This window comes from Natator depressus, chromosome 3 (genome assembly GCF_965152275.1).
Source record: "Natator depressus isolate rNatDep1 chromosome 3, rNatDep2.hap1, whole genome shotgun sequence".
Classification (NCBI taxonomy): Eukaryota; Metazoa; Chordata; order Testudines; family Cheloniidae; genus Natator; species Natator depressus.
The window spans coordinates 117,043,292-117,268,510 of NC_134236.1; the positions used below are offsets into that span (position 1 = coordinate 117,043,292).

At 43.7% G+C, this 225,219-nt stretch overlaps 1 protein-coding gene and 1 long non-coding RNA gene across 5 annotated transcripts; one reads left to right on the top strand and one right to left on the bottom strand.

Moving 5' to 3' along the window:
• Positions 1-1,301: 1,301 nt before the first annotated feature.
• LOC141985000 (uncharacterized) lies at positions 1,302-162,116 on the bottom strand. Of its 3 annotated transcripts, XR_012638848.1 has the most exons (5): positions 161,923-162,116; positions 141,543-141,630; positions 11,485-11,637; positions 4,370-4,458; positions 1,302-1,783 (listed from the first exon to the last, which is right to left on the bottom strand). It is a non-coding gene; the product is annotated as an uncharacterized LOC141985000 (long non-coding RNA). The 3 variants fall into 3 exon arrangements; XR_012638847.1 differs by lacking the exon at positions 11,485-11,637 and having other exon boundaries at positions 161,923-162,107; XR_012638849.1 differs by lacking the exons at positions 141,543-141,630; positions 161,923-162,116 and adding an exon at positions 60,411-60,562.
• Positions 161,920-194,967, top strand: OPRM1 (opioid receptor mu 1). Of its 2 annotated transcripts, none has more exons than XM_074948646.1 (4): positions 161,920-162,271; positions 184,097-184,449; positions 188,445-188,965; positions 193,391-194,967. In XM_074948646.1, the coding sequence occupies exons 1-4, from the start codon at positions 161,967-161,969 to the stop codon at positions 193,427-193,429; spliced, it is 1,218 nt and encodes a 405-aa protein (XP_074804747.1). In that variant the 5' UTR covers positions 161,920-161,966; the 3' UTR covers positions 193,430-194,967. The 2 variants fall into 2 exon arrangements, with proteins under 2 accessions (XP_074804747.1, XP_074804748.1); XM_074948647.1 differs by having other exon boundaries at positions 161,929-162,271; positions 188,826-188,965.
• Positions 194,968-225,219: the final 30,252 nt, after the last annotated feature.

A 225,219-nucleotide genomic window follows, 5' to 3' on the forward strand; every position in this document is an offset into this window, starting at 1 on the left:
CCGCAGGTCTGGGATGATTCCCAGTGGCTGCGAAACTTGCGCATGCGTAAGGGCACTTTCATGGAACTTTGTGACTTGCTTTCCCCTGCCCTGAAGTGCATGAATACCAAGATGAGAGCAGCCCTCACAGTTGAGAAGTGAGTGGCGATAGCCCTGTGGAAGCTTGCAACGCAAGACAGCTACCGGTCAGTTGGGAATCAATTTGGAGTGGGCAAATCTACTGTGGGGGCTGCTGTGATGCAAGTAGCCCATGCAATCAAACATCTGCTGATATCAAGGGTAGTGACCCTGGGAAATGTGCAGGTCATAGTGGATGGCTTTGCTGCAATGGGATTCCCTAACTGTGGTGGGGCCATAGATGGAACCCATATCCCTATCTTGGCACCGGAGCACCAAGCCTGCGAGTACATAAACTGCAAGGGGTACTTTTCAATAGTGCTGCAAGCTCTGGTGGATCACAAGGGACGTTTCACCAACATCAGCGTGGGATGGCCGGGAAAGGTACATGACGCTCGCATCTTCAGGAACTCTGGTCTGTTTCAAAAGCTGCAGGAAGGGACTTTATTCCCAGACCAGAAAATAACTGTTGGGGATGTTGAAATGCCTATAGTTATCCTTGGGGACCCAGCCTACCCCTTAATGCCATGGCTCATGAAGCCGTACACAGGCAGCCTGGACAGTAGTCAGGAGCTGTTCAACTACAGGCTGAGCAAGTGCAGAATGGTGGTAGAATGTGCATTTGGACGTTTAAAGGCGCGCTGGCGCAGTTTACTGACTCACTTAGACCTCAGCGAAACCAATATTCCCACTGTTATTACTGCTTGCTGTGTGCTCCACAATATCTGTGAGAGTAAGGGGGAGACGTTTATGGTGGGGTGGGAGGTTGAGGCAAATCGCCTGGCTGCTGGTTACGCGCAGCCAGACACCAGGGCGGTTAAAAGAGCACAGGAGGGCGCGGTATGCATCAGAGAAGCTTTGAAAACCAGTTTCATGACTGGCCAGGCTACGGTGTGAAAGTTCTCTTTGTTTCTCCTTGATGAAACCCCCCGCCCCTTGGTTCACTCTACTTCCCTGCAAGCTAACCACCCTCCCCTCCTCCCTTCGATCACCGCTTGCAGAGGCAATAAAGTCATTGTTGCTTCACATTCATGCATTCTTTATTCATTCATCACACAAATAGGGGGATGACTACCAAGGTAGCCCAGGAGAGGTGGTGGAGGAGGGAAGGAAAATGCCACACAGCACTTTAAAAGTTTACAACTTTAAAATTTATTGAATGCCAGCCTTCTGTTTTTTGGGCAATCCTCTGTGGCGGAGTGGCTGGTTGGCCGGAGGCCCCCCCACTGCGTTCTTGGGCGTCTGGGTGTGGAGGCTATGGAACTTGGGGAGGAGGGCGGTTGGTTACACAGGGGCTGTAGTGGCAGTCTGTGCTCCAGCTGCCTTTGCTGCAGCTCAACCATACACTGGAGCATATTGGTTTGATCCTCCAGCAGCCTCAGCATTGAATCCTGCCTCCTCTCATCACGCTGCCATCACATTTGAGCTTCAGCCCTGTCTTCAGCCTGCCACTTACTCTCTTCAGCCCGCCACCTCTCCTCCCGGTCATTTTGTGCTTTCCTGCACTCTGACATTATTTGCCTCCACGCATTCGTCTGTGCTCTGCCAGTGTGGGAGGACAGCATGAGCTCAGAGAACATTTCATCATGAGTGCGTTTTTTTTTCTTTCTAATCTTCATTAGCCTCTGGGAAGGAGAAGATCCTGTGATCATTGAAACACATGCAGCTGGTGGAGAAAAAAAAAGGGACAGAGGTATTTAAAAAGACACATTTCATAAAACAGTGGCTACACTCTTTCAGGGTAAACCTTGCTGTTAACATTACATACATAGCACATGTGCTTTCGTTACAAGGTCGCATTTTGCCTCCCCCCACCACGTGGCTACCCCCTCAACCCTCCCCCCTCCCCGTGGCTAACAGCGGGGAACATTTCTGTTCAGCCACAGGCAAACAGCCCAGCAGGAACGGGCTCCTGAGTGTCCCCTGAAGAAAAGCACCCTATTTCAACCAGGTGACCATGAATGATATCTCACTCTCCTGAGCATAACACAGAGAGATAAAGAACGGATGTTGTTTGAACGCCAGCAAACATACACTGCAATGCTTTGTTGTACAATGATTCCCGAGTACGTGTTACTGGCCTGGAGTGGTAAAGTGTCCTACCATGAAGGACGCAATAAGGCTGCCCTCCCCAGAAACCTTTTGCAAGGGCTTTAGGAGTACATCCAGGAGAGCCGCGAATGCCAGGGCAAATTAATCCTTTCACATGCTTGCTTTTAAACCATGTATAGTATTTTAAAAGGTACACTCAACGGAGGTCCCTTCTCCGCCGGGCGGGTCTGGGAGGCAGCCTTGAGTGGGTTCGGGGGGTACTGGCTCCAGGTCCAGGGTGAGAAACAGTTCCTGGCTGTCGGGAAAAGCGGTTTCTCTGCTTGCTTGCTGTGAGCTATCTACAACCTCATCATCATCATCATCATCTTCTTCGTCCCCAAAACCTGCTTCTGTGTTGCCTCCATCTCCATTGAAGGAGTCAAACAACACGGCTGGGGTAGTGGTGGCTGAACCCCCTAAAATGGCATGCAGCTCATCATAGAAGCAGCATGTTTGGGGCTCTGACCCGGAGCGGCCGTTTGCCTCTCTGGTTTTCTGGTAGGCTTGTCTCAGCTCCTTAAGTTTCACACAGCACTGCTTCGGGTCCCTGTTATGGCCTCTGTCCTTCACGCCCTGGGGGATTTTGACAAAGGTTTTGGCATTTCGAAAACTGGAACGGAGTTCTGATAGCACAGATTCCTCTCCTCATACAGCGATCAGATCCCATACCTCCCATTCAGTCTATGCTGGAGCTCTTTTGCGATTCTGGGACTCCATCATGGTCACCTCTGCTGATGAGCTCTGCATGGTCACCTGCAGCTTGCCACGCTTGCCAAACAGGAAACGAGATTCAAAAGTTCGCAGTTCTTTTCCTGTCTACCTGGCCAGTGCATCTGAGTTGAGAGTGCTGTCCAGAGCGGTCACAATGGAGCACTCTGGGATAGCTCCCGGAGGCCAATACCGTCGAATTGTGTCCACAGTACCCCAAATTCGACCCGGCAAGGCCGATTTAAGCGCTAATCCACTTGTCAGGGGTGGAGTAAGGAAATCGATTTTAAGAGCCCTTTAAGTCGAAATAAAGGGCTTCATCGTGTGGACGGGTGCAGGTTTACATCTATTTAACGCTGCTAAATTCGACCTAAAGTCCTAGTGTAGACCAGGGCTAAGGGTGGCAGCTGTATACTATGGCACTTAAAATATTACTGTAACATCATACAAGGAACCAGACTCTTTGACACTACCGAAGTTATTGAATAATAATTCCTCAGAACCTATACAAACAAAATAGGAGTTACTTGGTACCAGTGTAATTCAATTTAAATTTTCCATCTATATGTCAAACACTGAATTCCTTTTGTTATGGTCTGTTTGAGAGCCTGCTGGAGCTGGCTGCTACAATGTCAATCTGTTTCTTTCAGTGGCTCTTACTTTATGGGACTTTAATTCTCATGGCAATGGTTTGTTATCTGTCTCACTCTGAAATGGTGGGAACCTAACTGTTATAACCCTCAGCAATAGACAGATAAGAAGCCTAAGTTTTTTTTGCCTTCACATATCTGTACTCATTGCCATTTAATTAGACTCTGCTTCAGTGAGGTGCCTTTTGTGAACCTGGCAAAAAACAACTATACCTAGTCTAAGGGGATGAATCCTACTCTCACTTACACAGGTGTAAAACCAGAGTAATTCCATTTAGATCTGTGAACACATAAGCCTAAAACTCAGTCACTACAGAATAGTCTAAGGCTTTTCATGTGCCTTCTTGTGTCACTTCCACTTCAACCTGTCTTTAAAAAAAATCAGTTGAGTCTGTATCATTAAAATACACATTATTTAGAAAAAAAGAAACTTTTCAAAAGTCATAAGAAACACTGTTTCATATTCTCCTGTATCTTATATTTTTTTAAATCACAGGGTTATTATGAACAGACAAAACACTGCATAATTAAAAGAGGCAAGATGCCAAAACTGCCAGTGGTTTCCACTGTTTGTAGAAAATAGTCTGGATTTCCTAATGAGTCTAAGGAGAATTAAGCACCCAAGTCTCATTGCGATTTCCATGGGAGCTGGATGCTTAACTCCCTAAAGATCCTTTAAAATTCCACCTGTTGACAATAATGTGAACAAACTTCATTAAAAGGAAATCAAGATTGAGCCTATTTACCCCATAAAACACCCGCAGAAGAAAAGCACAGAACAACAGTGTGCAATTTGTACTTACATAGTATCTTCCATCAGAGGATCTCCAAGTACTTTACAATCTGTCATTAATTCTTTCTCACACCATTCCTGTGAGATGAGGATTACTATCTCCAGTTTACAAATAAGCAAAGTGAAACACAGAGACATTAAGTAATTTCACCAAGGGCACATAATGACTCAGCATCAGAACAGGTAATACAAATGTCAAACCCTCTCTCCCCTGCTCTAATTACTAGATCACTTTCCCCTTTTATGTTATTGTTAATTAACTTTATAAAATGCATTTCTAAATAACCCATCTCCATACTATCTAGAGCTGATAAATTATTTTTCATCAAAACATGTTTTGATGAAAAATGGCTTTATAACCAAAATGCTGGAAATTTTAAAAAATGTTTCAGTAAAAATTGTTTGGTTTTCAATAACATTTTTCAAATTTTGAAAAACTGAGAATGTTTCACAGGACTTTTTTAAAAAGAGTTGTTGGGGTTTTTTTGCATACATTTTTCATGTATATTATACCCTATACTCTCAGCTACGCTGTCATCCTGCACCCTCTCCTCTTTCATAGTCACCCATTTTGGGAAACTCCAAGTGGATGTTAGTGACTCTGCCAATCTCTAAGGAAAATTGCCTTTCTAAAGATGTGACTGTTGCAGCTTGCCCTGCAGTCAGCAAAATCTTGGGCTCAGCCTGATCTGTGGCAGAAGCAGGTTCCACAATGATAGGATCTCCTGGAGTGTACTTTGGGCTCTGTTAGCCAAAGCATGCTAGCTGATAGTAGCTAGCATAACCCAATATGGAATGAGGAAAGATGATTAGGGCGCTAGCCTAGGACTTCAAAGGCTTGGGTTCAGTTCCCTGCTCTGTCCCAACGTCAATTAGGGTATGTCTACATTATAATTAAACATCTGCAACTGGCTCATGTCAGCTGACTGAGGCTCAGGCTAGGGGGCTGTTTAATTGAGGTGTAGATGTCCAGGCTCTGGGACACCACAATGGGGCAGGGGATGTCCCAGAGCCCAGGCTCCAGCCTGAGCCACAATGTCTACACCACAATTAAGCAGCCCAGCAGACCAAGCCCTGTCAGCTGACATGGGCCAGCCAAGGGAGTTTAATTGTAATGTAGACAGATTTTGAAAGATACTTAGGAAACTAAAGATGCAGAGAGGTGACTAGTGTCTTATCTGCCTCTCATTCTTTAGGCACTGAAATACTTTTAAGAATCTGGCTCTTAGTCTCCCTGTGCCTCAGTTCCCCATCAGTAAAATGGGGTCAATAGCACTTCCCTACCTCACTGAGGTACTGTGAGGATAAATACATTATAAATTGTGAGATGCCCAGACACTATTGGTGATGGGGGCCATATACATTCCCCAAAAAGAATGAACATGTCAGGTGCAGTCTATTTAGGGCTTTGTACATGAGAACAAGGAACTGAATAAGTAACCAGTAAAGCACACTGAACACTGCAGCGAAATGTTCTCATTGGTCTGTCCTGCTTGGATAAAGTGTGGTACACCATGAAAGTGGGTCTAGCCGGGAGCTGCCTGAGAACTTCCAAATAATAGCTGTTAATTAAGATGAAAAGAGTACAGGTGCTAAAACAACAACCACAAAAATATTGCTATGTATAAAAAACATCAATTTATTGTTTCAAGCTTTTATGATACCAGCACTTGAATGGAGGATTCTAAAAGCACTGTGAGATATCACGATTAATTATAAAGCATGTATATACCTTTAAATTTCTTCCAGGCATTGAGGGCTTTCAATTAACTGAATTGGGAGACTCTTAAAAAGGAAATCATTGACATAATAGACCAGAAAAAGGAACAATATCTGCAAAAATCCCTTCTTTGTCACAAATTATCTAGTATGCAAAGATTCATTTGCCCTCCAAAAATCATCCTTAGTAATTCTACCCAATGACATAATTGTAACTAATCCCTCTCTTATCTTTAGTAGGCTTCATACAATATTTTTGGGTCCTTGATTTAAAAACTATGCCATTATCTAAAGAAATTTTACACAGGAATCAAGACAGGTATATAGCATTTAATTTAAGTTTTTAATTTAAGGATATTCACACTGCCACTTTGTTTCCGGTCTTTTAAGCAGTATACTGATCCATGAAAGGACCTTCCCTCTTATCCCATGACTGTTTACTCAGCTTAAGAGCCTGTGGTGAGGGACCCTGCAAAGTAGTTACATAGGGTTCTTTTTGGTGTCCATTGTGATGTGTAGTCTTTCAGTCTCCATTTGATGCTTATCTATCTCATATAAACCATTGTGATTGGTAATAGTCAACATCCTGGTCTGCAGCATTAGCAGGGAAACCAACAACTGAAGAAATATGAGGACTGGTCTGGCCTCTTACCCTTAGAGTTAGCTCCTCCAATCTCAGGTTGAAGCATGTTGGTGAGATAGAATGGAGAAGTTTACACTGTCCAGGTTGTACCCATTCTGTGGATCTCTCTTAATTAGAAATCTTACATTTTGCAGGCTGACTCAGAGTCAGCCTTAAATTTTTGGGAAGCCAGCTAAACCATTTCTTTTACCTCTCTCTCCCCTTCCCCGACCCCCAACACATGCCCATTTCTGTCCTTTATCACTCTTTGCAGTGTCAGAGTAAAGATTCTGGGCAAGCTTAGCAAGATGATCCTTTAGTATACAATCCAGACTGGCTCAATTGACATTAAAAGACTGTGGGGATGGAAAGAAAGGAGGTCTTTATGTAACCCCTAGCCTACTGCTGCATACACAGAGCCCAATACTTTGGTCATTTCAACCCTAGTGATCAGCTTATGCCATCAAGAGTCTCTTAAGAGGGCTTAAAACTGACTTAAAAAAAATTATACTGCAGGCTCTACAATGCATGTCAAGTTCCACCAGTTAAGGGTGCTCTGCAGTTGTGGTCTTTGTATGACACAAAGGCTTGACCTATGTAAATCTAGCACGTTTCATGAGCACTATAACATTCACTTAATATTTTCAGGAAAGCAAATTGAGTTTGATTATCAGTTTGCACAGCTGTTTGGTGGATTCAGGCATTTGTTGTTTGTTTGGCATTTTAGTCCTGTCGTTATTTTTCAGAATGTACAATACCTTCCAATGGATGAGATTTATTTGTTGTGAGATGTTGTTTAATTACCTCAGGGTGATTTATTTATCTGAAGCGGGGCAGAGAGTAGGGGGTAAACATGCTTCTATCTGTTGTGACTGCTGTTTCACCTTTCATTTTTCCTTCCGCTTTGCCGATTTGCAAAAGTGGAATGAAATTTGAATACTCTTTCACAGAAAGAGTCCTTTAGACTCTCATAAGGCCCAAGCAATTGCAGAGGAATTGTGGGTTTTATGCTAATATATGGAGTTTAGCGTCACACAACCCAATACTGAGAATGGTGGGGAACTACTAGTGAGAGAACCAAAAGGTTAGGCCCTGATTCAGGAAAGCATTCCTATTTCAGAAAGAAGTATTGCTTAATTTTAAGCACGTGCTTCAATCACATTAATGTCAATAGGCTTAAAGCATATACTTAACATTAAGTAGGTGGTAAGTGCTTATCTGAACAGGAATGGACTTAAGAATACTGTGTACTATCCTTGTGGCTAGTCAGCAATAATGGTTCAAGATCAAAACATGCCAAATCCAAATGCAGATGAGTTTGCATTTGTCCCCTTACCCTGACTGAGTCACAATGGAGATAAACAATGCAGACAGATCCAAAAGATGTTCTGCTTGAAAGAAATTGGAAACTCATCCTTGACTCGGAAACTCTTAGCACGATCTGAGTGCATGTGCACGTATTCCATTAAAAACATCAAACAACTCTGTTAATCACTCAAGAGTCCGAAAGTACTAACGTTACGTTGAAAGTAGAGCTGCTCAAAAACCAGAACTTATGTGTCAGGGGAAATTCCAAAATTTTAACATTTTGTTTCATCTCAAATTGAACACTCTGAATTTTTTGAAAAATGAAATGCTCTGAAATATTGTATTTTAACCTGACTGAAAAATTTCATTTTAGATTAAATCAATATTGTTATGCTGGGGAGCTGATAAAACCTCGTTGAAGCTGGTGGAAATGTAAAAAGCAAGAAAGTTGCTTTATAGAATAGATATTTGAAACAATAGGAGTTACCACCCGAGTCCCAGGCCACAAGTGATTAGGAATCTGAGCTACGGGGGTGGAGGGGCTCGACTTGGGGCTGACTGCATATATTTGAGGCCGGGTAATGTTTGAGGAAACTGTGCGTGAGAGAAAGAGTAATGTTATGGCCAGGGTGCCTCAGCAGTGCACTGCCCTCTTTTTCCCCTTCTTCACTTCTCCTTAAACAAATTCAATGTAGTCAAATGAAATTAAAACAGTCCTCAGCTATACACTGTCCCTCCAGGTCCCAACCTCACTTCAGTGTCTTTCTCCCTTTAGTTGGGGGGGTTCCCAGCCCTCTTTCCTGGAGCTCGGGAACAGTTCAATGTCTTTTCAAGAGCCATTCTGATTCACCACCGCTGCTACTGAAGCTTCTGCTTCCTGAGCATCTTCTCCTCACGGCAGCCACCTATTGCTGTTTATAGGGAATCTGCTCCTCTCACACTGGTGTGCCCCATTTAATAATCAGTGTTGCCTCACCCCAGGCCCTTCCATCACTAAGGAGTGGCCCACTCTATTACAGAGAGCAAAGTAGAAAAAACATCACAGTAGCATACAGAGAAAGCAGCAAGAAAATCCCAGAGACAGCCAGAAAAACGCTTTTAGTATGACCCTCAGAAAAAGCTGAGAGAGCAAGCTTTTGGGCAGATCACTGGGCATAGAATTATGAGGAAAGAAACTGCCTCCTGTTGTTAGATTCTTACTGTGTTCTGGAGAAAAGGACTCTCTGTACATTCTTTGTAAATAAATAGGATTCCAGCAAATAAATACCTGAATCCATCATCCCTTTCTCCTCCTCAGGGAAACAACCTGCAAGATGCTGAATATTGGCTACAGGTCAGGTCAACAGGGTAACAGTACATTCCACCAAAATGTTTTGATTGCATTGAATCAGCATTGTCCAATGGAAAACTGTTCAGTCGGAAAAGTTTTGACCGGCTTTAATTGAAAGCCTGTACGTGAAAAATTAAGCTCAAACCATAAAAAATCATACATTATTTACTACAGGGTTATTTTTAATTAACTTTAGTGGAGTGGAATTGAATTCCAGCCAGTAATAGGGATCCATTTCATGTGCATTTCATAAAGTTTGATGTCTATCCACAGTTCATGGTCTGTTCCCAGAAAATATACCCAGCATCAACATTGCTATGTGCTGACAGCTAAACTAAGAAAGGTTATTGCAAATAACAATGATGGAGTTTATTAAGTTAATTCATCTAGCTCCATTCCAGGCTGTGGCAATGATTGTGTTACATAAGGAATTCTGCAAGAAAACTCTATTTATTTGCTATACTACTTTGTAAAACAAAATCAGTACAGAAATCTGTGGTGCAAGTTTAGTGGGACACACTGAAGATAAGGAAGTGGTGAAGATGGCAAGGGGCTAACAAAATAAAATATACAAAGCAGATTTCATAAGAGATCTAGCCACCTCAACACCCTAAATGGAAATGTTTAAGGTAACTTCTTTTCTAAAGTAATTTTTCTACCGAGGGGAAGAAAAGTATAAAACCAAACAAGGAAAAAGGGCAGACATAACAGAGGGCCAAATTACCAAGAAGAGGCAAGCTCAATGTCGATGCAGAAAAACTGTGTGCACAAAAAACAGCAACTGTGATTGCATTGCAAATCAGCTAACCTCACATATAAGTAGCCTAAATAGCCTTTGCATGTTCGTTTATCTAATTTTCATATGCAGTTATAAAAATTGCTCATACTGTATAATCACAGATGCGTTTTTGCATGTATTTTTTGCATGTGAGCCTTGGACCTCCATTTTTTAAAATTAGGCCCAGGGTTTCAAACAAGCCCAAAACCCTCACAATCTGGTCATTAGTATTATCAAAACCCAAACAGTGGCCAGTCCTATCAGAGTGTTCAGGGGGAGTCAACAGACTATAACAACACAAACTACCCCAAGCAGGAAACAGACTGTAATAATGAAAGTATCCAGAGTGTTTGATTCTAAGGAAATCATTCCTCTGTCTGTGGATGATTATTAGTATTTGTGCATTGAATAAATGGCATCATAAATATTTAAAATATATAAGAATAGTTCAGTTTTTTAAAATTAATAATCAACAGATTATTCTACTCATTGGATAAAATCAGATGCCTAAATAAACTGTTTTTTTAAAAACTACATTATAAAGTTGATTATTCATAAGAAAATATAATCAAGGCAATAAATCATCTCTCTATAACTGAACTAGACTGACCTTAAATATTCTCATACTAAATACTCATGAATAAAGTAAATGACAATCTCAAACTGGAATTCTCACCCCCTGTCTAATAATAGGCTGTAGTAATCATACTAAAGAATTCATGAGCTAATTAAAATTCACTGGAGTTGATAGTGGAAGAAAGTAAGACATACAAATAGGGCCTTCCATTTAATTCAATCACTGGTTAATTTGATTATCCACTTACTCTTATCAAAACCTCCAAAATGAAATCATTAGTATTGAAATAACTTTCACTCTTTGGAAGTGATTCTGTCTTTAAGTCACCTGTAAATCCATTGAAGTTAACAGTGTTACCTGGGAGTGAAATTTTAGTGAGAACAGACTCAAGCCCTTTATTTTGTTTAGTATTATGACTTGTATTACAGTAGAACCTTGGGGCCAGAAGCCAGATCAGAGCCCTGCTGGGGGAGAGTTAGGAAGTACTGGGTTAGGAAGTACGCAAACACATAATGAGATATAGCCCCACCCCTTACTGATGTATCCTAATCTGAAGATATTGTTGGATGATTCAATTCTGGCTACAGAATGTTGTTATTTAGGACCCAGTTCTGTAACCCTACCTTGAAATAATGAGTATAAGAAAATCCTTCAAGTTAGCCTCTCTATGTTCCTGGGTGGAAGCCTTGGGACTTCCACTCTTGAATCTATACCACACTTATGTTCGTTGCAAATCAATATATTACAATCTCTTTCCCCATATATTCTTCAAATTATTCCTCAAAACCCACCTGTTCCATGATGTCTTCCATGTTTGCTAACATAAACATGACTCCATCATAAGACAACTGTGTTTAACTGTAGCATCACTCTCTCTGTCTTCAGATTATAAATTCTTCCTGGTAGGGATTGTGACTTTATGTTCATTTTCTGATGGCCACACTCTGTGAATTTTTGGTAATATATAAACAACATCAACAACATAGATTTGGAATTGGTGGTGGAAAGTAGATTTACTCGTAGATCATCTATCTTTTTGTACCACACTCATCACTGAGCACTTTTACAAGTATCTATTCTCCTCCAAATGTAAGTAGTTTTCCCCTCCCTCCCCCACAACAAGATTTTGTTATTTTATTTGTTGTGTGAATGCTACGCTAGTGACTATTTTACCTTGCCTGGAAGCCGGTGAGATTCATGGTAATTCTGGTGTACTCGGGAAGTGAATGCCAATTATGGCCCAGATTCCGAGAAAGCACTGCCCCCTGAACTATCTTTGACCCTCCCCCCAAATCATTGCTTGCATTTTCAACAGCACAGCTGTTATGTAGAGAATTAACTGATAAGTAAACTAGGGGAACTGCGATCTGAACAAGAAGGGTATTTTTGTGGCTCAGGCACGGGATAGGATAAAGCACAGAAAGTCAGGAAATTTCGGTTTTATTCCCCTCTGTCATAGACTTCCTCTGGAACATTAGGCAAATCATTTAGCCTTACCATGCCTCAGTTTTCCTATTTGTAAAATGTGGATGATCTTCCCTACTTCACCAGTTTTTTGTGAGGGTTGATTCACTAACAATTATAAGGTACTCTGAGGTACCAGGATGGAAAGAGCTATAGAAACAATATTATTTATTTTTATAAAATTTAATAATAAATTACCAATAGGAAGATGGAGCAAAAGCAAAATAGCCATCTCCTTTATTTTTCAATACATAAGGGAAATTTCTTTTTGTGTAGTTTCTTTTCAGCTACTCTTCTAGCTTTAACTTCCCTGCATTTTATTTGCAAGGGTAAAAAAGCCCTGACAATTTATTCTAGTTTCTGAATTCATTTTTTTAAACTAAAATACAAAAAAAGACCCCACTTTAAATGATTCAAGATGGGTACAGTGAATGGGCAGAATTAAGGATTGAGTTTGAAGATGTCTCAAGGGCTAAGATAGCAATCAGTGTGTTATCGGCAGAAGCCAGGCAAAGACATGTCCAAAATAAGAATCCATTAGAAGAATAAAATAGAGCTAAAAACATCAGGTTCTGTAGCCTGTGTGCAGCAGGACAGTTTGTCTTGCAGTAAGTTCGGTGTCTGGAGAGTGACTGGCTTACAGAAGACAATTATGTGAAAGCTTTTTCCTTGACCTTCTTTCCCCTTCCTTGACTGCTTGCTCACAGCAGGGGAGCCAGATTCATCCCTGCGCAACCACAGGCAGCAGCACAAGGATGGAGGAGAAGTGGTGTGTAGCCTTCTGTCCAGGCTTTGGGGTGGGGGTGGGGGTGGGGGGGCTTATCAGCCCCTGACACAGGGTTGGACAAGTCTGTGGTCAGATGTTTCCTATATGTGTCCGTTCAGCATGCTGTCCCAGCTGTGCGCCGCTGGTGGAGAGAGCAGACTGTGATTGAACTGCCCAATCAATCCACAGGCTCGATGTTCAGCAAAGACACTGGGTCAGGTTTATTGTGGACAAAGCACGGCATTGCTACAAGTACACTCAATGTATGTATGCCCGTGACAATGGATGCAGCTCAATTCGTGGTGGGACTTTCCACTATCCCGCTCAGCTGGCCAAAGACACTCCCTCTGAGATACCTTTTTATACATCGATACAAACAAGTTATGTATTGCCCCCATGATGTATCTGGGTGCACCCTCTGATGTATTTATGTGCCACCCTCTGACGTATCTGGGTGCCACCCATTACCTTGTACCTGTTGATTTGATCAAAATATCTCTACCCATCATGCTGTCATCCTGACCTGATCTCTAGGATGGGTCAGCGTGTTCCTGTTCTCTTTTGGGGAATGTGCTGGTATTGAGGTGTTCTGGTACCACCCTTCTGGAATGTGTTTGTGTGAGCACTTGGTGCCTAGCACTACTTAGGACTGTATATTTCAGCAGTATCAGCCCTGTTCTTGCCAGATTCTGTGAACAGGGCCTGCCTCTTGCTCACAACTTAACTTTGCTTTATATCAGCAAACCTTTGACCTCTACTTTATCCCAGGCCTTAGGACTCACACCAGGCCTTTGATACAAGGCCTTATGTCTCAGGCCTTCTTTCTACTACAAAGTCTAATTTGCCTCTCTACTTCAATGACTCATTTGGGACTCAGAGTAACAGCCGTGTTAGTCTGTATTCGCAAAAAGAAAAGGAGTACTTGTGGCACCTTAGAGACTAACCAATTTATTTGAGCATGAGCTTTCATGAGCTACAGCTCACTTCATCGGATGCATACATCCGATGAAGTGAGCTGTAGCTCACGAAAGCTCATGCTCAAATAAATTGGTTAGTCTCTAAGGTGCCACAAGTACTCCTTTTCATTTGGGACTGTGCAGGATAGAGGGGGTTTAAGCATGTCCCCGCTTATTCTTGATCCACCCATGCCTTGCCTCTTTTCCACCCCTGCCCCACTCTAGAATGTCCCCCTTGCCCAGACCTGCAAATGCAGCACAGAGCTGGCAGAACTGGATCTACACCTGGGCATAGACAACCATTGCATAGGAGTAATTCCCCCAGGGGACCTTACACTTGTCCTGGAATGCCACTGGGGCAGCCTAGATGATGTAAAGAGGCCAGAGCTCAATAATAAATGGGGCCCCAGCTGAGCACTCCCTGATATACCACTCTCAGCCACAGCTGTAGTCTGGGCCCCCCTTACTCTTCTGAACAAAGAGGGCCTTACCCTCCCTACCTCCTTATTCTCCTGTGTCCCCAAATAAGGGCTAACTGCAACCTGGCCAATAACCAGAGAAAACAGAGGTAAGCAGATGTTAACCTAGTTAATGCATGCTGGAAGCTCTTTCTCTCACACTCTTTTTGAGTGGGGTCATTAAAGCAAATGACAAGGGGGTTCTGTTTGGAAACCCAGAAGGCCTGTACACAACTTTACACTTGTCTTTTCATCTTCCAAAAGGCCCCTTGCTACACATCACTAGTGCCTAGGCTCTCCATTGTAGCTATGCAACAGAGAGCTTTTAATATAAACATTGTAAAAACCATTTGGCAGGCGCAGAACATCCCAGAAACACTCAAGTGGAGTGCACCTTTCAGCATCCTGGAACTTCTGAAGAGAGCGCAGCTGCTGTGGCACTAACTGGAGTGGATATTCCATAACTTTATACTGATTTCAGTGTGTTGTGAATACAGGGGTAGACTGAGCCTTTGTTCAGTGTAAGGGGAGATGGACACCTGCACCACTCCACGAACCCCTGCTTTCTGCATCCCTTTTCTCCTCCACCCTGCTCTGGCTGTAATATGGGGGGAGCAGTAGCATGGGAGCACGGTTGCACAGCAGTATTAGGCTTGGCTACAATATTGTTTGAGCTGATAGGAGTGCATCATAAGAACAGGCCACTCGGTCAGACCAATGGTCCATCAAGCCCACTATCATGATTTCCGACAGCGGCCAGTGCCAGGTGCTTCAGAGGGAAAGAACAGAATAGTACAATTACTGAGTGATCCATCCCCTGTTGTCCAGTTCTATTTTCTGGCATTCAGAGGCTTAGGGACACCCACAGCATGGGGTTGCATTCTTGACCATCTTGGCTAATAGCCATTGCTGGACCTATCCTTCATAAACTTTCTAATTCTTTTTTGAACCCAGTTATATTTTTGGCCTTCACAACATACCGTGGCAACAAGTTCCACAGATTGACTGTGTATTGTGTGAAAAAAACTTCCTTTGTTTGTTTTTAACCTTCTGCCTATTAATTTCGTTGGTGACCCTGGTTTTTGTCTTATGTGAAGGGGTAAATAACACTTCTCTATTCACTTTCTCCACACCATTCATGATTTTTTAGATCTCTATCATATTTCCCCTTAGTCATCTCATTCTAAGATGAACAATTACAGTCCCAGTTCTTTTAATCTCTCCTCATATGGAAACTGTTCCATAATCCATAATATCTGTCCCCTAATAATTATTTGTTGCTCTTCTCTGTATCTTGTCCAATTCTAATATATATTTTTGAGATGAGGTGACCAGAACTGCACACAGTATTGAAGGAGTGGGCATACCATAGATTTGTATTTGTATTTAGATATTTTCTCTTATTATCTACCCCCTTCCTAATGGTTCCTAACAGTCTGTTAGCTTTTTTGACTGCCGCTGCATATTGAGCAGATGTTTTCAGAGAACTATTCACAATGACTTCAACAATTTCTTGAGTGGTAACAGCTAATTTTAGACCCCCATCATTTTGTATGTATAGCTGGGATTATGTTTTCCAATGTACATTTATTTGCATTTATCAACATTGAATTTCATCTGCCATTTTCTTGGCCAGACACCCAGTTTTGTGAAATCCCTTTGTAACTCTTTCCAATCTGCTTTGGACTTAACTATCTTGACTAATTTTGTGTCATCTGCAAACTTTGCCATCTTTTTCCAGATAATTTATGAATATGTTGAACAGTACTTGTCCCAGTACAGATCCCTGCGGGACACCACTATTTACCTCTCTCCAATCTGAAAACTGTCCATTTATTCCTAATCTTTGTTTCCTGTCTTTTAAAAACTACCTGAGAGCCCCTTCCGTCTTACTCCATGACTGCTTACTTTGCTTAAAAGCCTTTGGTGTGGAACTTTGTCAGAAGTTTTCTGAAAGGCCAAGTACACTATATCTCGGGGATCACCCTTGTCTGCATGTTTGTTGACCCCCTCAAAGAATTCTAATAGATTTGTGAGGCATGATTTCCCTTTACAAAATTCCTGTTGACTATTCCCCAACTTATTCTGTTCATCTATGTGTGATAATTCTGTTCCTTATCATAGTTTCAACAATTTGCTTAGTACTGAATTTAGGCTTACTGGCCTGTAATTGCCAGAATTGCCTAAGGAGCTTTTTGTAAAAGTTAAATTAGCTATCTGCCAGACATCTGGTACAGAGGCTGATTTAAATAATAGGTTACACACCACAGGTAGTAGTTCTGCAATTTCATATTTGAGTTCCTTCAGAACTCTTAGGTGAATATCATCTGGTCCTGTTTAATTTATCAATTTGTTCCAAAATCTCCTCTACTGACACCTCAGTCTGGGATAGTTCCTCATATTTGTCATCTAAAAAGAATTACTCGGGTGTGGGACTCTCCCTCACATCCTCAGCAGGGAAGACTGATGCAAAGAATTCATTTAGCTTCTCTGCAATGGCTTTGTCTTCCTTGAGTGCTCCTTTAGCACCTTCATCATCCAGTGGGCCTACTGATGGTTTGGCAGGCTTCCTGCTTTTGATTAACTTAATTTGTTTTTTACTGTTCATTTTTGTGTCTTTTGCTAGTTGCTCTTCACAGTCTTTTTCAGTCTGCCTGAGTATTCTCCATCAGAGTGAGGGAGGATCAGCTGACTCGGGCTCACGGGGCTCATGTTACAGGGCTAAAAATAGCAGTGTAGACATTCGGGCTGGGGCTGGAGCCCAAGCTCTGAGACCCTCCGATCGTGCCAGGTTTCAGAGCCTGGGCTCCACCATGAGCCTGAATGTCTACACTCCTATTTTTAGCACTGTAGCAGGAAGTTGACTCAGGCTCTGTGACTTGCTGCTTTGGGTCTTTTGTAGACATACCCATAGGTAACAAGCACTAGCTGCTCACAAACAAGGAGTCTTTCAGAAATTATTTCCAAAGTTGCTACATTTCTTTGGCAGAGATATATACATGATTTATGTTGTACCCATCAGAAATATCGTAGGCCATTGAGAGTCAAAGCCTTTCTAGTGTTCTGCTGTGCTGATGCTAGCATGACAAACTAAATAACTAACGTTAAAGGTCCTGCTGCAGTAAACCATCTTTTCCTCTTTCTCCTCACAAGAAGGCTGTTTTTCAGCAGATTCAATTACCTTTCACAGCAAGTTTCTTATTAAATTAAAGGAGTTGGTGACTGATAACTTAATCTGAAGTGCTTGTCACTGCATTCAACAAGGTGTTCTTGAGAAGCATGATAATTAGCTCTCCTTGTTCTTTAAATGCTAGCAAGTGTCTTTTCCTTGCATTTCTTTCTTCAGTGAAGGGCTGGTAATATTCAGTGGCATGTTAATCTATGGGCTGGGGGGGGGGGCGTCTAAGGGCTGGCATCACAGTTTATGTCTAGATTGCACACCGCTGGCAGCAGTATGTGGGGTATGTGAAGCTACACTCTGCAGTGAAAAACAGGCTGCATCCACACTGTGGCACCAGTGAAAGGCTTTGGAAGTGGGGAGGCAGTGGGGTAAATCTCCAGCAGCTTTCTGCAGTGGGGAATGGCTCCAGCACTTAGGAGCTGCCAGAGCCTTTCCCCACTTCTGAAGCCTTTCTCTGTGGAGGGGAAAGACTCTAGCAGTGGGGAGGCAGTGGGACACTATGCTGCTAAAAGTATCAGTGTAGACAAAGGAAGCACTGCTTAGGCATGCAAAGAGCCTAGTAGGGTACATACCCTAAGGGTCTCTTTACTCACACACCTAAACAGTACCTTACCATCTGCATTGCTATTTATACCCATACTACAGGCCACTCCACACACCACCAAAAGGAGTGTGAAGTATAGACAGACTCTCAATTAGGGGTAGCTTCCGATGGTAAAAATAGGATGGATAGAGGGTGTTTTGTTTTTTTAACAACGATTTTTGCTTTGCTTTGACTTGTCCTTTACTGGAGACTATTTAAATGCTCTCCGATTACTTGATCCCCTTGATTTCCTTGGAGCTATTAGCGGAAGGACTTACTGATGTAAACGTTGTGCAATCTAGCTCTTAGATACTCTTTGCTTGAATATACGTGGCAGCTTGCTGAAATCAGCATTGACTCCCCAAGCTGCCCCCAGGGGGAAGAAGAGAGCAAGTTACTTGCTTAGGGCATGGCTACACTTGCAGATGTAGAGTGCTTTGACTTAAACCAGCCTTCAGAGAGCGCAGTAGGGAAACCGCTGCAGTCTGTCCATGCTGACAGCTTCAAGTGCACTGGCATGGCCACATTTGCGGCACTTGCAGCAGCGTTGGGAGCGGTGCATTGTGGGCAGCTATCCCAGCATGCAAGTGGCTGCAACGTGCTTTTCAAATGGGGGGTGGATGGGGTGGAGTGTGACAGGGAGTGTGTTGTGTGTATGTGGGAGAAAGAGAGTGGGTTTGGGGCTGAGAGCATGTCAGCATGCTGTCTTGTAAGTTCAGACAGCAGCAGACCCTCCTCCCCCACACCTCTCTCTCACACACACAGCATTCCACACTAATGGTTGCTTTGTCTCGGAGCAGATAAGCAGCCGGCTGTCAGAAACGGAGCTTTCAAAGGGCATATCCACATTCCTGCAGTGATTCCAAAACAATGTCAGGAGTGGCCACTTGACTTAAGGGGATTATGGGACGTTTCCGGAGGCTGATCAGAGCGCAGTAATGCAACACCTCGTCCACACTGGTACTGCGGTGCTCCAGCGGGGGCGCAGCAAACGTTATTCTATTCGCTGAGGTGGAGTACCAGCAGCAATGTAGCCGTGGAGTCAGAGCGCTCTCCGTGCCTTGCCAGTGTGGACGGGTAGTGAGCTAGTGCGCCCGGGGCTCCTTTATTGCGCTGTAACTCACAAGTGTAGCCAAGCCCTTACTGCGCTTGGGTTGAACAGGCTTGGCAGAACAGGGGGCAATATTTCAATCTTGCCTCAGGACAAGCATATATATACATATATATATGTTCTGCCAAGCCACACACCCCATGGCCCTAGAGGAACAGAGAGAAAACATTTGTCCTGTAATCGTTCAGTTCTTCATATTTTTTTCAGCAGCTGGACACCATGCTGATAAATGATTTATTATCATTCGATATTTCGGGTGGCAGCTGAGCTGCTGTTCTAAACCAGATTTGGGCCCTCTTTATAAAATACACACAAAAAAAGTCATACCAACTTCAGGTTTCACAGGTTAGATCTGGGGCCAATGTGGAATTTTCCTACAAAATTTGAAGGTGGTTGTGGAGAAGGGATAAAGAAGGGAGAAAAAAGAGGGAATGGAAAGCGCATGAGAGTAAGATATGTATCAGATATACATTTTGGGCACAATCCTCAATATGCAGCTATGAGAGGGGAGAGTCTAAGATGGTCCTAAGGCATCTTTAGTTTCACTTGATCCTCGTGGTAGCTTGGGGAAGAAGCAGCCCTCAGCACAAGTTAGAACAATCACAAATCTTCTCTAACCTTGCCCTGGCTAGAACAGCTGCCCATGCATTTAGCTAGGAATCAGTGGAGTACACCATATAATCACAGACTCAGAGAAATCTAGGACTGGAAGGGATATTGATAGGTCACAGAGTCCAGTCCCCTGCACTGAAGCAGGACTAAGTATTACTTACACCATCCCTGACAGGTATCTGTCTAACCTTTCTTAAAAATCTCCAGTGATGGAGATTCCACAACCTCCCTAGGTAATTTATTCCAATGCTTAACTACACTTACAGTTAGGAAGTTCTTCCTAATGTATAACCTAAATCTCTCTTGCTTCAATTTAAGCTCATTACTCCTTGTCCTGGCCTCAGTGGTTAAGAATAATTTATCATCCTCTTCTTTATAACAACCTTTTATGTACTTGAAGACTGTTATCATGTCCCCCCTCAGTCTTCTCTTCTGCACACTAAACAAACCCAGTTTTTTTCAATCTTTTTTCCATAGGTCATGTTTTCTAGACCTTTAATCATTTTTGTTGCGCTCTTCTGTACTTTCTTCAATTTGTCCAAACTGTGGTGACCAGAACTAGACACAATACGCCAGTTGAGGTCTTATCAGTGCTGAGTCGAGTGGAAGAATTACTTCTTGCACTTACAACACTCCTGCTAATACATCCTAGAATAACGTTCACTTTTTTGCAATGGTATTACATTGTTTACTCATATGATCTGCTATAACCTCCAGGTCCTTTTCTGCAGTACTCCTTCCCAGGCAGTCATTTACCATTTTGTATTTGTGCAATTGCTTATTCCTTCCTAAGTGGAGTACTTTGCATTTGTCCTTATTGAATTTCATCCTGTTTACTTCAGACCATTTCTCCAGTTTGTCCAGATCATTTGGAATTGTAACCTATCCTCCAAAGCATTTGCAACCCCTCCCAGCTTGGCATCATCCGCAAACTTTATAAGTGTACTCTCTACGCCATTATCTAAATCATTTATGAAGACATTGAAGAGAACCAGACCCAGGAAAGACCCCTGAGGAACCCCCTTTGATATGCCCTTCCAGCTTAATTAAGAATAATTGATAGCTACTGTCTGAGTATGCTAGTAGTGCTCCCAACTCATAGTAGGCTATATTTCTTTAGTTTGTTTACGAGAAGGTCATATGAGACAGTATCAAAAGCCTTACTAAAGTCAAGATTATATCACATCTACTGCTTCCCCCATCCACAAGGCTAGTTACTCTGCCAAAGAAGGATATTATGTTGGTTTGAGTTAATTTGTTCTTGACAAATCCATGTTGGCTGTTACTTATCACCTTATTCTCCTATAGGTGCTTACAAACTGATTGATTATTTGCTCCATTGTTGTTCTGGGTAAAGAAAGCTGATTGGTCTATAATTTCCTGGGTAGTCCTGATTCCCCTTTGTATAGAAAGGTACTATATTTGCCCTTTTCCAGTCCTCTGGTACCACTCCCATTGTTCACAAGTTCTCAAAGATATTTGCTAATGGCACAGAGATCTCTTCAGTCTGTTCCTTAAGGATTCTAGAATGTATTTCTTCAGGCCCTGCTGACATGAAGACACCTTTAACTTGTCTAAGGCCAGGTCTACACTACAGACCTCTATCGGTATAGCTATGTCTCTTAGAGGTGTGAAAAATCTACAGCCCTGAGCGCTATAGTTATACTGATCTAACCCCTGTGTAGACAGCGCAGTGTCGGCAGGAGAGTTTCTCCAGTCAACATAGCTACCACGCCTCAGAGAGGTGGATTAACTATGCTGACAGGACAAGTCCTCCTGTCAGCATAGGAGCACCTTCGCTTAAGCGCTATAGCTGTGAACCTGCATCGATGCAGCTGCACCGATTCAGCATTTTAAGTGTAGATCTGTCCTAAGTAATTCTTAACTTGTTCTTTCCCTATTTTAGCCTCAGATCATACCCCCTTTACATTGATGTTCAGTATCTTGGTGGACCAATCACTTTTTTTTTTTTGGTGAAAACTGAGACAAAAAGGGCATTTAACACTTTGGTCATTGCTGCGTTTTCTATGATTGTTTTTCCCTCCTCATTGAGTAATGGGCCTACCCTGTCCTTGCTTCTCATGAATTTGTAAAAATTTTGTTACTCTTTATGTCCCTAGCTATTTTAATCTCTTTTTTTCCCCTTGGCCTTTCTAATTTTGTCCCTACATGCTTGTGTTGGTTTTTTTATTCATCCTTCATAATTTGACCTAGTTTTTACTTTTTGTAGGACTCTTTTTTGAGTTTCAGGTCATTGAAGATCTCCTGGTTAAGCCAGGAGCCATGCTCATGTCAGGCCCACATCTGATCTCCTTGCTCAAGAACATCCTCACTCAAGCCTACCATGCTCTGTTTATGCCAGCCCAGGAGGCATCTCCTGATCACTCATCATCAGTCCCTTTGGCAATGGTTTAAAGCAGTGGCTCTCAACATTTCCAGACTACTGTACCTCTTTCAGGAGTCCAATTTGTCTTGCGTACCCCCACACTTCACCTCACTTAAAAACTACGTGCTTACAAAATCAGACATAAAAATACAAAAGTGTCACAGTACACTTACTGAAAAAATTCTTACTTTCTCATTTTTACCATACAATTATAAAATAAATCAATTGGAATATAAATATTGTACTTACATTTCAGTGTATAGTAATTAGAGTATAAACAAGTGCTTGTCTGTATGAAATTTTAATTTGTACTGACTTCACTAGTGCTTTTTATGTAGTCTGTTGTAAAACTAGGCAAATATCTAGATGAGTTGATGTACCCCCTGGAAGACTTCTGCATACCCTCAGGGGTATGCATTCCCCTGGTTGAGAGCCACTGGTTTAAAGGACATTACCAGCCACTGAAGTTTTGGCCCTCAGCCTTTATAGAGCTCATGTGAATAAAACCTTTGAACCTTTAGATGCTCTCCCATCACTAGAAAACAACTTCATGCTTCGGTTTTTTTGGGGCACTGGAAGGAGTCAGTGTCAGACTCAAAATTAGGATTTGGCTGTGTTTGGCTTCTCCCTCTGCACTCGCACTCTCAGACTTCACCTCTGGCTCTGAATTAAGAAACTCTGCAATAAAATAATAAAGTGTTTTGTACCTGTTTTTTTAACTAAGATGCCTCTGGAATTGTCCCCTTTTCTCTTTATACTATTTCTCATTATTTTGATTCTTTTTACCAGCAATACCTAAAGCAGACATCACCAGAAAGCTGCTGCAGCTGCAATAAAAAGCCAATTATAAAGTAGCCCTGGCAACACAAAAGAGATGATATAATGTCTCCAAGAAAATCAAGGTAAATTCAACCATTTTTTCCTTACCTCTCTCTATATAATACTATTTATATTGCTTTTGATCCCAATTCCCCGTGCACAAAGATAACTCTATAAACTATAATGATGACTCCCAGCAGAGAAGGCAACAGACTTTTAGCCATGCTCTTCTCTTCTAAATTGCAGGCTCATACCCCAGAACAGCATATCAAAGGATCAATTTTTCTGGTAATTTCCACAGCTATAGAATCAAAGTCATCTGCGAAAGTAGAGACACCCACTCACAAACATTCCATTACATGCCCATGCCAAGTTACATTTTAAACACATTTTAATCAACACATGGCATAATCCCTACATATTCATCAAATTATAATTCATTCGTGTGAGTGTAGTTTTTCTAGTGTACTCCCCTGGTCTTGATAAAAGATGGCCTGGGATATCTATTAATCATCACCACCACCATCGTCATCATCTAAAGTAAATGCAAACCATCCAGACTGCAGTTTCACATAAAGGCTGAGAAATAAGCCCAAGAATTGAACACATTTGTGCACTTAGAGCCAACTGTGGCTATCTTTACTCACAGTGAGTAATGAGTAGTCCCACTGAAATCTGTAGGACTACTTATAGAGTAAGGGAGGGATCCACAAAGGGACTTAGACATTGCAATGCTGAGTAGCACAGCACCTAACTTTTAGGTGCCTAGAAAATAATAGGAACAACACTGTGATCCACAAAGCTGAGTTAGATGCATGCGCTCCTAGATAATGAATAGCGAAAGATAGGAGCCTTCCAATGCAATCCGCAAAAGCCCACACACTGTATAGGGAGCTGCCTAAGCTAGCCAGTAGGAGATGCTGACAATAGGGGTGTGAACTAAGCCACGCCCCTCTCTGGAGATAGATACCTAATTCCAGGCTGCAGGGAGGGAACCCATCATCTGGAGTCAGCCAGCTTAGGTGTCTAAGGCAGATCTGGGGGAGACTGAGTTAGGTGCTTGCCTCGCTCCACACAAAACATGGTGCCTACCTTATGACTTTTAGCCCACTGATTAGAGAACTTTTCTGGGCTGCAGGAGACACAGGTTCAATGCCCACCTCCACCGCTACCCCCACCCCTTTGCCTGATGGGGAAAAATCATTTGAATAGGGGTCTCCCATCGCTCAGGAGAAGAGCACTCTAACCACTGAGCCACAGGATATTCTCATGGAGGAGGAAAGAGGTCTCCCTCAGTTTCTCCTGCTGAAGTTGTTCCACTGTGGGCAAATCATGAAAGCATGTTTGGAGCAGGGGGTCTGGACAGAGGTTCTTCCACCTCCCCAGGAGGTGTCCTAACCACTGGACGACAGAGTCATTCTTTTTCTCTGGCCCAGTAACTGTTTCATTGTGGATACAGCTTTAAATAGTCATTGGGCAGAGAGAGAGCATGTGGGAATGACTCTGTAGCCCTGTGGGCAGCGTATGCAACTAGGTGTTGGGAGATGCTGGGTCCAGTCCCTCTGTTCCAATCACTCCTCACTATTTATCCACAGTGGAATAACTTCTACAGGAGAGACAGAATATCTCATAGCTCAGTGGTTAGAGCACCCTCCTGTGAGGCAAGAGACTCCCTATTCAAATCCCTCCCCCTCCCTGGGCAGAGAGGGAAAATTGAACCTGTGCCTCCGAGGTGGGTGCGCTAACCACTGAACTACAAGTTATAAGGCGAGCACTGGATTTTGAATGGGCGTTGATTCACTTCCTCCTCTGGATGGCTTTTGAATGGGACCCATCCAGCCAGCATGCTCAGTAGGATGCCTAGTAGATCAGGTCCCATACACGACTTAAGTGGCCGAATGCCTATCTTCCCTTGGTTTGCGAATGGCTCTGGAGCATAGGTGGGAGACAGACATTCAGATGCCTAGAGGGAGAGAGCTGTGTGCATGCTCAGAGGCAGAAACACTCTTACTGCAAAAACTGAGGTGCTATGTGAGTTCAGGGGCCTACAGCAGAAGTTTTGTGGATATCAGTAGAGCCATAGCTAGGACTTAGGAGTCTAAACTTGGGATTTAGGTGGCTAAGTCTGGGATTTAGGCTCCTAAGTATCTTTGTGGATCCCACCCTAAGCTACTACTACATGTAAGGGAGGCACACTCCAGCCCTGAATGCTTATTTACAGGAAAATATTGCACCATCCCTTAGAAAACTGGTTGGGCAGCTCTGCTTGCCAGCATAGATGGATGAAGTTATGACTGATGAAGTTTCTTTCCTGTCCCTTTTGGGGCAGTATGTGTTCCACAAGTGGTCCGTGTTACTACAGTTGTGGCTGAGCCCTGAATATGGGATCATGTCCTCACTCCCATGCACACTATCACAAGGGGTGAGGCCGCCATCAGGTCCATTGAAGCACTCTGCACTGCCCTGCACTGCAATTTTATGGAAAGAGATGGAGACATTGTTTGGGTCAAATTCATCACTGATGTAGTTCTACTAATGTCTCTAGAATTACAGCAGGGATGAATTAAGCCCAGAACACTGAAGGGAGAAGGGAATCTCTGGTAGAGTTTTTTAAAGTCTTCCCTCCACTGGTAAAGGGATAAACTGGATATTAACAATGAAAATGGAAAAATGTAGGGCTGGAAAATTCTGAATAGGTGTTGCATAGAATGGACAAAAGAAAGCCCAACAAGAGGGACTGCAAGACCTGTACGCAATTTTTTTTTCAATAATTGAGCCTGCTGCTGAGTCTAGACCAGCCTGAATGTAAAAGCTCTGAGCTGTTCCAATCTGGAAAATTATTTTAAAGACTAGAGTAAAACAAATTATTTTCCCAGTGCAATCTCACATTTTAAATAACTACAACTTATATTGGTATCATGACAAGAATATAAAAACACCCTGAAATCTCTATGAGAATTTTTAATTGCCTGCCAGCCACCGGGCATATTATAAGTAAATCATAAACTAGAATACAAGCTTAGTGGCTAAGATTGCTTATGTAAACCTCATTATGAATTTCTTCACCTTCAAGTGTTTTGGCCCAATTCTGCCATCTAGTTATAGGCATATACAATGAAATCAATAGGATCACACTGGTGTAATCAAAGGCAGAAAATGACCCTTTATTATATCTGTAAGTGAATGGGAATCTGCATTGTTCTGCCGAGACAACTTTAACTGAGAGTTTCCAAACTTATTAACCTTTCTGCTTTTTAACTCAAACTAACTGCAGAACATTAAAGAACTGGCTCGATTAGTAATCAGAACAACTTAACCAACTTATTGTTCGGGAATACAGCCCTGAAGCTGCTTATGGAATTTCCACTGATTCCATTATGAGCTCTCAGTCTCGTAGACTATAAATCTGGGGAAGCCCTGAGTATGCACTGGATTAGGGCCTTGGAGAAGAACCCCAAAAAAATCTAGGTTGGCACGAGAGGATTCCAGCTATGTTATGTATTTGTTTCATTATAACTGTTCTCTTTCCCATCCCTATGGTCCTTCTCTCTCAAGCTCTTCTACAAATATTTATTGCAACATGGGAATTTATTAGGTAGTGATATGTCTTTTAGTCATGCTGGGTGAAAATTCACTTCATTTATATGACACCTGATTGGGCTTTATATAGGTGAAGAGAGTAGATACTGACGGGGGGGAGATCCATCCCTCAAGCTGTGGCTAGGGCACAGGGCTGCAGCAGAATCCTCCTTTAGTTTTCCCCTCTTCTTTTTCCCTGTGGGAGGGAGAAATCAGGATCTTTATTGTATTATGAATAGTGCTTACAGACAAAAATGCAGAGAATGTCCCTGCCTGGAAGAGCTCAGAGTCAGAACAGACAACTAACAGATGAAGGATGGAAGACGGGATGCATCAGAAAAGTGATTGAGTTGAGCTACTTTGCATGCATCTTTTTAGTTCCACTTCTTTTTATTCAGGTAGCAGCTGTCTTCTCAATACCTTTTTGAAGGAGGAGGGTATGGGTTTATTTAGGCATCGCTCTAAAACGTGTTATGAATAACTCACCCATAGACTGAATTTAGCCCCACTCTTGCTGTGACTAAGTTCCGCAGGGGTGCGAGGTTCTGGCTGCGTGGAGCCCAATGTAGGCCCAAGATCCCAGTTTGTGCCTATTGAGAAGATGATTGCTGTGATGCAGTCTTGACACCTATCTACCAGGAGCAAGACTGATACCAACAACTCATTTCATTTGCTCATATTTTACCAATTTTGAAAAAGAAAAACAGAAGGTAGGTAATGGCACTATAATGAAGTAGTGATACAATGCTAACTCATTTCATCTCAGCCTTGTAGATGCTATCAGTCTGCCACAGCTTTTGGGTGCTACTGTCCTGGATCAGAGTCAAAGCAGTGATCTACAGGTGAATGGCTGAATAGCTCATTACTGGTTCCAACATCTGTCCTGGCACTTTCTAGTTCAATTTGTGCTAAAGGTAGAAATTCAGCCTTTGCTGAATGACAAAAATCAGGGGAGAGGGCATGGGGGGAGGGAATATCTTTTATCGGACCTGAAGAAGAGCTCTGTGTAGCTCCAAACCTTGTCTCTTTCACCAACAGAAGTTGGTCCAATAAAAGAAATTACCTCAACCATCTTGTCTCTCTAATATCTTGGGACCAACACAGCTTCAACAACACTGCACACAAAAACCATGGAGTCAGACTTAACTATTAACTGGCAGAAGATGTGTAATATCATGTTGACCACCTTAAGTAAATCAGGTGTATATTCCAGGGATATCCAAACAAGACAAACGAGTTTTCCATTGCATGCTGCTATCATAACATTAGCTCCCATTGCCATTAAAAAAATAAAATAAAATAAGACAAAGACTTTGGCAAGTTAGAAGAAGGCTCTTGCTTGTTTCAGAAGTTTTGAAGCTACATATATGTAACCTTTGAAAGATCCTTATATTCAGCATGTACCTTGAACAGATAATGTTTTTGGAAGAAAACCCATTATACAGGTATAGAAAAAAACTAAGTTGGGGGGAAAAGACCAAAAATAGATGTGATGTCTATCAAGGAAGCCATGTTTAGAAAAGAGTTATCTGTATTATAACAGCAGTGGATAGGGAACTGCTCGGAGGCTCAGGAAACCTGAATTCTAGCTCCAGCATGATCACTGCCCTGCTGTGTGACTCTGTTTCCCCTCCCATCATTTGTCTGTAGTGCCTAGGGACCAATCAAGATTGGGGCCCTGCTGTGATAGACAGTAAACAAAGTCCCTGCCCTGAAGAGCTTACAGGGCAGGGACCACCTGTACCTACCGATATTTGGGGAGGGGGGCAGAGTGAGGGCAATGCCTTCAGCAGATATTACTGACCTCTGTGTGACCAAGCTCAGTACAAGCCAAGCAGCAAATCTGGCAGGGGTGCATGACCCCGACTACCTCCCCGTCCCCCCCTCCCTGCCCTCGCCTCTGACAGGTGGAGTGAGGCTGAGGTGCGGAGTTTGTGACGGAGGGTGTTGGAACAAACAGTCCATCAGTACAGGAGAATCTCCAGAGTAAGAACTGTGACAGCAGTCTGACGTCAGTCTTTGTGGCAGCACCTGATGAGGCTGCTTCTGCATCTGCTCTGCCAGCTGGAGAGTTTATGGGGCTGCGCGTTTGCTCCTGCCTGGAAAATTTCTCTTGCCTGAGCCCATATGGGTCTGTCCTAATGCCCCTGGAATGGTTTGGTAGGGGGTCATCCTGCTGAGTTCCTGGTCCCTGGGTCATTGGGGTGAAGGGAGGGGGTCCAACAGGACTCCATCTTTCCCTCCTCCTTCCCTGATGGTGCAGTGATGAGGGTGATTCTGTGTCTTCTCTGCCACCTGGAGAGTTTCTCTAGGCTGTCTGGATGTGGGCTCTGCCCTGGAATTTTTCTCTGGCTCCAGCCTATAACCAATCTATGTATGTGTATATGTTTTTTGACTAGATATCATTACTTCCCTAAAGCAAACAAACAAGAAAGAATTGTGCTATGAGCACAAAGTCAAGAGAATTTGTAATAAAAACACATCAAAATTAAAGGGATGTTGTAGGGTACAGTATGCTGAGATGTACTTCCACTCAGTTCCATAAATTAAACACACACACACACACACACACACACACACACTCTCCAAGAAAAAAAGTAACGTTTCTGGCACTGTTCTACGTGAGATGCAGAATCCTAACAAGTTCCAAGACAATAATCATTCATACACAGTCATACAACCAGAGTTGTTAAGCCACAATTTGCACTGCTACTTCCACAAAGAATTTTAATCTTTTTGTAAAATGGAGAATATTTTTGGATCCTAAAGAACATTAAGGCTGCAGTCCCGTCATCTGGGGTCCATGTATGCGAATCAGATGGCAGGACTGAGGCTGCATTGTGGATCCATATGCAAATGGACTAAATGAAGTCAGTGGAACTCTGCACAAGCACAGCAGTCCTCCTACGCAGATCACAATACAGGATCAGAACTTAAGCAATGAAAATGCAATGATTCATTGACATTGGGGAAACTAAATAACATCTTAATAAAAATACCGCCCTGACAGCGTTTTAAGGCTCTACCTTTGTGATATGAGATAGGTACTGTATTTGGTAGACCAGAGATTCCAGTTAACATCCATGGAAATTTATTTAATTAGCCACTGGAGATCATTCATGTCATTCTGCAATCAAATTTACAAAGAAAAAATAATTTTAAAAAATTGAATGCAAGGGCAGTATAGTCCAGTCTATTCCAGCTCATCCCACAATCTACGTGCATGCAAGCTTCCAGGAAATTCAGACTTCGTTTACAGCATGATTTGTTTCTTTAGAAATAGAAACAAAAGAAAGAAAGAAAGAGCACAGGTTTTTTCTTGCATTTTATCTGTAAGAGAAATATTTTTGTACCATGAGTGAAACATTTAATCTAGACTCCTCCCCTGTCCCTCTCCAATTAATTCATGCTAGGGATAGGGATTTACAGCCAGTGCTTCACTCTCACATAGAGCTGGGTGATTAATGGATTTTGTTTGGATTCTGTTAATTAAAAAAAATGTTTAATTTGTATTTTGAGCATTTTTCTCCATGTAATTATTTAAAATAAAATTAAAAGGAAATTTAACACAAAAAGTTGTTTCAAATTGAAAAACATCGAAATGCTGTTTTGGAAATGTTGAAATTAAACATTTTGATTTTTTCAGATTTTGTTTTTGGGTTTGGTTGGTTGGGTTGGGGTTTTTTTTTTGTTTTTTTGTATTTTCCTTTTTCTGACTGAAACACTTCTGCAAAAAAACAACTCAAATTTGTTAAATCGTTCTGTGTGGCTGAATCTGCATTTTTCACCACAAGAAGTTTTGATTGAAATTTTTCATCTAGCTCTAGTCTCATGCAGCTGTGCTAGAGGGCCTGCCAAGCCTTGTTATTGGGCAGTGGTAAGAGAGGACTGGCCAATCAGCTGTGGAGATACTATGCTGGAAGGCCATCTCTGACTGCAGGTAACTTTTGGTGAACAAGCTGGCCATCCAAAACGAAAACACACTCAGCAATCTATCACTAAGAAAGGGCCATAGCAGGAAGAAAGACTGAGGACCCAATTCTGATTATCACTTACACCCCAGGATAAAATTAGTTTTAAGTGAGATCAGAGATCCTGTCACTGGAGAAGTCCACTCTAAGTCCTGGGAGTGCAGAGAATCTTTAGGCTCCTTTGGGCATGAGGGAGAGAGCCTGTTTTCAGCCTGTTTGTGACGTGGTGGTGATGGGAGAATGCACACACTTTTATGTTTCCTTTTTGAGACCTGCTTTCCAGACCTCCCGTTAGAATATGTTTATAAATGAATACATATTTATCAGAGGTTACCTTCTCTTTTTATAATGCGGGTAAGTTTAAGCACTACCCAGAAGCAGCTACAAAAATGTTTATAGGAAAGTAATCCATGCAAAGTGTACTACCTCTCATATGAGAGAGTCACCTTGTTCACAGAATGGATGATAGCCTCCTTTTCAAACCCCTCTTATCCATGTCACTATTAAGACCACACTCCTAGCAAAATAGGAATCCGTAATAGCATGTATTAATTTATGTAAATCCTTGTGCCCTTAGAACTGTCTTATCAGCACAAGTCAATACCATACTGCACACATTTGCTTATGGATTAATTTTGCACAGTGTGTTGCAATGTCAACATAAAACGTTATTTATTAACGACAGGAACATTACATGACAAACTGTCTCTTTTCTAATAATGTTCAAGTTGCAACCCAGATTGAAATTCACAGTCCTGAAAATTAGCAAGCCAGCTCCTATTCAGAACTTCAGTACATATGACTGAAATAATTACACTGATCAACACATTGCTAAGGAAGTAAAGTCTGTGCAGAAATCAGTAAGGAGGTGCAGAGGATTGCCCATGACTCCTACAGCCTCACTGATTGACAACTCCAATTCTGACTCTAGGGCTACAGGTCACAATACAGCCTTCTTGTGAGGAGTAATGGATGGGCCTTTTGCCTTGAGGACAAGCATTCCAAAGCACCTTCATATCTGAATAATGTCCAGGTTTCAATCACATCAGCTGCCAACACTGTCATCCTGTAGAATATCAACTCAAGGTCTCATTCCTTCTCTCCAAGGCACTCAGTAGCCTGGTCCCCACAATATGTGGATTACCTAAAACTCTGGCAGGGCAACTGTGGTCCATAACTTTGCTCCTGAGGCACAATGGACTTTTTCAGCACAAAGGTAAACATCATCTTTGCAGGAAACAGACGTTTCTTGGGGCTGGTTGGAGACTGTGGAATGAACTCTAACAGGTACTAACGATCATCCCAAACCTCACCACCTTCAAACACACACATAGGACCATGTGCATAAAGCAAATACGAACCAGCCTACCGAAACAAAACACTACACTGTGCACACAGTTCTCCCCCTATAGGAACAGGATGAGAGAGTACAAATCACACATGACAGGTGTTAGCCGCTTTGCTTAATGCACTACTGGAAGGTGCTCCGAAATTATGGTGATGCAGATGGTTTAAGAACCTATATAGAATAGAATCAAATCTTGGGTTGCATCCAAACCAGATCTTGAGAACAGGTCCCTTCCACTTCTGGATCTAAACTTAAAGTGCAGGTTCCAATGCACAGACTTGAAGTTCTGGACTTGGACATTTCAGGGTCACTATTCAAGGTGGGGTCTCAGATTTCAAGCCCCTGTTCACTCATCTATAATTTTACATATAAATCATAAGTAAAAAAGACTTACTACTCTGAGTTTGCACGTCTTCTGTTTGCCTTGTTTGCATAAGCATACTTCTTCCAAGATCTCTCAGCAACCTGTGGGCTCAAAGTCAGATATTTGCCCAGCAAAATGGAAGAGTTCTGCTTGGACTTTTTGCTTCTTTGTTGCTTTTTTTATTATTATTATTGTTTGTTTGTTTCCTTGCTTTTTCTCATTTTCAAGGGAAACAGAAGATTGGAGGTGAAAGAGCAAAAGGTTTTGCTTCTCTAACAAAAAAAGGTCAGTTTTTCCTGGATTCAATGAAAGACTGCATTTTTATGTAGTTATTTGCAGCTCTAGTTACACATATAATTAAAAAAGAGAATCGATTCCTTTATGTCATAGAATCATAGAATATCAGGGTTGGAAGGGAACCTCAGGAGGTCATCTAGTCCAACGCCCTGCTCAAAGCAGGACCAATCCCCAACTAAATCATCCCAGCCAGGGCTTTGTCAAGCCTGACCTTAAAAACTTCTAAGGAAGGAGATTCCACCACATCCCTAGGTAATGCATTCCAATGTTTCACCACCCTCCTAGTGAAAAAGTTTTTCCTAATATCCACCCTAAACCTCCCCCACTGCAACTTGAGACCATTACTCCTCATTCTGTCATCTGCTACCACTGAGAACAGTCTAGATCCATCCTCTTTGGAACCCCCTTTCAGGTAGTTGAAAGCAGCTATCAAATCCCCTCTCATTCTTCTCTTCTGCAGACTAAACAATCCCAGTTCCCTCAGCCTCTCCTTATAAGTCGTGTGTTCCAGTCCCCTAATCATTTTTGTTGCTCCGCTGGACGTTTTCCAATTTTTCCACATCACAGCTGCTTTTGTAGAAGAAAAAATGAATAGAAAGGAAGGTCCATATAGTGCAGACAGGGCATGTAGCTACCCCCACCCCTGCCCAAAACTCAACCTTAACCATTAGATTAATAAAAATACTGCAAATTAAGATGTTAACATACCTGGTACAGAGCGCTACAGTTAAGCCACAGTTCTTTCTTCTGGTTTAAGTCTAAGTGTGTGTGAGAGTTGATAGGCCTTGATCCTGTAATTGGTTGTGTGGGGTGAATTGATGCATCCACGACACCAGTGGGACTCCACACAGGTCAGCAGTCTGCCAACATGCTTCCAGTTACAGAATCAAAGCCTAATTACCTATATATATGCAAAAGGCTATTCTTCACTATGTATTTTACCAAGTTTGAACACATCCATGAAGAACTGAGTTAGCCAATATGATGCTGACTGGTATAAATTGTGCTGAACATCATGTCAGCTAATTGTAATTAGATACTGTAGAGTTGAGCACTAAACTGCAATAGGGTTTAATCACGATTAGTGGAATGAGATATGTCCTTCTGTCATGATCATAGGGTTACCTGCACCTCTGACCCCTTTCTTGATATCTGTGAGTGCACCGCCCTCTGGTATGAGACCCCATTCCTTTATCTTCCCTGGGGTGAAATCCCACAATTCTTGTGCTCTTAGACAGGGCCGTGGGCTATAGTCCCCTGTGTATCCACCGTGCTTACCCAGCAGGCCTGACTGGACTCAGTATCTGTAGTTCTTCCCCTTGGGAGCTATGACCAGTGATGAATACAGTGACTCCAAAAGGTCTTCTTAAACCAGACTATTTAATCTTAATAGTTGGAACAAGAAAAAGCACAAAAGAAGAGGTTTTAAACCAATAAACAGGCTACACAGGTCTGTATAACCTAAAGGCTTAGGTAGGCCTATCTTACCCCAGACTCCTGACCTATGGAGTCTGCATGTCATCTGAGTGTCAGTCTGTTCCCCAACAGTCTCTGCCTTTTGAATCTCCTGCCTGGCCCCTCCCCTTTTAAATCCAATCAAAGTTCTTTGTTCTCTTCTGTGTCTCCGGAGCCTGGTTAGACCAGTTCTGTCAGCTAGGCACAGTATTTTAGCTCTCCATTGTCTCTTATCCCTTGAAGTGTTTACCAGAATCTACCCTTCCTGGGTATATTTCCTGACACACCTGCAAGTAAATTAACTCAATATCTGCGTACAGTAATCATTACAATAACCCAATTAACTGTAGCTGGATCAGGGCTATAGAGGTGAGTGCACAGGGTCTCACTCTCATCCTGAAGATCTCTCTTAAGCCCCTGTGTCCTCAGACAGGCCTAAGCCCAGTCCCCACCTACCGCTGACCCCCTTTTGACTCTGAGCATTTGTGAGTAAGAGAGCAGATGCACAGTGGGCTGGACTTTCTATTGCTCAGTGCAGAGGTCTCTACTAGAACGGAGAAGTAACTTCAGCTTCCATTTTGTGGGAAATTTTGCATCTCTTATTTCCACCCCTCAAATATGGTTTCAGATCAGAATAAAGAGTCCGAAATGCCAGAATTTTCAATGGAATAAACTTTTTTTAAAAAAAGTTTGAAAGAAGCAAAATGGAATTCTTCAGAAATTTCCATCTGGCTAGCTGGCTCCGCACTCTCCCTGGCAGCCTCTCTAGCCAGCTGGTGGGGAGGTGCTGTTCCCAGCCACCCTGCCTCCCCCACAGTTGGCTAGCGGGGCTGTGAGGTAGGCTGGGGAACCAGCCAGCCAGCCCACCTGCGGTTTCTTTCTAAAATTTCAGTGGAATTTGACATGTTCCCATAGATTCTGTCGAAACAGCACTTTCTGCCAGAAAACTGTTCTGTCGGGAAAATTTCTATCAGCTCTAGTCTAAACTTACTATTATGTAACCACCTCGTCCCAAATATATCCTCTGCACAGACTTGTGGGGGGGCATAACTTGGAGCTAGGATGTCCACTTGAGAGATGATAGATGTCCTCTAATTGACTTCAGCCTTCCTTGATTTGGAGCTACTGGATTTTGCTTGATACCTCGTGAACTCAGCCATCAACAATTGATGTCTCCTGAACCCAGCTGACCTTAACTCAACCATCCCTATCAAATGCATTCCTAATGCAGCTGTCCTCCAGAGAGCACTTATAAACTCCCCATATGTTCCAATAATACATTTTTCACTTGGATAACTCAGAAATGGATGAAGCTAAAAACATCAAACTTGGCTGGTTTTGTACAAATCATTCACACTTCAAAGTAAAGCCAAATATGAAGAAAATTTAGCTTGGTAGCTTTAATCACAAATGAAATATTGTGTATATAGTTACATTCAGTATTTGTTTATCAGTTGTGTCCTTAATTGGGATGATGATAATAAATGGATCCTCAAATGTGTGTAACTAAGTGGATATAAATATTCTCATATACACTTGCAAAACTACCACTTAAAATGCTCATAATTTTAAAACTAGTGAACAGATTATCTTCAAACTTGATGATTTTTTTAAGTATTAGAGACTTAATAATTGAGCTAAGTTTTAAGTTTCTGACTTTAGTTGATTTAGAGTTACCTGAGAACAAATTTTCCTCATCTGATCCTTTGAAAGAGGTTTATTTTTTCATTTTCAGATTACTCAGAAATGGCTGAATTGATTTTATTGAAATTTACTAGATCCTTCCCTTCCCCACCCCTACTCCTCCTTTGAGTTGAGATCACGCCTATGAAACTTGAGCCCAATATAAATTTGAGAAAACTATCATGGCAGTGGGGGGTGGACGGCAGGGTGCTTGGGCTTCTATTCATTACAAAATTTTACCATGGTTGCACATGGTTGTAAGTCAAATGATAGAGGTCTGTGCTGGGGTCTGAAGGTTGAGGATTCAAACTCTGCTGATGACCCATGTGGAAGCTCCTCTGGCTACAGCTGATAGAATTTGTTGATAGAAGGGTCCCTCTTGGCTTAAAATCTATCCCTGAATTAGCTTATAGGATGCTGTCCAGGACTTTGCAGTCATTGTAGACAGATTTGCAGCTGCCTGTAATAATTCTGAATAATTTTGGTTCCTGATTGAGCAGAGGGTAATGTGGAGGAGAAGCAGAATGGCCAGTAATACAATTTAAAACAGGAAATTGATGGTAAAGAAGAGTCAGCTGGGGTAGCCAGCATACGGGGCTTTTGATTCAAGAGACGTTTTCTGTGCGTGGGAGGTAGGAATTTTTTGACAAGTGATCATCTTTACTGCCCATTAATACTATTGCTTGCTTGTACGGCTATCTTTAGTTGTAAAATATACATTTTATTGGCTAAACATCTTGAAATGAGAAAACAGAGACACGTCTCCAATAATGAAAGCCCCCAGAGATCTGCGCATGTTTCGCAATTCCAAAATGTTTTCTGTACCTATGGCTATAATTTACCTGTGTTTCCTCTGGCTGTAAGTGGGAGGCAGTGGGGGTTTGCAATATCTCCCTATGCTGTTTTATTTTGTTTCTTGACTTTCACAGCATGCAGGCTGCCTTTTAAGTTCAGCATAAACAAAACACCTGCTTTGATTAATCATACTAGACACTGTGACGACACTAAAGAAAAAATACCCTGATCTCATTGCAGTGAGAATGCATTTGTGCAACTCTTCTTACCTAGGTTATTTTCACCACTGTTGACAAAAGAACTGTGTGGGGAAAACAGATGCTGTTCCTGCCTCCACATCAACCTTCACTGGCATTCCCCATAAAGTACTTGGAAGTGACACCACGGTATATTTTTCTACGCACACAGACACAGACACAGACACAGAGAGAGAGAACACAGGCACTTTGAAATAGCAGATCATTCTCTTACTATTATCACTGTAGCCTTGATCCTTCAAGCCCTTGACAGGTGAATAGGAGGCAGGGCAGCACTGTTGTGAGCAGATGTTACAGATGGGGACAAATGAGGTTAAGTTCTAGGATCAGAATATTCAGTCCTGGATGCCTAAAATTAAGCCCCTAAATCCATATATTGACCCTTATAAGTGGCTGAGATGCTGAGCTCCTGGACTCCTATTGACTTCAACAGGAGCTGCAAATACTCAATGTGACACATACTGCGACCCCATGCAATATCTTTGGGGACCATATTGTATTAAGTCTATGAATGGTTTATGTATGATTGTGTTTTGCTCAATGGTAGACTAATACAAATGAGACAAGACACTGTACAACATATCAGGTAAGGGTAGATTGTGGGTGGGGGAAGAGATCTTGGATGAAAAGAGGAAGGCAAGAGGGATTGCCTTTTATTGGAGGGGTGCATTTTATGAAAAGTTTTGCAGGAGAAGAGAGAGGGTTTGGTGGACAAAAAGGAGGAGCTGAGAGTGGCATACAAATGCAAAACTGTGAATAGTAAGCAAAGTGAGAAGTAAAGCAAAAGCACTGGAAGATGTATGGTGACTGATGACTATACTGGTTATATTGAAGCATAGAAAACTCATCATAGCAATGACATATGCACATTTTTGCTCAACCGTTCACATTGGAAGTGTGACAGATTTTGAATTAAATGGCAGCATAAAAGCTAACCTCCCAAAATATAATAGGGTTAGAAGAGGCGCTGATTCTACAATCAAGAATGACATGATCTGGATGAAAATGTTGAATGATTAAGCAACTGAGATATAAAGATAAGAAAAACAGCATATGGTGAACTGCCTGCTTCTGCAATATGGTAATATCCTCAAAATCCAGGGTTTAATGTTCAATTAATTTCTAGTTAGGAATGTTGCACTCCAGGGATAAAGAGATTTATTTACAAGCACACATTGCAAAGTTTACCAAACTCCCCTGATGTAACTGTGAATGAACTGGAAAATGGGCTTTTTCCTCATAAACAGCATTAATATAGAGCCATGAATAGGTACAAACTGATCAACAGTACAGCTGTTATGCCTGATTGGCCCTGCTCTCTCATGGCAGAAGCAGAGGTATTTATGTGGTTTCCACTACACCTATTTATACAATGGCTTCGCACTTGGTGATCTACCCCCTACTCAATTTTTGAAAGACTCTAAAATAAAATATAAGGAATGTTATTTGTTCATTCCAACCTTATGTCCACAACATTGTAAATGTGAAATTGAATCAAAACTATGCCAAGTCTGATTTTGCTTTCAGTTACATGGCTGTAAACCCATTAACTTCAGTGAAGCTACTCCTGATTTACACCAATTTAACAGAGCAAAATCTGGCCCTGTGTTCTTATTGACAAATTAATTCATTTTGGGGAGGGTGGGGCAGTACTTGTTTTAATTCAAAGAAAGTTCATCTTCCTGATGGATGGAAGGAACAAGGTCGAAGCTACAGGAGAGATGCCAAGGAAAGCACCCTCTGGTGCTGTAGCAGATGAATCAGAGGGTACTGCTGGGAGTCAGTGTGTGTGTACCAAGTAGCTAATGGAGGCAGCACAGTAGAAGAAGGTGCAATGTATTTTAGAAGTGAGGAGACTCCCCTCATTAGAGGGCAACTTGCCATTTTGTTGGAGGGCAACACACTCAGATTTATTAACTCCTTGTGAACACGCTCAGATTTATTAAAGTGAGCAGCACTGATCTTTGCAGAGGAAATCCAAAGTCTCAAACTGCTCTTTGTTGGAGGCTTCATAGAATCATAGAATATCAGGGTTGGAAGGGACCTCAGGAGGTCATCTAGTCCAACCCCCGCTCAAAGCAGCACCAATCCCCAATTCATCTCTGATTAGGGGGAGCTGCTCTCTGTAAGAAAGTCTCAAACTGCCTTTCTCCCCCCACCCCACCCCCATGTCTGCTTCTCTGACTCCTAAAGGCCAGGGAAAGAAGGGAGGCAAAACGCCCAGACACTCACCGTCAGCAGCCCTCCAGGAATCTTTTGTCAATTTCAATGGTAGAAAGTAAAATTGACAAGAGTCTTTCAGGCCAGCAGCCTTCATTTCAATTTTCCCCAATGGAAAATCAGAACTTTTAGGCCAAACAATTTTTATTTGGGAAAATGTCAGTTTAGCAAAAAGGGCATTTTTCATCCGACAAATCATTCTGACAATTTTCAACCAGCCCTCCTCATCACTCGACGCTTACATTACACCCCAGCTTCAGAGACCACAAAGGGTTGATAAATTCCTTGGCTAAACCTGAGAGACTGAGATTGAGACTGTTTTGTCAGGTGGCAGAGCATTAACCTGTATATTTATGTGTTGGAGACCAGACACATTATACTGTTGCTGGGGATGTGTATGGGTGACGCCCCAAAGGGACTCCCTTCCTTTGAATCATCTCTGATACTCATAAAGGGCTTGCCCCTGCTTAGATAGAGGTGTTTAATTGTCAAGTGCAGCATTCATTCCTAAGGGTTAATTTCTGCCTCCCCAAGGTGCTTGGAGCCAGAGACAAGTGGGGTTCTCACAGGCGTATAACCAGGAACTTGGGAAACACTTAAATCAACTCCAGGTTTCCCTCACCACATGTGCTATATAAAAGTTTGGTGGCCTGTGTCACCATGAGGATTTCCCTGTGAATGTTAGTGTAACAAGTATGCAATGTTGTTGTGGCCGTGTTGGTCCCAACATATTAGAGAGACAAGGTAGGTGAGTAATAGAGAAGCGCAGTTGGAAAAGTAACTCAGATACTTTCCTGATGAACTGTTTTTTTCCTCTAAATGGACAACCTATCCTAAATTCTCAATTACTGAGGGACAATCTTCACTCATTGATATATTTTGCTTTCCGCCACCAACTCTCTGTATATCTTTTTTCATGTGTAATGTAGCCCGAATGCATGGATGCTAAATATCTAATCTAAACTGTATTCTTAAATTCATTCACCTAAATTTGGGTTATTGCTGATGTTACGAATTATACCTGATAGGACACGCACACAACTGCTGCGAATTACACCTGGTAGGACACGCACACAAATGCTACGAATTACACTTGATAGGTCATGCACAGTTCGAATCTAGGCTGACGCACATAAACAAAGTCCACAACTGCCAAGTTCCCAAAAAACATCAAGTTTATTACGCTCGAGCGTGGTGCCCCCCTGCTAGCCAGGAGGGGACCCCAAATACAGATTATACAAAGGTTATATACTTTTTAGCAAAGCATGTTGCCCCGTGCAACGGAAACCGTAGCCAATACACAAACCCTTTTCTTATCTACCACCTATCCCTGCTTGGTGCATTCCTCGTGCTAAACTAGTATGTTAATTACACAGCATGGTCCTAAAGCCATGCATCAGTAACTTTTATTATCAGGATGGGAGGCCTCACATCAAAGGCCAGGAGATAGGGAGTTAGGGACTGAAAAAAAAACAGATACTGGGAGTCAAGGCAGGCGGGAGACAAGGAGGAGGATTTTCACAGGAATGCAGTATCTAAGGAACACGCCTCCTGGTGCATGACGTGCTTGCTTTTAGACAATGGTGGGCCCCAAACCAAAATGGAGTCACATGTGCTAACTTTTCCTTAACACTGATTATGCACTATAAGTATTTTATTACTTTAAAAACAAACTTTGTATTTGTGGATAATCTAAGCACTATACCCAGATGTAGACACTCTTTTCTCAACCTATGTATTATATAATTTTTTTAACATTAGCGTTAATAAAATTTTTAAATCTTTTATTGGACTAACTTCTCTTGGTGAGAGAGACAAGCTTTTGAGCCCCAATAGCAGCTATGTGGGTGAAAGCAGACAATCACTGCACTTGCAAATGAACTCGTACAAGAAAATGATAAAAGACAAAAACATCTCATCACCTATAGGTGAACACTTTTCAGAAAGCAAGCAAGCAAGCTCATCCTCAAAGAAAACCTGCAAAAAACACTTTCAAAAGAAGAGCCTGGTAGCTTAAATTTATAACTTTGCTAGACACTAAAAATCACAGACTGAACAGAGACACTGGATTTATGGCTTATTATAACAATCTATAACCCACTAACAACCCCCCTAAGTCTCCCATCTTGGTCAACTGCTTTCCTCCCTATGACTGGAAGGGTGTCAATGGGCCACTTTACCTTGAATGGTCCCTTGAAATATGTGTTAATTACTTACACTAAACAGTCTGTTCCACCTTATATTTAGCTGTAACACTCTGGCCATGTCCACACTAAGTTTTGTCAGCATACAGCCACCACGGTTATTACATCACTCATGTGTGTCCACACTGGGATCCTAGAGTTGGCGGTATCTGTCCTCACCAAGAGAGCTTGTTTCAGTGTAGAGTGCAGTGCACTGTGGGTAGCTTTCCCACTGTGCAACTCACCCCCGTGCAGCGCAGGGTATTTTAGGAAGTTTTTGCAATGCCTCATGGGGCCGAAATGAGTCACACAGGGGTGACTGGGAGCATGATTTCAACGTCCCATAATGCAGCGTTCTCCATCCCATAATTGCATCTGTACCCCATAATATTTAATGCCTCTTTTCAAAATCCCGCAAACCCACACGTCCCTTGCTGCTATCCGCCATCTCCAACAGAAGCATGGAGCCTGTACAGCTCTGCACTATTGTGATGCACTATTGTTATGAGCACGGGCCACTTGATCCTGCAGTATTTGCAGAGGCGCAAGCGACACTACAGGAAACATGATGATTCCTTGGACGCTAGATTGCAGTGGGACAGAGAAAGAAACCATGCAGAGTTGTTGGGAGCAGCTTCAGATGGTGGGGCGGAGTTTTGGGCCCGAGAAACAAGCACCAACTGACGAGCAGTGGCTGCAGAACTTTCGGATGCACAAGGCCATAGTCCTGGATCTGTGTGCTGAGCTTGCCCCAGCCCTCCAGCACAGTGACACCAAAATGAGAGCTGCACTGACAGTGGAGAAGCAAGTGGAAATCGCACTATGGAAACTTGCAACACCAGATTGCTACCAATCAGTCAGGAATAAATTTGCAGTTGGGAAATTCATCACAGGGGCTGTTGTGAGGCAAGTGTGCAGGGCCATTAATTGCCTCCTGCTACAAAGAACTGTGACTCTAGGCAATGTTCAAGCCATAGTGGATGGTTTTACAGCAACGGGGTTTCCATACTGCAGTGGAACAGGACTGTTCAAAAAGCTGCAAGCAGGGATTTTCTTTTCCGGCCGGCAGATTACCATTGGCGATGTTGAAATGCCAACAGTGATCATGGGAGACCCATCCTACTCCTTGCTCCCCTGGCTCATGAAGCCATACACCGACCGCCTCGACTGCACCAACGAATGATTCCATTACAGGCCGAGCAGGTGCAGAATGACAGTAGAATGTGCCTTTGACCGTTTGACGGGTCACTAGAACTGTCTACGCATGAGATTGGACGTCAGTGAAATAAATAGCCCAACGGTTATAGAGCCTGCTGTGTGCTTCAGAATACCTGTGAAGCAAAGGGAGGAAAGTTTCTGCCAGGATGCAGGGCTGAGGTGGAATGGCTGTCTGCTGATTTGGAGCAGCCAAATACTAGAGCTATACGAAGAGCTCAGCAGAGAACGAAATGGCTCAGGGAGACTTTGAAAGACCATTTTAACGGTGAGCCAGAGTGATGTGTGTTGCTGTAGTATGCTCTGCCTGTCCTTGCTCTTTTGCAGCTTGGTCTGGACCCTTTGGTGAGTGGTGTGTGTGGAGTGACATGACATTGCCAATGCACCTATTAATACTGTCTGTGAGTGACGTCATCACCACCCAGCACATGTTGTGATCTAATAAAGATGAATTATGTTTCCAAAAGCAGAATTTTACTCCATAACAAAGGAAACAGAAGAACGTGTATAACTTAATAAAAATAAACTAAGGGAAAAGAAGTTATGAAGGGGAAAGAGTCATTTCCATTTCAGATCCATGTCCACCAATATGCATGTCTTTCACAGGTCAGTGTATGTGCGGCTGTGAATATCTTTAATGTCCCCAGGGGTGGAGTGGTAGGGATAGTGCAGCGACACCCGACACCATGGGGAATATTGAGGGGAGGGAGCGTAGCAAAGTCTCAATATGCAGTTCTCTATGGGCTGCAGAGGTAGGCAAGCATGGGATTGTTGAACCCGCAGGTCCACCAGAGTGTGAAGCATCTCTGTTTGCTGTCTGAGAAGCACAAGCATCTGCGGATGCACAAGCACAAGCATCCCTCTCCTTTTCCTGTGCCTTTCTCCTCTCCACTCTATCCTTGTCCATGCTGTCAGCAAGGGTGATCCTCCAAGCCCTGTGCTCAGTATCTGAAGCAGCGGAGGCTTGCAGGATCTCTTGGAACATGTCATCCAGAGTCCTCTTCCTTCTCCTTATCTGGCTCAGTCATGTCACTGGTGTAGATGGAGAGAGGTAAGCTTCTTTGCATCGACCTAACTCTGTAGTGTAGACCAGCCCTCTGAGTAAATTTCTCAGACATGAAGAAGAGTTGGTCTGTGTAGCTCAAAAGCTTGTCTCTCTTGCCAACAGAAGTTGGTCCAATAAAAGACATTACCAACCCACCTTGTCTCTCAGTGTAACAACTACACAGCTAGGACATACTGTTAACAGTGCCAGGGACAACTATGGTGATGCACAGTAGAGGGATGCAGCTTTCTCTCCACATCATTTCTTGATTTAGTCCTAAGTGGAGCACAGGATCTGGCCAAGAAGTGAATATAGCTAAACCACTCATAATGTAATTAAATTTAACATCCTTGTGGGAGGAGGATACCAAAGAAGCCCACCACAGTAGCATTTAACTTCAAAAAGGAGAACTACACAAAAATGAGAAAGCTAGTTACCTGGAAATTAAAAGGGGATAGTCACAAGCATGAAATGCCTGCAGGCTGCATGGAAACTTTCAAAAATAAAGGCTCAAATTAAAGGTATGCCCCAAATATTAAAAAAAAAAGCAAGAGGGCCAAAAAAAATGCCACCATGGCTAAACAACAGTGTGAAAAAGGTGGTTAGAGGGAAAAAAAATCCTTTCAAAATTGGAAGTCAAATCCTACTAAGGGAAACAGAAAGGAACATAAACCCTGGCAAGTCAAGAGTAAAAATACATTAGGCAGGCCAAAAAAGAATGTGAAGAGCAATTAGCAAAAGACCCAAAAAACTAACAGCAAAAGAAATTTTAAGTACAGCAGAAGCAGGAAGTCTGCCACACAATCATTGGGGCCACTGGACAATCAAGGTGCTCAAGGAGTGCTCCAGGAAGACAAGGCCTTTGCGGAGAAGATAAATGAATTATTTGCATTGGTATTTACTTCAGAGGATATAAGGGAGATTCACACATCTGAGCCATTCTTTTTAGGTAACAGATCTGAGGAACTGTCCCAGAATGAGGTGTTGATACAGGAGGTTTTGGAACAAATTGATAAATTAAACAGTAATAAATCACCAGGACCAGGTGGTATTCACCCCAGAGTTCTGAAGGAATTCAAATATAAAATGGCAGAACTATTACTGTGGCATGTAACCTATCATTTAAATCAGCCTCTGTATCAGATGACTGGAGGGTAGCTAATGTAAACTCCAAATTCTATAAAAGGCTACAGAAGTGATCCTGGCAATTACAGACTGGTAAGCCTAACTTCAGTACAAGGAAACTGGTTGAAACTATAGTAAAGAACAGAATTATCAGACACATATGTGAACAATATTTTGTGCATATGTCAACATGGCTTTTGTAAAGGGAAATCGTGCCTCAACAATTTATTAGAAGTCTTTTAGGGTGTCAGGAAACATGTGGATAAGGGTGGTCCAGTGGATATAGTGGCCTTTCAGAAAGCCTTTGAGAAGGTCCCTCACCAAAGACTCATAAGCAAAGTAAGCTGTCATTGGTCCTCTCATGGATGAGTAACTGGTTAAAAGATAGGAAATAAAGAGAAGGAATAAACGGTCAGTTCTCACACTGGAAAGAAGTACATAACAAGGTCCCCCAAGGACGCTGTACATCATATTCATAAATGATCTGGAAAAAGGGGTAAACAGTGAAGTGGCAAAGTTTGCAGATGATACAAAATTACTCAAGATATTACATCCAAAGCAGACTGCAAAGTGTTACAAAGGGATCTCACAAAACTGGGTAACTGGGCAAGAAAACGGCAGATGACATTCAATGTTGATAAATGCAAAGTAATGCACATTAGAAAACACAATCCCAACTATATATACAGAATGATGGGGTCTAAAATTAGCTGTTACCACTCAAGAAAGAGATCTTGGAGTCATTGTGGAAAACATGTGCTCAATGTGCAGCAGCAGTCAAAAAAGCTAACAGAACTTTTGGAATTATTATGAAAGGGATAGTAATATGACAGAAAATATCAGAATGCCACTATATAAATGCATGGTACACCCACACCTTGAATACTGCACGCAGTTCTGGTCACTTCATCCAAACAAAGTTATATTATAATTGGAAAAGGTACAGAGAAGGGAAAGAAAAATTATTAGGGGTATGGAACAGTTTCCATATGATGAAAGATTAAAAAGACTGAGAATGTTCAGTTTGGAAAAGAGATGGCTAAGGGGGGATATGATAGAGGTCTATGAAATCACGAATGGTGTGGACAAAGTGAATAAGGCAGTGCTATTAACTCCTTCACATAACACAGGAACCAGGGTCACTCAATTAAATTAATAGGCAGCCAGTTTAAAACAAACAAAAGGCAGTACTTCTTCACACAATGCACAATCAACCTGTGGAACTCATTGCCAGGGGATGTTGTGAAGGTCAAAAGTATAACTGGGTTCAAAGAAGAATTAGATAAGTTCCTGGAGAGTAGGTCTATTGATAGCTATTAGCCAAGATGGTCAGGGATGAAACCTCATGTTCTGGGTGTCCCTAAGCCTCTGACTGCCAGATGCTGGGACTGGATGACAGGGGACGGACCATTTGATAATTTCCCTTTTCTGAACCTTCCCTCTGAAGCATCTGGCATTGGTCACTGTTGAAAGACATGATGCTGGGCTAGCTGGACCATTGTTCTGACCCAGATTGTGTTCTTATCATGCTGGTCCCTCTCCACAGGCCACTGCAGAGAAGTGTGGGGCCATGGCAAAAGACAATATTTATCTGGCCCACATTAACGGTTAGGGGGATTTTAGAGCCCACTTTGCAGAGGTGAGAAGAACTGCACAGGATGCAAGGCCAATGGCAAACCAGCCCCACTCTATTACTGTCTCACTGTGATGCTGATTGGCTTCTCATCACCAGGCTTTCCAGAGACTGAGCTAGAGATGAGTTTATTTGCCTCCATCTCCTCTGCAAAGAGTCTCTAGTGCTTTGAGGGTTTTTAGTGCACAGCACACTCAATTAGAGAAGTGAGATACAAAGAGCCCTCTATGTGAAGAACATGCCATATTCCCATTGTTTTGTTTGAGGTAAGGTGGCTCCATTCTAAAGAGCAGAGACACACTAACCTATGTTTTAAAAGCATTTCTTTTCTTCTCACTGTCAATGATGCCTTTATCGCCTCTACTTTCATTTTGTGTTTCTGTGTGCAGGAAAGGAGGCCTTTTCTGCACTCTGGCAATGAGTGGGAACAAATTAATTTTGATCCCCAAACAACTGGTAATCACTTTTCCTGGTACCCAAAAGGTGGGTCGGGGTACCATTTATTTGCAACAATCTTAGGAGCCACAAGTATCATAAAAAAACCCTACAGACAATTTTGATTCCAAACTGAATTTACATGATTTATAGGAAGTACTAAAAAGACCCCTATTTCACTTCATGAGTCCCCTCATTATGGTGCAGCTATTTGACTAGGCAGACTGCAAGGACCACTATAAATATCTCACCAATCTCACATCTTTCTGTTTGAAAGAGAATGAGAAATTATGAAAATTGTGTATTTTAGGAAAATTTCTGTTCCTAAAAGAGCAGCTTACGTTTCATGGGCTCTATAGTGCTTGACTCCAGAGCACATCTATTTCCAATCCCTCTTCATATACCAAGTACTGATTGCTTTGTCTGAATGTACAATTATAGGGTATAATTGTCACTGAAAATGTATGATTGTGGTGACCTTAACTTTATAGACACTAGACAGACTATATTAGGCAAAAAGTCTTCATTTACAGTCTACCCTTTCATTTGTGGAGTAAGAATCTTTAAAAACCAAAAATAAAAACTAGTATAAAATTAATACCAGAATCAGTGATCTTTCCATTTCAGACGAGTTTACATCTCACAGTATCCTCATACTTAAAAACATTAGGGGCTCAAATTGCTATTCCACAGAACTTAATGCCCATGAAGGGAAGAGAAGCAAAGGTACCTTTAAGTACCTTTACTTCTCTTCAAACCCTGGTCAATGGCACAAGTTCGATGTTATCAGTTATTCTATTTTGTGTCAGCTAGAATGGTTCCACGGGACCATTCCACTGGCTGGGAATCAGCAGAGCATACCATGCTCCTGTTCAGCCTCCTCCAGCTCTCATTACTCCTTTTCCCACCCATAGAACAGTGGTTCTCCCCACCACTAAACATAAGTACATAAGAACATAAGAATGGCCATACTGGGCCAGACCAAAGGTCCAAAGGTCTAGCCCAGTATCCTGTCTTCTGACAGTGGTCAATGCCAGGTGCCCCAGAGGGAATGAATGGAAAATGTAATCATCCAGTGATCCATTCCCTGTTGCCCATTCCCAGCGTCTGGCAAACAGAGGCTAGGGACACTATCCCTGCCCAGCCTGGCTAATAACCATTGATGGTCCTATCCTCCAAGAACTTATCTAGTTCTAGGTGGAGGGGTGGTGGGGAAAGAGAAGAAGTGGGTAACTGTCAAAGTTCTGGTCAGGCACCATCTTCTGGTTACCCCCCAGATTGCTGTGAGGGGAATCCAAGCTTCTGGATCCCCATGTTTCAAGCCTCCGAAGTCTGAATGAAGTCCAGCCACTGTCTCCAATCCTGGGGCCCCGATGCATATTCTCAGGGCACAGACCCTTTGTCTAGCACCCCTTTCTAAGAACTGGAACCCACTGTCCAGCTGCCTATCCCCTAGTTCAACTGGACCCCTCAGACTTCCCCATATTTAACAAACTCCCTCTCAGACCCGTTGTGGTTTACCATTTCTCTCTAAGGAGGTTGTGAAGCATCTAACACACCAGAAAATGAACACATTGATGCTCTTTTATACTTAATCATATGATGCCCAGGAGAGTACAGATCATTTAGAAAATAACAAACACCCTAACTGAAATCCCCCTCACTAGCTCATCCTTCCCTGGGAGACCATCTGTGTCAAGTTGGCACGCAAGCAGGGACCCCTGCCTCATGAAGGCTGTTATATACTAGGTGGCTTCTCCCTCAAGGAATCTTCTTCCCCAGCACCTGGCACCTTCCTCGCTCTCCTGCCCAGTGCTTCCTGTTCCTGTCCATCTCCCTAGTTTATATGTTCTCTTTGCAACACCTGGCTTTCTTTGTTCTGTCTTTTTGTAACTTTCCTCTGCTCCAAAAAACAAACAAGTAAATACCCTCCCCTCAAAGAGGATGGGTAAAACTGGTTCCTCCCTAGGTTAATTTGTATGGTCAAGCACCATCATTAGCATTAAAATATTTTCCATTGTCCCTTATCTGATGTATACTTGCTGAAAGTCCTGTACACAATGGTGGACGAAAGTACCATAGGTTTCCATGATACAGCCCATTTCATGATAATGTCTGAAAAACTTTTCAATAGCAACCAGAATTCATAAGCTGTATGAATCCCCAAAATCATCCCAGTAACATCACTCCTGTCAGGCCCTCTCCCCATCCTGGAGCATCCCCACGTAGCCCAGATATGCCTCCCTTCTTAAACTAGGCTTTAGAGTAGCTTTAAAGTCATTTTGTTCTGCGCTGGCAGCACAGTCAACTTACAGGGGGCCAAGGATCTGTCCCATGGGGCCAAATATGCATATGGTCAGTTTAATGTCATTTCCCACACCTCAAGCAAAAATGGAAAACCTTTTGTTCCCATCTCAAAAGGGAATTTTGTACCTATGCATCTGTTACAGGGTGGGACAAGTTTCCTTCTTCTTGTCCCTGCTCCCTGTGCTTGGGCTGACAAAAGAAAGGGTCTCAGATGTCTCTTGCAGGTGCTTCCCTCGTGTTCTTTTATTTACAGTGGCTGTACAGTCCCAATTCCCTCAGCACCGGTCCCCGCTCCAATCCCCCACTGGGTCCTCTGGCCTTTGAGGCTTGTGTCAGCCAGCAGAGAGCCACAACCCTCCTATCCTCCTACCTGGCTAGCCTCTCCTCACTGAGCTCTTCCCTGAGTTTATATTTCTTCCCAGTCATCAACCCAGCTGGTTCCACTTGGCTCAGCAGATTACCCTGAGCCTGCCCTCGTTAGGGCCTGCAGCTGGGCTCCCAGCTAAGGGTCTTGGCCCACGTACCTGGCCACCCTACAGGGAAGCAGGGGGAAGCCAGGTCTTTAGCAGGGCATCCAAAGGTTTTATACCTCTGCCTTGCGACAGCATCTTACATCTGCTACAATGAGTCACATATTCCGGTATCCATATTTCCCTTTAGACTGTCCCATATAAAACGTAGTATTGTAGGAACTGGCCCGCTATTACATACATGTGCAACTGACACATCCTCCTTTGATGTTTGAGTTTCATTGACACTATTCCTCTTACATACCAATTCTCAGAACCATGCCCTATACCGCACTTATTCTACATCACAATATAGCCAAGAGGTAGGCTTTGAGTTCACTGCAAAAAAGGTGTATTTCATCCAGATCACTATCTTAAGGCAAAGACACCTTTTTATACAGTGAAGATATAGCCTTAGGCTAGGAATGTATTCCAGAGAGAAGAAAGAACAAATGATATCGCTATGTGATTACATGCAGGGCTTACAAGATGGCAAAGTTAAGCTTATTTAAGCTACCTTAACAGAAAAATTGAATAGGGAAAGTTGATAGCAATGAATATAAATTAGAAGATAGGAATTGTAGAAAATTGATAAGGGAAACAAAAGGACACAGTGGGAAGATGTATGGCCAGCAGAGTTGAAGACAACAAGAGTTTAAATATATTAGGAACAAAAGGAATCCAATGGTTTTGTTCCATTACTAGAGGGAAATGGTAGAATTGTCCATAATAATATAGAAAAGGCAGAATTGTTCATTAAATATTTATGTTCTGTTTGGGAAAAAGCCAGATGATGTATTCATGTCATATGATTATGATGATGAAATACTTTCCATTCTAACAGTAACTCAGGAGGATGTTAAACAGAAACTACTGAAGTTACATATTCTTAAACCAGCAGGTCCAGAAAACTTGCATCTGACAGTTTAGAAGAGCTGGGTGAGGAGCTCTCTGGTCAATTAATGTTGATTTTCAATATGTCTTGGAACACTGGAGAAGTTTCAAATGATTGGAAGAAAACTAATGTTGTGCCAATATTTTTAAAAGGTAAACAGGATGACCCAAGGAATTATAGGCCTGTAAAGCTGGACAAAATAATGGAATGGCTGATATGGGACATAATTATGACTGAAGTGTGTTTACCAGACAAGTCTGGGAAGTGGGAAAACATGTTTCTTAAAGACAAAGGACAAGTTGACAGCCCTAGGCAGGTGTCATCAAAGATGATGGGCAATCACCTGTCAAATGGCCATTCTTTGGCAAGGAAGGGGGCAGGAACAAATAGATCTGCATCTTGGTAAACAACTGCGTGAAACCACTCCCGCACCGCATTCCCTGTTTCCTTGCTCTCAGCTGGAAAGAACTTTATCTAGGGGTCACTCTCAGGAAAATGCATTTCAAAGGGTTCCAGAACTATAAAAGTGAGGGTCAAAAACACCCTAAGTTCTCTCCCTATCCATCTCTCTCTTTTCACCTAAGAAGACAAAAAGAAAACAGCCGTTGGACCTTGAGAGCAGATCCAGAACTGAAACTAGGTCAGCAATGCTACTGAAAACCTATGGCAAGAATTTTCCCTTGAACCATATCTAGTTTGTTAAGTTTAGTATGAGTAGTGTTTTATCCTTATTTTTCTTGTAACCATCTGTGACTTGAGTGCCTTCATACTTGGACTCACTTAAAACCTCTCTCTTTGTAGTTAAATAAAAATTGTTTATTCTTTAATCAAAATGAATTCAGTGTTATGAACGGTGTGCGTAACTCCATTTAGGGTGGTAACCTGTTGTATCTTGATGCCCTTAGAGGGGCAATGGACCTAATATATCTGGACTGTCTAGGACTGTGCTGGACAGTGCAGAACACATGTTTTTTGGGGAAAATCCAGGCCGGGGAGTCACCATGCAGGTGGTAACCAAGCCTGGAGGAAGCTAGAGTGTGGCTTGTGTTTGCTGACAAGTTGCTGGGGTCAAAGCAGCTGGACCAGGGCTGTGGATATACACAGACACTCAGGGTGTGACCTGCATGCTGCTTGGGAGGAGCCCAGGTCGGGAGCCACATCAGTAAAGCATTGTGAGGCACCCCGGGTTGCATGGCAGGTAATGAAATAGACCTTCACTGGTCTGGATTGCCCCCTGGAATGTCACACCCTGCCCCAAAGAGCTGATAGACTAGGTAAGATCCCACCCTGAGATGGGCAAAGGCAAGAGGCCTGTCACCTGAAACCACACAATCAGAGCAGTAAGGTGACATAAGTGCAGCTAGCCCTATAACCATGCTGTTGTCACATGCACATTAGAAACTTTGTTGAGACCATCAATCCATTAGATGGTAGTATCTTTCAGCAAGAGCAATCAGAATTTCCATGTCATTCCTGGCTGTCCAGTGCTCTTCTAAAAGTTTTGTGTATAGCCTGAGAATGTACAAATGTTTTCTGATGGGTCTCTTCGATAACATAAAGTAATAGGTTCCAGTATATTTACCTGTATGCACCACTGGATAGTCACATGCCTGGAGCTACCAAAGCCAGGGCCATAGAGTTACAGTGGTCAGCTAGGGCACTGCATTTTAGTGGGGGCATAAGCAGCCTCTCTTCTTTCCTGTGCTGTGTTTTAATTTTGCGCTAGCCTTTGGAAAGATACCTTTCCCCCCCCCACCAACATACACATCTTGGCTGTTATTCAAGAGCCGCTTCTCTGAGACTCTGGAAATAGCTCTGTCTCTTCTCACATGACTTGTTCATCAGGGAGTACCATCAAATAAGAAGTTGGGAAGGAAAAGGGAAACAAGTGAAAGATTAGAGAAAAGAGAGAATAAATAAGAAGTTCATAGAGGCAGATCTGCAGAAGGCAACAGTGGAAACTAACAAGGGAGAATAAGAAAGCAGTGGTAGGGAGTGGCACCTAGTAAAAGAGGAGGAAAAAGGGATATGAGCCAAACAAATAGGAAGATGGAAAATAAGAGAAAGAACTTCAGGGAAAGCAAGAGGAAGAAAACAGAAATACATGTAGAAAAAGAGACAGAAAATTACCAAATGTATTTCAGCTAGCTCAAATAACTTAATGATAAAAATACTTATTGAGACGTTGTTTAACAAAAACCAGACATTGGAAGGCCAGGAAATTCTAAATGACATGAATTTGAAAATAATTGCTTGACAATATAGAAATTCAGAGTTTCATACATTGTAAGGCCAGAAGGAACCATTGTGATCATCTAATCTGACCTCCTGTATAACAAAAGCCACAGAACTGCCCTGAATTAATTCTTGTTCAAAACAGAGCACTCCTTTTAGAAAAAAAAATCCAATCTTGATTTTAAATTTGCCAGTGATGGAGTATCCACCATGACCCTTGGTCTATTAGAATGAAGAACCCACTATGAACAAATTTCTGTTCCTCATATAGAGACTGTTTTTTGGTGCTGTCTTTGTATAATGCCTAACATTATAGGATTCAGGTCTATGACTAGGGCTCCTAGGCACTACAGTAATATAAATAATAATCATCTGCAAAATGTATCAGTGGTGGTTTCATGTAAGTAATTACGGACTGTGATCAAATCACCCCTTAACCTTCTCTTTGAGAAGCTAAATAGATTGAGCTCCTTGAGACTTCAACTATAAAGCATACTTTCCAATCCATTCGGAACCTTCTAAACCCTCTTCAATTTATAAACATCCTTCTTGAATTGTGGGCACCAGAACCAGACATAGTATTCTGGAAGTGGTGACACCAGTACCAAATATAAAGGTAATATTACTTCTTTACACCTACTCGAGATTCCCCTATTGATACATCCAAGGATCACATTAGCCTTTTCAGCCACAGTGTCCACTGGGAGCTTATGTTCACCTGATTACCCATCGTGACCCCCGAGTCTCTTTGGAAGTCACTGCTTCCCCGGATAGAGTCCCCCATCCTGTACATACTGCTTACATTCTTTGTTCCTAGATATATTAACTTACATTTGGCTAAATTAAAATGCACTTGTGCTAATTGGTACCAGTATTCAGTGTCATTGCCCTATATTCATTTTCATACAACCACGCAATTTCCTCCTCATTTCCCTCACCCCTGGTGGGCCATGCTCATCATGGCTGCTGCTGTGAGCACTCTGAAGCAGAAGTGTCAATAAACATGTCTGGTTTAAAACTTTAGGGGAGCAAGGAAAGGAAGTTCTGAACCTTAACATTCACTTTCTGTTGTGATTATACTGGCAATGGTACCTCAGTGTGTTATATTTGTAGCTGCTGAGGTATGGCCTTTAGGGGTTCCCCTCCACATCTGCAAATGCCTGATCTAGATACGGAAGAGAAAGAAGAACGCACAGGATGACATGTTCTGCGAGATCTTACAAGCCAGTGCTGCCTCAGATTGTGATCAAAGGATCTGGACAGTGACCATTGCAGACAACCTGGAAAAGAAAAGAGCGGACATGAGAAAAGCGCAGGAGTCCCAGCAGGAAAAGGAGAGTGAGATGCACCAGGGTATAATGGGACTTTTCCAGACATGAACACAGATGCTGCAGACTCTTGTGGACCTACAGGTTCAACAATCCCTGGATCACCTCCTTTTGCAGTCCATGGAGAACTCCAGCATAGTACCTCCCTATGCCCTGCCGTCAACATTCCATCTGGCATCAGCAGCCGCATCCCTACCCCTACCACTCCACACCGGGGGATATTAAGGTCAACCACAGCTTCAGAAACACTGGCCTGTGAGAGCCACAGTTGATGTATGTGTAGCTAAAATGACATGAATGTTCCTTCCCCTTCTTTAAGCTTTGCTCCATAAATGCATTAAGGTTTTAATGCATTTGCTTTTAACTTGCACTGGTTTTTAAGTGTTTATGTTACTCAGTAAAACTCTATATGGGGTCAATAGCTATGCTGCTATAGTCCCCGTAGCGTAGACATGGCCTGAGTATGTCTCCTCAGTCCCTTTTGTTAGAACGAACACAGAGGTCATATTTTGGACACATACACTACATACAGAGAGCTGTGGTCATATCTTGTTGCAGACAGAAAACAACGCCACCACAGTTGGCCCTATCTGGCATCTTTGTTGACAGTCTCAGCAGAGATACTAAGATATGAATACTCACAGAGATTGAACTAAGCAGAGTAGGTTTGATGCACTTCAGCAAGGTAGTGTGGGAGACCTTTCATTTACAGCTCTCCACTCTGTACCAGTTCTGCAGATAAATTCATTCTCCCAGGGTAACACATAGGCAGGATTCAATTTAAAAGTATGATGTTCTAAAAACTAGATGTTATCACTGTGTTTCAGATACTGCTATTCTTCTTGTGTCCAAGAACTGTTTTAAAATGATTTGCACTGAAATTTATGGAGCTGCTGCTTCTGGGAAGTGGGGGTTTGTTTTTAAAGACTAGAGTAAAACAGATGAATAAAAAGGTTTAAAGTGTCATTTGCATGAATTAAAATCTCTAAGTGGTACCTGACCTAGATGGTGCAAAGAAAAATGTTTTCAAGATAGTCTGAAGTGGATGAAGAGTGCCTGAGAGACATACTGAGGTTTAACCAGAAAGGTTTTTAAGAGCAAGTAGGAGAGATATTGAATGCAACAGAGCTTTCCTTTGTAAGTGGAAATGTAAAAAAAAGCAGAAGTGTGTCATACTCACATATGCATGTGGAAGTCTACATTTTGCCCGTTCCCTTTAAGTGCATGTTCTTTCCCCTGCAGGCATGCAAGTGACGTATAGTTTCAAGATGAGATCTTAATCTAGTTTATATATATTGCCTCTTATATAGTGCAGTAGCACATGATAAATACACTAAGGGGTTGAGTGATGCTCTGCAATGGCAGTCTTAAGAACCTAAAAGATGTGCTTTGTGCTTCACACACTAATGAATCATACATCTCCCAGAATGAGAAGCTTACAACCCAAGGACACATCTACACTCAAGCTGGAAATGTAACTTCCAGCACAAGTGGACATACATGCACTAGTTTTGACCGAACTGATGTGCCAGAACTAGAAGTGGAGCCACAGCAGCACACGTGGCAGGACAGACTAGCCATCTGAGTTTGCATCTAGGGTCCCGGACATGATGGTACTTGGGTCAGCTTGCCCAACTGGCTGACATAGCTACACTTCTATTTTTAGTGCACTAGCTCCATCAAAGCTAGCATGAGTACATCTACTTGAGCTGGAAATTACATCTCCAGCCCAAGTGCAGATGGACCCTAAGTTCAACAACACACAGCAGAAAGTGATGGCACGTAATGCTAACTTGGGCTAAGAGATGAATGAGGGTTACAGTTCATTATCATATGATTAGCTTTTACCAGATGCATCTTGTTTGTTCCATTTTCTTAATAAATCTATCTTATTTTAGAAGTATTGTAAGTTTTTTCTAACTCATTGCAGGGGGCGGGAAGATGGAAGATAGGAAGTGACAGAGTTCATGAGGTCACCAGGAAGCTGGGGGAGAAAAGAGAGGAGGAGTGGCGGGGGTGGAAACAGTACATGAAGAATAAAGCAGTTCAGAGGTAAAGATCTAGAAGACAAGAGCAGGAACGAGCAGGGAGAACAGCGAGGCAGGGAGAAGGCCACAAAACTAAGAGACAGGCAGCACACGGTAGCACAAGGAAAAGAATCTGCAGTGGAGAAAGACAGCAAGTAATTTGTGAAGGTGGCAAGGAATAAATCAAAACAAGCTGTGCTCATACATTAATCAAAATTGTCAAGAACAATATATACGGTTAGCAGCCAAAAGAATGACAGCATGAATAATGGAATGAAAGAAGTGTTAAAAACCAGAAGTTATTAAATTGGGGAAAATGAACGAAGCATCAGAGTAGAAACTGGCAGCAGCATTAAATAATAGGCAGAGTTAGAGTATTGAAGTACTGAACAAAATAGCAGTTTTAAATGGTAGACGAAATTCAGACATGTAGGCGACTCTTCGTTGACAGAGTTAAAGCTCTAACAGAGTCATTGGAGGGTCTGACAGTATTTGACCCATCACTCTTGAGCTGTGGTGAGGTCATGGGCATGGAGAATTCCTCCATTGTCTGTTCAGGGAGTGGGGTGTCATCTGTTGTATGTTCAGGAAGATCACGTGATTGAACATACAATATTAGTGAACTTGCATCCATCAATTTGAGCTAATGCTGGAGTTTAGACGGCAGCAGAAGCACTTGCCTATCCTGCAATAAGGACAATTAAACAAATCACTAACAGTTTCCCTTTCTTCTTGAATCACTCCATGCTGTCTATTGGTGATGCAAGATCCATTCAGAAGAGAAACTGGAAAGAATTTCTAACTGGGATTGCTCAAAAATAGAGAATGTTTTTTGCAAAGGATTTCTCCCCTTTTTTGTTGGGAAATTTTCCAATCAGCTCTATTTGTAATCTCATAGTTCCATATAAACTGAGCTACGGCTTCAATGGGTTAGGTAGTTATTGAGCACCCTTATGCACCTTTATGGATCAGAGTCTCGTCTGGGTTTGACTGGCACAACTCCATTATAGTAAATGGAGCTGCACTGATGTCATCTGCTGAGAATGTGACTCAATTATCCTTATTCTATCAGGAATCTCATTGTTTCAGTAGTGTTGCTGGTGGAGTAAGGTACTACTCAACATAAATAATGGGTGTAGAATATGGGGCTAATGCATACCTGTTCCCTGAAGGAAAATTCAAAAGCTACAAACTTCAAGCAGTCTGTTTATTACCCTCTGCAGTAACCAGCGTAAGCACAGTCAAGAGCTTGCTCTAAAGGAACATAACCTGCAACTCTCAGCTTCCTCTTGTTTCTCTTCAAGGAAGAGTTACCTTACAGGCATGTTTCACATCACCTTAGTTAGGAAATTGAAAGCTAATGGGACTTGTGGGGCTAACTCATATAGATGCTTTGAAAATCCCACCCTAGATTTGGAACAAACATCAGAGGTCCAGTAGTTCTCACATCTAAAGATTGGTGTAGAGCTGATATCTGGGGATAAGTGACTGAAAGCTAAATTATTCTGTTGCATTTTCTTACTTTAATGAATTTGTACTTAAGTGAAAACATCTGAGAACCTGGAATAATGGAGAGTTGAAGGTGCCTTTGCTTCTCTAAAGCACAAAATACGTCCTAGGGACAAAATACACTGACTACATATCCCAAAGAAAGTATGTTATGGGATAGCCTGAGAAGTCAGTCATGTATTAAAGCCTACATTTTCAGATACCACTACAGCACTCATTCTTAGGCACAAGAATAATTTCATATGGGGTTTCTGGGCTCTAATACCGAGCACGTGAGGACTAAAGGACAGGTGGGTGCAACTGGATTGGGTTCTGGGAATGATGTGAAGGACAAGTCACCAGGTTTTGTTTTTCAGAATTACTGGGAAGCACTCAGGGAAGCTTAAATGAATGCAAGCTAGGCCTGAATCAGGCAAATGCAAAATAGCCAACCCTCCACTGGCTATGTATGCTGTTCAAGTACAAGAGAGGCAGCAGCTGGAGAAAAAAAATCCCCCCTCCCTCCACACATATGAACGAGACAGAGGCAGTTTGTAGGGGTGAGAGACTGAGGAAGACAGATAGAGGTTTGCTGTCCAGAAAGTGGTTCAGGCAGTGTTGAGAAGGGGGTGAAAACAACTACTATAGAGATACATAAGGGGCATGAAGCTGGAAAGGAAGAGAGAATCAAAAGGCACAAGATACTATAATTCTCTACGTGGCAATTACCAGCCACACATGAAGCTGCTTCAGAAACTCAGTAAAGACACAGGAATGATCGCATTGCACTTCTCAATTCATGAGGTGTGACTCAGACGTCGGCTGCATGACTGTCCTGTTACAGTCGGTTCCTTTTCATTTCCAGGTCAGCACAGCTCCGCTGCTGTGCAAGCTCTGTTGTGTTTTGCAAGTGTGGTACCTGCTGTTGTAGTTAGTTGAATGAGTGCTGTTTTCATGCCACAGGAGGAAGAGATAAATGGAATGAGAGAGAAACTTTATTAACCAGAGACATGATGAAATCTGGCACGTGGATTCACATTTACTGGCCAAAGTGATTTTCCAAAGCCAGTGCATGTGTTATGCTAGTTAATGAAACCAAACAAGCTGCACAAACACATGAAAAGCACGCCAGGAAATATGCAGATTCATTTCAGAGGAATTTAACTGATCTCAAAAGAGAGTGCTTTTCAAAAGGTTACCTATGTCTCTCATAAAACCTTAAGCATTGAAGATATACTGTATCTTTAAGAACTGCTACAGCCTCATGCGATAAGAATGAGATTATTCTGCACATATCGCTGAAATCATGTCAGAAAAAATTAATGGACGCAGAGGTGAATGCTCCCAGTCTGCAACAGCACTCAGACGCTCCAGTGATTAAATACCTCTTGATGTGCAATCCAAAGGACTGAAAAGATGCACAAATCAGAGAAATTTGGCAGCAATAAGGAGTCTATTGATATTGTTGGACTGGCAAAACTTATTGGTTTTGTTCCTTATTTTTATACTGTGCATTTTATTGTGCAAACCACACTCAATCACAAGTCAACATTCTAAGTTAAATAAGGGGTAAATAAGGTTTTAAAAAAATACTTTGATATTTGTTTAAAAAATGTATTTTTGATCAATCTGGAATGGATTTTTAACATGGTGAGTGTTGGGATGATTTATTTGGGACATTGTTTGTCATGGACCTGAAAAGGGGAAGAACTGCTGATTTAGCACCAAGGACCTGAAGGATGACATGGAGAGCACGACCCATCAAAGACACATTCTTTCTGCTAGGGCTTGCTGTAAAACAAGAATTCTATTTCATGAAAAATGTTGAGATGTCACCATTTGTTTGCATTCCAATGTAGAACACAACCAAGACCTATCGAAACTTTTGATGGTAAAGAGAGAGAGAATCAGCAGACCAGAGATGATTAGTGAGCCATTAAAGCTGACACCCCAAACACTGGAGTAAATATCATGGGGGCATTCTCCTCGATGGCCTGGCTGGCCAACTTGGAAAAAACAGTTGGAGGCAGAAAGAAGACTTCATAGGTAGGCTATGTGACAAAGACCACTGAGCAATATGGTGACTGGGCTTAAGCACACACTGAGGAAGGCAGTGTGTTGGGTTTTGTGTTGGGTTTTCCTTAGGAAATGTAGTTTCCTTGAAACAGAAAAGGCCTGGGAAATACACACAGTGGAAAACAAACTGGGACTATCCTGAATCCCAAAAGCTCCTGGGCTTCCTGAAGTAATGTAAATTGGGGCTGTTCCTTTCCTGTAACTTTTCCAATTTTCCTGTACATTTTCCAATTTCCTGTAATGTAAATTGGGACTGTTTTTTATCCTGTAGTGAAGAATAAGATCAGATGAGACTAAACCATCATGCAGGCAGCTTTGAAATAATTTTCTCTAATGCTTTGTTCCATTTGCTAACAAACATACTTATTTTAAGAAGGTTTTTGTTCACCCAGACACCCATAAGAGCACCCACACTGTACAGGGGTGGTGGGATCTATCAGATTTGAAGGTCCACTTACTCCATTAAGTTGGTTCCTTGACTAGGTGACATTTTCTCTTGAACTCCTTAGCTGATGGCCGAGGGGGCAGGATATCACCTTGCTAATCCCTAGAACTCCGTAACAGTGGAGTAGTGTGAATTTAGCTGTAGACACAGGGAAACTGACACACTATCACCATAGCCTCTGGTATTTGCTCCATGCCCAGGTGGGAGTGAAGGAGGGATGATGTAACACTCCCTCTGTCCACATTTTGAGGTATAGCAGAGAGCCAAGGAGTCTGCCACTCATGACATTGGAAACAAACCAATCTCCCCCACTCCCTGCACTTCACTGTGGTGATAATGCAGCCCAGCAGCTAGAGCCAGACTTCTAACAAATGGTGGCCAGCTGTGTGCTCTGCACAGGCTTGGCTTTCTGAAGAGCCAGCTCTGAAGCCCCCACATCCTTGCTAGAAGGCCCATCTCTACCTACCTTTCCTGAAGCCAGCTTGCCCATTGCCTTAATTAGGTGGGGCCTCTGCTTCCTCTATTTCCACCAATATTCTCGTGCAATCTCCTACAGCACTGACCGTCAGCTAAATATTCCTCGCCTCCAGCAGACCCTGCTTTAGGGTTGCCTCTAGTTCATGGCTATTATTTCACAGACATCGAGCTTTGTGCTGCAGCGTATGTTGATGTTAGACAAGTGTTTACAGTGGAGAGTGTTTGCTTCTGGGACTACTGTCTTCCTCTCACACTGCCAGTAATTACTGAGGAAGCCAGACAGTTTGGGCTCTCTGCCATACCGCAGCTTGTCAGTGTCTGTAGTGGCTGTTTTCAGCACATTAAGCTAATTTGCATGCAAGGATCCAGTACTCTATTCAGTTAGAGTTAGAGGGCATGTTCATGCCACTCTGCACGCTCACCTTTCAATGCTTAGCCCTTCAGGGGGCTGTGATGAAGTGAGGGGTGCTAGAACATGGGGCCATGGCCCAATCACTTTTTACTGGCTGTAAGGGCAAACAATGGGGGGCGGGCGAGGGAGGAGAGGAACAAGCAGCGGCCAGGGTGTTGGGGGGAAGGGGCAGCGTGGGAGGAGGGCCTTGGGAGAAAGGAGTGGAAGGGGGAAACAGGACCAGGGGTCAGGCACAGGTGGTGCCCTCCTCCCCAGTTTTAGGGGGTTTCCACTGCTCCTGGATGACGTCTGCATGCACACGAGTGGTGTGCAGTCCTAGGCCTGTGCATGGCAAAATGGAGCCACAAGCAAATGCAGGCCTTGCAACCACTAATCAGTGTCTGCACAGAAAGGGAAAAATACGAGTCTCATTTGCCCATAAGTGTGGGAAACAGGTTTAAAAAGCAGCATAAAATAACGTCAAGGGAAATGTCCAGCACCATCAGCGTACGAGCAGGAACACAGCTGGCAGTCTTCCCAGTAATTTTCTCAGTGCACTCTGCTCCTCTCTGGAGGGGGAGAATGGAAGCTGGAAACTGGAAGCAACATCACAATCAGCAGGAACCAGGGAGACTAGGGACAAATGGAGCCAGAGCAGAGCCCGGTTTTGTAACTAAAGAGAACTGGGGAAAAGGGGAAGGAGAAAGGGGGAATGATTCCTTGGTAGCCATTTTTCAATTGCAAAATATGCTTGAAAAGGCACCATATAAACATCTAAAGGGCACCCAAGGGGTGGTTGAGGAAGTGTGACAGTTGTCAAAACTTTGACTGTTACTCCCTGCCTACAGTGAGAGGGAGTCTCTTGTAGCTGGGTGTCAGTTCCCTGTCTCCACCAGCCTTTCAGTCTTTCAAGCACTCTGCTCCGGGCTATCCTAGCCCTTCCTTCACCTTGCACCCAAAGCCCTGAATCCCTTTGAATAATTCCCCTGTGATATCCAGGCTACTTTGACACTGGCTACTCTCAGAAATTCTAGATTCTCTGCAGTGTCCCAGTTTTACTTAAGCCACTGCTCCTGTAAACCACATAGCACTTGTGAGTTCTTACAATAAAGCAAAATAAGGTTTATTAAAGTAAGAATAAAGACTTAACTAGAAATAAGACACTGATGAAAACAAGTGGTTGCAATAAAAATCATAACATGTGAATCTGGGTATATATTTAAAAGTTACCTTTCCTAGCTAAGAAAGTAGATTTTTCTCCTAAAAGTTTCCATCATTTGGCAATCTGGCTGGTTCCTTAATAACTAGGATCCAAATGTTCATAAAAGCACCCTGCTCTGCCAGGGATTTTCCCTCAGTGAATGGATCCAGAGTTCTTTTCCTACTTCCGTGTTATACTGAAAACGGCCTTTTTGTTTCTATACACAACCAGGGCTAAGCTCTGTCTGTTCTAATGTTCCTTTTCCACCTCTACGAGGTTTTGATTATTTGGTGGTGCCTCCAATGGTTTTCTATTGATTGTTTTGGAAGGGAGCAAGGCTGGTCAGCTGGGCCTTGCATTATCTTGCCAGCAGATTAGGGAAGGGTTGCAACTCCCTCTTGCTTGGATGGGCCATCCAAGTCAGTAAAGCACTTTCAATAAAATACATTGTCCTTTAAATATTACCTGTGCATACGCCTCATAATTATGAGTCTTGACAAGTTATAAGCTTTCTGTAGACACCTTATATGACATCCCTTATGGATAAATATCTTGCAAGATATTTGTTGGTGTAATGAGTTTGTCAGGTCTTAGGTGAGAGCTGTTTACAAAGAACAGGGAACTTTTTGCCAACGGGTCTGTGTATCACAGGTGGCCATCTCCCTATTGGCTCCATCACTAAAAGCTGTATAGGAGAAGTACTGATCAATTATTTTATGTGATAGCGTCTCTCACTCACTCACTCACAGCCACACTCACACACTTTATCTGCTGCCGTGGTGAACCACAGAAAGATCCCAGCTGCACTACCAAAGCCAACTGGGGGATATAGCAGAATGGCACCCAGAAGTCCCTTTTCAAAATCCCTGTGCTGTGTAAGTGCTCGATGTCTCCATCTGGCCCCATCTTGTCTGTGCAACACTTTGTCTTCTGAATTATGAGTGGTTCGGTTCTGAAATTGTGCTAAATAAACTCCTTTACATGCAGTGAAATAAGCATTTACACATTCCATCCTATAAGCCTTAGAAGAATCTGAAAAATTAGGCCACAACCCTAAAGCTTCTTCCAAAGAAGTCTATTGGGTATTGTGCTAGATATTAATTGAGGATTGTGAGAAAGATTCTGCTCTTCTCAAAACACAATTAGTATGAGGCTTAGAAGTGTTTCTATTTAAGTCTATCTGCACTCAGTTTGCAGCTGCGTTTAAGTCAATGGAGCTCTAAGTCGATATACGCTAACTGAGGATCCGACCCTCTTTCTTTTATATTGAATCTCTAAGCCGGGCCACAAAGGTGAAAATGACAGTGTTCTATCTATTTACTCCTTCCTTACCTTTGGTTTTGCTACAAGTATGGAAAGAGATCTCCAGAGAGTGAACTCACAGAGGTATTTTGTTTAGCTGTAACACCACTAATGAACTTTTATTAAATGAATGACAGTGACCTACCAGTGTTTGTGATTATCATCATGATTTTTTCAAGGACATTTTGCTCTGTTCTCTGAATACTCTAACTAGTTGAGAGTTTTCACTGAACTATTCTGATGAAAAATGTGGTTTCCCTAAAAATCAAAATTTTGAGTGGAGAAAAAAAGAAGATAATACAAACAAAATCATCAAAATCTACATGGAAAAAAAATCGAAGTGATGTTTCATTTTAACTGGAATGTTTTGAAATGTCCCTACATTTCCAAATAGAAATGTTCTGAACACTTCATTCATGTTTTCATGGCTTATTATTGGAGCAGGGCCATCTGTACCTCCATTTTAGGCCTGTCCTAAACTTTAAAGTTGTACTGAAATAACTGTCTGCTAGGAGTGGGGTTTTTTAATTTTTATTTTTTTATATCAGTACTGCCCCTAATGTGGGTCCAGTTATACCAGTAAGTTTACTCACATTCCTATACAGGAATAACTAAACAAGCATCTTTATATCAATATAACTTATTCCGCAGAGTTTATACTGTTTTACTTATAGCAGCATAATTAAAGCTGTACAACTTTTAGTTTAGACAAGGCCTCAGTGAGTTAACAATGATTTCATTATTAGAATCTGCAGTTTGTTATTTTAAAGCGGAGCTGGTGAGAACATTCTTAACTGATTGTATTTTTGTCAAAATATGCTGTTTCATCAAAGCTAATGTTTTTTGTGGAGATATATGAATTTTGATGGGAAGGTTTATAGGTCCGGAGTGACCAGAAAGCCCTGGACCAGAAAGACACACTCATAATTAAAAATCTTACCTTTTTGATCTGAGGTTGGACATTGGACACAATTCTGTTTCATGAAAACATTTCAAAGGTCTTGTGTTCCTTCCAATGCAAAAAGAACATTGTACTCCTTCATCCTCTGGCCAGCTCCAGTATTAAAGGTGTATTGTATCCATAGAAAGTTGCTCTGGGATTAAATTTTTCATTAGAGCTGGTTAGAAGATTAGTTATTTGGGGAAGGGGTTGTTTGTTTTTCATGTGGAAAATTTTAATGTAAAGAAGTTTTCATTTTTGTCAAATTTTTCCACATGAAATCATCATGGATTTGTCAAGAACAAATTGTGTCAAACCAACTTAAAAGCTTTATTTGACATGGTAACAAGCCTTGTGGATGAGGGGAAGTGGTGGATGTGGTATATCTTGACTTTAGTAAGGCTTTTGGTACTGTCTCGCATGACCTTCTCATAAACAAATGATAGAAATACAGCCTAGATGGATCTACTATAAGGTGGGTGCATAACTGTTTGGAAAACCATTCCCAGAGAGTAGTTATCTCTGGTTCATAGTAAAGCTGGAAGGGTATATCAAGTGAGGTCGCACCGACATCAGTTCTGTGTCCAGTTCTGTTCAATATCTTCATCAATCATTTAGATAATGGCATAGACAGTATGCTTATAAAGTTTGTGGATGATACCAAGCTGGGAGGGGTTGCAAATGCTTTGGAGGATAGGATTAAAATTCAAAATGATCTGGACAAATTGGAGAAATGGTTTGAAATAAATAGGAGGCCTTGCTGAGAAGAGTCTTGACTAGTAGCCTCTGTGTGCAATTGGCTTGGCTATTAGCTTCTTTGAGTTATTCTGCTGTCCCCCGGCCCTTCTGTGCCATTGCTGTATAAGGCCTACAGGTACGAACTGAACATCTGTAAATGAACGCAAGTTACGGTTATTTAATACACTGTTTGACGGCCACTTATTTTCTCTTTTGGAACCAATAGTCCATTTCTCAGGTGCAAAGCAGAACAAGACCCTTCCAACTTACCTTTCCAACCTATGTTAAACTAATGGTAAAGATCTGGCCAAAAAACTCGCAAAAATAGATAAACTGAGTTAAGGCAAAGCTGACTTCGGTTTGAACTATGGAGCCTATACTGGAGGGCTGTCCACACAGTGGGAGATCTTACTGGGGGCTCAGTTATATCTTTTAAAAAGCTGAGCTGGGGTGGGGAGGAGATGCAGAGGTGGTACCTGGAAGCAGCGGGTAAGATTTTCAAGAGTGCTCAGCATTGACCTATCTCTGCTCCCAATGAGGTCAATGGGAGTTTCACTATTAACTTCACAGAGCTGGATCAGTGCTGAGCACTTTTCAAGATGCTATGCCGCCACATTATGCCTTTGTAAGGACCAATGCTTCCTGGAAGTTTGATGAGAAGTGCTCCCCCCTCCCCCCACGCTTGTAGAACAGATGCCAGTCTAAGTTCCCTCTAAGCTGTACGCCCGCGCAGCTGCTTATTAAGTGCTGCACAGGAGCTCAGGGCTGCAGAAGGAGAGATGCCTCTCCCCAAGCCCCGGACATGCCATGGTGCCTCTCCCCCAGCCCTGACCCAGCCCAGCCCCATACCTGCCACGGCTGGGGGACAGGCGCCCCTCCCACAGCCCTGACCCAGCCCAGCCCCAAACCTGCCATGGCCAGGGGATAGGCACCCCTCCCACAGCCCTGACCCAGCCCAGCCTAGACCTGTCGTGGCCGGGGGAGAGGCGCCTCTCCCCCCCAGCCCAGGTGCTGCTGCAGGGAAAGAGAACTGGGGGGGAGTCCTCTCTCCCCACTATAGCCCCACAGAGCCCCATTGCACCCCAAAGCCCTAATCCCTGGCCCCACCCCAAAGCCCGCACCCCTCGCTGGAGCACTCACCCCACAGACATACCCCAACCCTCTGCCCCAGCCATGAGCCCCCTCCTATACTCCAGACTCCTTGGCCCCACCCTGCCACATGAATTTTGTTATGTGCACCAATATGGAGGTGATGTGTCACACATCACTTCCATATTGGTGCACATAAAATTCATTCCGCACATGGGTGAGAAAAATGAGAGGGTTAGGGTTAGGGTGCCAGTGCTTCTCCAGTACAGCCATGCTGATGCATGAGGATTGGGGTTGCAATCACCTCTCCTGCATAAGCCCTTTCTAGTGCTGCTGGCAGCATTAGCCAAACTTGGTGCATTTCACAGGCCTGAAGCCAAATTATGGCTTCCTATTGCAAGGGCAAAGTGAGCAATACGGGCTTCTTCTTCATGTTTCACTCCAGGACACTTGCACTTGAGAGACTATAATTTGGTTCTTTATGCACTGCAGTATATAGTGCCTTTGTTTCTCATCTGCATTTCTTGGCTTGAGTGTTTAACAGATCCTAGCTATTTTTAATTAGGTTCTCCAACTAGTTAATGATTTTTTATTGTTGATCGTCTAACTTTTCTTAAACCCAATATGGACATTGCATAATAAGAAGTTATGGTTTATGATGTAGGTCTCATCGGCTTTGTTGAACTCCACAGAGATCAGATTTTGGGTACAATGGAAAAGCCTCTCAATTACAGATTATTATTCAGAGTTAATGCCATATAGTGCACCAGTACGTGGCAGGTTAACAGATTAAAGTGACCAAAGAATCAGTTTATACTGATGAAATTTCATTGGTCCGTTTATAGCCGGAGAAGTTTTATCTTTGTCTGGATTTGTTTATATTTCAAAGAATGTGGTTTAAGCAATGAATATGCTGCATTCCTCAACACTTGTTCTATTATTCTTTGCTAAACTGAATATTCCATCTGAATTTATTCCCTATATATTTAACAGCTTTCTTTATAAAATGTTTTACCATATGTGCAAAATGTATGCATAGATTCAGAGCCCATTAAGGCCAGAAGGGACCACGGATGGGATCCATGAAGGGGCTTAGGTGTTGCAACCCTGGGTGTTGTGGAGCCTAACTTTTAGGCACCTAGAAAGTCATGGGAACAACACTGCAATCCACAAAGCTGGATTTAGGTGCCTAGGCTCCCTGTACAATGATTGGGGAGAGATAGGCACCTAGACTGTGATCCGCTGGTTTGGCACAACTCTGGGCAGGTAGCCACCTAAGCTAGCCAATGGGAGATGCCTACAAGATTGATGTGTGTGAGCTGCATACCTCTCTCAGAGATAAGCGCCAAACTAAGTCTGGGCTGTAGAGAGCCACCTAGCTGTTAGCAATCCATGAATGGGGTAAAGATAGGTGTGATAGATGTTTGGCTACCTAAGTTGCACACAGTATCCAAAACAAACTGGCTTGGAGTGGGTGAGGGGAGTACCTCCCTTTTAACTTTTAGCCCAGTGGATAGGGTACTCAACCAGGATGTGGGAGACCCCTCATTCAAGTCTCCCCTCCTCTTGATGGGGAAAAGAGATTTGAGCAGAGATCTGTCACCTCTCTGGAGAGTGCTCTAACTACTAGGCTACAGAGTCATCCCAATTAATATTTAATTATTCATTTATTTAAAATGGAACATCTTTAATAGGAAAGATTGAGGGACTCCCACCTCCAAATATTAGAGCCCTCACTGGAAAGGTGACTAATTCCTGTTCGTCTTCTACTCTGGAGGAGGGGGATTTGAACCAGGGGTCTCCCACATCCCAGGTGAGTCCACTAGGCTCAAAATTATAAAGAAGGTTGTCCTCCTCCTTACCTCCCAACCACCACCTCACAGACCACCTACCAGATCAGCCCCTCCACCACCACCCCAGACATGACTTAAGCAACCCAACATCTATCTTTCCCGGTTTGTAAATTGCTCTGGGATTTAGGTGGGAGACAGGCATCAGGATGTCTGTCATGAGGCAGCAGTGCACATGCCCAGGGTAAAAAAAATTTAAGCACCAAGTGAGTTTAGGCACATACAGGGTTAAGCAGCAGCTGAGTGCCAGTTCTGTGGCTCACAGCAGTGCCTGAAAATGGGACTTAGGCACCTAAATACTGTTGTGGATCACTCCGCCCTCTCATTAGATCATATAGTCTGACCTCCTGTGTGTCACAGGCCCTCAAATTTCAACCAGTCACCCTTGTGCTGAGCCCAGTAATTCACATTTGACTAGATCATAATGTGTTTGGCTAAGGTATGTCTTCTAGAAAAGCATCTAGTCTTGTTCTGATGACATCAAGAGATGGAGAATCCACCACTTCCCTTAGGAGTTTGTTCTAGTGGTTAGTCACCCTCACTGTTGAACATTTGTAGCCAAGTTCTAATTTAAGTTTGTCTGCCTTCAGCTTCCAACCATAAGTTTTTGGTTGGACTTTCTCAGGTAGATTAAAGAACCCTCTAGTACCCAATATTTTCTCCTCATGAAGATATTTATACATCTCTCAAACTTATTTTAGATAAATTATACAGCTGGAGCTCTTTGAGTCTCACTGTCAGGCATTTCCTCTAACCCTTAAATCATTTTTGCGGCTCTCTGTTGCACCCTCTCCACATTTTTAAAAGGACACTGAAAAATTGGACATTAGAACTGTACATGGTATTCCAGTATCAGTCTTCCCAATATTATATATGGAGGTAGAATCACCCCACCCCCCCCAGTTCTGCTCCTTTGTTTATATATCCAAGTTTATACATTTGTCCTCTTTGCCACAGCATCACACTGGGGGCTCATGTTGAGTTGCTTGTCCACTATGACTCCTAAATCCTTTTTCAGAGTCAGTACTTTGCAGGATATGGTCCCCCAGTCTGTAGGTATTGCCCGATATTCCTGGATATATAACTTTGCATTTGGCTGTAGTAATGTTCATTCTGTTTGAATGGGCCCAGCTTACCGACCCATTCAGATTGCTCTCTATCGCTGTCCTGTCCTCATTTACCACTGTGCTAAGCTTATTTCATCTTGCAACTTTTAAAAAAATGAGGCTACATAAGTAGAAAGTTTATGTCACATTTTGATATCTTTCCTGTTGATGCTACGAGAGAGGGAGACATACAGGAAACAATTTGAATAAATTAAAAATGTTTACTGTGATTGTGTTCTTGTATCTTGTGTTGGTTTTCCATGAACATTCTAGCAAGTGAGCTCACTGACAAATGTTTATGCAAACAATGAATTCTACGCAGATATTGGAATGTATTCACCAAGAGAAAATATTAGCAAAAAGCAAGTTTTGAAATAACATGAGTATCCACACTGGAAACTTGACACTAAGAAATGCCCTCAAACCAATCAGGTAACAAAGATGCGCCTTATGACCTATATGTCCAGTCATAAGCAACCAGTACAGCTTGTGATGTTGAATATCAAATTATTGTAATGAATAGCTCATAAATGAGGTACAGTCAAAGTTATCCATGGGAAAAATTTGTAAATTTTAAACAGTTTGTGAACAGTGATGTTTTCAGATAGTTTGCACACACAAGAAGTTTAGCCGAAGTTATTCACCTCGCTCTGCTCTTACCAGTGTTGCAATATTTCATATCTGTTGCAATTTGTTGCAAGTTAGCGAAACAGCATAACATTAGCTTGTGGGATTTTACATTAGTATAATGGTGCTACTTTCATGTACTTAAATAATGTTTGTTCACTAGGAAAACTGTATGTACAGAGAACCATTGTAACAGTCCTGCATTTATATATTGCCTTTCATCCCAAAGGATAAAAGAATCCTTTATAGACTTGATTCTGTGGCTGTCCTGTGACACCAGTGATTGGAATGACCAAAGAACCAGGCCTCAAATACATATGCAAGCTGTCCAGGGATCTCTTCATGAATCAGTTAAATACAGCCACTATGGAATGAAAAAATAGTGCAGTGCAACACCCCCCAACATTTCTGGACAAGAATATATTATCCACTCCTATAATGCTCACCAGAAGATGATCTCTAAGGGGCAAATAATTGATCACTCAGATCTACTGAGGTCAAGTGTTCTGTATAAGCTTAGCATTATTACTCAGAGAGTAGCAAGCACCTGGAGATTTCCAGGGCCTCTCTGGGAACTGTATGAAGACAGCCTGTTACTAAGATGCTTTGGGAACGCTGAAACAATTTTATTTCAGTTGTATCAAAACAAGGTGTTTTGACATTTCCACATCAAAGGTTTGTGGAAGTTTCTGTTCTGCAAGAAGTTTTTCTATTTTGACTTTTCAATGTATTCAGGACTAAGTTTGGAAATAGCAGAATTTCCCACAGGATAGAAATTCCGATTTTTGGCTACCACTTGCAGATACTTAATAGATAAAGTGTAAGTAGATAGCAAGATTATGTAGCGTAGTTCCAGAGGTTTGTAGGACCAGAAAAACTTGTAAAGGGCTGCTAGATAGAGCCATTTGCAGTGCACTTCAAGAGGTATGTGGGTGCTACCATGATGGGAGCTATTGAAAGTACTTAGATAAGTGACAGTATTGATCATTAATAATTTTTTTTAATTCCAAGTGTAAAAGCTATTGATTCTCTAAAGTAGGACCAGCCCCAGACATTTTGCTGCCCGAGGCAAACTTCAGTATGAGCCTCCCTCAACACACAATCAGGCAAGTATATTCCAAATCATGTTTTTACTAGGTTATTTATTGCCACTCTTGATGTTACTTATTAATTAAATAAAAATTTAAAGCTTAGTTGTGCCTTGAGAGACCAGAGCAGCTCTGGAACACCACAAGATTAGAAGAACCTTGAATCTTACTGCCTTCAAAGGAAAATTAAACTAGTCTCACTGCTTCCAGGCAGGCTAGGAAATACAACAAAGCAGAAGCACAGGGACTTTAAGAGGTACAAAGGTCATGTCTGCAGACAGACACACTAAACATAGTGGTAGCATGGGAATCATTAAATTTTTCTCACTGACCAAGTCAAAGAGCAGATGTTACAGTTTAAAAAAAAGCTTTGTAAAAGCAGCGAGATGTGTGCAGAGTGTACAAGTCCCAGAAGACAAAGAGAATCCTAGAAAAGCCTATCTACACCTGAAGCGACTTAAGCTACCAGATTCTGGTGATCTAAATATACACACATTTCTGCTTTCTCTACAGTGAACTAACCCAAGCCCAGCAATGTCAATGGGAAACTCCTGTTTACTTCAGTGGGAATGTTGGGGGTTCAATCCAGTGTCAAACTGATGCTCACTTTCTCCAGGCTTCCTGTTCTCTTCCACAACCACTACCACCCTTCTTCCTTCCACTTCTGTGCCTAGTCCCCCTGCTACTTCCCTGCCCCTCACAAAATCCCCAGTAGTTTTCTGTTGTTTCCTGGATTCCATTCAGTAGAAGTTATGGGCCAACAAAAAGACACACATTTGTTAGAGTCAGTTTGTGCTATAAGGCTGTGAGAAACACCATATACCTTCCCATTAGGTTCTGCCAGTACTTCAGTTTCTCCATTGGCTTAGCTCTCAAACAAGACCTGTGTACTCTTTTTGTCTACCCAAATTCCCTGAGCAACAGCCCCCTCATTAGCAGCTGAGTGGGCCATCTCTCCTTTTTTTCATGGGTTCATTCTTATTCATGAATGGCTCTAAAACAGTGGTTCTCAAACTTTTGTACTGGTGACCCCTTTCACACAGCAAGCCTCTGTGTGTGACCCCCCTTATAAATTAAAAACACTTTTTACATATTTAACACCATTATAAATGCTGGAAGCAAAGAGGAGTTTGGGGTGGAGGCTGACAGCTTGTGACCCCCATGTAATAACCTTGTGACACCAGCTTGAGAACCCCTGCTCTAAAAAAAGCCTTTGCTCAGCTCCTCTCAAGCTACTTCCTCAATCATTTCCCCTTAAAAAGAACAGAATTCCAGCCTCTTTTTTTGGGGGGGGGGGTCTGTTTTGTCAAGGAGGCCCACAGCAAGACAACTATTTCCTTGATCTTCCTAATTAAGAAAACCAGACCTTTTATACCCAGCATGCTTAGCAATTTACAGTTCCCATGATTGCTGAACTACAAGTCCCAGAATACCTGTTTTCGGCCAAAAATCACACCACAGGAGTGCCTAAAAACTGAACTCAGAAAAGCTAGCTTCCATGTAACACAGGAAAAACTTTTTCACTTATCTGCCTTTATCTGAGTTGTTCAGAGATTTTCATCACAACTTTTCCAGTGGAATATGTCTTTTCAACCAAGGTAAAATCATCATTTTGGTTGACTACTTTTTCAAACACATTGGGGGTGGGGGAAGGGGGAAACAGGGAGGGACTTTCACGTTCTCTCCGTTTTTTATTTTTTCCCCTGGAAAGAGATGGAAAAGGATAGTAATGTGTTTCTCCACCACAACACCTGCTCACTCTGAAAAATGAAGCTTTTTATGTCTCATTTTTTAACAAAATGAAAAGTTCTCATTTTTTAAAAAAAATTGCATGAATTATACTTTAAGGGTTTGCATTAAGAAGGATTAAAAAAAACTTTCTTGTTACAACTATAGGGATCTAAGTGTATATGTATGTTTTATACAATTGAAGTAGAATCCTTGACCCCAGAAGCTAGGTTTATATATGAGAATGTGACAAGGCAACCTTGGAACGTAATGCTCTCTGCCTCAGTTCCCATCTTCTAACTCCAGGAACTTCAGTCTCTCACTTTTGGACAGGTCAGTTCCACTGATCTTAATTATTTAGCCCTCTAGCCAAATCACAAAGCCTGTGGGTCAACAAAACAAGCAATGGTTCAGCAACCTCATATTGGGTCTTCAGTCTGACTCCAGACTCAAAAGTCCATCCACCCCACCATTCAAGGGAGCTTTCACACCATCTTGCTCAGAGGCTTTATAGGGGAATACGGAAGAGAGTTAGTGACTCCCTGTAGCAAGCAGCAAAAGAGCCATCTTCACAGAACCTTTGCTGCACTGCTCTGGGCCTTTCCATACCTCTCCCTGTGCTCGTGTGTATCAGTTGGCCACTTCCTTGACTCCATTGTGGAGTTCCTCCTCACACCTTCCATCCCATATCTCTCAATCTCCTCCTCCTTCAACTTTCCTTCTCCCTAGTGAGCTAGGGAGGCTTCTTCTTATATGAAGCCTCTACACCCACCACCCAGGGGAGTTAGTTAACTAGACATAGGTGTGACTGAGCCAAACTCCCTTAAAGGGCCAGCCCACCTTATGACAGGATGCCATTTATACAGTGAATAAATTCTGTTCATTATTTTCATTCACAACTTTCCCTCTTGCCTCTTTCTCTTCCTTTTCCCTATTCTCTGTTATGCATTCTCTCCACTTTCTCTCAGGGTTGCCATGCAACAACAGTCCTCTGCATACACCCTTTTTCACACTCTCTCCTAAGCAGACAGAAGCCCAGTACCATCTGCATTCAAGTCAAACATTCAAAGTAATAATGCTCAATGAGGTTGAAATAGGAAGTTCACCCATCTCTAATGAAAATGAAAAAAGGAGTCTGATTTAATTAATATGAAGACGTTGGTTCTATTTTATGTTTCTGGATTTATAAAGCTAGGGTCCAGTTATATGTTTCTTGGGTTCCTTAGGTTACCCCTAAACCCAAATAATTGTAATGAGATTTTGGGGTGCCCAGTGAATAAATGCAGGATCAAACCTTTAATAAGCACTGCTCCTCTATTTTGGAGGAAGTTTATTTTGTTTTAGAAATGACAGAATCATATATCAAATTCCCACAATGCACACACCAAAGAAGTAGCCCTTAGGCGAATCACAATGCTGAAATTGCTGTTCTGAGACTATAACAAAGTTTCTTGCTGTCAATGCACAACAAAACTAGATTACATGGAAGGAGAAAAGCATAGGGTGACAATAGAAACGAAAACATGCTGTACAAATGATAAACACCAAAAACAATCCCCTACCAAGCAAAATCTTTTAAAATTTATAAAGAAAAGTAATGCAATGAAAACTATGAAATAACCATAACCCAAGAAGCCTCCAACATGTGTATTAGAAAAGATCTCCACTCTTCTAAAGAAAATGACCAACAGAACAACACAAAAACACATTGATGCTAATGATTGCATGACTTACTGGTCAGAAACCAGGTTCCTATAAGCATAAAGAAAAAATGTGTGTGGTGGCGGGGGTGGGGGGGTGTTGCAGCATTTTCCACGTATTAATTAGCCTCGGTGTACAAAAATTTCTCTGTACAGCCACCAAGGCCTGGTTTTATCTGAGTTACTGCTTATGACCTTTCATGTTTGAACCTGTGATGACTGTAAGTAAGGCTACAATTTAGACTTGGGTATTTTTAGTAAAAGTCACGGACAGCTCATGGCAATAAACAAAAATTCACGACCGGTGACCTGTCCATGCCTTATACTCAAAATACCTGTGATTAAATCTTGGTGGGAAGGGTGCTAGTAGGGGGACATCCAGAGGGGCCACTGAAGGGGGAGGATGGGGGAGAGTGATGCTGTGGAGGGGATGCCCAGGGACAGCAGCACCAGCTGCCGGGGACCGTGGACCAAGACCCATGGCTGCACTGCTGGGGCCAGCAGACCGCAGCTGCTCCAGCTAGTTGGGGACTGCTGCCCGGGGCCACAGACCGCAGCTGCTCCAGCTGCCCTGGGACCACTGACAGGGGCCGCTGGATCAGCGGCTGGTGTGGCTGTCCCTGGGGCCGCTCCAGCAGTGGCTGATACGGCTGTCCCAGGGGCCACCTGAGCAGCTGTCTCTGGAGTCAGCCACACTGGCCACTGCAGAAGTCATGGAGGTCGCAGAAATTCACAGAATCCATGACTTCCGTGACCTCAGTGACAGACTCGGAGCCCTAACCATGAGCAATTTTATATTCCCTCCCTCTACACTGCACTTTTCAGTAGTCATTGTTACCCCAACCTTTCTCTCCATTTTTTTCCTTTCAAAACACAAATAGTTATATCTGTGAGAATGGGAAGGGAAGTGAGACAGACATGTGGAATGCATGGGCAATATATGGATATATTTCCTTAGAAACTGCGACAAAAAATCCCCCACCTCTCTCTTGCTGCCTCTGCATGTAAGGATAAAGTAGCTGAATTGAGTGACAGGTAAGAACTGGGAATTCTTTTCTTTCACTGGATGCTAGTTGGCAAGAGGGTGCATGCTGCAGGAGTGAAAGCCTTTTGAAAAGCCCAGGAGAGTTTAAATATACAGGAGGGGAGGTTCACATAAGAGGTCACTCACCCCCAGCCAAAGGGAAGGCAGCAAACCTGAGAGGGGTGGGCAGCCCCACGTCTTGTCACATGCTGTCTCGCATCACCCCTTCCAAGGCACCATGTTGCCTCCCCATTCAGAAGTTGGTCCAATAAAAGATATCACCTCACCCACCTTGTCTCTCTAATATCCTGCGACTGGCATGGCTACAATACTTCATAATTCTGACTCACAGTGATTATGATACCACATGGCTTTGGGCCTTGATCCTGCCAACAAAAGTGCGAGTGTAGACTCTTACACCAACAGGGAGCTCCATTTATATGTACGTGTCAGAGTTCACACAAATGCATCTATTTGCAGGATCAGGTCCTTATTTTGTACCATAATGACACATGTATCTCACAATGCTTAACAGCATTAAATAACACAGGGTACGTCTACACAACAGCTGGGAAGTGTAATTCCCAGTGCTGGTTGGCTCTGCTCAGCCTAGCATGCTAATAATAGCAGTGTGGTCATGGTGAGTGTCATGGGCAGTGGCTAGGGTGACCAGATGTCCTGATATTATTGGGACCATCCTGATATTAGGGGCTTTGTCTTCTACAGGCAACTATTACTGCCCCCCCCATCCTGATTTTTCACACTTGCTATCGGGTCACCCTAGTAGGAGGCACAAGCTAGCCGTTGAAGTACAATCTTTCCAGATCCCCTGGGTACAAGCTCGGGTGGCTAGTTTGAGTCACTGCAACCACTCTGCTATTTTAGTGCATTAGCTCAAGCAGAGTTAGTGTGTGCCTGTCTCCCCATGCTGGGAATCACATCTCCCAGCTGCTGTGTACACATACCCACAGTTACCTTTTTGAAAAACATCTGTCTTCCTTTGCTATTATTTATTAAAAATAATCTCTCCACTTTTCATATTTACACAGCCACCAGTGCCGTAGTATCTGAGCACCTCACAACACCCCTGCAAGGTAGACAATTGCTAGTATCCCCATTTCAACAGATGTGGCACATGGGTCCAAGGTCATATAGGCTGTTTGTGGTAGAACAGCCACTTGAACCTACTTGATCTCCCAGACTGGCACCCTACCCACAAGACCATCCTTCACAGGCACACATTTAGGCAAGGAAAAAGGATATATTTTCAGAGGAACTGTGAAAATAGCTGGACAGTTACTAAGGACTAAGCTACAGGAAGGCTGCTGTAGGTGTCTGGAGTTGTAGCTCTTGCACCAGCAGAAGGTGAGAGAATTATATACCGACTAGGAATGGGAAAAACATGCCTCCAGAGGAGATTTGACAGGAAATAAAGCTGATGTTTTTAACAGCACAACAACAGTTCTGCCACTCTCATTAGCTCAAACATTTCAGATAAAGGCAATAAAGGCCTCACGAAGCTCCAGAGAGGAGGGTGAAGCAGATCAGTATTACACTGGCTGTTTGGTCTTCATTCAGTATTTATAGTATTCTAAAACACTGGTGGCTAGAGCCACAAAGGAATGCATCATAGAACATCAGGGTTGGAAGGGACCTCAGCTAGTCCAACCCCCTACTCAAAGCAGGACCAATCCCCAATTTTTGCCCCTGATCCCTAAATGCCCCCTCAAGGGTTGAACTCACAACCCTGGGTTTAGCAAGCCAATGCTCAAACCACTGAGCTATCCCTCCCTCCCAACATAGGCATGTTGCTGCTGAGAGTCACTATGCCTAACCTAGAAAATCATCGAGGGTATGTCTGCACTGTGATAAATACTCGTGGGACAGTCACAGCTGACTCAGGTTCTTGGGGCTCAGGATGCAGGACTAAAAATTCCAGTGCAGACATTTGGGCTCAGACTAGAGCCCAGGCTCTGAAAACCAATGCGGGGGATGGGTCCCAGAGCCCAGGCACCTACATGAGCCCAAACATCTACACTACAGTTTTATAGCTCTGCAGCCCGAGCCCTGCAAGCCCAAGTCAGCTGTGGCTCTGTGACTCAGTGCCATGAGTTTTTTATTGCAGTGTAGATGTACCCTGGGATTTACAAAGCCTGAGTTCAGTGCCTAGGCTCCCTGTGCAATGAGTGAGAGAGATAGGCACCTCAGAATGGGACTTATAAAAGCCGGCATGCTAGGCAGCTCCCTCTCTAAAGTAGCCAGTGGGATGTAACAGGGAAAGGGGTGTGTCTTAAGCCCCACTCCTCTCTTGGAGTTAAATGCCAAAGTCTGGGCTGCAGGGAAACACCTATCTCTGCTTGGGATACTCAGCTGCACACCCTGTCTTGCAGAGATGTACCTGTGCTGTTTTGACACCAACAAGGAGGAGGACCTCCCTCTTAACTTTTAGCCCAGTGGGTGGGGTACTCACCTGGGATGTGAAATGCTCACTAGTTCAAGTCCCTTCTCTCATATTAAATGAGGATATTAATATAACAGGCATCACAGAAACTTGGTGGAATGAGGATAATCAATGGGACACAGTAATACCAGGGTACAAAATATATCGGAAGGACAGAACAGGTCGTGCTGGTGGGGGAATGGCACTACATGTGAAAGAAAGTGTAGAATCAAAGGAAGTAAAAATCTTAAATGAACCAAACTGTACCATAGAATCTCTATGGATAGTAATTCCATGCTCGAATAATAAGAATATAGCAGTAGGGATATACTACCGACCACCTGACCAGGATGGTGATAGTGACTGCAAAATGTTCAGGGAGATTAGAAAGGCTATAAAAATAAAAAAGCTCAATAATAATGGGGGATTTCATATCCCCATATTGACTGGGTATGTATCACCTCAGGACGGGGTGCAAAGATAAACTTTCTTGACACCTTAAATGACTGCTTCTTGGAGCAGCTAGTCCTGGAACCCACAAGAGGAGAGGCAATTCTTGCTCTTAAGTGGATGACAGGATCTGGTCCAAGAGGTGAATATAGCTGGACCACGTGGTAATAGTGACCATAATATAATTACATTTAACATCCCTGTGGTGGGGATAACACCACAGCAGCCCAACACGGTAGCACTTAATTTCAGAAAAGGGAACTACACAAAAATAAGGAAGTTAGCTAAACAGAAATTAAAAGGTACAGTACCAAAAGCGAAATCCCTGGAAGCTGCATGGAAAGTTTTTAAAGACACCATAATAGAGGATCAAGAACCAAAAAGGTGCCTCCATGGCTAAACAACAAAGTAATGGAAGCAGTGAGAGGCAAAAAAGCATCCTTTAAAAAGTGGAAGTTAAATCCCAGTGAGGAAAATGGAACGGAGCAAAACTCTGGCAAATGAAGTGTAAAAATATAATTAGGAAGGCACCAAAAGAATTTGAAGAACAGCTAGCCAAAGACTCAAAAAGTAATAGCAAAAAAATTTTTGAGTACATCAGAAGCAGGAAGCCTGCTAAACAACCAGTGGGGCAACTGGACGATTGAGATGCTAAAGGAGTACTCAAGGATGATAACACCATTGCGGAGAAACTAAATGAATTCTTTGCATCGGTCTTCATGGCTGAGGTGTGAGGGAGATTCCCAAACCTGAGTCATTCTTTTTAGGTGACAAATCTAAGGAACTGTCCCAGATTGAGGTGTCATTAGAGGAGGTTTTGGAACAAATTGATAAATTAAACAGTAATAAGTCACCAGGACCAGATGGTATTCACCCCAGAGTTCTGAAGGAACTCAAATGTGAAATTGCAGAACTACTAACTGTGGTCTGTAACCTATCATTTAATTCAGCTTCTGTACCAAATGACTGGACGATAGCTAATGTGATGCCAATTTTATTAAAAGGTTCCAGAGGTGATCCCGGCAATTACAGGCCAGTAAGCCTGACTTCAGTACCAGGCAAATTGGTTGAAACTATAGTAAAGAACCAAATTGTCAGAAACACAGATGAACATAATTTGTTGGGGAAGAGTCAACATGGTTTTTGTAAAGGGAAATCATGCCTCACCAATCTACTAGAATTCTTTGAGAGGGTCAACAAGCATGTGGACAAGGGGGATCCAGTGGATACAGTGTAGTTAGATTTTCAGAAAGCCTTTGACAAGATCCCTCACCAAAGGCTCTTAAGCAAAGTAAGCTGTCATGGGACAAAAGGGAAGGTCCCCTCATGGATCAGTAACTTGTTAAAAGATAGGAACCAAAGGGTAGGAATAAATAATCAGTTTTTGGATTGGAGGGAGGTAAACAGTGGTGTCCCCCAGGGGTCTGTACTGGGACCAGCCCTATTCAACATATTTATAAATGATCTGGAAAAAGGGTAAACAGTGAGGTGGCAAAATTTGCAGATGATACAAAACTACTCAAGATAGTTAAGTCCCAGGCAGACTGCGAAGAGCTACAAAAGAATCTCACAAAACTGGGTGACTGGGCAACAAAATGGCAGATGAAATTCAATGTTGATAAATGCTAAGTAATGCCCATTGGAAAACATAATGCCAACTATACATATAAAATGATGGGTTTAAATTAGCTGTTACCACTCAAGAAAGAGATCTTGGAATCATCATGGATAATTCTCTGAAAACATCCGCTACATCTGCAGCGGCAGTCAAAAAAGTGAACAGAATTTTGGGAATCATTAAGAAAGGGATAGATATTGCCACTATATAAATCCATGGTATGCCCACATCTTGAATACTGCATGTAGATGTGGTTGCCCCATCTCAAAAAAGATGTTTTGGAATTGGAAAAGGGCAACAAAAATTATTAGGGATATGGAACTGCTTCCGTATGAGGAGAGATTAATAAGATTGGGACTTTTCAAAAAGAGATGTCTAGGGGGGATATGATTGAGGTCTATAAAATCATGACTGGTGTAGAGAAAGTAAATAAGTGTTATTTACTCCTTCTCATAACACAAGAACTCGGGGTCACCAAATGAAATTAATAGGCAGCAGGTTTAAAACAAACAAAAGGAAGTATTTCTTCACAAAATGCACAGTCAACCTGTGGAACTCTTTGCCAGAGGATGTTGTGAAGGCCAAGACTATAAAAGGGTTAAAAAAAGAATTAGATAAATTCATGGAGGATAGGTCCATCTATGGCTATTAGCCAGGATGGGCAGGGATGGTGTCCCTAGCCTCTGTTTGCCAGAAGCTGGGAATGGGCGACAGGGAATGGATCACTTGATGATTACCTGTTCTGTTTATTCCCTCTGGGGCACCTGGCATTGGCCACTGTTGGAAGACAGGATACTGGGCTCGATGGACCTTTGGTCTGACCTAGTTTGGCCGTTTTTATGTTATGTTCTCTGATTGAGGTAGGAGAAGGGATCTGAACAAGGATCTGTCACCTCGCAGGAGAGAGGCCTTTAATCACTAGTCAATGAGAACTTTTGATGTGGGACTCCCTCAGGCTGTCCTGTTGAACCTGTCCTACTTTGAATAATAAATAAAAAATCCATTGGCTCCTGAGTCTCCCAGGTGAGTGCTCTAACCACAAGTCTACAGAGTCATTCTCATGCATATTCATATTCTCTCTCTGTCTCTCTCTCATATATATATATATATTTCACTATTTATCCAAAACTGAACAGCTTCAACAGGAGAGAGTCCCAGTTCAGATATTGGAGACCCACTTTATACTATGCCAGAGCCCAGTGGTTAGAGCACTCACCTGAGGGGTGCTAGTTCATATCCCTTCTCCCACTCAGACGGTGGACTTGAAGCAGGGGTGTTCCCCATCCCAAAGGAGCACCCTAACCACTGGGCTAAAAGTTATGAGGGAGGTCTTCCTGCTTGGCCTTTTTGTTGTAGGGTCACCTATAGGAGCCTGATCTGGTAAGGGAGGCCTGAGCACACTTACCAGACTGGGTCCTGCAGGCAAGTTAGGTGGAGGAGCACCTATTTTCTCCCATATCGCTCTGGGGATTATGCACCAGGATGTCTGGTGTGGGGCTGCAGTGCACAAATTGAAAGATAGACACATAGGCACCTAGAAAACTCTTACTGCAAAAATGTAAGTACTGGGTGATTTTAGATGCCTTCAGAGTTCAGGGGCAGCTGAGCAGGAGTTTTGTGAATCCCAGTGGGGCCTGATTCTGGTATTCAGGTGCCTAAAGTGGCTGTTAGGTACTAAATCCTTTTGTGAATCTAGCCCTGAATTAGTAGAAGACATATTCCACTAGCTTTCACAAGTAGCTAATAATTTATATTCTAAGACAGATGAAAGGTCTTTTAAATTATTGTTTGAATGTACTAGTGTAGTGAATATATTAGGTCATATTTGTCCCCCGGAATGAAACTAGTCTATACATGTAACTTTGTGCAAATTACATGGTGGAGAAAAATGATCTCACAGACATCTAAGGAAGGGGTGTGAGTCATTTATTATTTTGTGCCCAAAACCAATACTGTCAAGGAGTGAAAACATGGATTTTAGAAGTGCCAAGATATATTTGGCAACGTAGGAAATGATCTATGAATACTTTGGCTTTTTCATTAGTATCAAGGAGCCTTTCATGTTGTGCCTGTAGAAACACTTGAAATAAATCTCGAGCTAGTAATTACCCCCTAGAGTTTCAGAGATTTGTCATTTTTGTGTGCAGAAGAATGTACAAAATAGAAGAAAGATCAGACTAGATGCTTATCTCCTCAACCACATTTATGCCTCATTTTGCATGTAGAAATAAATAATTCAGGAGTGAAGAAGTTAATGATCTCTGTTCATCTTATCTTATCTCTGCTTATCTTTAGGGCTTGTAACTAAACCCAATTTCACCTTCTTTTCCCAATGTCTTTGAGTTGCAGTTAAACCTGATTTGTAACCATTTTCATCAACACATAACATTCTGGGGAAGAAAGGGGGAGAGAAAAAGAAAGCCGCTCCTTTTATTGGCCCATGAAGCTCTGCAGTTGTTTTCTTCCCACAAGCAGCACAGAAGTGGAATGTTCCATCTCCCATTTACGCCACATCCAGACTTCTCAACAGAGCAGCGTGACAGAACATGTACTGATTGATGCACAGCAGCTCATTACAGTCTCAGTAATTCTGTCAGTCTAATTAACTGGGAAAATCACTTCCAAAGGCTTTTCACTGATTGAATTCAAGCATTTCATTTTAAATAAAACAGGTACCACTTTTCACCTACCAAAAAACTTGAGATAAAGTAAAGCCAATTTCACCAAAGACTTCTAACTTTATTTTTAAATTGGCCAGTTCTTCTGTCTTTCCTTTGCTGTTAATGAAGATCTATGTGATCTCCAACATCTTTCACCTTTTCCTTTTGTCTTCTTCTGTGATTAGGTCATATTCAAGTGCTAATGACACTACGAAGTCTGCTGATATAGGAAATTTATCTCTGACTTGGGGTTCCTTCAACACATTCTTCTCTCTCTCTGACTCAACCCACACCCACAATATAAAGGTTTGGGCCATCCCCTACTGTAGAAAAACCCATGTGAGGGATCCTGCAGTAGGAAATCTTCACTGAGGATCCACATGTAGAGATCTCCCCACATACTCCCATGGGGTTGAGGCGCAGAGTGCCTTTCTCTCCTTGCCATATTAGGTCATAGGGACTAATTCTAAACATAATGGACCTTGGGGTGATCCGACAGGAAGTCAAGATTGACAATACAGTTGCTGTTTGCTTCTGCATTGGCTTTGGACTCCAGGTCCATGATAACAAGAAACCCACTCCTCCCCTCTTAGCTATAGCGCCTCCACCATCCACAAAAAACTAACGAATGTTCTCACAGCCTGAGGGGGAAACTAATATGCATCCACCCATCTTTCCCCCATCCTGACTAGTCTACACCCTTACCCTGGTTTCTGGAGGGTGTGGATAGGGGGAGGGTAACATTGTGGCACCTGAACTCCACTTCTTCATGGAAGGGAGGGAGACCTGTTCTCAGGGGTATGCAGATCTAGGGATACACTCTGATCCAGGTACATTTGAAAAAATGAATCATGCTGTCACTCCTACAGCCTGGAAAGGGAAGGAGAGAGACTGTTATCATTTCTGGTTTTAAACACTTTGGAGGTGCTCAGGTACTCCAGGGATGGGGGCCTTATGAGGGCTGAGACAGGCAACTAGGAAACAATGGTGATGTAGAAGATCCTGGGTTACAATTTCAGTGCCCATTCACATTGAGTGAGAAGTTGGGGGAAACACGTCTTGATCTGCCGTCAGACTTTCCAGCTACGCGCAGGGAAGATCCCTTTGCTGTTTATGGACAATAAGAGCACAGTAGGTGCAGTGGAGAACTGACAGCGAAAGGGATCAATACAATGGCTTGAGTAACAAGTAAACAAGTAAGAAAATTGTTAAAAATGAAGTTATGAAAACTCAGATTTCCAAATTATTTTCCATGTGAGTTGACAATTTAGGGACATTTAAATGTACTGGAAAAGAAATGGATAATAGGTAAAGACTCAGTGACAAATAATCAGATGGAGGAAACCAATGAACAATATAAAGCAGTCCAATTTTAGAACCTAATCCTGCAAACACTTACATGAGCAATCCCTACCCATTATGAATGCTGTCATTGACTACATAAGGCTGCTACTCTGAAACCTACATAAGGATTAGGAAGTGAGGTACTGTTTGTGGGATCAGACCCTCATTTGCATCTTTTCATATGCACTGCATCCCTAAAAACTTTACAGACTTCAATAACAGAATGAGAGAGAAATAAGAGTGGAGAAAGTAATTAATAGGTACCTGTGACAATAAAGGAATTGGAAACCACTGGCCCACCAATAGTTAATCCTGATTGCTATTTCCATCTACTCGTGGCAAATTTCCAAGCAATTCACCTGGAGGGGATTTTGTCTTGTCTAATACCTTCATTTTGAAAAGGAGCAAAGTTTCCGTAAGTATACAGGTTTCTATTTTATCCCACTTTCCCATCTTCTGACAGTTTTTGTTTTATGCTGCTTGGCTGAATATTGTAGAAATAGCACATCCCCTTTCCCTCCTTCCCTGAACTTTTGTTAGTTATCCTTACCTTTTAACATTACTCAGCATCTTAGTTTGTGGTAGTTAAGTACATTTATGATTAACACCCCAATTCTCCAACCTAAATCTCTTCTGTTCGAGCTTTGATTCAGTTTCACCATGCAGTACTTAAACATTCAGCACTACCTCTGGCCATTAGTAAAAGTACAAGCTTGCCTCCAAATAGAAAAACTATGAAATGCACAACACACGGGAGAGCTCAAACTGTCATGCAGGTTTATAAATGCAGAACAAAGTTATCAGAGCTTTGATGGATCATGATCCGACTCAAAACTGACAAAGAGAAAATCAGGGCTGATTTCTAATGGGAAAAGTTAATCTAGGTGGCTAGAACGCATTTCCTCCCACTGCACTGTAATAACATTAAGATCAGTTCTGTTTTATGTATGTTTTCCTTTAACAATATAGCACTGCCTGCAGCATTTCACTTCAGCCTCATTACAATTAGAACCTCCCCTGAAATGTGGAGTGTGTGTAGTGGGGGCCTGGGGAAAGTGGTGTTGTAAGAACCAACCACTGGAACAAGATCCAAGTTTCATGACTGATCCCATCACCATCATGGGCCAAACCAAAACCCCAGATCTGAACATCCACCTCACTGAGGATGACTTTAATTTACCTGAGAGACAAAGTGGGTGAAGTAATATCTTTTATTGGATCAACTTCTGTTGGTTAAAGAGACAAGCTTTCTAACTACACAGAGCTCTTCTTCAGGTCTGGGAAAGGTACTGAGGGTATGTCTATACTTGAAGTGCTACAATGGCACATCTACAGCTCTGCACCTTTGCCGCTGTAGTGCTTTAGCACAGATGCTACCTAAAGCTGATGGGAAGGCTTCTCCCATCAGCAAAGGCAATCCACCCCCGAGAGGCAATAGCCAGGTCAATAGAAGAATTCTTCTGCCAACCTAGCACTAGTTAATCCATAGAACCCCCCAGTTCTATGCTGGGGGTTAATTCAGTTTAACTACCTTGCTGAGAGGTAAGGATTTTTTACATCCCTGAGCAACGTAGCTGGATTGACCTAACTTTTTAGTGTAGACCAAGCCTCAGAGTGTCAAAGCTAAATATAAGGTAGAGCAGACTGTTTAGCATAAGTAGTTAACACACATTGTAAGAGTTCATTCCAGGTAAAGTGGCCCATTAACATCTCTGCAGTCATAGGACAAAAAAGGAGGGTTAGTGAGTTAGAGATTTTTGTAACAAGCCATAAATCCAGTGTCTCTGTTCAGTCCATGACTTTTAGTGTCTAGCAGAGTTATGAATTTAAGCTCCCAGCCTCCTCTTTTGAAAGTGTTCTGCAGATTTCCTTTGAAACTGTGGACTTAGAGGTCAGATATACAGTGATAGCTTTGTAAAAAAATGTTCGCCGACAGGTGATAGGGTGTTTTTATCCTTTATCATTTTTCTGAGTGAGTTTATTTGAGAGCATAATCATTGTCTGGTTTCACCCACATAGTTGTTATTTGGGGCATTTAATGAACTGGGTGAGGTACAGCACATATTGTGATAGGTATGTGTAGAACCCGTGGATCCTGGAAGGTGTGATGTGGAGGGTATTGACCATCATAGCCTCAGAGATATGTCTGTAGGTTTTGCACCTTTTGTTATGGCAAGGTCTGGTGCTGCATTCAGTTGGCATGTCCTGGTCTGTGGTGAGCTTGCTTCTGATGATGAGCTTGGAGAGGTTGGAGGGGCAGAGTTGTTTGAAGGCTAGAAAAGAGGGTTCAAGAAAGATTTCTTTCAGGGTATGGTCCTCATGAAGTATGGATTGTAACTGTTTAATAAAAGCCTGTAAGGGTTCTATTGTTAGGTGGTAGGTGACAACTAGGGGTGTTCCCAATCCTTATTTTTACCTGTCCTTAAATTTACCTATCCTTATTTGTCTGTACCAAGGAACTAGAGCCAATAAACACATCTCCAGTCTCTTTCCTCCTCTTCCTCCCACTTTCATCCAGCAGACCTGCTAGAATGGGACAACACAAAATTGGGGTCACAGAATTGAGACCTCAGATCTCAGTCTTTTCAAAGCTTGTGACCATTTTTACAGTAAAGAGGTGACAGAATTCATTATTATTTCAGGCATGCTGGTGAAGGTTACATGAGCATTTCACCAATGTAATGCTTGATATAAGAAGCAATGTAGCAATCTCTGCTCTCTATGTCTTTTAACCTCTCCCATCTAACACTGGTAGTATTTCCTAATTTCCCCCTCTCTAAAGCTAGCATTTTAAAAGCCACTTTGCTTTTCCCTGCACCTTCATCAGCCTGAAAAGCAAAGGTGCCTAGTTCCTGGTTTGCACGTCAATTATCATTGGCTAGAGTTGTTAGACCAAGTCAAGTTCAGTTTGTCTTTAAAGCAACAACAGTTATTCTATCCATAATTCATGTTTGATGTGGAGCAGAAATACTGGGAAGGGAAAACGATTAAAAAATATGAGTCCCTCTGTCACAAGTATTGTGCACTATTGTGTAATCTTGTGTGGCATCGCCAAAACAGGGATCGTTGCATTTTTACTCTCTCACTTGGCCATTTAACACAGAGTTTCTTTAGGAGGTGAAACAATCTTTGAGTTCCAAGAAGAAGTATGAATAAGAGTGTCTGGAGCTTCCCTGCTTAGGATTTTCAGTCGAAAGGCCGTGGTCCAGGCCACTTCCTACAATGCCAGGGTCTCTCATTCTCCTCTCCCCACACCATGCCAGAAGTAGTGACTAAGTAGTGACAGGGCTATGAACAATTTTGCTCTCTGAGCATTGTGTAGACACAGCTAGGTTGGCAGAGAAATTCTTCCATCAGTCTAGTTACTGCCTCTCAGAGAGACAGATGAACTACGTTGATGGACCAACCCATTCTCTCGATGTAGGAAGCATTTACACTACAGTTCCATAGCTGTGTCGATGTAGTTGCTGTAGAGTAAAGACGCTCTTAGATGTAATTGTGTACTTTTGTCACAGGTCAGATCCTGGGAACTGCGTATGGCCCAAGGCTACTTGGAGATTCATGCTGTAGCAGCCATAACTCACATTTTCTTTCTTTGCTGAATCTGCATCTCAGATTTCATAACATTTTAATGTAATAGTTTTTCTTCACATTGTAAACTGATAATCATATCAATGGATTTAAATGGTTTACGAAAAAGAAGGGAGTTGGTTCAAATACAAACAGCAGACTTACAATTTATAAATACTAAAAGGATATTTGGGATGGGGATTTAGTTGCGGACTGGTCCTGCTTTGAGCAGGGGTTGGACTAGATGACCTCCTGAGGTCCCTTCCAACCTTGATATTCTATGATTCTATGATGCATTACAGCATCCTTAACCATGGAGAGCACTACATCATAAGATCTGTTTTGCAGCTCTTAAAATTCAAGTCTGTGCTAAGCAGCTAGGCTTGGATTACAAATGAACCAATCCATACTTTAGTCCCAAAAGCAACTGAAAGAGATGAAAAATAAATCTGAGCGTATTATACGTTACTGTGGTAGCACATGCCCAGCAGAAAAACAGCTTTACTTGAGAGCTACAGCAGGGAGAATATGGCAAACATTTCCATATTTTGTTTGTTTTATAGTAATTTGCTTGCAATGTGTTTCCCTTCCTTTCGTGCTCACTTTCTGCTAAGAAACAAGTGATTGACTTTCAGTAGCATGGCTGGTTGCAGAAAGCAAATTTTAAGCATGCATGCGTGAGAACTTGAGGGAAGTGAATTTTAAATTCACTGTTCAAAATAATTCACAGAGGAAACTTGATTATAATAGCTAGCCTCATTCAGTGTGGAAAAGAATTAATCTGATGTGATTGCTAGCACCAATAACTAGAGGATCACACACTTTGTTGCTTCTGAAGGCTAAGCAAATAGCACACACCAACAAGGGCTCCTTGCATTCCTCCATTCCCTCATCGTATGCTCCCTGTGTGCTACCCTCCCCTCCCCACGTATTTCAGGGGCTCCCTACAACACCCCCATTCCCTCCCTTGTGCTGAGGGCTATACCTGTCTCCTATATACCTATACCTGTCTCCAATTCCCCCAACTAGGGGTCCTCTGTGTGTGCCCCCCTGTCAACCTCCCCATATCAGGGTTCCCCATTTTCCCCCAACACTAGGGGCTCTGTGTGCTCTCCTGTTCCCCATTTCAGCCTCATATCTCTCAATCCCCCCTTCCCCGCCATGGCTGGGTCTCTGTGTGCCCCCACATTTATCTCCTCTGCCACATGCTAGGGCTCTCTATCCCTTCATGTCCCTCTCCCCCATTCTCTTGTCCTCCATTCTCCCCCCACAAACACACCAGGGGCTCTATATGGCTTCCATTTCCCCGTCTCCCCATTCCTCCCATTTCTTCCTTCCCCCGCCTTACCAGAGTCTCCCATTCTCCCCTCCCCTGCCATTGGTTCTGTGTGCCTTCTCTTCCCACTTCCCCCCATTCTGGGGTTCCTCATTCTTCCCACACTCCATGCCAGAAGCTCTGTGCCAGAAGCCCCTATTTACCCCTTCCCCACTATGGCAGGGTCTCTAAGTGTCCCCCATGCCTCCAATCTCCTCCATCCACACCAAGGGCTTTGTGTGGCTCCCATTATCTCCTTCCCCCCATTCTCCCTTTCCCCTCATCATTCTTATTTCTTTTCTTTCTGTTTGGGAAGTAAGTCGCTTAGGGTGTCAATGTTTTTAACTGTATTGTGAGGCTCTGCAGAGGAGAGACATGGAGTACTGTTAAGCAGGAAGGTGTTAATGGGTTCCATCAGACTGAAGGATGCCAGGGCTTCCATGTGTCTCCCATTTACCCCTTTCAGCTTTTTCTGGTTTTCTCCAAAATCAATAGGGTTCTGCCCATTAATGCCTAGAACATTGCCTGAAATTTGTGAACTGATCACGTGCAACATTCAAAAGTTCTCATGTTGCAGCCAGCCAGCCAGCCAGAGAAATGCCATTGAACTGAGTGTTAGACTTGACTTCGCTCAGCCAAAAACTAGGCAATGTAGCATGGATTTTAAATTTCAATAGCAAGCCATAGACTTAATGAAATTTACAAAATCTATTTACTGACTACTTTCAGATAAATACATTTGAGAAAATCATGATGTGTTTGCAGACAATCTACAAACAGAAAAGGGGTGACGCTGGTCAAATAAATTATTCATTACAAGTTATACACTCCGCTCTGCTGAGAATTTATCAATAAAACTGAGAACTGAGCCTGGGGGAAACTCTTGGTGATAAAGATGCCATCTGTATCACTGCCTGATTCGGCTGTTATTCTTATACCATGGTACAACACATTTCAGAACGTACAAAGAGGTTACACCCCTATGACCAAAGGTGCTCAGATACTATAATGATGGGTGTAGTATGAAACATTAATAGACAGATGGTCTGCCTGACAGATAGTGAGGTTTTGATTTATTTATTAAAAAGAAAGAAAAAACTGTATTCAGTTGAAATTGCAGAAGGATGTTACAACTGCACATAGAGGACTCTGACCAGAACACCTTTTCTCCCACAGGATCTTTAATTACCATAAATGGTCAGATTCTTTGGTTTATGTCTTATCTGTGTCATATATGACAAATATTTGCAGAAGGACAGGGTGCCTCTAAACACCTACTAAATCACCAGTATCACCCGAAGCTAGTATATCCCCTCTTAGGGTGATCTGTTGTTATGAACTTTACAAACAAGACCCCAAGAAAATAACAGGGAACATGCATTAGATCATAAAATCATAGATGTGTAGGACTGGAAGGGACCTCAAGAGATCGTCTAGTCCTGTCCTCTGCACTCAAGGCAGGACTACGTAATAGCTAGACCATTCCTGACAGGTTTTTGTCTAACCTGTTCTTAAAAAACTCAAATGATGGAGATTCCACAAGCTCCCTAGGCAATTTATTCCAATGCTTAACTATCATGACAGTTAGGAAGTGTTTCCTAACGTCCAACCTAAACCTCCCTTGCTGCAATTTAAACCCATTGCTTCTTGCTTCTTGAGTATCCTAGGATGTATTTCATCAGGCTCTGCCGACTTGAAGACATCTACATTGTCTAAGTAATTTTTAGCTTGTTCTTCCCCTGTTTTAGCCTCAGATCCTACTCATTTTCACTGGTGTTCACTGTGTAAGATGTCCAATCACTCATAACCTTTTTATGTAAACGGAGACAAAAAAGTTGTGTAATACATTTGCCATTTCCACATTTTCTGTTATTGGCTTTTCCCCCTCATTGAGTAATAGACCTACCCTCTCCTTGCTTCTAATGTATTTGTAAAATGTTTTCTTGTTACTCTTTATGTCTTGTTACTCTTTATGTCTCTAGCTAGTTTAATCTCATTTTGTGCCTGGCCCTTTTTAATTTTGTCCCTACAAGCTTGTGTTGTTTGTTTATATTCATCCTTTGTAATTTGATCTAGTTTCCTCTTTTTGTAGGACTTTTTTTTGAGTTTTAAATCACTGAAGATCTCCTGGTTAAGGCAGGGTGGCCTCTTGCCATCCTTTCTATCTTTCCTAGACAGTGGGATAGTTTGCTCTTGTGCCCTTAATAATAATTGCATAGAAAAACTGCCAACTCTCCTTAACTATTTTTACCTTAGACTTGCTTGCCATTGGATCTTACCTACCAACTCCCTGAGTTTGCTAAAGTCTGCCTTCCTGAAATCCATTATCTTTATTCTGCTGTTTTCCCTTCATTATCACTTTCAGCCAAGCTTCCTTCCACTTTCAAATTTTCAACCAGTTCCTTCCTATTTGACACAATCAAATCTAGATGTTCCTCGCCTCAGATTGGCAACAGCGCCTCATTACGTAAACACAAGAAATCGTATTAAATTACTTCAAACTGTTCTCCACAAATTTGTACCATGAAAATGTAGTGACAGATCATCAGCTTATGCAAATCATCATAGCTCCACTGACTTCAATGAAGTCACACCAATTTATACCAGCAGAGAACATAAGAATGGCTATACTGGGTCAGACCAATGCTCCCGCTAACCCAGTACAGTATCCTGTCTTCCAACAGTGACCAATGCCAGGTGTTTCAGAAGGAATTAACAGAACAAGCGCTCATTGAGTGATCCATCCCCTGTTATCCACTCCCAAATTCTAGCAAACAGAGCATGGTGTTGCATCCCGGACCATCATGGCTAATAGCCACTGAAGGACCTATCCTCCATGAACTTATCTAGTTCTTTTTTTAATCTTGTTATAGTTTCAGCCTTCACAACATCCTCTGGCAACAAGTTCCACAGGTTGACTGTGCATTGTGTGAAGAAATATTTCCTTTTGTTTGTTTAAAACCTGCTGCTTATTAATTTCATTGGGTTCTTGTTCCCCTAGTTCTTGTGTTATGTGAAGGAGTAAATAACATTTCCTTGTTCATGTTCTCCATACTAGTCAAGATTTTGTAGACCTCTTTCATATCTCCTGTTAGTCATCTCTTTTCCAAGTGGAACAGCCAGAAGATCTGACCCATTGTATCTTACCACACGGTTCTCCTGACTGACTCTAGATATTTTTTTAATAATAAAGCTTTCACCTTCTAAATTATAGCTGATGGTGGGCCAGATTCTGCTTTCATTGACACTGGTGTAAATTTGAAGTAAATCTGACTTCAGTGGCATTATTCCAGTTATGTACCAGGACAAATGAGAGTAGGATGTGGCCTATTACTTTTTCAATTAAAAGGCAAGTAGTTCCATCTGTTTTCCTTATCTTAAAAATAGAAAAATATTATTTATAAGTAGTTCCCAGTTTTTCTCTGAACTTCCCATTGATTCCATTCCCATTATAATAAATAACACAAAACTAGAACAAAAGTGCTTGAGTAATAACAACATCATTTCTGAATAGAGCATCTGGCCCTTATTTACTTTACCTCCACTAGAGGTACATAGCATTAGAAATATCCTTGACTTTGATAGAACATGACATATATGCAAGACTTTGAAATCCTCTAGAGCTATCAGGTAGATTCTCAACTGATGTAAATCAGTTTAGCTGCACTGATTTCAAGGCAGCTATAAAATGAGTGATGATTTATTTCAATGGAGTAATTCCAATTTGCACCAGTTCAGGATCTGGCCTGTCATCTTTAATAGTTTTTATTGAATATTTATCCTCATAACACAGAGGCAAGATAGCATGTACAAGGAGGCCAAACACAGATCTAGTGTAACAGTGCCAACAAGCTTACAAATATGTAAAACAAATCAACATTTTTAAGAGCTGAAATTCCCTTGCTATCTCTCTTCAGTCAAGATATAGCCAAAAAAAAAAAAAGAGCAAAAATGAGATTCAGTAATGAATATATCATGATCCAATATTAGACATGCTTGTGGCTGTTAAAAAGTGACATTCCTAATTAAATGCAAACATTCACTAATCAGTCTGCTACTAACATGTAACACGCCTCTAAATGAAATAGAAGAAAATAGTGCCTACCCAAAGTAGTCAATGAATCAAGCTAAATCAAGATCCCAGTTGTAATTTGCAATGTTTTTGTAGATGTATTGGTCCTGGACTATGAGAGAGACAAGGTAGGTTAAGTATTATCTTTTATTGGACCAACTAAATAAAATAAAATAAAAGATATTTCCTCACCTACCTTGTCTCTCTCTGGATCACAGTAGCATTCAATGAGTATCACATGTCCTGAATAAATATGAACTACTAGATTCATAGACTTTAAGGCTGGAAGGGACCATCATGATCATCTAGGCTGACCTCCTGCACATCACAGGCCACAGAACCTCACCCACCCGCTCCTGTAATATACCCATAACGTCTGGCTAAGTTTAAAGTCCTCAAATCTTGATTTAAAGACTTCAAGTTACAAATAATCCACAATTTATTCTAGTTCAAAACAGCAAGTGACCCACGTCCCATGCTGCAGAGGAAAGTGAAAAAAACCCAGGGTCTCTGCCAATCTGACCTGGGAGGGAAATCGCTTCCTGATCACAAATATGGTGACCAGCTAGACCCTGAGCATGTGGGTGAGATCCTCCTGCCAGATACCTGTGAAAGAATTCTCTGCAGTAACTCAGGGCTTGTCTACACTTGAAACGCTACGGTGGTACACCTGCAGAGCTGCATCTGCACTGCTGTAGCACTTCATTGTAGACACTACCTATGCCAGTTGGAGGGGTTCTCCCATAAGGGTAGGTTAATCCACCTCCCCAAGAGGTGGCAGGTAGGTCTATAGAAGAATCCTTCCATTGAACTAGCACTGTCTACACTGGGGATTACGTCAGCTTAACTATGTTGCTCAGGGATGTGGATTTTTCACACCCCTGAGCAATATAGCTGGGTATCTAACTTTTTAGTGTAGACCAGGCCTCAGAGCTCTCCCCATCTAGTGCGTTATCTCCAGCCATTGGAGATATTTGCTAATAGCATAAGCATCTGGGTTTTCCACCAAAAAAAGTCCATATGTCTATAACCACAGGGGGCTGGATAATAAAATCAAATGTCCAAACTTGCTCGAAAGGCTGTATTCTCTCCTATGCATATTAGTTCTCCATAGGGGATGCTCCCCTCAAACCCATATATACCCAAGATCTGCAAAGATCTGAAAAGATTCAATGGGGGCAAACCACATTTGCACAAAGACTATTTGACGCTTCACTGCCATCCAGGTCAGTCCATCTCCCAGATACCCATGGACAGCAAGGCTTGCACAGGAACAGTTCTACCATGGCCTTCACTGATCATGGCTACCTTTGACATCCATCTGTGGAGAGTGGGGGGTGGGGCGTGGTTCCAATATACAGAGGGGTATGGCGTATGAATAACTGCAGAGCCTGTCTGACTAGTATATACTGCATTGGCTTGCAGGCATTGAAGATGGGAAGATTCCACTACAGTCCACATGGTCATCCTTCCCGGTCCTGTTACCCCTCCCACCCTCCCTCATGGAACTGAAACCTTGTAGACCACCTGTGTCAGGGTTTAAGTGGAAGGGGAGGGTGTGACAGAGTTGTGTATCCATGTGACAGCGTGCTGGAAGCTAGCAAGTAACCCAGCACTCTGATCACTTAGGCATCAATCAGCTTTGCTGGAGAAGGTTGATTGGGGTTGGGCAAGCTAGTTGGCTGATCAGGCTGGGAGGCTGGGTGAGCCAAGTAGTCCAGCAGCTGCAGGATATAACAAGGACACGGGAAGGACATACTGGAGGAAAGAGGGTATAACCAGGGCTAGCTGAGCCCAGTGTGTACAGAGATCTCAAGGAAAGGAGATCTCTTCCCCATCCTGGCTCCATGGGAAAGGCCTAAAGGTAGAGAAACACTGCATATAATATTTCAGCTAGGACTGTACTGGTGTAGGTAATGGGAATGTAAATAAATCACATGAAGTGGCCACACAGTGGAAAGAGTCTGAGAAGTTGCGTAGGCATCTGAGAACAGGGACAGACCATGCCCTGTCACAACCCCATTAAGCAGGGATCCACAGTAGCATCCTCCACTTGCAGACAAGCAGGAGAGGAAGTGCATAAAATCATATGAGCTTCCAGGGGGAAAAAGTGTATTAATTGAACAGTACTAATACTGCATTCATTCTTCACTACACAGAACTGCCTCATGCAAGGAAATAGCATCATAATCACAGGAACCTTTGCAAGTCTAGAAATAATAGGCGAAGCTGTAAATCTTCCTCTATTTTGAACTTGTCTTGTGATCTTGCAGGCACATCTGCTGAGATTTCTAATTTCTGGAGAGTCACAAAGTTTCAGGCATCTTGAGAATGAAATCTATAAATATGTCAGCCATAGTCTATTTCCAAAAGACAGCCACTTACATTAATTATTATCATTATCAAAGTTATGGTAGCACCTGGGGACCCCAAACAAGGCTAATGGCTCCATTGTGTGCAATACCATACAAACACAAAGACAACCCCTACCCCAGAGAGTTTATGATATAGGTGACAGACAGGACCAAAAAAAACAGACAAACAGGGAGGGAGGACAAGGTACCCAAACAAACAGAAGGTAACAGAAATCACAGCCTATCATTTGCCTAACCAGTGTTAAACAGGAGAAATCTCCAGGCATCACTTTTGAAGTAGGTTTTAAGGAGGTGGTTAAAAGAGGATGCGATGATAGCTTAATGAATGATGATATGGAGTTTTTCCAAAGGATAGGAAGGTACAGTGGGAAAAAGTTTACTTTAAACTTACAGGTTACTGTATATAATTTTTCATCTCAAAATTCTCTCCTTGAAAGATGGTATAGGGTAAGACAACTACTTTCAACCACGGGCATAGTTTGGGAGGCTGGGGGAGGCATTGCACCCCCAAACTACAAGCCTTGCCAGGCACAGAATTTGCCCCTCCCCACACGCAGCCCCATTGGCCTGACTGGAGTTCCCCCCCCCCCCCCCAAATATAGAAATTATAGTATTTCCACAAATTGCTTTTTAGTCTTAATTTTCTTTCCCCCCCCCCCCACCCCTGCCCAACTTTTTGTCTCTGCGCATGTCTACACCACAATCAGGTGTGATTGCAGCACCTGTAGATGTACCCAAGCTAACTTTGAGTAACAAAAGCAGTGGAGCTGTGGCAACATACAGCTGCACCAGCTCACCCTGTTTGCTCAGGGCTCCAGGTACACATGAAAGCAGGCTGCCTGGGCTGCCACAGCTTCACTGCTATGGCTATTCAAGCGGACTTAGATTTCTGTTATCAGTTCAGGAAGGTAGGTCACTAGGAACTATGCCTGCAGTAAGTATCAGCATCTTCTTGGGTGTTTTCTCACCCCTAATTTTTATTGTGTGACAGATAAAGAGCCATATTGCTGAAACATGATCTCTTTGACTGTGTGATTACTAGAACTCCTTACTTTCCCCACTTCCAAAACAACAATAAACGGCCTCAATTCAGGAAAGCACTTAAACACATGCTTCAGTCCCACAGATTTCATATACAGAATGATTACATACTTTCCTGGCTTTCAAAAATGGTAAATAGAAAAAAAAATAGAAATCACTCCAAGAGCTACCTACATAGTCCAAGTTTCAAACAAATCAGTGAAAGAATTCCCCCCCCCCCCCAAAGTTGCATATTATAGGAGGATCTGGCATCATTGTAAGCTGTTTGGAGCAGGGACCGTCTTTTTGTTCTGTGCTTGTACAAAGCCCAGCACAATGGGGTCCTGGTGCACGGGATCCTAGGTGCTATTGCAGTAAAAATAGCTATACTAACAATAGTAGTTACAGTTGCCTAATACTTTCCATTGTAAGCCTCTCTTTTGATATCTAGTGTTGTGTGTAATTCTGTTACTCAAGCTACTTGTGGGATAGACCATGCTACCTACGCGCTACCCTGCAGTAGGGATGGCATGGTGCTGCACTTTTCCAGGGAGGGGAGAGCACCAGAGTGCAAATCTGCCTAGTCCCAAAGCAGGCCATACAAGTTGGAAAGGCCCTTCAGTTTCCCATGCTCCACTCCCCTCTCCCCCCCCGCAACATGTGCAGAAGGGCCAGGCAAAATCTAGCCCACAAAGGCTGGTCCCATTCCTATGTGTCAATAAACAACTCTTACTGACTGGGCCTAGAGAGCACAGCAAGTGAAATAAAATGGCAAATTGATCTTATATGTACTTGTAGATTCAACTGAGAAAATATATGCTAAATATTTGTAGATGCTAAATTAATTTAGTGTCTGTATTTTATGAGTGGTATCATTGCTTTGGCCTGCTAATCATTCATCATAATTTTTCAAATGAATCATACACTGTTAGCTGGTGATGTTTCAATGCAGTGCCTGGACAATTTAGGAAAAAAATAATACATGGCTGGGTGGAGGGGTTATGTTAAATGGTTTTGCACTTCTTAAAAACAATATAGCTTGTTTCTCCCTGTTTGGAGGCATCAGCTCAAGTCTCTCCACGTCATCTTAGTATCAATAAGCTGTTGCTAGGATGTGAATGTTTCCATGGCAATAGGTGAACTCTCTAGCTGCATTGACAGCTAGAATTCCTTTCTCCCTCTCTCTTTCTCACATTATTGAATTCTTTCTTCGTTTCTGAACTAATGTATACATGAAAGTAGAACATGGATGGGTAAATTCTGCATTGATTTGGACACTGTGCAATCTCTGTTTCTTCAATGTGACTGCAATGGTTGGAATGAAGCACGAATCTGGCCGCAAGCATAGTTTGCTGCTTTCTTTTGATTCAGATTTCTAACATGGAGCCAGTACTGTAAGTACCATGCTCAGAAAATGGCCAGAAATCTTGACGAACACAGGTTTTCTTTCAAGAAGCTGAATTTTCAGTCCTGGCATTCTTTCCTCTCTCTTGTTTTGCTCTTTTTTGGGACTACTTAAGAAGGCAGAGTCACTTTTCAGCACACTCGATGAACAGGAACAGGCTGTGATATGATTGCCACCTGTTGGGTTTGAAACTGCAACTGCAGTGTTGTGAACTGTGAGGTTTCTGGAGCTTCTCGGATCGCGCTGTGGTAGGTTAATCGGGTGTCCTTTAAACAATGTTTTCAGGCCCCGGGAGGATTTACAAAAAAAAAAACGCCTAAAAGTGTTTTGCTTTAGTTTACATAATCCCTAAGCCTACCCTCCAGAGACTGGCTACCAGAAGCAGCTCTTGGCCTTCTGAGCAGGTGAAAGTGGCAAAAGGTTGGTCAGTGCAGGTGTGCTACCAGAACCATGTCCCTGCCAGTTTTACAAAAAGCAGCATTTTGTCCCAGTTTCTATGAAGCCCTCTTCAGAATCAGGTCTGCTGACCTTGCTGTGTCAGCTCCACCAGTGCAATTGATTGGAGGTTGGCTAACAAATGTGCTCCTCAAAGACCACCCCCACCAGATCTGTCACACGTTTCCTCTCCTTCTTCCCACAAGACCTTCCAGTAATTGCTTGCCCCCGTTAGCACAAGATCCACATCCCCCTCAGCTGACCAAATCCCCCTGGAAACACTCCAGGACACTCTGCTTACTCTGTAACTCACTTATTTCTCTCCTCCTGTTGTGAGGTTTAGGTAGGGGTTTTTAAAGCTACCCCATTTTTTGTTGTTGTTGTTGCCAGGCACCTGTTTTTGCTTAACAAGCTATTTAAATAAACACCCATTAAATCAGAAAGGGAAAAAAGGACACTGAACACTCAAAAAAAAAATCAAATGAATCTGCATTTTAACAAACTCCCTCGTTCTCTCTCAACTTGCACAGTCTCTTAACGGGAAAATCTCTTGCTTGAAAGTCTTTCAAATGGCATCAAATGTCTCTATTGGGAAAAGGAGAGAGTAAGGCTGGTCGCTTTCATTTCCTAGTTTCTCTTCTTGCTGTTTCTTCTTAAGACAAATGCACACAAAGGGGATGGAGTGAAGAATGACAAAAGATAGGAAAATGAAGCTTCTGCCTCTAGGTTTTGCAGTTCATTTTCTAGAGGACCACAAGCACAGCATATGACCCAACTAGCCACTCCTGGACCCTGGCTTCATATTCCTGGTTGTAAAAAAAAAAAAAAAACCCAAACAAACATCTGGCTCGATTGCTCCAATTTTCTTCTCACCAGGCTTTAGAAGGCAAAACTTACACTACTAACAGGCTTCTCTGTCATTATGTTCAGCTGTAACTGGTCACAGCAGGGAGTTGTTAGATGACATTTCTCCTGGCTGCCTACAATGGACTCTTGTTAGACAGCCGGCAAAAAGGGGAAGGTACTGAGGTAAAAGCTGAGGTAAAAATACACACAAGGAAGGGGGAATTAACAGAAACTTTAAGTTCACATTTTAAATCGGGGTGGCCAACCTGTGGCTCCGGAGCCACATGTGGGTCTTCAGAAGTTACTATGCGGCTCTTTGTATAGGCACCGACTCCAGGGCCGGAGCTATGGGTGCCAACTTTCCATTGTGCTGGGGGGCGCTCACTGCTCAACCCCTGGCTTTGCCACAGGCCCTGCCCCCACTCCACCCCTTCCCACCCCCTCCTCTGAGCCTGCCGTGTCCTCACTCCTCCCCATCCCCCTCCAAGCCTCCTGCACACCACGAAACAGCTGATCGGGAGGTATGAGGAGGGAGGGGGAGGTGCTGATCGGTAGGGCTGCCGGTGGGCAGTAGGCGCCGGGAGCGGGGCAGGGGGAATGGATGGGAGGCTGCTGACATATTACTGTGGCTCTTTGCCAATGTACATTGATAAATTCTGGCTTCTTCTCAGGCTCAAGTTGCCCTCCCCTCCATCCCCTGTCTTAGATAATTGCTCCAGACATGCCAATGGAGATGGTCCTTCTAGCTCCCTTTCTTTGTCTTGTATAGTCAGATCATCTTCCAGGAAGAAGGGGAAAAAAGGCTGAATGAAGTGATAGTAAATCTCTGTATCCCAGCAGGTAGTAGCAGTGGTGACAGTGATCAGCCATGGTGAGATAATTAGCCCTGCTAGACATGACATCCCTGGGACTCAAATTATTTATGAAGACAAAGCTCTTTGGTGAAATCTGATCTCTTCTGAATACAAACTCACACAAAACAAAACAAAAATGAGGGAAGAATTTCAGACCCCACGTATGAGGTCTTCAGCCCACCACATCTCCCTCAAAATACTCAAGCTGAACAGTGTGTAGACTGTCAATATGCTCATCATATTTTTTAGGAACTATGTCTAAACATTTCTGGCATGTGGTATTTAATGTGTTTGTTTGCTAAATGGTTTTGGCAACATTCCTTGGTTATATAATATGAATAGATTTCCCAGGCATGCATCCCAGGTAGACAGATTAAGGAGGTCACAAGTTAAGGAGAAATGTGTCTGGAACTCCCTTGCTAAAATATTCACAGTACATTGTTGCCTTTCAGCCTCTGCCCTAGGCTGTTCCTTTGTTTTCCAAAGTTAGTTCCTTGTAACTACATTCTGTGGAGAAACTCCCAGTCAGAGGACCATCAGCAAATCCTAGGGTGTCCCAGCTCACAGTGATGTTCCTCAGTATCACAAAACACATCTCCCCATACTTTTTGCTTTCCCTTGTCAGTCTATTGTTAATATCAGACAGATTATAGATATTGAATTTTGTGTCTTCCACCAGTATATGTGCTATTCAATGCCTTTGAAAAACTGTTCCCAGCTTCACAGCTCTTCTGACCCATTTGCCTATCTGAAATTTTCATAATTTAAAAATTGCTGTACTGATTACCTACAAAGATCAGCTCCTCAGCTGGTATAAGTATGTGTAGTGCCCTGGAAGTCGGAGACAGGTCTATTTACATAGGCCCAGGTATTTTGCAGCTCATTAGGCCAGGATTTGATGAAAATGGTGGAGTAAGCTACATGATGCTAGGTCAGCATCCACAAGTGTAACTGGCATGCTGAAAAGCTGCAAGGAGAGGTTGTTGCTGGAAAAACAACTAATGATGTAAGAAAAAACTCAGAATTGCCTTTAGCTGTGATTGAAAAGGCTTCAGCCTGTTAGACATTCATAGCTTTAAAATTACTTCTCAGATTGTTTTCAGGTAGTTTCATTTAAATAAACAGTAGGCTAAATTCAGAGGTGGCATAAATGGTGCGCTAAATTGGTTATCAGAGTAAGCTGATTGCAATTTACAGCCCAAAAGACTGATCCAAAGCCCACTGAGGTCAATGGAAATCTAACCATAAACTTCAGTGGATTTTGGAATAGGGTCCAAGAGGGAATGAGGAGAGGACATGGCAAGAAAACTTACTTGTAAGGGCCAGGCAATGTAAGAAGGAATAAAATAAAGCAGGGGTCCTGAGCTAATTTCATTTACACTAGACAACGTTGCATGAAGTTCCGTGCAAGGTGCCAATATGCCAGTAATCCCCAGTTTCTGTTTCTTTCAATGACACTAAGCCCTGGAATTTAGTAGTGTTAAATCGATTTAACCCTGCACCCGTCCACACGATGAAGCCCTTTTTTTCGACTTAAAGGATTCTTAAAATCGATTTCCTTACTCCACCCCTGACAAGGGGATTAGCGCTGAAATCAGCCTTGCCGGGTCGAATTTGGGGTACTGTGGATGCAATTAGACGGTATTGGCCTCCGGGAGCGATCCCAGAGTGCTCCACTGTGACCGCTCTGGACAGCACTCTCAACTCAGATGCACTGGCCAGGTAGACAGGAAAAGGCCCGTGAACTTTTGAATTTCAATTTCCTGTTTGGCCAGCATGGCAAGCTGCAGGTGAGTGCAGAGCTCATCAGCAGAGGTGACCATGATGGAGTCCCAGAATCGCAAAAGAGCTCCAGCATGGACCGAACGGGAAGTACAGGATCTGATTGCTGTGTGGGGAGAGGAATCCGTGCTATCAGAACTCCGTTCCAGTTTTCGAAATGCCAAAACATTTGTCAAAATCTTCCAGGGCATGAAGGACAGAGGCCATAACAGGGACCCAAAGCAGTGCCATATGAAACTTAAGGAGCTGAGGCAAGCCTACCAGAAAACCAGAGAGAGGCAAACGGCTGCTCCGGGTCAGAGCCCAGAACATGCTCCTTCTATGATGAGCTGCATGCCATTTTAGGGGGTTCAGCCACCACTACCCCAGCCGTGTTGTTTGACTCCTTCAATGGAGATGGAGGCAACACGGAAGCAGGTTTTGGGGACGAGGAAGATGATGATGATGAGGTTGTAGATAGCTCACAGCAAGCAAGTGGAGAAGCCGGTTTTCCCGACAGCCAGGAACTGTTTCTTACCCTGGACCTGAAACCAATACCCCCTGAACCCACTCAAGGCTGCCTCCTGGACCCGCCAGGCAGAGAAGGGACCTCTGGTGAGTGTACCTTTTAAAATACTATACATGGTTTAAAAGCAAGCGAGTCAGTAAACTGCGCCAACACGCTTTTAAACGTCCAAATACACATTCTACCACCATTCTGCACTTGCTCAGCCTGTAGTTGAACAGCTCCTGACTACTGTCCAGGCTGCCTGTGTATGACTTCATGAGCCATGGCATTAAGGGGTAGGCTGGGTCCCCAAGGACAACTATAGGCATTTCAACATCCTCAACGGTTATTTTTTGGTCTGGGAATAAAGTCCCTTCCTGCAGTTTTTGAAACAGACCAGAGTTCCTGAAGATGTGAGTGTCATGAACCTTTCCCGGCCATCCCACGTTCATGTTGGTGAAACATCACTTGTGATCCACCAGTGCTTGCAGCACTATTGAAAAGTACCCCTTGCGGATTATGCCGGCTTGGTGCTCCGGTGCCAAGATAGGGATATGGGTTCCGTCTGTGGCCCCACCACAGTTAGGGAATCCCATTGCAGCAAAGCCATCCACTATGACCTGCACATTTCCCAGGTCACTACCCTTGATATCAGCAGATCTTTGATTGCGTTGGCTACTTGCATCACAGCAGCCTCCACAGTAGATTTGCCCACTCTAAATTGATTCCCGACTGACCGGTAGCTCTCTGGCATTGCAAGCTTCCACAGGGCTATTGCCACTCGCTTCTCAACTGTGAGGGCTGCTCTCATCTTGGTATTCATGCGCTTCAGGGCAGGGGAAAGCAAGTCACAAAGTTCCATGAAAGTGCCCTTACGCATGCAAAAGTTTCGCAGCCACTGGGAATCATCCCAGACCTGCAACACTATGTGGTCCCACCACTCTCTGCTTGTTTCCCGGGCCCAGAATCAGTGTTCCATGGCATGAACCTGCCCCATTAGCACCATGATGCCCATATTGCCAGGGCCCATGCTTTGAGAGAAGTCTGTGTCCATGTCCTCATCACTCTTGTCACCACACTGACGTTGCCTACTTGCCCGGTTTCGCTTTGCCAGGTTCTGGTGCTGCATATACTGCTGGATAATGCGCGTGGTGTTTAATGTGCTCCTAATTGCAAAAGTGATCTGAGCGGGCTCCATGTTTGCCGTGGCATGGTGTCTGCACAGAAAAAAGGCACGGAACAATTGTCTGCCATTGCTCTGACGGAGGGAGGGGCGACTGATGACATGGCTTACAGGGTTGGCTTACAGGGAATTAAAATCAACAAAGGGGGTGGCTTTACATCAAGGAGAAACAAAAACAACTGTTACACAGAATTGCCCCCTCAAGGACTGAACTCAAAACCCTGGGTTTAGCAGGCCAATGCTCAACCCACTAAACTATCCCTCCCTCTGGTATTTCAGGCAGGACTGAATCTCCATTAAAGTTTTCAAGGTGCCCCTGACAGACCTCACCAAAACGATTGTCGGCCGTTGATTTCACGGAGGGAGGGAGGGGGGAAGCAAATGAATACAAAACAAATCTGGTCTATTTCTTGTTTTGATCCACTCCATCTATCTTTTACATCTTTGGCTGGCAGCAGACGGTGCAGTAGGACTTCAAGCCATCCACATCTCCTGCCTGCCTGGCAGAAGATGGTACAATAGGACTGCTAACCATCCTCATCTCCTACCTGCTCACCATCGGATGGTACAATAGGACTGCCTGCAGGACTAAAGAGAATGACCTGGTTGAGTCACTCCTAATTTAGTCCCTGCGCCCATGTCTGCCCAGGCGCTCCTGACCGACCTTACCGAAACGGCCAGGAGCACCTCAGACACAATGACGATGGTTTTCAGGCCTATTGCACCATCTGCTGCCACAAGGCAATGGGTTGCTCCTGCTGTGTAGCAATGCAGTACCACGTCTGCCAGCACCCAGGAGACGTACGGTGACAGTGAGCTGAGCGGACTCCATGCTTACCGTGGTATGGCGTCTGCACAGGTAACTCAGGAAAAAAGGTGCGAAACAATTGTCTGCCGTTGCTTTCACGGAGGGAGGGCCTGACGACATGTACCCAGAACCACCCGCGACAATATTTTTTGCCCCATCAGGCATTGGGATCTCAACCCAGAATTCCAATGGGCGGCGGAGACTGCAGGAACTGTGGGATAGCTACCCACAGTGCAACACTCCGGAAGTCAACGCTAGCCTTGGTACTGTAGATGCACTCCGCCGAGTTAACGCACTTAATGCACTTAGAGCATTTTGTGTGGGGACACACACAATTGACTATATAAAAACAATTTCTAAAAAAATGACTTCTATAAATCCGACCTAATTTCGTAGTGTAGACATACCCTGAGTGTACATGCTTTGCCAAAGTGTTTGCAGGATCAGGCCCTCTTAGAATAAGAGTAGTTGTCATTTTCTCTTCTTCATAATAGGTGATAGAACACCTGGCTGCCAGAAGTCCATGTGATATTCATTCTTCATGTCTTGAGTGAAGTCCTCAAAACTCTACTGGGGGACTGAGGATAACCTACTATTAGTAGCTTTTTCATTTGTCTATGTATCAAAAAAGCTAGCATGTTTGAATGTGAAACTATGGAGACCCGGGCCTCCCCTCCTATCCCCAGCATCTTCTAACCTACAGGAGCCCCAGAATTTACCTGTTTCACCAGCACACATCCCCTACAGTGTCCCAACAGCCCTCTAAAACCATAACTCTGTTCTATAGTGACACCGTGAAGAGGGGGAATGAAAAAGAAATCTAATGTGTCTTAAAAAAATATCAATTTAATCTAATCTAGGTCCCCAAACACTAAAATATCAGAATCATAATCTCATGGTTTTTGAATGGTGTCACTAGAGGGCAGAGTTAGGGTTTCTGCTGAAGAAGAAAAGTTCAATTATGAAAAATAATGGGAGGGGGAAATGGGCATAAATCCTTATATAATCAAATGTGGCCAGTGCACAAGATTTCAGAGAGTTCTACTGCAGGGAGATAGGAATGCTATGTGACAGGGCAGAGTTAAGGTACTTTGGATGTCATAACTCTGTATTCCCGTACCTTGCTATGTTTGGATTTCTTTTGAGTTTAATTTAACTGTGAATTTTATTAATATATAAACACTTGGTTTGGGGATAATTACAACATCCTTATAATGTAGTGTACCCTAAATTACTGATATATATTTTCAACTTTAACTCTATTTTAATGGAGTTTTTGGTCTGGATAAAGGGTCTGAATCACTACTGTGTTACTCCAGTTTTATGCTAGTGTAATGCCATTAGAAGAATCAGGTCACACTAGTGTAAAACTTGAATAACACAGCAGAGCATCAAACCCCAAATTTCGTACATAATCTCCAGCATTTATCCCTCACTTTCCCTGCTTATTTCACTTGTTTCAATCAGCCAGTTTAAACAAATTTCCTCTCATTACCAAGCAACCTGATGTCAATTTTCCTGTTTAGCTATTTACATTTTTTGATTCAAGACTTTCCCTGCTGTGTCATAAATATTGTCCTTTTATCTGCATTCATAGGGTTTTTATGCCTTGTTGTATAAGCTTCAGACTGTTCCCTTTTTATTGTTGTTACTGCTAATGAAGCTCTCTCTGATACTTCTCTACTTAGAGCATCTCTATTTTTCCCCTGGGTAATGTAATGTAATACCTAATTTGTATGAACTGGAAATATGGCAGATCAGAGCATCTGTATTCCAGTTTAAGTTGAACAAGATCCAGCATCTACCATGATTAAACATCTGGTGAAATGAGCAGATTCCAGCCTTTTCAAAGCCAAGCATTCTTTCCCTGGGTTTGAAAACCTCCCTTTCATGGCTCAGAGATAAATGGGAGCAAAAAACAGGTTAATGTCTAGGTGACTTGGTACCTTGTTCTTGGGTTATTTTGGCAGTAGGAAGTGATAGAGGACTCAGGCTTAAACTTCTGGTGCAGCCAAGCACATTCATTGTCTGCAGGCCTGGGTCTCCCAGCGGAAGCTGATGAGCTTGAGGGCTGCTCCAATTTATGTCAGCTGCTAACTGCCCCAAGGAACCAGAACTGCAGCCAAGGATCAACACAAACTCCTGACCACATGCCCCTCCACTTCCACGCCAGCAGGAGGGAGAGGGTAGCATAGGAGCCTCTCTGTTGGCTCCAGACCATGATAGGATCCTCCTTACACCAGGCTAATTCTTCTTGGCCCAGGTGCACTTGCTTTATAGCCAGATTCTGACAATGCAAAGAGGCCCCATCACATAAAATTATTTAGTCCTCAACTCTAAAAAACTGCAAGGAATATTATTCTTTGCAAAATGCACAGGTGTTCCGGGCACCTCATCGTGGGCTACCCAATACAATCTCATAGCATCCACTGATGTCAGAAATAGTATTCAGCAACAACCTCTAACACATATTGATGGCAGTGCTCCTAGGGTCATCCTGATGGAAAGAAGTCAGGACTAGGATGAACTTTATTCCACATGAGGGCTTTTGTTTCTCTTTGAATTGTTCATACTCAGGAGCGCAAAGCACTCAGTCACTTTGGAGAACCTCAGCCATTCTTAAGCTAAAGCTGTCTAAAGGGTAATTCTCTTGCTATGGAAAAATATACGAGTAAAACTATTTGGTGACAGGGATACAGGAGACCTGGGTGGTCTTCCCTGCTCTGCCACTGTCTTGCTGGAGGACCTTGAGCAAGTCACTTCACCTCTCTGTATCTCCATTTGCCATCCCACCATTTCACTCTTTTGTCTATTTAAACTGTAAGCTCTATGGGGCAGGGACTATTGTTTACTGTGTGGCTCTACAGTGGCTAGCATACTGGAGCCCCAGTCTTGGCTGGGGCTTCAAGGTGGTACTTTGCAAAAAAATAAATATAGTAATAATTTGTTTGACATAATTACATTTCAGGGAATGTCTTCCACCAGCTCAAACAAACCTCATGTGGATGAAAAAAATTTGCAGCTCTTCACAAAGTTTTTTCTTGGACTCAGAAAATAATGTAATACCATGCTGGTTCCTTTTAATTAATCATTTGTATTGGCTTAGCTATAGCTCCTCTTATAGAGGCTCAATTAAAAAAAATGTCTGACATGGGTTCTTATTTTGAATGATGTCTTGACAAGGTGGTATTGTCAGATCTGTGTCTTGTTTAGTGTATTTCCTATTGTTTCAGTGGTAGGTGTCTTTGCTTTGTTAGTACAGGAAAAATTGATAAAACTTTTTCTTCAGGATGGTGAGATTGTGTCCAGGATTTTCTTAAATAATTTGAGTATCTAAGACACATTGACAAGCTTGTCTTAGATTTCTGATTCACTATAAAAATAAAGCTTACATTTTTTCCAACTCAAGTACATCCTAGGATGATGCATCTCCAAAGTTTTCACGCTGTGGGCTACTTTGAGAAAGAAATATCCTGTTTGTGACTCCCCTTTCAATACTTTGGTCACTCAGGCTTAGTTCTTAAACTGTTTTAATTTTGAAGACAAGCTACAGAAGATTTGTAGATACCTGGTGACCATTTGAGAATCACAGAAATCCCAGTTTAAAATGTGTGTGTGAATGTAATAGTTTAAATCCTGTCATTAGTAGATATTCGAAAACATCACAAAAACACCAGACACTTTAGTTCAACTGAGGATCAAATTTGTGAAACTCGGAGACACTATTCCACTGAATGCATCCAATGAAGTGAGCTGTAGCTCACGAAAGCTTATGCTCAAATAAATTTGTTAGTCTCTAAGGTGCCACAATCATAGAATCATAAAATATCAGGGTTGGAAGGGACCTCAGGAGGTCATCTAGTCCAACCCCCTGCTCAAAGCAGGACCAATCCCCAATTAAATCATCCCAGCCAGGGCTTTGTCAAGCCTGACCTTAAAAACTTCTAAGGAAGGAGATTCTAACACCTCCCTAGGTAAGGCATTCCAGTGTTTCACCACCCTCCTAGTGAAAACGTTTTTCCTAATATCCAACCTAAACCTCCCCCACTGCAACTTGAGACCATTACTCCTTGTCCTGTCCTCTTCTACCACTGAGAATAGTCTAGAACCATCCTCTCTGGAACCACCTCTCAGGTAGTTGAAAGCAGCTATCAAATCCCCCCTCATTCTTCTCTTCTGCAGACTAAACAATCCCAGTTCCCTCAGCCTCTCCTCATAAGTCATGTGTTCCAGACCCCTAATCATTTTTGTTGCCCTTCGCTGGACTCTCTCCAATTTATCCACATCCTTCTTGTAGTGTGGGGCCCAAAACTGGACACAGTACTCCAGATGAGGCCTCACCAATGTCGAATAGAGGGGAACAATCACGTCCCTCGATCTGCTCGCTATGCCCCTACTTATACGTTCCAAAATGCCATTGGCCTTCTTGGCAACAAGGGCACACTGCTGACTCATATCCAGCTTCTGGTCCACTGTCACCCCTAGGTCCTTTTCCGCAGAACTGCTGCCTAGCCATTCGGTCCCTAGTCTGTAGCTGTGCATTGGGTTCTTCCGTCCTAAGTGCAGGACCCTGCACTTACCCTTATTGAACCTCATCAGATTTCTTTTGGCCCAATCCTCCAATTTGTCTAGGTCCCTCTGTATCCTATCCCTGCCCTCCAGTGTATCTACCACTCCTCCCAGTTTAGTATCATCCGCAAATTTGCTGAGAGTGCAATCCACACCATCCTCCAGATCATTTATGAAGATATTGAACAAAACCGGCCCCAGGACCGACCCCTGGGGCACTCCACTTGACACCGGCTGCCAACTAGACATGGAGCCATTGATCACTACCTGTTGAGCCCGACAATCTAGCCAACTTTCTACCCACCTTATAGTGCATTCATCCAGCCCATACTTCTTTAACTTGCTGACAAGAATACTGTGGGAGACCGTGTCAAAAGCTTTGCTAAAGTCAAGAAACAATACATCCACTGCTTTCCCTTCATCCACAGAATCAGTAATCTCATCATAGAAGGCGATTAGATTAGTCAGGCATGACCTACCCTTGGTGAATCCATGCTGACTGTTCCTGATCACTTTCCTCTCATGTAAGTGCTTCAGGATTGATTCTTTGAGGACCTGCTCCATGATTTTTCCAGGGACTGAAGTGAGGCTGACTGGCCTGTAGTTCCCAGGATCCTCCTTCTTCCCTTTTTTAAAGATTGGCACTACATTAGCCTTTTTCCAGTCATCTGGGACTTCCCCCGTTCGCCACGAGTTTTCAGAGATAATGGCCAATGGCTCTGCAATCACAGCCGCCAATTCCTTTAGCACTCTCGGATGCAACTCGTCCGGCCCCATGGACTTGTGCACGTCCAGCTTTACTAAGTAGCCCCTAACCACCTCTTTCTCCACAGAGGGCTGGCCATCTACTCCCCATGTTGTGATGCCCAGCGCAGCAGTCTGGGAGCTGTCCTTGTTAGTGAAGTCAGAGGCAAAAAAAGCATTGAGCACATTAGCTTTTTCCACATCCTCTGTCACTAGGTTGCCTCCCTCATTCAGTAAGGGGCCCACACTTTCCTTGGCTTTCTTCTTGTTGCCAACATACCTGAAGAAACCCTTCTTGTTACTCTTGACATCTCTTGCTAGCTGTAGCTCCAGGTGCGATTTGGCCCTCCTGATTTCATTCCTACATGCCCGAGCAATATTTTTATACTCTTCCCTGGTCATATGTCCAAACTTCCACTTCTTGTAAGCTTCTTTTTTATGTTTAAGATCCGCTAGGATTTCACCGTTAAGCCAAGCTGGTCGCCTGCCATATTTACTATTCTTTCGACTCATCAGGATGGTTTGTCCCTGTAACCTCAACAGGGATTCCTTGAAATACAGCCAGCTCTCCTGGACTCTTTTCCCCTTCATGATAGTCCCCCAGGGGATCCTACCCATCCGTTTCCTGAGGGAGTCGAAGTCTGCTTTCCTGAAGTCCAGGGTCCGTATCCTGCTGCTTACCTTTCTTCCCTGTGTCAGGATCCTGAACTCAACCAACTCATGGTCGCTGCCTCCCAGATTCCCATCCACTTTTGCTTCCCCCACTAATTCTTCCCTGTTTGTGAGCAGCAGGTCAAGAAAAGCTCCCCCCCTAGTTGGCTCATCTAGCACTTGCACCAGGAAATTGTCCCCTACGCTTTCCAAAAACTTCCTGGATTGTCTATGCACCGCTGTATTGCTCTCCCAGCAGATATCAGGAAAATTAAAGTCACCCATGAGAACCAGGGCGTGCGATCTAGTAGCTTCTGCGAGTTGCTGGAAGAAAGCCTCATCCACCTCATCCCCCTGGTCCGGTGGTCTATAGCAGACTCCCACCACTACATCACTCTTGTTGCTCACACTTCTAAACTTAATCCAGAGACACTCAGGTTTTTCTGCAGTTTTGTACCGGAGCTCTGAGCAATCATACTGCTCCCTTACATACAGTGCTACTCCCCCACCTTTTGTGCCCTGCCTGTCCTTCCTGAACACAAGTCCTCCTTTTCTTTTTGTGGGTACAGACTAACATGGCTGCTACTCTGAAACCTATTTAGATATACTAGATCTACTATATATGGGAGTTTGCTATGTGTGGAACACCTACCTGTTTGCATTATCACCATCAAGCTGGCTGTCAGTGAGAATTGAACCAAAGAGCTGTAGAGATAAGATCATAAACCTCTACAGCTTGAGGTAAAGGAGTAAATGGGCACCTGTATCAAATTCACATCTTTGATGGATCAGGCATGGAGAAGGACCCAAACTATACACCAAACAGTGGTTTACTTTTGCACCAAGTTTTCTCTTCCCATTTTCATCAATCTCTGACTTTCTTGAAGGTGTTATAAAGTTACGTGCATGGCCTTTCCCTGTGTCACTATCATCATCATCTCTCTATGCAGCTTCAGAGGGTCCAAATGGGCAGTAGCTCAGAGAGACCCCAGCATCCCAACCTTCTATCCACACCCATTTGATTAAACACTTACAAACAAATAAAGTACCTGGAAAACTGATTAGATTTCCTCATAGCTGTAGCTTCCAAAGTATACAGCAGTGGACAGTCCTTACTTAGAATTCAGTCAACCCTCAGAGTTCATGTTGACTTCAGTGGGAATTATTCGCACAGAAGGCATGCAAAACTCTTACTGATTCATTTATAACAACATAAGAAAGGCCATACTGGGTCAGATTAATCATCCATCTAGCTCTGTCATAAATATAAAAAAAGAGTAGCATAAAATCCCTCCGTGGCAGCTGTACTGAATCACTTTACCTGTAAGGGGTTAAGAAGCTCAAATAACCTGGTTGGCACCTGACCAGAAGGACCAATAAGGAAAGAAGATACTTTCAAATCTGGTGGGGGAGGTTTTGTTTGTGCTCTTTTTGTTGTTCCCTCTTCAGACGGAGAGAGAAGCCAAGCGGGGACAATTTCTCCTGAAAATATACCTGGAATAATCCATCTAAGAATTACAGAAATTGTAAGTGAGGCAAGGAAATGCGTTAGGTTATCTTTTGTTTTAGCTTGTGAATTTTCCCTATGCTAAGAGGTAATTTTATTCCTGTTTTTGTAACTGTGAAGCTGAGTCCAGAGGGAAGTCTTCTGTGTTTTAAATCTTTTTATTACCCTGTAAAGTTACCTTTCATCCTGATTTTGCACGTGTGATTCTTTTACATTTTTTCTTTATAATAAAATTCGTCTTTTAAGACCCTGGTTGATTTTCAGTGTCCTAAAAACCAAAGGGTTTGGTCTGCACTCACATTGTTAACCAATTGGTTGGTATATTATTCTCAAGCCTCCCCAGGAAAGGGAGTGAAGGGACTTGGGGGGATATTTTGGGGGAATGGGAACTCCAAGTGACCTTTTCCTGAATTTTTGTTTAAATCACTTGGTGGTGGCAGCAATACCATCCAAGGACAAGGAAAAGAATTTGTGCCTTAGGGAAGTTTTTAACCTAAGCTGGGGGTCTTTCATGAGGGTCTCCACATCTGTACCCCAGAGTTCAGAGTTGGGAGGGAACCCTGACAAGCTCACTCTCCTGTCTTCCTGCAATGGCCAGTGCCAGCTGCTTCAAAGAGAATGAACACAACAGGGCAATTATCAAGTGATCCAGCCCCAGCTTCTGACAGTCAGCGGTTTAAGGACACCCAGAGCTTGGGGTTACGTCCCTGATTATCTTGGCTAATGGGTCAGTGGAGGACTAAGGTTTCTTTAAATTGCCAAAGAGTACATTGCCAAACAGCCACAGTAATACGTCAGCAGCCCCCCCCCCCCCCCGCCGCTCCCAGTGCCTCCTGCCCACCGGCAGCCCTGCCAATCAGTGCCTCCTCCTCCCTCCCCATCAGCTGTTTTGTGGCATGCAGGAGGCTCGGGGGGGGGGGGGGAGGTGCGAGGGCACGGCCGGCTCAGGGCAGGGGGCGGGAAGGGGTGGAGTGGGGGCAGGGCCTGTGGCAGAGCCAAGGGTTGATCAGTGAGCACCCCCTGGCACATTGGAAAGTTCGTGCCTGTAGCTCCAGCCCTGGAGTCGGTGCCTATACAAGGAGCTGCATATTAACTTCTGAAGAGCCACATGTGGCTCCGGAGCCACAGGTTGGCCACCCTGATCTAGAAGATAATAACATGATAAGTAACAGTCAGCATTGATTTGTCAAGAACAAATTGTGTCAAAACAACCTGATAGCTTTCTTTGACAGGATAACAAGCCTTCTGGATAGGCAGGAAGCAGGTGGGTGTGGTATATCTTGAATTTAGTAAGGCTTTTGATACTGTCTTGCATGATCTTCTCATAAACAAACTATGGAAATACAACCTAGACAGAACTACTATAAGGTGGGTGCATAACTGATTGGAAAACCATTCCCAGAGAGTAGTTATCAGTGGTCCAGCCTCTGAGGTGGAAGGACATATCCAGTGGGGTCCCACAGGGATCAGTCCTGGTTCTGGTGCTGTTCAATATCTTCATCACTGATTTAGATAATGGCACAGAAATACACTTATAAAGTTTGCAGATGATACCAAACTGGGGGGGGGGTGGAGGTTGCATGTGCTTTGGAGGAGAGGATTAAATTTCAAAATGATCGGGACAAACTGGGGAAATGGTCTGAAGTAAGCAGGATGAAATGGAATGTACTCAGTAAGGACAATTGGAATGTACTCAACTTAAAAAGGAACAATCAGTTGCACACACACAAAATGGGAAATGACTGCTTAGTAAGGAGTACTGCAGAAAGATCTGGGGGTCATAGTGGATCACAAGCTAAATATGAGTCAACAGTGTAACACTGTTGCAAAAAAATGTAAACATCATTCTGGGATGTATTAGTAGGAGTGTTGTAAGCAAGACGTGATAAGTAATTCTTCTGCTCTAATCCATGCTGATTAGGCCTCAACTGGAGTACTGTGTCTAGTTCTGGGTGCCATATTTCAGGAAATATGCAGATAAATTGGAGACAGTCCAGAGAAGAGCAATAAAAATTATTAAAGGTCTAGAAAACATGACTGATGAGGGAAGATTGAAAAAACTGGATTTTTCAGTCTGGTGCAGGGAAGACTGAGAGGGAGACATTACAGTTTTCAAGAACATAAAAGGTTGTTATAAGGAGGAGGTAGAAAAATTGTTCTCTTTAACCTCTGAGGATAGGACAAGAAGTGATGGGCTTAAATAGCAGCAAGGGTGGTTTAGGCTGGACATTAGGAAAAATTTCCTTATTGTCAAGGTAGTTAAGCACTGGAATAAATTGCCTAGGGAGGATGTGGAATCTCTGTCATTGAAGATTTTTAAGAGCGGGTTAGACAAGCATCTGTCAGAGATGGTCTAGATAATATTTAGTCCTGCTCTGAGTGCAGAGGACTGGAATAGAAGACCTCTCTAGGTCCCTTCCAGTACTGTAATTCTATGATAAGCAGTTGTAATCATAAATGCTAATTTTGCACTAAATTCAACATTTGAACATGCAAGTATCAGAAGTATCAGGTATGCTTGCTTAAAACAAATGCACCAGCAAGTACCACATCCTGTTAGAGAAGCCTGCCTATATATATATATATATATGCTACAATTCTGTAACTGACACAACGTCTACACTATGGGGACTATCCCAGCATAACCCCATCATGTAGATAAAGCCTACACCAATGGAAGGGGATTTTCCATAGGTGTAGGAACAACAACTTCACAAGCCATGGTGGCTACACAGATGGAAACATTCTTCCATTGACCTATTTGCATCTACACTGGGGGTTAGGTCAGCATATCTACCTCACTCGGGTGGGTGAATTTTTCACATCCTGTCAACCTAAATTTTAAGTGTAGAGCAGGCCATAGGTCCATACCTAGGCATATTCTGAAAACCAGTATGAGACATTGAAATGACAAGAAACCAAGAAAAATAGCACTGCAAAACCAGACAGGTGAGATTTTATTTTTATTAGCATATTGTATATGATATCAGTAAAAAAATCCATTTCAGATAACTGTATTTATGAATAAGATTCCAAGGAACTGAGAACTGATATGTACCTCATGCCATTTCATGGTTGAAAGGTGATAAAATAACATAGCTGAGTAAAAATATCAAGATCTCTGAACTTTAAGTTTTCAAAAATATATGAGAGAAATAGCTTGGCAGATTGGTCCAGATTTTATTTAATATAGAAGTTTATCTTGAAAATATTATGCAATATTTATTACAGCTAATCTTTCATGCACCAGCCAAGAAAGAATTACACAGCAGGTCTTTTCCTCTTCCTTCTACATTTCACAGCGTTTAAAATGTAATGGGGCCAGGCCACTTGTGTTAAATATAAAAACTAGATGATGTATTGCAAAATATAGTCTTCATTTGTTGTTGTCACCTATTTTGAAGGCAAGTTTTGATGATATGTTGGATTAAAGCTATAATCAAAGTATTAAAGACATCTATTCCTTGCGACAGAGTCTAGTGCCTTGGAGGCAGCACACCCACTGTGACTTGTGTTGCTATATATACACTTGTTGGCAGAATTACACTAGTTTCTACAGCTGTATAGGACCTGTCCAAAAACTAAGAGTACACATTAGATTGATGCCCTTGCTGTGGGCACACTGAGCCTGCAATCTGTATATTTTATTTTTTATTTTGAAAAGCGTACTTTTTGTCATGAATGAGCCATCTTTTGTTTTTTTATCTTGGATTGCTTTTTTCCCCCCTAGTACTGTCTTTTAAAAAAAAAAATAAAATCAAGGAAATCAAGCTGGGGAAGAGGGTGCAGGAAGCACAAGGCAGATGTACCAGAGCAAGGTGGAACCCAATTGTTCAGACATCTTCCTGTTCCTGCTGCTGACTTAGGTAGTGCCAGTGGACCGGTCAGCCAATCTGGAACTCTGCCAATTGGACCTCAGGGGTGAATCCTCACACTGGGACTGGGCTTCATGGGTCCCAGATGAGCAATTGTCAGCAGGCTGCCAGGTGGAAGGTTGGAGTGTGGCTGCTACTCTGGGCCTCGGTTTGAGACAGGGGGTCATGACACTTTTATGTTAGGGTTGCCAGGTATCCAGTTTTTTACCAGAATGCCCGGTCAAAAAGGGACCCTGGCAGCTCTGGTCAGCACTGCTGACCGGGCTGTTAAAAGGCCGGTTGGCAGCGCAGCAGGGCTAAGGCAGGCTCCCTGCCTGCAATTACGCCGCACGGCTCCCGGCAGCAACAGCACGTCCTCCCTTCAGCTCCTATGTGTAGGGGCAGTCAGGGGGCTCCGTATGCTGCCCCTGCCCCAAGTTCCGCCCCCGCAGCTCCCATTGGCTGGGAACCACAGCCAATGGGAGCTGCAGGGGCGGTGCCTGTGGACAGGGCAGCACACAGAGCCGCCTGGCTGCACCTCTGCTTAGAAACCTGAGGGAAGACATGCTGCTGCTTCTGGGAGCTGCCTGAGGTAGGCACCACCCGGAGCCTGCACCCCTGACCTCCTCCTGTGCCCCTGCCCCAGCCCTGATCCCCCTCCCACCCTCTGAACCCCTCGGTCCCAGTCCAGAGCACCCTCCTGAACCCCAAACCCCTCATCCCCAGCCCCACCCCAGAGCCCACACCCCCAGCCAGAGCCCTAATCCCCCTGCACCAACCCCCTGCTCCTGGCCTGATCCCCCTCCCACCCTCTGAACCCCTTGGTCCCAACCCGGAGCTCTTATACCCCAAACCCCTCATCCCCAGCCCCATCCCAGAGCCCTAATCCCCCTGCACCAACCCCCTGCTCCTGGCCTGATCCCCCTCCCACCCTCTGAACCCCTTGGTCCCAACCTGGAGCTCCTATACCCCAAACCCCTCATCCCCAGCCCCACACCAAAGCCCACACCCCCAGCCAGAGCCCTCACCCCCCTTGCCCCAGCCCAGAGCCCCCTCCCACACCCTGAACCCTTCGTTTCTGGCCCCACCCCGGAACCTGCACCCCCAGCCCAGAGCCTGTATCCCCTCCCACACTCCAACCCCCTGCCTTAGCCTGGAGCCCCCTCCCATACTCCAAATCCTTGGCTTCACCCCCCAGCCCAGAGCCCCCTCCTGCACTCCAAACCCCTCATCCCTGGCCCCACTCCAGAGCCTGCACCCCCAGCCAGAGCCCTCACCCCCTCCCACATCCCAACTGTGACATTGTGTACCTCGTGGGAACACCCTACACCCCCATGTTCATCTTTATAAAATGATTGTGTGGTTTCCAATGCAAAGTTTGTCATGTTGGGTGTCTTCAGAAGGCTCATAATGCACTGAGCATGGTTGTTATAGTAATTGTTACAGTAATGTTATAGGTTATAATTTCATGTATATAGTTATGAGGCTGAAAATGTATCCCTCATGGCTTAAAGCAAGCCCATGCAAAAATTCTCCAAGAACAGAGGGGCAGCTCACACCTCGTCAGAGCATGGATGGGACAAACCCAGCCCAGCCTCACAGGAATAATGGACACTGTCAGCAACAAAAGAATCTGTTAGACCCTCAAGGGAGTTACCCCCTTTCTTTGGGCAGTTTGGGACTTTGATGAGGTAATGCTCACCTGACTCTGAAGGGGAGGGGGGACAAAGCCAAAAGGAAAGAAAGGACATGATAAAAGGGAGAGACTTTTTGCCATACTCTCTCTCTCTCTTCCACCTACATCTACAGATACCACCACCACCAAGCGACTGAAATGCTGATCAAAGGGGAGAGCCTGACCGAAAAGCCAGCCTGTAGTGAGAAGCATCTAAGTTTTTAAGGACATTGAAAGTGTTACGATCAGCTTAGAATGCATTTTGCTTTTATTTCATTTGACCAAATCTGACTTGTTATGCTTTGATTTATAATCACTTAAAATCTACCTTTATAGTTAATAAATCTGTTTGTTTGTTCTACCTGAAGCAGTGCATTTGGTTTGCAGTATGTCAGACTCCCCTTGGGAGAACAAGCCTGGTACATATCAATTTCTTTGTTAAATTGACAAACTCATATAAGCTTGCATTGTCCAGTGGGCATAACTGGACACTGCAAGACGGAGGTTCCCAGGATTGTGCCTGGGACCGGAGATGCTTGCAGCTTACATGCCAGAGGCTGTGCGTGAACAGCCCAGGAGTGGGGGTTCTCACAGCAGAGCAGGGTAAGGCTGGCTCCCGGAGTCAAGGATTGGAGAGGCCTATCCGATCACTGGTCCAGACAACACGAGAGGGGAACATCACACCAACCCACTGCCACAGCCTGGAGCCCCCTCCAGCACCCTGAACTCCTCATTTCTGGCCCCATCCTGAATCCCTCACCCCAGCCCAGTGAAAATGAGTGAGTGAGGGTGGGACGAGAGAGCAACAGAGGGAGGAGGGGTGGAGTGAGAGGGGCAGGGCCTTGGAGAAGGGACAGGGCTTCAGAGAAGGGACTGAGCAGGCCAGTGGTGTTCGAATTTGTGCAAGAAGAAAGTTGGCAACCCTATTTTATGTAGTGAGATAACTGAAAACAATAGAAGCCACCACTTAAGGCAATGGGCCACATAAGACCTGAGGGAAAAACAAACAAACAAACAAACAAACAAACAAACAATCTAAGTAAACTAACAGGAGGTTCCCTGATTGCAAAGGCAGGGCTTTGGAGCTCAGATTTGCAGGATATGGGTCAGAGGCAGAAAAACTAGGAAGAAAGTGAGAGAAGCAGTAGTGAGAGGTACTCAGAGCAGCAGAAAAGAGACAAAGCTTCTTGGGCACAGAATTCACTAGAGAATTAGGCTTTGGGGATTTCTAAGCAAAAAAACTGGCTGCTATTGTTGATTTCTACAGTGTTCAGGGAAACAAGACTTTGTAAATAAAAGGGATTGCACCAAAAAATATACCTGACTTTGAGCATCCTGTGTCACGACTAAATAGTTAAACTGGAAACCATCAAGAGAACCTGAATTTTAGCACTAGCTATCAGATCCCCTGTACAAGAATGAACTGCTCCATAAACATCCCCATCACAGACCAGAAGAGCTGGCCCAAGCAGTGGGGAGCACCCCCCCTACATTTCTGGGTCCACTGTGCCTGCCTGTGATACCCCACTAAACATCAACTAGGGCAGTGAATTTCTACACTGCCTTAGCAAGCATCCCCTATCACAGGCTGTACCTTGAAGGACTGATTTACTCCTAAGACACTAGGATACTTATAGAATCTGCACCTAAGAGTTCAGCTCTTACAGAACAAAACTAATCCATCAACATTGAAACAGCACTTTAAGAACAAAGACAAAACCACATCCCTCAACCTTTGTGCCCTCCTTTGATTCAAGCCCACAGACCAGAAAAGATTGAAACATGAGTGTTGCCCTATTGACTGCAGAGCTCATCTGACATTACTTGAAGATCAGACTGCAAATACAACAGACTGATAGAAGAAGAATCAAAAGATGTTCCTCCCCTCTCAAAGCTGGCTGTCTAGCTTGAGAATTTCCTAGCACTGAAGGATACAGAGGCTGCTACACAGACTGAATCTATGGCGATGACAGACAGCAGGAGAAAGTGCCTGATGTAATTGTATCCCCCAAAGGAGTTCCTTCCATGCAGTTGTTACTTACTATTTGCAGCTGTCACTTGCAGACAGCTCTAACCCCATATATTACATATGGACTTTAATGAATCTGCAGTCTAAGGCTATATATCTGAAAACTAGTTTATGTAGGTATAATATCTATATAGAAACACATGTATCCCTCAACTGCAAACATTGAAAAGTCTGCAGAATAAAAGTTACAGATTTCCCAAACTTCATTTAGCATGATTGCATAGTTTACAACCTCAGTTGACTTCTCACAGATTTGGATCAACACAAATAATTTCAACATTTACCCACCAAACTTTCCCCAAAAAGGGAAAGGCATTACTCTTATGAAGACCAAAACGATGGCATTTCTAGGATGTGGTGTTGTCACGTTACGGGGTGGCCAAAAAAAAATTAAGGATTTTTTTCCAGATGTGAAAATTTATGATTTTTCAAATTCTTATATGACTAGTGTTTGGTTTAATCACCCCTGCCCCAAGTGCCTACAACTGCCCTCTGACCCCCACTCCTACCCCTACCCCACCCCCTCGTGCAGTTCTCCTCTAAAAAGAGAATGACAGTGGAGCTAATTTCAAGCATATTAAGTTCAGTTTTGGCATGGTAAGAGACAAAATTGGACTTCTGATAGAAAACTATATGCAACTTTAACTGCCTCTCCAAAGGCATAAATTATGAATGTGAAAATGCATCTCCACTACAAAAACTACTTATTGTGGCAGTACAGAATAGTATTCTGAAGCAACTGGGATGCTGGGTGTTTTCATTTGTATGTCAGCCAGGATATTCTTCCAGCTAACAGTTGTCTCATAATGGTGCTTGTATCTGAGTTCTGGGAATAAAACTGAAAGGTTTGAACATGTTTCTAGCTTCTACTCTGTGCATTTTTTAATCCTAGACTATGCAAAATTATATACATTTATAGTCATGATAACTTTTGTTGTAACTGGGTTTTCCATCTGCTGAAAACATTAAAATAGATGCTGTTAATCTCACACAAATCAGAGCCAAAATTTTAAAACCAAACCCTGGCTTCTTTCCAGGAACATCTATTTAAGTCCAAAGCTGATACTGGAATTAAGAGTAACATCAGATCAACCAGTCATGGGTCAACAATAAATATTAAGTGGTTTACACCACCAACAAAAAGCTGCAATTTATCTATGGTGGGGGGAAAAGGGAGATGAACTGCTCTGGTAAAGGTTTTTGCAAAAGTGCTAAATCTCTGAACACTGTTAAACGCCTGCCTTAATTACACTAACTACTTGCAATAACAGTGTGCGTGAAAAGAAATACTTTTGGAAATACTGTAAGTATAGCTAGAGTTTAATGTCTCTCAAACAAGCGATGGCTAAATGTAATCTGTACCTGATTAGTTCTCTTATCATTTGTGATTGAGGGTGGATTTCTGACAAATCAGAGGAAATAAAATGGGACATGGGTCAAGGCTATTTTCAGACAGGGGAAGAGCGGTTTCACATCTCTAGCTGATTCCAACACCTTCATCCTGTATTTAGTAGGGTTTTTAAAGAAAGATAAGAAGAACTGGGAAACAGATGAAAGGATACACTTCAATGGCAGCAAGAGCAGGTCCATTGTCAGGACTTCATTTCTTATTATGATTTATCATTACTATTTTATTTATTATGCTGTCTTACATGTGAAACAGCAAGAGTGTGCTTGGCTCTCCACAAGTCACTATTGCCTTGATCTTGCAAAGCGCTGAACTCTCTCACCCAATCCAGCACAGCACTTAAGCATAAGCTTAACTTTCAGCTTTTGAATTGTCCCATTGGCTTAGTGGGACTACTTACATGCTCTACTTTAAGCACATGCTTGGATAAGGCTAGCAAGAGCAGCTCTTTGCAGGCTCCAATTCAGCAGACCAGTCCTACTCAGCAAAGCTCTTAAGAACACGTGTGCTTCAAGTGAAGCATGTGCTTAAATTACTGTTGCTCAAATGGGGCCAAAACGAAGTTACTCTCTGGTCTGAAGAGCTTATGTGCTAAAAGATAGAGGAGACAAGTCATTCTGGGAAACCCAAAGGAGAAGGAAACTTGTAATTTTTGTTTATTTGTTTGATTATTGTTGGTTTACTTTTGAATATAATGGGGAAAGCAATCTTTAAGGCTGGACTTAGATACAGAGAGTGTGGTGAATTGGTATGGAAAAGGCATTCCATGCAGAAGAGCAACATGGTAAAAAGCATAATATAGAGTGAGAGAAGGAGACAAATGGGACATTGAGACAGGTCCCATTGACAGCATGTAGCTGGTAAGAGAACATGATTAGATGAGATAAGAGATGTAGGTTGGAGTAGACTCACTTAGAGCCCTAAAGCAAAGAAGAGAAATCTAAATTTGATATGGTGGGCTACTAGAGGAGATAGACAACTCTCACATGCAGAACTGGGGACAGTATATTGAAAGAATAAAGAATTTAGGAAAAGGTTAAGAATGTGAGTTCAGGACACGGTGACCAAGACTGATGCAGGTTGCTTAGGAATTGATGCAGCCCACAGGGACTCTCCAAACATCATCCCCTAAAATCCACCATCCAACCCCAAGAAATATTGCACCTGGTTCCTGAAACCTCTAAGATACCCTTTAGCTCTGCATTTCCTCTCTGAATCTTAAAGCACTGAAAAAATAGAGCTCTGCTTCCCCGCCTTCTGCAAACCAAACAGTGCCTCTGCCTGACGGAGCACAGCCGATGGTGATTCTACAACAGGTGTCTGCAGATAGTGTTGAAGGTAAACCTGCAGTTTCGACCCCACAAGCCACCGTGACTGAGATTCAGAGTGCACTGTAAGCTCTACCCAGACAGATGAGTGAAACAGAATGCAGAATTTCTGAAGGGGGAGATAATTTCAAACAGAACAAATTACTGCTTATGAAGAACTGTAACGATACCAAATACAGATGCCTACCTCATTGATATGGCTGACCTTGCAGCGAACAATGACTAGCATTTCGTGGAAAGGGAATGCCTGAAAAATGCAAAGCAATTTGGGCAGACTTTTTAGAGGTCTAAGATATGTCACTTTCCCTCCCTCCCTTTATTCTAACTCTCTTATTTACTTTATGCATTATGATGATTCTGATATATTTGTTGTTAATGGAAAAATTTATAAAAAATTTAAATAAACAAAGAACATGAGTTGAATGGTAAACAGTACTAATATCAGCTACTGTGCATTTCCTATTGAGGAAATTATGGAAACAGGCAGTCGTCTTTTCAAATGAGAAATAGTTTGTTTTGTTTGTTGATGTGGTAGGGGAAAAGTACTGATTCTGGCTTGAGCCTTCAAAACCTCGCTTGTGCAAGTTGTCCCAAGGAACTTAAATGTCATGAATGAATCTCAGTGGGCTCAATGTCATAATGTAATGAATAACGGCTTGCTTTATCAGGCCCTTTTCTGAGATCTTAAAGGGTTGGAAAAATATATTTGGCAGAAATTATATGTAATGAGGGAAAAGAGAGAAACTCTGCCTTCAGAAAAATGATTAATTTACATTATCATAGCACCCAGAAGCCCCATCATGGATCAGGACCCCATTATGCAAGGTGCTGTACAAACAACAAAATGAGAGTCACTGCCTCCAAAGAGTTATATGTCGTTAAGAGACCTGGTAGATAAGGTCCCCTGGGATGAAAATCTAAGGGAAAAAGGAGTTCAGGAGAGCAGGCATTTTTTTCAAAGAGACAATATTAAAGGTTCAACCGCAAACTATTCTGATGGGAAGAAAAGATAGTCATATTGGTCTCTTGCTATTCTCTTGCTATCAGGAGCTCTTTAATGACCTGAAAATCAAAACGTGTTTCTATTTGTTTGTAGAATTCCTGACAAATTGCTTTGCTAAGGATGAGTGCAAAAGAGTAGTACAAACGCGAAGGGACAAAATCAGAAAGGCTAAGGCACAAAATAAGTTACACCTAGCGAGGGACATAAAGGCAGGGCCGGCTCTAGGTTTTTTGCCGCCCCAAGCAAAAAATTTGCCACCCCTAACTCAGGTGGAGCTGGGGCTTGCAGGCGGCGCTGGAAGCGGAGGGAGTGACGTCACCTTCTCCCAGCGCCTGCAGGGGCTTTCCCCCCTTCCCCACCCGGCCGCGCAGTGAAGCCCCAATATAAGGGGTGGCACAAGGCAGCGCAGCAGCCAGTGCACAGATGAGGTGGCGCAGCCCCGGCTCCCCAGCAGGACTCGCCCTCTCCTCCCCAGGTAGCGGCTGGACCCTGGCAGCTCAGCATCCCGGGGCTGGAGCTTCCCGCTGCAGCCAGGGGTGCGGCGCCCTCGCCCCCTCTAAGTGGCACAGCTCCAAGAGCGCAACTGCCCTGGAAAAAAAAAGGCTGGCCGGAATGTCGCCCCTGGAAATGTGCAGCCCCAAGCACGTGCTTGCTTTGCTGGTGCCTAAAGCCGGTCCTGCATAAAGGCAATAAGAAAAGGTTCTGTAAATACATTAGCAGAAAGATGAAGGAAATTGTTGGTCCTTTTTCCAGTACCAAATATAGGGTGACTGGTGTATAATTCTCTGGGTCCTCTTGGTTCCCCTTTTTAAAGATAAGTACTATGTTTGTCCTTCATGAGTTCTCTAGTCCTCAGGGATCTCACCTGTTCTCCATGAGTTATTAAAGATAATTGCTTCAGCTAGTCGCTTAATTATCATAGGGAGAGTTTCATCAGGCCCTACCAACATGAATACCTCAAAATTTATTTAAATATTCTTTAACCTGTTCTTTCCCTATTTTGGCTTGAGTTCATTCCCCCTTGTTGTTAATGTTAATTGTTAAAATTAACAAAAAGGAGAAAAGAACCGTGAGGATCTGGGGAATTACAGACCAGTCATCCTAAATTCTATACCTGGAAAGATAATGGAAGAAATTCTTAAGCTATCAATTTGTAAGCACCTAGAGTATAACAGGGTGATAAGTAATGGAAACATGGATTTGTGAAGAACAAATCATGCCAAACCAGCCTCATTTTCTTCTTTGACAGGTTTACTGGCCTAGTAGATAAGAGGAAAGCTGTTGACATGCTGTATCTTTATTTTAGTAAGGCTTGTGACACAGTCTCACATGACACTCTCATAAGAGGACAAAGGAAATGTAGTCTAGATGAAATTACTAGCAGGTGGGTACAAAACTGGTTGAAAGAACATACTCATAGGACGACAACTTATCTAATGGTATCCCACAAGAGTCTGTCTGGGGTTTAGTACCATTACGTATTTTCATTAGTGACTTAGATAAAGGAGTGGAGAGTGCGCTTGTAACATTTGCAGATGATCCTGAGCTGGGAGGGGTTGCTACCACTCTGAAGGACAGGATTAGAATTCAAATTGACAAATTGGAGAAATGGTCTGAATTCAACAAGATGAAATTTAATAAAGACCAGTGCAAAGTACTACACTTAGGAAGAAAATAATCAAATACAAAATGGGGAATAACTGAATAGGCAGTAGTACTGCTGAAAAAGATCTGGAAGTTATAGGGGATCACAAATTGAATGAGAGTCAATAATGTGATGCAGTTGCGAAAAAGGGTAAAGTCATTCTGGTGTGCATTAACAGGAGTGCCATATGTAAGACACTCTACCCAGCATAGGTGAGGCCTCAGCTGGCATGCCACACTTTAAGAAAGCTGTGGACAAATTGGAGAGAGAGTCCAGAGGAGTGCAACAAAAATAATATAAGGTTTAGAAAACCTGACCTATAAAAAAAGGTTTAAAAAAACTGAGCATGTTTAGTCTTGAGAAAAGATTGAGGGGAATCTGATAAAAGTCTTGAAATATATTAAGAGCTATTATTAAAGAAGATGATGATCAATTGTTCTCCATGTCCACTAAAGGCAGGACAAGGAGTAATGGGCTTAATCTGCAGCAAGGGAGATTTAGGTTAAATATTAGGAAAAACTTTCTAACTATAAAGATAGTTGAGCACAGGAACAGGCTTCCAAGGGCGGTTGTGGAATCCCCATCATTGGAGGTTTTTAACAACTGGTTAGACAAACACGTATCCATGATGATCTAGGATTTGGGCCCTCTTCAGTGCAGGGGGCTGGATGGTATGATCTCTCAAGGTTCTTCCAGCCCTACAGTTCTATGAAAAAATAATGTTATGCTGGGTGCATCTTTACAGTAAAGATCCTTTTGAACTACACACAAGCCTGTGCAAAAAGAAAAGGAGTACTTGTGGCACCTTAGAGACTAACAAATTTATTTGATGCTCAGATAAATTTGTTAGTCTCTAAGGTGCCACAAGTACTCCTTTTCTTTTTGGGAATACAGACTAATATGGCTGCTACTCTGACACAAGCCTATACTCTTCTAAAATACATTTTATAATGATAAACTAAATCCTACTTTTCCAAATAAGCTTCATGTTATAGCCAGAAGCACACAATTCTCTCTCTCTCTCCCCCCCACCGCCAAAATCTGGCTACAATATGACAATGCTTCACTGACACAAATGAAACCTCAATCATTCCACTATACAAACATCCGTTTGACAGAAAGATAGATATAATCTTGTTAGTTTGAAATAGCAGAAATTAGCTCATTTAAAGAGAAAATGATTACAAAATCAATAGCTGCTGCTTTGAAAAATAAGTGTTTTGTACTATCTAGTAGTAGAAGACTATTATCTTCCGACATTTTCTGTCCCTTTAATGATGTTTCATAAATACACAGAAACAAAAGATCAGGACTATTACAGTAAGTATGTATGTATATATCTATCGAACAACACTGGATAATACAACATTTATGTTAATGTCTTTATGTTTTCTGGATTTTTCCAGGAAGACATTTTTTAGGAAGAAAAATTATGTAAACATAGAACTAAGTTCTGGCATGTGCTAGGTGTATGCGCTAGAAGAGGCATGGGCTACAATGGTCATTTTATGCTCCATTGAAGCAGTGTTAGGCTGGGTGTTTTGTGCATGCTAATATACCCAGCAGTGCTTTCTTAGTGCACAGGGAACATGAGCAGACATGCAGCTGGAGGTATGGCCCCGGGCCTGGCCCCTCTGCACACCTGGCAGTGCCTGGAAGCAGAAACTAAGTGTAATGCACAATTATTTTTTTGGACATTTCTCAACAAGTGCCTCTGAGTGTGCTGCTCCCTGGCAGGCAGAATGACTCATGACGCTTTCACTCAGCTAATCCAGCTCCTCTATATCGCTTTCCCACTCACTGTGCCTCTGGCAACAAAAGCCAGAATCTAGCCCAAAGAAAGGAAAAAGAAAGTTGTTAGACTGTTACAAGACAGAATTATAATGAAGACATGAGTAGATTATAGAAATAATTAAAGGGAGATGATATTATGGGCCAGATCCCCAGTAGCTGTAAAGAAGCATACCTTCAATGACAACAATGGAGCTAGGTCAATTTTCACCCATGGAAGATCTGACACTATGTAGAGTTTACAACACCAAGTGAGATAATGGGGAATGAATATGGATGTGTGTGTAAGAAATCCCAGTGGATCATAACTCAAGGTTCATTGTCCCAACAGCAGAAACTCCACCTAGAGGCAACCTGAACCCAGCTAGCATAATACCACAAGTGTAGGTGTGCCTGGAGGAGTAGGGGAAGGTTTCTGAAAAGAGCTATAGGCAGAGGATAGGGTAGAGTATGTGCTGATCAAGACGGTATGATCTAGCAGATAGAGCACTAGGCAAGGAGTTAGAAAACTTAGGCCATGTCTACACTAGAGAGCTTACAGCAGCATGGCCGTACCAATGCAGCTGCGCCACTGTTAGATCTCTCATGTAGCTATTTTATGCTGACGGGAGAGAGCTCTCCCATCAGCATAATTAAACCACCCCCCAGCAAGCAGCGATAGCTACATTGGCAAGAGAAGCTCTCCCACTGACATAGCGCTGTCCATACCGTTGCTTATGTCAGTGTAACTTATGTCGCTTAGGAGGGTGGTTTTTTTCACACCCCTGAGCAACATAAGTTATACCAACAAAAGTGATAGTGTAGACATAGCCTTAGGGCTTGTCTACAAAAACAATTAGTTTGTGGCCAGCTGGGGTGTGAATCTACCCTGCACTAGCCTGCCACAGACCAGCGGTCCATGTAGACTCCGCTGACACGCATTAACAGTTTGTTAATGCATCTTGATCTAGTTCTCTTTGAAACAACTAGATTAAAATGCATTAACAGTTTGTTAATGTACATCAGCAGAGTCCACATTGATAGCTGGTCTGCAGCACATTAGTATAGGGTAGATTCAGCCCCGGTGTGCCATGAACTAAATGTTCATGAAGACATACCTTGAGTGTGTATTCCCAGCTCTGCCATTCAACTGTTGTGTGACCCCAGGCAAATTACTTTGCTTTTCTGTTCCTCTGTTTCCTCTTTGGTGCAGTGGCTGTCTCTCACTGTGTGATTGTACAGGGCCTAGCACAAGGTGGCCCTGATTTTGGTGGAGTTTCATTGAAATACTGCAACAATAGCAGTAGTGTTAATCTCTGTTGGTGACACTTCTATGGTATCTCAACCACAAATGAAAGCTTCCCTCCCCGACCAGAACCCATAGGCGAGGGAATGCCATTGCTGTCTCAATGAGTTGCAATTTGCTGCTCTCTGCAATAGTGGTGGTAAATTGTGCACCCCACTCCCACTCAATCTGCCTCTAGAAATACCTAGCTTTGGATCTGAGAATGAGAGACCCTGACTGCTGTTGCATCTTCTGTATTATATACTTGTCTGAGCATTTGCTTAGATTTCTATTTTGTGCTTGTGCTTTGCTCATGAACTCTAGTTGATGGTACAATGCTCTGGAAGGGTGCTTGCACTAAGGGAGGTCTATCAAATGAAGTGACTGCCTAATTGAATGAGTTATTGGTAATAATAATGAGTCATTGGGTGGTTTTTTCAGCTCTCTCTCAAACCGGCTTCTCCAAACCAGAGAAAACCCTTATATATCAAAGACTGCAACCCTACTTCAAGATTTCCAACTGCACAAATTAGTCACTAACGCAGCAATAACACTTCAGGTTCCCCCCAGTCTGCCCTCCCACAATCAGCCACATCAAAGGGCAAACTTTTGTCTGCTGGTAGTGACCTGAGATCTCAAATCCCTTTTCTAATTATTGTGTCTAATTATTGTATTCTTCCTGACCTAAGAAGCATTGCAGGGGACTGGCAGACAGATTCTCAAGTCAAGCAGAATCTACAAGTTGGCTGCCAGCTGTTAGAATCACAGTGCCAGCTTTTTAGCCTTTGTTTCCTTTGCATTAGGATTGGTGATGACCTTTTAGGTTTTTGCAAATTTCAAGACTGAGAATTCTTAACCCGTATTAGGCATGTGTGAGTAAATTGTCTGAATAATGAATATCTCCACGTCAAACAGTGATGGTTTTCAATTAGCAAAAAAAATCCTTAACCTCTTCAAATTGGTTTTGATTAGTGCTACTGCACAACTTCACGTAGTATTGTAACCAAAGAGAATGCTTTTGCCAAGAGTAACTTGATGAAATGGTATATACACGTATGAAAAATTCTGCATATGATATGGAATAATAATGCTGTGCATTTCCACATCAACTGTCATCTGAGGAGCACAAAGCACTTTACAAATATTAATTAAACTACATAACATCCTTAGAAAGTAGATAAAGGATATACAGAGATCCCTAAACCACCATTTAAATGCAGCCACCTCTGGGGTGGAACAAGGCTACTGCTTGACAGCACACAACACCTTTAGTCCATGAAATGAAGAACAACGTATCCAGTTGAAACCATGTGTGAGTGTGTGGAATATAATTATCTGTTTTGTGGTAGCAATAGTTTGTAGAGGCCTCAAACAGGACACCAGAGTTAACAATCTTATTTTTACATATGAGACCATGGAATCATTAATGACCACAAGTGCTTATCAGAAAGGCTCCATCTCCAGCAGCAGTGCCCTCTAAAATTGGGGTATTGGATTGGCATGAACTCTGATGGAAGAGGGTCAGCTACTGAAACGCCTACACCACTTATTGCAGAGCCATCACTGCTTCTTGGAGGCGTCACGTCTAAATACTGATTCAGCTCAACTCCTGATCTTGTGTGATCTAACAGGATCACAGCCCAAGGTGGCATGGCTACAGATAATATAGTGTAGGGAAAGTGTTTCCTGCTATCATTATTATTTGTTTGTATTGTAGTAGTGCACAGAGGCCCCCAATCAAAGGATCACAGTCCTTTGTGCTAGGCACTGTACACATATAACAAAAAGATAATATCTGTCTAAAAATTTTACAATCTAAATACATAAGATTTAGAAGCGTCACTAGAAGCCTTCCCCAAGGTAAGAATAATGCATCTGATGCTGTTCTCACACACTGAAACTGCATTGCTTTCAACTGAGTTATTCTTTACTTACCCCAGCATAACTGAGCAGAATTAGGCCTTTCTGACTCAACCACATTAAATTCAGTCATGACAAAATGTGTTCCTTCATATTATATATGGTACATAAAGATGATGGCATCCGAGTACTGATTAATTACTGTTAGCCCAAGTCAGCTGCAAGTAGTAGCTTAGCAGAAGCAAGTATTCACTGGAGTAACACAGATGCTGCTAATCTCTCATTTCAATGATCACTCAGAGGCACTGAATTCATACAAAAAGAATTATAAAAAATAATCATGTGAATATGAGACCAGCCATGCTTTTTATCATTGCATCTCCTCCCCCTATATTCCCCATACTAGCTCTTTTACCCATCAGGCATAAATCCAGACACTTCATGACTCTCTTAACTCTCTCAAGCAAAGACAAGTATCATACTCATGCACCAGAGGCCATAAACCTCCAGCAATCCCAGCTCAAAGAAGACCTAGACTACAAACATTTCATAATGAGCCAGAGGGGGTGGAAAACAGAGAAGAAGCCACTTTGGTAATACCGGTAGTTTCCTTCACATTTGAAAGGATGATTTTTAAAAACAATTAAAATTTTTATCATTTCTAGGGTTAATATACAAAAATAATGATCTTCCCCTCCTTGAAACTTCAGTATTCTTTAGGGAGCAAGGAACCTAACTATTTCTAATGGCTGCTAGCACCCAGATTACTTGACCTGCTAAGCAATAATATTCAGCTCCTGCATGGCTCTTCATGTTTTCATAGTTGCTTACAAACATTAATTGATCAAACTTCACCATGCTTTGTGATACAGAGGTTATTAAAGCTAGTCACATTTTTTTTCATTTGAAAAGTTTCATTTGAAACTTTTTTCAACTAAATGACTTTTTGGAAACATTTAAAAATGTTCCAGTTTCTTTTTTGTTTTTGTTTTTTAAAAGGATTTTTGAAAGCAAAGGGGTTTGTTTCCCTTTCCCCTTTTTTTCTTAACCCCCTTGAAGGGTTAAAATCCATTGCTGATGTAATAACCTGGTATATGGATTTGTGTACAGGCCCAAAGTCCAGAATTTGGTCAAGAGGTCAGAGGCCTAGCAAATAGTGATAAGCTAAGAAAAAGCAGAATAACCAAAGATAACCTTGTTTTTGTTAAAATATGTCTGGTCAGCAAAACTCCAAATATTAGGGGCAATAATTGTGTCTTATTCAAAGTTGAAAATAGAATAAAGACGCCCTGTTTTGTTGTGTTAGTTTCTTCTGTAGGGAGATGTACTTCCCACACATCCAACCTTGAGTTTATAAAAGGTTGGAACATGTCAGTATAAGTTATGGCCTCCTCCCACCTCCCTTTCCCAGAAACCAATGCCTGCCTTAAAACACAAATAAGCAACTTAAAAAACAATCTTTATTGCCATATACTTTCACTGTTTCTTTGCTTTTACCCCTAAATATGTATCTATGAAACAATCAAAGGAGCTACTTCATTCCTATAAACCACAAATTAAATTCAACATATATTCTATTCTAATACCTTTATTAAAGTACTAATTAAATACTAAATGTTAATTTGTTACCATTAAAACAATGGGTGGAGACGTTATGTAACCTTTTGACCATTGGCTACTGTGGTATCATGTCTTGCAGCTAGACCTATCCGGGGGTGTGGGACTGCCTACCCCGTCACTTTCCCCGCCCATGGAAAATCCATTTATTCCATTGTAATTAATTAATTTTTTTTTAAAGTCCCACTTTGGCACTGAATAAAAAGGTGGGGAAGGAGATAAAAGGGGGAAAAAACAAAACAAAAAAATTGAAAAATTTCCAGCTTTTTTTCTTTGTTGAAAAATCTGAAAATGTTTTAAATTTTCCAGGAAAAATTTTGTAATAAGAAAAAAGTTTCACAAAAGATACTTACAGTTATTAATGAAGCCTAACAAGTATTATTATCCCCGTTACACAGGTGGGAAAACTAGAACATAGAGAGGTTAAATGACTTGCACAGGGTGAATTGCTACCATCTGCTTATAACACAAACCAGCCTTGTTTGCCCACCCCTGGAAACTCCCCCAAAACTATCAGCTGCTGGCAACAAAACCACCCCCAGGCTGGAATCCACAAGCTCTGCTCTTTCCCTCTGCAGGCTAGCAATTTGTACACCCCAGTCCTTAGGCCTCTAAGTGAGTCCTTGGGACAAAGCAAAGATAACAACCTGTGGCTAAATCTATGGAGATAGTTAGCCCCCAGGGTTCTGCTCTGGCACAGGTCCCTCCAACCTGTCAGTACACCCCACTTTGTTACACTCAAGTGCCAGTCCCTCGACTTCTGGACACCCATAATGCACACAGATTTGTTGCTTTCATGAAAGCCAGTTCACTAATTTTGCCTTAGTTTAACCTTAGCACATTTCACTTAGTCGTGTCTATAGTAAAAACAAAGACAAGTTTATTTGACAAAGCTTAAGACAAAGATTCAAATAGAAGCAAGTATAGGGATTAGAAACATGAAGAAAAAATGCAACAAGAAAAATATCAAATGCAATCTAGAGCCTATAATTATTAACAAGTCCCTTTCCTGCCTAATCAGGTTTTTTTCTCACCCAATAGTCAGTCTGAACAGCACTTGTCCAGTCAAGAGAGCTGGGATCCACTTTTCATGAGACTCTCATACTGGTTGAGTGTTACCTCTATAATAGATGCCATCTTGCACCCTTATTTTTTCTATTATACAGTTCCCGGCCTTTTGTCTTTTTTCATACCCAGGGCATTTGGTTAACTTCACTTCCTGCTGGTTCCCTATTCGAGATCTTTTTCCTGGGCTCTTTTGTGTTTTGGAAAGGTGCAAGTCTCCAACTTGTCAAGATTGTCAACATTTGGCTGGGCTGGGTCAAAAGATGCTAATTATTCTGACTTTTCCTTGAGTTAGCTCTGAGAACCACACTGCTCCAAGTGACCAGCTCAACTTTCAGCCGCTTTGGAATACAATAGCCTACATGTTACATAACTCTTAAAATATTTCATGTACATAAATCCTGCAATAGCCATGGTAACCAGCAAGTACTTAGCTATTGGCAGGGGCCATACATGTCCCCCTTTGGTGAAATATTGTGAAGATGATGAACCCAGGGGAAACATGGGCCATATCTAGGCAAGTCCCTGGGTATAGACTGTGTATCTCCCATCTGTGACCAACATGGGGTGCCTGGTTCACAGTTAGCATGAAGAGAATAATGCACATTAGTGCCCTAAATACCAGAGAAGAGTACACTCAGAATCGATGCACCCATTGATGTGCTGAATGAGCATCACAGATTTTTGAGTTCCATTGAAGTCCCTTGCCATATAGTGTAGGGAGAGATAGAGTACTTCATGTTCCTAAATTGTACACATTGTGCAAGGGCTCAAGTGCTTCTAGTGTTCAGTCCAATAGCTCCCACTAATGATTATGGACCAGACTACTCCTGGCTATAGTATGGGTGAGCTAAGGTGAGACATCCCTTGCACAAGGGCCAAGGAAAAGAGCATTGGGAAAACCACTCCTCCTAGAGCTCCTGAGGCGTGTCAGTAACCCAAAGATGGATACATAAGGATCAGGGCCATAATCTCTCTCTGTCGCTCTCTCTCACACACACAAACACCCTTCTTCAGCCCATGGAGCTAGCTGGACATAGAGACGGAAGCACAATTCCAAAGAAAACTACGTGCACCAAAGAAGGAAACAGGAGATCTATGTGCCTGTCCTTGGTGCAAGGTAAGGCACAGAGACACATTTCAATGAGTTTGAATAGAGGTTACTATGCAATCTTGAGTGTTCTATAATACAGCAGGAATGAGTACAAAAGGACAAGATCTGAAGGGAAAGTGATTTTTTCCTCATAAGATATAAAGCAAAGCTCAGGGGAGAGGTGGGCTGAGGTAAAATATGTCATATTATCTGTGAACACATAACTCTACAGGACGGAGGGAATGTGAAATAAAACGGCGGGGGGGGATACAATACTTTAGCAAATGGTAAATATAAACCTTGGGCCAGATTCAGCAGCACACGCCTGCTGTTTTGCATTTCTCTAATGATGCAAAAGCACCCATAAACCCAGTTTAGCTGGCAGGTTAAGATGGGTTTACAGCTATTTTGTATCAACTGGGATAGCACAAAGCAGCCAAAGCATAGCAACGAATCTAGGCATTTGTCTTTTAGTGTTGGATTTATTTTCCCAAATGTACCTGCTCGCTATTATAAAATTAATGAGGTAAGATGTAAGAGAGAAAAAGTAGGGGGGGAAAGCAAAAATGAAATATCTTTGTGACTGAGAATGTGGTTTGATCTTTAATTTTTAAATTTAAGATGTACTGAACTGTATTGTGTCCTCATAACCCATTTGATTGCACTTCAAACAAATGACACAAAATTTAGGTTTAATAGTCCTCACTAGTATCCAGACATATTGCTTTTGTTTTGATTGTATCTAGTCTATGCTAGCAGCAAGAGTAGTCCCTCCCACAAGGCCTGGCTTAAACTTCTTCCCTTGTGCTCACTAATAAGAGAGGCTTCTCCCCACTCCTCGCAGGGGTTAGGTCCTGGGTTCTTTATTTCAGCCTGGTGCCTCCACGCAAGGTGACTCCTCTCTGTGCCTGGGACACAAGAGGTGCTGTCCATTGGGAAAATAACTAATATCATCTCCCTATTCACCAGGAATATAACCCAGCATATAGATAACAAAACACAATACCCCACCAATTAAATGCTACACTCAGATTAGAACAATATAACACAGGGGACTTGACTGGAGACAGGAAACAAAGGCTCTAGGCAAAGAAAGGATTAAGATGAACTAAAATACTAGATCAACAATATAACAAATTCCCCTTCTCCCTACATTCCCCACTGCACATATACCCCCATTCCCTGCCTACCACCTTTACAGGCAGATGGGACACAGAGGATAAGTCCTGTGATGAGTGCTGCAGCACTGTGAATGTTGGGCAGCTTGACAAAAAGAAAGGGCTTCCCTTATTGTGTCTTAACCCCTGGGACCGGTTTCTCTCCTGGATCCCTTATCTGGAGTCATGTGGAGGTTTTGGCTGGCTCTAGGTAGTCAGTAGTGGATTGGTTCTCTGCCTCCCTGATTGCTAGTTTTTGAAGGGCTGGCACAACCTGACCACATACTAAATCCCACAATAATTCAAAGTCTCCTTTTGTATGAGGAATGGGAGTTGACAGTTGCTCCTCTCTCTGCTCCATAGATTCATAGATTCCAAGTCCAGAAGGGACCATTGTAATCATCTAGTCTGACCTCCTGCATAACACAGGCAAGAGAATTTTGCAAAAATAGTTCATAGAGCAGATATTGTAGAAAACCATCCAATCTTGATTTTAAAATTGCCAATAATGGAGAATCCACCATGACCCTTGTTAAAGTGTTCCAATGGTTAATTACTCTCACTGTTAAAAAATGTGTGTCTTATTTCCAGTCTAAATTTGTCTAGCTTCAATTAATTTTATTATACAATTTTCTGCTAGATTAAAGAGCTCATAATTAGATATTTGTTCCCCATGTAGACTACAACCAAGTCAACCATTAACCTGCTTTTTGTTATGCTGAATAAATTGAACTCTTTCATGTTTTCTAATCCTTTAATCATTCCTGTGGATTTTCTCTGAACTCTCTCCAATTTATCAACATCCTTCTTGAATTGTAGGCACAAGAACTGGGCACAGTATTCCAGCAGCAGTCTCACCAGTGCCAAACAGAGGTAAAATAATACTTTTACTCCTACTCTAGATTCCCGTTTATGCATCCCAGAATTGCATTAGCCCTTTTGGCCACAGCGTCCCAATGGGAGTTCATGTTCAGCTGATTATCCACCACAACCCCCAAATTTTTTCAGAGTCACTGTTTCCCAGGATAGAGTCCTCCATCCTATAAGTATGGACTGCTTCTTTGTTCTGAGATGTATACATTTATGCTAGCATATTAAAATGCATATTGTTTGCTTGTGCCCAGTTTACTAAGTGATACATATCATTCTGAATCAGTGACCTGTCCTCTTTATTATTTACCACTCCCCCAAATTTTTATGCTTTCTGCTAACTTTGTCAGTGATGATTTCATGTTTTCCTCCAGATCATTGACAAAAATGTTAAATAGCGTATGGCCAAGAACCCTTGAGGTTCAGAGAGGTGACCAGTTCCTCTTTATTTGTTAAGATAAAGTCTTCCCCTGGGATGGCTGCAATGCTTTTTGAGTTAGGAAATTGTTGTCTATAATGTTTAGAAATACCAATGATGTTTTAGTATTCCAAACTCAAACAACCTGAAACTGAAATCTGAATGAGTCCCTTTGTCTCTGAGACAGCCTGAATTCGCCCATCCCCACCCCCTTAGACTGAGCAGCCCTCACTTCTCATTGGCCTAGCAAATTGCCTATATAAATCACTCCATCCAGTGCTCCCCGCTGGCTTTGGTAGGCCTTTCCAGTCTATTCTGTCCTCACCCAAGATCCTAAGCAGTCTGGGAGATGGTATGTGGAGGCTATGGAGCCACTGTTGCTGTAGTCCAGAGGGCAGCATCTCGGAGGCTAAGTTCAGTGTTCCGGGAGCTAGAAAATTCCTGTCTACACTCCAAGCACTACAGTGACACAGCTGCACCAATACCACTTTAGTGTAGACACTAGCTACAGCAACAGAAGGGGGGTTTCCATTGCTGTAGTAAATCCACCCCCTTGAGATGCAGTAGCTATCCTTCCATCAACCAAGCTGCAATTACAAGGGGTGGGGAGTGGCTAGGTTGACTTAACTACATTGCATAGGATGCAACATTTTCCACAGCTTTGATCAAGGTCGCAAGGCCTATCTCACTTTCAGGCATAGACCAGGTCTCCAGAGGCAGTTACAGAAGTATGAAATGAGAGTCTTCAGAAAATTCCCTCTGGAAGGCATATTTAAACAGTAGACCACTCCTTGTGTTTTATTTTGTCTTTAACATCTTCTCCTCCCTCCATCGTCTGGCCTCCCTCTGTAAAATGCAAGCAAAATGGACAAGCACAGAAAATCGGAAGTCTTCCAAATTCATTTGGTCAAAAGCAAGGCACATTGCCTGCAGTAAGGACTCTCGGTCTCTCTCTCTCTCTTGCACACACTCTACAATGAGACACTGAGGTTGCATTCTCAGTATTTATTTTAATGGCAGGCAAATCAAGTAGAAAACAGTGATTACAGTCAAGAGATGGCCAAGTCCAATAAAGAACCTTCTCTTGTACTAATTGACCTAAATATTCATCTACTAGACTAAAGGAAATTCAACTTGACAACACAGATCACTCTGGAATGATGAGAAACAAGTCCATGTAATGCATATGCTTAATTGCACCCACTTGTCCTTATTATTGCTACCTGCTACAGCTATTACTATGGATCACTGCTTTTTCAGTCTATTAGAACTTCTGAAATTATTCCCATAAACTAACACAGGTCCTGATAAATGCGGTGAACTGTACTTCATTTACATCTGTACCAGATGATTGGAAGATAGCTAATGTAAACCCAAATTTTAAAAAAAGTCTCCAGAGGTGATCTTGGCAATTACAGATTTGCTTGGTACTAAAGTTAGATTTGCCAATTAGTTGAAACTGTAGTAAAGAACAGAATTATGACACATATGTTAACATAATATTTTGGGAATGAGCCAACACAGTTCTTGTAAAGGGAAATCATTCCTCACCAATCTATTAGAATTCTTTGAAGGTGTCAACAAGCACGTGGACAAGGGTGATCAAATTAATATATAGTGTACTTGTCCTTTCAGAAAGCCTTTAACGAGGTCCCTCACCAAAGGCTCTTAAGCAAAGAGAAGGTCCTCTCATGGTTCAGTAACTAGTCAAAAGACAGGAAGCAAAGGTTAGTAATAAATGGTCAGTTTTCACAGTGAAGAGAGGTAAATATCAGGATACCCCCAAGGATCTGTACTGGGACCTGTGCTGTTCAACATATTCATAAATGATCTGGAAAAGTGTAAACAGTGAGGTGTCAAATTTTGCAGATGATACAAAATTATTCAAGATAGTTACAAAGGGATCTCACAAAACTGGGTGACTCGGCAAGAAAATGGGAGATGAAATTCAGTGTTGATAAATGCAAAGTTATGCACATTAGAAAACATAATCCCAACTATACATACAAAATGATAGGGTCCAAACTAGCTGTTACCACTCACGAAAGGTCTTGGAGTCATCATGCATAGTTTTCTGAAAACATTCACTCAAAGTGCAGAGGCAGTCAAAAAACTAGCAATGTTAGAAAATATCATAGTGCCACTATATAATACCATGGTACTCCCATCCCTTGAATAGTGAATGCAGTTCTGGTGGCCCCATCTCAAAAAACATATATTAGAACTAGAAAAAGTACAAAGAAGGGCAACAAAAATTATTAGGGGTATGAAACCGCTTCCATATAAGGAGAGATAAAAAGACTGGGACTGTTCAGCTTAGAAAAGGACTAACTAAGGGTATGTCAACACTACCCACCGGATCGGTGGGCAGCAATCGACCCCCGAGCGCTCACTCATCGACTCCTGTACTCCAGCACCGCAAGCAGAGTCGACGGGGGAGCGTAGTGAAGACACCGCAGTAAGTAGGTCTAAGTATATCGACTTCAGCTACGTTATTCACGTAGCTGAAGTTGCGTAACTTAGATCGATCCCCTGCCCCAGTGTAGACCACGGCTTAGTGAGGGATATTATAGAGATCTGTAAAATCATGAATGGTGATTGTGAATGGAGAAAGTGAATAAATAAGTATTAGAGGGGTAGCCGTGTTAGTCTGGATCTGTAAAAGCGGCAAAGAGTCCTGTGGCACCCTATAGACTAACAGACGTATTGAAGCATAAGCTTTCGTGGGTGCATACCCACTTCGTCGGATGCACGCATAAATAAGTGTTATTTACCCCTTCATATAAGACAAGAACCATGGGTCACCCACTGAAATTAACAGACATCAGGAATAAAAGAAACACAAGGAAGTATTCCTTCACACAACACACAGTCAACCTCATTGCCAAGGGATGCCAAAAGAATAACTGGGTTCAAAAAAGAATGAGATAAATTCATGGAGCATAGGTCCATCAATGGCTGTTAGCCAAGATGGTCAGAAATGCAACCCCATGCTCTGGGTGTCCCTAAATCTCTGACTGCCAGAAGCTGGGACTGGACACCAGGGGATGGATCAGTCAATAATTGTCGTGTTCTGTTCATTCCCTCTGAACCATCTGGCACTGATCACTGTTGGACAACAGGATACTGCACTAGATGGACCATTGATCAGACCCAGTATGACCATTCTTATGCATATGGAAGAAGGGTGAGTTAAAATTACAAAGGGAGACATACTGAATTCTTTTACGGGGACATCAGTCTATAGGTCCCTAACTGAACTTCCTGGGAGTGTAATTTAGCTCTGCCTTGAAGAGAGAAGCGTATGTTAATTGCATTGCTTCTAAATCCCCATTTCAGACTTTTTATTGATTGAATTCTGACTATAGCTGGATAAATAATGAAAATGTGTTCATAAAAGATTCCTTGATGAAATCCTGCCAACCTTCTCAATGAATATTAACAAGCTCAGGGGTTGACCCAGTGACCTGGGATCAATCCTGACACATGTAAGATAATGCAAAGCAATAATAGCAACAGGACTTAAATTATGCCTCTTTCTCTGACAGAAAAAACAAACTATCTTCTAAGAGATTTCTAAAACTACAACCCTTCTATGCTGTATACATTAAATAGAGGTCAATAATATTGAAGACTACTTATAGATAATAATAAGGTAATTAGTGTTTATTAAATCTTTCAGCTTTACACTGGGTTGGGCATAGTGAGAGTTATGGCACTCAAGGGAGCACAAAAGCTACTGACAGCGTTTGCTTCTGCAAAAGGAACAAGAAGCACTGATCGTGCTCTACCATGCCTTTCTAAAGCGCAATCCTTCCCAGGACTCCCCGCTGGGACAATGCAGTTCTACATTTCTCCCAGCAAGGCGCTTGTGACGCTTCCTGGGCATACCCAGGATTGTGAGGCGTCTCACTATCAACCACCTGCCCTTAACATGAGGAAGCCTTGTCTGTGCCTGCTATGGGTCAGTTCTCCAGCACCACCAGCCTCTGACAATGCTAGCACTGTCCTCCAGGCCACAGCCCTCACTCTCTCTTTACAAGTCAACAATAGGGACACTCCAACCCTTGAGCACTCTGAGTATCCCCATGTCTTCCCACTTATGACCAGCAATATGGCTCTTCTCAAATCTACAAACCAGGCCAGGCCTGCCTTCCTTCCCAGTGCTCAAGCAGGCCACAGACCTCTTACAATCCCTGGTGCAAGTCAGGCTCCTTGTTCTACGCAGGAGAAGCCTGCCTGCTCTCCTTCACTGACAGTCCTCAATTGCTTGGCATTCCTCCTCTTAAGTTGGACACCCACAGCCTAAGTGTAGTGTGATGGGGCAAACTGAGCCAAGGGCTGCTTTTTAACCCCTTCCTATCTGGTGCAGGATTTGTCTACCCTGTCACAGGTGACGAATTTAAAGTTCCTATATCCAGGCACATAAAATATTTCTTTAAAAAAAACCTTTTGATTAAAAATGCATCATGCTTGTTCTGAGTCTAGATGAAGATTTTGGGGCGAAAGTCTGAAAAAATTCTGTTTGGCCATTTCTGTATCATGGACAAATACGTATTTTTCAGCATTTCCTCTGCACTCTTACAATTCAGAATGGCTTGTTTTTCTAAACTGAAAACTTTGCTCGAGTGTAATCATCCGAGCAATTCGAAAAAAATTGATCTAGGTACATTGAGATTATGAACTGTAACTCTCCAGGCCCACACTATCCTTAACTTTCAAAGGCATGCCAAAGTGCAGTCTTCCAGATAAATGTACACATCTATGTTTGTATTGCTGCACATTTATTTCCAGGCATCAACATTTCCTTCAGTGTTTGATCATTTCATCAATTCATACAAAATGTAAAATATATGCCATGAACATATGAGACTTGGCTTTCACACAGAACACCCTATGGATCAAATGCTGCTTTTTCCAGAAATTATGCTCTGACTTGGGCCAGACGGGCAGAGACAAACACTGCAGGAGAGACACTGAGGACACTGGCACTGTCCAAGGTGACTTATTCCTTGAAATAACTCAAGGACCCTTTTAAAGGTCATCCTAACTCATTCCTGCAAGAAATGCCTTAGGTGCCTAAGCCATCTAACTGCAGGGAGTTCCCATTCATGGATCGCTAAACAGACATAGGCACCTGCCTGCAGCCTGGATTTACGCACTGGTATCTGAGCGGGGGCAGAGCTTATGGCCCCACACTCTGGTTGGCATCTCCCAGTGGCTAAGTTAGATGACTTCCCCACCTAGCATGCTGGCTTTTGTGGGTAGCATTCTTGGGCACCTATCTCTCCCCATTCAACATAGAGGGAGCTTAGGTGCCTAACTCAGCTTTGTGTATCTGGATTTTCTAGGTGCTGTGACATTCAACACTGCAATGCCTAAGTACCTTTGTGTATCCCACCCCCTCTGCCTCAGTTCCGCATCCTATGACTAGTGTTATGCTGGAGATCACATCAGAATGGTCCCTTCTGATCTTATAATCTATTAAATCAATTAACCTATTTATTTCTAAATTCTTAGGAATATTTATTCTGTACATTTGGGGTGGATACACTATATTATTTGTACATAATAAAGAGATACGGGGCCCTCATTGTTCACCCCCTTTGACTTTATATAGTTATTTACACCTGTGTATTTTGTTCTGGTAGCATTTTACACTCACTTTAAACAGGTGTAAATTACAATGTGCAAAGCATTGGAGATTCCAACACACCAGGTGAAACCCTAGTCCATTTGAGTAGTGGGGCCAGGAGTTCACCTACTATTCCTGTTTTAAGTGGAAATATCACAAGTACCCCCAAAATCTGAGGGGTTCGGAATGACATTGTCCATAGAGGCGATGCCTCTACCTCCTGTGTGTGCCAGCTAGCCCTTCTCACCTGACTCAGCAACTTTGCAAGTGTATACTCAGCAGAACTTTGATTATCCTGCCCTCAATTATCCTAAATCCCCTGTTATCAAAAAGAGGGTCACATGCATTAATCATATTAAAAATCCACTTAATTAACTGAAACCTTGATTATTCAGATTTATTCAGTGTCTCCCATGCCGCTTAAGTAATGAAGTTTGTACTGCGTTTGTAAAATGCTATGTTTAACCAGTGTTCTTTTTCTTTCACTTACCTCTGAAATTTTGCTTAATGAGGCTTGTTCTTAATGGGACTAATCCCTGGGGCTTCTTGACAGTCCTCAGTGCAGTCAAGGTTTTCACCTGTCAAAAGGTCAATTTCATTTAACGTGCTATTTTTTCTGTGTTATGTAACAGAGATTATTATGTACCACCACCTTTATCTAGGCATCATTTTAAAATGTCAAAGGTCTTCCTAATGACCAGTCTGATGAGTCATTGAGCTTCATTAAAATCAAAGACCAAAACAGGCAACAGGTGGTTGTGATAATTAAGGAGTGAGAAGGGATGTGAACAGGTTCTCCTAGTTGCATTAGCTTCTGCCCTACACCTTATTCTGAGAAGAGGGCTAGGCAATGGCACATCAGACAGATTAATGACCACCTGGCTCCAGTCCTGACTTAAGCTGTCAGATGGCTTTGATGAGGGCTGAGGGAGCAAAAGGAGGGGCTGCTCCACTGCATGCATGCTACAAGATCCATTGCATTGAGAGTGGCTTAGTTTCAAGGCCTTCTCATCTACTCATTCCGCATGCCAGAAAGTCCCTCTTCTCATGAGGGAGAATGAGGCATCAACTCTGAAAGGAAAAAAACTCAAAGTTGTTGCTATACTTTTCCCCCTCCTGTAGATTTTCACACTGAAGAGGAATGTTCCTATTCTAAAGCACCATTTAAAAATATTATTCTAACTGGCTATGCCCAATCCACACAGACCATGGGGCTTTTGAAAATAATCACCTGGGTGTAGAAAAGTGCATGCTGATAATCACCAGTTTGCACACAGAGCAGGTTCTTTGACCTTTCCCCTCCATTTCCCTTACAACTCCAATACCCCCTGATGATACGTCACTTTCGAAAAAGGAAGAATAATCCCCCTTATCCAGATTTATATATCTCAAATAATTATTTTCCAACTGCGAAGTCCTATAGCTTCTCTTCCCCTCCTCCTCCCACTGCCAATGAACCGAGGTACTTCATCAGAATTTGCTGCCCCCTCCTATGGTAACCACTTTAACCTCCACTAGGAATGCAAATAGAGCACCTGCATGGGACACATTGTTCTTGGTATGGAGTGAAAATAACTCCCAACCCCCAAAATGGATGCTACTCAGCCATCTTGCCTTTCCTGGATGTACAGTGACTAGTCTTTGGAGCCTTACACCAGGGGCACCATTTCAGATTTTGGGGGCAACTTTAACCGTGATTCCAGGGGCTACTTAGGCACCTGAAAACTGTAGGGTTGTTATTTTTTAAATAATAACTTAGAAATTAGCTCATAGGAGCACTGTATCTAATTCCTATATAAAAAAAACAGAGTTAAATAAATATTAGACCCACTCAGCTCTAATACTAACATGTTCTCACATCTTGTGACAAGTCACTTAAGGAATGCTGGTTAGGTTTAAAATTTTAATGTATTGTGACAAAGTTCCTCCTCTGCCTTGGTGGGTCCTGCGCTTATTGGCGAATTTGCTCGCTTCAGAGGTTCACAGCGGCCCTCAGTTTGGCCACTTTCGTGGCTCAAATCTGCCGTTCACTCAGTTCGCCTCATCACTAGCCAGCATGGGGAAAAGGAAGAAGAACAATCCCCGCAGTCTCTGCTGATCCACCTAGTGGATCGGGGAACAGGCCGGAGACCTTCCCCTCTGGTGGAACCCACAGTCCAGGTCAACTCCTCCAGTATCAAGTAGGGAGCTGGGGGGATGGAGGGAACCCGGGCCCGCCCTCTACTCCAGGTTCCAGCCCAGGGTCCTGTGGATTTCAGCTGTCTATAGTGTTTTGTGTAACACCTGTGTGACAGCTACAACTCCCTGGACTACTTCCCTATGGCCTCCTCCCAACACCTTCTTTATCTCACCACAGGACCTTCCTCCTGATGTCTGATAATGCTTGTACTTCTTAGTCTTCCAGTAGTATGCCTTCTCACTCTCAGCTTCTTGCACCTCTTGCTCTCAGCTCCTTGCACACACACCACAAACTGAAGTGAGCTCCTTTTTAAACCCAGGTGCCCTGATTAGCCTGCCTGTCTTAATTGATTCTGGCAGCTTCTTGGTTGGCTGCAGGTGTTCTAATCAGCCTGTCTGCCTTAATTGTTTCCAGAAAGTTCCTGATTGTTCTGGAACCTTCCCTGTTAGGAGACGGAATCGTTTTTTCGCTCGCTCCTGAGCTATCTGCTTTCCTTTCTTTCCTGAAGCCCCCTGGCCCAGATTTTTCACACTTTTCCTTTTGCTTAGTTTCCCCCCCCGCGTTTGGGCCGGACGCTTTGTTTTTTTGGTTTCGTTTTCTCCCGCTTTTCTGAGCTGCGTCAGTGTGCTGGCCGGTTGCCAGCACCCCCCCCCAGACGCCTGCTTTTGGACTTTGCTTTTTGCTTAATTGAAACCCCCAGAAGAGGGGGGGAGGACTGCCGACCCGCTGTCCAGAGAGGGGAGTGGACGCCCCCAGACCCAGCCGTTTTGTTTTTTGCCTGGACTTTTTTCTTATCACTACAACATTCCTAGCTGCCGAGAGCCTTGGGACAGAGCCAACAGCTGCAACAGATGCCAGAGGCCGGAGAACTCGCCCGAGCAGTTATAAATCATCGTGGAGAGAAGCCGTAAGACTGAGGGATTTCCTTTGAATTATACCCTCGGGGGGGGGAGTTGACTGCGTTCCAGCTGCGTCTGTGGCGGCACAGGGGTGTAGCAGGGAGCTACCCCCAGATCCACCGGTGCCCCCAACCCCCCCACCACTACTACGACTATCACGGCCCCCGCTGCCTCGTCCCTGCTGGCGATCTGCCATCTGCCTTCGGATCCAGCTGTTTGCTTTGGACTTTGCCTTTCGGACCGGACATAACAACCAACCAAACGAGACTCTTTGGACAATTGTGGTGGGTCGTCCTCCCTCCAACCCCCACCCCCCGGATTGTTTATCCCATAGTTTACCCCTACTACCGGACCCCGATTTTTCCCCCCCCCCCTTCTTCCGGTGTCTCCCTGTCTCTCCCTGCTTACAATGGCAGAGATGGAGAGACGCAAGGCCCCTCCAATGAAATTGGTTGTCCCTTCCCCATCTACCCCCCTGCCCACCCCTCAAGATTTTCCCACCGCCTCCATTGTTAGAACCCCTGCCCCCGCCCCCGCTGGGGCCTCGGCAGTGGGAGGCACCGGGGCAATTACTACTGCTGCTTTGGTTTTTGCCCCATTAGATTCTAGGAACCCCCCCCCAGTTCGACGGAAGGGTCGGGGCGGGCCGAAAGGAAAGGGCCCCGCTAAAGCCGCTGGGCCCTCCATGGCAGAGGCCGCCCCCACTACTGTGGCCTCATCATCGATCGTGGCACCCCTCCCAGCTGCTCCCTCCACCAGCTCTGCGACCGTCCCTCCCCCGGCCCCCAGGACGTATGCCCGGGCGGCGGCAGGCTTCCCCTCGCCTGCCGCCTCCTCATCTCGCCCACCCACTACCTCCGCTACCATCACTAGCGCCCGGGGCCCTCTTCCCGCCCTGACCAGGAAGCACGGTGTCCGTTGCCTCCTGGTGCCCGCCTCGCCCCACGTGGAAGCATACGTGCAGGCGTTGGCGAAGGTGGTAGGACCCATGGCCATTGTGGCGGCCTCCAAGATGTATGGGAAGGTCGTTTTCTTTCTGGCTTCGGAGACTGCCGCCCAGGAGGCGGTGGAGAAGGGCCTAGTGGTAGGAGGGGTGTTTATCCCCCTAGAACCGCTAGAAGATCTGGGCGTTCGCCTCGTCCTCACCTCCGTTCCTCCCTTTTTACCTAATGTTGCCCTGTTACCCGCTCTTTCTGCCCTGGGAAAACTTGTTTCTGCTATTAGCCCTCTCCCGTTAGGCTGCAAGGACCCCGCCCTCCGTCACGTCCTCTCGTTCCGCCGGCAAGTGCAGATTTCACTGCCGGCGGGGGTGCGTGACGGAGAGGCGCTTGAGGGGTCCTTCCTAGTTTCCTACCAGGGAGCCCGCTATAGGGTCTTTTATTCCACCGGAGAGGCCCGGTGCTACCTCTGCCGCTCGGCGGGGCATGTCCGTAGGGACTGCCCTTTGGCCCGGGGGAGAGGGGCACCTGAGACCCCCGAGACCCGGCAGGATATCGGCCCTGTCGTTGCCGACACCCCTGGTCACCCGGCACCTGAAACCACCCCTCCTCCCACCCGATCCAACGCTGCCCCCGTCCGGGCCCAAGAGGTATCTTTCCAACAACGCCCGGGCGACCACGGGAGTCCCGCTCTTGCTGCAACCACCTCGGCAGAGCCTCTGGAGGAGAGTGTGGCACAGCTATTACCGGGTGCAGGAGAGGGCTCGCCCCAAGGAGAACCCCCCGCCCCTCCTGCTGCCTCACCGCTATCCCCCCGAACCCCTGAACCTTTGCCTCCGCGCCCCGCTCCGCCCCCTGCTACTCAACCCCCAGATGATGCTATGGAGGGCTGGACTGTAGTCCAGGGGAAGCGAGGCAAGCGGAGGGCTCGAGCCCCGCTGCATCCATCTGACGCGGAAGCCCCCCGGAAGACCAGGAAGGGAGGTACTGACCTTGAGCCTCCCGCTTCGGCCACGAGTGAGATCCATTCGCTGGTGTCGGGAGGTGAAGATAGACTGGCATTGGAGGGAGGACTCCCCCCTCCGCGAGGGACCCTCCCCTCCGAAGCCCCGGAGGAAGCCCCTTCTAATCGGATACCACCTGAACTCCCTACGAACCCCGACGTGACCGTTGAGGCGGGCCCTAGCGGAGAGGCCCCCAGGGTAGTAGGAGTCGGCCTCTCCTCTGTGTATGCAGAGATTGAGGCCCTAGATTTGACCCCGGTCACCCAGGGAGGGGATGATTTACTGCCGGCCAGCCTCGTTTTAGGTAACCTTACCCCAGGCCCCCTTTCCCCATGTTCTCTCCCCCTGACTGCCTTTCCGGGTGAGCACCCCACGGAAAGTGGTTTACCACCTGATGCCATGGCTGCCACGACCACCCCGAAGCCAGCATCTAGCATTGCTCGGAGCCCCCTCCCTTGCCCCTTAACCCCCGACCCTGCTCAGGAGGCATCTTCTTTTTGCTGCTCGCCTCCTGAAGCCCAGGGCCTTACCTCTGCCCCTGTCCCCACCCCTGTCCCGGTTCAATTTCCCTCCTCCTGCAAGGCTACTGCCGCCCCTGGGGTTATTTCTTTTCCGCCTTTTGCAGACCCCCCCCAGGGAGCAGTCTTTACGTTTTCTAGTTGCGACTCATTAGGAGTTGCGCTTTTCCCCCTGCCATCCCCTTCCACTCCAAGGCACGAGATGGATTTACTAACCCCAGCCTGTCAGACGCCCCGTCGGCGGTCCGCACCCTGCCTACCCGCCTTAGCGGACCTCGAGGCTGTATTAAGAACCCCATCGGGGAGTACCCCGGAAACCGTAACCCCATCCCCCCATGAGCTGCGGCATGCACTACGGCAGTTCTTAGAGCACACCCGTGGTGCCCGCAATAGGGCACAGCTGGCTCTCCAGCGATGGGGGGACTTCGATCAACTTGTTCAGGCCGCAAGGGCCCTTATGAAGGAGGGCAGAGGGCAAGGGAGGCACGGTGCTGCGGCCTACGAGCGGGCCCGCGGCTTCCGGAAAGAGCTACTTACTTATGGGATGGGACACGGGTTGCTACGCGACCCGCCGGGGGCCATGAGCACCCCCACCAATGAGAACTCCCCACCCCCCCGGCCCTCCGCATGACACCTCTCATTATTGTAACCCTGAATACCAGGGGCTGTAGGATGGCTCTCCGCAGGTCCCAGGTGCTCTCCTACCTTCGGGAGGGGGGGTACTCTGTGGTTTTCCTGCAGGAGACCCACACGGACCCAACCGCCGAGGATAGGTGGCGGCTGGAGTGGGGGGACGGGGTGTACTTCAGCCATTGCACGACCTGGCAAGCTGGAGTGGCGACCCTGTTCTCCCCCGCCCTGCGGCCCGAGGTGCTAGGGGTCACTGAGGTCGTACCGGGCCACTTGTTGCACCTCCGAGTTCGTCTGGAGGGGCTCGTGGTCAATCTTGTTAATATCTATGCCCCGCAAGTGAGTTCACAGCGGCCACAATTCTACCAGCAGGTGTCCGATTTTCTCGGCACCCTAGACTCGCACGAGTGCCTGATCCTGGGAGGGGACTTTAACACTACCCTCGAGGAGCGGGACCGCTCGGGGGCCGAGCCGAGCCCGGCCGCCGCGACCATTCTCCGAGACATAGTCGATTATCACTCCCTAGTAGACGTCTGGCGTGACCATCACCCAGATGACACTTCCACGTTTACCTTTGTCCGGGTGGAGGCCCATCGGTCACACCGCTCTCGGTTAGACCGTATTTACCTATCCCGTTTCCATCTTTCACAGGCCCACTCCTCCACCGTGCGGCCGGCCCCTTTTTCCGACCATCATTTAGTTACCGTCACGGTCTCCCTCCGTGCGGAGGGACCGGGGCCGGCCTACTGGCACTTTAATAACAGCCTGCTGGAGGACGAGAGCTTTGTGATGTCCTTCCGGGAGTTTTGGCTGGCCTGGCGGGAGCAGTGGCGTGCCTTTCCCTCGGTGCGGCGCTGGTGGGATCTAGGGAAGGTGCGCGCCAAGCTCTTCTGCCGCAACTACACTCGGGGCGCCAGCCGACGGAGAAATGCGGCGATAGAGCAGTTGGAACGGGAGGTCTTAGAGCTGGAGAGGCGCCTGGCCGCCAGCCCCGGCGACCCGTCCCTCTGCGGAGCGTGCCGGGAGAAGCGGGAGGAACTTCGAGCCCTCGAGGACCACCGGGCCCGAGGTGCCTTTGTCCGGTCCCGCATCCGCCTCCTTCGGGAGATGGATCGCGGCTCCCGCTTCTTCTATGCCTTGGAGAAAACGAGGGGGGCCAAAAAACACGTCACCTGCCTTCTAGCGGAAGACGGCACCCCCCTCACGGATCCGGAGGAGATGTGTGGGAGGGCCCGTGACTTCTACGCAAGCCTTTTCTCCCCGGATCCGACCGATCCTGGCGCTCGCGGGGTGCTCTGGGAGGAACTCCCCACGGTCAGCGTGGGCGACCGAGACCGGCTAGAGCTGCCTCTCACCCTGGCCGAGTTCTCGGAAGCCCTCCGCCGCATGCCCACCAATAAATCTCCGGGCATGGACGGGCTGACCGTGGAGTTTTACCGCGCGTTCTGGGACATCCTCGGCCCAGACCTAGTCACTGTCTGGGCTGAGTCTTTGCAGGGCGGGGTCCTCCCTCTGTCGTGCAGGCGAGCGGTGCTTGCCTTGCTGCCGAAGAAGGGGGACCTCCGCGACTTACGAAATTGGCGTCCCCTCTCACTCCTTAGCACGGATTACAAAATCGTAGCGAAAGCAATTTCGCTGCGGCTAGGGTCCGTGATGGCGGACGTGATCCACCCAGACCAGACCTATACTGTCCCGGGTCGCAGCATTTTTGACAACCTCTTTCTAGTCCGAGACCTTTTGGAACTCGGGCGGAGAGACGGTCTGTCGTTCGCCCTCCTGTCTCTCGATCAGGAGAAGGCGTTCGATAGAGTGGATCATGGGTACCTCCTGAGCACCCTGCGGGCGTTTGGATTCGGACCTCAGTTTGTGAGTTTTCTCCGGGTGCTGTACGCCTCCGCGGAGTGTTTGGTTAGGCTCAACTGGACCCTGACCGAACCGGTCAGCTTCGGGCGAGGGGTGCGGCAGGGGTGCCCCCCCTCAGGCCAGCTGTACGCTCTGGCGATCGAGCCTTTCCTCTGTCTCCTCCGCAGGAGGTTGACGGGGTTGGTGCTGCGGGAGCCGGAGCTGCGGCTGGTCCTGTCGGCGTACGCCGATGACGTCCTCCTCGTGGTCCAGGACCCGGGCGACTTGGCGCGAGTGGAGGCATGCCAAGCCATCTATTCAGCAGCCTCCTCCGCCCGAGTCAACTGGGTCAAGAGCTCTGGCTTGGCGGTGGGGGGCTGGCGGCAGGTAAGCTCCCTCCCACCCGCGCTTCAGACCATCCGGTGGAGTGCCGGCCCTCTGCTCTATCTCGGCGTTTACCTTTCTGCCACGCACCCTTCTCCGCCGGAGAACTGGCAAAATTTGGAAGGCGGCGTGATTGAGCGGATCAGGAAATGGACGAGGCTACTCCGCTGTCTCTCCCTTCGGGGGAGAGCACTGGTGCTTAACCAACTAGTCCTGTCCACGCTCTGGTACCGGCTCAACACCCTAGCCCCGGCCCCGGGTTTCCTGTCCCACCTCCGGAGATTGATTCTGGAGTTCTTTTGGTCAGGATTGCACTGGGCCCCTGTTGGAGTTCTTCATTTGCCCCTGAAGGAAGGAGGGCAGGGCCTGAAGTGTCTGTACACTCAGGTCCGCGTTTTCCGCCTCCAGGCCCTGCAGAGGCTCCTTTATAGTGCAGGTAGTTCGACGTGGAGCATATTGGCGCACGCCTTCCTACGCCGCTTCCATGGGCTCCGATATGACCGGCAGCTCTTTTATCTTTGTCCGAGAGGTTTTCCGCGAGACCTCTCCGGGCTGCCGGATTTCTACCAGGACCTCCTCCGGACCTGGAAACTGTTTTCAACCACCAGGTCTGTGGCGGCCATCGTGGGGGCAGATCTCCTCACGGAGCCCCTGCTACACAACCCCCAACTTCGTGTGCAGGCGGCGGAGTCCCGCACGGTGCGCCAGAGGTTGGTCCTGGCGGGAGTTACGAGGGTCGGGGACCTCCTGGACTACGACCGGGGGGACTGGCTGGATCCCCTGACGCTCGCTCGACGCATGGGGCTCTCCAGCCTTCGCACCCCCCGGCGCGTGCTTCAGGAGGTGGAGGCCGCTTTGACCCCCGCTGCTCGGGCTTATGTCAGCCGAGCCTTGCGCGAGGGCGCACCCCGCCCATCCTATACCCCAGACCCGCCGGACCTTTCCATCGGGCCCCTGCCCTGCCGATCCCAACACACCCCTCATCCTTTCACTGCAAGCCGGCTGCATGAATTGCAACCGGTCGGTTTTCAAGTTGCATCGCGGCAATATCTATATACACTCACGCTCCATACCCTTCACGCCCGCACCCTGGTGTCCCGCCCCGACACAAAGTGGCGAGATCTCCTGCCACCCTTGGAGGGGGAGCAACCTCGGTGGGCCAGCCTGTACTCCACCTTGGTCCCGAGGCCCGTCGGGGACATTAGTTGGCGGCTCCTTCACGGGGCCGTGAGCACGGGCGTGTTTTTGACACGTTTCACCTCCGTTCCGGAGACTTGCCCCTTTTGTAATGTGAGGGAAACCCTGGCGCACGTCTATTTAGAGTGTGCCAGATTGCAGCCTCTTTTTCGGCTCCTCACAAACATTCTTTTGCGCTTTTGGCTTCATTTTTCCCCTCACCTCTTTATCTATACACTCCCCATCCGTGGCCCCACCAAGTCGCGGGATCTCCTGGTTAGCCTCCTCCTAGCCTTGGCTAAGACAGCCATTTATAAGACCAGAGAGCGGAGGTTGGCTCATGAGGCGTCCTGCGATTGTAGGGCCGTTTTCCGATCCTCAGTACATTCACGCATCCGGGCGGAGTTCCTCTGGGCGGCGTCCACCGATTCCCTTGACACCTTCGAAGAACGGTGGGCGCTGTCCGGGGTTCTCTGCTCGGTGACCCCGTCCGGTTCCCTCCGTCTGACCCTCTGATTGAGGGACAGAGCGAGAGACGCCAGCCACAGCCGTTAGCTGCTGTGAATACCATCATTATTGTTATTTAGGAGGGGTCTTATAATACATGGATGTGCCCCCCTCCCTCCCAGCCACCCACCCCGCAGCCGTGCCCATCTTGTCGGGCACTCTCAGGAGAGGGAGGGTCGGTGACCCTGGGCGCGGCACTAGGTAACTCGAGGGGGTGGAAGACCACGAGTGTCGAGGAAGCCCCCCCGCTCTAGGCCACCAGGTAACTCAGGAGGGTGGAAGACCACGAGTGTCGAGGAAGCCCCCCCGCTCTGGGCCTGGGCTAGCCTGACCACCTCTCCCTCCTGAAAGCTGTTGTGTTATACCTTCTGATTGCGTTGTTTTGTTGCTAAGTTTTTCTTTATCTTTTTGTAATTTCTGTAACTGTTACAAATAAATTTCTTTTCTGTTTAAAAAAAAAAAAAAAAAAAAAAAAAAAAAACCTTCCCTGTTAGGAGACGGAATCGTTTTTTCGCTCGCTCCTGAGCTATCTGCTTTCCTTTCTTTCCTGAAGCCCCCTGGCCCAGATTTTTCACACTTTTCCTTTTGCTTAGTTTCCCCCCCCGCGTTTGGGCCGGACGCTTTGTTTTTTTGGTTTCGTTTTCTCCCGCTTTTCTGAGCTGCGTCAGTGTGCTGGCCGGTTGCCAGCACCCCCCCCCAGACGCCTGCTTTTGGACTTTGCTTTTTGCTTAATTGAAACCCCCAGAAGAGGGGGGGAGGACTGCCGACCCGCTGTCCAGAGAGGGGAGTGGACGCCCCCAGACCCAGCCGTTTTGTTTTTTGCCTGGACTTTTTTCTTATCACTACAACATTCCTAGCTGCCGAGAGCCTTGGGACAGAGCCAACAGCTGCAACAGATGCCAGAGGCCGGAGAACTCGCCCGAGCAGCCGTGAATCATCGTGGAGAGAAGCCGTAAGACTGAGGGATTTCCTTTGAATTATACCCTCGGGGGGGGGGAGTTGACTGCGTTCCAGCTGCGTCTGTGGCGGCACAGGGGTGTAGCAGGGAGCTACCCCCAGATCCACCGGTGCCCCCAACCCCCCCACCACTACTACGACTATCACGGCCCCCGCTGCCTCGTCCCTGCTGGCGATCTGCCATCTGCCTTCGGATCCAGCTGTTTGCTTTGGACTTTGCCTTTCGGACCGGACATAACAACCAACCAAACGAGACTCTTTGGACAATTGTGGTGGGTCGTCCTCCCTCCAACCCCCACCCCCCGGATTGTTTATCCCATAGTTTACCCCTACTACCGGACCCCGATTTTTGCCCCCCCCCCTTCTTTCGGTGTCTCCCTGTCTCTCCCTGCTTACAATGGCAGAGATGGAGAGACGCAAGGCCCCTTCAACGAAATTGGTTGCCCCTTCCCCATCTACCCCCCTGCCCACCCCTCAAGATTTTCCCACCGCCTCCATTGTTAGAACCCCTGCCCCCGCCCCCGCTGGGGCCTCGGCAGTGGGAGGCACCGGGGCAATTACTACTGCTGCTTTGGTTTTTGCCCCATTAGATTCTAGGAACCCCCCCCCAGTTCGACGGAAGGGTCGGGGCGGGCCGAAAGGAAAGGGCCCCGCTAAAGCCGCTGGGCCCTCCATGGCAGAGGCCGCCCCCACCACTGTGGCCTCATCATCGATCGTGGCACCCCTCCCAGCTGTTCCCTCCACCAGCTCTGCGACCGTCCCTCCCCCGGCCCCCAGGACGTATGCCCGGGCGGCGGCAGGCTCCCCCTCGCCTGCCGCCTCCTCATCTCGCCCACCCACTACCTCCGCTACCATCACTAGCGCCCGGGGCCCTCTTCCCGCCCTGACCAGGAAGCACGGTGTCCGTTGCCTCCTGGTGCCCGCCTCGCCCCACGTGGAAGCATACGTGCAGGCGTTGGCGAAGGTGGTAGGACCCATGGCCATTGTGGCGGCCTCCAAGATGTATGGGAAGGTCGTTTTCTTTCTGGCTTCGGAGACTGCCGCCCAGGAGGCGGTGGAGAAGGGCCTAGTGGTAGGAGGGGTGTTTATCCCCCTAGAACCGCTAGAAGATCTGGGCGTTCGCCTCGTCCTCACCTCCGTTCCTCCCTTTTTACCTAATGTTGCCCTGTTACCCGCTCTTTCTGCCCTGGGAAAACTTGTTTCTGCTATTAGCCCTCTCCCGTTAGGCTGCAAGGACCCCGCCCTCCGTCACGTCCTCTCGTTCCGCCGGCAAGTGCAGATTTCACTGCCGGCGGGGGTGCGTGACGGAGAGGCGCTTGAGGGGTCCTTCCTAGTTCCCTACCAGGGAGCCCGCTATAGGGTCTTTTATTCCACCGGAGAGGCCCGGTGCTACCTCTGCCGCTCGGCGGGGCATGTCCGTAGGGACTGCCCTTTGGCCCGGGGGAGAGAGGCACCTGAGACCCCCGAGACCCGGCAGGATATCGGCCCTGTCGTTGCCGACACCCCTGGCCACCCGGCACCTGAAACCACCCCTCCTCCCACCCGATCCAACGCTGCCCCCGTCCGGGCCCAAGAGGTATCTTTCCAACAACGCCCGGGCGACCACGGGAGTCCCGCTCTTGCTGTAACCACCTCGGCAGAGCCTCCGGAGGAGAGTGTGGCACAGCTATTACCAGGTGCAGGAGAGGGCTCGCCCCAAGGAGAACCCCCCGCCCCTCCTGCTGCCTCACCGCTATCCCCCCGAACCCCTGAACCTTTGCCTCCGCGCCCCGCTCCGCCCCCTGCTACTCAACCCCCAGATGATGCTATGGAGGGCTGGACTGTAGTCCAGGGGAAGCGAGGCAAGCGGAGGGCTCGAGCCCCGCTGCATCCATCTGACGCGGAAGCCCCCCGGAAGACCAGGAAGGGAGGTACTGACCTTGAGCCTCCCGCCTCGGCCACGAGTGAGATCCATTCGTTGGTGTTGGGAGGTGAAGATAGATTGGCATTGGAGGGAGGAATCCCCCCTCCGCGAGGGACCCTCCCCTCCGAAGCCCCGGAGGAAGCCCCTTCTAACCGGACACCACCTGAACTCCCTACGAACCCCGACGTGACCGTTGAGGCGGGCCCTAGCGGAGAGGCCCCCAGGGTAGTAGGAGTCGGCCTCTCCTCTGTGTATGCAGAAATTGAGGCCCTAGATTTGACCCCGGTCACCCAGGGAGGGGATGATTTACTGCCGGCCAGCCTCGTTTTAGGCAATCTCACCCCAGGCCCCCTTTCCCCATGTTCTCTCCCCCTGACTGCCTTTCCGGGTGAGCACCCCACGGAAAGTGGTTTATCACCTGATGCCATGGCTGCCACGACCACCCCGAAGCCAGCATCTAGCATTGCTCGGAGCCCCCTCCCTTGCCCCTTAACCCCCGACCCTGCTCAGGAGGCATCTTCTTTTTGCTGCTCGCCTCCTGAAGCCCAGGGCCTTACCTCTGCCCCTGTCCCCACCCCTGTCCCGGTTCAATTTCCCTCCTCCTGCAAGGCTACTGCCGCCCCTGGGGTTATTTCTTTTCCGCCTTTTGCAGACCCCCCCCAGGGAGCAGTCTTTACGTTTTCTAGTTGCGACTCATTAGGAGTTGCGCTTTTCCCCCTGCCATCCCCTTCCACTCCAAGGCACGAGATGGATTTAATAACCCCAGCCTGTCAGACGCCCCGTCGGCGGTCCGCACCCTGCCTACCCGCCTTAGCGGACCTCGAGGCTGTATTAAGAACCCCATCCGGAAGTACCCCGGAAACCGTAACCCCATCCCCCCATGAGCTGCGGCATGCACTACGGCAGTTCTTAGAGCACACCCGTGGTGCCCGCAATAGGGCACAGCTGGCTCTCCAACGATGGGGGGACTTCGATCGACTTGTTCAGGCCGCAAGGGCCCTTATGAAGGAGGGCAGAGGGCAAGGGAGGCGCGGTGCTGCGGCCTACGAGCGGGCCCGCGGCTTCCGGAAAGAGCTACTTACTTATGGGATGGGACACGGGTTGCTACGCGACCCGCCGGGGGCCATGAGCACCCCCACCAATGAGAACTCCCCACCCCCCCGGCCCTCCGCATGACACCTCTCATTATTGTAACCCTGAATACCAGGGGCTGTAGGATGGCTCTCCGCAGGTCCCAGGTGCTCTCCTACCTTCGGGAGGGGGGGTACTCTGTGGTTTTCCTGCAGGAGACCCACACGGACCCAACCGCCGAGGATAGGTGGCGGCTGGAGTGGGGGGACGGGGTATACTTCAGCCATTGCACGACCTGGCAAGCTGGAGTGGCGACCCTGTTCTCCCCCGCCCTGCGGCCCGAGGTGCTAGGGGTCACTGAGGTCGTACCGGGCCACTTGTTGCACCTCCGAGTTCGTCTGGAGGGGCTCGTGGTCAATCTTGTTAATATCTATGCCCCGCAAGTGAGTTCACAGCGGCCACAATTCTACCAGCAGGTGTCCGATTTTCTCGGCACCCTAGACTCGCACGAGTGCCTGATCCTGGGAGGGGACTTTAACACTACCCTCGAGGAGCGGGACCGCTCGGGGGCCGAGCCGAGCCCGGCCGCCGCGACCATTCTCCGAGACATAGTCGATTATCACTCCCTAGTGGACGTCTGGCGTGACCATCACCCAGATGACACTTCCACGTTTACCTTTGTCCGGGTGGAGGCCCATCGGTCACACCGCTCTCGGTTAGACCGTATTTACCTATCCCGTTTCCATCTTTCACAGGCCCACTCCTCCACCGTGCGGCCGGCCCCTTTTTCCGACCATCATTTAGTTACCGTCACGGTCTCCCTCCGTGCGGAGGGACCGGGGCCGGCCTACTGGCACTTTAATAACAGCCTGCTGGAGGACGAGAGCTTTGTGATGTCCTTCCGGGAGTTTTGGCTGGCCTGGCGGGAGCAGTGGCGTGCCTTTCCCTCGGTGCGGCGCTGGTGGGATCTAGGGAAGGTGCGCGCCAAGCTCTTCTGCCGCAACTACACTCGGGGCGCCAGCCGACGGAGAAATGCAACGATAGAGCAGTTGGAACGGGAGGTCTTAGAGCTGGAGAGGCGCCTGGCCGCCAGCCCCGGGGACCCGTCCCTCTGCGGAGCGTGCCGGGAGAAGCGGGAGGAACTTCGAGCCCTCGAGGACCACCGGGCCCGAGGTGCCTTTGTCCGGTCCCGCATCCGCCTCCTTCGGGAGATGGATCGCGGCTCCCGCCTTTTCTATGCCTTGGAGAAAACGAGGGGGGCCAAAAAACATGTCACCTGCCTTCTAGCGGAAGACGGCACCCCCCTCACGGATCCGGAGGAGATGTGTGGGAGGGCCCGTGACTTCTACGCAAGCCTTTTCTCCCCGGATCCGACCGATCCTGGCGCTCGCGGGGTGCTCTGGGAGGAACTCCCCACGGTCAGCGTGGGCGACCGAGACCGGCTAGAGCTGCCTCTCACCCTGGCCGAGTTCTCGGAAGCCCTCCGCCGCATGCCCACCAATAAATCTCCGGGCATGGACGGGCTGACCGTGGAGTTTTACCGCGCGTTCTGGGACATCCTCGGCCCAGACCTAGTCACTGTCTGGGCTGAGTCTTTGCAGGGCGGGGTCCTCCCTCTGTCGTGCAGGCGAGCGGTGCTTGCCTTGCTGCCGAAGAAGGGGGACCTCCGCGACTTACGAAACTGGCGTCCCCTCTCACTCCTTAGCACGGATTACAAAATCGTAGCGAAAGCAATTTCGCTGCGGCTAGGGTCCGTGATGGCGGACGTGATCCACCCAGACCAGACCTATACTGTCCCGGGTCGCAGCATTTTTGACAACCTCTTTCTAGTCCGAGACCTTTTGGAACTCGGGCGGAGAGACGGTCTGTCGTTCGCCCTCCTGTCTCTCGATCAGGAGAAGGCGTTCGATAGAGTGGATCATGGGTACCTCCTGAGCACCCTGCGGGCGTTTGGATTCGGACCTCAGTTTGTGAGTTTTCTCCGGGTGCTGTACGCCTCCGCGGAGTGTTTGGTTAGGCTCAACTGGACCCTGACCGAACCGGTCAGCTTCGGGCGAGGGGTGCGGCAGGGGTGCCCCCTCTCAGGCCAGCTGTACGCTCTGGCGATCGAGCCTTTCCTCTGTCTCCTCCGCAGGAGGTTGACGGGGTTGGTGCTGCGGGAGCCGGAGCTGCGGCTGGTCCTGTCGGCGTACGCCGATGACGTCCTCCTCGTGGTCCAGGACCCGGGCGACTTGGCGCGAGTGGAGGCATGCCAAGCCATTTATTCAGCAGCCTCCTCCGCCCGAGTCAACTGGGTCAAGAGCTCTGGCTTGGCGGTGGGGGGCTGGCGGCAGGTAAGCTCCCTCCCACCCGCGCTTCAGACCATCCGGTGGAGTGCCGGCCCTCTGCTCTATCTCGGCGTTTACCTTTCTGCCACGCACCCTTCTCCGCCGGAGAACTGGCAAAATTTGGAAGGCGGCGTGATTGAGCGGATCAGGAAATGGACGAGGCTACTCCGATGTCTCTCCCTTCGGGGGAGAGCACTGGTGCTTAACCAACTAGTCCTGTCCACGCTCTGGTACCGGCTCAACACCCTAGCCCCGGCCCCGGGTTTCCTGTCCCACCTCCGGAGATTGATTCTGGAGTTCTTTTGGTCAGGATTGCACTGGGCCCCTGTTGGAGTTCTTCATTTGCCCCTGAAGGAAGGAGGGCAGGGCCTGAAGTGTCTGTACACTCAGGTCCGCGTTTTCCGCCTCCAGGCCCTGCAGAGGCTCCTTTATGGTGCAGGTAGTTCGACGTGGAGCATATTGGCGCACGCCTTCCTACGCCGCTTCCATGGGCTCCGATATGACCGGCAGCTCTTTTATCTTTGTCCGAGAGGTTTTCCGCGAGACCTCTCCGGGCTGCCGGATTTCTACCAGGACCTCCTCCGGACCTGGAAACTGTTTTCAACCACCAGGTCTGTGGCGGCCATCGTGGGGGCAGATCTCCTCACGGAGCCCCTGCTACACAACCCCCAACTTCGTGTGCAGGCGGCGGAGTCCCGCACGGTGCGCCAGAGGTTGGTCCTGGCGGGAGTTACGAGGGTCGGGGACCTCCTGGACTACGACCGGGGGGACTGGCTGGATCCCCTGACGCTCGCTCGACGCATGGGGCTCTCCAGCCTTCGCACCCCCCGGCGCGTGCTTCAGGAGGTGGAGGCCGCTTTGACCCCCGCTGCTCGGGCTTATGTCAGCCGAGCCTTGCGCGATGGCGCACCCCGCCCATCCTTTACCCCAGGCCCACCGGACCTTTCCATCGGGCCCCTACCCTGCCGATCCCAACACACCCCTCATCCTTTCACTGCAAGCCGGCTGCATGAATTGCAACCGGTCGGTTTTCAAGTTGCATCACGGCAATATTTATATACACTCACGCTCCATACCCTTCACGCCCGCACCCTGGTGTCCCGCCCCGACACAAAGTGGCGAGACCTCCTACCACCCTTGGAGGGGGAGCAACCTCGGTGGGCCAGCCTGTACTCCACCTTGGTCCCGAGGCCCGTCGGGGACATCAGTTGGCGGCTCCTTCACGGGGCCGTGAGCACGGGCGTGTTTTTGACACGTTTTACCTCCGTTCCAGAGACTTGCCCCTTCTGTAATGTGAGGGAAACCCTGGCGCACGTCTATTTAGAGTGTGCCAGATTGCAGCCTCTTTTTCGGCTCCTCACAAACATTCTTTTGCGCTTTTGGCTTCATTTTTCCCCTCACCTCTTTATCTATACACTCCCCATCCGTGGCCCCACCAAGTCGCGGGATCTCCTGGTTAGCCTCCTCCTAGCCTTGGCTAAGACAGCCATTTATAAGACCAGAGAGCGGAGGTTGGCTCATGAGGCGTCCTGCGATTGTAGGGCCGTTTTCCGATCCTCAGTACATTCACGCATCCGGGCGGAGTTCCTCTGGGCGGCGTCCACCGACTCCCTTGACACCTTCGAGGAACGGTGGGCGCTGTCCGGGGTTCTCTGCTCGGTGACCCCGTCCGGTTCCCTCCGTCTGACCCTCTGATTGAGGGACAGAGCGAGAGACGCCAGCCACAGCCGTTAGCTGCTGTGAATACCATCATTATTGTTATTTAGGAGGGGTCTTATAATACATGGATGTGCCCCCCTCCCTCCCAGCCACCCACCCCGCAGCCGTGCCCATCTTGTCGGGCACTCTCAGGAGAGGGAGGGTCGGTGACCCTGGGCGCGGCACTAGGTAACTCGAGGGGGTGGAAGACCACGAGTGTCGAGGAAGCCCCCCCGCTCTAGGCCACCAGGTAACTCAGGAGGGTGGAAGACCACGAGTGTCGAGGAAGCCCCCCCGCTCTGGGCCTGGGCTAGCCTGACCACCTCTCCCTCCTGAAAGCTGTTGTGTTATACCTTCTGATTGCGTTGTTTTGTTGCTAAGTTTTTCTTTATCTTTTTGTAATCTCTGTAATTGTTACAAATAAATTTCTTTTCTGTTTCAAAAAAAAAAAAAAAAAAAAAAAAAAAAAAAAAAAACCTTCCCTGTTACCTTACCCAGGGAAAAGGGACCTACTTAACCTGGGGCTAATATATCTGCCTTCTATTACTCTCCTGTAGCCATCTGGCTGGACCCTGTCACAACAGACAATTTCTCAATTCCTTTAGAATGTTTTACTTGTATGTGTTTTCCATTTGTTTTTGGATTACATATGTGTTTCTTCTGTAACTGATATAAAAGACAAGAAATAATGTATTAATTCTAAAGTATCCAAGCAATTGGAAAAATATTTGAAACACTTTTAGAAGAAAGTAATATTAATATTATGTTCTTAAAATTGTAATAAAGTTGGTAAGATTAAAAAAAAAAAAAAAAAACCTTCCCTGTTACCTTACCCAGGGAAAAGGGACCTACTTAACCTGGGGCTAATATATCTGCCTTTGATCACTCTCCTTTAGCCATCTGGCCTGACCCTGTCACAGTATATTTTTAATTTGTTGCTAACTCTTGAACACAACAATTGAAACAATTGTAGAAAATCTAGATTACTTTCTATCACTTTTTTGGAGGTCACCAAGATTGGAAATTATCATTTAACTTTGGAAACATCTTACCAGGGCAAGGCCCCGGTAGTTTATACTGCACCTGCCTGGGGCTCTAGGGGTGTTACCCCACTACAAATAATAAACTAGAAATTTTTCCCTGCTCTGCATGAAGGAGGTGCATTGACACTGAGCAGTGGCTGAGCTAGGCCTGAGCAATGTAATGCAGAATATGGAGCAGTCACACTGCCAGCTATGTTTCCTGCTTCCTGTTCACTGGGAGTTAACTTTTCTCTCTCACTTGCATTCGAGCTCCTTCAACTTCAGGAATGTGACAGCAAAAGAATTTGGTCCAAGAAATGCTGAGCAGGCAGGCTGCTTCCGGAAATGCACAGGAGTATCTCTGTTTAGCTTTGGAATGAACGTTCCACTTAAAAATGCCAACCTGTCCAAACAAGCAATGTGTACATAAAATACATGCCCACAGCCTTCAAATGTGGTGTCTTTGGGTCCGTTCCTGGTAATGTTAGCAAATCTTTTAAAATCTCCACACATTGATAAAATGATCATTACATTGATCAAGCAGAAGTTTCTCTGGTCACAATCCTTAGGCTTCTTAAAAAGCAGAACACAAACCTGTTTGCCAATCATTTCACAACCTGTTGCCATATGGTAAATCACATTTTATTACTGGATACAGCAAACTCCCGGTGATCCTATCTAATAAGAGGGCAACCCCCCATTAAGATCCCTTGACTCATTATGTTAATCAATTGCATTGTAAACACCTTATAAGCTCAGCCTGTTGAATCCCTAGCTTCAGGTCACATTCTTTGTACTCAGAAGAAAAGGAGTACTTGTGGCACCTTAGAGACTAACAAATTTATTTGAGCATAAGCTTTCGTGAGCTACAGCTCACTTCATCGGATGCATTCAGTGCATTCTCTGTACTGATGCTCATGCTTTCTTGTGCTCCAAGATCTAACAGGAGCAGGTACAAGCTCCTGGGGAATGGCAGATTCGAAATGATTTTATTATAAATGCCATTGCTGCCAGGGGCTGGGTCCAAAAGAATGTGCTGCATTTGGGAAAGACAGCGGTGTGGTTTGTCCTAGTACTGTACCTGCCCTTCTGTTCCTCCTTCCCCTCCCATGAGGAAGGACCCCTCGGTGAGGAAGGAGTGGAGCAGAACAAAGCTGGAGGTAATGAAGGCAAAGGGGATTTGTAAGTTCAGCCTCCCCTCACCCCCCGCCCCCCGCGTTTCCTCTGCCCGGGGGCTGTACAAGAGGGGCGGGGGGGGGAGTTGAAAGTCACCCAGTCTTGGGAGGCTGGGACACAGCAGTGGGGGTCACATCGTGTCCTCCTGGTACAAGTCCGTTAAAAAGAACAAATGCCAGGAGAGGAAAAGGCGACCCACGGCCCTTCCCCTCCCCCCGCAGGCTCCGCCTCTCCACGCTTGTCCAGCCAACACACACACTTGCCGCCCATCCAGCTGTGGGAGCGCACGTGCCGGCGGGCGGGCGGGCGCGCGCATCTGGCGGGCGGGCGAGCGAAGCTTTGCGGTTTCTTTGGCGCAAGATCCCGCTCTCCTTCCCGAGCCAGGCTGCAGCCTGCTCCCCGGCGCCCCCTCCCCGCCCCTTCCCGGCCGCTCCTCTGGGGGCCGAGGGGGGGTGGCAGCTTCCAGCCGAAGACAGTGGCGTGTCAGGCGCTGCGAGGCGCGCTGTGCATGTGTCACTTCGCCTCTCCCCGCCGCCCGGTGCGCCTCGCTGGCTGCGGGCTGGGGTCTCTCCCTCTCCCGCTGGGGGCGGCCTGCGAGGGACGCCGCTGAGCCCGCCCGCTGCCCGCCCCGCGGCTTACCTGCTGCTCGGCGGCGCGTCCTGCGCGCTCCTCCGCCCAGCACCATGGATAGCGCCTTCCCCGCCAACTCCAGCGCCTGCGGCCCCTTCGCGCCCCCCTCCGCCGCCTGCCCGCCCCTGCCGCCGGGCGTCTGGGGCAACCTGTCCGGGCGCCCGGAGGAGCCGGGCTGGAACCAGTCCGACGCCTGCAGCGGCGCCAACAGCAGCCACGGGGCAGGCGGCGGCGGCCCGTGCCCGGCGAGCGGGGTCAGCCCCTCCATGATCACCGCCATCACCATCATGGCTCTCTACTCCGTCGTGTGCGTGGTGGGGCTCTTCGGAAACTTCTTGGTCATGTATGTCATCATCAGGTAAGGGGCTGGGCAGGCGGCCGAAGGAGGCTGCCCCGGGGCCGGGGTGGGGGCCGGAGGGAGAGAGACCGAGGAGGCTATAAAACACCAAACACTTTGTTCTTAGTCACTGTCCTCGGCACTGCCCGCAACCCGGGAGTAGCTACCTGGCGCCAGACAGTGCAATTGCTTGACCCCGGGGCGGGGAGAGGACAGGATGTCTTTGCCTTGATGAAGCGGGCTGGAAGGGGGGCGTTAAAAACTCTTGAATTGGCTCGGCTGAAAGTAGGGTCCTGCTTGGAGATACTTTCCACACCAAGCTCCGTCTCTCCCGCTGCGGTTGTGCTGGCCACCTGGAGAGGGTCTGAGATGCTTGCAAATTGCCTCTTCCTGCTTCAGACGGGGGGATCTTTTAGACAGACCTCTCTGTTTTCTTCTTTCTGCTTTGTGGCTAATCGAGACGATATTAATGTATTGCTAAAATACCCTATGAGGGGGCATGACGCCTCTGCCAGGGGCAAACTGAAGCGGTGCTGGGGAAAAGTTGCACTCTAGGTCTGGTAGTGAGAGAAAAATATTTCACAAAGATCAGATCAGAGGAAGGCAACGGACCTTTCTGCCTGATGAAGGAAATTTCAGCAAGGCTCAGAGGTGAGCTAACTAAACGAATAATGTTAAATTAGAGAGAAAGAAATTAGCACAGTGTGTCACAGAGGCAAAAGTGACATCTATTTGTTTACATGGCAATTTGTAATCTTCATGGCTGTGATTTATAATCTGGTAAATACTCTCTGAAAGTCCAAAACCAATGCTCTAAAATAAGTGGAGAGAAATGCATTTGCTCAGAACATTTGTGATGTGCTTTCACGCAGAACTCTAGCATACTAGCTAAAGAGACAGAAGGATTTAAAACTATGATTCTTTAACACTACACACACTCATGAATATTATAACACCTAACCTTTTTAACACACATAGCCCTTTCTTCCTGGGGCTCTGTAGTCTCCCCCTTGAAATTAAAGTCAAAATTCCCACTGACCTCTACTAAGGAAAGGATCGGGCCCATTAAAACTAATTACTGTTTTTCCGATGTTGTTGCAATCTTTCTTAGCTTTCTCACAGATAATCCCACTTCCAGATAAATATATTTACTAGTGGGACAACTGTTATTCAAAGGAGCCATTTAAGATTTAAAGGTTTTTTTTTAAAATAAGTTGCAGTTGCTTCATGAGTGAGCCCTCCACACTTGCAAATCAGATTTCTTAATACAAGGCAAGTAAGAGAGGAATGAAATTTGCTCATTACATTTGTCTAACATTTGGGAGAAATCAGATTACAATCACTTTCTCTGAGAAAACAGCACCATCTATTGAAAGCAATGATCGCAACAGATGGAATTGCTGTAGGAAATTGGGGTTTCATTTAGAATACATATTCTCTTGAGAAACAACACCTTTCTTGCATTAATTTTAATGTAATTTTTAAAGGTTTTCATGATGTGATGAGAAGAGGAAATAGAAATAATTCTATATATTAAAGCAAGGCGATATGTTGTTATCCTGAGTGGTCCTGAAGTTATAAACCGTTAGTATTTTAAATAAATAAAAATAATACGATGCCTTACCACAGGCAAAACCAGATTAGTAGTTATTTTCTAAAATTGTTATGTTTTTCATTAATTTAATTTTGTTGTTTTAAAATAAATTTGTATTTTCCAGGGAATACAAACAGGAGGGAACTTTTTAATGTCTGATTCAACCTGGGACTAATTTGGCAGATTGGTGCAGCAGGGCACAATTAGCAGGAATGGCATGGAAACTAGTTGCTAGTGATGAGAGCCGTTTTGTAACTGAAAGGGCAGGATGGAGACAGTCCCACAGCATCTGCTTGCATTACAGCAGCAACCACAGAAACTTCACAGTGGTCATATTTCCCAATACTGAAAATCTTAACTGCAGAAATACAGGATTTGAGATATTGATGAGAGTAGAAATTTGTCTCACCCACAGTATATATTTAAGAGCAGAAATACCATGCTAGTGAATTTATGGTACACCAGTTAATAAGACAACTTGGCCGACAGGGTTAATGGAAATGGAGATTCAGTAATATACATCAGTGGTTCTAACTGGAGTAGTCCTATCCCAGGACAAGGAGCTGTTGTTTCAAATAACCCTTTAGGAACTGGATTTTAAATTGAAATAGCTGGAAAGATTCTGTACCACTCTGTGATTTTATCCAATCAGCAAGACATGCCATTTCCTGGCAACTTTCCAGCTGTACAAATACTTCTAAATGGCATGATGATCGTAATTGTATGATGCATTATTGAATATATTCCACTGGGGAAAATCAGATGCATAATATAACAGAGTAAGGATGCTTGTAATCAAATAAGTATTGGTTTGGGGTTGTTTAGTTATGCTGACTGAACCTGTTAAATATTCAATAACTGATAGCACCATTTTAACAATCTTTGCTTTTATTATTATTTGTATTACAGCAGCACCAAGAAGCCTCGGTGTCCTAGACATGGTACATAGGCATTTTAAGGAACAGTCTCTTCCCCAAAGAGCTTACAATCTAAATAGACAAGACAAAGAGTGGGAGAAAGGAAATATTATTACTTTCATTTTACAGATGGGGATATGAGGCACAAAGAGGTTAAGGGTGGGATCCATAAAGGTACTTAGGCACCTAAGTCCCAGTTTTAGGCACCAGTGAGATCCACCAAACTCCTACTTGGCTGCCACATAACCTTATAAGTGGCTAAAGTCACTCAGCACCTATGCTTTTGCAGTAAACGTTCCCCAGGCACCCATGTTCCTACCTGTGGACACGTGCACTGCTGCCTCATTCTAGGCATCTGGGTACCTATCTCCCACCTAAGCCCCAGAGTCATTTGCAAACCAGGGGAAGATACGTGTTTGGCTGCCTAAGTTGGGGTGGGGGGGCAGGATTTGATGCAATGAGCATGCTCAAAGGCTGCCTACCACATTGAACTCCTCAGGTGAGTTCACACAAAACTGCAAGGGATGAAGGGGAAGAGGCCTCCCTTATAACCTTTAGCCCAGTGGTTAGGGTATGCAGGTGGAATATGAGAGACCCCTGGTTCAAGTCCACCCCTCTGCCTGATAAGTAAAAGGGATTTGAATAGGGATCTGCCACCTTGCAGGTAAGTGCTTTAACCACTAAGCAGTAGAGTCATTCTAACTGCCTGTGACTCAATTAATATTCAGTTATTTAATTAAAATGGAACAACTTCAATTGGAGAGATTGAGAGAGATCCGCACCAGAATATTCTATTTCTTCAATGGGAGTTAGGCACCTAAATACCTTTGAGGAACTGGGCCTGGGTACCTTGGAGGGTCAGGCCCAGCAAGAACAGTAATGACTTGATCTTCAGAGGTGTTGAGCTTCAATAACTCCGGCTCTTTTGGAAATGTAGTCGAAAGCACATAGAGTTGCCCCATAGTTAAGGTGAAAGCTCCATTAGAAGTAGTCAAACATCTACCCCTAGCTCCTCCAAAAAGAAAAGGTCTTTCTGAAATTTTGCACACCACATTTCATCCCTGGGTACATTATCTTTCCAGGAAGTTTGATAAGGTTAAGAAAAGGGGTTTTAAAATTATGGTTTTGGGGCCTTGATCATGCAAGTCCTTGCATAATGTTCAGGTCTAACTGTAATCCTCCATACTACTACTTAAGCCACTTCTGCATCTGCTCCCTTACTCTCCTGAGCAAAAGGGGTCAAGTCAAAGAGTGAAAGACATAGGCTTAAATGTGAATCTCAGTTTGCAAATTAGGTGCTTTGCTTATCTGTTTGCTCTTTTCCTTGACAAAATTTTTACCAATAGGGAGGAGTGACTTGGCAGCTATTCGGCAGCATTCTCATTGATGCAGGATCAGATTCTCCAGCACATCCTGACTCTCTCATCACTTTACTTTGAATTTATATGTACACCATTCTTTACCTGCATCATGTCAGATCAAGTCCTGTGTAGCCAACTCTAAGTTGTTTCTCAGTGATGATCAAGCAGCTCCTCTGCTGTGTTTCTGAGTGAACAATAGAACTCCATTTTATCACCCTCCATTGATTTCTTGACTATTTTGGTGCTATATTAGCTATATTCTTTATGGATTCCATATAAATATTAATTCCAAAATGAATAGGATGCTGTAATGCTTTTCAAAAGACATGAAGGTGAATTATAATTTTCTTCTTAAATTAACATTTTCATCGGCAAACATTATTAGGCAACAACAAATGTGACTTCTAGCTATTGAGTGGCACATAGATACAGTGAATTCAGTTACCAAAGCAATCTATGGGCCCTGTCCTGCTCCCATTCAAGTCAGTGGGAGATTTGTCATGGATGTGCAAGGGAGGAGGATTGCGTCTAAGGGTCAGATCTTCAAAGCTATTTAGGCACCTAACTTCCACTGATTTCAATGGGAGGTAACTGCCTAAATACCTTTGAGGATCTGGGACTAAGACTTTAGCATGTCCAGTGTTAGAAAGATATAATACAAATGTAGTCAATTATCCTTGACACTACATGGATGTCTGGAAAGACGGAATATTTACCTCAGAGCTCAATCCTGCAAGGTACTGAACTCCTCCTGAGAGGAGCTTAGTGCCCACAACATCCAGTAAAGTCAATGGGAACTGAAGGCACAGCACACTTCTCAGGATTGAAGCCTTAACTGCATTTCTCATAAATTAAGACTGAAGTTCCCTTGGTGATGTGTTCTTTACAAGAAATGCCTTGTATCTTGACAGTAAACGATTTGCCTAGTACCACAAACTTGAAATTACAACATAAGAATGGCCATAGTGGGTCAGACCACCGGTCCATCTCGCCCAGTATCCTGCCTTCTGACAGCGGCCAATGCCGGGTGTTTCAGAGGGAATGAACAGGAGCTGGCAATTATCAAGTGATCCATCCCGTCGTCCGCTCCCAGCTTCTGGCAGACAGACGCTTAGGACACCCAGATGAAAGGAGTCTTTGCCAAATGATAGAAAACAAAATTCCTCCCTTCAGATTTCTCAGGACATTTTTTTTGTTTTACTAATGATTTAAAGGAAAGAGAAGCTACGATTGAGCCCACTGAAATCAATGGAAGTCTTTCAGTTGACTTCAGCAGGTTTTGGATCAGGCTCTGTAGGAATAAAAAATAACATTACTTTTAGTTTTTAATCACAAAATATGCTTTATATATTGTGGCAAATTGCTGGTACGATTATGATGGGTCCCACGCTTCCTCTTTTGGGGGGGAGGTTCAGGGTGCAGTTTCCTGCCCCAGAACTAGGGTATCTACTGTCCCACTAGTAACCCAGAGAAGGGTAGTGGAGGGGGAGGGCCCCGGGCCCGCCCTCTATTCCAGGTCCCCGCCCAGGGGCCCTTGGGATAGTGGTAAACCACTTGAACTAGTGCTTCCTGCCCCTGAGTTACTTCCCTCTCCTGCTCTTCAGCTTGTGGGGCTTCCTGCCCTCTCTTTCTGCACAAGCCTGGTGTCTCTTTACCTGGGGTCTTAGTCTTCTAGCCAGCCACAGCACTTCTCCAAACTCTCCTCAGCTCCAACTCCTTCAAACTGCTCTCTGCTCCAACCGCTCCTGGTCTGATTGAAGCAGGGGGGTTTTATCATGTGACTGGCTTCAGGTGCTCTAATTGGCTTGAGGTGCTTTAATTAGTCTATAGCAAACTTTCTTCCCTCTACAGGGAATAAGGCTCCCTTCTAGTACTCTCCTGCTGCCCTCTGGCCATGCTGTATCACAATATTCAAACAATTGAAAATTTTATTTTGTTCTTTCAGTCAAGACGTGGTGGTTAGAGCCCAACCTATTGCCAGGACATATTTCAGAGTCATCCCTTTGTGATCAGATGAAGAAGGAAGCAGCAGGCAACAGCAAGTCCAACCTGCACATAGCTGATCTCCGTGTGTTAGTTACAGCTAAAACAGGTCAATTTTTGTAAAAAAAAAAAGTTATGATTGAAAAATGGCCCTTTTTAAAACCAAACATTTCACACAAAACTCATAACTTTCTCTAAGAATTTTGCTTGCCATGGCGTTTTTCACAGTTATCCCACTTTTTTATCAAAACTATTACCAACATTTTCCATGTGAAAGCTGGGAATTCTGATTCAGTGGTGAGTTGGCATCTAGCAATTTAAGTAGCCATGACCCCTCGATAGGTCATCCTGTGTTAGCATGGGGCAGGAGAAGAGGAGGAAGATGAGCCCTCAAGGATCAGAGGCAGGAGGCAGAAGACAGGCTGTTCAGGATTTTGATGAGGGGCAGTAAAGGAGGGAAATGGGCTTAGCGGGATAGTGAGGGGCCGTGGTGTAGAAGAGCGAGCCCTTGGAGCTCATGATGGGAGGCAGAGAGAAGGTCTAGGGCCAAATTAAGCCTATCCAGGGCAGTAAGCACACCACACTATTAGAAATTGACCTAATGCTATGGCACCCCTTTTGTAGCAACCAAGATCATCTCTCTTATCTGAAGAGGTAGGGTGGCAGCACTGGGGTCCCTCCAGTACTTAGCTCGGTAATTGAGGTGCACCTCCTTGGGTGAGTTGGTTGGACACACTGCACTCTTCTGCTCCTGCCACCCATACAGTGCTTTGCTGGATTGGTGTTAGTAGGGTGCCTCAAAGCAGGGATCTGGAAGTTAACACCTCATTGATATGCACTGTGAGGTTCACCCCTCTCCGAGTATAATTTCAGGGTCTCTGCAAACTCAGTCTAATGTCTCTGCATCGGCTGCACTGCAGGTACATTTTCAAATTTTTCTTCACAACCAAGAAGACTAGAAACTTTTTTTTTTAACTGGAATACAAGTTTCTCATGTAATCACAGGACTCCTGAATCTGGGGCCAAAGTGCCCATGCCTCAATCCAGGCTCAGAGTGGGGTACAGAAGGGATGGAAAATGTTGATGCTGATGTGTATTTTTTATAGGAAGGCTTTTAGAAGGGGACTCAATGATTCTTTTTCTTGTGTTATGTGTCAATATTGTGAGGGTAATTTTTTCTTTGCTTATTTTGTGGAAAATAATGCTGCTGATTTCTTCAGATTCTTTCTGCTTTTAACATGTGGTATGTGTGTTTTTCTTTCCTAATGGCAACAGTGGGTTTATCGTGCTTGGTTTTCTTAATTGCTTTTTTGAGTGGTGAAACAGTGTTTTTGGGAGTGTTTGTTGTTTGGAATGCTGTACATTGGAATGCCATTAACTTATTAATGACTAAGAGACCCACTGCTGAATTACTGAAATTGTCAAAAGGCCTGATCCAAAGCCCAGAGAAATCAATGGAGATCTTTCAGTTGATGTCAGTGGGTTTTGGATCAGGCCCGGTAGGAGAACACTGTGAAAAAGCAAAGGTGATGTATCACAAAATATGTTTTATATATTCAAATACTTAAACTTATTGTTATTAATTACTGGATAATGTTCCAGGATATACTACTATAGTAGAATTTGTAAAATGAATTAATTCTGGGCAGTATGTGACCTCACTGTAATTGTATTTGATAATAGGCATTTGCAGAGTAACGGAAAGAAACTGCATTTTTGTGCAAATTATAGAGTGTGGATTAGCAAATTCTACTGTGGGTTTTTTTGCTTTTGTATGTTTTGTGCTTGTTTCTGCAGTGCGGAAGCCCTGGTCTAATAAATGTGTTATCAACAACGGAATTCTGTCAGAAATCTATTTGGACAACCCACTTCATGAAATCATACCTAACAATCGCTCCAAGTGCAAAGCACTAAAACCAAATCCCACTGTGAATGTTTTGGGGGAGGGGGTTGCAATAGTGCTGCACTTTTAACTTTCTTCAAGTGGGATAAAAACTATGTGCAGTGTCTGGGACACTAACATCCCTTTTTCTATTTATGGTATTATTATTTGTAGGGCTGTCAATCGCAGTTAACTCAAGTGATTAACTCAAAACAAACTAATTAAATTTAAAAAATTAATTGCAATTAATTGCAGTTTTAATCACACTGTTAAGTAATAATAGAATACCAATTTACATTTATTATAAATATTTTGGATGTTTTTCTATATTTTCAAATCTATTGATTTCAATTATATCACAAGTACAAAGTGTACAGTACTCACTTTATATAATTTTATTACAGATATTTGCCCGGTAAAAAGCTAAACAAAAGTAATAGTATTTATCAGTTCACCTCATACAAGTACTTTAGTGCAATCTCTTTATCGTGCATGTACAACTTACAAATTTAGAATTTTTTTTTACATAACTGCACTCAAAAACAATGTAAAACTTTAGAGCCTACAAGTCCACTCAGTCCTACTTCTTGTTCAGCCAATTGCTAAGACAAACAAGTTTGTTTACATTTACAGGAGATAATGCTGCCCACATCTTCTTTACAATGTCACCTGAAAGTGAGAACAGGCACTCGTATTGCACTGTTGTAGCTGGCATTACAAGGTATTTACATGCCAGATAATGCTAAACATTCATATGCCCTTTCATGCTTTGACTTGTAGATTGCACTATTATTTATCTTTTTACAGTGCAAATATTTGTAATAAAAATAATAATATAAAGTGAGCACTCTACACTTCGTTTTCTGCATTGTAATTGAAATCAATATGTTTGAAAATGTAGAAAAACATCCAAAATATTTATAATACATGTAAATTGTTATTCTATTGTTGTTTAACAGTGCGATTAAAACTGCAATTAAGCATGATTAATTTTTTTAATGGTTTGACAGCCTGAATTATTTGTTAGTTTTAGTAGTCGTACCAGGGTACTGACTTTCTTAAGCTTTTCCTTTAAGACTATACTAGTTTTTTATGAGAGCCGTCTGGAGGACAATTCTGGTTTGTGGCAGCCTTCAAAATTTTTGTTCCACACTAGCACAAAACCAAAACCTTTTGAATGTTTTCATGAAAAATAGAATTGTGTTGAAATGTCTGTTTTCAGATTGAAACATGAGGTTTTCTGGTCAGGAAGGTGTTTTGAGTCCATGGCTCGCTGGATACTTCAGACCACAGAGAGCAACTCTCATGCTCTATAGCTTGCTGGGTAGAGCACTGGCTGGGCTGTGGGAGATCCTGCTTCAAGTTCCTTGACTCTGCTGTGAATCAAGGACTTGAACCTGGGACTCTCTCAAGTCAGTGCAAATCAGTGATCAGAAGGCTATAGAGTATGAGAAAGTCTCTCTCTCTCAAGTGTTTCAGCTTTGACACAATGACACTTTGTCAAAAATATTTCTTCCAACTCTAATTTTTACTTGCTCACTGTCTTGAAGCTGCACAAGAATGGAGTGCTGCAGACATCCTGTACTGTTGGCACTACAATTGTGCAGGGATAGCATGCCAGTGCTGCTGATTTGGTATGAATTACCCTTTGTTTCATATAAATTTATACCTTTTCATTCCTTTGTGTGCTTTGCACAAGGGAATGGGGTGACTGGGCCCAAGAAAGGTAGTTTTGGACTGAATTTTGATATAGATAGGAGGTCAGTGAAGGTGACGGAGGATGCTGTGCGTGTGATGGAAGAAGACTCAACAACTCTTTCTCTGACAAGATTTAAAGCTTTAGTCATTATTCACAGGGAAGAATAGGGGCCAAAACTGACAGATAGCAAGGGATTACGAATTAAGGCATTCTAAGACTAACACTTTGTCAACACTAGCATTTCTGTTGGCAAAACTTTTGTAAGTCAGGGGTGTGAAAAAACATACGTTTCACTGACAAAAGTGCAGGTGTGGACAAAGTCTGTTGCTGACAGAGCTACTGCCACTCATTGGGGGTGGATTAATTATGCTCTTCCACCAGCATAGAGTGGCTACGGATCTTACAGGGGCACAGTGTAGAGTATAGCCATAGCTTAAGATGGGAACTGTTTGGACCAGGCATAGGTTGAATAACCAGACAAAAATTATTGTAAAGGAAATTTTATCTATATTCATGGACTGGTTGGAAATATTTTAGATCCAAATTTCTTTTTTTTTTTTTTTTTTTTTTTTTACTTTGTATACACATTGAGGAGTAAGAGGCGGGTATAACATGGTCTGTACCACACATTCTTACTTTTGTATTATTATTCTCCCTGGCCTCTGACTTACCCCTCCTAAGTTTGTCATTAACTCTGTTTGTAACCCTTCTTTATTTAGATCCAGACACACGTGTTTACATTATCCCCAAGGTATTCAAAATAAGCAAGGTCAGTACAATGTAAGCCCTTAGATTGTAAACTCTTTGGGTCAGGGATCATGACATTTCTGTGTTCTTAGAGAAACTGAGCACACTTAGGAGGTTAGATAAATGGTAAATAGCAATTAATGTGGAACACATTTTCAGTATTTGTGGGTTGGGTGGAGGGTGATTTTTGTTTCTATCAAAAATAGGCTAACTGAGAAGAAAATAGTGCATGTTTTGAGAATTCAAACCATCACAGTTCCTGAGTAACAGTTAGCCCAGTGATGATATGAAAAATGCACCCGTTATATGTTGCATTAAAGTCCATATGGCTAGCATTATTACTATGAAGTTATTGAACAGTTATGAGAAAATACCACCTGGTATTTCATGTTAAATAACCTGAACACAATTGTAGCTATCAGTCTATCAATCCATATATTTTATATTTACAGAAAGACAAGTGTCTGTGTTTGCATACCATCTGTGGTTGAAATTTAGCCTGTGTAATCTCTACAGCTTGGTAAATCTTTGACTATCAGGCCATTTTCCCCCTAGAGATCCAGGGAACCAAATTGATGAAAAGCATTTATACCTTTGTATTTATTTTATTAGAACTTGAACAAAGGATGAACATGACTCAAATGCTCCTTTCTCTGCCTTTATTCAGCCTCGTTAACAAAATCTATATTAACATTTTTCACATTGAAATATCACATTTAGGATAAATTGGGTGCCTCGGGGGATTGGTAATGGGCCACATAAGCCATCGTCTTATTTAAGTCTAGTTCAGACTGCCACTGATCAAAAGTTGTTGTTACCATTTAGAGGTCAATCCTGTGAGGTTATCTAATACCTCTGCTACACCCCTGGATGATTTGGTGCAACGCACGTTACGATATCATACCTTGAAGCAAATACTGGGTGGAGAGAATGTTGCGTCTCATAAAAGGAGTGTTACGCAAATTACCACACCATGCAACACAGGAACTCCAGGAAGAACTGTGCTTCTGAGGAATGTCCCTGAAGAACAATGCCTCCCAGACCACCCCCAGGGCAATACATCTGTGCCCCATATCTTACTTTGGGCTGTGCAAATTAGCTTTATTTAGCTTTGTCATTAGATGCAACTGTGTAAAAATCCTGCAACTCCATGTTAATGATAACAATTGTGGTCAGATAACCGTGACAGGATGAGATCAACATTTATCATCTAAAGTTATTTGTCTTGCAAATATCATACTAAGTGATTTAAGGCATTTGTAATCACTTCACATACAACTCAGAGTGATGAGTTTGCTGATTTTCCTTAAAAGCTAAGGACCAAATTATATCCATGAAGCTGCATGCACATCTGATGACCAGTTTTGACCCATATATTACAAAGCCAAAGTCACTCCACTTTGCTACATGTTGTTCTCAACTAATAAATTAGAGTTATTATTGAGCCAAATTCTGCTCTTACCTCCGCTAATGGAAATTTGTGGTAAATCAATTTGTTCCAGAAGGATTACTCAGAATTTACCCTATTAAGCCTAAGGACAGGATTTAGCCCAGGACTCATGAAGTAATTAGCTGTTAAATGCAGAATGATTCTATTTTTATGGACCATGATTCATATGGAAATTTCCTTCTGAGTTCAAACCAATAATTCATCTAGTCCAGTGTGCTGTCTGATCATGACTGTGTGAATCAGGGTCCACACAGCACGGGGGAGAACAGGTTTACTTCCACCCCCAAATTGAGCAGTTAAACCAACTGATTGCATACTGTATTATTGTACTACAAAAGAGTAAGGCCTTTTGTGAAAGCTTGTGATGTTCTGAACTTGATGGTCATTCTGAGATACGTATTATATATTGTGATTATGAATCTGTAGAAAACTATTCCTAACCAGTACAACTTCAGCTATACCTCACAGCAGGGAGGGGCACCTCCCAAGCCAGTTGTTTACAGGAAACCAGCTTCAACAACTACCCATCCCTTGTCCAGCCCAGGAAAAGTCAATGGTGGACCATTATAATTAATGGGAAGACATTGAGACATCAAGTTCAGCTATCAAGATCAGAATTTTTTAAAATTCTTGGCAAATTGACAAGTCAGAAAAACTGAATTGTTTTAGGGCAAACAAGAGGGTTCTTTTAGACAAAAGGGAAGCATTTTGTTTTGATCCATGTTTGGATTGGTGTTTAAAATATTATTAAATAATTTTTAATTAAAAAATTTCCTAGCAGCCATGAAGCATTGCTTGTGTGCACACAGGTCCTGTGGAGTATTCCTGCAAATGTTGCATTTGTTATTATGGGTGCAACCACTGATTTTTCTCAAAAATATGTTTCACTGGAAGCATGGGGGAGGGGTGAAGGTGAGTAGTTGAAGTATGTATTAGCAACATTCATCTTTTCTCAGTGGTGTATTACACAGCTCGTATGGGAGCAACAGTTGCTACTGGAGACCCACCTTGTGTCATACTACCTAGTCATAATGGGACTGAGTTAAAGGTGGTTTGACAGTCTTACTTCCTTTGACTGCAGGGAAGTTCAACAGTCTAAACACTTTTGACTGCAGGGAAGTTTCACCCATTTACACTAGAGTTGATAGGGCTCCAAATGTTCTTACTGTTTATTAGTTTGTGTATCAGAGCATTCACTTTACAGTAATTTCTTTTTAAAATGAAATTGCTCTTCATTGCAAGTCTGGGAAAAGAGGAGGATTAAGACAATAAGAATTTTTTGCACTGAAACATAAAAAACCAAAGAATTTTTTCCCCCTGGCGGTTCTCTCTCTTTTAGAGATGTATTGTAATGAAGAAACACCACATTATCAGATTGTTTTTATTTAGTGCAGGCTCCTGCTAGGGCTATTTCCATACATATATGTGCAATAAAAAAGAGGAAATAAAATCATGAGATAAAAACAGTGGTAAAATAATTACATTATATAAGCTTTGCAGCAATGGCACATGCTAGCTAAAATAAATTCTTTACTCTCTGACTGCTAGAGTCTTTGCAGTCAAAGCAGAAAATGTTGCCTCAGCTGGCAGATAAGATTTCCTCTCTGAATGGAGACAAACTGCCGTTCTTTGGGAAGAAAAAAGCTTTTTTGTTCCATCTGGGGGAGGACTAATATCAGTAAATAATGCATAATAAGTCATGGACAAAATGTGAGAGGTCCCTCCATTGGGAGAAAGTGATAGGAGGCGGGGGAGAGGAGCCATTAAAAAAAAGCAACTAGTGAATTAATGGGCAGCTTGAGCCCAAGGCCAAACATATTAAAACAATTAATTAAAAACCTGAATGAGTCAGACACCCTCAGTGAGACATGCAAGTGGGTGTCACATCATTCCCTACAAGAGCAGTGGCAGGTGCTAAAAATCAACTGGAACCAACAATTACCTCAGCTTTCATGCCCTCCTTTACAGAAGCTGGGTTGCTGCTGAAGCTGCTAATTGGCCCTGAATGCGTGAGAAAGGGCAGTGAACACACAGGCTTCTCCAAAGTAATTTTTAGTCTTTTGAAGCTACTTCCTTGTCCTATCCTGCAGGTGTTCTGTGAATTCAGGGTGGGGGTTAGCGTTGCTCTCGTCTCCTAGAGATGCTTCTCCTCCTCTCATTACACCCTCTAGTATGGGAGGAGAGTAGCTCGGAGGGCAGAGACTTGGAGGAAGAAAGAAAATTTAGGGGAAGAGACACCTTGGGGAAGGGGAATAGAGTCCAGGGGAAAGAATGAGGTGAAGAAAGGACATTGTGGGGAGGGGAATCCACAGAATAAAAGACCAAAGTAATGGGAGGGAGGAGTTGGGTGGACAAAGACTGGTCTAAACTAACCTAACAAGTTGACCTACACCAATATAGGCAGGGCTTTGGAGCGGAGCCCGCGGAGCAGCTCCGGAGCAGTGGAGCTACAGGTTTTTGCCTGGAGCTGGAGCGGAGCTGGAGCACAGCTCCAAAGCCCTGAATATAGGAGCTATGCTCTAGTCCAGTACATTCTACATTCAGATCTACTGTATATCTTTTCAAATGCCTCTGCAGAAATTCCTTTGGGAAGCTGCACATCATCTAGCAGTTATGTAAGGAGAGAAGGGGGTTGCCTCCAACAGTAAAGCCAGAAACTGGATTATTTGGTGGCACTACTTCATTCCATGCTGAGCACAGCAAGAACTGTAACTGTTCAGTGTGATCTCAGTTCTGGTATACCCTCCCAACACTCGGCTGCACGTATGTCTTGGCAACTCTTTCCTCTCTATGATGCTCCCTGGCTCATGACTGAATTACAGAGCAGGTAGTGGAAAACAAATAAGTTCCATATTTCCAAAGAAGCCATTTGGACTGTATTATACATATTGTGTAGTTATCTAAAAATCAGTGCGGTTTTCCTGGCCTCCATACAGCATTTATCACTTTTGTAAGTATTATGTAGAAACCAACTATTGTCCCTGCATTTACATGTGCTTCCTAGACTATGGTTAGCAAATTTAAAAGCTAGACACAAAACAGAGGTCTTGACAGCTTGGCCTGGATCATAAGGATTGCATGGTCCATTTTGTTAGAACAGCGGTTTGGCCCAACATCCTATTCAAAATGTGTCTGTCTCCTAACCGATGCGGTCCAGCAAATTGCCTCCTTCCATCCCAGAAGTGGCTGCATATCTATTAAACTTTTGCAGAACAAACATTTAAATCTCCCTTTTGAAATTTGTCCTGACCCCCTCACCCCCAATCACCACCACCACAGTTCTTTGGATTCCTCTAATTAAATAATCACAGTCCCTAAAACCCGGAGGTACATTCTTCTCTCTCTCTCACACACACATGCCATTTTGAACTCTTATAATTAGACACATAGCTAGTTAACCCCCTTCCTCATCATCATCTAACTGGGTTGGGTCAGGATAAGTTGATGAAACCGCTCAGGTCTCTCAGCTATGTCCATTTTCAGCTTTTGTCAAAATGCTATTTCAACCAGCTCTTCCCAACTCCCCAGCTGTGTTCTGTACATGCCCCTGGTGAGACAGGGAAGCAGTCCTGGCAGTAAGGGGTATGGCAGGAGCTGGTAAGTCAGGCAGGGAGCATGAGGGGTACAAGTTTTAGGGAGGCAGGGGCTGGGTTTAGCTGGAGTGGAGAAGCCTGTGTGCAGAGGCAATGTCTGTGTGAGAGGCCCAGAGCGAGGAAGCCCAGTGTCTCTTTGCCACTATAGTGGTATTTGAAGGGCTCGCCCTGGTACTTCTGCCTCACTTCCTCAGAGCCCAAAAGCAACAGTGCTGTACAAAGCCCATCAAACACCAATGCAGAGACACTGAGCTCCTTCTAAACTGCTGCTTCAGCATGCCAATACACCCAGGCAGCCATGACATGGAGAGCCCATGTCACTCCTTTTCCTTGGCACGGAGACTCTGTTTCTCCTCACATCCCAGGCCTCACCTGACTTTACCCTCACCCACTTGAGTGTGCATTTTTAGAGTTCAAACTTTCACTTTCAATAGGCTCTTAATGACACCAGTTCCTGCCGGGGGGTGGGGGGTGGGGGGGCAGCAGAACGGACAGATACTTGTAAAAATATTTCTGAACAGTACATATTTGTGCTGGGCCCAGTGAGAATTGAAAGTATTTGGTATTCAATGACTCACTAAGGACCGTGAGGAACTGGCCCTGAGCCCACGATAGGCCACAAATACTGTGCTTATTGTATGGTCTGGGGACCTGTAGCACATATCCTCATACAATCAGGTACAAAACTAGGTTGCTGGACAAGACTGGCCTGGAGAAGTGTCTATTTCCTAATCCAGCTCTTCAACAGTATAACACAGAGCACTGCTGCTGCCACACCATTGTGCTGCAAGGTTTGCTGTACGTATCAATATAAAAAGCATGTGCTAACTAACGTTCATCTAATACCTCTGAACAGAACGATTCCTTGCAGTTCCTTTCAGTAAGGAAAGGAACAGCAACTTCAGTAAGTTGTACAACTTGTGTTAAAGTGCCATGAACTAACAATGGTAAAAGCCCCAAAAGAAAACATGTTGTTGCTAATTATTGCTTTATTAGGGGGGATACATTATCTAGGCATGTATACAAGCTTAATCAGAGCAGCCATGAAAATAAATGCTAATTTAAATTAGTTCAGCTTGGTGTATTTCATGCATTTTAATCTTCTGAAGCCCACTCAAGGAGACCTCAAGTGCATAAACTAGTTTAATGCATGCATCCATCTGAACGTAATAAGTCTTCATTTGTTTTAACACGTCATTTGTGCACAGAGGGTGTTAGTTTGGGGAAATAATTTAATGTCCCCGAGCACAGCAGAGAGAGATTTGTAGGAACCGTGTCCATTATTTGTATACGGGTCTTTCCTGCACATTTCCTAATGGCTGGTTTGCCTGCCCCCTTATTTCAGTGAGCACAACAGCAGCCTAACAGTTTCATAAGAGCCTTCTTCCTGCAAAGAAACTCCCAAAATGACATCACAGCCATTTTCTCATTTATTTTCCACCTCCTGTGCCCTCACCGGACCAGATCTTGGCCCCTGCTCTAACCTCTTTGTACCAATCTGGTCGCCCTAAGGCCAGAAAGTTGCTCTAATGGGACAGCTGAGGATTCCTCTAGCTTGGAGTTCCACTGGCCCCAGCCCCCTCTGATGTAACATGCACACCCAGGGAACATTAGGAACAAAGTTGGGTGGGGCAGGAGTAGTATTCAAAATGCATGAGTCAAGCCTGGAAAAGTCATATGATCATGATATTTAAGCTACTTTTTGGTTGCCTTCTGGCTTTAAGTTTTGAATCTTTCTAGGGTTTATATATTCAAGCATTTCTCTGCAACCCTGAGGATGAGAAACCTAATGTGTATTTTAATGAAAGCTGCAATTCTCACACCTCTGTCTCTTGCCTCCGTTTGTATTGAGATGATGTCTAGGGCAGCTTAGGATCTGGCCCATTTTTGGACAGATATAAACAACTAAACAAGGTGCAAGGCATTGGAGAAGCAAACCTGTTACAAATAAGAAACTTCAACACCCGCAACCCGTAGTTTCAATTTTAAAAAAATGAATGCATTTCTATCCTGTAGAAATTTGGATCCATTTGTTAAGGGTTCCTAGGAGAATAGTAGTTTGGTTTCCATTTTTCATTGAAAAAGGAGACAACATTGCTGGTAGAACAAGTTACTTTTTACATAACCAGTGAGAGAGAGAGAGAGAGAGAGAGTCAGCTTACCTCAGCATTTTCAGAATTTCAGCTGTTGAAATTCCATATGCCAAATGTTGACATTCAAATTTTTATAGGTTTTGATGCAAGGCTTTTTTTTTTTAAATACAAAAGCCAATAAAAAGATAGTTTTCAGGCTTCAAAGTTGCCTTAAATAAAATTCCAACTTTTTAAATTCTTAATAATTTACACCATCATATTTCTTTACAAATGTTACTACATATATTTTAACTTATGTAGATGTGGTACAATTACACACACACACTTACTTCAAGGTACTATAACCACATCATAGATGCCAGAAGGGCTGGATAACAGAAGAGTCTATGCACAATACTCACACAAGCAGGTTGATACTTAAACAGAAAACATAATAGCTTTGATGAAGTCTTTGGAATCTATATTTTAGGGAAGGATTGTTATATTTGTATGATGTTAAAAGTCTTTTAAACCAATTACTTCAGTAATCTATTTGCACACGACATGATACTGGACATATGAACAATCCCCTTATTTGGGCAAATAATCACTTTTAATGTAGTTCATCTTTTAGAAAAAAAGCCATTTATATAATCCAGGGGTCAGCAACCTTTGGCACGTGGCCCATCAGGGTAATCCACTGGCAGGCCACAGGACATTTTGTTTATGTTGACCATCCAGAAGCACGGCCCCCCACAGCTCCCAGTGGCCACGGTTTGCCAGGGTATTACCCTGATGGGCCATGTGCCAAAGGTTGCCGACCCCCCATATAAGCTTTAAAATGTACAGTAGAGACAGATATTTAAGACCTGATTAGGCCTTTGAGAGCCAAATACTTTCAGTAAGCATGAAGGCTCTGCTTCCTTTATATTTAAGAACAGATCAGTTAGGTATTTGAAGATTACATAGTGCATCAAGCAAGAGCCTCCATCGGTGGTTTATATAGTCCATGAAATGAAATAATTCACAGTCTATGAACTTTTAAGGCCCTACTGACAATGAATAATGCAAAGACAGCAAGAATGAAAGTATCTGAGCCTGGTCTGCCCTAGAAAATTAGATCGGTATAACTACATTGCTCAGGGGTGTGAAAAATCTCATCGACGCATCTACGCTTCTCAGGGAGATGGATTACTTACACTGATAGGAGAATCCATCCCATTGGCACAGATGGTGTCTTCACTAAAGCACTACAGCAGTGCAGCTGCAGCATTTAAGTGTAGAAAAGCCCTTTTATGTGGTGTGGCATGTTGTTGTCCCAGCATGCCCCGTCATGGCATTGCAGCAGTGCTACCTCAATTTCCACCCCCCCCCATCCTTTGAGGTACCATGGCTGTAGAAGTGCCTTGGCCCTCAGCCAAACCCCTTTGTAGAGCCCCACCCCTGTCAGGGGTGCAGCTTCCTTTGCCAAAATCCAACAAAAAATAAACAGAAAACCAAACCTTCAGCTCAGTTGGGCTCAGCAAGCCACCTCTTCCTCACAAGTAGCTTTAATCTGCTACAGTTTGTCCCTACCCCAAGTCTCAGGCTCCTGTTCCCTCAACAACCCTACTGTTCAGGGGCTGGCACACTCCTCCCCTCACTCAGGGGTTCATGGAGACTACAGTTTCATAGATATTAAGGTCAGAAGGGACCATTACGATCATCTAGTCTGACCTCCTGCCAATGCAGGCCATAGAATCTCACCCACCCACTCCTGCAATAAACCTCTCACCTATGTCTGAGCTATTGAAGTCCTCAAATCATGGTTTAAAGACTTCAAGGTGCAGAGAATCCTCCAGCAAGTGACCCGTGCCACATGCTGCAGAGGAAGGGGAAAAACCCCCATGGCCTCTTCCAATCTGCCCTGGAGGAAAATTCCTTCCCAACCCTAAATATGGCCATCAGCTGAACCCTGAGCATGCGGGCAAGACCCTTGTCTCCAGCTCATCCCTGGAGTAGCTTGTTTGCTCTCCTTCCTCCATTTCAGCCTTCTTTCAGGCTGCTTGCAAGAGAGAGAGCACACGAGCACATACATACATACATACATACATACAGACATACATACACAAGTGAGTACACATGCACACTTCCCACCTCCATTCCTGTGAGTCTTCTTCCTTCAGCTGGGTTCACCCACCTCTTTATGGCAATAAGCTCTATTCTCCCCCATCTGAGATTTATTTCCAATTAGGCCTGGCCCACCCTCTGGCGCAAACAGGCTGGTTAACTGGCTCTCAGGCCCATATTAACCCTTTCCCTCCAGCAAACCATCACCTACCAGACAATTTTTTCTCCCTCCTCCCTATCTGTTGTTTTGATAGCTCTGGCTTTTTCTGAATCTCTCCCACATGGAATCTCCCCCAACAGTTGCAGTATCTCTTAGGATCCCAGCAGCTCCTTCTAAGTACCTCTCCACAGGAAAGAAGTCTCCACAGGGTACTCTGAGAACCTCGCACAGAACCTACGTCTCTCTCTGATCACCTTGATGTTTGTTGAGTAACCTATGTACTAACCCTTCTGTCCTGGCAGTGTGGGGAGTGGCAGTAGAATGAGCAGCCTGGGTACTTTATTATTTCAGAATTCATTCTGTGCTTTGGTTTATAATTTAGATACATAACTATGTATCATAATTTCCCCAAAAAAGCAATATGAGTATGATATCAACAGCTTGCTGTTTTAGTTTTAAACTATGAGAAAACTATAAAAAAACCAAAAACATTAAATGTAGGTTGCTTATGGCTGTACATACACAGTGCTATAAAATGAGAAAATTAGGAGATTAGTAGCTGCTTCAGATATTCTGCTAGGTCAGAAGTTTTAAACAAAGTTCTTGAAACCATGTTCAGGTTGTACAAATCTGCCTTCACTAGTTAATGGTGGCCACCAATTCCTTACAACCAGCAGCTGTTCAGTAAAACTCCTAAACAGAGCAAGGCAAGAGAAAGAAACATAGAATATCTTCCTTTACACCTTTTACGTCTTTCCCCAGAGGGCCTCCTAAAAAGATCTTTAGTCATTTGTTTCTTTTACAAATCAGTCCTTAAAATGTAAAGACATTTTCTGTTTGGTAAGGCACTTTATATGTTATTTTGTGGGACCACAAAGGAGTTTAATTTAAAAAAAGATCATCTGACCCACTGAGAACAGGACAATCAGTGTGCTTAGCAACCTAGGAAGCAATCAGAATTCCAGAGCAGAATAGTCTGAAACTTACTTTGTGAGAGAAAGTTTCATTTTACCACTGCAAATCTTTTAAACGCAACGACCTCATGCAGTATCAAATGGCTTAGTGAATACTACACTGTAGGATGTTCACAAAGGTTAATGAAACAAAGGGGAAGTTAATGCACCACTCAGAGCAATATTAAGGGTCTATCTATACAACAAGCACTACAGGAGCACAGTTGTAGCACTGCGGCGATGCCGCTGGAGAGTTATAGCACAGACACTTGCTACAGCAACGGAAGGGGTTTTACCATCCCTGTAAATCCACCCACTAGAGAGACTGGAGCTAGGTGGAAGAAGAATCCTTCTGTCCATCGACCTAGCTGTGTCTACGGGATTAGGTCAGCCTACTTATGTCATATAGGGCACAACATTTGTTGCAGCCTTAAGCAACGTAGGAGGTCAACCTACATTTGAGGTGCAGACCAGGCCTAACTCAAATTAAGATTTAAATTAACAACAACAAAAAAAACCTACTTGTTCAGCTGTGATTGAAAGGTACTTGGTAGATTTAAAACTAACTGATTGATTTTTAAAGCTGGTTACTAAGTGTACACTTCTAAAGAGTTAGTCCTTATATTAACAGCAGCTCTTTTCTCATTCAATTTTTCCTAATTATGTAAGTCACTCAGACCAATATACCAGGTCAGGATATGAGATCGTCTTACATTTTCCACTGTTGTAACGTAATTATAGTAAATTTGTTATGTAATATTGTAAGTTTTAAATATAACTTTCCTAAAATTAGTAGCAAGCCAAAAACTTTTAAAATAAAATTGGATTTTTAGACATATTGGACATTTCTCTTTGTTTACTTCTTCACCAAGAATCTGAACCATTGCAATGCCATAATATATATGATTTAGGTCTCCATTTTTATATACTGAAATTCCAATACTTAGTAGATACAGCAGTTCTTTTCATCTAGTGTGGTGCCCAGTGGATACTAAAAATATTTGTTGAATCAGTTTTTGTCTCAATTCTGCTTCAGCCATAATGGTTCTTCTGCAAATTTTCTCCTAGATTGCACTGTCACTTATTAGAGCAATACTTCATTTTGTTTTACAAACATTCATGGAGGTGTGTAAAAATATTTCATTTGAAGCCTGTGCATTAGACAGTTGCTTGATTAAATAAAATTAATTATAAAATGTGTCTCTGATAATCTCAAAGCCAATACTGTTATTTCACAGATGCTTCCTACAGGTAAGTCACTGGTATTGATTTTATTGATTAATTCTGATAGCTGTGTTCATTCACCCACTTTGCTGATTTTTCTAGGTACACCAAAATGAAGACTGCCACCAATATCTATATTTTCAACCTTGCTCTGGCAGATGCCCTAGCAACAAGTACTCTGCCATTCCAGAGTGTGAATTACTTGATGGGAACATGGCCATTTGGTACAATCCTTTGTAAGATCGTTATATCGATAGACTACTACAATATGTTCACAAGTATCTTTACACTCTGCACCATGAGTGTGGATCGCTACATAGCTGTTTGCCACCCAGTCAAGGCTCTTGATTTTCGCACTCCCAGAAATGCCAAAATTGTCAATGTCTGCAACTGGATTCTTTCTTCAACCATAGGTCTGCCAGTTATGTTCATGGCAACCACAAAATACAGGCACGGTGAGTCTGACTTTCATAACTGGGGTTGAGTTAAACTGAATGTTTAAATGCTCACTTAAAACCATAAGGTCCCCAGACTTATGGTTTTAAGTCTTATCCTCCACATCTACTCTGCCCCTCCAAAAAACAAAAATCTATATTTACAAAATATACACCAAGTACTGCAGATGAACATATATTTAGATGAAGTCTGTCACGTCATGAGATGTACACAAACTATAGTTGACAAGTAAGGAACATACTTTCAAGAGCTTTTGTTTCTTAAAATATGCTTCCAGTTTTCATGTAAGAAAAATTATTATTGACCTATTAAGAGCCTCATCCAAAGCCCAAGGAAATCAGTGGAAAGACACTCATTGACCTAGGATCTGATCCTGAGCCAACTGAAGTTAGTAACAAAGTTCCCATTGATTTCAAAGATGTAGGAAAGAGCCTTAATGCACCGGATCAAGCCTTAACTATCAAAAAGTGTGCAGGGCACCACTAGTACAAACCAAAGCATTTACAGTCTAATCCTGCAAACAGATTTGCCCGCACTGACTTTATTGGAACTCCTCATGGGGTTCAGGAGTCCCAGATAGCCAATCAAGTTCTAAGTAAAAATATGACCGGGGGTTGGGGGGGGGAGGACAGCGGAAGGATGATAGAAAGAATAGGATTACAGAGACAAGAGCATGAGTTAGCTTAGTGATACTGCACACAATCTGAAGATATGGTTTAAGAACGTAAGAATGGCCCTACTGTGTCAGACCAAAGACCAGTATCCTGTCCTCTGACAGTGGCCACTGCCAGGTACCCCAGAGGGAATGAACAGAACAGGTAATCATAAAGTGATCCATCCCCTGTCGCTCATTCCCAGCTTCTGCCAAACAGAGGCTAGGGATACCATTCCTGCCCATCCTGGCTAATAGCCATTGATGGACCTATCCTCCATGAACTTATCTATTTCTTTTTTGAACTCTGTTATGGTCTTGTCCTTCACAATATCCTCTGGCAAGGAGTTCCACAGGTTGACTGTGAAGAAATACTTCCTTTTATTTGTTTTAAACTTGCTGCCTATTAATTTCATTTGGTGACCCTAGTTCTTGTACTATGAGAAGTAGTAAACAACACTTCCTTATCTACTTTCTCTACAGCAACCATGATTTTATAGACCTCAAACTTATCTCCCCTTAGCCATCTCTTTTGCAAGCTGAAAAGTCCCAGTCTTATTAATCTCTCCTCACACGGAAACTGTAAGGTGTTATGTTAACTTGCATTACGGTAATAGCTGTGTGCACGACTTGTTTGTGTATATTATATATGGAAGGCATTGTATGTCACTTCCCCTCTTTAAATATTTGAGAGCTTTGGCTTAGATCACTAAAGAGCTTTGTTTTCGTTGTATGTATGTGTGTGCACACACACACACATACACACACATATATTAGATGCACAGAAATGCTGTAAATAAAGTTCTCCTATGACATATAAAGCACCTACAATGCTACTCAGACTTTGCCTATTCTGCCTTTATAAAAATATTCCTTTTTTATTACAGAACTTATTTTTGTAATCAAGCACACCCACCTAGTGATTTACATTCACCATAATATAAAACATTACATTTCCCTCATATGCCAGAATATAATAGCATATTAGCACTTCAGAATTTCTTTTTAACGAGCACATTAACAGGAAATATTACCCAGAATAACACCGGAGCCATGTAGAAAACTCATCTGCATAATAATTCTAGCAAACGCAGAAGTAGATCCAGGACTAAAAAAAGAAAAGCCAACAAGATACGAGAGCTAAGATATTGATGCTGTGGAGCAGAAGTATCTTCTACAGCTTGACATTTGGGAGTTGTGGCTACCAGCCAAGGAGCAAACAAAAGAAAGGAACTTCACATTGGAACATGAGTAGCCACTATGATTGTCACAATTTAGAGTTAAACAGATGAGTTGTCATGGTTAAGATAATTTAAACACCCATGTAGAAACGCAGATTAAGAACTCCACGTGCAGCAATAATACAAATGGGAGGGAAATCTGAAAAATCCACAGATGTGGAGATACCCATTTTACGGTTTGAGGGCAGTGTGGAAAATCTTGCATTGCAACTGCTGTCTTTATATGAATAACAGAAAAAGAACTGCCTAGCCAATACATTTCATGTGTGTTAAATACATTAAATTGCAAAGAAAACACTCTCAAAAATATTTATGGGAATCTCTTGAGTTCTACCATTTGGGATTTCATATAAACACACAAAATCATCTTCACTCCCAACATTCAGTGGAAATATTTATCACATTTGATCTGATTGATGACATCTTACCTGATCATTTCAGCCAGCGAGTTATGTTTTTGAATATGTATATTATTATCCATGTTTAATAAGACTGGTATAACCACCTCCTCTCCAGCCTCCTGGGCTCTTGCCTCTCTACTCTAACAATCAGCAGCTAAATTAATCTTCCTTTCCCTCCCTCAGCCATCCATGCACTTCTTTAAGGCCTCAAACCTTCAAGGTGCTGACTACTCTGAGCCTGAGTCAACACAGCTCTTATGCACAAATGTAAACGCTGTAGTAACTAGGGATGGACTTAAGCACATGCTTTTTGTGAGCATGCAGGTCACTGTGACAGACTGCTGGGAGCTAGCAGCTGAGCCAGCACTCTGGTCACTTTGCATACGTTTACACAGGGATAAAAAAAACGGCGATTGGCCTGGGCCAACTGGCTTGGGCTCGGGCTCTCGGCTGAAAAATTGTTGTGTAGATGCTCAGGCTGCATGGTCCCAGAGCTCAGGCTCCAGCCCGAGCCCAGTGTCTCCACAGCAATTTTTCAGCTGGGAGCCTGAGCCTTGGGAGCCTGAGTCAGTTGACCTGGGCCAGTCACAGGTTTCTTATCCCTGTATAGACGTATCCTTAGGGTTTCTCTGGGGAAAGTAGTTAGTGCCTGACTGGGGGGCAGAAGACTGTGTGCTGATAAGCTATGAAGCTAACTATCCCATCCGCTAATAAGATAGTTAAAAACCAAAAGAAGGAAGTGCAAAGGGAGGAGAGAGGGCTAGTAGGGCCCTGGGGAAGCCAGGTTGCTGGCTGGTGAGATTGCTTTGTCTTCTTCTCCTCCCTGGAGAAAGGGCTGAGGATTGAAGGACATTCTAGGTAGAAGTGCTGCACAGAAATTTTGATGATGGCTTGGTGGAGGAAACAAATGCAAACAGAGGTGTTGACAATAAAGAGGTGGTCCAAGACTGTTTGCAAGGGACCCCAGGGAGGGAGAGACGCCTGCCCTGTTACAATGGTCCAATTGATTTCAGTGTGTGTAAACATGTGTCTATGTGTTTTGCTGGATCAGGATAGCATGCAGATCAGCACCTTACAGGACTGAGCCCCAAATCTCTCCAATGCCGTCTTGTCTCATTTTGCATAAAATTCAAACTTCTCCTGACTTTTGAGATCCCCTGCTTGCAACTCATCTCCTATCACTCCCTCTGCTTCACCCACTCATCTTGCTGCTCCCCTCCTCCCATTCTTGCTTTTGTGTCTTTTTCATGCTGCTTTCTACAGCTTGAAAACCATCCTCCTTCCTCATTGTTCTTTTAACCCCCAAATCCTCAAAACAAAACACTGTTTAAACTGCCCTGTTTCAACAGATTTCATGCTGAAACTGAAAATTGGCCCAAGTTTGTTTGTAAACCATAAGTGAACCTTTTGACAAACAAAAACAAAGCAAGAATCCTTTGGTTTTGGCTTTCAAACAAAAACGTCACAACTCGCTAGCAATAACACGGCATTCTTCAGAAGATGTACAGACCTGTGATAAAGTACCTGCATGGCTGTAAACAAACATGCATCAGCCATTCAAACTGTTTTGTTTCAGTTACTCATTTTATAAAATTGCATTGTACAATGTTGTGGGGCGCGGGGAGGGGAGGAAAAGACTAAAGCAAAGGAAGTAAAACACTGAACTGTTCACTCTTCTCTGTAATTTTGTTTTACTTTAGGTTCCATTGATTGCACTCTTACGTTCTCTCACCCAGCTTGGTACTGGGAGAACCTACTGAAAATCTGTGTATTCATCTTTGCCTTCATCATGCCAGTCCTGATCATTACCGTGTGCTATGGCTTGATGATTTTACGCCTGAAGAGTGTCCGCATGCTGTCTGGCTCCAAAGAGAAGGATAGAAACCTGAGGAGAATCACGAGAATGGTCCTTGTAGTGGTGGCGGTGTTCATTGTCTGCTGGACTCCCATCCACATTTATGTCATCATTAAAGCCTTGATCAATATTCCAGAAACTACGTTCCAAACAGTCTCCTGGCACTTCTGTATCGCTTTAGGATACACAAATAGCTGCCTTAATCCAGTCCTTTATGCATTTCTAGATGAAAACTTCAAAAGATGTTTCAGAGAATTCTGCATTCCCACTTCCTCCACTATCGAGCAACAAAACTCCACCCGCATCCGACAAAACACTCGTGATCATGCCTCCACTGCCAATACTGTGGATAGGACTAACCATCAGGTATGACTAGCAGTGGAGATGTCATCTCTGGATTCAGGCCTCCCTCCTGGAGATGACATGTATTCCGAAGTTACAGTCTTTACTGATTTATAGGTATCAGGAGGTAGCTTGGTTTATCTTTACAGCTGGCGTACACGTAACACACAACCCAATCCAGTGAGATGCTAAGTGCTCGCAATACCCAATGAAGTTTGGAAGTAGGGGGCTCTCAAAAGGACTTTGCATGATCAGGCCTAGTGTGTGTGTGTGTGTGTGGCTGTGCGCATGCGCGCACACACACACACACACACACACACACACAGAAAGAAGCCGAATGGTCTTACTTACAGAATGTTTGCAACTGTTGAACATTCTGTGAATGACCGATGAAGGATCATAGACTTTTCTATTCACACCACTAGTGCATGGTGGTAAGCCAAATAGATATCCCTATCCTCCTCCCATTTTAAAGGTGACTTTCAAAGGCAGAAAATATATTTGTGCAATCTTTTTGCTTCTTTATGGTCTATGAAGAAGTTCTGGAAGGTCCTGTTTTTCCTGGAAGTCTATGCAAGCCTGGGCCCAGTCGTCACACAGTTTTTGTACCAATACAACTATGTTGGTTAGAAGTGTGATATTTTTAACCTATATAGTTATACGAGTGCAACCCCCAGTGTGGGCACAGTTCTGCCAGTATAAATAAGCTTTGTAACCCCTTCCCATAGAAGAATAAGTTATTACAATGCAAGCCAAGTTTATGACAAAATAAGTGCGTCCACACTTGTTGTGGGGGGGAGGTCTGTGCCACTTCAGCTATACTGGTATAATTAAAGCAGTACAACGTGTGTGAAGACTGGCCTTAAAGAATTAGTAGGTTTATGGCATCACAGGTACCAAGGAAATCAAACTGATTTATTGAGAGGGGAAGAGATTTTTATTCAAGCTGTTTAAAACGCTGGGGTTTGTTTTGTCTTTTTTTTTATTGACACCTATTTAATTCAATTGTCAAACTGCTGGATAAGAAGCTCTTCTGTTCGTGATTCAACACCCATGCCCCTGTAATTAGGTCTGAGAGCTTCTATTCCACATCTGAGTCTTCCCAGGGAAACATCAAGCTAAACAGGGAAAGAAAAACGTAACGTTCCTGTGATCAAAGAAATGAAGCAGAAAAATAAACCTTTATCAAGATCTTCTGAGTCTTCTTTACAATTCACATAAAAAAGAAAAAGGGCACAAAACCTGCTGGTGCTGGGTAGATTCACACCCCAACTTGCTGCAAACCTTAAGTGTTTGTGTAGACTGGCCCTTAATCAGCAAAAGCACTCTGTTTCCAGTATAAGCGGCATCTACAGTACACTAGGAGGGTTTGACAGAACTCTCACTATAGCTATACCAACAAGCCTTTCTAGTGTAAACAAAGCCTTAGAGGGGATTTCATATGAGTACTAATTCCTTAGGCTGCTCAGCACAATTCATATCATTTTCAGTGGAACAGACAAAGGACCCTAACAAAGTGCTGACTGAATGCTCTTAACTCCCACTAAAGTTAATGAGAACTGGAGGCACTGAGAACCCAAGCAAGATTAAGCCCAAAGTGCTTGAGACTTGAGCTGCTTGGGAATTTGACAAAGAATTGTGTGTCAGAAAGTGACAATTCATTGAATTGTTCTGAAAAGATGGCAGTATCTCACTTGCGTTCATTGAAGTAGGTGCTCAGATACTGTGGTGATGACAATCAATTAGCTAGAAATGAATCCATCAAAATGAATTGACTTTTCAGAATTCAGCAGTCATCATCAACACAATTTGTTAACAGCTGATCTTTGTTAAGATAATCAGCAGCTGCCAAAAAAGAATAATAAAAAGGTCTTTTTCAGTAACAATAGGATCATTAGCATCCTCGGTGCAGGAAAAATATTCAAGCAGATTTTAACCTAGGAAACAGAATCCTGCAGATAGTGTTCACCTGACTGCGGTAAGAAGTGATTTTAAAATCTTTGGACCAGATTCTTAGCTGATATTAACCCGAATAGTCCCATCAAATTCAACAAAAAGCTATTATGCCATTTACACCAGCTGAGTGTCTGACCTTTCCTTTATACTCCATACCTATGCTGGGTCACTCATAGAAGAGTCCAAAGTACTTTAACATTAAGCAGTTTTATTTGGGGAAAGGGACTTCCTCAGGATCCCTCCATTCCTTCTTTGCTTTTTATTCCTTCCTCACTTATACATCACTGTAAGTGCATTTATACATTTATATACAGCCCCACAGTCAAAAAAAAAAATCAAAGTGTGCCAAGCTTCCCTTAACCAAGAAGGTTTAGACAAGTACTCACTTCAGAACCCATCAGCTCCATCCCTTGAGTCAGCCAGGGAGAATCACCGAAGAGTGACACAAGTTGCTTCATCTCCCAGGAGCGGAGCATGCCACCCTTACATTATGCCCAGTGTTAGCAAGGTAGAGTAGCCCCTATCTTTTTTTTCCCCTGTTAAATTATTTTGCACCATCTCAGAAGTATGCTGTGGATCAAATTCTGCTTTGTATATCTTAAGGGAGAACTGCACCTTATATTATTAAAAATGGGCATAGCCACACTATAAATAATAGCATACTTCAATTACTATAAAGCATTGTGTGTTGGGGGGTGGGGTTTCTAGTGGAATACTCCTAAATAACCTTGTTGGCAGAAAAGTGTCATTTTTGTGAATGTTTATTGCTAAATTCAGCAGCTCTTTAGAACTGGGCCCTATTCTGAAGCTCTATAACTGTTGTACATGGAGTGGCTCTAGAAATGAGCCCATTGCTTTTTCTCTAATGTATGTGATTCTCAAATCTGTTTGGCTTACTACTCATGAAGAAAATCAAGAATAAATGACACTCGGTGGACTGGAACTAACTGATTTTCTTATAAAAATGCATGCAATTGCTGAAGCTGGTTTTTAAAAGTGTGAAATGAACTAAATGATCAGGAAACACACATGTTCATTAGTATATGAAAAATGGAAAGCTTTAACTGATCGATAAAAGTTAGAGATGGGCCTAAGCCACAACATTCATTTTTGGATGCAGATTTCCCCAAAGCATAGGGATAGTCAGATCTGAGGATTATAATCCATTTCTAACTAAGTAGCTGCTAGTGGAATTTCCACCACAGAATTGTAGACAGAGCTGAAATAAAGCTTGTGAAATTTTGACACTGCTAAACCTGAATTTGAGCTCGGGTTTGACCTCAGGTCATATCTTATTTTAAACCAGGAGTTAAAGAAAACACCTCCTTGCTGAAAGAAAAGTAAGAGGCTCCTCTCCTGTGTTTCTCTGGGTGAGCAGGGCTGTCCTGAAGCACCTCCTCCTCTGTGACTGGTATAGGGAGAGCTTCTCCTTTCCTGTTTCAATCAAACCAGTGGTCTAAGTCTAATCAGGAGCTCTACTTTTTGAGCAACAAACACTTCATTTGGAAGGTGTTTCACCTTGATTTCAACTTGCTACAACACTGAAAAATATAGCCCATTGTCAGAGCATTGAAATGATAAATGGCTTTCAAGGAGAGAAAAACTGGCAGGTTTTGCTGTTGAAATTGTTGGTAGTGCCCTTCTGCACAGGTGCAGCACTGATCACAAAGAAAACTGTAGCTATCTACCATATGATATGCTACCGGGGGCTTCGTGGGAGGGGGATTTAATTCCCGTCTCAGACTGAACTTTTGGACTATTACAGATGAACTATAGGAAAGTTAAAACTCTTAATTTAGCAGAGTGACAATTGATTGTATTTGGCACAATAGGAAGCAAAAGCTTAGAAGAAGATGCCCATGTATCACAGAGAACACTAACTTTTCAGCAATGACAGCAAAAAGTGCATTGAAGGGACCAAAGTTGTTCTCTACTAATGAAATTCACATAGGATTCTCCGTATAGAAAGAAAACTGCCACCATTATGTGCTTGGCACGTAATGTATTCTAGTTTAAACATGGTAACATAGTGTATGTCATGGAGAAGACATTTCTCTATTTTAATTCCTCTGTTGTAAACATATTGGGCTGGATCCTCAGCTGGTGTAAATCAACATAACTCAGTGGAATTCAATGGCACTATGTCGATTCACACCAGCTGAGGGTCTAGCCCATTCAAATATGTGAGTAAACAATTAAATGAACACAATTGTTGCCACCTTACGTTACTGAGAACCAGCAAGAGGTTTTAAGTGGAAGAACTACTCTTATTTTGAAATCAGAGTCAGATCACTAGCTCAAACCACAATTTTTGTGGTAGTTTCCTCTGCCTTCATGATGTAAACTGAAAGGAAATTCTTGCCTTCAGCTTTGCACAGTGAGATAGTAGCAGCAAATGCTGGGTAAATTCACCCAAAAAAAATATTTGCAAGAAATACATGGGAGGGGAAATCAATGACCTACTCATGGTATTTACAATTTCTTTCCTTTCAGTTGGAACTTCTGGAAGCTGAAGCCACACCACTGCCATGAGAGGGTGTCCTGCCGCATAACATTCAAAGCAATCACAACACCAGTGCCAAGGTGTGTTTGTGGGGATGTGTAGGAGACACTTCTTCCCTCCTGGAGGAAAGTGCTTGCTTTTAAGATCCATCAAAGTGATTTGCCACTAAGCAAATCTGCATTGCTCATTACAGAAGCATGAAACCTAATAGCAGGCAGGGTCAGATGAAATGGGGGCTTAGCATGCTCCAGTGTACAAAAATATACATATTCATCTAGAATATATACATTTATCTAAAAGGGGAATACTGGACATTACTGGGGTCAGATGGCCTGAGTTTTGCTCTGAATGGTTACAGTAGTATTAGGTTGGAAGCAAAAACTCAAGGGATGGACAAATATAGGCTGCTTAATGGAGGTGATTTTCTAATAAATGGAAGCAGAATTGCATACAACACAGCAAGGGATATTTTGGAACAGTTTCAGCTAGAAATGTGCTTTCTAATGGTGTTTTCTTGCATCGGTTACAACATGTTTTTTATATGAACAATCATCACTTAATCAGCTACAATAACAAAGGAGATCAAAGCTACCTGTGTCACAGAGAGAACTTTCTCAAAAAGTATGACCCTTTCAGCATTTTAATGGAAAATTACTCACTTTTTTCAATGCTCACTTCAAAAGCCCAAACCTTAACCTCCTCTTCCACTTTTAACATACAAAAATATTTTACCAATAAAAAGAATGCATTGTCATTTGTTCAGGACGAAGCAAGTGGGAATAACAGTTGGAAAGGTTTGATGTTCCTCTGGGTTGTTGTTGCTGGTAAAATGGATCAATAAAGGGACTGCAGCTTTTTCTGTAAATTCCATTGTGAATATATGTATATTGTTAATCTTTTCAGAGCTAGCACAGTGTGTTTATAAATTCTCTTTGAGCTAGTTTCTCCAGTTTCACCTGTCCAATCAGTAACATCTCAGACACATCCAAGTACTCATTTTTTGTATAGCAGTCTGGGATCCTTCAGGATGAAAGGACCTATATAAAATGTAAATCACTATTGTTAAATCTGTGACGAGCTTAAGCAAATACAGAACACACTTTAGGTCTTTTTAAAAAAGAAAAACAGTAAAGTTACATTTTGCAAGTAAATTAATTTTTTTAAAACCAAGCCCATAACATTTATGTTTTTCTAATCAATGTAATAAAATTGTAGTCTGTATTTCCATTTTCTGTTGGCTGCTAAAGCACTTTAAAATGTACAAAAGAAACACTGTGCAGAAGCAATTGCCGTGTAACCTGCTCTCTGGTATAAAAGACAACTATCCGTGTAGATAAATTTGTCGTAATATGGTATTTTGTAGCCACTATTTGGTATTTGCTGTATATAATTAAATGGTCAAGTTATTCGTGAGGCAAAACGTACTTACATGAATTTACGTGCATTGTAAAATAAAACCTACTCTCCCTCTTGTAATTAAAGTGCATATAAAATTCTAATATTTTAGTGTGAACATGTTTGTTTCTGTCATGAATAGTGTAATACAGATGGAGAGCCAAACCCCGATCTGGTATAAATCAGGATAGCACTACTGAAGTCAATGAAGCTACACCAATTCCTTCCAGCTGAGTATCTGACCGTGTGCATCAGTAGAATACAAAAAATAGAACCCATTTGTTTCTCTTTCTGTTGAAAGCTGCCTCATGTTGCCACAGAATTTAATCCAGGGAAGCCACCTCTTGCAGTAACACAAAACTATGAACCTCTTGCATGGGTCATCTTTACAGCAACAGATTTCAAGGAGTAAGTCCTTGATCTGGTTGCAATGATGGGTGAGCCTTTAGAGAGGAATGTGATGCACACTTTGCTAGTATATTTTATTATTCCTTGGCTAACAGCAAGAAGTAGAATCATCTCACACATTATCTGTACCAGGAAGGAAAACTGAATAATCCTCAGCCTGCTTGGTTACTGACCAACACCGACAATGTCACTATTATGCTATAGTCCATTTAATGGAGTTTAAGAAACTCCAAGTGAAATATAAAGATCACCAACTTCTTAAAGCCCTTAGTGGTAAGCCAGAAGAGCAATATATTAATTAAAAACGGATGTCATGGCTTCCTGCACTCAGTTTTCCACTCAAAGGGCTTAGTTATTTAAAACCCCAGTTCCTTTTAGACTGGGAATGGAATAATGTCCACTCTTCATGGTTAGTCAAATATTTTAAAAATGTGGCTTCCTACAGTTCAATAATTAAGTACTTTTATCATTATTCAATGTGAATACCTATTAGCAGACATTGTAGTGAAGCATTAGAAGCATTAGAAAAGTGCATTTCCTTCATTTCTGGCAATGATTTAAAATGTCACAAATTACTATGTGACTTTTTGTTGCAATGCATTAATAAAAAATAATTGTGCTTTTCATTCATGCACAATGTACTGTATTCCAAATGGCATCCATTCAACAAAAACATCTAAAGGCTTGTCTCAGTGTCCAAGCTTTTAGCTTAGTTAGGAAACAAGGTTAAGATCCAGTCTACACTACAAAAATGGAACCATATTATTACCTCATTAGGGGACAAACACAGTGTAACCAAGTTCCTTGATATTTGTTTGTGGACAGGCCTTTTCGGATACAAATGTCACACTTCTGGCACCCTAGTATCCTGCCACATGTCCTCAACACAGTTCAGTTGAGAATAGTAAAAATGAGTGCTTAAAGTTGGCTCCAAAATAAATATTTGGGAATGTAAACAAGTGACCACATTTTCAGAAGTGCCCCCGTAGAGTCACCTTGAAGGATCATGTTCTTAACTATCCAGCTGCCTTCGAAGAAAATCAATGTTCTTTGTGCAACAATGGAAATTTCTTATGTTTTATTATAAAAACAAAACATAGGGGCTAAACTCTGCCTGGACTTGCACCGCATGCAACCATGCTGAAATTACGAGTGTTACACAGACTACTGTGTTAAAACAGAATATGATCCCTGTCAGTCAAGCAATATACAAGTTAGGAAAATTATTTTTACACATGTAAAGTATAACAAATTCCAAATAATGTAAGTAATACCCGATTATTTGCTAGTTACACAAGCTGACTCCATGCATTCCCCTCCCCCAACTTGGAAGAATTCTCAAAGACTTTTGGTCATATATAGTATCCAGCTACTATAAATTACTGTAGTACTGTACTTCTGTCCATTCAGAGGATTCTTAATAAACAACCCACATGGTTGGAATTGCAGATGTAAGCGTGAACTTTGTATCCAAACACGCAGGGCTCAACATCTGACCGGGGGTCAAATTCTGTGTTTATACTTAGAGTCAGTTTAGGGCCAGAAGGGACCACTAGATCATCTAGTCTGATCTCCTAAACGTGACAGGCCACCACCACCCACACTAAACACAACCACCAAAAATCGGATCAAAGTATTACAGCTCCCAGAAGATTAGACTATTATGTCTACCCTGGCAGAGAACAGAAGGGCCTGAGGAGCACCATTGCCTCTGGCCCCCCAGAAAAGACAGGGAAATGATTAAGTGAGATATACGCTGACAATCCTGGCAAATGACCCACATCTGCACATTGCAGAGCAAGCCCAAAAAACCCCAAGGTCACTGCCAATCTGACCTGGGGGAAAGCTCCTTCTTGTCCCCACATATGGTGATCAGTTAGACCCAGAGCATGTGAACAGAAAACCACTAGCCAAGCACCTGAGAGAAAGAATGGTTGGTGCTGCCGCATTTATGATAGACAGGTGTAAATTTGTTTTTACTTCATATTCCATTCATTCTGTTAACTTATTTATATAACTCTGAAAACTTGGAATCTTTGTTCATTTTCTCATAATGCTTTCTCCAACCCTTTCTTTGCCTTTTTAATAATTCTTCATGCTGCTGCTTTACATCTTGTATAGTTCAGTAAGTCCTTGCTATTCCTTGTACTCGTTGCTTGCTTGTATGCCTTATTTCTTTCTTTAATTGCTGCTTTACAATCTTCGTTCCACCAGGGAACTGGATTTTGGAGTTTGTGGCAATTTGATGTCTTACCTATGGTGAGGTTGGCTGCTGCTACAACTCCCTTTATATTATCATTGAAATTCCTCTAGATTTTTACTTATAGAATTGGTACTTAGATTCTCAGCACACTTACTCTTTAAGAGTCCCCAGTTTTCATTTCTAAGGCTCCAGGTAGGAACTCCTGCAGTGGCCTTCCCATTCCATCATCTTTATAGATTTCCCAGCTACATTTAATTATTATGTTGCTTGTTGCAATTCCCAGCTCTAAACATGAAAATGTTCCAGCCACTGAATTAAACCTAGAAGGTGCTCCAGTATTGAGCTATACCAGATTGGGTATGTCAATGAACTGTTCCAGGCATTTGCCATTATAATCAGTTTTTCTGCTTCCCCATAATTCATTATGGCTATTAAGGTCTCCACAAATAATATATGGGCCTATGACACCTTTAACTATCTCTTCCAGTTCTAGATTGCCTAGTTTTTTTACATGGATTGTAAACATTCTAGATAGGTATTAAGGTACTATTATCTGCAGAGGACCCTCAACATTATTGAACTCAAGATTTATATTCTGTATTTCCATGTGAATGTAGCTAAGACCTTCCTTTATAAATATACAGATCCCCTCCTCCTCCTCCTGTTATTTCTCCGTCATATCTGAGGACATCATATGCTGCCATTCTAAACAAATATAACTTTTCTCACCATCTAGGTTTCTTGTACTCATATCACATCAGGTTTGCTTTCTCATTTTAGAAAACAGTTTTCTTTTATTCCTGTCCATGCATTATTAAACTATGTGCATTCCAGGAAAAAAAACAAAACAAACCACCATTAGAATCACATTGCTTAAACTACATTTTTACCTTCATTTAAATTTGCATGCATGCAGCCTATCAAGAGATTGGCTATATCCAAATACTTTCCTGTGGCTTTTGTTATAATTTTTATTCTTTCAGTCTTCTTCCCTGTCTGTAGACTACAATTAATCACTCCTTTCATAAATGCTATAAATTTATCTTTACCTACAAGCCATATATTTTCATCTATCCCCCTTAGGTTATCTTTCCTGCCCTGAACTGCATATTATTTTACCAGTAGCTCTTTTCCCTCACTGGCATTTTCCTCTTTCTCCACATTATGCTGTGAATTTTTTTTGGTAGCTTCTGCATAGGCTGTTTTATGGATAGTTTTATGTATCTCCCTGGCTTATTCCACTGCCACGCACACTTTGTATGATGCACTGGGCTTATCCCCACCACTGCTGCATTTTAGTTGTTCCTTCTACACAGTTCTCATACAAGCGTTCTCCTCCATACCTTACAGAGAGCCACCACATGCCTAAATCTTTGACATTTATAACATCTCAAAGGAGCCAGGCTGTGTGGCTTAACCCAGAAGAATAGATACCCTATATTAACCCTATCAGGCAGCACTGCACCTTTGAATGCTATTCAGACAGTTGTAGACGTTGTGTGTTCTCCCCTCTCTTGCTAATCAGTCACTTAACAAACAGCACTTGGTCCTGACTTGTATCCTTTTAATTTCATCCTCAATCATGCCTAGTGGATCCCTCTATGTTACCACTCTTGCTTCTGTCATAAATTTAAGTGGCTGGCAAATTACTCTTTTTTTTCCCTAAAATTGTAGTTTTAAGAATTTTCTCAGCCTATTTCTTATGTGTACATTCCACTAATAAGTCTCCATGCTGCATTCTTTTAGCGCTTAATAGATCTGCAATACTTCGTGTTCTGCTGTTTTCAAGGGATTAACATCTCCTATTCTTATATCTTCCGCTAATGATTTGTTGATTAGAATGTTGATCCGATTCCTTACTCTTTTCTTTTCCCATTCCCTGCCTGCTTCCGGTTTTTCAGATACTGATATTTCTATTTCCTCCCCCACTTCTTCCTACTCTGAAGCCATTTCTCATCCCTTGCTTCTTCACCCTCATTTGCCAACATAACTTTCAGCCTTTCTCTTTCAGCCTGTATTTCCAGCTCTGTTCAGCCCGTCCAAGCTCTCAGCTTACCCCAGCCAACTAGCCACAGTACCATAGCCCAACTAGGGTTGCCAGGCATCCAGTTTTCGACCGGAACACCCAGTCCAAAAAGAACCCTGGCAGCTCCGGTCGGTACTGCCGACCAGACCATTAAAAGTCCGGTCGGCGATGCAGCGGGGGCTCAGGACTAAGGCAAGCTCCCTATCTGCCCTAGATCCGCGCGGCTCCCAGAAGCAGCCGCCAGGTCCTTGCAACCTCATGGCGCATGGGGGGCCAGAGAGGCTCCACGCGCTACCCCTGCCCCGAGTGCTGGCTCCGCAGCTCCCATTGGCTGGGAACCAGGACCAATGGGAGCTGTGGGGAGGGGGGCACCTGTGGGCATGAGTCTCCCTCACTGCCCACATGCCTACGGGCTGCAGCAACCTGGAGGCCGCTTCCTGGGAGCTGTGGTAAGTGCTGCCAGAACCCCGCATCCCAAAACCCCTCTCGCACCCCCACCCTCTAGCCCAGCCCAGAGTCCTCTCTAGGGTTGCCAGGTGTCCTGTTTTTAACCGGAACGCCTGGTCATAAAGGGACCCTGGTGGCTCCGGTCAGCACTGATGACCGGAATGTTAAAAAGTCCAGTCGGCAGAGCAGTGGGGGTAAGGCAGGCTCCCTACCTGCCGTGGGTCCCGGAAGCAGCGGCATGTCCCCCCTCTGGCTCCTACGTGTTGGGGCAGCCAGGGGGCTCTGCACGCTTCCCCCAAGTGCCGACTCTGCAGCTCCCATTGGCCAGGAATTGCAGCCAATGGGAGCTGGGGGGGTGTGGCACACTGCAGAGCGGCCTGCCCGTGCCTCTGCTTAGGAGCTGGAGCGGGGACATGCTGCTGCTTCTGGGAGCTGCTTGATGTAAGCACTGCCCGGAGCCTGCACCCCTGACCCGCTCCCACACCCCAACCCCCTGTCCCAGCCCTGATCTCCCTCCCACCCTCCAAACCCCTCGATCCCAGCCCAGAGCACCCTCCTGCACCCCAAACCCCTCATCCCCAGAGCCCATACCCCCAGCTGTAGCCCTCACCCCCTCATGCCCCAACCCCCTGCCCCAGCCCAGACTGCCCTCCCACACCCTGAACTCCTAATTTCTGGCCCCAACCCCCTGAGCCAGTCCAGTGAAAATAAGCGAGTGAGTAAAGTTGGGGAGTGCGAGCGACATAGGGAGGGGGGATGGAGTGAGCAGGGCCTCCGAGAAGGGGTGGGGCGGGGCAGGGCTTTGGAGGAGGGGCGGGGCAGGGCAAGGGTGTTCGGCTTTGTGCAAGTAGAAAGCTGGCAACCCTAGTCCCCTCCCGCATCCAAACTCCCTCCTGGAGCCCGCACCGCTCCCCCCCCCCACCTGGAGCCTTCACCCACACCCAAAACCCTTCATCCCCAGCCCCACCCCAGAGCCTTCACCCCCATCCAGAGCCCGTACCCTCCTCAACCTCCTGCCCCAGCCAGGTGAAAGTGAGTGAGGGTGGGGGAAAGCGAGCAACAGAGGAGAGGGATGGAGTGAGTGGGGATGGGGCCTCAGAGAAGGGGTGGGCCAGAACAGGGATGTTTAGTTTTGTGCTGTTAGAAAGTTGGCAACCCTCAGGCCAGCTCAGCTGTCTCTTACCTCTTTTTATAAGCTTGTCCCAGCTCCTCCCACAGCTGGGCTTTATCAGCCATTAGCCATCACATCCAAGTGTAGCCTATAACATTAATTGGCCTATTTTACCTCTTCAATCTTGTAGGAGGGAGTGGACACTCCAACATATAGAGTAAGTCCACTGTCCCAACTTCAACTCTCATATGAGTATTTTGGAAATTTTTGGTGGGAGGCAAAAGCATTTCTCTGTTTGTTTTGTTTTGTTTAATGTTTGCTGTTAGAAGCAGCTCCAGGTTTTGAATAGTTAGAATAAACCCCAGGGATCTGGAGTAGTGAGCAAAGGTGAATGCAATTTACCACTTGAATTTTATCTGCCTCTTAATTCTAGCACTTCCTAACCTTTGTGTGCCTGTTTTTACAACTTTAATGTTATTTTAATGTGGTATCTTGTTTAGATATAATTCTATATTCCTCCTCTTTGCTCTTTATTTAAGAACATCTGTATGAAGATGTGTATTGAAGTGTTCATCTGCTACTGTTTATTCCTGATCGGTTCACAGTCCTCGCTCACATCACAATTGGTTGTCAGTCAGAATCACCGTACAACTCAGAATTATAAAGGAATTATCACAGTACGTATTAGGTTCCTATGGACATGAATGTGACACCACAAACAGAAGAGTTTGACTTCAGGTAAGGGAGAAGTTTAGGTGAAGATCAGCAGAGCACAAGGATTTTTTAGAAATAACCCTCCTGCTTTTGTCAGTGTCCTTGGGAAAGAAGTAAAAGAAGCATAGAAAAGTATAGACAATGTGAAATAAAATAAAAGGGAAGACTCACTTTTCCAGATGATGATTTTCCATGAAATATCAGCAACCTTTGAAGGGATCACTTCATAGTCTAAGCAAAATCTGTGTCCTATCCATATGACTTGGAATATATTTTTCAGACTTCATCCATGCATTTTGCCTTTGTTGCTGTGTTAATCTAGGAATACACTCAATCTGGGAAAGTAAAGGCCACATATTGTTTGGTGAAGATAAAGGAAACTCACCCATACTGCTGAAAACACAGCACTTTTCTTTTAATATTAAAATTGGGGTTGGTGGTTTAAAATGCTACCATTTAATTTTAACAATTATCTTTCCTTATTACTGATATTTATAGCTTACCTGTTGCTGTCTATCAAAATTACTGGGGTTGGAAAATAAAACAACCAAAAGGAGCTTGAGAAAGCTACAAAAAGAAAAATACAAACATTTCTGTAGCTGTCAGGCTTCTGGAAGAGCCACAAGACTATGGCATGGGAGGAAACTTATAGACGTTTGGATGGGGACTGCTGTGACACCAGTGGGGAAAATATAACAGCAGAAGGTAATGTCAACAAAATACTGGGAACCCCTCAAACTTGTCAGTTTCCTTTCAGCTCTTCTTGCATAGAGATGAAGGCAGAGACGCAGCATAGAGACTCCGGTGAGCATTGTAGGTTTCATAAACATGTAGCACAGAGAACGGTTTCTCAGAAACCAGAGTTCTCTATGATATTGTGAAGCACTCAACTGAAGGAACATGCTAGGAGCTATATTACAAACTGTCAGGACCCAGAGGCAGGGGAAAAGGTGAAACTAGAAACATTCAGATTTTGCTGCTGTCCTCACAGTTTAACTGAAGTGCAGCCTTCTCCTGCTTGCCTTATTGAATTCCAGGAGGCAGGCGGGCACAAGACCGCCCTCTTCTAAAGGCTCCTCCCCAAACCATAGGGGAGGATCCACTGGACCTGGGACTTAACTGAATACCGGGGACAACTAAGGAACAACAGGTCAGTAGTGGGGGTCATAGGTTCAAAAGGGCTCCAGAGGGGACACCGAGCCGAGCACCCCGGTCAGCACCCACTTCTCCTCAAAGCTGTGTAGGGAGCCAGCAGACACCGCCCAGAGGAACTCTGCCTGGATGTGTGAGACAAGGAAGGAATGGAAATAGGCCCCACAGTCGCAGAGCACCTCCCCTCCAGTATCCTCCTCCTGGTATTGTAGATGGCAACTTTGGTCAGCGCCAGGAGGAGGCTGACGGGGAGGTCTTGCGACTTTGTGGAGCCACAGACAGGGTGTGTATATATGAAAAGGTGTGGGGGGAAAGTGCAGCTAGAACCTCCAAAAGAGGTTCTGGAGGAGCTGAAAAAGGGGCTTCAACCTGGTGCATTCCAGATAGGCATGTGCCAGGGTCTCCCTCATGCCACAAAATGAACAGGTGTCAGGGATGGGGGTGAACCGCACCAGGTACACGCCCGTGCTCATGGTTCTGTGAATTTCTGACCAAGCAGTTTATTCTTAATCAGTACCCAGGTTGAGGGGGTCAGAGCTAAGGGGAAAATATCATGGGATTTGAATAAAGAGCAATCATTAAAAATAAATTGCCTGAACTTGCTAATGCTCTGAGGTTTCCATTTTACTGGTTGTTAATGGTTGGATCTTTGCATTTAATTTCATAATGTTGTTTGTAGAGTAACTCATCCTCCCCTTAACTAGTCATGCAGAGGTTAATGGATTATTATGGTGCCTGTTGAAGCAGTGGTTTCAGATTTCTGTGCATCAGGGGATATTGTGTGCATGACGGGTTGGACCCCCCCTTCTGGAATGGCACCTCATGTACTGGGATTTCACTGAGTCTCTCCTGCTCCACCGGCCTGAGTTCCTACTCCGTTTTGCTGAATTAGGAACTCCAGCCTCTTGCTGCGCGTGCACACACACACACACACACATATATATATATATACAGGTAGGGCCACACCCAGCTGCAGCCACAGACTGAAGTCAGCTCTGTGTGAGAGGACTCCCTCAGCATTCATGGGCACACCCCTTTTGGGAGATAAACCCAAAATAATACTGTCTTATACTATATAGAAAAATCTGCACCATGCAAGCTCATAAAAATCAGTCCTCTTCCTCAATGTGAAGAGAGATGTGCACGACTTCTCCCCACCCCCCCCCAGTTAGAAATTACATAAACTGGGTTTAATAATAAACAAAATTTTATTAACTACAAAAGGTAGGTTTTGAATAGTTAAAGGGATAGCAAACAGAACAAAGCAGATTACCTTAGTCACTAAACAAAAGCTGCAAACTGAGTTTAACATACTAGATAGGTAGCATACAAGTTAGCAAATTCTCACCCAGAATGATGATAAGCTGGCAGATTCTTAAGGCACCAGTTGCCTTGGCTTTCCCAGGTTTTAATACACAGGCTAAAGATCTTAGCCTGGGACCATCACTTCCCACTGTTCAGTCTTTGTTCCTTGGGTGTTTTCAGGTGTGTTGTTGTAGGGAGAGTGAGGACCCCTCATGTTCTCATTGTCCCTCTTTTATATCTTACCCCCACTTGCTGGAAAGTTTTTTGCTGTGACCTGGGTCAAACAGTTCCGACTGTGTAGAGCTATCTCTGAGAGGTTTCTATTGTACACCGTTCCTGGGGTAATCATTATGCTAGTGTGCATTTCTTCAATAAGCCACTAACCTTGTTTGGCCTCATCCAACTTAGCACATCTGAAATACAGAGACATGATCAATATTCCCAGCTTCAGATACAAAAATTGAATACAAATTGGATAAACACATTCAGTAAATCATAACCTTTCCAATGATACCTTACATGAGCCATCTTGCATAAAGTACATTTCAGTTATGTCATATCTATATCATATTTCCATGAAGAATATGGGGTGTAACGTCACAGCGTGCTCTGTTAATAATTAGCACTGCTATCGCACTTTTCATCTGCAACTTGATTATAAACAATGATTATTTATTGGACATTTACCCCAAAGAAACTTGTGAGCATACTGGAATGAACTGAGAAACAAGAGCGACTTTCTGCAGTCAGATGTAGGCAGTGACTCTTTGACTGCCATTTTGTATTTTATAACATACTATGAAGAGATGTCCAACCCTAACATCCTTTTACCTTCTGTTTGGTATCTTGTCTGGATGGCAAAACTGACAACAGCTAGAATCAGTCCTGTCATAAATATAAAGGGAAGGGTAAACCCCTTTAAAATCCCTCCTGGCCAGAGGAAATCTCCTCTCACCTGTAAAGGGTTAAGAAGCTAAAGGTAACCTCGCTGGCACCTGACCAAAATGACCAATGAGGAGACAAGATACTTTCAAAAGCTGGGAGGAGGGAGAGAAACAAAGGGTCTGTGTGTCTGTCTATATTCTGTCTTTGCCGGGGATAGGCCAAGAATGGAGTCTTAGAACTTTTAGTAAGTAATCTAGCTAGGTACGTGTTAGATTATGATTTTTTTAAATGGCTGAGAAAAGAATTGTGCTGAATAGAATAACTATTTCTGTCTGTGTATCATTTTTATAACTTAAGGTTTTGCCTAGAGGGGTTCTCTATGTTTTGAATCTAATTACCCTGTAAGGTATCTACCATCCTGATTTTACAGGGGGGATTTCTTATTTCTAATTACTTCTATTTTTATTAAAAGTCTTCTTGTAAGAAAACTGAATGCTTTTTCATTGTTCTCAGATCCAAGGGTTTGGGTCTGTGGTCACCTATGCAAATTGGTGAGGCTTTTTATCCACCATTTCCCAGGAAAGGGGGGGGTGCAAGTGTTGGGAGGATTGTTCATTGTTCTTAGGATCCAAGGGTCTGGGTCTGTAGTCACCTAGGCAAATTGGTGAGGCTTTTTACCAAACCTTGTCCAGAAAGTGGGGTGCAAGGTTTTGGGAAGTATTTTGGGGGGAAAGACGTGTCCAAACAGCTCTTCCCCAGTAACCAGTATTTGTTTGGTGGTGGTAGCGGCCAATCCAAGGACAAAGGGTGGAATATTTTGTACCGTGGGGAAGTTTTGACCTAAGCTGGTAAAGATAAGCTTAGGAGGGTTTTCATGCAGGTCCCCACATCTGTACCCTAGAGTTCAGAGTGGGGGAGGAACCTTGACAAAGACTGTTATCAGTTCGTCCCCCTCCCGTTCTTTTCTCTTGCATGTGTAGTATGTTCTTGTAGCCTTTCCTCATAAATCTGGTTTTCTAAATCTTTTAATCTTTTTTGTTGCTCTCTTCTGCACTCTACAAAGTCTGGCATCCAGAACTGGATACAGTACTCCTGCTTAGGCCTCACCAATGTCCTGTAGAGTAGGACAATTACCTCTCAGGTCTCACATATGACATTCCTGTTAGGACACTCCAGAATGAGTTTTTGTAAGTGCATCTTATTGTTGACTCATTCAATTTGTGATCCACTACTTCCACCAGATCCTTTCGGGCGGTACTATCACCGACCCAGTTATTCCCCATTTTGTAGTTGTGCATCTGATTTTTCCTTCCTAAGTGTAGTACTTTGCACTTACTTTATTGAATTTCATCGTGTTGATTTCACACCAATTCTCCAATATGTCAAGGATGTTTTCAACTGTAATCCTGTCCTCCAAACTGTTAGTAACTGCTCCCAGGTTGGTGTCTTCTGTAAATTGAATATATCTTTAAGATGGAGGTCAGACTAGGTGATCATAATGTTCCCTTCTGCATTTGTCTGTACAGCACTTAGAAAAATGGGATGTTGATCTCTGATTAGGGCCCCAAGGTGCTGTTGTTTTCCAGATCACTGGATAGTAGCATGTTAGCAATATTCATTGGGAGTCCCAGGCCTACACGCATACACACTCTGGGTACCATAATATATAAAAATAATTAGAAAAGGGTTGGGGTAAGGTCTTATGGTAGGAGTGTGTGAAATGGAGTATCATATTTCTCTTCAGCTTTATGATGAGCCTTTTCTTTTTGCTGTTCTTAGTATTTAAAAAGTTTATGAATAAAGCAGAATGTACCATGAATATTTGATCATTTTTCACAGAATTCTCTCTCCTCATGGAAGGTCTTTTATGTTCATTGTAATAAATATAAGCACATTCAGCATCACAGTTGACACCCTGGCACCCCAATATTCACCACTATCGTGTAATTACGATATGTTTGTACAAAGTATGCTTTATGAGGTATCATTCTAAAAGTCTTGATCTGCTAGACATTAATATCTCATTGGGTTGTATGTGCTATCCTCATATGTGAAGTTAGGCTATGTATGTGTTACTGAAACATGTTGTGAGATTGAAAACACCCATAAGCAGCCTTTCAGGTACAACAGTAAAAAGGCCAAACAATGTTAATGGCTCATTGAGGAAATGCACACAGACACAAGGGTTACCACAGGAACTGTGTACAAAAGAAACCTCTCAGAGATAGCTCTACACAATGGAAACTGTTTGACCCAGGTCACAGTGAAAGAGCTTTCCAGCAAGTAGGAAGAAGATATAAAAGGGGGAAATGGTGGCACCTCACTTTCCCTACAACACCACACCTGGCAACACTGGAGGGGCAAGGACTGAACTGTGGGAAGTGATGGTCCCAGGCTACAGGGATTTTTAACCTGTGTATGAAAACCTGGGAAAGCCAAGGCAGCTTGTGCCTTAAGAACCTGTCAGTCTGTTTATCACTCAGGGTGAGAATTTGCTAATTCATATCCTACCTATTTAGTGTGTTAAACTCAGTTTGCGGTTTTGTTTATTTACTAAGGTAATCTGCTTTGATCTGTTTGCTATCACGTATAACCACTTAAAATCTATATTTTGTAATTAATAAACTTGTTTTGTTTAAAACCAATGTGTGCTGGAATTATAACTTGGGGCAGAAAGCTGTTGCATATCTTCCTCCACCTTGAAGGAGGGTGCAAATTTCATGAGCATAAGCTGTACAGTTCTCTGTGCAGTGCAAAATGGTATAATTTTGGATTTACATGCCAGATGGGGGTGCATGCCTTCGTCACTGGGCAGTGCCTTAGCTGAGCCTTCCAATATAGAGCTGATCTCAGCATGTGCATATAGCTGCAGCTGGGTGTGTCCCTACCTGTATGTGTGCTGGTTAAGTGCAGTCGGAAGCCTGATGAAGGGCTTGACAGGCTGCATAGCAGTACAGTGTAAAGGGAACCCAGGCTGGTGGGTCAGGCAGGCTCAGTGGTACCCCAGTTCCAAGTGGCACCCTGAGGGAAACCTGTCACAACAGTGTTTAGTAGCCTATATATTGGGGTCCAACAAGTGTTTCACTCTCACAGACTTCTTTTTCATTCTAAAAAGTATAAAGCCTGAAACTATCAAACACACTATCATTGTCAATTTTTCCTAAAGTGTGACTCTTTCATCTGCCAACCAGAAGGGGGAAAAATAATGTATATTTAGTCCAAGTAGATGAAAAGTGTCACACCATAAGTTAAAATAAGGAACACAGAGATAGTGAGAGAGAAAAATTTACCACCAGTTTTTCAATTAAAGAAGAAGGAGACATTTTATTTAAGTGTAGTCCCACAAATCTTACGTAACCAGGCTTATAATAATAATAGTAATAGGCAATAGTTTTTCTTTTAAGAGGGGAAAAGATCAATTTCACAAAAATTTAATTAATTTATTCCTAAACTGTGAAGGCTGTCTAATGACCCTCAACAGTACGTTAATGTAAGCAACTGTTCAGTACGTTACCTGCATCCACTCAGAGGATGTCTCTTACAGTTCCCAAATACAGGGCCGAATCTCCAGACCTAGCCCAAGCTGTAGGAGTTCATGCTTTTAGCTTTTGAGGTTCCCTCATTTGTTCCCGATATCAACCAAGATGTCAATTGTCTCACTAGCACTGGGTGAGTGAGGGGACTGACTTTAATAGAATACTCTTAAAAAAAAAAAAAAAAAAAAAAAGACCGACATACTTGCTGCAGAAAGGTGACAAATTGTGACTGTCTTAAAAAAATTTCTGAACTGACTTCAGGAAAAGCCTGATGTGTGATTAGATGGGACTTGTCAAGGTTCCTCCCCCACTCTGAACTCTAGGGTACAGATGTGGGGACCTGCATGAAAACCCTCCTAAGCTTATTTTTACCAGCTTAGGTCAAAACTTCCCCAAGGTACAAAATATTCCACCCTTTGTCCTTGGATTGGCCGCTACCACCACCAAACAAATACTGGTTGCTGGGGAAGAGCTGTTTGGACACGTCTTTCCCCCCAAAATACTTCCCAAAACCTTGCACCCCACTTTCTGGACAAGGTTTGGTAAAAAGCCTCACCAATTTGCCTAGGTGACTACAGACCCAGACCCTTGGATCCTAAGAACAATGAACAATCCTCCCAACACTTGCACCCCCCCCTTTCCTGGGAAATGGTGGATAAAAAGCCTCACCAATTTGCATAGGTGACCACAGACCCAAACCCTTGGATCTGAGAACAATGAAAAAGCATTCAGTTTTCTTACAAGAAGACTTTTAATAAAAATAGAAGTAATTAGAAATAAGAAATCCCCCCTGTAAAATCAGGATGGTAGATACCTTACAGGGTAATTAGATTCAAAACATAGAGAACCCCTCTAGGCAAAACCTTAAGTTACAAAAAAGATACACAGACAGAAATAGTTATTCTATTCAGCACAATTCTTTTCTCAGCCATTAAAGAAATCATAATCTAACACGTACCTAGCTAGATTACTTACTAAAAGTTCTAAGACTCCATTCCTGGTCCATCCCCGGCAAAGACAGAATATAGACAGACACACAGACCCTTTGTTTCTCTCCCTCCTCCCAGCTTTTGAAAGTATCTTGTCTCCTCATTGGTCATTTTGGTCAGGTGCCAGCGAGGTTACCTTTAGCTTCTTAACCCTTTACAGGTGAGAGGAGCTTTCCCCTGGCCAGGAGGGATTTCAAAGGGGTTTACCCTTCCCTTTATTTTTATGACAGTCTTCCAATATGTTAAGGTCTGTTATAAAGTGTACTGTGATCAACTGATCTCTGGGTCCACTGAAGGTAGGACAAGAAGTAGTGGGCTTAATTTACAGTAAGGGAGATTTAGGTTAGATATTAGAAGAAACATTTTAATTATAAGAGTAAATAAGCTCTGGAATAGGCTTCCAAGGAAGGTTGTGAAATCCCCATCATTGACTGTTTTTAACAAGAGGTTGGACAAATACCTGTTGGGATGGTCTAGGTTTATTTGGTCTTGCCTCAACCCAGGGGGCTGGATTTGATGATATCTCAAGGTCCCTTGCAGCCCTATATTTTTATGATAATACAAGCCACAGACCCTCATAAGCCAGTATTGTCTGTTTGAGCTATATTATATCTTCTAGAAGGATATCCTTAAAGACTTCCAGTAATGGAGAATCCATCATGTCCCTAGGCAATCTGGTCCAATGATTAATTACCCTCACAGTGTAAAATCTGTGATTTATTGCTAGAATGAATTTGTCTAGCTGCCAACCATTAGATCTTGTAACAGCTTTCTTTCTTTTTTTTTTTGGCTAGATCAAAGAGCTCTCTGCCATTATAGTCTCATTCTCATATAGGTGCTTGTAGACTGTGATCAAGTCACCTCTTAATCTTCTCTTGAATATGCTAAATTGATCGAGCTTCTTAAGTCTTCCACTAGGAGGTATTTTTCCAGACTTGTAATCATGCATATAGTTCTTTTCTGAACCATTCCAATTTTTCAACATCTTTTTTGAAATGTGGACACCAGATAAGAAAATGGTATTCCAGCAGGAGTCACACTAATTCTGTATAATAAGGTAATACCACATCCCTACTCCTACTTGATATTCCCTTGCTTATGCATCCCAGCATCGTGTTCACCCCTCTTAGCTATATCATCACACTGGAAGCTCATGTTCAGTCAACTCTCTACCTCCAAGTCCTTCCTAGTGTCACTGTACTCCTGGACACAGTCCCCCATCTTGTAAGAGTGACCTACATTCATTATTCTTATATGTATGCCCCTGTCCTTACCAAGCAATCCATACTGGTGCATGTGCTTGGCTGTATTCAGCACTAGGTTACTGATTCATGCTGGACTAAAAACAATAAAAGTCAATGAATCATTGACAAAAAATGGAAATATTCTTAAAATGTCATTTTCCCACCATTTTTGCATATCACTCCAGTAGTGGTAGACTCAATGATTTCTAGTCAGTTTCACTTTCTGGTTCTCTTGCACTAGAACAATGCTGCACTATGGCAAATGCCACAGGGAAATATTTAGAAAGTAATTTATGATATTTTGCTCACATTTTATTTTAAACTAAAATCTAGGTTTGGGGTCTGAACTACCTGGAGTATCTCCTTAATAATATAAAAGCTCTCTTTCCTCTAAAAACAAGTCACGTATTGAGGTTACTGCCCACCACTTCAGCAGCCAATAAACTGTTGAATGTATTCCTACATTACTACATAAATAGCTAGTACATATTGACAATGCAAACTGTAGTAAGTTTATTGGGCCAAATTCACCACTGACATAACAAGGGACAACATAATCAAAGTCAGCGGATTTCAATCACGTTCCATAAGCTGGGAATTTAACTCTTTTTTATTAGTTGAGCCAGCACAAGCCAATATAATAATTACATACATTTTGCCAAAGATTGGTTTGAATTCCTCAATTCTTAAAAAATAGCTTGAGGATATAAGTGATGGAAAAACACGGGAGGAAAAAAATGTTAAAGTATTGGACCAATGGAAACTTGGACAGTCATTTTAAATTTAAAATCTCTATTACAATGAAGCTAATAGATTGAACAGAGGTTATAGATTGCATATGTATGTTTGTTACTACTACTTTTAAGACTATTTATATACTATATACTATTTATATATGCCTTTCCTCCAAAAAAAGATGTTTTTCTTTTTAAGATTACACTGCATCTGAACTCCAAGGACTGACACAATGATAAGAAAGAAATCTAAGTAAAGTGCTACCATTTTTTATAAGAAAAATATACATATGGTGTGATAATGAGCCGCTTGCAGACATGGAGACCCTATGTAATTATCACCACTCGGTGGCCCACCATTCAAATTGCTCCTCCAGCAGTGACACACTAGCTTCTGCATTACCAAGAGATAATGTCATTGCACACACACTGATCCATCACAAGTTATCATTTACAGTTGGCCATCTTTTACATTTGACTGGCTTCTAGATACTGTGGCCTAAGTTGACATGGCATGCAAAAAGTAAAAAAGCCACATGTGAAGTTGCAGCAGATCAGAAGTTAATGCAATTCATTCTTGTAAAGGAGGATCACCTGATCAACATCACGATGGATCTGTATATCTCTAAGGCCCTTTGTTACTATTACCTATCTAGTCATTTATAAACCTCCAGATTATTTTGTACTGTATTGCTTTTTTAATGGTGGTGCCAGAATATACAAACATGTTATTCTGTATTGTAATGTTCTTGCATATGAGATACAATCAGGTTTACAAATAAAGAAAAATAATTAAACCAGAACATCTTGTGCATTTCTCTAGGAACACTGTCAATTAGAGTGAGTAAATGCTCAAAAGAAAGTACTCACTATTACAGAGATTGAGAAACCTGAATATTCATAGGACTTCATTAAATACTAAGAGATATTTTGGGTTACATATCATAGAATCATAGAATATCAGGGTTGGAAGGGACCTCAGAAGGTCATCTAGTCCAACCCCCAATTAAATCATCCCAGCCAGGGCTTTGTCAAGCCTGACCTTAAACTTCTAAGGAAGGAGATTCCACCACCTGCCTAGGTAATGCATTCCAGTGTTTCACCACCCTCCTAGTGAAAAAGTTTTTCCTAATAGCCAACCTAAACCTCCCCCACTGCAACTTGAGACCATTACTCCTTGTTCTGTCATCTGCTACCACTGAGAACAGTCTAGATCCACCCTCTTTGGAACCCCCTTTCAGGTAGTTGAAAACACCTATCAAATCCCCCCTCATTCTTCTCTTCTGTAGACTAAACAATCCCAGTTCCCTCAGCCTCTTCTCATAAGTCATGTGTTCCAGTCCCCTAATCATTTTTGTTGCCCTCCGCTGGACTATTTCCAATTTTTCCACATCCTTCTTGTAGTGTGGGGCTCAAAACTGAACACAGTACTCCAGATGAGGCCTCACCAATGTCGAATAGAGGGGAACGATCACGTCCCTCGATCTGCTGGCAATGCCCCTACTTATACATCCCAAAATGCCATTGGCCTTGACAACAAGGGCACACTGTTGACTCATAACCAGCTTCTCGTCCACTGTCTCCCCTAGGTCCTTTTCTGCAGAACTGCTGCCTAGCCATTCAGTCCCTAGTCTGTAGTGGTGCATGGGATTCTTCCGTCCTAAGTGCAGGACTCTGCACTTGTTGAACCTCATCAGATTTCTTTTGACCCAATCCTCTAATTTGTCTAGGTCCCTTTGTATCCTATCCCTACCCTCCAGGGTATCTACCTCTCCTCCCAGTTTAGTGTCATCTGCAAAATTGCTGAGGGTGCAATCCACACCATCCTCCAAGATCATTAATGAAGGTATCGAACAAAACCGGCCCCAGGACCGACCCTTGGGGCACTCCACTTGATACTGGCTGCCAACTAGACATGGAGCCATTGATCACTACCTGTTGAGCCAGATAATCTAGCCAGCTTTCTATCCACCTTATAGTCCATTCATCCAGCCCACACTTCTTTAATTTACTGGCAAGAATCCTGTGGGAGACTGTGTCAAAAGATTTGCTAAAGTCAAGGAACAACACGTCCACTGCTTTCCCCTGATCCACAGAGCCAGTTATCTCATCATAGAAGGCAATTAGAATAGTCAGGCATGACTTGCCCTTGGTGAATCCATATTATTGGATATGATTGTCAGTATCATCTGAATTTCCTTGGAGTGCAATGCAATAGCAGAAGTACTCTGATGCCCAGAGGAATAACTTCTAACATCACTTTCTCTGCGCACACCAAAATATTGAAGGTCATCATTCCATCCCCATTCTTTGTGCAAAGGTCCCATTGTTAACAATGGGAGTTCCCAGACCAGGATGAAGGCAACATATGGCTCTAAGGAAATGTGAGGTACAAGAAAGGAAAAGTGGTTTTACACCAATGTGAAGATCACGGGTGACAGTTATCCTAGTTTACACAAATGCTATTACATTTACCAAGACAACTACTATATGGGGATATTTACATCTGTGGAATATCAACAAATACATGTAATTTTAAAAGCAGTAGCACAGTTCCAATCCCTCATTGTTACTTCAGAAAGGTGAGACTATAGAAACAAAGGCACACAACAAATGATGTGAGCAAATCATTGAAAACTACGACTTGCAGGGACTAGATGGTTCCCAGATCTTCAGGGCGGCCTGTTTGGAACTAAGTGCAGCTTGGAGTTCGGGGAAGGAGAGAGCTACAAAGGTGACTGTAAGTGACCTTTATGGTTTCATGATGCTTTGGCCACTGGAAAAAATTGCAAATAATTTGTTCTTGTGGAGAATTCAAAAAACTGCTCAGATTTTTAGTCTGGGCAGGGGACTAGGCTAAACATATAAATACATGCTTGAATTAGCATTCAGCCAAAACAGTATAAATAGTTTCTGATTCACTCCATTCTTCAGATGAAAATGCTTGACATTTAATAACTGGAAATAGAATTGGGAAGGGGGCAGGAAAATGTTTCAGTAGAAGGGCAGAGGGGCAGGTTAGAAACTTTTGGGTAAAAACTAGGAGATTAAAGAGCTGATCTGGCTATCTGATTTAGAGGTTTCTATAGTATCTGCAATTGTAATAGCTATTTCCAATCAATTATCAGTTCCCACCATGAGGACAGTATCCAGTTCTAGAAGATATAGATAAATACTGTTATATAAGCCAGTGGCTCAAGTCAGTCAGTAGTGCACTCTTTTATAACATCTGTTGGACCAGGGAATCTTCTGGAACACTACCAAACACTCTGAGAGAATAGTGAAAACCATTCATCTAGGTCTGAATCACTGCTGGAGAAATGAGTCAGGTTTCTTTTGAAAGTAATTGCTCATATTTTTATATGAATTCCCCAAATAGACTGACTGAGCTTTGAACAGAGTGATATGGGGTTTAGCAAACTGAAATTAGTGCACCAGAAGAGCCAAAAGCTTTACAGTTATCAGAGGAAATGAGATTTGAAGACTAACTCCTGCTCTTGTCAGATTCTTTTCAGAGAGAGACACCAGGGGCCAGATTCTGATCTCACATGTGTCAACAACAAGTCATTCAGTTGAACTCAGTGGCGTGAAAGTGATAAAGTCAGCATCAGGCTCAAGAGCCTCACATTTTGCAGCTGTAGAGTGGGTATAAATATAAAGAAAGTGGGAAAAGTTACACCCAGAAAGCCCCAGGATTTGGGCTAGGCTGGCTCCTCAGCAAATCCTCCTTGTCCCATACAACAATGCACAAGTGGGAGTCTAAACAGGAAATCTTCTAGACATGTTCTCTCACTCTGTTCCACCACAACATGCCCTCTGGGAAGCGCAGTGTCTGGTAGACTAATCAGGCAGAGGGAGTGACCCACAAAAGAAGCTGCTTAAAAGCCCATCCCCAAGATCTGAGAAACTTATGTTGCCACCCCTTTCTGCCCCGGTCTGTCTAGGTGCTTATATAATCCTCATCACTGTATCATTTGAATGCCCCACAATTATGAATGGATTTTTATCTTCACTGCAACCCTGTGGGATGGGCAAGTATTATCTCCATTTTACAGCTGGAGAATTGAGACACTGGATAGATGGCATGACTTGACCAAGGTCACACAAGTAGTCTATGGCTGAGCTGGAAATTTAATCCAGGTCTCCTGAATCCCAGTTCAGTATCCTATCCATTAAGCCATCCTTCCCATCACATGCAGATCTCTTACACTGTGTGTATGTGTGGGGGGGGGGGGGAGTTAGTTACAGTACTTTGTACCATAAGCTTGATTGCTCTGGGATGAGATCAATATACTTTGTTGTGCAGCTGCTCCAAACTCTTCCCCCAACCAGCTGCCATGCAGTGGCTCCTTAGCTGTTACCAAATTTCTGCCTTGGTCTACACTACAGAATTACTTCGGTATAACTACATGGTGCAGGGGTGTGAGTGACGTAGTTATACAAAACTAAATGCTGGCGTAGAGAATACTCTGTCGGCAGGAGAGTGTCTCCTGCTGACTTAGCTACTGCCTCTCTGAGGTGGATCAACTAATCCAACAGGAGCTCTCTCCATCGGCTTAGAGCATCTTCATTAAAGTGTTACAGCAGCACAGCTGCATTGGGGCAGCTGCACCAATGCTGCATTTTAAATGTAGACAAGCCCTTTGCAACAGTTAGATTATAAGGCAGCAGGATGCTGATGTAGATAAAGCCCCAGGTCCCTGCTCAGGTAGGTTTTCTGTGATTTTCCTCTTATCGGCATCATGCTGCAGAAAGGAGCATGTGCCCCGTAGTTGGAGAGTTCAGCCAAACACTCAAGCAGCCATGGATATAGAAAGTGACTGAATTGATCCTATCCTTAGCTCCAAATCACAAAAACATTCCCATCTGGAAAATCTACCAGCCTCAAACTATATTCCTGCCTGATAAACTTTACCTAGAATAAATATCATTGATTAGAGACCAGACTCACAAAAACCAATTTGCAATATAAACACACAAAGATAGCAAAAGCCACAGATTATCTAAAGATGCAATCTGCCCCTCACCCTGCACTCAGAAAGCTTTCAAGCTCCCCGTATTTGACAGGAGTCAGCTGGGAGAGCCTTAAAACCTCCAAACAATGAAGCAAGTCCAAGTCATCCTTCTTCAAGGCCATTTGGGCTGCTAGAGTTAAAAATAACATTTTAAAGCTAGTTCTATCGTCTGTACAACTTCTATCCAACAAAGATGCATGTTACTGTCCTGCCTCTCTTGTGTTAGTAAGGTGAGAAGGGAGAGAACTGTCTGTACACTCCACAGAGCCACAGGGAGGGCACAGACAGGTCAGGCTCCATAAGAGAGCGCCACACCTGAGACACTGGGAAACCAGGTGCCAGCCCTTGCCAGGGCTTTAGGCTCAGCTGAGCACTGACAAATTCATTGCTGGAAACCAGTCTGTTTCACCTGCATGTTAGTATGGTTAAGATGGATATTGCACTTATAACAATGGGTTTAGTGTTTAGACTTTATGAAATGCTTGGACGTTGTTGCATGCATTAATCTCACTTATAATATTTTTATCACATGCTATTAGGTAATATTTACATTTTTGCTTTATAACTGTAAAAAAATGTTTGCTCTAGAATCAGACGAACACACACACACACACACACATTAACAGAGTGCGTCTGAAGAGGACCGGGTTAATCAGCACTCCCAAGCTGACCCCTTATATGTCCCTGGACTCAGGAGGCTGTGTTGAGCAGCACTTCCAAGCTGCCACCCTCATATGCCCCAGGTTCAGCATGTCCCTAAACCCAGTTTCACGTTACAATTGTTCTGGTAATAACCCACCTGATGAGCAAACCCCACAGGATTTTTGGGTGCTGCAGGAATCTTTAGCTTAGGTGCGAGAAGCGTTGCTGCAGAGTGAATGGGGAAGCCAAAAAACATCCACGAGAGAGAGAGAAGCAACCAGCTTAATCATGAAAGTTATTTATTGCCAGGTAATAACCATACAAGGGGAGCCAAACAAACAAAACAGTTATAATATTAAATCTAACTTAAATTTGATTATAAAAGTCAGGTTTAGAAAACTATAACTGATCACACAAGTCAGGGTCAGAAGGTCATACCTACAGAGAGAGAGAGTGAGAGTTGGGTTCTCACCATGCCGTGAAACTTGAATCGATCAGGGGTCCCAGGTGGAGGTGGTAGCTGAGGGTCTGGAGTGCTGGAGACAGGCAGAGCCCCCAGCACAATCAGTCAGGAGAAGATGAAGTCCCAATGGAACTGATGCAGATTTTGGATCCAGGCATCAGAGCACTTACTTGAGCATGGGTAGGGGTTTTTGTAGGCAAAGAACAGTGGTTCAAGGGAGAACACTAGATTCATTTATGGGTAAACTGATGGCTCAAGGAAGTATACCAAAGTTGTTTTGTTCAGGCTAGACAAGGGGTGGGAAAATTTTTTGGCCCAAGGGCCACATTGGGGTTGCGAAACGGTATGGAGGGCCGGGTAGGGGAGGCTGTGCCTCCCCAAACAGCCTGGCCCCCACCCCCATCTACCCCCTCCCACTTCCCGCCCCCGACTGCCCTCCTCAGAACCCCCGACCCATCCAATCCCCCTTGCTCCTTGTCCCCTGACTGCCCCCTCCCGGGACCCCCCACCCCTAACTGCACCCCTGGGACCCCACTCCCTATCCAACCCCCCCCCAGCTTCCTGTCCCCCCAACACACCCTATCCAAACCCCCCTGCTCCCTGTCTCCTGACCACCACCCCCCAAACTTCCACCCCATCCAACCGCCCCTGTCCCCTGAGTGCCCCCCCGGGGCCTCCTGCCCCTTATCCAACCTCCCCCCTTACCCTTACCATGCCGCTCAGAGCGGCAGGATAGGCTTATTTGAAAGCCTGGGAGGTGGGCGGGCACAAGCTGTGCTGCCCGCAAGGCGGCATTGTTGAGGGGGAGGGGCCGGGGGTAAGCCTCCCCAGCCGGGAGCTCAGGGGCTTGGTAGGACGGTCCTGCGAGCTGGATGTGGCTCGTGGGCCATAGTTTGCCCACCCTTGGGCTAGACAATAGGAACTGCTCATTCCTGACTATGGGCGGTGTTCCTTTGAGGGAGCTAACAATACAATTAGGCAGCTTCAATATTTTGGATTCCAATAAAGGATTTATTATTAGAATTGGTCTGATAACTACTGAGCTGGATGTGTGCAGGCATGGGTTCGTTAACATCTGGAGCAGAAATCCCCCATCATGCAGTGCTTCCCTGCTTTTCTGGTCCCAGAGTTCAGTGCAGTTCCTGCCTTGGAATCTCTGTTCTCCATTCTCTGTGCTAATGGGGATGCCTCCCTGTCCCATCCTTGATGCAAATGAGGCACAGGGAGTTTCCTTAATCCTGTCACCCTTGTTCAGAGAGGTTTAGGTGTGTCTCCCACTGCCTTTTCATTGTTTTTTGTAAGTCTTTCTTCTACTCAGCTTTGGTTCAAGCAGAGGCGGGGGGGGGGGAGGAAGGGAGAAGAGATCTTTCATGAGTCAGACAGTCTGGGTACTGTGCCCTGGTTCCCCAACAACACAGAGCTGATAGGTAACAAGCTCACAAGAAAGGAAGCATTAAGGTGACGTAACGTGAAGCTCAGCTTGATCCTTCATGCTGACTGCTGGAGTTTCAAACAACATACTCAGAGCCAAATGTTTGTGATCAACCCACCCAGCAGCACAGAAAATAAATACATGTCTTTGGTAAAACTGCAATAACAAATTCAAGGAAATCACACTCTGCTCACTGATGTTTCTTGAGCAAGGAGAGAGGCTAAATTAACTGTGTGTGTCAGTCAGTTCTACTTCGTACCCTTGTTCTTACATGGACAGAGTTGTTTTACAAGCCATTCCTTCCTATATCCTCAAAGCCCATCTAATTTCCTGAAGACTGTGGAAACCATGTTTCCTTGGCAAGCAAGCTATGTGGGTCTCTCAGTCACAGCAAGCTATCATTTGTGTCATTCTCAGAGGCTCTGAGTTGTGTCTGCATAGATGGGATGTGAGCATTCTAGAACTGCCCAAGCCAAAAGTATTAGCAACATAATTCAGCATTTTACAGTATAAGAAAATGGGGTTCAAATCACAGGCTGATTGAATTTGAATTCCCTTTGCTTGTCATCATGCAAGCAGGAGAATTTCCAGACTGAATAATAATACAGAGTCAATATCAACTGACAAGCGGCCTCAACGTGAAATAGAAAACAAAGACCACACACGCAGACAATGAAAGTGATGCACATTTTTTCTAGTTATGTGCAATATTGTGTATGGTTTCTGTTGGCACAATCCCCCCATTGCAGGGTTGAATGCTGCTCTCCTTCAGCAGAACCCTGCTGGGTGGACAGCAGTGGCAACATTGCCTTCACCACTCATGCAGTTTGCGTCACCACGTGCTAGCAGGAGCGAATATAATTCACTGTCTTTAAGAAGACTGAGAATAAAAAAATGCAGCTTGATCTACAAAGAGAGCAGTGCTTGAAGTGCCATAAGGAAAGATGGTTTTGTGGTAACAACACTGGATTATGATTCAGGACTGCTGAATTCTATTCCTAACTCTGCCATAGACGTCCTGTGTGACCTTGGGAAAGTCACTTCTATTCTTTAAGCATAAGTTTCCCAATGTGTAAAAGGGGAACTTTCCCTACCTCAAGGCGAGATTTGCAAGGATAGGTTCATTAATGTTTGTGAGGTGCTCCGCTACTGCCTTGAATAATGCCATAGAAAAGTCTATAAACTTGCATCCGATGAAGTGAGCTGTAGCTCACGAAAGCTTATGCTCAAATAAATTGGTTAGTCTCTAAGGTGCCACAAGTACTCCTTTTCTTTCTATAAACACAATATTTGAAGGGCACATTGCTTACTCAGAGCAACTTTCTCACAAGTTCATAACTTTGATAATTTCTAACCAATTTTTCTAAGTGCAGTAAGGGGGATACAGCATATGTGCTGAATTTCATATTTCAAATCACAGCTGGGTTTTAAGCTATTTGTAGGAAGAAAAAATGTAGCATATTTTTAGAATGGGAAGAGTGTATTTTTATCCATGCTCTCAGTAACTTAAAAGCAGTTGGATTCAGCTTGCTTAAACTTTCACAAAAAAAAAAAAATCGTTATTGGGACTGAGACAAAGCATGGAGTATCTCAGAATAAAAAGGCAAATGTTTTGGGAAGTTCTGACGTGTTGTGAGAAAACTGTGTATTATAACAGAAACAACACAGCTACTCTCACAATAGCATTTGCTACCTATGAGCAAAATAGGTAAGGGAGAGAAAATAATTATGTATAAGAATGTAAGTGAGGGACCATATACTTCCGTACCAGTTAATACCTTAACTAGACTTGAAGTCTGTTAGATAATACAATGGTGTGTTTTGTGGAGCTTCTGATGTCATTTCTACAGTTAGCTAGGATTGACTAATATTTCAAAATCATTTTTCTAGCCCTTTAAAAATTATTAGTAGATTCTAAAATACAGAATTGCTTAGATATGTATTAGTGCCCTTGCACTGATATTTGCTTGTACCAACTTAATATATGGAAGCAACAACAACAAAAAAACCAAGGAGAGCCAAACAACCTTCATAAGGCGTCTAACAAAATCAAGCTTCTGTCATGAAGATAGGTAATGTTATACCATTTAATTATTAGGCACCAACTTCTTGTTTAAGCCACTGCACATAATGGATGTGCCTGAATCAGGGTTGTAGAATGACAAGGGCCTCATCCCGAAAAAAGCTCCACCTCGAGTGCTCCAATACAGAGGTCTACTGGGATTCCATGTGGGCAAAGAGTCTGCCTGCGTGGACTTCTTGCAGGATCAGGGCCTAACTTAGCCATTTACGTGGCACATAGCAGAAGCATAACTGACATACAGCCTGCATAACATGTTTTTGTGCCGGGGAAAGTGAGTTGGCCAACTGACGTACACGGTTACTATAATTAGGTTTCAGTGCTCAAGTTCAAGTCCCTATAGATGTGACAATGGTTTTTGTGCATAATGCCAAGACCTTCAGTGATGCAATAAAAATACAGATGGGAAAATATAAAGATATAAAAAGGAAAAAAAATCATTAAGTCCTATGAATGAGCTCATTGCATTATTACTTCACTTGCAATATCACTAAAAGCCAGCAGGCTGTGCATGTGTACTAGTTTTCTTAATTAAAAAACCCTACTATTTGACAAAGCTATCATAAAGCTGCCTTTTCCCAAAGGCAATCAAAAGGTAGTTTTAGCCCAAAACATTGTCACCTGCTTTTCCTTTGTTTTATTCAAATGTAAGAAGGGAACATAGGCTGAGGATCTTGCCCAATAACCATAGATTACTGTGATATATACAGAATGATATACACATACACACATTTTATGTATATATAACACAGTCTCCCACATATTTAAACCTTTTACTTACAGATAAGATACATGCCCAGATCAAAGAGTTCCCTTCATTTACATTCTTACAAAAATAAGTTGATGAGCAGTTACACTTTATGCCACCAAAGGACAGTGTAACCTAAAAAACTGACGAGAAAGGAGGAAATGGAGAAGACTTAAGTTTGCTTCATAACAGTGTACAACGAGGATCTGGAGGAAGGATATTTCCCATGCTGCTGCATGTGTTGCCTTTCTAAAGTGAAGTGAAATTTCCCTTATGCAGCTCCCATCACCTTTATTATTTTATTTTGGTAAAAAGAGCTGCCTGGCCGTGCTACATATATGAAAATGTAAACACATCACATGTCTTTCAAGGACGTTCATTTGGCATGAGGTGTCTTTCTTTAGGAACAGATACAGCAGCCAGTTCAGGGGACTGTTTCAGCCAGGCTGTTCCAAAAGGTACATTCTCTCCCAGAGTGCAAGGCATTTTTCAAAATAGCCATTCACAGAAACTTCCTGATTCTAAAAAAACAGGCTTTGAAATAATAATCCCCAAGTAAATGTGCCTGTCTTTTATGACAGGTTTCAGAGTAACAGCCGTGTTAGTCTGTATTCGCAAAAAGAAAAGGAGTACTTGTGGCACCTTAGAGACTAACCAATTTATTTGAGCATAAGCTTTCGTGAGCTACAGCTCACTTCATCGGATGCATGCTGTGGAAAGTGTAGAAGATCTTTTTATATACACACAAAGCATGAAAAAATACCTCCTCCCACCCCACTCTCCTGCTGCTAATAGCTTATCTAAAGTGATCACTCTCCTTACAATGTGTATGATAATCAAGTTGGGCCATTTCCAGCACAAATCCAGGTTTTCTCACCCCCCCCCCCCCACTGTTAGGTTTGTTTTGGGGTTTTTTTTCAAAACCAATTTGGAAAAAAAACAAAAGTCTGAGTTAAGAATTCTGTCTTGCATGTTTAACACAGAAGTGTCAATGTAAGAGGCTAGTTCCCCTTGGCTACATGCATGTCATGTCCCCTAAACTTAGGAGTTACATGCATGTATGCACTAAGAGGCAAAAAAATTAGTACTGAGCACACTTATAGCACTTTAAATTTTAAAATACTGAACAAATATTAACCTAACTAGCTAGTAAGCACCAGACTGGGGCTCAGAAGATCTTAGTTCTGTTCCTGACTCTGCCACTGGTCTATTGGGTGACCTTGGGCAATTCACTTCATTGCTCTGTGCCTTAGTTTCCCTAACTGTAAAAAGAGGATAATGATACTGCCCTTCTTGGTAAAGTGCTTTCAGATCTATTATTATTATGCATGTGTGTAACTTTATTCATGTGAGTCATTCCATTGACTTCTCATGGGTAAAGTTACTCACCTGTGTAAGTGTCCACAAGACTGGGAGTTAATCAATCTTCACATCATCATATGAGGTAGATAAGTGTTTATGTATCTTCATTTTACAGCCGGAGGAAAGTGAGACAGGAAGGATAACTTGTGAGTGCAGCTACAGTAACCTGTTCAAGGCCACACAATATCTGGGACAGAGTGAGCATTAGCACTCAGATGGTTCCTAAGTTCTTGACCAATCTACTAATGCAAAACAAATTTTCTTGGAGAAAATTTATCCCTGTGCAGATGGCCCACAAAAAAACTCATGTTCACATAACTCCTCAAAATAGGGTTTAAGTGGAATATTAGTGGCACGTCAACTTGGTAGTGCCCCTATGCAGAGGGGGAATTTCACTTTAATAGTAAGCCCTTCTGTTTAAAGGGCCCATGTAAAAAAGAAAGCAAGATTTCTAATTTCAGTGGATGGGAACAGAGTAAACTGCAGAACTTGCTGAGAGTTCAAGGAAATCATGACTGACATTTCAAAGTTTATCTTCTTTCTACATGTCCCACATAAAACAGGAAATACCACTTTGGCCCTACCACTAGAAGAAAACAGCTCCATTTCCCGTTATTAGAGTTTAGCTTTTCTCATAAATGACACATTCTGCCATTGCAATTGGTCACTCTTGAGCCACACAAAAAATCTTCCCATACAGTACAGGGAAACTCCTCTTGCGGAAATGCCTTACAGTTAGAGATGGATTTTATCAAAAAATAAATTGGTATACCAAATATACAGTATTATATTCACACCCATGCCCATATATATAGACCTGATACCCATGCGATAAATTGTATTTATCTTCCACATTGATTTACCTGAACTCTGCCCATTAACTTCTCCAATCAGCATTAATTCCAAAACTCTGAGTAGGTTTAAATTAGCTCCATTATCACACATACACACACTTCAACTTCATACTGCCACAAAAACATTTCCTTTCCCCCTAAATGGTAGGATTTTCTCCCCCCAGAAATGACGTTTGTCTGCGGCACAAGGCTGTCGCCATTCAGTCCTGGACCAATGACAACTTTTCCGTCCACTCTCTGATGAAATCATTACAGCTAGAAATGACGCTCTGGGATTCTCTCCCATCTCAGTGGATTACAGCATTCACGTCTAGTCCTTGTAGCTTCTGAGCTCTGGAAAACTGAAATAGAGAGACATCCTTGATTTACAGAAAAGCCATTAAAATGGATTTTAGAAATGACTAAAATGGTTAAGTTCTACTTTTCCAATCACTCCAAGATCTGTACAGCCGGACTCCCTGTACTAATGTAGAGATGGGCCTTACGGACAAAGAAATAACAACAAAGCTTTTTATTTTTTCTCTCTCTCTCTCTCTCGCGCGCGCACACACACTTAATTCTAAAACATTTCTAACTGAGTTCTCCTGAATAATATATGAAACAACACACATGGATGCAGTAATATAATGGCACCCATTTAGGACCATGTGTATTTCACATTTTAGAGTAATGCTGCCATTTGAAATTCATGCCCAAAACCTTTTATACAAACACAATTGATGGCAAACACCACTGAGCAGAGAACATGGTGCTCAGTGCTCTCTTGTATTGATGGGATTAACAGTTACATACACCACTTGTGTACATCTGTCTACATAGGATTCATCCCCTCCTGTATCTCCTCTCACTCTGACTTAGAAATCTGAGATTTTTGAGCTGTTTTTGCTGCAATTATTTCAGCATCAGACAGTAGAGTTATTTATCAGCTAAGAAGATTGGAATGTTTTCCCTTAATGAAAAATATGTCCTTTTATTCTGATGCTATCTTCACTTCACATGCTCCATGCTTTCTATTTCCTTCATGTCTGGGGGGCCTCAAAACCATCTGAAGAGGCAGGAAATGAGTTCTGATTG

Bases quoted from the DNA above. Each gene is read 5' to 3' on its own strand.
- OPRM1 (XM_074948646.1), top strand. From the start codon at position 161,967: ATGGATAGCGCCTTCCCCGCCAACTCCAGCGCCTGCGGCCCCTTCGCG. The intron at 184,450-188,444 runs GTGAGTCTGACT...GTTTTACTTTAG, and splicing joins AACCACAAAATACAGGCACG to GTTCCATTGATTGCACTCTT. The intron at 188,966-193,390 runs GTATGACTAGCA...CTTTCCTTTCAG, and splicing joins TGGATAGGACTAACCATCAG to TTGGAACTTCTGGAAGCTGA.